Raw genomic sequence first — 287,695 nt, 5'->3', positions numbered from 1 at the left:
TGAGCATCCTTTCTTGTGTTTGTTGGCAATCTGTATATCTTCTCTGGAGAAATGTCTATGTAGGTCTTCTGCCCAGTTTTGGATTGTGTTGTTTGTTTTTTTGATATTGAGTTGCATGAGTTGCTTGTATATTTTGGAGATTAGTCCTTTGTCAGTTGCTTCGTTTGCAAATATTTTCTCATTCTGAGGGTTGTCTTTTCGTCTTGCTTATGGTTTCCTTTGCTGTGCAAAAGCTTTTAAGTTTAATTAGGTCCCATTTGTTTATTTTTGTTTTTATTTCGACATGGAAAAAATTTAAAGATATATCATTAAGTGGAAAAAGCAAGAGGTATGTTTATGGTATGATTCCATTTGTGTAAAAAACTATATTTTAATCTACCATAAAATATATAAATGTACACATGTATAAACAAGAAAAGGTCTGGAAGGGTACATACTAATCTGTAGACAGTACTTACCTTTATGGAGGAGAGTCAATTAAAGAAGTAGAGTAAAAGAGACTTTTACTTTGTAATTAGTGTTCTGTAATTTATTATAGCAAGTATTTCTGTTTTACCTGTAAATTTTCAAAATCAATCAAAAGAAGAAGGAAAAAAAACCTCCTGCAGTATCTACAGTAAGAGGTGATGCAGGCTTAAGCGAGAGCATTGGGTTTGAAAGGTGGAAGAGGTATCTCTTCCAGGCTCTTTTTAACACACTTTGTGCGTTTCCATTATGCGGATCATCTGAAGGCTGCAACTATGTATGTATCTGCCTCTGCAAACACAGAAACTGGTAGATATTCATCTCTGTGTCTTTTGTGCCTGGCAATGTGTTTGGCATTCAGCAGATGTTGAGTAAGTATATGTTGAATGAATCATAAAGATAGTAAAAAGGTAGAACATACAGTTTTTGGTAACTAATTAGATGCGAGGCGTGAAGGAGAGGGTTGGAGTGGATAATGATATCATTACCAAATAAGGAAAATAGGAAGTTCGGGGGAAATTATGACAATAGCTAACATTTAATGATTACTATGTGCAGGTACTATGTCAAATGCTCTGTATCCATTATCTCATTGAATCTGAAGGAAAACCTTATATTTCCCTCACACGAGGAAAGAAGAGCTAAGAGACTTTCCCAAGGTCACTTAGCCATAAGTACAGCCAATATCCCAGACTCTGTGCTCTTATTCCCAAGGTTATACTGCTTCTCCAAAGCGGGAAAGTTAATAAAATCAGTTTTGATATGTTGTACTTGAGGTGCTCATGGGCTATTCACTGAGGTGAACCAGTCCAGTGGAGAGTTGGATATCTCAAGTCTGCAGCTTGTTAGAGACGTCAGGGCTAGAGGTATGGATTAGAAGTTGTCTACGAGAGTGGCATCTAGAAGGTCAACATTCAACAATCATTCAACAAATATTTATTGAGCCCCCACATAAGCTCCAGGCACATGTTACATCAAACACTCACTTCAAACCCATTTGATTCACAGAATGCTTATCATGTGAAAGTACTCATTTCTTTTTTCACGTCTAATGATCCCCATTACACTGTAAGTATGTTAAACTACTAAATTTCTTTGTATTCCCCCTTGTTATAGGGCTCTAAACATGTTTGTTGATTGAATGCTTGAGAAAACATTAAGAAATGAGCAGCCATTCACAAAGACTAGCCTAAGTCTCAAGAAACCAAGTGCAGAGAGTGTCTGCGTCTCTTTTACCAGCTAAAATTCTATAAAAGCAGTCAAGTCTCGACGCAAATATAAGATTTTTCATCAATGTCATCAAGGTTAATTGTAGGCATCAGAAAATTGTAACTTGAAGCAGCAGGCTGGCTGCCAGAAGACCCATACCAGGTGGTATTTCCCTTGGCAAATTTATCAAAGTCCAGAGTCTGGCCCTCAGTCTTACTGGTCTAGACACTCAATCCTGTGAGAGTTGAGAGAACCCAGGGAGCTTTATGCATGTTCACTAAGTCATAAAAAAACTGAAGTATAAAACTAGAGTGTCAGTTATTAATACATGACCAGATATTTGCCTCCATCATCATCTCCGTGTAGCCAATTGATGTGCAAAGCCAGATTCCTAGGAGACCATGTGGTAAGCCCAGAATCAGCACACAGGGAGTTAGTCACAGGATTAGGAGGTTTAACAACACCAGGCTCTGAGCCTGATGCAGAGGCAGCGTGAAACAGGAACGAAGCACATACTTTGAAACCAGAGAAACCTGGACACACACAGTGCCCCTTACTTCCTAGCAGAGTGGCTGTGGGCAAGTCATTCAATCTCTGCAACCTCTAGCTCTTTAAAGGTGAATGACGATACCTACTTCACAGGCTTATGGTGAGGATTCAATGAGATAATGCATAAAATGCTAGACCAGCTCCTTTCATGTGATAGGCGCTCAGTAAATGGTAGCTACATATCCGTCTCCATATGTTAGGGGTTAAGGGTTCAAGTCAGCCTTACCGAATGTCCTTTGCTCTGAATAAAACAGGGCAAGAAAGGACGGGGGCAAAAGACCAGTAAGAACAATGCTGCAGTAATCCAGAACACAGATGCTAGTGGCTTAAAACTGGGATGCAGCCTTGGAGATGTGGGGAGCTGGGAGAGATACATACATACAGATTTGAAAGATATTTAGGAGGCAGGCACTACGCTGAGTGTTTTACATAATTATTTATAGTCCTGACAGCAACTTATAAAGTAGCCCATTTTTCAGATAAAAGTCAGAGATATTAAGCAACTAGCTAAGGATCACACGGCAGTGACTGAACTGCAATATGAATTATAGTTGGTGTGATTCCAAAATCTCTCTTCTTCCTACAAATATACCTCCGTACATATCTTGGTTCTCAACCAAGATGTCAATTGTGAGGAATATCGTAATTCCTTACCACTAACAAAGTATTGAAGTTTAGAGAAATGATTGAGGTTTTAGAAAATATAACTTGGAACAGATCAAGGTTATCACTATAATAAATAATGTCATTACTGCTCACTTCCATTATGATATGCTTTCTTGGGGGCAGGAGAGAAGGAGGTGGAAGCAGAGCTCGTGGATCAGAAATTCTACATCATTCATTGTAGGTTTGCTATGACAGAGTACCACGCATGTGAACTTCATCCATTGTTTCATCTTGGAAACAGTTTCAGAATGGTTACTCTGAGGAACAGGCACTCTTGTTGAGCAAAGGAAGTCTTAGCTGGGCCATGTACAACCTTTCACTGTAACAGTGACAAGCTCTTCAGACAGCAGACATAGGTGCTAACCAACGGATAATCTCCTGACACTGTGTTCCTTAGATTTTCATCTTTCCAGTCACACGCAGATTATAATCCACTGCAGAAACTTAACTGTTTTAGATGGAGGACAATATCATCTAACAAATTTGAACTCCTTTTCCACATGAACCAACAAGTTAAGTTTTTCCTACTTTTACAGCTTAATATTTTAACCCAGGTGCTGCCGCCATTTCTTCTACCTTCAGTCTCTGCGCCTTTCTCAGAGCTCCCAACAGCGCTATGTTGGGACAGAGCATCGGAGAGGTCACAACCTCTATGATCTGTAAGAGCCACTATGAGGAAGGTCCAGGGAATAATTTACCATTTTCAGTGGAAAACAAGTGGTGGTTATTAGCTATGATGACTTTGTACTTTGGGTCTGGATTTGCTGCACCTTTCTTTATAGTAAGACAACAACTGCTTAAAAAATAATCCATGAGGGACTTGGCTGGTGGTCCAGTGGCTAAGACTCCACACTCCCAACGCAGGGGACCCGGGTTCGATCCCTGGTCTGGGAACTAGATCCCACATCCCACAACTAAGAGCTCGCATGCCGCAACTAAAAGATCCTGCGTGCCACAACTAAAAAAAAAGATCCCGCATGCCGCAACAAAGATCCCATGTGCCGCAACTAAGACCCAATGCAGCCAAATAAATACTTAAAAAAATAATAATCCATGAGACAGATATGAAGAGGAGCATTTTAAGAGGTGCAATCTCTTTGAAAAAAGGATTGAACTCAACATCCTAAATATGTTTGTAAATAAACTTATGGCATAAATCCTTAAAAAAATTTTAACCCAAGCATAACATTTTACATTTCTTATTATAAAATTTTGCTTTGAATTAGTTTGAGCCTAAAATTTCATCCTCATGAGATGGATGTAAATCAGTTTTGTTTCTCTGCAAATTTAATACTCATGACTTCTATATTTCTACTCCAAATATTGCTTTAGGTTGTTTTCAGAAGTTTTTATAGTTATTCATTCATTAGACAAATGTCACTGCATGCCACCCAAGTACCAGGGCCCTCAAGGAATCCATAATCTAATAAGGAAAACAGATAGACAAGTACTCCTAATGATAGTTACAACATTAATAACAATTTGTGCTATTTACCACCACCTGCTCTGTACCAGACACTGTGCTAGGCCTTAGGAATGAAAAGAGGAATAAGAAACTTCCCTACATTCAGGGGCTTCCCATGCCTTCAGAGGGTTTATGTACAGTCTGATGGGGGAGGCAGGTATATGGACCAATACATGAAATAGAGTAAACAAATGCCCTGCTAGAAATAACAATAGTGAGCTTAGTAGAAGGAAAAGAGACGGAGAGGTTAATGAGAGGTGAGAAGGCAAGCTGGAAAGGTTTCATAGAGGCAGTGACCTTTGAATTGAGTTTTAAAAAGATAAGTATTTTCCAAATTAAGGGCAAAAGGAAGAAAAAGGATAACTGGCAAAGACAGGTGTAAAACAATTTCATGTGTTCAGGGGACTGCAAGCAGTTTGGTAGAGATGGAGGTTACAGTAAAAAAGGAGGGAGGAGGAGTTGGGAGGATCCAGTAAGAGCTGAGGCTTGTTGGGCAGAGGGCAGATGATGGAGGGCCTTCCACGCTGTGTTGTCTGTGAGGCCATGGGGGTCACCAAAGGGTTCCAGGCATGGGAGTTACAAGAACAAGGCTTGTCTTAGAAACAGAACTCTGGTAGCTATGAAGAGGATGGAGTTTAGAGATAAGGAGAGCCGTTAGAAAATACAGAATATATGTGTAGGACGGTAATTCCCTGGTGGTCCAGTGGTTAGGATTCTAGGCTTTCACTGCCGTGGCCTGGGTTCAATCCCTGGCTGGGGAGCTGAGATCCCACAAGCCATGCGGCACAGCCAAAAAAAAAAAAGAATATATATGTAGGAGATACTCAGAGGGAGAATAGGTTGACTAGAAGGAGAAATACTATGTCGAAATGAAGAAATCAGGTTAGAGACAACCCAACAGAAAAATCAGCAAAACTCTGAAAAGGTACTTCACAAAAAAAGAAAATTCAATGGCTAATAAACACATGAAAATGTACTCTATCCAGTAACCAGGGAAATTTAAGTAAGAACCACACTGAGAAACTGTTATATATCCACAAGGCTGGCAAAAATGAAAAGGTCTCACAATACCAAGTATTGGTAAGAATGTGGAACAACAAAAATTCTACGTGCTGGTAATAGAACAAACTGGCAGAACCTCTTTGGAAACGGTTTGATATTAGCTAGTAAAGTTGAAGAAGCACTTATCTCAGGACCCAGCAATCCTAGTTCCAGGTCTCTACCCTAATGAAACTTGTGTCCTGTACACCAGGACACTTATAAAAAATGTTTACGGTAGCATTTTCCATAAGAAAAAAATTGGAAATAACCTAAATATGAATCATCATTGGAATGGATACATGAATCAGGGTGTATTCATACAATGGACTATAACACAGCAATAAAAATGAATAAACTCCAAGTACATGCAATAATATGGATGAATCCTAAACTCTTAATGATGAACAAAAGAAACAAGACCCAAACAGTACAAAAACATGATTTTACCCATACAAAGATCCAAAAATGCTACATTAAACTATATTGTTTAGGGATACAGACATAGGTAATAAAATTATAAAGAAAAGCTGGAAAGTAATCATCATAAAAGTCAAGGGAGTGATTATCCAAGTAAGGGAGAGATGGGTTGTGACCAAGGAGAAGTATACAAAGGACTACTAGGATGCTGGAAATGTTCTGTTTCCTGGGCTGGCTGTGGTTTCCTGAGGGTTCAATTATTTGTTTAATTGTACATATAGTTTGTGCATCTTTCTCCAGGTTTGCTATATTTCACAATATAAAAAAATTAATGTACTTAGGAAAAAAACAAAAAGTAACATTAACAACTATGTACTGCTAGATGTGTTTGTAAGTGAAAAGCTGCTTTGTTGAAAATTAAAAAGAAATCAGAAAAGGCTTCACATAGGAGATACATACATGTGAATTGAAACATAAAGGATCCCCTGCTTTCCAATCTGGGTCCCACAGAAAAAGGTGGCAAGAAGAAGGACTGTTCTGAAATCAATGAGGTAGTGACCAGAGAATACACCATCAACATTTATATGAACATCCATGGAGTAGAGTTCAAGAAGTATATGCCCCTCGGGCACTCAAAGAGATCTGGAAATTTGCCATGAAAAAAATGGGAACTCCAGCTGAGTGCACTGACACCAGGCTCAACAAAGCTGTCTGGGCCAAAGGAATAAGGAATGCCCCATACTGTATCCGTCCAGGTGTGGTTGTCCAGAAAACGTACTGAGGATGAAGGTCCACGAAACAAGCCCTACACGCTGTATACCTATGTATCTGTCACTGATTTCAAAAATCTGGATGAGAACTTACAGCTGATGGTCAAATAAAGTTATAAAACTGAAAAAAAAAATTCCTTGACCTAATTCTAGGTTGGGTACCAGTCCTGTGAACTATACCATGAACTTATCTGTCTTAAAATACTTGCTGCAATGTGACGTATTTGGCTGTTTACATATCTGTGTTCTCTACCGCTGTAAGCCGCTTGAAGGAAAGCTGGGTCTTGTTTACACTGGATTCTTATGACCTAATAGTTCACAATATATAGTAGGTACTCAATAAATTTGTGGAATGAATGAATGAATGAAGAAATGCTGCTTACTCTTCTTATAATCATGTCTTGAGTAATCTATGCACTACATTCAATGGAGATCACAAACCTCCATGCATTAAGTGTTCAGCTGCTACTCTGTCTTTTCCTCCACAGTTCTCCACTTCCTACTTTAAAGGTAGAGTCCACTAGAATCTTTCTCCCCATCAATTAAAATTTTTCTCTTCTTTCACTCCTCTTAGAATAACTGCTCATCTCCAAGGCTAATCCTTTTATCTATCACCTTGACCGTATCTCTTGTATTTCTTCCCCAGATTTGCATCCTTCATTATTCCTGTTCTGAATGATTCTACATTTTATCTTCCCCTCATTCATTCATACCAGCTCAGAGAATGTGAAGGTACCATGTTCACTCTAGAAAATAACAGATACTGTACTTAGGGAAACAGACTCATCTAGAATTCACAACCTGATGGTAATTCTCTTTAATATCCTGCCATGCATGACTTTCACAGGCTCAGAAAATGCCTGGAGTTGTGACCGCAAGCTAAAAGCCTCGGTCCCCATGGTTGCTTAGGGCTGGGGCAAGCACGGCCTGACACTTCTCTCAACTGCTGGATGAGATGGGATTGTGGGATTGTACTAGGGCAAGGAATTCCCCTTTAATGGGGGACGGGCACTCTTTCTTTCCAAAGATAGTATCTTGGAAGTGGCCACCACAACAGGTTCTAGGTCAGGGAATGAATCAAGGGACACATTCTGATACACAGGAGTACCACTGCCAGGTTTCAGATGGGTTGCTTCAAGCTGGCTGCTCTCCTTGACAATGCAGTCCTGGTTCTGAGGGCCAGGTCCTGAGAAGAGCTCCTGCTTGAATTTGGCTAATATCAAGGTGCGTAAGATACCTGAAGGAGTTTCTCTTTGAGACTCAGGGAACAGGAGGCCTACGGCTCCAAAGAAAGTTCTGCCTCTAAGCTCTCACTTGTACCTCCAGGCGGGGTCCCAAGCTCACCCATGATTAACATTCCCCCAACAGAAGGAGGACCAAGTTGAGAAGGAGTCTGTTCTAAGTCAGAATCCCTTCTATCCTGATTGAAGAGATCATGTGGTAGAGATTTCTGCCATCTATTGCAGTGATACAGGGAAAGAGCACAAGTTTTTGGCATCAGACAGGTCTGGCTTTGAATCCCAGCTCTGCCACTAACTAGCTGTGTGCTGGTCAATGTCTTAAATCTTCTGAAACTATAAAATGGAGATGATATCTACCTGAAGGGTTGTTGTATAATAAATCTTAAACTTATTTCCCGGTTTCCCTTTTACTTCCTCTATAACAGGCTGGGAACATCAGCCCCAATCCCAGGGTCAGCTTTGACTAAGTCCCTCCATTCTTTGCTATGTCCTCTTCATCTTTCACCCCTCCCCTCCCTTGCACAATATGTATCTGCTGGAGTAAACTCTTGTCAGTTCCCTGAATACATCAAGCTCTTTCTCCATAGAAACTGTCCAATAGAACTTTCTGCAATGATGAAAAAGTTCCATATTATAGCTGTCCACTATAATAACCACTAGCCACATGTAGGTAGTCAGCACTTGAATTGTAGCTAGTGGGACCAAGGAGATAAAATTTTAATCTTCTTTAATTTTAATTAATTTAACTTTAAATAGCCCCACAAGGCTACTGGCTACCATAACTTACAGTTCTAGACTGTAAGTCTTTGCATTTGCCATTTCCTTGCATGGAAATGTATTTCCCCACTCTTCTACTCAGTCTTAAAATCTCAGCTTGAATATCTATTCTTCCAGGATGCATATCCTGAGACCTTGGACTCAGTTAGGTTTCTTCTTTGTTACCTTCCATAGCATCTTCTACCCTTCTCCTATAATATCACTCATCACATTTTTTTTTAATTACTGTTTTGTATTTTCCATTAGGGTGTAAACTTCATTGGTGTTCTTGAGGCCCTACAGACTTCCTCTCTCAGGTAGGGATACTCCTTTTCTTCCCTTTGAGTGGACCTCCACGGGACCTTAGGATTTAGGCTTTTTCCAAGTTGGGGACTGTTATCTTTGAGGTAACTTCTGCACATTGGAAGCTTTAGGGATTGATTAGGAGTGGCCTTATACCTTTCTAAGGATAAGCTAAAAGTCAGAAACTAAAAAGGAAAGGAATAATAAAATGCCTCATTAAATTAAAAACTTCTGTATGCAAAATAAACAACAACAGGGACTTCCCTGGTGGTCCAGAGGTTAAGAATCCGCCTTTCAATGCAGGGGATGTGGGTGCGATCCCTGGTTGGGAAACTGAGATCCCACATGCTAAGGGGCAACTAAGCCCTCACGCCACAACTAGAGAGAAGCCTGCTGCAACAAAGAGCTGCAACAAGGACCCAGTGCAGCCAAAAAAACAAAAAACAAAAAACCAACAACAATAACACCCCACCAATACATCAAGACAAATGATAAACTGGAAAAAAATATACAACATAAATTATAGATTAAAAAGAATTAATAAAAAGAGTACTTAAAATCAGTAAGAGAAAGGTGGATACCACGTGGATAAAAGAAATGAACAGGCAGTTCAAAAAAGAAGATAAACTAATCTCAAAAAATATTAAAAACTATTTAACTTCACTAGTAACTAAATAAATGCAGATTAAATGAACATAATACCATTTTTGCTTATTAAATTGGCAAAGATTAAAAAGTTTCATCCTAATGTGTTGGTAAGAGCATGAAGAAATAAGTAATCTGGCACTAAGCATAAAAATTGAAACAGGCACACTTTTAATCCAGCGATTCTACTCTTAGGAATATATCCTAAGAAAATGATCAGACACTTGACAAAGGTGAATTTATAAAGATGTTCTCTGTAAGTGTTGTTTATAATACTGAAAAGCTGGAAACGATCTAATTAGCCAACCAGAGGTTGGCTAAATAAAATATGATACATCCCTGCAATGGAATACTAAGTAGCTATTAAAAGTGGTGCCATGGATCTATATTTACTGACACAGAGCACTATCTATAATAAATGAAAAAGTGAAAAAGAAAGTCACAAGCTAGCATGTTAACATAATCCTACTTTTATAAAATTTTTGTCAACTTACCTATCTACTCATAAAAACCATCTCGAAGGATATATGCCAAAATATTGATAGTTCTCTCTGGGTAGATGTTTCACTGTCTTTCCCTGCTTAAAATTATGGCAACTAGCCAGTCCTCCCCAGGATTCTCTGGCGTAGGGTTTGATGTCCCCTCAAGTGGGTCACAGAGGATCTCAGAGATAGCCAGTACTAGGTTTCCTGATTGATGCAGTCGTAGACTCACTAGTAGTCCAGACTTTACCTATTTTATTCACTGCTGTGTCTTTTGTGTCTATAACTGCCTGGCACACAGAAGGCATTCAATAAATATGTGTTGAATTAATGTATCATATCAGAGCACCAATTCTACTAATGATAAAGCATATTTAAACATTATTTCGATAAATTAAACCCAGAATGCAAAATTCACAAAAAGTTTAGATAATGCAAGATTCCTAAATACGTTATACTCTCTATTCACCATTACGATGCTGGGGCCAGAAGTTTATTTTCTTCTATCATTTGTGTCCTTTCCCAGAAGAGTCTGAGAAGCAGTGAATATCTTTGTGCAAGGCCTTTTCCACCCCCTTCTGAGGCTAGGTATTACAATCTCTAACTCACAGACGAGAAAAGGAAGGTTTGGCATTGCCCAAGGTCACACAGCTAAAAAGCAGGGGAATCGGGACCCAAATCCAGGCCCATTTGTCTCCAAAACTCATCTGTGGCTTTGAGAGGTACAAAGTAAGACAATGAAAAGGACACTGCAGGTCTGTGACAGCTAATGTCTGTGCTTCCTAACAAGTCACCACCACTTAGCCCTGAGCTCCCATGTCTAAGAGGTGCTTTTTCTTAACCCTTGGAGAATCCAGAGGATGATTTGTCACCAGGGTTATTAGCATTTCTCCCTGGATATCGACAGCTTGTCTTTCCTCCCTCCAGCCAGTGACTGATTTCTTCAAATGCTCGCCAAATACGGCCCAAGTCACCATGGTAAACGTATTGACAGAATCATATTAAAAGCTACTGAGCATTTACAGGGTTGTAAGTTATGCAAGGGAGGAACAAGATAAGAAACACAGGGAAAGAAAACAGGTTCAATCAGCAGTGACAATTATTTATTTAGAAGCTGCTGGTTGGAACCGTTTTTTAGATATACTTTAATTGCTAATTATGGTTTCTTCAGGAGAGTTGCTTCACCTTAAAGCTAATCATTAATATTTTAGCTGCTCAGCATAGAGACTGTGTACAGGCCGTAGACCTACCCAGAGCCGTGTCTATGCAGTTAGCATCCGCTGCTGGCTCTGAAAACAGAGTCTACTGCGTTGGTTGGTTTCCTACCCCAAACTCAAAGTCGGCTAGTCCACTTACAAGAGAGCAGATATTTAAGTCCTTATTTCTCTAAAGATTGAGGCTGGTTCAATAAGCAAAATTCTGCTCTAAGCCACCTAGACAACTGACAATTTTTCAAAGGAATGACCTATCTTTTCTAAGTTAATTTACACCTTTTATTGGGGGACATAAGTGTTGCCTTAGGCAAGGTAGAGAATACAGAAGAGTTTGTTTTCAGCTTCTAATTCCCTGGGTACTCCGATGTGAACCTTATAACAAATAAGGTCAGCTTCCAGGCCCAGGAGGTACTGAGGGTAAACAGGCGGGAGGGCGCCGGGGTCCGCGTGGGAGTATATTTGGTGTAGCCCCGTCTCCCGTGTTTCCAACTTCACATGCTTCTTAAGGAGAATCTAATCCTCACAGGAGAGTTGAATCTGTTCATTTGCACGCATCTCATCAGCACCCTGCTTTGTGGAGGGCTGTTTGATGTCCCAAGGAAAAGACTTCGAAGTCTTTTAAAGCCTTTTTGATGTGAACCAGAAAATCACGTTTTGTCGAGAGTGCACTCAACTTGAACCTCAAAAGGTTCAGGACTCAGAAACCACACGGTTCAAGTGGGATTTAAACTGGGCAAAATCACTTCCTTGTCTTCCCCGGCAAGTCCCACCCCTGGCCTTTGTGCTAACAGTTTCTCTACACTGTTGGGCCTTTTCCCTCTCTCTCTTTCTCTCTCTCTCTCTCTCTTTCTCTCTCTCTCTCTCTCACACACACACACACACACACACACACACACATCTTGGCAAGAAAACCTTAAGAGAAAGAAAAAATATATCACCCCCAAAGAGGTGGCTCTCTCCTCTCTGAGGATAAATGCTGTCTCCAGCTCCACCCTGTCCTCAAAGATTCTGAATGGTCATTGCTGCAGTCCCAGAGACCTGGAATGCTCTAGGTGAGGGTGAAATGATTTACAGAGCCAAACAGCTATGACTGCATCCTTAAGTGAGGCATTTAACTAGGTACAAGACTTGCAGAGAAAACTGCAAACTTGCTTTGGGTAGCAGCTACTTTGCGTGGAAGGAAGCACATACCTTAGGACTTCACTGTTCCACTCGGAAATGCAGGGACAGGAGATATGACTCCTCCTAAAATCAAAGGGAAGAACTGAGCCGAGAGAATAATCTAACCCTAACTTTCTCTTTCCAGAGTTCTTTTCTTATTTTTCCTCATTAGACTTGAAAATCCAGTTACTCAAGAGCCAGTGAAAGTTTAGATTCACGAGACAGAATCTCAATTGTGAAAAGATCCAAAGTGTTCCTCACACCCTAAGGAGTCTCAGAGGCCCTGTCCCCATGGCTGGAACCACATCAAAGCTCCAGTGACCGCTGTCTCATGTCCTGCTAACCATAATAGTTACTATTTATTGAGTGGCTACCGCAGATCAGGCACCATGCTATAAATACATTATCTTATTTAATTTGTTCAATAAAACAAAAAGGTGAGTCAGCTCACTCCCATTTTGCAGACACGAAAACTGAGGCTCAAAAAAGTTTAAATGACCTGCCCCAAAGCAGCTCGGCTAATAAGTGCTTGAGCTGTGACTAAAATCCAATCTGTTGAGCATCAAAGTCAGTGGTTCTTGGCTTAACATCATGTTACTCAGCATCTGTTCTGTTGCAGTTTTGGTTTTGTTTTGTTTTATTTTAAGACACTTAGTGCTTTATAAATTTATTTATTTAGTATTTATTAAGTACCTGCTATGGGAAAGGCATTGTGGATATTTCAAGAAGTGTAAGACAGACATGCTTTCTTCCCCCCTCTCACTGTGACACTGCGATGGCCTTTTTACAGTGGTCCTCTTTGACGGACACTTACCCTCCTTCAGTCGGTTATTCACATAGCAGCCCGAGTAATCTTTTGAAATGATAAATGACAACACAGTACATCTCCCCGTTTAAACACTCTGCGGCCTCCTGTTGCATCTAGAATAAAATCCAGACTCTCTGTGACCCTAAAGATTTGCGGAGGTCTAGCCCCTCTCCGTTTCATCTCTTGCTGCATCCCCCCAAGTTCACCCCATCCAAGCCCTCAGACCTTCTCTCTGTTCTTTAAATGTGCCAACACACCCTTCTTCCAAACGCTTATGTGGTTGTCACCTGCTCATCAATCATATTTCAATTCAGACATCACCTCCAGAGGTATTCCAGGCATATCTGACACAGCATATCATTTTTTACATTTTTTATGATATAATCAGTCATAAAGCTATTTTCTTGATGAATTCTTTAGTTTTAACATATTAACAATATTAAAGGAATGTTTTATTTTTAGCGATATTCTAGTTTAGTAAACTATTTACTAGGCGAACTAAAATTTGCACAGACCAAACAAAAATGTCCCACCCCTCAGTTCACAGCTTGTTTCACTGTTCCAAAATTTAAACATAAATAAGAACTCCAAGTGGTCACAAAGGATGGCAGAATTGAAATAACTCAATTTATGCTTCCTCCCCTTTATAATTAATGTGCTCTCATTGTTCACTTTGAATCTACTGTTCTTATGCAGGAATATGCAGTATCACATGACTTGGATACTGTATATTCCTGCATACGAATACGGACAGAAACTGTGTCCTAAGTGAGCTCAGATGCTTCTGAGCTGTCAGGCACTTACACTTGAAGCGAGTCTGCAGATGTAGTGGCCCACAGTGTAACTGGAAGTTCTCCCAATTCTTCCTTACAGAATGCAATGTTTATTAAAGAATAAATAATAAAAAAGATGCAAATTTGAAACTTACATATGTATTATTAAAACTCAATAACCACAGCAATTTTTCAGAACTTAGACCAACAAAAGATATTTTCAGGGAGAAATATTTTATAATCAACATTGTTTAAAACTGTCAGCATGTCATGGTATTTAAAAGCAAGCAAACTTTTAGCTGATTTTTGTTTTAAAATTCCTCTACAGAGTAACATAGCACCCTACTCCCCTCACCTGCACACTTCACTCTCTATCATGATAAAAAAAAATAAGTACTGCAATAAGGGGAAACACCAGGTATTATGGGAACAAAAACACGACTGAAGAAGTAGAAAAAGAACCAAGGGAGTATCATGTCCCAGAAGCCAAGGGAGGGGAATTCCAAGAAGGATGAAGTCATCAGTTGTATCCAGTACTACAGAGGATCCCTCCTCTGAACTGGGTGCCAAGGCCAACTGGGCACAGGGCCTAGAGATCTCCCTCCACTACATGGAAAGGTAAAACCAAGTCCTCCTTCCTCTGGCTGGCGTGTAAACTAATTCAGAGGGAACATTTCTTATACGTGGTCTTAACCATTTCTTACCATCAGCGGCAGAAAGACAGATGTGGACATATATTGAGCCAATGGCAGGTCTGTGTTTTCTAGACCCTAATGCTGCAAAGAACTGCCAATGGCCACCACTAGCCCTCATGGTACATGGAGGAAAGGGACCCCACTTAGAGGATGGTGAGGGATGGAGTCTTCTGGACTGCTTCTACTTGGCTGCAGTGCCGACGTGAGCGGCAAATCTCATAGAAATGGCCATAAACAGAGCAGGTAAGTGGGAGTCCACATACCCTTCACATCCGTTCTCTGTCCACCCCACCCTACTCATCTGCAGAAAGCAGCAGGCATCTGACCACCTTTAAGTCCCTTCATTTTTGAAACTCCTTCACCATACAGCTCCTGGACCAGTCTGTACTTTTTGGACGTTGAAACTGAAACAACCATCAGTTAAACTTTTTTACAAACTGATTCAGAAAAGAAAATAAATTTAATAAACAACAAGAAATCAGACACTTGTCCAGCAATTGTGACTGTACATCTCATCCCACTTGGCCGTTTCAAAGAAATGGAACCAAGTAGTAATTAGTTCTAGAACCAGACGAATCATTCAATTTTATCAATTCATCTCTCTTATATTCAGTCTTTAGATGCTAGGCTATGGACCTTTCCCATAAAATAGTCTTCCAAATTGTCTTTTTTAAAATAAATCTTTTAGAATAGTTTTTAGATTTACAGAAAAGTTGCAAAGACAGTACAGAAAGTTCCTATATTCCTCACACTCAGTTTCCCCTATTATTAACATCTTATTTTAGTATGGTACTTTGTCATAACTAACAAGCCAATATTGATACACTATTATTAACCAAAGTCCATACTTTTTATTTGGATTTCTGTAGTTTTTACCTAGCGTCCTTTTTCTACCCCAGTACTTCCACATTATCTGTTTTAAATTATAAACCAGATTTTTAAATTATAAAAATAGTACATGTACATGTTAACTATTCAAATACCACAGAAGAGCATAAAATACAAAGTACTACTCCTACTTTCCATCTCAGTCATACTCCCCAAAGGAAGCTATTGTCAACAATTACTTTTGCACCCTTTCAAAAGTTCTGCATGCAAATATCAAATAAAGATATATACATATCTTCTTCTCTATACAAAGGGGTCATATACTTCTCTGTACCTTGTGTTACATATAAGCACATATGGCTCTAACTCATTTTTAAAAACCACTACCTAATATTCTATTATACAGAGGTATCATAATTTATTTTATCAATTCCCTGTCAATCTACATTTAGGTTGCTTCTTTTTTTTTCAAATTACAAACAATACTACAAAGTACATACATCTTTAGGTACTCGACCAAATATATGTAGGATAATTTCTTATTGTTGAATCTCATCAAAGGATATTTGCATTTAAAACTTTCACAGGCAAATAGTACTAACCTGCCCTCCAAAGAGACTGTAGCACTTCACACTCCCACCAATGATGTGTACAGGACCCTGTCTCCCCATACCTTCACCAACAATGGCTGTGTTATCAAACAAAATATGTGTAATTCCTTGAAATGCTTCAAAATTTCCATCGTCTTCCTGCCTCCATCTTCAAGTTTTCTTTCCTTCTTTTTAGCTTTCTGATCATTTTTGGTTTTCTTCCTGCCTCCTCTGTGAAGTCTGTCCTGTACTTTTTCTACTCTTACACTGGGGATTCCCTTCCCTCAGTTCTCCAACAGCCCCATTTTTCCTGCTCACAAAGTTCCCTTAAAGTTTCTCTGCAGCTGACTGTGATTCAGTAAAAAACAGACACTCTTCTGCTCTCCAACCTGCTGGCCCTCCTGAAGCAAGAAAGAATGTTAATAGGGAAACCCGAAAATCTTTAATCTGGGTCCAAATATCAGAAGGAAGAAATTCATCTTGGCATAACTCTGAGGAAAAACATCAAGAAGAATTCTGCATTGTTTCCTTGTTAGAACTGAATCTGTTATTTTTTCCTACATTCCACACCTGGATTTCCTGCCTTTGAATCAATAGTTCTTAATTTGTATTCATTACTCTTTGTGTGTGTGTGTGGCTATAATGGGAGTGGAGGCAAAAGTTAAGGTGGAAGGAAAGAAAGGAAAAAAATCCCAAAGTGGTTGATTGAAGAGCAGGAATAAATGGGCAGGAAGGATAGTGGGGAGAGTGCAAAGCACAGCTCAGGAAAAAAAGCCAACTTCTTAAGTCCTCTAAGAAATGTTCTTTACTTTAGCTCCATTACCACTCCCTTCATTCCTGAGCTCTGAAAACAGAATCACAGGGCAGGAATGGCTTGGAGGGAGGGGCATAGTGGAAGGGGGACTGAGAGCATCCTATGCCTCTAACTGCACTCCACCCCCACTGCCCCCAACTTCTTACCCAGCGAAGCTCTATGCACCATCAAGAATCAGCTTAATAGAATAAACCACTTAGGGCTGAGGCTCAGAGAAAGTCAAAGAGCCCACAATCTCCTTGCCTATTAAGCTTCTTAGAAGTTAGAACGCTGCTAAAGAAAGTGATATTGTGGCCATGCTACTTAGAAAGAACACAAGGATGCTAAGTTGGGAAGAGGGAGGCCAGTTTGGCGGTTTATGAGCATCAATCGATCGTTAACTACCGATGATGGGGCAGGGGGTGGATACTGGAGTGGCAGCAAAAGTGGCCAGCCTTCGGCTTCGCTGGTGGCGCAGTGGTTGAGAGTCCGCCTGCCGATGCAGGGGACACGGGTTCGTGCCCCGGTCCGGGAAGATCCCACGTGCCGCGGAGTGGCTGAGCCCGTGAGCCATGGCCGCTGAGCCTGCGCGTCCGGAGCCTGTGTTCCGCAACGCGAGAGGCCACAACAGTGAGAGGCCCGCGTACCGCAAAAAAAAAAAAAAGTGGCCAGCCGTGAGAACAGGTGTTCTAGGAAGTCTTCAAGTTGAGATTGAGAAGGGTTTTTGTAGAATGTACGAATGGGATGAGAATCTAGATAGTGATAAAGGATTGTTTTTCCCCTTAGGATAAAGGGGAAAACACAGTCTTAAGCTTCAGGTAAGTAATTAAATAATAAGAAAAATAAAGCAACCTGCAATAGCTCCTTCCTAGCTCAAATTTCCCAACGATTCTAGGCATTCTGCCACTCCCTTATCCTCTCCCGAATATAGCTGGCCCACAGACTTTGCTATTTGAGTGGCTGGCAGGGCAGAGGCCAACAAGAAGTCTAGCCAAGCCCTTTATTCCAAAAGAAAGTCCTGATGGTTCACTGTCCTTTCCAGGGTAAGAGTTCTAGTTATTTCCATCCTATGCCTTTGAGGGCAGTTAAAAAGGGGGGTCACCAGGTGAGTTCTAGTCCTTCTTGCCCCAGCCCCATTTAACTGGAGCCAAGAAGGAAGGACAACATTGTGGGTACCAGCTCCTTAATATCAATCGGGAATTCTTTTGCCTATAGAAAGACCTGTCACAAACTGTACAAACCCATAAGAGATCAAGGCTCACCAGAGTTCACTGTCCCTGTAATGTTATCAAGAGTAGAGGTTGGGGGTCAGGGGAAGAGCCTGGTTCAAGAGACTTCAGATCTGTGCCCAAGCCCCTGTAATAGTGATTCTAGCTAACTCGTATTAAAGGCTTACTTTGTGCCAGGGCCTGTTCTTAGGACTTCATTTGCATTTTATATGAACACATTTAATCCTTGTAACAACCTTAGGGGATTGGTACTAGTGCTAATTCCACTTTATCCTGAGGAAACTGAGGCACAGAAAGATGAGATGAAGCTGTCCTGTCTCAGAGTTAGGTCTTCTGAATGGTGGTATCTGTAAAGTGCAAAGTATGCCAAAGGCAGGCACTGCACCGTGAGAAGCACTAGGACTTAGCAGACGCTAAAGCATCTTCCCCCTTCCATCAAGGGGTACATTTGACAAACTGTTTTTTGTTTCATTTCATTTCGTTTTGTTTTGTTTTAGATCACAACTAGTACGTTCCAGGCAGCACTCTAGGTACTGAGAACAGAGATGAATAAGACACAGTCCGCACCTCATAGAACTCACAGTGGAGACAGGGTGACAAAGGCTTGTGAGCGGCCAACAGATTGTGCCTAACAGCTGCTCACTGCAGAAGACTTCGCATAAGGACGCAGCCTGACATACATATGTGTGGTACTGAGAACTGTGTCCAGCACAGATGAGCAGATACAAGGATTATTCTTATTCTTATTTCCTCATGAATCTGACCCACAGGCCTCCCTCTCCTGGGGTTTTCCTCCTTCCCATTGACTTTGGAGCCAGACTGCCTGGATTTGAATCTCATCTCTGCTATTTCCTGCTGTTGTGACCATGAGTGCAGTGTGTTGCTAAAACGCTCTGGGCCTCAGTTTCCTCATCTGTAAAATGGAAATGGCAATACCTATCTCACAGGAATGTTATGAGGATTAAGTAAATGATTGCCTGTAAAGCACTGAGAATTGGGCCTGACACCTAGGAAGCGCTCCAAAGGTGTTACTGTTCTGATTAGGAGCGGCCTCTGTGCCTGTCTTTGCCCACAGTCATTTCACTCGCAATAAAAAGACTGAATTTAAATGCATCTGGTGTGGTTAGTTTAAGGAAGATAGGAAGTCTCTGGGACTAAATAGGAGGAGAACAGTTCCCTTGGGAAGTTGGAGGAATAACCCTGGAACTTGTTAATTAAGATCTTGTTAATGAATCTGCTTGTTAATGGTCTATTAAATAATCACACAGTGAAGTTTACCGCACAAGTAAAGCCCTTTTCAAATGCTTGCTCTTTCCAATCCTCCTGGCCCAGCTCTGACTTCTAAAGCTCTCCCCTAAGGGAAGGCCCTTCCAAATCCTTCCATATCTGACAAGGGCCTCTTCATCTTGTCCTACTCGCCTGTAGAGCACGGCTATTCTCGCAGCCTAGGAAAGGTCTCCAGGGCAGAAAGCCCTCTTCACCTTGATTCTGCCTATCATTCCTTAGGCCGAAGCATTATGCCCCTGAGCCAAAACATTTCCCTCCTCGAAGTAGGATTAGAGTCACTGGCCCTGGAAACCGAAAAATAAAGATGCTCTGAACTTTGCTGAGAAGAAAGGCAGAGGGTACATTCCTTTCAGTGGGAATCTGGCAAGATAAAATGTCAGCTGAGATGTTACAGATCTGTTATAGAGAGGGGCCTGCCAACCTACGTTCACAAAAAGTCTACACAACTTTTGTCCCAAACTGCCTAGGAAAATAAACAGCTGCACCAGTGTCAGGGAATGCAGCCTCTCTTACGGAGCCAACTTCAAGGATGAAACAGCATGTAAGAGGGCTCCCTCTAGGTTGAACACTCAGGTACTTCATAAACTGCTTTAGTCTCCTAAGACCATTTTACTCTTTAGACAGATGTTCTTGGAAGGGGATATATATATATATATATATATATATATATATATATATATAGTGTGTCCTTTATATGGTTACTTTTAGATAACCAAAACACATCTGTATTATCTTTTCTGATTCAAGAACCCTATAAGGCAGGGCAAAGATTATCTGCCACCTCCCGTTTTATACATGAGGAGCTGGGGCTCAGAGAAACAAAGCAACTTACCCAAAGTTACACAACTAGCAAATAACAAGTCAGAGCTTCTCGCTCTAGGCTCCTGCCCCATCGCTGAGCTGTACCCAACGCCTCTATTCCTTGTCATCACTTCCCACTTGTAAATGTGCCACGAGGTGCCCGGCCCTTGGTGGATCCTGTGTGGTCCTTCAGACTAGGTTAAAGTGGGTAGAGCCAGCTGGCAACACTCAGCATAACCTGGCCCAGGAAACAGTGATCCTCGGTTCCCTTACTCTCCCAACAAATGTTTATTGAGCCAGGTGCTACACGAGGAGAAATACTGCACAGAGTCACACAGGGGACAGACATGGGCCCTTGGAGGTGGGACAATTAAGCAAATAATTACAATACAAAGTGATGAGTGCTTAAGAAGGGGCAAGTACGCTGGGAAAAGAACACCACCCCAAGTCCATTAGCAAGGCTGACAAGAGCAACCACTAGCGTACAGGTGTCTGCAGCCACCCGAACCTTGAACCAGGCCCCTATTTGCGGCTCATTTAACCTCCTGCCCACTGGCAGCTGCCCCCAGAAGGGTTAAAGCTTGAAGCAGAGAGCCAGCCTGCAGGTGCTGGTGACCAATTCTGACACCGTGAGATTCCTCCAACCCTTCTTTCTTTCCAAATGAGCATTCCAGCAACAGAAGCTTCAGGGGGAAGAGGAGAGAGGAGGCTGGCAAAAAATACTCTCCAGCCCCTTCTCGGCAGTGTAACAGCAGTGAGAAGACAAGCTGGCTGGAGCCCAAGGAGCCCAAGCGCTCACCGGCCTCCCTCACATCTGGCCAAGCACCATGAACCCCTGCGCTGGGCCAATTACAACGCTGCACCAAGAAAAGGGAGGTCTGCCCAATACAGTCAGCTGATCGGCAACAAGGGAGGGAGAGGGGAACAACACGAGGAGGAGTGAAGGCGACGCGGGGAAGGAGAGGCAGCTGGCCAGACCCCACCCACGACAGGAGACTGGAGAAGGTACTGCCGTGGGCAAGCCCTGAGCCTTCACCCTTACCAGCCCCGGGCTCCTCAGTGGAATCCCAGCCTCTCCCTCTCCACTGTCTGGTCCTGACTCCCCTTCCTCCAAAGCCATACTCCTCTGCCAGAGCTTCCCTCTGAGACTCTCACCCCGGAGGAGGGGGTCATAAACTTTAAGGAGCGTAAACTTTAAGGAGAGCCACCTGCTTGCTCAATATGCAGATTTCCAGGCCACATTCCCTGGGATTCTGATTAGGAGGTCTGGTGTGGGCCCTGGGAATATGCATTATAAGTAACATTCTCCTCCATCCCCAACCCACCCCCTCCGCCACCACCACCACAAGTGATCAGGACGCTGGTGGTCCTCAGATCACATTTTGAGAAACCAGCCTTGGGGATTACTCCCTCTCCTGAAATCCCAGAGCCCTATCTTTCTGTTATCTTACATTATCATTTCTTTTTCACATGTACATCCTAACTACTCACCTTAACCATAAGGCCCTCAAGAAGAGGAAGTATCATCTCCTAACTCTTGGACTCCCCCACCAACAGCGCAGAGCCAGGGCTCTACACACAGGAGCTCAGGAAATGCTGTGCATGTAGAGCGACGACAATGGCGATAAGAGGCCGGGGGAAGGAAAACCACAGCAGAGACAGCGGAGTCCCGAGGCCCCGGCTGGAAGGAACTGTTTTTAGGACGCCTACATGAGCCAGGCTGGGACAACAGTTGGCTTCGCCTTCTTTTTTTCCTTCTTTGGTAGTCTTCGCACTACACCCCTAACCTCCCTCGTGCAAGTCAAGTCTGTGCAATGCACCTCCCATAGGAAACTTTGCCACGAAATCCTGCCAAGAATCCTGGGTGCGATGTGGCTTAGTTTAATGGCCAGGAAGTACTCTAGATCCTGAGATCCATCAGGTCTCCATGCAGGGCAAAGCACCTAGCTGAGCCTGACCTTTAGTATAAAGCTTAGGGCACTTAATCTATCCCACTAAACATCGGGAGGGTCATGGTCCTCCTGCATTCAGCGAATACTTCCTGAGTGTCTACTCCATCCCAAGCATGGTTCTGAGTGCTCATGGGTCTTAAGATATCATATGTCATCAGAAAGTATTTTACAGTGACTGATCTTTAGAAAGTTACTTTAAAAGCAAGACCCTACATGATTCTGGGCCTCAGAACCATATAAGCACCAAATGAACATTCTCAAGAATGCCTGGCTATAGGATGAAATATAATAGAGACCCAAGGTCAGGTCTGAGGCCCTGGTAGAGAGAAATTCTATTCTTACTCACCATCATGAGCAATCCTTGGAAGCTCCGGAGTTCTTTTTTCCGCATTCAGATGCCATACTTGGTCCAGAAAAGCATACTGCCACACCTAGCCTCTTTGAATACGTAACTCCTTGATTTTCAGATATCAGCTTAAAGGTCACTCCCTCCATAAAGCTATCCCCGACTCACAGACAAGATAGGTACTCCTGCTTCTAACCCCATGGTGTTTTATATTTCCCCTATTAGAGTACTTTTCACAACATCCTGCAACTGTTTGTTAAGCTTTCAGCTCCAGTAAGGCAGCAACTCTAATCTGTCTTGCTCATCATAGTATCCCCAGCACCCAGCACAGTGTCTGGAAGGACACAAGTACTTAGGAAATACTGGTTGAATGATTAAATGAATTGATGAGTGTATCACACTTTCTATCAGGTTGGCAACTGAACCATGCCTCCTGTACTCTGCTGTTTTACCCACGACGCCACCAAAAAACACCCAAGATGAAGCAGCACCCTTCCTTCTGCAGTATCGGTATTTTATAGATGTAGATCGGGGGCTCACAGGATCACCCCAGTACAGATTCCAGGAGGCAGTTCCCATGATCTGAGATGGACACGACACTCCAAAGTCGATGTAATGTCACCAAGAGCCTGAGAGTTATACCAGCCAAAGCCACAATGCCAGCCATCACAGACTGGATGGTAAGATCTCTTTCAAGTCATTCAACTTCCAGAGACCCAGCTTTTTCATGAAGAAGATATTAGGTCCTTCAGCAGCAGGTACTCTCTTTGAATAAAGAAACAACAACAATAAAAAGCTACCCACGCCATGATGGGAAACTGGAAGAGGAGGGCAGCATTTGCAAGGAGGCACCTCGGCAGTTAGGAAAGGGTTAAGAGCACATGTCTGTCTGGGACCTCTTACCCGTAAATCAGCCTTGACTGCTGCTCAGGCTGAATGAAGCCCCACCAGGTTGGCCTGTCAGGAAGGAAGCCCATGCGTCCAGACTTTTGTTGTTCTAAGGATTTTTTTTTTTTTTTTAATTTTACTGCTCAGGAAGGAAGCTGAAGCCTAGGCCCTAACTGCAGTCCTGCTGATTACTTACCCTCGCATGCGCTGCTGCCTTTACCTCCCTATCTACCTCTCAGACCCAACTCTTTCCTTTCCTAGAGTTCCTTCCTATGACTGTGGCATTTGGGCCTAAATCCCAGACTTTCCACCCTTCTTTAAAAACTCAAAATTAAGAATGTTCATTGTTTCCCTTCCTACGTCCCATACGTTTCTGTGTCTGTGTGGAAAGGACTGGGGACTGGGAGAGAGGAGTAGGTGCTCTATGATCTACAGAGACATTTTGCCCCCCAGGGTGACTTGAACCCCTTCTCTTTAATGGAGCCGTGAAGGAACGGATGGGGATTGAGGTGTCCGACAACTGGCCTCCAATGGCTATTTCTGCTATGTATATATGTGAAACTATATTTAAATAACAGACTCAAATCCAAGGTCCTCAGGCAGAGGGTCAGTGTTTCCCACTCCCATCCTCCTACTCCCCACCTCTCCTACTGATGCACAGTCATTCTCTGGTGTTCCCAAGCCCCCTGGGGCTTTCTTTCTACAAAGAGAAAAACACTGAGTTTATTTGTGCGCTCAGGGTAATGGACAGCCCTCTTTTACTCCTAGGAGAATGCACACAGACACTATGGAAGAGGCCTATCCCCGCCCAACCCTGCCCTCCCCTTCCCCTGCTAATCTCTCCCCAGCAGCCCCCTGCCCCCCCGGGCTCAGTCCTGCTGCTGTATTTCTCTCCTGACCTACAAGGCCTCTTCAAGCCCCTTCCTAAGCCTCCCCCAAGCAGAGACAATCCATCATGCTGTGGGACTGTGACACACACAGATGGGGGAAGGTTCACAGATTTCTCTCACATAGGCAAGAGGGGAAAAGTGCCTGTATAACTTAAAATCTGAAGACATACTAGAAACTCTGGGACTCTGAATTCTAATACTAGTCAAATACCATTAAAGCAAATCCTATTTTATATGGCCCAAATTTCTAGCACACACAAATTCTAATGGCCCATTTATTTCTAATAATATCTGCTAATACAAAATTCCAGAATAAGAAAATATGATGAGATTCAGATTCTCTAACCTGGGCCGCTGCCTAGATATCTAATCCTAGTCAAGTCCCTTCCTGACTCAGAGACTCAGTTTCTTTAACTATAATATTACCTTGCTTCTTAACAAAATGAAGGAAGAGAGAGGTCAGAGGGCCACCAGGGCTAATCCTGGTGGATGGATAATAATGCAGGGAGGTGAAGCAGCTGCTATCACAGAAAAGGGCTCTGAGCCTTTCTCCCTGCCTCTTCCACATCGCCATAAGGCATGAGTGCATGAAAGGATCCTACATACATGCTAGTCAGTAATGACCCTGTGTTTGTCTACGTCAGTGCTTCTAACAAGGAAGATTATACCACCAGATTGTCCTTGAAAATAATAATAGTCATTATGTATTGCACACTTAGTATGTGTGAGGAACTGTTCTAAGCATTATCAGTGTGCTTAATCTCATTCAGCCCTTCACAACAACCCTTTTAGGTTGTGTAATTCCTACTTTACAGATGAGAGTACTGAGGCCCAGAGAGGTTAAGCAATTTGCCCAAGGTCACAGAGCAAGTAAGCTAAAGGACCATGATTTTACTCCAGAGGCTGAACTCACAGCCACTATGTTATATTGCCTCCCCACCTTTGACGTGAAACACCTTCAAGTTGAGGCTCAAAGGGGCAAATACATTATTTATCCCTCTAACAGGTATTTATTATGCTAGGCCATTCTGACTCAGTGTGCACCAAACTCTGAAAAGCAAGGTCAGGTGAGAGCAATATAGGATCAGCTAGCACCTAAATGGAAATGATATACCTGAAAATAAAGCTAAGGTCTCTCCAGGGCTGGCCCTTGCCCCCTCCCTACAGCTTTCTGACTGTCTGCTGCTCTAAGATGGATGCAAAGCCATAAGTCTCAGCCTGCAAATGAATTTCAGTGGAAAAAGACAACCCTCATCTGGTGAGTCACACTAAGGCTTACCGGGCTTGATTTCTCATGAGACTGTACCAAGAGGTTCCTTCTTCACCCATGCAGCTCTAGACTTTCCTAAAGCTCCGTGTCTGCTGAACAGAATGTACTGGATGCAGCACCATGTCTCCCCCCAGAAACACAACTTTCGTTTCCTCTAGGTCATCTTCACTCAGAACACATTCCACAGAGAAAACTGCCAGTCAAATGTCTGAATTGCCAGATGCTTGTATGTGTCTACAAAACTCCCACATCGCTTGTCTGGTTCCAGCTGCAACCAGGATCTAGGTAGAAACTTTCTTCCTAAAATACACACCCAAAGAAGATCTATTTTTGTAGACTCCATGATAGGTGATGTAATGCTGTGGGAAAACATTTGGGTAGGGGATAGATTCCAATCTTAGGTTTCTAGAGAGTTAGGAGAGAAAAGCAGATTTTAAATTATTTTTTAAGTTATGAAAGTTTTTTTAACCAAAATAACACAATAAATCTGTATTTGAGAAAGGTAATTGCACACCTCTTAAAAAACTCCCTCCCTACCTCCTCATCAAAACTCAAGGTATATAAATTATTCCTTTCTTTCCTCAAACCACTACACCTTTCCGATAGCACAGTTTTATGGATACTATCCAGTGCAAGGCTGAAGAGTGGCAAATTGATGAAAACTTAAAGTAAAAATTAGATTATAATCACTACCATCAATTTATTCAATACTCAACTAACACTTATTGAACACTTTGCTGTGATTGGTACTGATTTAGTGCTAAAAAAAATTTTAACACTGAAACTAAAATGTGATTGAGATAATAGAAAAGTCTGATCCATTGGGTAAGGCTGGAAGGGCATGAATTACTCCTGTTTGCTTAGCATCTACCAGGTTCACTGATTCATACTACAGCCTCTCATTTCTCCAGGCCTAAACCCATAGCCCCAACTCAGAATCTCTTCCTGGAAAAGGCACAACAGAGTGACTAAGTAGGTGAAAGTTCTTTTGCAGAAAATTCTCCTCCTTGCCCCAAAGAGATATTTAGAAATTTCCACTCTGTAGCACACACTTTGAGGTTCCAAAGGATAAAAACACACTCTTTTCAACCACAAATGCCACAACTTAAATGGCATTTAAAAAAAATTTTAAGGCATTTTAGCTGCTATGTAGCAGTACGTCATCCTTAGGTCTGCAGCTCATCTCTCTTTAGGAGGGGTAAAATGGCACTGGGAAATGTTACCAAACTGTGTGAAGAGAGTATTTAAATGCAAAAATTATTGTTATTTTGGTGTTAAAATCGTGTGGGTTTTACAATAAAATGTAACATCACTCTGAATCTCAAGTATTTATAAAGAGTACATTCCAGCATGTGTTCTGATATTTTCTGACCAGAGGGATGTGGTTAAAAAGAGTTAAAAATATGAAAATCCATCATAGAAATATAACTCTATTAAGTGCATTGTCACTCCAAATCCCGAGTATTTACAAAGACTCTATTTCAAAGTGTGCCAATATTTATTAACCAGATGGGTGTAGTTAATAAGGGTTAAAAATAAGAAAAACCAATATAAAAATATAATTCTATTTTTTAGTTTCCTCTTCCCTGCCTAATGAGGAAAAGGGGTGGGGAGGGAAAGCAACTTTTGTTATTTGGATACAATGTGTGTTTTTTGTTTTCAAACAAAAAAGGGCCACCAAATAATCAACCTGGGGCCACTGACCGGAAGGCAGCCCCGGAAAACTTCCCGTGGGAAGAGTTCCAGAAATTGCCCGGACATTAACGAGCCCCGCTGTGCTGGCTGCGAGCCTCAGACGGTCAGAGGTGACCGCGACTCGCCTCGCCCGAATACCAGCCATCCTGCCGATTCACGAACCCCGGGACTTGGGAAACATTCCCCGTACTTGAAAAGCAAGACGGACGGGGAAAACATTTCGAACCTACGTGAGAAACCTCAAAGTCCTCGGATGCCGGTGGCGACGCCAGATCCAGATGCGCGCGTGCACACGTCCATGCCCCCGGCTCGACGCGCCCCGGCGCCCTCCGCGCTCCCTCCTCCCACTCCCGCCTCCCCACAGCCTCGCCCCCCAAGCCCCCTCCCCGCTCAGTGTCCCCTAGCCTCTTCACTCCGCTACCCGCCCATCTGCACCTCCCGCCGGGTCCTCCGATCGCCCCGACCTCCGCGTGGGCGCGCCCCCTCCTCGGCCACAACCCCTCCCACCCCCTCACCCCGACCCCATCTCTCTGCGGCTCGGACGACCTACAGGAAACCGGCCCAGGACTCGGTTCTCAGTGCGACCTGGGGGCGCTGGGCGTGGAGGGCGGGGCGGGGGTGGGGGACCAGGCAGCCCTCGGGTCCCGGCCGCGGGCGGCGGCGGCGGCGGCGCGGTGCTCGCCCGGCCCCGGGGTAGCGCCCGGCGTTCTCCCGCAGCCTCCGAGTCCGGCCGAGCGACGGCGAGGTCACCAACATTTCTGAAACCACTTGAACGCCATCTCCGTGGAGGAGGCTGGGGGTCCTTTTCGAGTGAGCCAACGGGGCCCACGCTGTGGTCCTTCCTCCCCCCTCGCCGGCCTCGCGCCTCTCCGCGCCCCCTCCCCCAAACGATCAATTACTAGCCACCCTTCTGCCGGGAGCGGCGAGGGGCTGGCTGGCGGCCGCGAGGAAACGGCAGCCCGGATCACTTCTGCATGACAATTGATGGGAGGGAGGGCGCGAGGCAAGGAGGGAGGACGGCTGCGGTGTCCGTTTTCTCACCATGGTGATTAGGCATTCCGGCCGTGCGAGGAGGCAGCCGCCGACCAGAGCGGCGCGGCGTGGAGCGAAGGCAGGGGAAGAGCGGGAGCGGGAGCGGGAGCGAGCCCAGCCGCCGGGCGGGCCAGCGGCGCGCCGAGCCAAGCCAAGCCAGGCCAGATGGCTCTGCAGCCATCAGGGACTGCTCCCGTCCAGCCCGGCCCCACTTTAGCTGTGCAAACATTTCTTTATCCCAACAAGACAATTAAACCCAGCAGCATGAAAAGGAGTCTCCATGACTGTGTTGGGAGTGAACAACCAGAAACAACCACACACATCACAGGAGTTCTCGCCCCCTCCTCCCCGACCCACCCCAGATGGGGAGGGAAAAGGGACTCCGCGAGAACCCCGGGAGCAGCTGAGCCGACAACCGGGCTAGGTCTGGGCAATCAGTACAGAGGGCACCATCTGACCCATCTTTCTGGTGATTTCTGCACCCTTTCAGAGTGGTCATCTGCTCCAGCTACAATCCAGAAGTTGAGCCTGGTGACCTGAGAACCGCCCCAAGCATTCTTCCCAGCAAGAGCAATTCTCCTAAAAGCCCAGATCAAGGTCCCTACCCAGAGGTAGTCCTGGGTAGTCCCAGAGCCCTTGGGAAGTAGCCCCCCTAACACCACCCCCATGATGTGGCCAGCCCTGCACATTCCAGGCTGCCCTGGGCCTATGTGGGCTCAGCTGATTTGATTCCTAGGACATAGGGTCTTCAAGGATACGTGCGGTTGTAAAGACACATCTCAGAGTCAAAATACCATCTCTCCTACTCAGGGCTTTTCAAATTTGAATGACTTCGAATATATCAAAGATGAGAGCAAAGCAGAACATCTGGGAACTGCTGTGAGTCACAGGGCTCCCTGCCTACCTGTGAATCTGCCTGACCACAGGGAAGGGCAAAGAAAGAGGGCCACTTGGGGTCAGTGTCCAGTGCCCATCTCTGAGGTGAGCCAGAAGGCAGGGCCCGTCATCACTTCCCGAGGGCAGTTCTGATTCCTCTCAGCCCTCGGGGCGAGCATGCATCCTAGCCAACTCCAATCGCTGTATCACCCAGACAGAAATTGGGCACAGGAGTGGTCTACAGAGAACAATCAGGAAATGCACATGATAAGAGCCCGAGTGCTAAGGGGGTAATAAATGTATAGATTCTAGCACAAGGCAGCAGAGAATACTTATTTTCCCTTTTGTTGTAAAGTTTCCTTAATGAGGAAATGTTTATTTTAAAAGCCCTGGGAAACATATCTGTAGACACTTCATATGTAAGACACACGTGGACTATTCATAATTGGTCCATAAATTTTCACCTCATTTCCCTGGACAAGGAGACTTGGAGACGGGTTCAGGGCATGACAATAAACAGGAGTTACCTCAGTCCCCTTCCTGGGGAATCATGCATCCTCCACGAATGGCTTCTCACAAAATACTTCTCCCTTTTTCCAGGGCACATAAGTCAGTCCTGTTGAGTAAAGGCTTCTTTTTTCCATAGAGCCCAACACCTACCTCAGGAATCACCTGTGATGCCAGGTAGATGAACAGGCAAGCAAACTGGAATCATCTACTAGGAGAGACAATACTTTACCCAAATAGCTACATTTCTTTCTACAAATATGCATATTTAATCACAAAAGAAATCCTGCCTATCAGTACCCAGATTTAAGGAAAGAACACGTGTGCATTACACCATGTCTGCAGGCCCCTCTTTCAAGTGCTCTCAGATGTGGACATATCTGCATATGGATGCGGTGTGTGAGCAGGGGGAGGCTGCGAGAGTAAAAACTGCCAGTGTTTCCACTGTAAAACTGGTATTTTTCATTGACTTAAAACTCAGTCATAAAACTTCTACTCTAAGTAAGGGACACACACACCCACACTCATCCCACCCCCCAGCAAACCCCTAAAGCTACACGCTTATTTAGGAGTTTTACTGTTGTATTTAATTAAAACTTTTTTTTTTTAATTTTATGAAAAACATTTTATTTATATGAAGAGAACTGAAAAAATCAGTCAACCATATCAAAGATTAACTCTAAATTTTAAGAATTACAAAACATAAAATATACACGGTTAATTTCTGGCAATCTGGGCAAAAGCCACTGTATCCTATTACTTTGCTCTTTTGAACACTTTCCTCTCTCTTCTTGCCTCCCCACCTCCTCACTGCCCCATCTGCCCCTCAAGCTCTCCCCTTGGAAGCAGTCCTGTATACTGTCACTCGATTATCTGAGAAATATTACTTATTTCTAAACGGTTCTGTAGGGAGGACCTGAAAGGCATCTAGTGGGAATAATCAGGCCTTCTAACGGCCCTTAAATATGTATTTACATAAAACAGACCATAAATATTCCGACACACGTCGGCATATGACAGGAGCCAAGAAAGCTGCAGCAGACTTTGTCATGGTGCCTCTTCGACACTTCCTTACAGAAAAATGTTTCCCCAGCCTTCCAAATACTCAAAATCAAAAGCACAAATGCTCCCCAGTGCAGCCCTGTGAAGGCTGCTACCCCACCCAAGGCAAGGAAAGGAGAAAGAAGCACAAATCCAGGGTTATCACAGGGTAGCAGTCTCCTATTCACTTTGTACCTTTATTTCTCATTTAAGATCAGTCACAAATGCAACTCTAGATAATAATGTGAGTGGACAGTCTACACTCACAGACACGCCTACAGGTCTAACGTTTGTGTAAGAGAAAAAGGAGAACACAAAATACTCATTAAAGAAAGGATATTTTAAACAAATAGAAGGGGAAAGGGCTCCAATTTATACAACACTACAGTTTGAAGTAAAGAAGTTTCCCCACCCTTCTGATCAGAATCTCATTAATTTCAAGGTCAGAATTCCATTTCACTTTGGGAGACAGACTCATTTAATTTTTCTCCACCCAGGCGTATTCCTGTGTGAGGGATCCATCTCCATGGGGGACGGCACCCCTACACAATGCAAACCAGGCAAACGGAAGAGTTATGGCTTTGACACTCAGAGGGGAATGGATATCCACATCTATGAGTGCTGACCTGACTAACAAGCTTCCTCCTGCTCTGGGGGTCTGAGACAGGTTTGGGCTAAAAAATGGAAAAATGGAGACAAGCTGGATTTGTTAGGAGAGAAGAAAGGAATCTTGACCTCCAGGTGTTACTCTGTGGCATGTTAGTTTTAAGAGGATTTCATATTCAACTTGTGTTTGGAGAAAAAAGGAGCAGAATCTGTCACACCCGAACCCAGGACAGTTTTGGCCAGAGGTCAGGTTAGAGCTCGCCTTTATCACTCGCACTTCGACAAATGAAAACTAAACTACACTAAACTAAAACAGACCGATACAACGCCAATCCGTGTTCAGCAAGTATATTCCCAAAGCAGGGTCAGCACACACACACACACACACTCACACATCAGCTGTACAGAAAGGGAAAAGGTGGAATAGGAGCTAAAGCAAAAGAGAGAGAGAACATGGGCAGTTGTGCTGTCAGATAGCAGCCTTCTCCCTTAAGTGGAGAGGTCTTGGGCTTACAGACGCTGACATAAAAGACACACTCGCAACATATTTCAAAACCAAAGAGCGATGGATTTACAAGGCAGGTTGATTTTATGATGACTTTTATTGAAAAGGTACGCTGGGTTTAGGCAGATGCCTTTTAGCGCAGGAAAGTTAACACAGTGCCTAATTCAAGGAGACAGCCTGAGGAAGCAGTGCCGACAGGGGAGAGAGCTGCAATGTCTCTATTACTCTCCTCGGCATCATAAAGAGAAGAGAAAAAAATGACATTCGTGGTGCTGGTTATAGAGAGGACGGGAGCACAAAAAATAGAGAAGAGGGGAAAGCAAACCTCAGATGTAGTTTTCTTAAGAAAATAAAATGAAGCAAATCTTAGAACAAAGGATCGGGTGGAAAAACACCCTCAGTTCATAAATTCTCACCAGGCTTGAAGAAAACTGCTCTGTGGGGTCTACCCATAGTCCAAAAGCTTCAAAACACAATTATTTTCTGATTATATTAGAGGCGAAGATGGCAGGGTTCAACACTCCTACTCTACAAGTTCCAAGTAAAGGTTTAGCCCTAACTATTAGCGAGTGTAGCTGGAGCCCAGCAAGACACTTGGAGAACATGACAGAGCTGTTCCCTAAGCAGAAATTAATAATAGTTGTGAGCATCAAATATGGAACGGCCACACAGGCCAGCTGTGTCTACTCCTAAAAGGGAGCCCCAGGATAAGCACCCAGAAAACCTGTTAAATCCCAAGAGAAGTCGACTTTCTAGCCTTGCGATTGCAAGGAAAACACAGCTGTTCGAAATGCTTTATGGTGATTGACGACACCTTTGTCCTTCTCTGAAAAATAGCCTGATTTGGAGTAGGGCTGAGAGTTGTGAAAAATACAATCACGTGGAGTCTGCTCGATGTGATACAATGGAAAAACTAAAAAAATAATACCGAGATCAGAGAAACATAATGAGGATAGCAAAGAGAGGAGGGATGGACGGTTTCTTCGAGCCCCCCTCAAATTCCCTAGGAACCTACACTTACTAATGAAATGACATTCACTCCGGTCCATATACAGCACCCCCTCCACGCCAGAGTCCCCAGAGAATAAGCCAATCATGCCCCGGAGGGAAGGGCAGCGCAGGCCAATGTGCCTCTGGCTACCTTCAGAAAAACATTTCCTACAAGAACTATCAATGCTCATTGACAAGAGACAAGTAGATGTCAGCACTCCACAGCTATTGAATGGGAGGGAGTCGGCCCTTCCCATTACTAGGAGCATGAAAAATGCCACCGACCTGTTGAATCCTATTGTAAGGCAGGGCTTACTGGGGTTAGGGGAGGGCTGCACCAGAGTACTTACATCTGTCATTCCGATCCTCTGGGCTAGATGAGGCTTCCCGATCCGAAATGAGGCCAGAGACAGCAAAAATCTTCTTCCCAGTGTCGTCAACCTTAAGTGAACCGGGGGAGCTAGATGGCAGCTGTGTCCCAAAGTCATATTCCTTGCCATCTGCATCTGAGAAGCGCAAGTGGGGAGACTCTGTGTCATGGCAGTTTTTAAGTCGCTTGGCCGGCGTAAAGGCTGACTGATAACTCTCCCGGTCCTCAGTGGAAGCAAAGGGACGGAAGGCCCCCACTCCACTATGATTCAGCATACTGATTGGGGTGCAATCTAGATTTGGGGGGGCGAACTGAGGGTGGAGGTGTAGTAAAGAAGGGGGAAAATCACGATTGGCAAAAGTGCCCGGCACCCCACCTTGCCGATGGTACATAGAGGCAAAGGTGTAGGAGCCATTGGTGAATGGAATATGCACGTCCTTGTCTACCGAGACAGGTACACCGAAGGGTCGTGGCTGCTGACAAGGGATGGAAGCATCACGGCTAGCCTCAGCCGTGGACGCCAGGACCATCAGTGCTGGGGATGCCAGCGGGTTGGGGAGGTAGGATGAGTTCTCCATCTTGAAGGCTGCCCGGTGTAAGTCCATCGGAGTCTCTTTCTATGGCCGACGTCACACAAGAAGCAGTCTTCCCTGGGAGGGAGTGGCACCTGGGATCAGGGCAGGGAATATTACTGGGGAATCATCCCCTTCTAAGACCTGTGGAAACAGCAAAGAGAAAGAAAGAGGGGGGAGGAAGGTCAGGGGGAGGAAAGAAAAGGGAAACCCCAAGTGATCGAAACACCATCCTTCTGGCTTACAGATGCTCGGGCAAGAGACACCACAGGCTTTAGGAGCCAGTGGGCAGCAGCATCAGACCATTTTCATTCAGGAAAATCAATAGACAACTTACTGTGATGTACGCGTAGCTGACTTTGGTCCCTACACGTTCCGGGTGAAATGCGCCTGAGCCCAGCAAAGGAGAAAAAATCATAAAACCTCCAAATACAATATTCCCTGAGCAAATGAGCTTTGGAAGGCCAAGTCACCCAGTAGATTAGGTGGGGGTCTATATTTTAAAGGGCTTGCACCTGCATACACTGCTCATGGCTGGCCTGGTGTTCAAACAGAGACCAGGTTCTACTCATATGACCCCCCGCATCCGCATCCTCTCTTCGTCTTCTCTAACAATGCCCTGAGACTGAAAAAATCCTAAGTCAAGCACATCTAGATCATGAACACCTCCACGTGTTAGTTGGTACAAATCGTACATGTGGATAAATCACACACACTGGCACATACATAAACACACATCTTCATGTATCATCTAAGACTCTTTCCAGAAAGAAGTCCTATGTGAAGAAACAACAGCAGCATTATTTTTGATCCACACCCCTCCCTAATCATATAGGCTTTCTCTTTTCTGAGAAGGAAGAAAACCTTCATCAGTAAAGTGCCTGGCGTCTCTGGCAATATTTAAAAACATAACGGGTGCCTTTGGCATATGTTCTCTGGAAGCGTCTGTCTTCCAGGGGCAGCAAAGAACTGATTGGTAATTTTAGTTACTAAGGCACTCGCTCTTAAGTAGATTTGTAAACTGCCTTGAATTTGCCATTGCCATTTAGAGCAAAATGTTAACAAAATTTCTGACTTACTTTCCTGTGCTTACTGGCCCAGTCAGAGGTGATGTCCACTAAAGACCCCTGGAACAAACTGTAGTTCAGAAAGACTTCTTTCAATTTCCCTTTAAAATTTAGGTTGTACATTTTCATAGCCACTGATTCTGTTTCAAAATTTCTTTTGAGTAGGGGGTGGGAGAAGGGCTGTGTATGACAGTCAGGATAACATAAGATGAATACTAGGACTTACTAGCTTCAGGAATGTACACTAAATAAAAACTTAATGAAACTTAAAGTGTAACCAGAAAGCACCATCTGCTACAAATCATAACCTCTGAATTGAGAGTCATGTCTCAAATAAAATGTACCCCCTCCCTTAAAAAAAAAAAAAACCACCTACATAAAGGAGTATCTCTGATATTCCCTCAAACAGAGTGACCTCAGTTAAGCAGTAGATGAATCCTCCCAGCTTAATGCAGTGCATAGAGAGTATTTCCTTCTCCCATCCTGTAGCAGACATGTCAATGACTGTTATAAATTGGGAAGATGAGTGCACACCATCAGACTGCTTCCTCATTTGGCATCTTTCCTTATAGACATCATTGCTAAATTACCAGATTATGTATCTCACATTAACGAATTTTTCTCTCTCCCAAATTTTAAATAACTTTCCTGTCAAGTTATAGCAGTGCAGGGAATGATCTGCCAAGGACAGCCAGTTAGGCTGACGAGTCTGGGAATCCTGTTCTTGGCTGTTTTCAAGTCAGATTAATGGTCATACAACACGGATGCTCCGAAAGTGGGTCCAGGGCTGTTCCAAGGGTTCTAAGCAGCTCCTCACAACAGAAATAACAAACTACTTGTCAAACAAGCAATGCTATATGAGGCAAGCTAGAGAAAAGGGCAAACATAATACACTAGGGGTGAGGGGAAGGATGTTTTCCCCCCCAAAATAACCATCACCCAGAGGATTCGCTTTTTATTTTTACTTCCTGGATCACCTCATTATCTTAAATGAGTTTAATAAATTAGTAATCTGGCAACAGCACTGGACACTCCAACAGAACACAGTGAATCACTCAAACCTGGTTATTCATTTGAAACTTCATTATACTGAAAAGAAATCAACAATATTTTCCCAGGCCACATCTCTTTTACTCCACTGTGTGGGCGTTGGTCTCTGTGGGGGAAGGGGGAGTGCTTTTTTTCTTTTCCCTTTTCTTTCTTACCCCCTCCTCACATTAACAACTTGTATAGATGAGGCTTCAGCAGACCACAGTCATTATGAAAATCTATAGTTAATACACTCCCAATGTCAAAATGTCATGGGTTTAAACACAGAACCCCAAATAAGAAAACTGACCCTCTTAATTAAAAAAATATGGATTGTAAGATAATCAGCTTGATGGAGCATTTGGGTGACTGTAAAGAACTGGCCAAAGGGAAAGTAAGTAACTGTTACTTTTCTGCCTCTATGCTGATTTTTTTTAATTTAGCACTTCGTGCAAATCCAGATTAAAATAACTCCAGCTATTGATCTGAGCAGTGGAATTGACATTAATTTTAGTTCACTTCTCACTTTGCAAAGGGATCAATAGGAAGTAATAACAGCTGACATCCCCGCTGAAAGGAGGAGAAAGAAGGGCTGAAGACAGAAATCGAAAAGCAACCAAATAAATCATCAGCTACTTTTCCACGGCATCAGACAAACTCCAAACAGATTGCAAAAAGTCTTTGTTGAATTAACTAAACAAGGAGGAGGGATCAATCCACGAAGCTAAATAAATTGTCTGGCAGGCAGTGAGGTTGGACGGAGGGACCAACAAATATTGAGTTTTTAAAATTTCAAATCCTTGACGTGATGGGTTTGGTTCAGGGCTGTATGTGTGGCAGTTTGCTAAATCACACACCCGACCCTGGTTTAAAGTGATTACAAAACGCCAGCTAACTGAATAATTAGTGAGATCACTAATTGCGTGGTTAAACATGCCAGAACCAAGACAAATGAAACGAAGAAGCTGGCGTTTGGAACGTGAACATGTCTGAAACTGGGCTGATGCGCAGCGCTCCCCGCTCTCCGGCGCGAACTAGCCACTTTCCCATTGAAAAACCGAAAGCCAGAGAGAAAGTCTCAGAGAGCGGGCAATCTCCCACCCCAGCCTCTGACCATCCCTGTCCAGGGTCTTTCCTGACCCGCGCCGGGGATCGGTGTAAAAGGAAGAGGAGCTGCGGCTGCTTCTGCTGCCCTGAGCCAAACCCACTTGCAAATGACTGCCACAAAGAAAGCTGCAAAAGCCTCTTTCCCGGAGCCCGAGCTCTGAACGCCCACCAAACTACGACTCTGCTGGTAATTAAAACGCACACACAGCCCCCCTCTGCTTATTACAACAGGTGACATTTTTGTGGTCTCTGAACCGTTTCCAAAAGCCAAGAATTAAAATAATAGAACAAATTAAACGATATTTTTCCTTTGCATAAATAAACTTAAAAAAATTAACAGGCATCTTAAAAAGCAAAGAACAGTGGGAAATGGGGCCAGGGTGGTGGAGGGCTGTGAAGAACTCAGGGAAGATTTTTTTTTTTTTTTTAAGTTCACAGACTTCTCCGCTTGAAGAGAATTCCCGAACGCCAAATGCCCGGGGGGTATTTGGAAACACCACTCTAACAGAAATATTTTACCACCATATGCACGAGCTCAGGAAGCAGAAGGCTAACACGGTTCCATGGCTGGGGCCAACGCCTGCGATTCACACTTGGCCTGGTATCTGTCCCAAGTTTGGGCCCCGACTCAGGCCCGGCTTGGCCAGCGGGTGGGAAGCCAAGACCACCCGGCCTGTCCGAGAGTGCGGGGCCGCGGGGCTGCCGCTCAGCGAGCGGGTGCACAGTTCAGCCTCTAAGTCTTCAAACCGGGAAAACCCAACTCTTTTAGGGAAAACGGAGGAAGAAGAGGGGAAGGTGAAACCTGCATAAACTTAGGGCCAACGCAGAGCCGAGCCCACCACTCCTCGGCCTGACCTCTCCCTCCAGCTCTCGGTTGCCTTTGCACAAACAATACTTCAGGTCCCAACAACCTCCGCACGAAACATCTGTTTGTAACTTTGGGGAACCGTGGCTCCAGCCAGGCAAGAACCGCTAAGTGCGACGGGCCCTCGTCCGCGGCCGGGTATGACCTGCGGGGCAGGAGCTCGGAGGAGGCTGCCTTCGATCAAAGTCCAAGGACCTCGTGCCCCTGCACAGCCCCGCCCCGCAGGTCACCCGGGTCCTGTCGCCGCGCGCCACTGCTTCGGCTGGCAGCCACCAGGCTCCTGGATTGCGGGGCTCCTGCACGGGCGGGCCGGCGCGGGGGAGCCGGGCCCTCCCGGTTCTCGGACAGCGGGCCTGGAGTGCGGGAGGGAGGGCTCTGCCTCTCGCGCCGCGGCCTCTCGCGCCGCGGCCGCTCGGCCGGCGCACACGACGCGACTCGCAGAACAGGTGTGTGGTCCCTGCTCGCTCGGCGCCCGGCCCCGTCTGTCACCGGCGGCGCGCCGCGGCGCCGCCCTGTCCTCGGCCTTCCCCCACTCGTCCCGGAGTACGGCGAGAGAATTGACGCCACTTTCGCCGGGTTTCCGCGAGCCGGTAGGGATCGGCACGGAAGACGCCCTCATAGCTTTTCCTCGACGCTTTTTCTGCCTTTCCCACCTCGGCTCATTTTCCATTTGCGGGAAGAACCCCCGAGACGGGCAGAGGAGGAGGCCGGCACCCCTGACCGCTGTGTTCCCTCCTGCCTGACTCGCCGCTTCCTCCCGGCCGGCCCTTTTTTTATCTTTATTTTTCCTTTCTTTCCCCTTTGCCCCTCAAGCCGAGTCTGGTGCGGAGGTGAGAGGCGAGACGTGGCTGGTGGGCATCGTGGGCAGAGAGTGCCCGAGTCTTCCCTCTGAGCTGCTCCAGGGCGGGAGGCGGCGCGGGCCAGAGATCCCAGACTGCCGGCCCGGCCCGGCCTGGCAGGACTGAGCCCCATACCGAGAGCCCCCGCCCCATACACCCGCCCGGTGCGACGCGCGCCCGGCTCGGGGCCCGGGCTCTGGCCCTCCGCTGGAGCCGCTGCCGGGCTCGAGAGAGCGCGTTCTGATCGGGAAGCGAGAGCTCTCCCCCTGCCTTCGGGTAGCCCGAGTCCCCGCTACTTCTGGGCTCCCGCGCGCCGGGCCGGCCGGGGTCCACCCGGACCTCGAGCTCTTGGAGGGGCTCCTGGAGCGGAGGACAGACCGGGCATCCCCTCGGATGGCCTCACCACCGTGGGCGGCCTCGCCCGGGGGGCCACACGGAAGCTCTCCGCCCAAGTTTGTTGTGCCCTGGAAGAAAAGGCTTTCCCTTACAAAGCACAAAGGCGAAACGCCCAGGCGGAGCCCTGAAAATCCCGGGGTTGGGGAGAGGGGCGACCAGAGGCTCGGGAGCGAGGTGGCGGGCCTGGCTCCGGGCGGAGAAGGTCGCTCCGCCCGGGCTGACGAGCGCGGCTGCGGTGGCCGCAGGACTGCAGCGCCCGGCGTGCTCGCTGAAAAGTTTTGTTCTCAAGTCGAAAGAAGAGAAATTGTTACTCAGTTTAAGGCAGGTCTAAGATAAAAATAAAACTACAAAAAGAGCCCTGCGCCGCTGTCTGTACGGCGGTCCTCCCGACCCGCTCGGTGGAACCGCTGGGAGAGAGAGTCCCGGCCCCGAAAATCCCGGGAGACCTCTCACGGGTCGGGCTGCTCTGAGACCAGGCCCGCGGGCCGAGCGGAGCGGGGAGTTTACCCGCTGCATTTCGAGCGGTCCACCTCTGGGCCAGCACCTGCCTCCTTCCTGCCCGCGGGGGCTTCCCCCACCCCCACCTCCACCTCCTCCACGCCCTTCACCCCCGCCCCCTCCAAGAAAGTAAGCCGAGCCCCCGGAGGCCCCAGGTTTCCAGCCTCTCCCCGGGTACCCCACCGGGCAGGCCGTGTGTTGTGTGGGGGCGGTCGAGGTCCTTTCTCATTCGGATCGCCCCTTCCCCATCCCGCCAGCAGCCTCGGGCTCCCCGCTGAGTACCACCCGGCCCGGGCCCAGCCGGAAATCACCGCGGGATCCACTGGGAAGCCGGGCAAGAGGGCATTCTGGCTTTCGACCCAAACAAAGTGGGAATGTGGCTTATTAAAAGATGGAGAAAAGGAGTCCCGCTCCCTTCCCTCGCCGCCCCTGCCCCCTCACCCTTCCTACTTGTCCAATTCCCGCGTGTGGTCCCTCCCCCTCGCACCCCCCAAATAAAACACATTAAGGAAAACTCAAGAAGGAAAGTTTGACTGAAGCAGCGCATGGAGTGCGCAGGGCACCGATGCCGGGAGGCACCGTCGCGAAGATCTGAGACGCGCCAGTCCAGATCCCAGCCCCTTCCCCTGTCGGGAGGGGGGGGCGGGGAACTGCCCGAATCCCTAGGAAACGAACCCGGAAAGTTAGCCAGGTTCCTGAGCCAGCCGGCTGCCTTCGCACCCACCCCTCTTATGTACGCACACGCATCCACACCCCTTTCTGGTCTCCATACTTGCCGTGGAAATTCCTTGGGAGAAAGGTCGCACTTTTCAGGACACGGAGGGAAGGAGGCGGTGAGTGTGGTGCATGAAAAGTCCCGGGTGCGCAGAGCCGGCGGAGGCAGCGGCGGCGGCGGCGGCGGCAGCGGCAGCAGCAGCAGCAGTAGCAGCAGTAGGCGGCTGGCCCCGGGTTTGTGTTCGCGAGCTGCCTGGGATTGCATGTACAGATCAAGAGACTCGGTTGGTGTAAGAGAAGGAGCAGTGCTGCCTCTCAGCGCTGGCTCTAATCAGTGAATGAGCCTCCACTCTCCCAGGGACTCGGAGACACACACGCGCGCACACACACACGCACATTCACACTCACACACATACAGGCACTCTGAGCACTGAATACATTAGGGCACTAAGGGACTCTGGGAAATGGAGTCCAGAGCCAGGACACTCCTGGAGCACAGACCTGCTGGCCTTGGCGAAAGAGCTCGAAAGTCTTGGGGTTTCGAGACGTTGTGGAAACTGAAGAGAGCTCCTGGTTTTGTTCACATTTACGCCCCTTGAAAGATCTCAGTAGGTGGTTTGCTGTCCTTCCTCTCTTGAACCAAAAGCTACCAAGAGTAAATGGGTATCTTTAATACTGACACCCACTGCAGCCGAATGACTCCCAAATCCTGGCTCCCTCATAAACTCTGCCTTTTTCCCAGAAAAATCTTACCTATCACTTTGCTCCTGGAATGCTTCTCTGGGTCTTTGCCTATAATAATAAGATAATAAATAAATATAAATAAAACTGTTACTTGCAGAGGGGATGGAGAGGGCCTAGTTCAGCATGCATTTTTGAGATAAAAATTGTTATTGGTGTTTATATTTACAGTTATTTCCTTTCAAATAATTTTATGTCATCCTTTAATTCACCACGTACAGAAAGGTAAATAAGGGAAATGGATGGAGAACTAACATTCCCTGAGTGACTTCTAGAAGCTGGGTTATGGGACTAAATGCCTTTACATAATCCCATTTATCCTTAGATCAATTCTGGAGATAATATTAGCACTACTTTATATATAGAAGAGGAAACTGAGGTTGAAAGGGTTTTGTAACTTGCCCATGGGAACACAGTTAACTATTCTAGGGTAGCAGGTATTCCAAACTCTGGAAGGGAAACCCAACCAAAATCTAATCCTGGTTTAAGAAATCCCTCCTTTCTGTGGCTCAATTTCTAAAACCACAGATTTCTCATCTCAAAAGAAAAAGGGGGGTGGGGTGGGGTGGGGAGTACATACTGATAATCCCCCCTCCAAAGAACCACGTGGGATTACAAATTGTCTATCTAGAAACATAGAGCCCTCACAGTCTCATTCTTGCTATTATTTCATGGTCCCTTTTCTCTTACGTTTAACATTAAGGTAGCATCTAAATATTATGTGTGTTTAGGTGTACATGTGTTGTATGCATTGTTTGTATTTAAAATTTTTAGTTAGCAACTCTAAGTAAATAGTTAATTTGATCAACCTAGAGGTCTATGCTTATGACTATTTCTGTCTCTGAAATTCATGAGATCAGGGTTGTTAAGGAACCTCTAAGTCTTTATCTCCACATTGAGTCATTCATTCACACAGTGGCATTTAATGTATTAGGCACTATTCTTCCTGCTAGATTATTCTTTCCTGCTGGATTGTAAGCTTCATGAAGGCAAGAACCATGTTTGCTTTATTCAGCATTATACCTCAGCATCTAACAGTGTCAATCTCTTAGTTGAATGAATAAATGAGGATATAAAAGTAAAATGAACAAAATTTCTGCCCCCAAAGGACTCATTATCTAGTAGGTGAGACTAGAGTTAGAAAACAATTTGATGACTGCTAAAATTAGGGTAACCATGTAATTTTTTTGGCCTGAGACAAGTTTGATAGTGAAAAGAAGCACTATTAATAATTATGCTGGGGTAGAAGGGGTAAACAGGGACCATTCTGAACCAAGCATATTGAATGGTCACTCTAACTACATAAGGTGTTTCATTCATTCAGTTAACAAGCATTTATTGGGAACTGTCTTGTGTGGTGTGTTGGAGAAACTACAAGCCGCTTGATTTCCCTAGAAATTGAAGTATGAGCATTGAGTAGCAAGAGAAAATCAGGGGAAGTGGGACAAATCATAAAAAAGTTACATATACTAATTTAAGGAAAGTGGATGTTATTCTACAGGTGATGAGAAACCCCTAGAGGGTTTTTCAGGGGTGTGACATGAGAGAATTTCTGTGTTAAAAAGAGCACTAGGGACTTCCCTGGTGGTTCAGTGGTTAAGAATCTGCCTGCTAATGCAGGGGACACAGGTTCGAGCCCTGGTCTGGGAAGATCCCACATGCCACGGAGCAACTAAGCCTGTGTGCCACAACTACTGAGCTTGCGCTCTACAGCCCGCGAGCCACAACTACTGAGCCCACGTGTCACAACTACTGAAGCCCATGCACGTAGAGCCTGTGCTCCACAACAAGAGAAGCCTCCACAATGAGAAACCCGCGCACCGCAACGAAGAGTAGCACCCGCTCGCCACAACTAGAGAAAGCCTGCGTGCACAGCAACGAAGACCCAATGCAGCCAAAATAAATTTTAAAATAATAATAATAAAATAAAATGCCAATTCTAAGAGCAAAAGTACAAAAAAAAAGAGCACTAGTTACTGGGTGAGCAGTGTGGAGTTTTGACTGGAGGTAGGGAGACCAATTAAGGAGTCTATTACAGGTAATTCAGTTGGGATATAATAGGGTCTGAACCAAGGTACTAGGGCAGCGGGAATGGAGAAGAGGGGACACATTACAGTGAAAACTAAAAGGTGGAATTAACAGGGTTTAGCCACTTACTATAGTAGATGAAGGCGGAAAACTCTATATAAATCCTAAAAAGGATTTTATTATTTATAGGACAAGATGCTGTCAGTACTTTAATGTTCATTGGTAGTAAAAGACTTCCTCAGATGAGCTTATAGAGTCCCCATAAATCCAGTGCACAGTCTCACAGGTAGGTGATATAGATAAGAAGCCCCATGTCAATCACCAAGCCAAACATTCTAATTGCTACCATATGCAATGGTCTGCACTATGATGCAAGTACTTAGGTTTAGAAGAAATAATCACTGTCTACAAAGACAGTCTAAATTTAAAAATTAAATGCACAACCCTCACAAAACCATAGCATAATCATATAATGCAAAATCGAATAGGTAATACCTCACTAATTCACAGGTCATATATCCAGCAACCTCAGCTATCCAAAACACAATGAACTAGGAAATAAGCAAAAGGGGTCCCAGAGTAGCCAAGATAAACATTACAAAGACTATGCACTAAAGTTAACACATTTCACTCCTAGGAGGATTCCTCAAGCCTTCACTCAGAGCCGATTCACTCTTTCTTAGGTACAATTCTAATAAGCTTGATTATTTGGCTTTCCCATTCACGGCTGATTAAGATTGTCAAATTAAAAGGGGGCAGCCATTAAAAAGAATGAGATAGACTTGGATATACTGCCATGCAAAATACCTATTGTATATTGTCAAGTGGGAAGAAAAGCCAGTCATGTAACAGTGTGCAGAATATGATTTGACATTTGTATATACACAAGTATACACACACGTTAAAAGAAAATGGCCTGTGGGGGTGTACATTACACTGCTAACAGTGCTTATGCCTAGAGAGTGGGAGTGTGAATGTGGGGGGGACGGTGGGGGGCCAGGAACAAGGAAGGACTTGGACTTTTAAGTGTTTCTGTTTGTGTGTCCATGAACATATATTAGTTTTGGGATTTTAATATCCATTAAAAGACAGACAACAAGAGCAAAAGGCAGTGCTGTTAGAGCGAGCACCCTGACACCAAGAAGTGGTGACCAAAACACAAGAAGTGAGCACAAGAGCTCTCAAACCAGAAGAGAATGGAGTTATTTGGTGTGGAGACAAAAAGTCCTATCCCATCAGTGTCCCCAGAGGATGTCATGAATTCCAAGCCAGCATAAAGCTGGTGCTTTCGGGGATAAGTCATCAGGAACACATTATGCTTAGTATATTTTACTTAAGAGAGGAAGCGTGTAAAAACTTTAAAAAAAAAAGTAAATTCCCACCGAAAACAGATTTTGATACTTTAGTAAGTAAATTTCACTTGTCTGGAAAATAGGCTTTTGTGGAACACATCACTCCCTGAAGATGAGAAGGAAAGGAGATATTACTTAATGTAAGAGCAGAAGGGATGCAGAGTAAGGGATGGTCCATAAACTCAACATTCAGCAAACATTGACTGAGGGGCTACCAAGTGCCAGTCACTAAGGACACAAAAATAAAGTTAAAAATAGTCCCTGCCCTAGAGAAGCTTACAGTTCAGCAGCAGCAATGGATAAGGAAACAGACAGTAAGCTTCACTGTACAGTGTGAGCAGTGCTGTAATGGAAACTCTGGGTAAAGGGTGGCGGGAACACAAAAGAAGGTGGTCCTAACTGTGCCTGGCGCTATTAGGAAAGGAGGCAGAGATGTAAGTGGGTGTCCAAAAAATTTAACTGTGCTAAATTAACTGTCCCCTCTTATGGGATGACACTTAAGTTAGCTTTGAAGGATAAGTAGAGTTTACCTAGGGAGAAAGTAGGAACAGCACTCCGGATGAGGGAATAGCATATGCTAAGGCACAGAGACCTGAAAGTTCCTGGTGCATTCAGATAGTGCATTTCAAACTTTTCCACAAGAAAGGGGTGGTGGTTGATGGTGGTGTCTAAGGGCAAGCCACAATGACTTGTCATTAGCTTGGAATTTATGTATCCTGTTTTATCTTGAAAAAAAAAATCAATGCAAATTTTGCCTTCAAATCCACAAATATATTGTGCTTTAATATAAAACAATGTTTTATATTATTTATCATCTGGTAAAGCTGATGCTTAAGAAAGATGCACCACATTTATCCAGTACTTTCTCATATCCCACGTGTAACACTAAATGATCCAGGGGTCCTTGTTCCTAATTTAAAAAACAAAGATATAGAAGACATAAAGGTGCGCTGGCAAAGTAGAGCAACGGATCGTGAAGGGTCTTGTCTGTCACGTTAAGGAACTGGATGCTTCAGCGTCTGGCATACTTCAAGACTCGGCTTAGGCATGATCTCTTCCAAAAGCTTTGCTGCCTACCAGTCCTCTCTCCTCTTCAACCCCTGTTATCCTAGCATCCTATGCATTTATCTAGCCACGGACCACATTGTGCAGGAATTATCAATTAAGTTCTCAGGCTCCTCCACTAGACTTTGATCTGCTTAAAAGCAGTTGTTTTGCATAGTACTTAGCACAACAGATACTGGTATCTGTTGGATTGTATTGATTTAAATCTGAGGACAAGATTCAGGAAGCACAAGACCGGACAAGGCGTGCCTCTGTGTACACCCACAGAATCGTCTACTTGCCCTGTCAAAGCTAGTATGAAACTGTACTGAAACTGTCTGCTTACTTGTCTGTCTCTCGGTCTAGACTATAGGTTTCTTTTTTATTTTATTTAATTAATTTATTTATTTATTTTTGGCTGTGTTGGGTCTTCGTTGCTTCACAATGGCTTTCTCTAGTTGCGACAAGGGGGGCTACTCTTTGTTGTGGTATGCGGGCTTCTCATAGCAGTGCCTTCTCTTGTTGCAGAGCATGGCCTCTAGGTATACGGGCTTCAGTAGTTGCAGCGCACAGGCTCAGTAGTGTGGCACACGGGCTTAGTTGCTCCATGGTGTGTGGGATCTTCCAGGACCAGGGCTCAAACCCGTGTCCCCTGCATTGGCAGGCAGATTCTTAACCTCTGCGCCACCAGGGAAATCCTAGACTATAGGCTTCTTGAAGGGAGGAATTGTTTGCTCACCATTGCATCCCAAACAGTTGGTGTTTGCCTGACACAGCACAGTAGGTGATGGATGAATATGCAGAATGAATGAGTAGCCATTAAAAATTCTCAAGACAGGAAGGACAGGATCAGATCAGGGTTTAGAAAAATAACACTGGAGGCAATTTTATTTTATATTTTTTAATAAATTTATTTATTTATTTTATTTTTGGCTGTGTTGGGTCTTCATTGCTGCGCGCAGGCTTTTCTCTAGTTGCTGCGAGCTGTGGCTACTCTTCGTTGTGGTGCGCGGGCTTCTCACTGCGGTGGCTTTTCTTGTTGCGGAGCATGGGCTCTAGGTGCGCGGGCTTCAGTAGCGGTGGCACGTGGGCTCAGTAGTTGTGGCTCACGGGTCCTACAGCGCAGGCTCAGTAGTTGTGGGGCACGGGCTTAGTTGCTCCACGAAGTGTGGGCTCTTCCTGGACCAGGGCTCGAATCCGTGTCCCCTGCATTGGTAGCTGGATTCTTAACCACTGTGCCACCAGGGAAGTCCTGGCAATTTTAAATGTAGACTAGAAACAAAGAAATCAGGGGAAAATTGCGAAAGAAACAACGGACATACTGGTAAAAGACTGTCTTACTAAATGTCTTTCTAATTGGCTAACTTGATTAGATGTTTATATTTATTTTACGAGGCTGATCTCTTCATTCTCTTAGGATTCCCCAAAGGAGGATATTCAGTTACCTCGTTCAGGAAGCCTTCCCTGACCCCAACCCCCAGCAAGCTGGTGTCTTCGTGTACATCTGGAGGTCACTGAGGGCAGCGACTACATCTTATTCATCTTAGTATCTCCAATGCCTAGGACATGCCTGCTCAATAAATGTTTGCTGAATGAATGAACACATAAATTGATCTATTAGTATACTGTACTCAAGCTCTGACCAAGACACAGAGGACCTAATGATCCCCCGCGTGCAGGTTTCTGGATCCAGGAAAAAGAACAAATAAAGCAAGACTGGATACGGAGGTACACCTATTCCACAGGTAACACAGGGTAAATTTCTCTCTCTGACCCCTCCATCCTCATTCTGAAGAATAACTCTCATTGAGTGAAAATCAATAAAAGTCATTTTAAGGGAAGTAGGTTTAGATAAAGGTTCTGCAAGAGGAGAAAGGAGGAGGGGAACTTCAAGTTCGACCAATTTGGACTTTTTCTCATGAGAACTTGTAAGCTTCAAAAAACCTTTACAAAATAAAAGGTCTGCTTTTTTCCCACAATCCCTTTCAAAAGGACGCCCCCCCCACACACATACAAACCAACAGTCTTTTTGAGATTCCCAGTTTTATAACCAAAAAGGAAAAAATAAATCCACAGCAGAAATAAGAACTCCTCCATTTCTCAGAATGATATCAACAGGAAACTTTCTGAAGTGGTTGCAGACAGTTCTCAGAGATATTCAACCAGTATCAATAACGAGATTGACCCAGCAATCAATCAACAAATATTTATTGACTACATACTATGGATAAGGCATTAGGATGAAGTTTTAAGGCATTAGGATGAAGTTTTAAAAGATGTCCAAAAAAAAACACCCAAAAAACAACAAAAAAATACGATGCACTTCCTATCCTCTGAGAAGCTTATGGATTTGTGATGTTAAGTCATAATCAAAGAAAAGTGAAATAATATCCAACTCAATTGTAATGCAGATAAAATTTATCAAATGAGTAACACTGGCAGGTTGTCGCAGGATTTTAAAAGCCAGAGAGACTATCAGGATTTGAGGTGTCCTGAAGTGTTTGGGGAGAAGGTGGGATTTACGTAGGGCATTAAAGAGGTAGGATTTGAATATTGAATAATGGAAAATATCACAAAAATAATGCCCATGGCCACCCCAATGTTCATTGCAGCACTATTTACAATAGCCAGGTCATGGAAGCAACCTAAATGCCCATTGACAGACGAATGGATAAAGAAGTTGTGGTACATATATACAATGGAATATTACTCGGCCATAAAAAGGAATGAAATTGAGTCACTTGTTGAGACGTGGATGGATCTAGAGACTGTCATACAGAATGAAGTAAGTCAGAAAGAGAAAAACAAATATCATATATTAACGCATGTATGTGGAACCTAGAAAAATGGTACAGATGAGCTGGTTTGCAGGGCAGAAGTTGAGACACAGATGTAGAGAACAGACGTATGGACACCAAGGGAGGAAAACTGCAGTGTGGTGGGGATGGTGGTGTGCTGAATTGGGCGATTGGGATTGACATGTATACGCTGATGTGTATAAAATTGATGACTAATAAGAACCTGCAGTATAAAAAACAAACAAAACAACTAATACTAAACTTTCATTGGGTTATTTGTATGGAAATATGTTAATATAAATGTTTCAGACATTACATGAAATTTCTAAAAAAATAAAAAAATAATGCCCATGGCATAATTTGTCAAGAAACAATTTACTCATGATTGCACCACAAAGTGTGTTTGCAATGGTAAGAGTTATTAAAATTTGACATGGAAGTAGAGCACCGTGGTTAAGAATGAGTGAAGACAGATCTGAATTTGAACCCTGTTTCTATCACTTATTGATTACTCTCCAGTGTGGAAAGTTACTCTCTGCCATTCTTTAATGGTTCTTTTCTATTCAGTATTTAAATGTACTCAAGAAGCTCTCATAGGAAACGAAAGGAAAGGAAAGATCCCCCTCAGTCCTTCGTCCACATCTTTCTTCAGCTCTCACTGCTTTCTCCCCTCTCTCCTTCCCAAACTTACAGCAAGTGTTACCTACATATTCTGCCTCTATTTTCTCACCTCCCACTTAGTCCTAAACCCACTAATCTGGATTTCGTGTCTGCCATTTCTCAAAACCTGTTCTCAGTAAGATCATCCATTTTTATTTCTCATTTTACACGACCATTCCCTCTTTGAAATGCTTTCTTCCTTAGACTTCTGTGACATCACATGTTTCTGATTTTCTTCTTTCTTCTCTAGCTGCTTCCTCTTAACCGTCTTTGACAGATCTTCTTTTATACAACCATTAAATGTTTTGCACATTCTGTTCTAATGTCTCTTCCCACATGGAATTTTTCCTGAGGTAAATGCATTCACTCCCTTGGCTTTATTAATTTTGATATACCTAAAACGGTCAAATCTATAGCTCCAGACAAACATATGCAACTGCCTACATAAGCTCTCCACCTGAACACTTCACTGGTACTGCAGACTCAGCATATCAAAACCTGGACCTGTTATCTTCATTCCCAAACCTGATCCTTCTCTGAATGTTCCGTAATTCAGTAAATAACAGAACCAGCTGTTTTGGGAGCCATCCTTGACCATTCCTTCTTTACCATTCATTACAAATCAATTACCAAATTTGTCATTATACTTTCTAGATATTTCTAAAAATCATCTTTTTTCTCCATTTCTACCACCATCATCCCTTGCCTAAGCTACTGCAACAGCCTCCTTCTAGAAAGAGCAAATCAGTTTACATTGCTTTCAATGCTTAAATTATGGCTGCCCATTGACCTGAGGTAAAGTCCACTGTTCTTAATGTGGTCTACAAGGTCTTATAATTTCTGACCCCCGCCTACATTTCCAGCTTCATGCCATGTCCCTTTCCCCACTCCTCTTTCCTCTTCAGCCATATTGGTCTCTTCTCAGTGTTTTAATACCTCATACTCTCTCCACCTCAAGATCTTGCTCTCTTTCCCTCTCCTATCAATCTCTGCCCTTCACCTAACTACTCCTATTCATCTTTTCACATTTCAACTTAACTGTTACGGACTTGGTTGCAGAGTTGGTTAGTTCTCCCTTTATGTATTCACATGATGCCCCCTCTTTTTTTCTAATACTTCTCACTTTTATACTGTCTGCCTTCCCTAATAGCCTATAAGCTTCAAGAGGACAAGGGTCATACCTGTCATGTTTATCAGTGTATTCCCTGTGCATAGCATAGTGTCTAGTAAATTGTAGTTAATAAAATATTAATTAATTCATATACTAAGCCACAGGTCAACTTCATCTTTATTTCTGCAAATCCTTCTTTGAACCACCCAAGCAGAGTTGATAACTTCCATGTCGACATCACCACTTTACCAAAACCACTACCTCTGTGTTTGCACCTCACACACTAAATTGCAATTATTTAGTTGCATGTTTATTATTTAATGTGAGCCTTCTTGTATATCAGGATTGTATCTTATTCTTTTATCCCTAGCACTTCACTTAGTCTCTGGAACAAAGTAAATGCTCAATAAGTGTTTATAGAATTGAAGTTGACAATCTCTGCCAATTGGCTGGATATGAAGGAATATGGAAAGTCAAAGATAAACTCTGAAGTGTGGTCTAGCCTTCAACAGAAATGGAGAAGTTGGTAAAGGAGGGTGGTTTAGAAAATAAACATATGCAGTTCTGAACATAGGTACTGATAGCAGTGGTGACAGAGGGAAGAATTTATACTGAGTAAGGAAGTCAGTGAAGCAACTGAGTCTTGAAAGGACAACATAAAGATACTTCCCAGGGTAGGAAGCAGTCTGCTGTAGCCAGGAGAGGACTAAAGAGTAGGATACCTTCGAATTTGCCTAGGACACTCCCAGTTGACACTGGTTGTCATAGCATAATAATTGATGGTTCCTGCCCCCTTACACTCTCAAAAGTGTCCAAATAAATTATATGGTCAGCCTACTAGAAGACCACATGAATTTGGAAAAGTTGAAGTAGTTCAGGGCAGGAGCATTTAGGACAAGAACATGGCAAGGGATTAGAGTGATTTCAAGTCGCAAATAGTGAAGGAAAGTACTGACCTGAGTAACATTTTTTTTTTAAGGAATTTTGCCTTTTTTAAAAAAAATTTTATTTGTTTATTTAGTTATTTATGGCTGTGTTGGCTCTTCGTTTCTGTGCCAGGGCTTTCTCTCGTTGCGGCTAGTGGGGGGCCACTCCTCATTGCGGTGCGCGCGCCTCTCACCATCGCGGCCTCTCTTGTTGCGGAGCACAGGCTCCAGACGCGCAGGCTCAGTAATTGTGGCTCACGGGGCTAGTTGCTCTGTGGCATGTGGGATCTTCCCAGACCAGGGCTCGAACCCGTGTCCCCTACATTGGCAGATTCTCAACCACTGTGCCACCAGGGAAGCCCCCTGAGTAACATTTTTGATGAGGTAACTATGAGATTAAACAGCTAGCCACTCTTAAATAAGCGCTGTCACTTAACTCTTTCAAAACCCCTGATAGGTAGGCATTTTCATCTACATTTTATGGTTAAAATAATTGATGCTCAGATTAAGTAATCTGTTCAAAAAGTTAGCTAAAACACAGCTAAAAAGTACAACATAGCTATAAAGTAAACCTAACTAACTAAATATAAGCAAATAATTGAAAAAACAAGTCAAAGGGGGAATATCTGGAAGTCACTGGAGGTCCCCTCTCTGATAACTTGCAAGCAGTTTGGGTAGAAAGGGAGAAATGAGGCATCAATATGATACTTTCCCCATAATGCAGGGCAACCACTACTCTCAAGATCCTTCATTCTAACCTGTAAAATCAGTGTCCATTATTTTCTGGAGTAGTGATCTTCATTGCAAGGCACCCTGCTTTTCCCAGGAGAGAAGTAATTCCAAGAAGTAACTTCAGTGAAATTGGAAAATAGACCCTTCCACATTGGGACACATCTGGCTTCAAAACAAGCTTGTAGGTAGAGAAAAATCAAATATTCGGGAGCAAATGGTAGTTAATCTTTTTTTCTTTTTTTCACCATGACCAAGTGGAATTTATTCCAGGTATTCAAGACTAGTTCAACATTTTAAAAACAATCAATGTAAACCAACCTATCAACAAGCTAAAGAATAAAAATTACATGATCAGATTAACTGATGCAGAAAAATCCATTTGACAAAATTTAGTACCCATTTATGATAAAAATAGGAATAGAGAGGAATTGCCTCAACTTTCTAAGAGCATCTGCAAAAAACCCACAGGTAACATTACTATTATTTTTTATACTGCAGGTTCTTATTCGTCATCAATTTTATACACATCACTGTATACATGTCAATCCCAATTGCCCAATTCATCACACCACCACCCCCAACCCCCTGCCGCTTTCCCCCCTTGGTGTCCATATGTTTGTTCTCTACATCTGTGTCTCAATTTCTGCCCTGCAAACCGGTTCATCTGTACCATTTTTCTAGGTTACACATATATGTGTTAACATATGATATTTGTTTTTCTCTTTCTGACAACTTCACTTTGTATGACAGTCTCTAGATCCATCCATGTCTCAGCAAATGACCCAATTTTGTTTCTTTTTATGGCTGAGTAATATTCCATTGTATATATGTACCACATCTTCTTTATCCATTCGTCTGTCAATGGGCATCTAGGTTGCTTCCATGACCTGGCTATTGTAAATAGAGCTGCAGTGAACATTGGGGTGCATGTGTCTTTGTGAATTAAGGTTTTCTTTGGGTATATGCCCAGTAGTGGGATTGCTGGGTCATATGGTAATTCTATTTTTAGTTTTTTAAGGAACCTCCATACTGTTCTCCATAGTGGCTGTATCAATTTACATTCCCACCAACAGTGCAAGAGAGTTTCGTTTTCTCCACACCCTCCCCGGCATTTGTTGTTTGTAGATTTCCTGATGATGCCCATTCTAACTGGTGTGAGGTGATACCTCATTGTAGTTTTGATTTGCATTTCTCTAATAATTAGTGATGTTGAGGAGCTTTTCATGTGCTTCTTGGCCATCTTTAGGTCTTCTTTGGAGAAATGTCTATTTAGGTCTTCTGCCTATTTTTGATTGGGTTGTTTGTTTTTTAATATTGAGCTGCATGAGCTGTTTATATATTTTGGAGATTAATCCTTTGTCCGTTGATTCATTTGCAAATACTTTCTCCCATACTGAGGGTTGTCTTTGCATCTTGTTTATGGTTTCCTTTGCTGTGCAAAAGTTTTGAAGTTTCTTTAGGTCCCATTTGTTTATTTTTATTTTTATTTCCTTTATTCTAGGAGGTGGATCAAAAAAGATCTTGCTGTGATTTATGTCAGAGAGTGTTCTTCCTATGTTTTCCTCTAAGAGTTTTATAGTGTCCAGTCTTACATTTAGGTCTCTAATCCATTTTGAGTTTATTTTTGTGTATGGTGTTAGGGAGTGTTCTAATTTCATTCTTTTACATGTAGCTGTCCAGTTTTCCCAGCACCACTTATTGAAGAGACTGTCTTTTCTCCATTGTATATCCTTGCCTCCTTTGTCATAGATTAGTTGAGCATAGGTATGTGGGTTTATCTCTGGGTTTTCTATCCTGTTCCATTGATCTATATTTCTGTTTTTGTGCCAGTACCATACTGTCTTGATTACTGTAGATTTGTAGTATAGTCTGAAGGCAGGGAGTCTGATTCCTCCAGCTCCGCTTTTTTCCCTCAAGACTGCTTTGGATACTCGGGGTCTTTTGGGTCTCCATACAAATGTTAAGACATTTTTGTTCTAGTTCTGTAAAAAATGCCATTGGTAATTTGATAGGGATTGCACTGAATCTGTAGATTGCTTTGGGTAGTATGGTCATTTTCACAATATTGATTATTCCTATCTAAGAACATGGTATATCTCTCCATCTGTTGGTATCATCTTTAATTTCTTTCACCAGTGTCTTACAGTTTTCTGCATACAGGTGTTTTGTCTCCCTAGGTAGGTTTATTCCTAGATATTTTATTCTTTTTGTTGCAATGGTAAATGGGAGTGTTTCCTTAATTTCTCTTTCAGATTTTTCACCATTAGTATATAGGAATGCAAGAGATTTCTGTGCATTAATTTTGTATCCTGCAACTTTACCAAATTCATTGATTAGCTCTAGTAGTTTTCTGGTGGCATCTCTAGGATTATCTATGTATAGTATCATGGCATCTGCAAACAGTGACAGTTTTACTTCTTCTTTTCCAATTTGTATTCCTTTTATTTCTTTTTCTTCTCTGATTGCCGTGGCTAGGACTTCCAAAACTATGTTGAATAAGAGTGGTGAGAGTGGACATCCTTGTCTTGTTCCTGATCTTAGAGGAAATGTTTTCAGTTTTTCACCATTGAGAATGATGTTTGCTGTGGGTTTGTCGTATATGACCTTTATTATGTTGAGGTAGGTTCCCTCTATGCCCACTTTCTGGAGAGTTTTTATCATAAATGGGTGTTGAATTTTGTCAAAAGCTTTTTCTGCGTCTATTGAGATGATCATTTGGTTCTTCTTCTTCAATTTGTTAATATGGTTTATGCATTGATTGATTTGCATATATTAAAGAATCCTTGCATCCCTGGGATAAATCCCACTTAATCGTGGTGTGTGATCCTTTTAATTTGTTGTTGGATTCTGTTTGCTAGTATTTTGTTGAGGATTTTTGCATCTATATTCATCAGTGATATTGGTCTGTAATTTTCCTTTTTTGTAGGATTTTTGTCTGGTTTGGGTATCAGGGTGATGGTGGCCTCCTAGAATGAGTTTAGGTGTGCTCCTTCCTCTGTAATTTTTTGGAAGAGTTTGAGAAGGATGGGTGTTAGCTCTTCTCTAAATGTTTGATAGAATTCACCTGTGAAGCCATCTGGTCCTGGACTTTTGCTTGTTGGAAGATTTTTAATCACAGTTTCAATTTCATTACTTGTGATTGGTCTGTTCATATTTTCTATTTCTTCCTGGTTCAGTCTTGGAAGGTTATACCTTTCTAAGAATTTGTCCATCTCTTCCAGGTTGTCCATTTTATTGGCATAGAGTTGCTTGTAGTAGCCTCTTAGGATGCTTTGTATTTCTGTGGTGTCTGTTGTAACTTCTCCTTTTTCATTTCTAATTTTATTGATTTGAGTCCTCTCCCTCTTTTTCGTGATGAGTCTGGCTAATGGTTTATCAATTTTATTTATCGTCTCAAAGAACCAGCTTTTAGTTTTATTGACCTTTGCTATTGTTTTCTTTGTTTCTATTTCATTTATTTCTGCTCTGATCTTTATGATTTCTTTCCTTCTGCTAACTTTGGGTTTTGTTTGTTGTTCTTCTTTCTCTAGTTCCTTTAGGTGTAAGGTTAGATTGTTTATTTGAGATTTTTCTTGTTTCTTGAGGTAAGCTTGTATAGCTATAAACTTCCCTCTTAGAAGTGCTTTTGCAGCATCCCATAGGTTTTGGATCATCGTGTTTTCATTGTCATTTGTCTCTAGTTATTTTTTGATTTCTTCTTTGATTTCTTCAGTGATCTCTTGGTTATTTAGTAACATATTGTTTAGCCTCCATGTGTTTGTGTTTTTTATGTTTTTTTCCCTGTAATTCATTTCGAATCTCATAGCATTGTGGTCAGAAAAGATGCTTTATATGATTTCAATTTTCTTAAATTTACTGAGGCTTGATTTGCTTTCTGGACTTGGGTGGCTATTTCCTTTCCCATGTTAGGGAAGTTTTCGACCATAATCTCTTCAAATATATTCTCGGGTCCTTTCTCTCTCTCTTCTCCTTCTGGGACCCCTATAATGAGAATGTTGTTGCATTTAATGTTGTCCCAGAGGTCTCTTAGGCTGTCTTCATTTCTTTTCACTCTTTTTTCTTTATTCTGTTCCACAGCAGTGAATTCCAACATTCTGTCTTCCAGGTCACTTATCTGTTCTTCTGCCTCATTCTGCTATTGATTCTTTCTAGTATATTTTTCATTTCAGTTATTGTATTGTTCATGTCTGTTTGTTTGTTCTTTAATTCTTCTAAGTCTTTGTTAAACATTTCTTGCATCTTCTCGATCTTTGCTTCCATTCTTTATCCGAGGTCCTGGATCACCTTTGCTATCATTATTCTGAATTCTTTTTCTGCAAGGTTGCCTATCTCCACTTCATTTAGTTGTTTTTCTGGGGTTTTATCTTGTTCCTTCATATGGTACATAGCCCTCTGCCTTTTCATCTTTTCTATCTTTCTGTGGATGTGGTTTTTGTTCCACAGGTTGCAGGACTGCAGTTCTTCTTGCTTCTGCTACTGCCCAAATGGAAGTTAATCTTGGATAAAATGGATGTCAGATAAGACATCATTGCCGTGAACACAAGAGCAGGAAAGGGATGACCTAAGGAGAGCCTGGAAATATGTGTGTATAAGTGAAAGCTATTCCAAAAGTGGAATAGAAGCTAAGCAGTGGAGTGACACGATGGAGGACTGTGCAGAAGAGCCACGCAAGACAAAAGAATATAAACATTTCATGAGGGACTTCCCTGGTGGTGCAGTGGTTAAGAATCCACCTGCCAATACAGGGGACACAGGTTCGAGCCCTGGTCCAGGAAGACCCCACATGCCTCGGAGCAGCTAAGCCCGTGTGCCACCACTACTGAGCCTGAGCTCTAGAGCCTGCGTGCCACAACTACTGAAGTGAAGCCTGTGCTCTGCAACAAGAGAAGCCACAGCAATGAGAAGCCCATGCACCACAATGAAGAGTAGTGCCTGCTCGCTGCAACTAGAGAAAGCCCACGCACAGCAACAAAGACCCAATGCTGCCAAAAATAAATAAATTAATACATACATAAATAAATAAATTTATTAAAAAAAATTTCATGAGAATGACTTAAAGGTTCTAAGTTGGAAAATGAATTGACACTTGTGATGATTCCTTCAAAGTGAGCGAAAATTGCATTTTAGTAGTAAATATCCTTCAATCTTTCCCAAGAACTAAATAAGGTGCTCTTTACTAGGCAATAATAATAGTTTCGCTTCTTACTGCCTCCCTCATTGAATGATGCCTAATAAGCAATTATGCTTTAGGTCTGCAGTATCTTTTCCCGCCCTTTCTTTTGAAGACTAGAAGGAGATGAAGGCTACAGCACATGTGTAGTCTGAATTTCACTTCACGGCAATCAATTTTAAGACGACCTTTGCAAAAATGGGTTGCATTTAAGAATGCTTTTGTTCCATTTGCCTTTCCATGGGACAATACAGCCCAGTGAAAAGAACAAGTACTGTGAGCCAGGAAAGCAAGACTGACTAGCTGTGGAACTTGGGCAAATCATATACTTTCTCTTTTATTCGTTTAGTCTTTTTTTTTCTACCTGTATTGCAGAGGGGTTTTGGTGACAAATTCTACACGAAAGTAAAGTAGGTATTACGACGGAACACCTTGTAAGTATTAAATCCATTTAAAAGTCATTGTAAAAGCAGTAACTAATTACATTTTCCTCATTTCTTTCTTCTGTTTTTTGTAACAATCTTTTTATTGAATAAAGACTTGGGGACCTTAAGAGTTTGAAGAAATGCCAGAGGTCAAGTTAAAATTTGTATTTAAGAAGTAATTCAAATTAAATGGTCTCTTCAATTACGTATTAGTCAAACAATAAACAAACATTTGCTCAGTGCTTACTGTGTGTCAGGAATTAGGTTATATTGGAGAGTGCTACAAAGTGCTATATCTCATCTAATCAAAGATAGTTTGGATTATAAGAAGCATCCCAATGTCAGAGCTGTTAAAATGTGGAAACATATGTGTCTTAGAAGTGATTATATGCAGGTGGAAAACAAAGAGCTTCCACAGTGAGAAAATAATGGAATATACCTATAAAAAGCTCCGAGTGTTAGAGACAAAATGATCTCAGAAGTTCAGTGGAGCAAGAAGTCGCAAGGAGCCTCACTGTGTATAATTCTGGCCTGGTTCTGCTAATGTATTTCCTGTTGATTCTATAAGGCACTGGAAAGAGAAGAATAAACTAAAAACTAAGCTTTATACTTTCCCTCCTAAAATGTGACAACTTAAAATTTTTAATTAATTAATTAATTTAGGGCTGCGTTGGGTCTTCGTTGCTGCGTGCGGGCTTTCTCTAGTTGTGGTGAGCGGGGGCTACTCTTTGTTGTGGTGCGCGGGCTTCTCATTGTTGTGGCTTCTCTTGTTTCGGAGCACAGGCTATAGATACGCAGGCTTCAGTAGTTGTGGCACATGGGCTCTAGAGCACAGGCTCAGTAGTTGTGGCGCACAGGTTTAGTTGCTCTGTGGCCTGTGGGATCTTCCCAGAGCAGAGCTCGAACCCGTGTCCCCTGCATTGGCAGGTGGATTCTTAACCACTGCACCACCAGGGAAGTCCCTAAATGTGACAATTTTAAGTTTTGTTAAGACTTCTGAACCCCATCATTACACAAACTGGAAACCATGATTTCTCTTATGTTGGAAAATTTAACTTAACCCCCTAAATTTTGTAAATTAAAAATTAAGCAAATACATAATATACTAAAATAAGAATGAAATTTGGGGGAAATGGCCCAAATCATTTAAAATTTGAACTTGCAAGAGCAAGTGTAAATATTTTGAAAAAATAATTTAGGTATCATTTCTGTATGTGGAGAATGAAAATAAAAATTGTGCTCTAATGGAAGTTCTAAATCTATATCTGCATCTGGAGATCTAGGCTCAATTCCTGGGCCACTACTAAGTCCCTCCTTCCACACACCCAATCCCAAGCTACAAGCACCAAGACCTCCAACCCCTTATTATACAGGACACCAGTGGATACTGAACTTAAGAATTTAATCTTCTTAGGACAACTGTTCACCCCTCCCCTTAAAGAACCTTGAACTTCAAGCTTCTTTGCTCCCACTACTGTCCTGTGCTTCATCTGCTGTGACTAATCATACCTCTGCATCAAAACATATACTTGCAGAACCTTCCGGACCACAGTTGACTTTTATTAAGCCCTTGTGTCCACTGTTTTCCATGGGTCAGTTGTGACTGAACCTGCCAAGCTTCATTCCTATTGTCATAGGTCAGAGCCCCAAATATAAGTATCTGCTCCCCTCCTAAATTTGTCCTCTATGGAACTGTCATTCCTAAAATGCTCTATACTTCCCTAAGCCTAATCAAATCGCTTTCTTTTCCCTGCCAAAACTTTCCATTAGCCCTCTGGAAATTCCAACTCCTCTATGCCTTCAATCACTTCTCTGAATGTTCCTTCTGCTTCTTACCTTATCTAAACATGGCTCTCTTTTTGCTACTTTCCCTGCAACTCCCTCCAGTAAAGTCTGCTCATATTCTTATACCTATGTAGTGTTGGGTGAGGAGGATACTCCTCAGTGGTACTCAGAGTCCACTGCTTCTCCACCCTTTGGTAAAAACCCCTGCTACCTTCACCTTGATTGGTCATTGTAGTCCACTTCAGATAGTGACAGATACTTTGAAGACATAAAACTAGGTGCTTCGATGGAGTAACTAGAGCATGGATACCCTTAGAAAGGGTAATCAGAGGAAACCTCTCTGAGGAGGTGACACTGGAATTGGGATTTGTTTTTGCCTAAGAGCTACAGTTTGAGGGTGGACTAGGGTAGTCTATCTACATATCTGTAGCCTGAGAACATACAGTGAGGGTGAGGGATGCTTAGCTGCTATGACTGATGAGTATTTTCTTTTCTCTTTTAGAAATTATTTTTTTTATTGAGGTATAGGTGATGTACAATATTATATAAGTTTCAAGTATACAATGTAGTGATTTACAATTTTTAAAGGTTATATTCCATTTATAGTTATTATAAAATATTGTCTATTAACCTCAGTATTTTATAAAACACTCTTATGGTAATTCTAAACCAAAGCAATTAAATATAAAAAAGAAACAAGAGGCATCCATTTACCAATTGTCTTAGAATTCTGATTGGCCTTGTTTGTGTATGGGCCCACTCCTTGTACTAAATAATGTTGGATAGGTCTCATGAAGGAATTCCTCCACAACATCACCATGATAAATGTGTAGTTATAGCATTGCAAATAGAAAAGAAAAAGAGACAAAGAAAGAAAGGAACATGGCATGCAAAAAATAAAGAATGCACGGTTGAGGAAAATATAACCAGGGGAAAAGAAAATTGTCCGTGAATGGTTCATGCTACAGAAGAAATTTCTAAAAGCATGGATTAAGTAAAAGAACCAAAAGACAACATGATAAAACAATAGAATGAGATGAAAAGAGATATTATAGAGCAGAGAAAATGAATTAGAGTCTCAATGAACACTTGCATAACTTATAAATAAAGTAAAACAACAAGGAACAAAATGATTCTTGGTTTAATATTAGTGAATCAGAGAAAAAAGACAATTTTCTAAAAAATTTGAGAGAAGATTTAAAAAAATATGGAAGACACGTAAAGATGATACAACCTAAGGAAAATTGATGTTCTCAGAGAATGCAACAATTTTTTTTAAAAAAGCTGTTTTAGTGTATAACAGAAGAAATTTTTCCTGTTATGAACTATGGAGAACTGAATTTACTCATTAAAAGGACATACTGTGTTCCAAAAAAACCCGATTGTGAACAACTGAAACCAAGATATATCTTGATTAAGTCCTTCAGTTTTCAGGAGGAAGAAGGAATTACTCAGTCATTCAGGCAGACAAAGCAGGTCACTTAAAAGAGGGAAGAATCAGGCTGGTCTCAGACTTCTCCACCAGATTCAGTGTCTGCAAAGTGCCTAGGGAAATAAAGTGAGCCCAAGAATATTACATCTGGTCAACTTGTCATTTAAGTAAACAAGCTGAAGACAGACATTTGCAAACAAACAATAACTTAGGGAATAAAGAATATATGATGCCTTCCTGAAAAGGAAAACAAAAACAAAACAAAAACTTAAGATGAAATCAGACCAATCAAGAGATGAATGAAAATGCTGGGGTAAAAGAGCTAAAGCAACGCTCAACATCAGAAAAACAATAGAGCCACGACTTTAGGTTCTGGGGGGAAAAACTGCAAACAATTCTTAGCCAAGTTGTCTTTCAAGTATAATAACGAGTCACATTTTAATACACACTTCCAAATGATCGTCCAAAAGAAGCTCTACCAAGGGATATCCCATGAACAGTATTTTGAGAATATCTGTTTCCGCACACCCTCATCAACTGTATTAAAGACACTATCAAGTTTTCAATTAAATAGCAGTGATACACCCCTCTAATATATCTTTTAAAAATTATACAATGAGCTGTATGGGAAAAGAATCTAAAAAAGAGTAGACATATGTATATGTACAACTGATTCAACTATACTCTGATAGAAATTAAAGGGGCTTCCCTGGTGGCGCAGCGGTTGAGAATCCACCAGCTGGTGCAGGGGACACCGGTTTGAGCCCTGGCCCGGGAAGATCCCACATGCCGCGGAGCAACTAAGCCCGTGCGCCACAACTACTGAGCCTGCGCTCTAGAGCCCGCGAGCCACAGCTACTGAGCCTGCGTGCCACAACTACTGAAGCCCCCATGCGTAGAGCCTGTGCTATGCAACAAGAGGAGCCATCGCAATGAGAAGCCCGCGCACTGCAACGAAGAGAAACCCCCCTTGCCGCAACTAGAGAAAGCCTGTGTGCAGCAATGAAAACCCAACGCAGCCAAAAATAAATAAATTAAATAACTAAAAATTTTTTAAATCTTTAAGAATTAAAAAAAAAAAGATTATGTAACTACTTGTGGCAATGGGTGTTAACTAGACTTATTGTGGTGATCATTTTACAATATATACAAATATCAAATTATTATATTGCACATCTGAGGCTGTTATATGTCAATTATACCTCAATTTTAAAAAATAGACTAAATAAATATGTTCACATATTATTAAAAAATTATATCAATCTTATGGAAGGGGAATATCACTGCTTTTTAAATTTCATTTCCTTAGTTAAAAGTGAGCTTGAACCATTTTCAACTATGTGCGAAACATATTGATATTGGACATATTTTCTGTCGTTTTCCTAATTCATACACTTTGCCCATTTTTTTATTGGGTTATCTTTTCCTTATTCATTATTATTTTCTCTTCATATTTTGTGGGTATTCATCCTTTATTTCTTGTATATTTTGCAAATATGTAATCCCAGTCTATAATGTCTTTCAAATTATAGTTTTTCTTTGTATAGAAGTTTGAATTTTTTTCCTTAGTTAAATTTTTTCCTTTACAGCTTCTAGATGTTATGTCGTACTTAAAAGGGACAATTCAACCACACAATTTAAAAAATGTTCTGCTCTATTTTCTCCTGGTCTCTAAGTTTCATCTTTTCCATTTAGATCTTTACCTAATTATCAGCTTCACATAAACTAAGATTACCAAACGTTGATTATCAGACTCACATAAACAATGGAGATATAATTTTCCATTGACCAGAATGCTTGAACCCCTAACAGAGGCCTCCATCTCCATCTGGATGTACTTGGGAAGCAGAATTAGTAAACCAGTGCCCTGATTGTATTCCCAGAACTAGTACAGTTGACCCTTGAACAACATGGGTTTGAACTGCACGGGTCCACTTACATGCAGATTTTTTTCAATAGTAAATACTATACGATCTATGGTTGGTTAAATCTGCGGAACCTTGGATATGGAAGAACCATGTAGTTGGAGGGCCAGCTATGTTATACTACTTCACAGCAGATGAAGGTTTTCAACTGCATGAAGGGTCGGTACTCCTGACCCCTGTGTTGTTCAAGGGTCAACTGTAATTAAAAGAGGGGAATATTTCATCCAGGAGGTCAAAGATGAGAAGAATGCTGGGTATATTACCTAGGGAAGTAGAACGTACAATGGAGCAGGACCTCTCCTGGTAGAGGAAGTAACAGCCCTGAAGACTAATGATTGAAGTACTCAGGTTCCCCTGGGTCCAGTAACTTTCTTCCATGGACTTTGCTGGATGCATTCAGCTAAAGTTTGATAAACTCTGGCTTTCCTCTGTCTCCTCTATTGCAGACCATACTGACGCTTTCTTTCCTTAGATGTGTTAATACCACTGATTAGTTGTCTAGTAACTGTTCCCAAGGATCTAGGAGACCTTGGGTTCCTTTCATCACCTGCTGATTAAGTTAAATTCTCTCAAGGGCAACCTGATTTTCCTTATTTGTAAGTTCTAAGTACTAACTACAACAGTTTTATCTGGAAGAGAAGTCTAACAAAGAAAGATTATTGAACAATATGAGAGAGTATATAACAGACAGAGAATTGTCTAGGACAAGAGAATTATGCAAGGTGTGTAAGCATGGAAATGAGTGATGAAAGTGATGAGGAGGACTGGTTTGTTGGTCACATGAAAAGGGAAGCTGGAGCCAGGGAACAGTGGGGGACAATGAAGGCAGGGAGATTAGACAGAGAGCTGTTGCAGGGATCCAGACAAGGTCAGCTCCAAATTCTGGACCACAGGATCTATGCCAAATTAGACAAATACCATATGAGATCACTTATATATGGAATCTAAAATATGACCCAAATGAACTTATCTACGAAACAGAAATAGACTCACAGACATAGAGAACAGACTTGTGGTTGCCAAGGGGGAGGCAGGTGAGGGAGGGATGGATTGGGAGTTGGGAATAGCAGATGCACACTATTATACATGGAATGGATAAACAACAAGGTCCTACTGTATAGCACAGGGAACTATATTCAATATCCTGTAATAAACCATAATGGAAAAGAATATGAAAAAGAACATATATATGTATAGTTGAATCACTTTCCTGTATAGCAGAAATCAACACAGCATTGTAAATCAACTATATTTCTATGAAATAAATTTTAAAAAATGTTGGCCAAAATATTGTTTCTCCTATTAATTTGTTAATCCTCTTAATTTGGTTTAGCAATATCTTTCTTTGTAATAATGTCAACCATTTATCAAGGGCCCATAATGTGACAGACATTTAAACATTTTTATATAATCCCTAAAACAACCCTATAATGGTTTACAGGTAATCAAAGCAAAGGTCAGAGAGTTGTTTTTTTTTTTTTTTTTTGCGGTACGCGGGCCTCTCACTGTCGTGGCCTCTCCCGTTGTGGAGCACAGGCTCCGGACGCACAGGCTCAGCGGCCATGGCTCACGGGCCCAGCCACTCCGCGGCATGTGGGATCTTCCCGGACCGGGGCACGAACCCGTGTCCCCTGCGTCGGCAGGCGGACTCTCAACCACTGCGCCACCAGGGAAGCCCGGTCAGAGAGTTTTGAGACACTTGTATGAGGTTTCATAGATAGAAAATGACTGTCCAGACACTAAATAACGTATCACAAATTAAGAGAAATGAAGTTTTATCTTATCACTGTTCTGAAAAGCAATAAGTATTTTTGACAAAAGCTGAGCCACAGACAAGCTAAAATAGTGATCTCCGAATTTTTTAACCATGCATCCTTAGGAAAAAAGCACACACACCCTCAATATATGTATGTTTATATATTTCTAAATTACTACTCTTGCCTAATATCTCAAGGTACAATAGGGCAGAATTTGTTATAATTACATAAACCCATATTTCACATACTCTTCTACTCTTCTAAATAATTTTTAAAAGTTTTTGCTGCTTTCTTGTCAGACCTGATAAGCTTGTAATTGTTTTTGTCTGATAATCTGACTAAGAACTCCTACTAGGAATAGAAGTGATTGCTTGGGCCTGCATTTTTTTGGTATTATCTAAAAGTCATGTTTTCTTTGCAGGAATCTTTTAAAACCATCTGTCCATTCTATGAAGATGTTTAACTAAAGCTAACTAATATAATCAGTAAATCCCTTAGGTGGACACGTGTTAACTGCAATATGTCATGAGCACCCCGTCAACACCATATTGTTGAATTCCCCGTCTCCCCTCATGATACGTCATGTCCCCTACATGACAGGTGACCAAGTGACTCACCAAGTGAGGGTGCCTGTGTCAGTGTGTATGTCAAATATCAGCAAACCCCAAATTTCTTTCTTCTTTACATAAAAAATACATATAAACTGTAGTTCAATTATTTTCTTCCTGATCTTTGAAGACCCATAGAACAGAAGGTTGCCTCAAGTAACGAGGTCAGAAGTTTTCTAGTCGGCTTTCTGATTCTCCATCCAGAGTCTGCCTGAAAATGAGGTTCCAAGGAAGAAGCATGTGCATCTGGGACTCTTTGTTCACCTCACGGTGGATTAGCTTACTCTGCCTAGAGCACGGGGAGGAGGGGAACTGGGCCTGGTCATCTTAATTTTAAGGTTCCAGAGCCCAGAAGAGTGGTAGAAAAACCCTCGAACTGAGCTCTGCTCCATCATTTTCCTGGTGGCCACCACAAGAAGACATGGAATTTCAAATGGGCCTTTTGATGGAGGAGGCTTTTAAGGGAAACTTGTCAGACCCCCTTGTTTCATTGAAGAGAGAGATGTGGGACGAAGTGCCCAATGTCCCCCAATCCTGGGGGCCTGGGGCTTTGTGTGACCCAAAGGGGACAAGTCTCCTTGCCTGCCGGGCTTATCTTATCTCCATCATGTTACCACTTTGGGTCAGGGCCAGGAACCTGGGGATTAGCCCATGGGCAGCACAGGGCAGAGGCAGGCCAGGGGTGCAGGGCCACCTGCCCACCACACAGACATCCCGCCTCTACCTGCCACCTCCACTGCATACCCTGTGCTCCAAAAGGCAAGAGAATACCACATTCTCCCTACTACTCGTAGGTGAAACATCTAGACCAGTTAATGGGGGTGTCAGGCAGCCCCCACCACTTAATGCCCAACAAAAGGTTGAGGCCCTCCCATCACCTGGAGCCCAGCCCTTCCCTCCCATGACCCTTTGGAGGTGGAATCCTCTGGACTTTACCGGGTGTCTCCTCAGCACTCCAGCGCACATACCACTCCTAGCCTAAATCTCAACTCCCTCTCCTCCCCTCCCCTTCACTTCGAATGACTTAGGAATTTACTTCCCAATACCCGCTTTGGGTCCTACAGGCCTCCTAGGCCCTCCCAAGTCTCTTGCCAATAAGTAATAGCTAACCCTTAATGAACACTTACTATATGCTAAATGCTTCAAATGGATTAACTCCTTTAATCCTCACAGCAAGTCCCAGAGGTAGATACTATAGTTACCCACGTTTTATAGATGAGGAAACAATCACAGAGAAGCTAAAGCAGTGCCTGAGTTCACCTAACTGGTTAATGGCGAAGCTAGAATTTGAGCTCAAGCAATCCAGCTCCAGAGTTCTGTTCTTAACCACTGTGCTGTGCATTAAGATACACTTTATATAGAAAACGGATGTCTTCTCCACTTGTGTAAAGTATGACTCAAAGCATGTTAAGAAATAGCGTTGCTCTGTATTATACAAGCTATACAAATGCAGCTTCAAGGTTAGTCTCCCCAGCTGCCTTCCAGCCAAACGGCCACTGCCCCAGAAACCTTCCTAGGTAGAAATTCTGAAACTGCTGCTGCAGTGCCCTTCATTTCGCTCCTTCTTTAGACCCTTGTTATCCCTGTGGACACCTTCATTGGTGGTCCTGTCTGCTCTCAATGATATTCCTTTCCACTCCTCGAGGGAACACCTGCAGTGCTCACCAGCTGAATGTTTACTCCTCCTTCTGGGAGGAAGATGAAAGTGAGCAAGGAGAGCTGGGTACACAGCCATCCATCAAGGGGCCTTTTGATCTCTCTGCCCGGGAAGCAGATTTCACACCCAGGCCAACCGCAACAAGTTTTCCTAGTGAAGTGTCCCGTGATATCCCATCCGGTGTGGAATTGAATTGGCACAGAGGTGAGTCCCCTCATGCCATGCCCCCCGGAGGGCCCTGCTGCGGGGTGGGTGCAGGGGACATTCTGCAAACGACAGGACATGCCGTCGACTCCTGTAGAGGTTGAGGGGCCATCAGGCCTCACACTCCAAGTTCCTGCTATGCGTCAAGCCCATCATGTGTCCATACTTGCAGTCACAGCCAGCCCTGGAGAGAGACATGCCAGACACCGACCCCAGCCCTGCCCACGGCAGCCGCCCTTGAGCCTTTTCATTCTGCTGCAGGATCAGGTGACTTGGCTCAAGGGAAAAAACTGTCTCTCTGAAGTAAAAGGGATTCGATGAACAGATGAGGGGGCTGCCAGGAGGAGATGCCAGGTAGCAGATGGAGAAGAAGAAAAGCAGTCAGTGAAGGCAAGAAGGACAGGGGGCCAGCTGTGGCAGAGGCCAGACAGCTGGCTGGCCAGAAGAAACCCTTTAGGAGGCTGTTCAGGGCCTGAAATGCACCCTCAGCAGGGTAAGTTATTGCAACGCCCTTGCAAATATAAAGTGCTGTACAAACACTAAATCTAGAATGGCTAATAATTTTGTTATGTTAAAGCATTCATGTCAGGTAATTAATGTACTCATTGTGATCATTTAATTTTATGGCAGGTAGCGTAGGGCTGGACAGAAATAAGGCTCTTTGGCCCAGTCCTCTCATTTCTCGTTAGATAAGCCAGCACAGTTTGCCTGATTTCCTGCGCCAAGGTCCTGCCGGAGGGGGCTGCACGGGCCCAGCAATTGCACCGGGGGCCTCCATGCTTCGGGGATTTCTTTTTCCTTGGCCCTTGGTGCCTAGAGGCCCTAGTGCCCCCTGGTGGTGCCTCAGGCACCACCAAGTCCTCAAAGGAAATTCAGAGATGAATGAATGGGGCAAAGAGAAAACCGGTCTCCTGACAGAAACTTCTCCCTTGACAAGTGTACCTCAAAGCCACCAGATGCTGTGCACAGTAAGAGGGAGTCGGCGTTGCTGTGTGGGGCTCCTTGGGGGGGGCGGGCGCTGGCAGAGCAGAAGGCTTTGTAGCAGTTGGAGCACCTGGAGGGAACCGAGAAGCGCAGCCGTATTGCCCCAGAAAGTCCTAAAGGGAGGCTGGGGCCGGCAGACTCCTGCCCACAGCACAGGCCACGGCGGTGCTCCATGGAGAAGGGGGCTCTCCTTGGTCCCTGTGTGGTCTTCTGAGGACTCAGCTTGCAGCAGCGACTCAGCCTCCCTCTCTGGCTCTATTCCTTCTCCCTGCCCATTACCTGTGTGCCTCCTCAACATATCCTGAGCCAAGGTGACTACTCGTATTCTCTTCCCCAAACCTTCTTGCAATCTCTTCCATGAGGAGCCCTGCCTGGTTAAGTAGGCCCCAGAGAAGAACCTCACCTTCCATCAGCTCTCAGTCCCAGGCCGTGTGCCAGCCTGGAGCAGGGCTCAAGAGGGTGTAAGGCTAAGCTTTTCTCTGCCCTGAATGAGCTTCCCATCTCAAATGTGTCTGCATGCACGTAAATGCACAGACAGCTATCTCCATCTTGGTCTTCTTATTGATCCCTGTGTTTCCAGAGGTGGTGACCAGAAGGCTTCTCCAGGCCAGATGGGCTTGGATAGATACTGAGTTATAGCTTCCAGAATCCTTGACTCTGGTCAATGTGCTCTTGCTCTCTCTCTTTTTCCCTCCTCTCTCTTCCCTTCCCCATTCTCTGCTGGACACCCCTCATGTCAGGAGATTAAGGGTATAGCAGCCTGCTTGTCCAGTGAATAATATATTTATTACTGACTCAGAAAGGTTTTGGGGGTACATCCTTCAGAGTCGTTTTCTTTGCTAAAGTCAGCAACAGCTGCCTGGATGACCCATGAAATTGTAACCTGGTGGATGCGGGCAGAGGGAAGACTGTGGGTCCAGCCAGTTGACCTGGCCCTGCCATCAGTGTGCTCTCTGCATGGTAGGACCCTGCCTTATTCCGTTGAAAGTGGGACATGACTGCTGCCTTCCAAACCAGGATTTAGCCTACAGATCTGTGCTCATTAGCACGAGTCTCACAAAGGAAAATAACACCATTTTCTATTAAGGCATCACCACCTGCCAGGGACTGTAGAAAAGTACTTTATTATATTGTTCATTTAATGTACCGAACACTTTTATGATATCAGAGCCATCTGTGGCAAGAACTAAGTCTCAGAGAGGTTATGTATCTTGCTTGTGGTCATGTGGTTGCCGGGTGGCAGAGTTGGGATTTGACCTCAGTCTAGGGCAAGAATCCACATGCAAAACCACTACTTTTATACTTTTTCCTTCTGTACAATGCTGTTTGGATACACTGGCCTTCCATTTCAAAATAACTATTGTCTATCTTGTGCCAGCCATTGTGCTAGCCCTTGGGAGGGGTAGACTTTATACAAGCTTGATTGATTGATCTTCCCTATTTGCCAGTCATTGCGCTGTAATGGAGAGGAGTCTGTACTGGAGAGTGAATAACTCTATTGCCCCTTGTCAGGAGAAGGAGCTCTGGGTGCTTTCATATGCATAGATGACCATGCTTTGTATCAAGCAATCTTATTACTCTGACCACAGCTAACTGGATCAGGGATGGACACTTGACCCAAAGGCAGCCAATCTATTGGCTGGCCAGGAGTCCATGAAGTGGTCCAGCAAGAACGCTCTGCTCGACAGAGTTATTGACTGGGTGTGGCCAGACCAATTAGATCCTTTTTCTTGGAAAATATAAACTCATGTTGGCTGGAAGTGTTAGGTGCAAGGACAGAGTAGTAAGTGACTATAATGGTGAACTATAAGAGCGGAGCTCAATGAATGCCTATTCAGAGGCAGCAATGAAAACACCTACTTTCTAGAACTATGCTATATCCTGAATAACCTTCCAGTTCTCAAAGTTTTTATAGTCTCTGTGAAGTCTCACTGTGTGGCTATATGTCTTGACTTCCTTATTTCCATCTATATCCTCACAATGATCCCCTTTGACCAATGCAATCTCAGTGTGTCCTCATAAAGCTCACGATTAAAGTGGGTAACACAGACAATGAGGCAGTTACAATAGAATATGATAAATGCAACCATGGCAGAAACCCAGGAGGCTGTGAGAGCACAGAGGAGGCACCAGAGAGAGTGCATCTAGCCAGAGGGAGTCAGGGAAGGCTTCCTGGAGGAACATGAATAAGACACAGTCCTCATTTTACTCAAAGTAAAAGCCATCATCTTTAAAATGGCCCTACATAATCTGACCCTCTAGCCCCACATTACCTCTCCAATTTCTATTTCTGTCATTGTATTCCCCTTTTGCTCACCCTAATCTACCCTCACTGGCCTCCTGGGTGCTCCTGAAACACACTGGCTCCTGTCTTAGGGTGTTTGTTCTTGCTATTCTCTTTCATTGGGATGTCTCCAGATATCCACTTACTCAACTCTCTCAACTCGTTTAAGTTTTGCTCAAATCTCATCTCTCACTAAGGCCTACTTTGACACCTGATTTAATACTGCATCCTATCTGCCAACTCCTACACCCTGGCACCACTGATCTCCTTACTCTGCTCTACTTTTCCTTTATGTCTTAGAACTTATCATACTTAACATCTTCCAATATACTTAATGATTTACTTATTTATTATGTTTATTGTTTTTTTCTTGCTTCCCCCACTAGAATGTAAGCTCAACATGGATAGAGATCTTATATCTTTTTAATATTTATTTATTTATTTGGCTGCGACGGGTCTTAGTTGCGGCACGTGGGATCTTTCTTGCCGTGTGCAGGATCTTTAGTTGTGGCATGCAAACTCTTAGTAGCAGCATGTGGGATCTAGTTCCCCGACCAGGGATCAAACCCGACTCCCCTTCATTGGGAGCGCAGAGTCTTAGCCACTGGACCACCAGGGAAGTCCCGAGGGATCTGATTTTGTTTTTTTGACTGTCATAAGTTGTGTTCCCCAGAAAGCACATTCTGAGACAAAGATTAGCATGCAGGAGGTTTATTACAGTGCTCAGCTAGGCTGGCAGCTTCTAGATGCTGGAGTGTGTGATACAACTAACGGATCCTATGTGATGGGCTCACTCTTGCACCTCCTATGCTGTGAAGTGGGTCCCTTGGTCTCACGTGGTGGATTTTATATGGGATTCTATGCTGGGAATCAAACACTCTGTAAACCTTCACTTGGTGGTGCTAGTTAAAGCCCTTTAGACAGAAAAGGCAAACTCATAACTGGAATGTGGGACTATTCCTGTCAAAGTGAATTTCTGCTCCTTCTAGAACGGAAAGGGCCCAAAATAGTCAACTTACCACCAGTTGGCCGATTGATCTCCTCAATGTATTGTGCCATACTTGGATGTAACATGGGTTTCTGTTACTGGTAGGTTGGACATTCTGCAGTGGCAGTAGCTAGATTAGCCTTGGTAAGTAACAACCAATGCTTTTGGGCCTGTGCATAACTTCCCTCCATCCCTGCCATCATAGCTACTTCATCCATGCGTTCATTGTATTGATGTTGGGGTAGCGGATGACAGAGGCTGGCTGGTATCAACAAGCAGAGTCATTTTGTTTACTTGATGGTTTAGCGCTCCTTCCATGGTAGGTACTCTCTGGTGGATATTAACATGGGATACAAAAATCGTCACACTTTGTGCCCATTCTTTTTGTTGTTTGTTTTTGTTTTAAATTTAATTTAGTTTAGTTTTCTATACAGCAGGTTCTTATTAGTTATCCATTTTATACATATTAGTGTATATATGTCAATCCCAATCTCCCAGTTCATCACACCACCACCACTCCCCGCCACTTTCCCCCCTTGGGGTCCATACATTTGTTCTCTACATGTGTGTCTCAATTTCTGCCCCGCAAACCAGTTCATCTGTACCATTTTTCTAGGTTCCACACATATGCTTTAATATACGATATTTGTTTTTTCCTTTCTGACTTACTTTACTCTGTATGACAGTCTCTAGATCCATCCACATCTCTACAAAATGACCCAATTTTCTTCCTTTTTATGGCTGAGTAATATTCCATTGTATATATATACCATATCTTCTTTATCCATTTGTCTGTCGATGGGCATTTAGGTTGCTACCATGACCTGGCTATTGTAAATAGTGCTGCAGTGAATCTTGGGGTACATGTGTCTTTTTGAATTATGGTTTTCTCTGGGCATAGGCCCAGTAGTGGGATTGCTGGGTCATATGGTAATTCTATTTTTAGTTTTTTAAGGAACCTCCCCACTGTTCTCCATAGTGGCTGTAACAATTTACATTCCCACCAACAGTGCAAGAGGGTTCCCTTTTCTCCACACCCTCTCTAGCATTTGTTGTTTGTATATTTTCTGATGATGCCCATTCTAACTGGTGTGAGGTGATGCCTCACTGTAGTTTTGATTTGCATTTCTCTAATAGTTAGTGATGTTGAGCAGCTTTTCATGTGCTTCTTGGCCATCTTTAGGTCTTCTTTGGAGAAATGTCTATTTAGGTCTTCTGCCTATTTTTGATTGGGTTGTTTGTTTTTTAATATTGAGCTGCATGAGCTGTTTATATATTTTGGAGATTAATCCTTTGTCCGTTGATTCATTTGCAAATACTTTCTCCCATACTGAGGGTTGTCTTTGCATCTTGTTTACGGTTTCCTTTGCTGTGCAAAAGTTTTGAAGTTTCATTAGGTCCCATTTGTTTATTTTTATTTTTATTTCCTTTACTCCAGGAGGTGGATCAAAAAAGATCTTGCTGTGATTTATGTCAGAGAGTGTTCTTCCTATGTTTTCCTCTAAGAGTTTTATAGTGTCCAGTCTTACATTTAGGTCTCTAATCCATTTTGCGTTTATTTTTGTGTATGGTGTTAGGAAGTGTCCTAATTTCATTCTTTTACATGTAGTTGTCCAGTTTTCCCAGCACCACTTATTGAAGAGACTGTCTTTTCTCCATTGTATATCCTTGCCTCCCTTGTCATAGATTAGTTGACCATAGGTGCATGGGTTTATCTCTGGGTTTTCTATCCTGTTCCATTGATCTATATTTCTGTTTTTGTGCCAGTACCATACTGTCTTGATTACTGTAGATTTGTAGTATAGTCTGAAGTCAGGGAGTCTGATTCCTCCAGCTCTGCTTTTTTCCCTCAAGACTGCTTTGGCTATTCGGGGTCTTTTGGGTCTCCATACAAATTTTAAGGTTTTTTTTTCTGTAGTTCTGTAAACAATGCCTTTGGTAATTTGATAGGGATTGCATTGAATCTGTAGATTGCTTTGGGTGGTATAGTCATTTTCACAATATTGATTCTTCCAATCCAAGAACATGGTATATCTCTCCATCTGTTGGTATCATCTTTAATTTCTTTCATCAGTGTCTTATAGTTTTCTGCATACAGGTCTTTTGTCTCCCTAGGTAGGTTTATTCCTAGATATTTTATTCTTTTTGTTGCAATGGTAAACGGGAGTGTTTCCTTAATTTCTCTTTCAGATTTTTCATCATTAGTGTATAGGAACGCAAGAGATTTCTGTGCATTAATTTTGTATCCTGCAACTTTACCAAATTCATTGATTAGCTCTAGTAGTTTTCTGGTGGCATCTTTAGGATTCTCTATGTATAGTATCATGGCATCTGCAAACAGTGACAGTTTTACTTCTTTTCCAATTTGTATTCCTTTTATTTCTTTTTCTTCTCTGATTGCCGTGGCTAGGACTTCCAAAACTATGTTGAATAAGAGTGGTGAGAGTGGACATCCTTGTCTTGTTCCTGATCTTAGAGGAAATGCTTTCAGTTTTTCACCATTGAGAATGATGTTTGCTGTGGGTTTGTCGTATATGGCCTTTATTATGTTGAGGTAGGTTCCCTCTATGCCCACTTTCTGGAGTGTTTTTATCATAAACAGGTGTTGAATTTTGTCAAAGGCTTTTTCTGCATCTATTGAGATGATCATTTGGTTCTTCTTCTTCAATTTGTTAATATGGTTTACGCATTTATTGATTTGCGTATATTGAAGAATCCTTGCATCCCTGGGATAAATCCCACTTGATTGTGGTGTATGGTCCTTTTAATGTGTTGTTGGATTCTGTTTGCTTGTATTTTGTTGAGGATTTTTGCATCTGTATTCATCAGTGATACTGGTCTGTAATTTTCTTTTTTTATAGTATTTTTGTCTGGTTTGGGTATCAGGGTGATGGTGGCCTCCTAGAATGAGCTTAGGAGTGTTCCTTCCTCTGTAATTTTTTGGAAGAGTTTGAGAAGGATGGGTGTTAGCTCTTCTCTAAATGTTTGATAGAATTCACATGTGAAGCCATCTGGTCCTGGACTTCTGTTTGTTGGAAGATTTTTTTTTTTTTTTTGCGTTACACAGGCCTCTCACTGTTGTGGCCTCTCCCGTTGCGGAGCACAGGCTCCAGACGCGCAGGCTCAGTGGCCATGGCTCACGGGCCTAGCCACTCCGCGGTATGTGGGATCTTCCCGGACCGGGGCACGAACACGTGTCCCCTGCATCAGCAGGCGGACTCTCAACCACTGCGCCACCAGGAAGCCCTGTTGGAAGATTTTTAATCACAGTTTCAATTTCATTACTTGTGATTGGTCTGTTCATATTTTCTATTTCTTCCTGGTTCAGTCTTGGAAGGTTATACCTTTCTAAGAATTTGTCCATCTCTTCCAGGTTGTCCACTTTATTGGCATAGAGTTGCTTGTAGTAGTCTCTTAGGATGCTTTGTACTTCTGTGTTGTCTGTTGTAACTTCTTTTTAATTTTATTGATTTGAGTCCTCTCCCTCTTTTTTGTGATGAGTCTGGCTAATGGTTTATCAATTTTGTTTATCGTCTCAAAGAACCAGCTTTTAGTTTTATTTTTTAAACAAAGAAACATTTTTAATTAATTAATTTATTTATTTATTTTTGGCTGTGTTGGGTTTTTGTTTCTGTGCGAGGGCTTTCTCCAGTTGCGGCGAGCGGGGGCCACTCTTCATCACGGTGTGCAGGCCTCTCACTGTTGCGGCCTCTCCCGTTGCAGAGCACAGGCTCCAGACGCGCAGGCTCAGTAGTTGTGGCTCACGGGCCTAGTTGCTCTGCAGCATGTGGGATCTTCCCAGACCAGGGCTCAAACCCATGTCCCCTGCATTGGCAGGCAGATTCCCAACCACTGCGCCACCAGTGAAGACCCCAGCTTTTAGTTTTATTGATCTTTGCTATTGTTTTCTTTGTTTCTATTTCATTTATTTCTGCTCTGATCTTTATGATTTCTTTCCTTCTGCTAACTTTGGGTTTTGTTTGTTGCTCTTCTTTCTCTAGTTCCTTTAGGTGTAATGTTAGATTGTTTATGTGAGATTTTTCTTGGTTGTTGAGGTAGGCTTGTATAACTATAAACTTCCTTCTTAGAACTGCTTTTGCTGCATCCCATAGATTTTGGATCATCGTGTTTTCATTGTCATTTGTCTCTAGGTATTTTTTGATTCCTTCTTTGATTCCTTCAGTGATCTCTTGGTTATTTAGTAATTATTGTTTAGCCTCCATGTGTTTGTGTTTTTTACATTTTTTTCCCTGTAATTCATTTCTAATCTCATAGCGTTGTGGTCAGAAAAGATGCTTGATATAATTTCAATTTTCTTAAATTTACTGAGGATTGATTTGTGACCCAAGATACGATCTATCCTGGAGAATGTTCCATGCACACTTGAAAAGAAAGTGTAATCTGCTGTTTTTGGATGGAATGTCCTGTAAATATCAATTAAATCTATCTGGTGTACTGTGTCATTTATAGCTTGTGTTTCCGTATTAATTTTCTGCTTGGATGATCTGTCCATTGGTGTAAGTGAGGTGTTAAAGTCCCCCACTATTATTGTGTTACTGTCGATTTCCTCTTTTAGAGCTGTTAGCAGTTGCCTTATGTATTGAGGTGCTCCTATGTTGGATGCATGCATATTTATAATTGTTATATCTTCTTCTTGGATTGATCCCTGATCATTATGTAGTGTCCTTCCTTGTCTCTTGTAACATTCTTTATTTTAAAGTCTATTTTATCTGATATGTGTATTGCTACTCCAGCTTTCTTTTGATTTCCATTTGCATGGAATATCTTTTTCCATCCCCTCACTTTCAGTCTGTATGTGTCCCTAGGTCTGAAGTGGGTCTCTTGTAGACAGCATATAGATGGGTCTTGTTTTTGTACCCATTCAGCGAGCCTGTGTCTTTTGGTTGGAGCATTTAAACCATTCATGTTTAAGGTAATTATCGATATGTATGTTTCTATTACCATTTTCTTAATTGTTACAGGTTTGTTTTTGTAGGTCCTTTTCTTCTCTTGTGTTTCCCACTTAGAGAAGTTCCTTTAGCATTTGTTGTAGAGCTGGTTTGGTGGTGCTGAATTCTCTTAGCTTTTGCTTGTCTGTAAAGCTTTCGATTTCTCCATCGGATCTGAATGGGATCCTTGCCAGGTAGAGTAATCTTTGTTGTAGGTTCTTCCCTTTCATCACTTTAAATATGTCATGCCACTCCCTTCTGGCTTGTAGAGTTTCTGCTGAGAAATCAGCTGTTAACCTTATGGGAGTTCCCTTGTATGTTATTTGTCATTTTTCCTTTGCTGCTTTCAATAATTTTTCTTTGTGTTTAATTGTTGTCAATTTGATTACTATGTGTCTCGGCATGTTTCTCCTTGGGTTTATCCTGCCTGGAACTCTCTGCGCTTCCTGGACTTGGGTGGCTGTTTTCCTTTCCCATGTTAGGGAAGTTTTCGACTATAATCTCTTCAAATATTTTCTCGGGTCCTTTCTCTCTCTCTTCTCCTTTTCCTTCTGCGAATGTTGTTGCATTTAATGTTGTCCCAGAGGTCTCTTAGGCTGCCTTCATTTCTTTCCATTTTTTTTTCTTTATTCTGTTCCACAGCAGTGAATTCCACCATTCTGTCGTCCAGGTCACTTATCCATTCTTCTGCTTCAATTATTCTGCTATTGATTCCTTCTAGTTATTTTTCATTTCAGTTATTGTATTGTTCATCTCTGTGTTTTTGTTCTTTAATTCTTCTAGCTGTATGTTCTTTAATTCTCTAGGTCTTTGTTAAACATTTCTTGCATCTTCTCGATCTTTGCCTCCATTCTTTTTCCGAGGTCCTGGATCATCTTTACTATCATTATTCTGAATTCTTTTTCTGGAAGGTTGTCTATCTGCACTTCATTTAGTTGTTTCTCTAGGGTTTTATTTTGTTCCTTCATCTGGTACATAGCCCACTGCCTTTTCATCTTGTCTATCTTTCTGTGAATGTTCCACAGGCTGCAGGATTGTAGTTCTTCTTGCCTCTGCTGTCTGCCCTCTGGTGGAGGAGGCTATCTAAGAGGCTTGCGCAAGCTTCCTGTTGGGAGGGACTTGTGGTGGGTAGAGCTGAGTGTTGCTCTGGTGGGCAGAGCTCAGTAAAACTTTAATCCGTTTGTCTGCTGATGGGTGGGGCTGGGTTCCCTCACTGTTGGTTGTTTGGCCTGAGGTGACCCAACACTGGAGCCTACTCGGGCTCTTTGGTAGGGTTAATGGCATACTCTGGGAGGGCTCACACCAAGGAGTACTTCCCAGAACTTCTGTTGCCAGTGTCCTTGTCCTCACAGTGAGACACAGCCAACCCCCACCTCTGCAGGAGACGCTCCAACGCTAGCTGGTAGGTCTGGTTCAGTCTCCTATGGGGTCACTGCTCCTTCCCCTGGGTCCCAATGCACACACTACTTTCTGTGTGCCCTCCAAGAGTGGAGTCTCTGTTTCCCCCAGTCCTGTTGAAGTTCTGCAGTCAAATCCCACTAGCCTTCAAGGTCTGATTCTCTGGGAATTCCTCCTCCCGTTGCCGGACCCGCAGGTTAGGAAGCCTGATGTGGGGCTCAGAACCTTCACTCCAGTGGGTGGACTTCTGTGCTCCAGTTTGTGAGTCACCCCCTCAGCAGTTATGGGATTTGATTTTATTGTGATTGCACCCCTCCTACCATCTCATTGTGGCTTCTCCTTTGTCTTTGGATGTGGGGTATCTTTTTTGGTGAGTTCCAGTGTCTTCCTGTTGATGTTTGTTCAGCAGTTAGTTGTGATTCTGGTGTTCTTACAAGAGGGAGTGAGAGCACGTCCTTCTACTCTGCCATCTTGAACCAATCTCCCTGTGTCCATTCTCATAGATCCAGTCACTGGCCACTATCCAGACTTTCTTGTCTGTGATCTTCTAACCTTGCTCCTTCCAGGCCTCTGACCAGTCAGCCCAGTCATTAACCACTGTCCATGAGTCCAGATATATTCTATCCCCGAGTCACTTTTCTTTCCACACAAAGTAGATGACCAGTGCTCTGCCCATTGGGAACAGTTTCCCTCATCACTGTCTTTCAGTGCAGACACTGTCCATTTTCAGCTTGTCCCCCTGTATTGAGTCAATCCAACCAAGAACCAAGGTAGGGCTTTTTCCTCCGACTCCCTGGTCATTCCACCATGCAAATAGGTGTGAGCAGAGGAAACGCACTGGCGCACCAGTCGTGGACGATAGGGGAGTCTGGGTTACCTGCTCGGCAGTTTGCTTGTGCCCTCCAGTCCTGCTTATGCTCAGTCTCACATCTGTCTCTTCCATCTGAGGACGGATTGTTACTGGGCCTACACAACCTTATGACTTCGTGGGTCTAAAAGCGCAGTTTTTACTAAACAATAAAGTTATAGGACCTGACTAAAAAATACCCATATAGCAACAGGGAAAGAACAGCCCCCTAGAGAAATTTTGAAGGGATAAAAGGTGGAGGTGAAGGGAGAATTAGGATGTTTTCTATACTACTGTTTCAATTTTCTCTACTGTTTTGATTTTATTGAATCCAACCCCATCTAGAGTCAGTTTCTGTGTGCCAGGCACACTGTACTATTTATACGAACTATTATGAATTATTAATTTAATCCAAAAAACCTATGAAGTAGGTATTATTATTATTATAACCATTTTACAGCGGAGGAAACTGAAACTTAAGGGCGTATGTAACTTCCTAAGCAGCATGGAGTTGGTGAGTAGTAGAGCAAAGTCTGAATCTCAGGGCTGTCTGACTCCAAGGCCTTTTCTTTATTTTATTTTCTATCTAATTTTAAAAACTGAATTATAGTTAACATACAATATTATATTAGTTTCAGATGTACAACAGTGATTCAGTTTTTTAATACATTATGAAATGATCACTACTATAAGTAGTCTAATTAACCATCTGTCAACATACAAAGTTGTTACAATATTATTGACTATATTCCTTATGCTGTACACTACATTTCCATGACATTTATTTTATAGCTGGAAGTTTGTACCTCTTAATCCCCTTCACCTATTTCATTTCTCCCCGACACTGCTCCTATTGCCAACCAGCAGTTTGCTCTCTGTATTTATGAGTCTGTTTTGTTTGTTTTGTTTTTTCAGATTCCATGTATAACGGAAACCACACAATATTTGTTTTTCTCTGACTTATTTCACTTAGCATAATACCCTCCAGGTCTATCCATGTTGCCACAAATGGCAAGATTCTTTCTTTTTTTTTTAATGGCTGAGTAATATTCCATTGCATATATGTACCACATCTTCTTTGTCCATTCGTCTATCGATAGATACTTAGGTTGCTTGCATATCTCTGCTATTGTAAATAATGCTGCAATGAACATAGGAGTACATATATCTTTTTGAATTAGTGTTTTCATTTTCTTTGGATAAATACCCAGGAGTGGAATTGCTGGATTGTATCAAGGCCTTTTCTTTAACTAGCCACACCATTAGCCATTCTCTTCATGCCAGTTTCCATGAGATGGAATGAGGAAACAGGTGTGGAGAGGGGGTTGGGGGAGGCTTTTCTAGTATGATTATGATGTGCTATGCAGAAGAGCTTCAAAATTTTTACATATTGAGTTGGTCCTTCATCCAACAAACAATCACTGAATACCTAGTTAATACAGAATAAAAAGGAGTGGAACACATGTCTTGCCACTATACCCTTGCTACTTCCCTATGGGAAGTTTCTTTTACAGGGAGAGGGTTACTGTTCAGGACAAGAGTAGAGAAGGGAGGGCCTCTGTAAGAAGGGCTGCACTCATCTTCCCAGGACTGATCTGAGGGCTAGAGGAAGGAACAGACAGCTTAGCCTTCAGATGCAAACTGCTCTCCTTCTCTGCTTCCAGGAGTTGCCCCTGTCGGGCCTGAGAAGAGGTGTTGACAGCCTGGTCCTCAACATTCCTTTCGATAGCCTAGTGTCAGTCTTCCCGCTTCTCAGGGATCTCTGGGCCCTGATGTCTCACCAGCATCCTGTCCCACTTCATCACTAGAGCGACGAATTACTTTCTGTCTCATGGGCCCAAGTTTCTACTTACTAAGTAGCCACTTTTCTGCTGGCTCCCTGGTTGCATTTTGGAGCTGCAGCCATACCCTTGGCCCAGGTTTTTAGCTTCAGCCTGGAAATATTAACAACCAAAATAATAATAACTTACATTTAGTAAGCACTTACTGTGTGCCAGGCCTTGTGCCAAAAGCTCTATGGATGCTTTGATTTCATCCTTGTGTCAACCCCATGATGGAGGTCCTGGTCTCCTGTTAGAGGTAGAGCGTGCAGCTGGCACGCAGAAGCAGCTCTTTTGGCCCGGATCCTGCTGCCCACGGGCCTGCCCTGCACATGCAGACCACCACAGGACCTGGGCTGGCTGCTCCGGTCTCACACAACACCCGGTGCCCCCAGCTGAGCCCAGTGGTGGGTGGAGCACACAGGGCTGTTGGCTGGTCTCCCCTGGCCCATTTCCTTCCCTGAACGGGCATCTCTGCTGGGCCAGCTCGCTTTCCCTCCGCTTCCCTTGCGCTTTTCCTGGCAGCGGCTCGTGCTGTTCCTTCTGCCTAACATCCCTCTGTTCCCTTTTCTGCCTGGTAAAATCCTTATTTTCAAGGCTTGCTTTAATGTCATCCTGACCTCCCTGCCCTCCCCTGTCAGAATTAATTGCTCCCTCCTTTGTGTTGCTCAACAGCACTTATCACGGCAGCGAACTGTAGTTACTTGTTTCACCACTCAGCCTGGGGGAAGAGATGGCAGAGGCCCCGTCTGGCCCACCCACCTGCTCATCTCCGTCTCCGGGGCTCAGGGGATGCCCAGTAAGTGTTTGCTGAAGCCCTTTGGGATTGGGGCCGGGGGGATGTGGAGCTTGTCCCTGCAGACCTCCCTGGGACGGGACCTGGCTTCTCCCTTCCTCCCTGCTGTCTGTCTAACCTCTTTCTCCCTGGCTGGACAAAACCGGATTTCAGGGACTATGTGACAGGATTCCCCTCAGCTGGGCTACGTCTATCATCTTTCCCCTCCACATGAGTCTCCTTCTTCAGGGGCCAGCCTGCCTGCTTGCCTCCCTCCTGTACCCCTCTAGCCATTCAGCTCTCCCCATTTAGCAGCATCTGCAGATTTCATTAACTTGCTACTTAACCCCTCTCACTCAGATCAGCTCTGAAGATGATAAATCAGGCCCCGGGCTCATCCCTGCAGTGGCCATCCTCTCCACACCCCCTCTAACGAGGTTCTGGCTGCCCCTATTCATCACCGACTGCCCTCCTTTTCTCCTGCAGTGTCACTGTCTATACCCCCCATGCCCCACGTGGACGATGTCAGTGTTGTTACAGTCCAGCCACTTTGGATTGAATCCTGGAACCAGATTTCAGGACGGACCCTGGACCACCTCTGTCCCCGGGGGGAAGCTCTGGGCCTTGGCTTCCCTGGGCAGTGCGGGTTAGCCCAAAGGCAGCACCCAGGGACTGCAGGGGAGGGTGGAGCATGGCCTAGGAAAGGATGGAGAGGGGTGAGGACGCACTGGCTCCCTTCCTAGCCATAGGACCATGTTCAATTGCGCATAAGAGGGGGCGTGGGTGGGGGCAGAGTGGACCTGCATGCTCCCTCCCTTACTTTCTTCCTCAAGCCCCACCCCTCCCTCCCTGCCTAGATCTTCCCAAGAGCCCACCTTTATTTATTTATTATAAATTTATTTATTTTATTTATTTATTTTTGGCTGCACTGGGTCTTTGTTGCTGTGCACGGGCTTTCTCTAGTTGCGGCGGGCGGGGGCTACTCTTCGTTGCGGTGCGCGGGTTTCTCATTGCGGTGGCTTCTGTTGTTGCAGAGCTCGGGCTCTAGGCATGCGGGCTTCAGTAGTTGTGGCACGTGGGCTCAGTAGTTGTGGCTCGCAGGCTCTAGAGCACAGGCTCAGTAGTTGTGGTGCACGAGTTTAGTTGCTCCACGGCATGTGGGATCTTCCCGGACCAGGGCTTGAACCTGTGTCCCCTGCATTGGCAGGCGGATTCTTAACCACTGCGCCACCAGGGGAGCCCAAGAGCCCACCTTTAAATCTCCTCCTCTGTGACCCTGCTCCTCTCGCAGACACCCTCCCGGTCCCCAGCTGCTCAGGGAGAGTGGGTGGGATGAGTACTGCTGTACCAGTGACCTGGGTGGTGGGGTGTGCAGAGCAGCAACCAGACTCTACCCCTGTAGCTCGCCCTACAAGGTCACGCCTTCTCTGGGACTTCTTTCTCACCCTCATCTTTCTAGCTCATCCTTCTCTTATTTCTTGAAGCTCCTTCGCTTACACTCAACCTGCGACGCCATCTGTCACTGAGGCTGCCATGCTGCTCAGTGGGTGGGTCACCTGGGCCGCGGTGGAGCGCTGGAGCTGGCGAGCAGTGTGCTTTTTCCAGATCTGAGCAGAAGGGCCCCGCACCGCACCCCTCCACGCTCCTTCCCTGAGCCCCACCCAAATACCATCTCTCACTTTCCTTCCTCCATGTAAGCACTTTGTGCCCTCTCCTTTAGGCTCCAGGTCTCTCCTTCTGACACAATTCTCCTTCCCTCCCATGCCTCCTCGGCTGTTCCCTTCTGCTATTTACAGGCATACGGTCCAAAGCGGCCACCCCATATATGTCAGGGGCCTAGACTTTTTGTGGTTCTAATCAGGGTCCTGCTTTTTCCTGGCCCTTAGAGATGCCCCATCTCTGGGCACCCTTCAATCACCTCATGTGCCCTCATTCTGGCTCCCCTTTTATCTGCCCCCCTCGCCCCCATTCTCACCTTCATTCCAGCCTTCACAGGAGACAATGTTGGAGAAGGTGTGCCTGGCTCATGATAGGTTCTTAAAAAACATCAATTAAGCCCAAATCGGAGTTTCCCCATTCTGGTTCCTTCCCTACTCCTTCCCAGGCCCTGTAATGATCCTGTTCTCCCCTGCGTTGTTAGCCTTCTTCTGGGGTCGGGGTAGGGGCAGGGTCAAGGCCATTAGATGTTCACTCAGTGCCTCCCCTCCCCGCCACCAACGTGTGCTTTTTGTCAGGTGCTATTTTTACAATGTCTTCATTACCTCCTAATTGGCCAAATCTCTTTTCTTTATTTTTCTTGTTAAAGACAGATTTAAAGAACGAGTTCAGTAGCTCAGCCATTTTCAGACCATCATTAATTTCCCGCCTTCTTATTTATTAATGGGGCAACTTCCTTGCTGGTATTTCTTGTTCCCTGGATATCTCTGTAAAAGCCTGCCTGGCTCATGCAGCCCCTGGGACCAGTGCTAAGTCACTCTGACTTTGTGCTGCCCTCAGTGGCTCTGGCATTCCCTCCACAGCCCGCCTGCTCTCTCTCGGCCCTCCTTGGCCAAGGCCTCTCACCCACAGCCTGCAGGGAGGAGAGGAGGGTATGCCCTCGCGTTCTTCCTGTGATGAAGAGCACTGAGACCCCCGGTTCCCTCCTCCATCCCTCTCTCCACTGTGTTCCAGGTCCAACTCTAAGCTGAATACAGACTGCCTCGGTGACCCCTCAAGACCTTTAGGAACAAAAGAGGGAACTGACCCTCAGGGAGCAGCAGTGACTTGCCCAGCGTGCTTGGCTTGAAGCGGGTAGAGCCAGGATGGGAACCCAGTTTTCCCACGTGTCTCCAGAGCTTGAGCTTTTCTTCTATGCCAGCCTGCCTCAGGGAAGCCTGTGTGAGAAGGTCACGTTCAGGATAAGTCTTGAAATAGAGGGAGAAACCAGGGCCATTGAGAAGGCAGCAGCACAGTGGGAAACAGAAGTCAGCGGCCCGGGGCTTAGCAGGGCTGTGGTCAGCAAACTGGGTTGGGTGACCCGTCTCTTCCTTCTGAACCTTGACCTCTTCACGCTCCATGTTCTTATCCTCCCAGGTCGGTTAGCTAAGGGCTCGTGTTCTCAGGGTGATGTTACTAAAATGTGGGAACGGTTATCTGGGGACTCTTTCCATGCCTCTGAAGGGTGGGTCTGGGCACATGGCTCCCTTTGAGGCCCTCTTGTGTGTTCTGGGTTGAGGCTTTTTGATTCTGGTTCTCCCGGAGCCTCTGCCCTTCTCTCCAGGTCAGGGGGTTGGCTCTGTTGCCGCCCACAGACCGCTGCCCTCGCATGGGCATGGGTAAGAGTCAGTAAGCCATGGGCTCTATGGGCCAACAGCTACTGCCCTAGAGCCCAGGCCTGGGTCTGAGCATATGCTGACTCCACGATGGCTCCGAAAGCTTCTCTGAGTAATGGGAACTTGTGGAATGGTCCTGTTAGGATCCTCCTTAATCTTGCCATAATCAGGAATACTGTTATCGCCTAGGCTCTGAGCCCAGACTCCAGGTCCGGCCCCATCGTGCCCCCCACCCCACACCCCCGGGCCCAGTGGCTAAGGCTGTCGCTGCCCGCACATGGCGGGTGAGTGATGAGGTGATGAGGACAGTGATCCCAAGTTACGGCTCAAGCCTAACACAGCCTTGAGGACCCCGTGGCTGCCACCAAATGCCAAGTCATGCTCTTCCCTTTGGACATGAACGCTCTGGGCAGGCCCTTAGAACTGTCCAAAGAAACAGGGAGAGAGAGAAATCAGGGCAGAATCATCTTGCCTGACCTGGACCTCCAGAAGCGGTAGCTGGGAGCGGCAGCAGTGCCGGGGAGGAGTCCCCTGGGGCCAAGCCCAGGGAGCCGTGTTTTTACACTAAAAGACCTTGTTTCTTGTCTCATCCTGGTCATAACCCTGCTTAATAAAGACATTAAGATGAATGATTGAAGCTGCCTCTCTCCCTGCAGCCGGAAGGAGGGGCAGCCTGGGTGACCCGGGCAGAGGGGACACTGTGGGGATGCGTGGAGGTAGGAGGGAATCCACAAAGCATCCCCCTCCAACACGGAGCCTCAGCTTTGGGAGGCTGAAGCCTCCTGTCCTGTAAGCGCTCTCCAAAGGCTGCCTTATCCAGCGGGGCACCTCTGCACTGCCGGCCTCGGGCTGTGTTCTGTTTCCCCAGCATTAGGGAGGGGTTGGTACAAGCAGAAAAAGCCATCCTGGGTGGAGAGGGGATGACAGGGATTTTCGCTTATACAGGCTTTCAACAGGGCTTTGGTAAGCTCCTGTACAGTAGGTTTTCGTATTTATAAAAACAATAGCTAACAGTTATGGGGTACTCTCTGCTTGTTTCAGGGGCTGTGCTTTATAGGCATTGCCACATCTGAGTCTCAAAACAGCCCGTGACACAGGAAGAGTTATTACCCCCAATTTACAGATGAGAAGACTGAGGCTTGGAGAACTCAAGCCACTTGCCCAAGGTCACCCAGCTAATAAGTAATGGAGTTGGGCCATGAACCGAGGCAGCCTGACTTCAGAGCCTGCGCTTATAACGCCTGTCATCACAAGTGCCTCCAATTTTACAAATTGACATAGCCTGGAATTGGGAGGAGGACTGGGGAGGACCAGGGTTTTTGTATCAGGGAATTGATTTAGAGGTCACAGACAACCGTTAGGGATAAACAGGATCATCTCTGGATGGGGCTGCCGAGGAGGTGGGGCCCCAGGGAGCACTACTGAGACATGCCTCATTTACCATTTTTATGACAAGTCTGGCAGAGGGCAGCTCAGGGAAAACTGCCCCTTCACAGATGACGCTGAAAGCTTTGGGGCAGGAAAATGTCTTGCTTATTGTCTTCCCCCAGCCCTGCGCCCTCTGCACCTGATCCTTGCTGGGCGTGGAGCAAATTATCAATTAACAACTTCTAAAATATAGATGCTAAATAAAAGTGAAGAACCACAGCAGCCTTGAACCGTCTTCAGTGAAAAGAAGAATGCTCTGTGAGTGGACGCATTGGGGAAGGTGGGAAGTAGGGCCAGCGAGATCGCACTAAGACCTGCCTACTCCTCGTGGGGTCTGAGGACCAGCAGCATCAGTGTCACCAGGGAACTCTGAGAAATGCAGAATCTCAGGCCTTTCCCAGGTCCACAGAATGACAATTTGCATTTTAACAAGATCTCCAGGCGCTTGGAATGCAAGCACATTAAAGTTTGAGCAGTACCACCCTAACACCGAACTGACCTAGTCACTGCCCTGCTTTAAACCCTTGGGTGGCTCTCTATTGCCTTCAAGATCAAGTCCAAACACCTTAAGAAGGCTTGCTTATAAGACTACACATGAATTTAACTCTTGCCTACTTCTTCAAACTCTTCTTTCACCACTCGCTTTGCCACACTTTCTGCTCCAGTAGTACTGGCTTTCTTCCCATCCACACGTGGGCCATTTCTTTGCCTTGAGCCTTTGTCACGTCATTCCCTTTGCCTGTATTGCCCTCTTCATTCTTTTCTCCCCCACCTCCTGGGCCTGGGAAAGTCCTGCTCAACCTTTAAGACTTGACTTAAATGTCACCTGCTCTGAGAAACCTTTCCAGCTGTGATTGACCCCTCATCCTAAAACCTTCATGGCAACTGGTCTCTATGATCACAGTTATCACTCTGAGTGACACTTGGTTCCTTACCCATGTGTCTCCTTCGGTAGAGTGTAAGTTCTATGAGGGCAAGAACTATGTCTGTGGCTCATGTTCCTGTCCTGAGTTTTCAAGGAGCCTAGCACAAACTAGATATTCAAAGAATGTTTGTTGCATCTTGAAAAAGTATACACACAAGCTCTTAGTTCAGCTGGGGTTGCTGGAGGAGATCCCCTGAAGGCCCTGGATGCCCTCTTAAAAGCCCTACAACAGCATTCTCAGGTCCTGGGGGCTGTGGTTGGGCAGTGCCTAGAGATAAGAATGCCGAGCAAGCCTCTGGCCTGTGCATTACCACCTACCATGCAGGGTGTGACAGGCAGATAGGGTTTGGGGACTCAGGAGAGGGGAAGGAATAGCCCCTTGGGGATCAGGAAATACTTCCTGGAGCAGGGCACGCTTCTCCCGGGGTTCAGTTGAGAGATGGGAATGGGGAAGGCACTCCCCATTGAGAGAACCACCAGCAAAGTCTTGGAGGCAGAGAAATACAAAGCTCCTCGATGAGTAATAATCAGTCCCTTTGGCCTGGAAGAGAAGGGGAGTTAAAGAACTACTAGGAAATAAGGCTGGAAGCATAGGTTGAAGCCTGAGTGTAGAGGACTTGAACACCAAGTCAAGACCAGGAAGGAGGAGCTATGAAACCACAAGGAGTCTAGTGTAAGGACAAGGCCCCACTAGTCTGGGAAGGTAACAGAAGGTGGTAGGCAGTAAAAGGAATTTATTCACTAAATCCTGGGTGGGGAGAAATTTAGTGTAATGGTGGTCCTATGGGATTTGGAGATGATACTTGGCTACATCCAGTGTGGGGAGCCAGGCAACATCCCCTGACCCAAATATCTATTTGAATCCACTGTTTTACATGGGGCTGAAAATCCTCTCAGAGGAAAACAATTTTGAACCAAGCCCATAACTGGATCAGGTATACACCAGCATGACTGGATAACCCAATGGACACCATATTGCTGGAAGGGCCAGCAGAGCTCCAGAGAGAAACCTAATGATACAGGAGAGGGAGTTCTGGCAGAGCAGCCAGTCTCCACAATAGGACTAAGGGTTGAAGAGGGATCGTGGGTCTTGTTCAGTATAATGGCTCTTATTAAACTCACCCTATTTTCGCTCCTCTGGTGGTAGTAGATGTACAAAATGGGAAGTGGTAGTAGGTGTACAAAATGGGAAGAAAAAGGACTGGTTAAATAAGTGGAAAGACCTGCCTCTGAAACACTTAAGAGCTCAAACCTCCCTGCTGTGGGGCTTCACATCCCCCTAGCTGCATGTAATATGGAGGGAGTCATCTTCTTACTTTGAGAGTGTCATGCTCTCACACTGTCATGGTACCACGAGAATTGAGCACATCAGGCAGAGGCATTCAAGGCCAGCATCCATGGTGCACTTAATGACAGAATTAGTGGATCATAGTAGCTTGTATTGCTCCATGGGCACAATTGAGGCTTTTTTTAAGGAACACTGCAGGGGACAAATATTTCTACAGGAGCGGGCAGGGGCCTAGAATCAGCAACATTGGTGTACTAACATTAATGTAAATTTATTGGTATCACCAGCTGGTATAGATGGTAGGGAGCATCTGCACTGCTATAGATGAGCTACAAGGCAGTCCAGGGAATAGAGCCACCAGGAGACATCAGTTTGTGAGTAGATTTGGAGAAATGGAGGGAGCCTGGTCTAGAGGAGAGGAGAAGTTGGCGTCACTTTAAAGGGGCCAGGGTGAATGCTGTCATTTGAACTGTGGTGGAAGGGCTCCAGCAGGCAACAGGAGAGAAGAGCTGAACTTGAAGCCGAGATGGGAACAGGCAAAAAGTGGGAGTGCTGGTGGCTGATGACCAACTTCAAGGGAAAAATGATGAAGGAAACTTCACTCACTGAGCACCTACCTCATGTTGGTTCGGCACTGTGGTAGGTGCTTTCTTGTTTATGTAGGTATTATCTCCATTTTATAGTAGAGGAACTTTACTTATTCATCAAATAGACGTATCTGGAATATAAAGACCATTAAAACACAGTCTTCTTCCTCGAGGATCTCAGAGTATTGTAGGTGAGCAATACAGACAAGTCGTTTCATTATAGAGTGGTCCTTAGAAAAGAGCAGATGCAAGCACAAGATGCAATGAAACCACAGAGAGGTTCCCCAAGTCACAGAGGCAGCAAGCGTCAGAGCCAAGGTTCAACTCCTGGACTCTCTGGATCCAAACCCTTGCACCTGCCACCACTCTAGCTGCACAGCTACAGCCGTCAGGACCTTTAGTCATAGTCTGAGTTCTGAGGAAGAGCAGTAGCCCTTGTTGCTGGCAGGGAATGTTTAAGAGCAAGGAGAAGCCCTTGGGAATTGGGATGCGGCATGTACAAGTGACCCAGCAGCACCACAGGCCCAGAAGAGGAGATGATGACCGGGAGAGGAGAGGTTACCAGATCATGAAGCCTCTCCCCTGGGACAGGATTGATTCCAGAGCCTAGAGGTGGCAGTGAGTGGTTCTACCTATAAGAGCCACTGGGGCAAGCAAGAAACCAGGTTGCACTTAGAGAGGCAGATTGGTACCAGAAAATGGAGGGTCTGAAAAATCAAGCTGGGATTGAGAGGAGGGGCCTTATTGGGAATGGCAGTGGGGATGTGAGAATGAAATCAGACAATTCTTGAGCTGGAAGGAAAATCTGCCCAATCTCTAGGATCATCATCTCCTTTTTGCTTCTGTTGAGTTCAGTAGCTCCTGACAGGACTGTCTGCCCTTTGGAAAACAACTCTTTTGCTTTAAAAACTTTGTTTTTTCCTCCCTTCTGAGCACCAGATCTGGAAGAGGCCCCAATCTTTTCTAGGGATTCTTTGTTTCTGACTAGTGGCTGGATAGCCTAAGCCAACCTTCCACAGTTGGGACGGGGCATTGGGCCATACCTCTGGGGCATGTGAATCACAACTCTCTCTGGAACAATGGGTGAGGCCGGGAGAAGTCAGAGGATTAGAGGTGGGGAGGCCAGGACTGGAGAAGGAACAGTGGAGCAGCTTGGGGAAGAGAGCCTCTCTGGGCAGGTGGCTCCATTTGATTTCCGATTTAAAGGGGAGGCTTAGATAGCCAAGAAGAAAAAGGCTAATAAGAAAAATATTAAACGGCAGTGTGTACGTCCCCAGGGACTTCCTGTTGCCATGACTGACCTCCTGGAGGCGCCATTCGTTCCCGAGCATGGCAGCTTTATAGGCACTTGTAGGCCAGCAAAGAACACCAATTTGCTGCCGCAGTTTGTTTTGATAACTGAAACTTTCAATAAATCTATATTAAAATCAAAGGGAAAATTAACTAGGCCCCAGTGAGGGGCACAGAGATAAGGGAGCACATTACCACCCTGGCCTCAGCCACACCACATCCATCTCTTAGTTCAGATTCAGGTCACCAGGGAGATGAATGGCTCGGGCTCATAGGGAACAGCCCTGGGGAAAGCAGGGTGAAGAAGGCATGGCCAGGTCTAGGCTCCACTGCTCTTGGAGCAGAGAAGACTGGGGCTGGGCGTGGGGGAGCAAGGAGGTGGTATGGTGGTGGTCACGGTGGGAAGAGGAGTTGGAAGAGGGGTGGGGGAGGGGCAAGAATAATAGTAACAGCCAATATTTACTGCACTCTTTATGCAGGATACTGTGCTAAGCATGTTTAATTCTAATAACAAGTAGGTACTAGTATTATCTACACTATAGAGATGAAGAAACTGAGCCTCAGAGAATATGTGACTTGCCTAAGGTCACAGATAGAGCCAGGATGCACACCTGAGCAGGCTCTCTCCACACTCACTCTCCCTATAACTGCACTATGCTATCTTACATAGCTTACAGGACTGAGAATGGCAGAAGCAGTTTCTCCACTTATCAGATAAAATGGTTTCGGATCCAGTCTGGGTTCTCTCAGCTGTGCCAAGTTTGGGGGCTGCCATGCACTGTCCTTGGGTCCTGGGTTCTCTGTCCTTCAGTTGCTAAGGTCCCAACTTTGATGGCTATCTTGCGGATTTTCCTGGTGGTTTGACAGGGCTGCAGAAGAACCCATGTGGTTCTCTTTGGTTCTTGCTCTCAGTGTTCACTTTAGTTCAGTCACTGAATCCAGCAGCCAGGCAGTCTACCCAGGGTGTATATGTGCCTGTACTGGACTCAGTTCATCTGTCTCCGAAAATTCACTCGCCCCATCTGCTTGCCCCACCCTAGACATTGGCCACCTGTTTTATGGACAACCCAGCTGCCACTACTATCACGTCATTTACTAACACATCTGGTTGTCTCAGCGCCCTCTGGGAGGAGGGTTAGGTTCTGAAAGAGCTTCCAATGTGCGCATTGTGATGGGACTGCAGTGGCCTATTTTGACCAGGCCAGAGGCTCCTCTCATCCTTCCTAGTCTCAGATGAACCACTGTGCTTTAGGGTGTGGGATCTGGCGCCCCCTGTGGCTACGGGAGTGGTGGGGTAACGCAACCCTCCCTTTCTTCCTGTCTGAGAAGTGATAGTTCTACATGGTCTGTAGGACAGAGCAACTAGCTGTGTTTTCTGTTAAGCTTTGGTCATAACAATACTACTTTATATTTTCATTCCCTCCTTCCCTGCCTCACATCTCTTTTCCCCCTCACTCTTGCTGTCCAGGGATTACATTTCCCAATGAAATCTTACTACATAAGCTTTGCCTCAGGCTCTGTTTTCTAGGGAACCAGAACACAGCCAAAGGCTTGAGGGAGCCAAATGCTGGGTTAGGCAGCAGTGTAAGGTACCAAGTGTACTTAAACTGTCCTATTATTTGAGTGCATTTTGCCTGGTCTTTGTCCAAAAAGAGCTTACAATGTGGTGAGGCCCTGGAAGTTGTTCAGATGAGCTCTAGAGCACCAAGGAGGAAAGAACACATTTTGGGGAAGTCAAGGGTTCCATGGAGGATACTGGGGCTGGGCCTTAAGGAAAGCCTCCAATTCTCATAGTGTGTGTTTACTTCATTCTTACAGCCAAGAAGGCTGGCTATGCCATATTCTCAGGCCAGATTCAGGATATAACAAAGCCAGAGACAAGAGAGGCCATACTAAGGCCTCTTATTAGTCTATTTTTTTTTTAAACATCTTTATTGGAGTATAATTGCTTTACAATGGTGTGTTAATTTCTGCTTTATAAAAAAGTGAATCAGCTATACATGTACATATATCCCCATATCTCCTGCCTCTTGCGTCTCCCTCCCTCCCTCCCTATCCCACCCCTCTAGGTGGTCACAAGCACGAGCTGATCTTGTGCTATGCGGCTGCTTCCCACCAGCTATCTATTTTATACTGGTCTGATTTTATTTATCTATTTACTTACTTGTTTATTGTCTGTTCTTCCTCTCCCCTCCTCCTCCTCAATGTAAAAGCTCCTTGAGGACACAGATTCTGTGTGTCTTATTCACCAGTGAATCCTCAGCAACAGAAACAGTGCCTGACACTTAGCAGAGGCACTATAAAATATGTTGACTGATATGATCAACTGGGATTAACATCTAGATAACATTAATGGAAAGAGGAAGACCCAATTCCAGCTCCAAGAATCAGGCGATGGGCAGATGTGCCTCCACTTTACTGACCCTTGGTTAAGTGACACCTGTCCCTGCTGGTGTTTATTCCCTCATTTGTTCACAAACATTTATTGTGTGTCTGCTTTATGCCTGGTACTGTGCTGGATATTACTTTACAGCATGAACAATATAGAAATAATGCCTACCTTACAGGAGTTTACAGCCCTGGGGGAGAGACAACAAAGAAACGGACAATTATAAAACAATGCAATAAATTCCGTAGGTGCAGAGTAGAATCACCTAACCCATCATGTGGGATTAAGGAAGGCGTTCCTTAAAGGGGGGATTACCAGGCTTTCCCAGCTCAGGTGGGAACCATTCATTATGTTAAGGTCAGATTTCACGGAGATGGTAGGGCCCAGACCTGACGACATTTTCTTAAGTGAAAATGTGTAGATGTCAGACAGAGGGCTTGGTGACCGAAGCTGGTCACAGATGGTTCCTGGCTGACCGGGAGGCTGTCAAAACCATCACTGGCTTGGCCAAGGCTGGGGTTTCCCAGCTCAGAACCTAGTGCCCATGACTTACCAGAGAGGCACAACCAAGATGAACAAATACATCTCTGGCTTTGGCCAGAGTTCTCTCCAGTTGACTGAAAAGACTGACTGTGGAAACTCCCCACAGCTGAGGCCAGAATCCTTTTTAACTCTGAAGTTCCCTGTGGAGCTGATCTTAACAACTTAGCTCCCTCTTCCCTGGGAAGGCCCTTCAGAAATCTAAGCATTTTTTTCTTCGCCTAAAATCCCCCTCCTCTCAGGTCTTTCCCCAGGCCGACCTCAGAGAGTAAATGATAGTAGTGGCTTGCTGAATGAACTAATCATGAGAAGGTGACATCTAAATACAACATGTCACCTTATGAGCCTATATTCACCTCATGAGTATATTGGAAGGTGGGAAAACGGAAGTGGGGGACCTGGGTTTCTCTAGGCCTTAGAAAGTTTCCTTTTGTAGAAAATTTCTTTCACAGCTCAGAAGTGAGGCCCCCCCCTTCACTTTCTTCTAAATACGTGCAACCTCGACACTACAAGTCCCATAAGGCCTGCGGTGGGGAGTCACCATCTTGGCGCACCTTCGCGCGCATGTCGGCGGGAGAGCGAGCCTTTGGGGAGAAGAAGCCCCGCCCCCGTGCAGCCCATTGGTCGCAGGAGCCGGCGGCGGGCTCAGCGGTTGGCCATCGCGCCCGCCCGTCCGCCGCGTCGGCCGGGGTCAGAGTGCGCGGAGGTGAGTCGGTGTGTTGTGGACTCGTGGTGCTGGCTGCCGCTGTTGAGGCGGCCGGGAACGGGCGGTGGGGAGCGGGCGGAGCTGGCCCTGCCTCTGCCTGGCCGGCGCCGCAGTCGGCGCGGGCCGCGCCCGCCGCCGTAAACTGCCCTGAGCGCCTGCTCAGGCCGAGGGAGAAGTCGGGGCCTGCACCTGGAGGGAGCCTGCCGCGCTGGCCCCGAGGAGGGGGCGTTGCCATGGCGACAGCCTCTCCCGCTGCTGACGGGGGGCGGGGGCGGCCCTGGGAAGGAGGGCTGGTCTCCTGGCCCCCTGCTCCTCCCCTTACAATTCCCTGGACTTGGATGGGCCCGAGTTGGGGGCAACACCCCGGGGTGGGTGATGCGGCGAGGCCCCCCCAGATTGGGCCCTGGTAATGCATGCGGGGTGAGGGTCGCGGCGCGCAGTTTGTGCAGCCTGGGGTGCTGGCCCATGTGCTCACCCTGGATGCATGGTCTACTGAGAAACGTTTAGGCGGAGAAGGAGAGGGGCAGGGCTTTGAAAGACAGGCTGGGTGAGGTGATTAAGCATGCTGACTTCCTACCTGGGATTGCTTAGGAGGAGGAAGAGAGCTTTGACCAAAGAGGATAGAAAGCTAGCAAGGAGATGGTAGAGAGAACATTCCCTTTACCCTCTCCCCAACACACACACACACAGACACACAAGCTTAGCAGTTTACTTCTTTTTGTAAATCTGTTGCGGTGGTCGTAGTTACGGTGGAAGGATTGAATAAGGGGCCTAACTTGGCTAGCTTTCTGTTTGCTTTTCCTGCAAATGCTCCAGCAACAGGTGTTTTCTTAAAACAAAAAGGCATGAACTTGGATTGGGGCTTGATTGCGAGTTCTTGCAAAATATAACTGCTCCTTGTTGACTTGGAAGATGCTGAACGTGGCTTCTCATTGGGGGTTTGGATTCTGTCCTTAGGGCTGGATTTTGTAAACTGATGGTACCCTCATTCCCTCTGCTGTAGGTCTCTGGCCACTTCTCTGGTATTAGTTCTTGTCAGACATTTTATCAGTCTCCCAGGCGAAGGGCAAAAAACCAGGAATCCCATTGGCTAAAGACCGTACACTATTTGAACGATAGTAGGTTGTGATTGGCTGAATGATTTTTGATTGTAGAGTTTCTACCAGAAATTGGCTTCATCAAATTCTGCTTTATTCTGACTTTATCATACACAGCATGCCTTGTTTTGGTGGGTTCATGCCTGGAGCTTAAGTATATTATACCTGAATCCCCTAGCATTTGAAAGCCAATTTATAAACAGGGACTTGGAGTGTGACTTCACTAATGTGTGTGTCTGTGATCTTGGTTAGAAACCCACTTGGCTGCCTTTCGTGGGGGGAGTTGGGGGAGGTAGCTGCCGGGAAGTGATTGATAAGGTTTCCTTTATGGATTCTGTGGTGCTTCACTGGAGCTCAGAGCACTTTGGCAACTTAAGCACTCCAAATTAAAAGCTCATTAACAATTCCTGCCCAAAGATCCTGTAAATAATCGGCTAGCTAGGTCATAGAGCTTGGCTGAGAGCTCTCCTTGCAACTTGAAATTTCCAAATAAAAGTGCTTTTATTCCCTTTCATTTTGAAAAGTGTTTTCTTTGCGGTGGGGTAGGTTGGCGAGTGGCATTTTTCCAGGGGATCTGAGTAGAATAAAGTGTTAAATGTGTGGAGTGGTAGAAGGAATAGATTGGTTCCAAACCTAGGTGTTTCTTTGTGCAAGGGCGTTGCTAGCTTACAAGGGCACTTCTGCAACTTCTAATCCTTTTGAAGATCTGATGAGTAAAAGGTGCAAGATTTAAGTGATCTGAAGAGAAACCGGAGTATGGAAAATCTGAATTAAGTGATAAATATGATAGGTGTCCATTGATGATTTGATTTGGGGTTTGATTACCTTGACTTTTTTAGAACTTGAGGCAGACCTAGATATATCCTGCAAGTGTTTCCTGGTCTGTGTGGCCATTTGCAGTATGGCCTGTGGCTTTGTGGCAACCAGTGTTTCCCCCAATCCCTGCTTCAGTGCCTGAGTTCTGAATATTGTCAGCCTTTACTAGTATCCCCTCCTTGGCTAGACTAGGATTCGGGATTATCCAGAGAGCCACGACTTCATGGCCATCTCTCTCAGTCCAAGCTCAGATATTGTAAATATTTAGTATTTCTAGGAGATAAACCTCCTTAGGAAGAAAAGTATGCCACTAGAGAAGATGAAATTCATCATTGCAAAAATATATATTGTTGACCATTGAAAAAACGCAGAGGTTAGGGTAACCGACTCCCCACACAGTTGAAAATCTGCTTATAACTTTTGACTCCCCGAAAACGTAACTACTAATAGCATTGACCAGAAGCCTTACTGATGACATAAGCAGTTGATTAACACATATTTTGTATGTTATGTGTATATCTACTTATATTTAATGCATTCATGACATCCTAACTTTTTCTTAATTCTTTTGGTATTTCTAGGCTATGTGGTTTATCTGCGGGCTTTTTCAAATTGTCACAAATCTCCAAAAAAAATCTCCCAATATATTTATTTACTGAGAAACATCTGCACATAAGAAGTGGACCTGCGCAGTTCAAATCTGTGTTGTTCAAAGGTCACCTGTAGTACTAGTAGCTTCTGAAAGCCCTGTCCTGGCACTGTGCTTTCACATAGATAACTGTTATCCCAAAGTAGTTTGAGTTTAGGAGTTTGAAGTATAGTGTGATCTTTAAGTTGTTTCAAACAGTATTGAAATAGAGTTGTTGCAGAGATCTGTATTTATCCACAGCATTGGGGCTTTCCAGCTCTCACAGAACCTTCAGCATCCCCAGCGGCCAGTCTTGGCATCTTCGAAGTAAGGAGAGGTGAGAATCCTGTTGCATGGTCAAGGTTTGGCTTGACTTCTTCCTTATGAGTATTTGGGCTTGGAGGGTGGGGAGTGGGGACTGGTGCAGACTGTACTTTTCTGTAGCTTTTCCTGACAAGATACCATATGCTGAAAAGCTACTGAAACTTACCCAAAGTCTATAAAGTGGTGAGAGTTGAAGGTGGGATATCCATACTTTCAAGTTCTGCCATGATTCCTCAGTGGGCATTACATGAGCACCTACTTGAAGTTCAGGAAGGTTGAATAGAACCGGAATAATCCTTTATCCTGAGAAATACACATCTTAAGACAATAGGAAGGATCACATTTATTTGGCTTCTGATAAATGCATTTGACCAAGGCCTTTGGGATCTTGGTCACATGCATTTATCAAATTTGGGTTGTGGGTCACCTTTGGGTGGATGGTTAATCCCAGTCTGTCTCCGTTTTACGAGGATCGGGGCTGGCTAAAAAGGTAGACTCTGATGATTGATATCCAGGATGTCAGAGGCTGTTTGTTGAATAACTGAGGTCCAGGCATTTTGCTTGGTGGTGGGATTGTGGTGGTGAACAAGACAGCTGCTGTCCCTGACACCAAAGAGCTTACAAGTTCATGGGCGAGACAGATAGTATTGAAGCAGTCACAAGACCTCTGAGAGTGCTGTAACGAGGTAAGTATATGTGCTTGAGAGTACTTAGAAGGATCTCCAGCCCAGACTGGTGGGTTCAGGGAAGGCTTTTCAGAGGAAGTAACCTACTCAGCTAGCATTAGACGAAGATGTGAAGAAACAAGTGTGAAGGTCAGAGCTTTGTTGAGTTTGAGAAACTGAAGTTCAGTGTGATTGAAACATACAGTACTCAGTGGGCAGGAGATAGGAGAATACAGTGAGAAATTAAGGAGGAAAGGTAAGCAGAAGCCAGGGCCTTATAAGCTCTTAGGATTAAATGGTGGGTAGAAAAAAAGATTAGACTAGGTCAGCAAACTTTTACTGTAAAGGGTCAGATAGTAAATATTTAGTCTTTATGGGTTTGTGTCACAACTGTTTACTCTGCTGCTATAGCACAAAAGCAGCCATAGTAGGAAAATGAGTGAGCATGGCTGTGTTCCAGTAAACTTTATAAAAACAGGTGGCAGCTGGATTTGGCCTGTGGACCAACCACTGGATCAGACCATCATAAAAGCCGTGAGAAGCCATTGAAAGGTTTTAAGAAGTGGACTGATACTAGATGTGTGTTTTAGAAAGTTTGCTTTAATTTTAATGTTCAGTGTTAAGAATGGATTGAAGGGGATAGTACCTGAGGCAGAGAGACCAGTAAGGAGGCTGTGGCAGTTACATGGGTAACATTTTCACCTTTGAGGCAGTGTTTTGACAGTTGAAAATTGAGTATACCTGAATCTTTGCATCTTTGTGTATACTGGTTCTCTTTGCTAATTTCCTGGCCATCTACTTGAGCTTAAAGGATGTCTACCAGAGAAATTGTTGACGATACCAGCTCCTATTTCACAGATTAGAAAAGATGTGGGAAGGACAGGTTGGTGTGGAATGAATGAGAAGTTTGGGGGAACGCATTTCTGTTGAAAGTAGTAGTGAATAAATGTAGCCGGGGAGAGATTTTGGTCTTTGGTCTCATAGCTTAATGTTAGTTGCTTTGAATTTCTTGAACTGTACACACGGAGGGGGACCCATTTTCCTAAGCTTCCCAGGGAATTGCCTCATTCTCTATATGTCCTACTTAGTCTTCTTCTTTTCTTGCTTCTAAGAAACTGATGATCTTTTTCTGGTTTTGAGAGTGTCTCCTAGTTGAGTATGATGGTATGTGTCACGTACAGGGATCAAATAAACTATTTGTTGAGTGTCTGATGAATTGTCTTCCTCTACCTGCAAGCTCCGGTGTGCATTGCTAGAGGTTTCTGATAACAGTGCTTATGTGACCTTGGGCAAATGACTTGCCTCTCTGAGTTTAGCTTTTCTATCTGTAAAATGGAACTTAATATGTTGGTTAAAGGATTTAATGAGATGTAAAACTCTTAGCAAGGTGTCCTTAACTTTTGTTATTAACAATATTTTACACAATTTTTTAAAAAGCAGGTAGCAGTTGGGTGACTTGGCCTTTGACTTAGTACATTTGGGGTGCTCCCAGTTGTCATTGTGGCCATGTAATAGAAACCTAGCCCCTGGCAGAGGCAGCCAGCAAACAGGAGGAAATTATAACTAAAGCAAGATGCTGCTCTTCATAATGGAAAATCTTCAGCCAGCAGGAGTCCCATTCGGAATTCCAGAACTTTCTTCAGGGTGGACCTTAGCCCCAGCACCATCAGTGAAGTGAACTGAGTGAGCAGCTACCCGAAAGAAATTCACTGAAGTGTGGCCAGTCATTTTCCTGGTCTGTTGGGGTCGTTTATTAATGTTGCCACCCTTGTAGCTTTGTAAAGTGCCTCTTGAATGCTTTTTATTACTTTTCATCACCACTCTGGGAAGCGGGTCAGGTGGTCAGCATTATTGTCCCTGCTACGCATGTGAGGAAACTGAGGCCCAGGAAGGTTAAGTGTGTTGTCCGAGGTCATGCTGCGAGGTACTGTTAGAGCTGGTGCAGAGTTGCCCCCAGATGAAATTGTGTGAGTTTATTGCTGTGATCTCTCTTCTTTTGAGTGAGAGATATATAGTCATTGCAGAACTGCAATCTAATGCATGTCTTATCCATATCTCCTAGTGTTGATCTGGGTCCCTTTATCCACCTGGTCCTGTTGGGTTTTAATTGATGACTGCTAGGAACAGGCCTGCTGGGAAGCAGATTCCCTTTGGGTCATTGTTTTTAGTCCATCCTCCTTTGGGTCCATTCTTGGGGGAGCCTTGGGTGACGAGAGATTGCTTTGATATGTTCAAAATTGTGCCTTGTGCCCCACAGCTACAGGTAAAATCAAAAGGCGGATAATTTATGGGAGTGTCAGAGCTGGCCGCTGGCACCTCAGGAAGCCATTAGTATGCCTGTTCAGACCCTCTGTGTCCTTGCAATTGATTCCTCTTTGCATGAGCCTGATTTGGGAAGCTGTAGATCTGTGGGTAGTGATTGGATGTGACAGTCCAAACACCGGTCCCTAAATTAATCCTTTTAATAGTATTCTGGCACCAAGGCAATGCTCGCTCACTCTCTGTCTCTAACTGGGGAGGACAGAATGGGGGGGAGGGGGCTAGGAAGAAGGAGAGAGAGAGAAAGAAAAGAAGCTTTTCCTGATTCTTAGGCCCTGCTCTGTTCTGCCGTGTTCTGATTCCAGAGCAGTTGACATCATAATCCATTCAGCAGACATCGCCTCACACTCACTTTGTGCCTGGCCCTGTGCTGGGGATACAGAAATGAATAAAATGTGGTCCTTGCCCTTAAGGATCTATGTTTAGCTCAGTGTTCCTCAGACTTTTTAAACTCATACACTCCTTAGATGGGAAAAGCTAATCTTATACTTTTCTTTAATGCTGCTTGAAATTTTAAACTGGATTCAAGGGTCTGACAAAAAACAAGTGACAAAAAAACAAGAAATGATCTCTTCAGGGACTTCCCTGGCGGTCCAGTGGTTGAGGCTCCCTGTGTCCACTGCAGAGGGCATGGGTTTGATCCCTGGTTGGGGAACTAAGGTCCCGCATGCTGCACGGCCAAAGAAAAAAAGAAATGATCTCTTCAAATATGCCTTTTTACACACACATACACCCCTACACCTGCTATCTTCCATCCTTCTCACCTGACTTGCTGAAAATTACTGCTAAGAGGAGAAACAGATAACTAAAATTTTACAATATAGTGAGATAAAAGTTAAACTGTGCTACTGGATCACTTAAGCAATTAACTTTCTGATGAGGTGTCAGAGAAAGCTACTAAAAGGGGAAGATTTGAGCTGGATTTTGAAGAAGGAACAATAGTTTGCCTGGTGAAAATGGAAGTACATTTCAAAACAGAGGGAGCAGCATTTGCCAAGGCACAGATTTGTAAAAGGAAACATCACATTTAGGGGCCTGAGCAAGAGCTGGTTGTCATCCTGCTTCCTGCCAGTTTCTCTGCTTTGTGAGACGGGAAGATTTGCTTCCCTGGAACTGGGTTTGGGAAGAGGCTTTGAGTTCCTTGTGCTGCAGTTGCTTTAATCCAAGACACCGCTTCCTGTTTCCGCTTTTTTTAAAAAATATTTGTTTATTTATTTGGTTGTGCCGGGTCTTAGTTGTGGCTCGCAGGCTCCTTAGTTGTGGCTCGCCGGCTTCTTAGTTGTGGCATATGGGCTCCTTAGTTGCTGCATGCAGGCTCCTTAGTTGTGGCATGCGAACTCTTAGTTGCAGCATGCATGTGGGATCTAGTTCCCTGACCAGGGATGGATCTTGGGCCCCCTGCATTGGGAGTGCAGAGTCTTAACCACTGCGCCACCAGGGAAGTACCCCTGTTTCCACTTTTGTACCCAGGCTGCAATTTGTTTTTCTTATTAGAAACAAATTTGAGTGATTTGGACAGACTTAATTATTGCTATGGTTGAGTTCCTTTTAGTTAAAGTCATACCTTAGCTCAAAAGAAAAACTAAAGTTGATATGCATTGTTAGCCCTATGGCTGATGGGAGAATCAGCCAAGTGGAGAAAGTGGGCCCTTAAATGTGGGAGAGGAGAACAGGGCCCTGAAGAGCTGAGTGCCTCTGAGCCTTAGTGTTCTCATGTGTAAAATGGGAATACTGTTACCTATTTTGCTTGATGGTTGGGAGGCTTAAATGAGATGAAATATGTAAGTCACGACTACAGTGCCTGGCTTGTAGTAGATTTTCACAAAATAGTGTTTCACTTTCCTCTTTCTCATGTATTAGCGATAGCTCCCTTTTGCTGAGAACTTACTATTGTGCAAAGCACTTTGTACATATTGTATGGTCTAACCGAACCCCTAAGAGATAGGTATTTTTGTTACAGCTATTATTACAAAGAGCATGTGGTGGAGGCAGGATTTGAACCTGTGCTTGTCTAATACGGCATTTTAACAACTAGCTGTATGACTCCTTGTTTCTGCTCCAGTTCTCCATTTTGGAAGCAGGGATATAGCAGGTTCTGCGTACCTCCCCTCTGGGGTCAGATGCTGTCTACAAGTGTGGGAGGAGCTTACAGGGATGAGAGTACCATTACCATACACTGCCCTTCCTCCATTTCTATCCTATTTACTATGTGTTGGGAAACTAGCCTTTGCTCCCTCTCGTGTGTGGGGTCACAACTGACGTGCAGGTCTTTGCAAAGAGATGTTTCCCATCCTTGGCCCCTTGAAGGAGTTTGCCCAAGCTACTGAATGTGGCTGATGGGTTAGTAAACAGCAGGCAAATCACAAACAGGTACTTCTTTTTCTGTGCTGCCTTGAGTTGCTGAGACAGGCTAATTGAAGGGGAGAGCGAGGCTCCTATGGCCTGTGATGTTGCCATCAGAATTTGGTATTCCTGTAGGTCTTTAGTGACTTTAGTTCTTCTGATAGTTTGGGATTAGCAGCTGCTTCTGATGTTGGACAAGTTCCCCCTAGCCCTGTCTTGGAGCAGAAGCAGCTGAAGCTACAGGTCTAGGGGTTGATGGGTTGTAGAGAGGAGGAGAGTGTTTTGTTGAGGTGAGGACCCAGCTTTAGAGTACTTGCTTGCATTCCACTTTGGGGCCATCAGGAAGTCGTGTAGAGGTTCTAAGCTTTTGTAGGGGTGTCAAGCTTTGTTCTGCCTTAGGCTGAGCCCTCAGGCCCCTGGCCTCCACTTGTGAGGCTACAGAAAAGCTTGGGGGACAAATGCTGGTGTCTGCTCCTTGTGTCAGGGCAGTGGCTGGAGGCTCTGAACTGGGGGTCAGGAGCCGTGGGTTCTCTTCTTACCCTTACTTGCTCTGTGAACCTTGGACTGTCCTTTTCTCTTCCTAGGGCTCATTTTCCCTGGCTTGCTGGACTGTGTCTTCCCTTAGGCTTTCTTTCACCTTTGACAGTCTATGATTTTCACAGAAAGTGCTCTGGCAGTTAAGAATGCATTCATTAGATTGCAAATTATGACTTTTGAAGGCATGCAGTTTATTTATATTTTTCCCAGGTTATTTTTAGCCACCTGAGACAGGGCCTGTGACTGAACGAGTTGCAGACAGGTGTTACCGTGTTCTCTGTGGATGCCTCTGTGGCTTAGGTGTCTGAGCACTTGTGCTACTGCAGGTCAGATTGGAACAGGAACTTCCCCAAGACTGGGAACTGGGTACTCTGTGGCTGTCCCATGTGCTTCTAGTCTGGACCCAGAACCTGCCTCAGTGCCTTGAAGTTTCTCTGGAATGCAACCCTGCCTCCCAGTCTGGCTTTTTTTGGTTTGTTTTTTGGTTTTTTTTTGGCCGCACAACGAGGCTTGCAGGATCTTAGTTCCCTGACCAGGGATTGAACCCAGGCCCGCGGCAGTGAAAGCACCGAGTCCGAACCACTGGACCTCCAGGGAACTCCCCAGTCTGGCTTTTTATGGAGTGGATTGAACCCAGGGATGGTATAAACCCATACCCTTCCCAGAGATCCCAAGTATATGTGGATGGGGAGATGGGGTGGGAGAGGACCCCATATTTCATGATGGGCTTCTCTTCTTTTCTCTCCCCCAGGCTCCCCTGGCCTGTATGTGGATATTAAAGGATGGCCCCCTCCCTTCGCCCTTCCTTCCCCCCTCCAGTAATGGAAGGCTATAAAATGTCTATTTACCCAAGACGCCAGAATGACTCCTCTGTGGTTCCACTAATCTGGTGATTTGGTGCTTCCCTGGTCTCTCAGGTAAATAGAAATTGAGGCTTTTTATAAAGGCATATTATTTCCCTCATTAAATGTGTGTTTTGGCACATGCGTTATTTACCTGACCGACAGTAATGGCTGCAGAGGAGCCATTGTGTCTGTTGTGTAAATACTCTGCACATCCTCCAGGGGCTGTGGTGCAGGCCTGCTCCTCCAAATCGCGCTGGCCCTGTGGCAATCCCTGTTTTCCCCTCCCCTGCCTCACTGGGGGACTGGTCCCTTTATTTTGAGGAGAGAATCATTCGTTTTCCTCTTTGCCATAGGCTACTTACTACCTTTAATTTGCTAGGAGAAGGAAATGGGTGTCAGAATAAATGTGTGTAAATCTTCATCTCTGGTGAAAGCTGGTGAGGAGATAGATATACACAGAATCATAAACTGTTCCTTTTGAGTTCTGCCCCTCAACTAGATTCTCAAAGTCCTGGCTGATGATATAACGTGTAGACTTATATTCTGCAAACTTGTGACTAAAATATAAAGACATCAATAGAAAGGGGCAATCTCTAAGATGTCAGAGGGTAGACAGGCAAGTGGAGCGCCTCTGCAAGGAGTGCAGGGATATTTCCCGAGCAGGCTCTAGAGGTGGCAGGGATGCCCAGTGAGGGGGCACTGGGCAGGGGCACTTAGGATGGAGACTCCGTGCTTTGAGGGCTGCCAGAGGAGAGTGTGCAGCCTACCCTCTGTGGCAGTACGGGGAGATGGCTCCCTCACATACTGTTCTCTGTTTCTTTTTTTTTTTAAACAACATTGCATGTGGTTAAAAAAAAATTTTTTTTTTAAGTTTGAAATAGGCCAAATTTACATAAAAGTTGGAAGTAGGGTACAAAGAATTTTTTTCCTGAACCATTTGTGAGTTAAGTTGCCGACCTAACACCCCATCACCCTAAATACTTTGCGTGCATTTCCTATGTGCAAGGACATTTTCCTACCTAACCATAACACGACCATCAAAATTAACATTCATATGTTACCTCCATCTAATCCTCAAACCCCATTCAAGTTTTGCCAGTTGTCCCAGTAATGTTCTTTGCAGCAAAATGATCCAGTTCAGAATCGTGCATTGCATTTAGTTACCAAGTCTCTCATCTCCTATAGACTTTTCTCACTAAACGTTCCTTGAGATTCATGATCTTGATACTTTTGAAGATTACAGGCTGGTTATTGTGTAGACTGTCCCTCATTCAGGGTTTGTCTGATATTTTCTCATGATTAGATTCAGGTTATGCATCTTCAACAGGAGTATCACAGAAATGATGCTTTGTTTTTCTCCTTGCATCCTATCATGTGATGTAAGATTTTGATTAATCCCATTATTGATGATGTTCATTTTGCTCACTTGATTAAGATGATGTCTGCCAGGCTTCTCCATTGTAAACTTATTCCCTGTTATAATTAATAAGCAATCTGTGGGGAGATACTTTGAAACTATGTGAAATCCCTTACCAAACTTTAGTTTTTAAAATTTATTTACTTATTTATGTATTTATTTTTATCTTTATGGCCTCATGGTTTCCTTTTTTATTCAGTGCATTATAATCCATTAATATCATTATTTACTTGCCAGTGGGAGCCCCTTCAAGCTGGTTTCTGCATTCTTTTGAGCATTTCCTTGCTTTCTGGCACAACAGGATGTTCTAGGCTCATCTTGTACTTTCTCTGCCACAGCCCTGGAATCAGCCAGTTCTCCAAAGAGCTCTAGTTCTTTCAGTGGAGAATGTTGTTTAGAAGGCGGCTAGGTGCTAGATGTGCACACTGCTATCAGAGTGTTGCTGCTCCCTGGCCCTTCAGTAAACAGAGCTAGAAAATATATATACTTGTGTCTATATATTTGTGTATTGATATATACTCATCTTCATATGTACATCTAGCTTTATTTATTAAAATATATTTATTTTTGGCTGCATTGGGTCTTTCTTGCTGAATGCAGGCTTTCTCTAGTTGTGGCGAGCAGGGGCTACTCTTCATTGCGGTGCACAGGCTTCTCATTACAGTGGCTTCTCTTGTGGAGCACGAGATCTAGGCACACAGGCCTCAGCACTTGTGGCATGCGGGCTCAGTAGTTGTGGCTCGCAGGCTCTAGAGCGCAGGCTCAGTAGTTGTGGCTCACAGGCTCTAGAGTGCAGGCTCAGTAGTTTGTGACGCACGGGCTTAGTTGCTCCGTGTCATGTGGGAATCTTCCCGGATCAGGGCTCAAACCCATGTCCCCAGGCAGGTGGATTCTTAACCACTGCGCCACCAGGGAAGCCCTAGCTTTATTTTTATATATTATATATATATCAGAAACCATGAGTTCACACTCCAATTCCAATTTGACACCACAGATGTTTTTCCCTTTCCATGTTTTAATTCCATCCTCTAACAGTGAGAAACCTGGTCCCATTACCCTTAACATATGCCCTTTTTTGGTCAATCCCTCTGTATGTAACTAACCTCCCGTTGTTGCCACTGCCCTTTCCCCCTCTTGGGTACTCTTTTACCCTGCCTGGGAGTCCCCACATCAGGCTGCGGCTCCTTCTCCGCCAACAGATGCCCTTCATACCCCACTAGGGCTGTGGCATGCTGCATCACACCTTCCTGCCTCTGTATGGATGCCTCCTCACCCAACTTGGGCTCTGATACTCCCTCCCAGACCCTTCTGCTCCTCCCACTTCAACTGATGTAGACCCTACTTTCCTCTGCCACAACTAATGGCTCTAAAGCCATTAGATTGAATTTTTCAGGAAGGGGAGAAGAGCTGCCCTCTGTTTCTTGACTTGAGTTGAACTTTTTTTTTTTTAAATATAAGGGAAGTATGGAACCCAGTGACTGCTGATATGTGGAAGCCTGGTCTCCTAATGTCTGCTCTCAAGACTTTTTACAAGAGAGAAGCTTTTTTATGTGGGTGAAATCAGATGAGAAAGCAAGGCCTGCAGGCATGAGGACCTCTGGCCATCAGTGTGTTGTCCATGGGAGGGAATAGGGCATATATAGTATGTAGTATGGGGGGGTCTAGAGCAATCTGGGGGTGCAGGAGACACCTGTTACTCTCTGAGGTTGCCTTATGCATTGGATTTATAGGCCCAAAGTATGGGGGTCCAGGCTTGGCCAGGTGGGTATAGCCCAATAGGATAGTAGTAGTAATAATAGTCAGCTTATATTTATTGAGCCCTATGTACCAGACCCTGCTCTTACAGCTTTACATATGTCCTCTCATTTCACTCTCGCTTAAGGAGCAGGAGCTGCTATTGTCATTTTACAGGTGAGGAATTGAAGAACAGAGCTTGCCCAAGGTGCCATGGCAAATAAGTGGTAAAACCAGGATTCAAACCCAGAAGCCCTCCTTAATCGTGACGATTAATTGCCTGTAGTATTTGGCAGATGGAGTCTGATTGACTCAAAACACTTTATACACTATATATACACATTGGAAAACATTAAGACTTTCAAAAGTCCTTATGCATGACCTGACTTTGAGAGGTTAGAGAAGAGTTCTAAGGCCCTGAGGGACTTTGGATTCAAACTAGAACGTGTAATCTGAGCAGACTGGTGTCTCCCATCTCAGCAAGGCTTCCAGTACCGTTCAGGAGTAGGTGACGTGAAGAGTTATTTTGCATTCCGGCTTTCAGAAGGATGTTGGCCCGTTTGCCTTTCCAAGGAATTCCATAATGAAACTCAAGCCAACCTTTGTCTATCCCAGGCTGCGGAGTTTGGCTGCGTTTTTGGAGAGGCTGTAGGCCACGGTGAAAACAAGCACTACGCTTGTGCTAGAATCATGAAGAACTTAAAATACTTCTTGGTCTTTGTTCCATATGGAACTTCACTCTAGGAACAGGGAAATTGAGGACCCACACCAGCACGTATCCTAATAAATATGCAGGCAAGTTACTGTAGGTCATTCCTTGAGTCCCGGGAGAGCCGGGGTGAGAAGTGATACTTGGTATGGTCCATGTCCGCTCGGGTGGTAGTGACCTTGTTGCCACTGGTGTGCTCTGGACTTCCCAGGCTGCCAGCCTCCTCCACGCTGCAGGAGGGAGGGAGTGCCCATTGCAGTCTCTCAGAGGCAAGCTTTTGGCTCCGTCTGACTGGGGCTTCAGAAAGCTTAAACTGTGGCCATTTCCATATTGAGCAGCATGATTTCTTGTTTGACTTCGAGGATTAAAGTTGAGGGAATTTGAGTGTTGGGTATGAAATGGGAAAAACACAAAATTTCTGCTTTATTCCTGCTTCTTTTTTTTTTTTAAAGGAAGCTTGAGTTATTCGTGAGTAAAACTTAGGCTTTGATTTTTATATTTCGTTAGTCCTCTAAGGAGCAGACATTCTGCATATTTAAAGGGAAAACTTGAAAAGTGATTTGGATTTTTTTTTTTTTTTGCACATGTACACTCAGAAAACTTTACTAGACTTTTAGCAATGCTCCCATTACCACCACATCTGGGTTTTCTCTTTTTCTTCCCTATTTAAAAAAAGTCCTGCAGTCATTCAAGGCCTCTAGTAGAGAGTTAGTCTAAAGGCAGCGGAGGAAGGCCCGAGGCTGTTGGCAGCTGTGCTCTGCAAGCTTCGTTCATTCCCCCAGGTGCCACTTACTGGCTGGGGGCTGGGGAATCACCAGAGTATGGTGAGCAAGTTCCCTGTGATGGGCTCTGCTCCTTTCCCATTGGGAGAAGGGAGGAGGGCATGTGGAGACATCAAGATACAGACAAGAAAGCCAGGGACAATGGCTGGGAATGGAGCTGAGGAGAGAGTCCTGGGCATTTCCTGCTGTTTGTCTGAGTCTACTTAGCTCCCAGGACTGATTGTGCAACCGGGGCACCCCGGGTTACTTTGGGAAACTTAGCTTTAATGTTAACTGTTGCCACCTGAGAAGTGACCACAGAATTTTTCTCTCTCTCTTTTGAACGTTAGAGCTCCACTTAAAGATCAAGGCCAGTGCTGCATCTTGTTTTGAGAATGGTCTGGGAGACTCAGAGCTGTTATAATGCTGTGGAGGCCAGTATTAAGGGTCTTGAACTTCAGTAACGAATACTGGGATTTAGAAAAGGGGCACAGAAACACTGGGGAGTGGTTCATGTTCTGTGAATATTCCTGAAGACTAGGTGGAACAGGGCCACGGTGGGAGGGAGTAACCCAGACTCTCTGTTCTTTTTTTTTTTTTCTTTTTCTTTCTTTCTTTTTTTTTCTTTTAAACTTTCCTCCCCTAAGTTTTAGATGCTTCTGGATGTTCAATGCTAGCACCTTTACAGACTGGAGCAGCTCGATTTTCTTCATATTTACTTTCAAGAGCAAGAAAAGTGCTGGGCTCCCACTTATTTTCTCCCTGTGGTGTTCCGGAGTTCTGCTCCATATCCACCAGAAAGCTGGCGGCCCACAGCTTTGGCGCATCCATGGCGGCAATGATGTCCTTCCCTCCCCAGAGGTATCACTACTTTTTAGTGCTGGACTTTGAGGCCACGTGTGACAAGCCGCAGATTCATCCTCAGGTAACTGTTGCATCATTGCTTCAGCAAAGATGGGGTGGGCAAGGAGGGAGGGAGGATAGACTTGCTTTCTGGGACCCAGAGGAAGTTTCTCATGTCTTCTTGGCTTTTAGCTACTCATCTGGAGTTCCTGCCTAAGAAGCAGGACTTGACTCAGGCATCCTAGGGTAAGGTAGACCTGAGAGGTCTTTGTAGAGAACTGGGCACACTGTTTCTCTCTGGTCTCAGCCTTTGGGAATCAAAATGTTTCCTTCTGTCCCATCCTTCCTCTCTCCTTTCCCTTCCCTCCTTCCTTCTCCTGCTACTGCTGCATGTTCTTTTAAGGAATACTGTGTTAGCCTCCAAAATGGCCCCCAACGATCCTTACGTCCTGATATTCCCACCTTTGGTAGTTCCCCCCTCCTACAATGAGTGAGAACTAGCCCTGCATAACCAACAGAGTATAGTGGAAGAGACATTGCGTGACTTCTGAGGCTAAGTCATAAAAAGCATCACAGTCCACCTTGCTTTTTTGGATCTGTTGCTATGGAAGATGCCAGCCACCATGCTTTGAGGATATTCAAGCAGCCCTGGCGAGAGGCACATGTGTACCGGAACTGAGGCTCTTAGCTAAAAGCCGGTACCAACTTGCTGGTCATGTTTCTTGGCACTGTCTTGGAGGTGACTCTGCTACCTCCATCAAGCCTTCAGATAACTACAGCCCCAGTGGACATCAGACGTCAACCTCAGGAGAGACCCTGAGCTAGACTGACCAGCCGAGCCACTCCTGAATTCCTGGCTCATCAGAGCTGTGGGAGATAATAAATGATTATTGATGTTTTAAGCCACTAAGTTTTGGGATGATTTGTTATACAGCATTAGATAACCTGAACAACCATTGCTGGTCTGTTGGAAAGGAAAATTTCTTTGCTTGCATTTTTTTCTTAGTTACCAACTGTGTTCGGAGATCTTTTACCTTTTGAGGTAGTGCTGCTAAGAAGCTTGGATAAGCAGCAGAGAGACACGTGTGCTAGCTGATATTGGATTGCTTGGTGTTTGCTTTGGGGGCCTGATTGGGGGCCGATGTGGCAGTGCCTTGTAGTGTGGGGCCTTGGGTATGCCTGACTCTAGGACTGGAACTCTTCCCTGTAGGGCTGGATTATCAGGTGGGTAATTTGGGGGTGTGTAGACATGTGGGTCTGGGAGTAGCTTTCAGTAGTAAGAGGAGGAGAAGAGGATTGTAGCAGCAGGCACTTGGGAGAAAGGGAGGTCCATTCAGAGGTAAACTGGGTTCATTTCTCATGGTTGGTTTCTTTTTTCCAGGGAGGGGTTCTATCTTTAGGTTAGTAGATTATTTTCCATAAAGCAGATACCACAACCCTTTTGCCTTTCCCTTTCTCCTTTCCTGTTTGTTCCCTATTCTCAAAGTAGTGGTCTGCCTTTGGGGGAGGATTGGAATCAGGCCTGCTGAGGCTTGGGAAGACAGGCGCTGGATGAGGAGAGCTTCCTAGGGGAAGGAACTTCATGTGAAAGGGAAGACGGCTTGGGGGCAGCCTGAGCCACACTTTCTTTCTCAGCCTCTTGCTCCTACCTGTGCTGTAGGGTGGTCTCCACCTCCCCAAACTACTGGAGATTCTGTGGTGGGTGTACCTGGGTGGTGGGTGGGAGTTTTGGTTATGTAGATTCTCTTGGGTTGAGAATCAGGGAGCCATACCCCAGTATGCCATATTATTTCCCTTGCTGATGATTTCAGTTGCTGAGCAAGCCTTAGTAGGACCTGAGTCTAAAACCTAACACGTTGCTACTGCATAGGATTCATCCCTGTTCTGAAGCCTCATGATTGCCTGGCACCTTCTTGATGACATTTCCTGCTTTCTGCTTCCTGGCACATGCCTATGTATATTTGTTTCTGAACTTTTCAGTTAGATTATAAGCTGAGATAATTATGTGGCTCTGTTTTCTTGTCCTACAGAGGGTCCTGCCAATGTTACTGAAGGTGAAACTTGATTCATGTCTCAGTTTGGTCTGTTAGTATCACCTTTCATCTCTCTGTCAAGGGCACTGTGCTTTTAATTTTTTGTTTTTTTTATTTATCTATTGCAATGCTGAAGATATAATGCAGTACAGATTTAAATCACTTGTATCACCAACTTCCTTCCTAGACTTAGGCACCAGGGCCTTTTAGACCTAGCCTGAGGTTGGACTTCCTGCTTTTTACCAGGGTCTGAGCCTGATTAAAGTTTATCTCCAGAATCAATGAACCCTGATGATGTGATTCCAAGGGCACTTAAGGAATTGGCTGTCCTGGTTCATTATTAGCAAAGCATTAGCTGTTACTTTAGAGAACTCAGGAAGAAGCATTTGCTGTCTTGCTTATCTTTAAAAGGCAAATACGAATGATCTTGGAAATTATAGACCCGTTAGTTTACTGTGATTCCAAAGAAGATACTTGACCTGATCGTCAGATAATCAATCAGCAAACAGCTAGAAGAGCATAGGGTACTGAGTAATAACTTATATGGGTTTGTGAAGAAGAGCAAATCCTGTCAGATCAATCTAACTCCTTGCTGTGACATAGTGATGGATTTGAGTGGATCTAGGGCAAGTGATGAATGTAATGCATCTCTACTTCATTAAGCCTCTACAATGCTGTGATCAACAGGTAAGAAGGTGAGTTTGGGGCCAGACAGCTCTGTTGTTGAACTACCCACTGGACCACTCTCAGGAAAGGGATGGGCAGCTTAGAAGTGACTTGAGACTTATTGTTATTGGCAGCTTAAAGCTCCCCCCGCCAACCCCACTTTCTTTTAAAAAAAACCCTTCCCTAAAGTTTGCATGTAGCAGGGTCCTGAAAGGATTCAGAGAAAGGTTGGAGGATGGATTGGAGAAGTTGTCAGTCCCAGATAGGATAGTGTCCTTCCACTGAGGTCCTCATAGGTCAGGTTCTCATTATAGCCTCTATTGTTTAGATCTTTTGGTCAACAAGGGCAGTGGAGAAATTGGAAAAGCTCAGGATAAGAGGAACAAAAATTAGGGAGCTCAGCTTGGTGCTCTGTGATGACCTAGATGGGGGGGAAGGGGGAAAGGGAGGTCCAAGAGGGAGGGGATATAGGTATACATATAGCTGATTCACTTCATTGTACAGCAGAAACTAACACAACATTGTAAAGCAATTTTACTCCAATAAAAAATAAAAAAAGAGGAACAAAAATTATTAGAGGCACAAAAATAAGACTTGGAAAGAAAAGAAACTGAATATGGTTTTAGTGACTGATTTCTTGTCCAGACTTGGAAGGAGTTGTTCCAAGGAGTATGATAATAACTTGCTCTTCATTTTAATAAGGACAAAAAAAGAATATAAGTGGAAGCAGGAAAGATTGAGATTTGAGATGAGAATGAACTTCTAGAAGAGACAGTAAAAGGACTAGAATATGGTGTGCAGGTTAGATCAGCCCTACCTAGCTCTCTCAGAACCTCTTGATGGCTGTCCACTTGACAGAGATACTTTGTGGACAAGATCTGTGTGCCTCCTGGGGGTGTGCTTGGACTGTGAATCAGAACCACCCCGGCTCCCCTGCTGCCTGGCTCCCAAGAGTTGAACACTTGAACACAGTGCACTTCTGATTCTTTTGGGAGTGTGTCATACTCCTCAGTTGCATAGGAGGCAGGAACAAGTTTTGGGCCAGGGCCTCTCTGGAGGCTCGGCATGGGGTTCATTTCTCTCATCTGTGTCTGCTATTCAGAAATCCCTGAGTCAGCTTGTTGGGACTATCCAAAAGGAATGCCACCATGCAAACTGACAGGTGCAAGCTCTGTTGTACTTGAGTAACAATATTGGTTGTAAACATGGTAAAACATCTGGTATTTCCCATTTGTCGTAATTTTTGCTGTTTATTTTTGTACTCTGTTCAGCTCACTGAAACTGGAGTGGTTGGTTTGCCAGTAACAGGCTTTCACCTTTCTGGTATTTGCACTCATTTTGTTTTACACATTTTGATTCAGATTAACATGACAGGTATTGGTTGAACATGAGACCGTTTTTCGTTTGAAAATATTTTTTCACTTAAATGTTAACTTAGGTGGATTAAAATGTTTTCGAGACTCAAAATTTGAGGAATACAGTTCCTTTCTTGCTTTAGGAATTGTTTCCTGATATGGAAGTAGGTTTTTATCTGGTTCGGAGAATCGTGGCTGCTTTGTCCTCGGCAGCAGGAGTTCATGTTGCTCATTTTGGTGTGGGTGTGCATCGAATGCTGGTGGCTGTGACCCCGAAGCCCAGGGAGCAGCCTGAAAGCTTTGGTGGGAACTTTAATTGTGCAGCTTTAACCTGGGGGCAAGTTCTCTCACCACCTCAGTGTTCAGAAAAGACCAAAGCAAATGTAAGTGAGGAAAATGAGGTGTAGGCCACAGCATGCGGGGAGGAGGAAGTAACCTCAGCTGTCCAGATGGCCAGGGAGGGGCGGCCCGGCGCTCCTGTCTGGGAGCACATGTCCTGGCTGCCGCCTCCCCTCCCTCCCTGAGTTCGTCCATCAGACTCCATCAGGCTCCGAGGTACAGCCTTTTTCTCACTGCTCTGCAGCAGCCCCGGTGACTGTTTTCCTTCTCATCTGTATTTAAGTGCCCACAACTTTGGAGAAAAATGACCTTTGGGGTTGAGGTTTTCTAGTGTTTGGTCTTTGTCCACAGGGGCTTTTTTTTTTTTAAGGAAACCTTGAAGAATCTCCATCTGCATTTTGAGTTAGAACTATGAGTAAAGGCGTTTCTTTTTTATAGAAAATTGTCCAGATGCCGGGTTATTTTGGGAGGGCAGGGTGGGGGGAGGGTTGGTGGTGACAGGAGAAGGGATAAAATAGAAGAGAGGCATTTGGAGGATTTCAGTATGACTTGAAGCTGGCTCCTCATCATTAGTCTTTTGTGAGAGAGACATTTTGGAAAACTTCACAGGAAATTGGTTAAGATCCCCACAAATCACACTGTATTGATTCCCTTCTCCCTTCAAGGCTGAGAGGCAGGAGCCCCCTACCCCCTACTCTCCCCCCACCTGATACACACACATTGCTCTTTGCTCCATATTCGGCTTCTTCCCCTCCGCTCTTGGTTCCTGTACTTTGCAAGTGGATGGAAAGGCCATTCCCTAGAGAAAGAGCTCACCCTTCCCTCCCCATTCACTTGTCCCGGTCTAGGTTCCTCCAAGGGGTCGGGGTCGGGTCAAGCTTTTTTGTGTGTGTGTGTGTGTATGTGGTACGCTGGCCTCTCACCGCTGTGGCCTCTCCCGTTGCGGAGCACAGGCTCCGGACGCGTAGGCCCAGCGGCCATGGCTCACGGGCGCAGCTGCTCCGCGGCATCCCCCCGGACCGGGGCACGATCCCGCGTCCCCTGCATCAGCAGGCGGACTCTCAACCACTGCGCCACCAGGGAAGGCCCCGGGTCAGGCTTTTTAGCGGAGGACCCAGTTGTAGGGTGGTGGTCCGTCTGCCTGTGGTCATTCAGCCCCGCCCCTTCTTCTGTACAGACAGGCCAAGGCGCTGACGCTATTCTTCTAAACTGGGAAATGAAATGCAAAACCGACGTTAATGTAACAGTATGGTTGAGATTAAATGCACCAAAATCAGGAAATTCAAAGTTATGCTTCCCACAGCAACTATAACTCAGCCTCATCTGGTGTGTGTAGTATTTTGTGTTAGTGTGGATGGTGTTATATGTTAAGACATTAAAGTTAACACCATAAGCAGAGCACAAAATGCTTGAGGGGGCTGACTTATGATGACTGTGTGAGCCGTAAGTGTTCTTGCATAGGCTCTCGACTCCTGGAATAATTTTTCCCCTGCCCATCAGACCAATTATTGCCTTTCTTATCTCTGCTTTAACACATCTCTTCTTTCAGGGTCATTGTAAGTGAATTCCTCTATCGGTGGCCAGTAATGGGTGGGCATGGGGCAGCCCACTAGGCCTTTTTGTCCTTTTTGTTGCTGCTTCCATAAATGTGGTGCCTCCCCCACCCCTTCCTGAACCCCCTCCACAGGCTGCAGTTTCCTGGTGGTCCCTCATAGGGATGGGCCTCCCCTGGCTCTCACTGTGGCTCCTCACTAGTGCTCCCTGAGTGGGACAAGCATTTGCCCCATTTGCCATGTCCGGAACTTGACCCTGTTGTAACTTCATGTGAAAGCCGAACGGCCCTTCTTTATTTGGAGCAGACACAGCAATGTAAAAGTAAAATACACATGTCGGGGAGTGGAGCACTGGTGCATGGTGGTGCTGCCACGTGTGTTTGGCATAGCAGGGGTACGATCGAAGTGGGTTTATTTGCTATATTCAGTCTGCTTCTCTCCCTTCCCCAGGGTTTACACCTTTAAGCTGCCATAGTGTGTAGTTAGGCTATGGAGTTGCCTTGGGGTGGGACCAAGGAACTTTCTTTGGGGAGCGCTGGGTCACCGTAACAAAGTCACCACGTAATTTAGTGCAAATCAGAAGACATTTCCCCCAGCCTCTTATTATCCGGTGGCCTCTCCAGGGCTGAGACAGCAGTTGGAATGCAGATTTTGTTAGACATGGAGCTAAGGTTGATGGTGGGGAAGAACTCTAAAGAATAGGGCCATTGATAAATGGTGAATGAAATTAGGGACTGTTAAACAGTGACACTGAGCTGCCTTTTAAGGTTTTTGTTGGACATGACAAAACCAACCAGGTCAGTAAAGGAATGGGGAGGACTTCATGGTAGCCACCTTAGAGGCAACAAAAAGGCCTCCTTTTACTCTTTGGATGACAACTTCAAGCTCTATGTTAGATGCTGGGGCATAAAGACAAGAAATGATCCCTGCCCTCAAGGAGCTCGTAGTCGAGGAGGGTAGACAGCCGCGTAACTGCTGTGAAGCAGCGTGATAAGTACCGTGGCCTGGGTGGGTACTCAGTACAGTGGGCGCATAGAGGAGGGGACTGGTCAGCCCTGCTCACGGGTGGGGGAGGGGTTGCACAGCTTCCTGTTAAGGGAAAGTCAGGAGGCCGAGAGGGCCAAGTGGGCTGGAGGACTCTCAGAATTGCTGCAGCAGGAATGAAAGAAGGCACTCACAGAGTAAGCCAGGACCAACTGAATGAAGTCTGAAAAACCTGACCTGCATTGCAAGCTTGTTTGTGCACGAACGTTGAAAATGAGGAAGAGGGAGAATGAAGACTTTGAACCCGGCAATTTTTTTTTTTGCCATGCCGAGCGTCTTGCAGGATCTTAGTTCCTGGACCAGGGCTCGAACCCGGGCCCACAGCAGTGAAAGCACCAAATCCTAACCCCTGGACCACTAGGGAATTCTCAGAACCCGGCAAACTATTTCACTGTTTGGCTAGTAGGATGGTCTATATCGGTGATACGGTATTTCTCACGTTCAAGCAGAACATCTTATTGGGATGCCGCAAGTGAGAGTACAGAGGCTACAAGAGGTTTAAGAGAATTTTAGCTGGTAACGTGTGGACCAAAAGGGTGAGGATCAAGATAGAAATATGTGAGCTGAGGCCCTGAGGCGTTGTCAGGGAGCTGCCCCTGAAGGTAGCACTGGGCTGGGCTGCAAGGTCTCCAGGGAGAGAGGCAAGGGCTAGGGAATGACCTGACAGCCGCTCCGCCCACCAAGTACTGGCAGTTTGGGTCTGGATCTGCTAGGCATCCCTTGGGAAGACCTCCTTCCGTAGATCAGGGAGGTTTATACCCTTCAAACAGATAAACGGCCTGCTGACTAACATTGAGAAACAGAAGGAAGGAGGGAAGGATTAATGAAGAGGCAGGAGAGCCTGGATGAGAAGAGATTTGCTACAGTGGAGGTGACTGGAGGGGGTGGGAGGTGGGGACGAGCTCTCCCTCAGAGCAGGAGCAACAGGTAACACAGCCACAGAAAGAAAACCAGTTAGATCGGGAAGGGAGGAGGGGGAGTGCAATCCAGAGGAGCGTTTAGGGTTGGTCCATGGGCTTCACTTCTGCCCCCATCCTGTTTTGTTTTTCCTCTCCCCTCTCTTGATTACATTTCTTACTTTGTAGACTGAAATCAGTTGTCTGACATGAGGAAACTGATATTAGGAGATGCTTCCTCCATCTCTGTGTCTTGTTGGGAAAAAGGGTCCTGCATCATTTTGATTAAGATGCCATTGGAATGATTATTTTTTATTCCCTTATCCTGGGTGTTCACAATACTTAAAAAGCCGCCACAGTCATGCATTTATGTGATGAGGTTTGAGCTCTAGCTGTGAAAACTGAGTCATTGCCTAAAAGCCTGAAACAAGAGTGTTCCCAGATTGACACTAGCCCCCCAGGCTGGCAGGTCTGCAGCGGAAGGGTGAGCAGGTTAGGACAGGCAGAGAAGGTTTGCATGTATTGAGTGCTACCACAGGCAAAGCGGGATTAGGTGCTGGGAGAATCAGAAAGGAGGGAGGTAGACTCTGGAGGGGGAATCAAACATCAGGGAAGCCCCTAAGCTGAAGTGAAGGTGCCTTGGAACGGGCTGCTGTTTAGGCCCTGCACCTGCCTGTAGCTGGCCAGTGGGAGATCTTGGTCTGTGTTAGCAAACGTCTGTTGCATGGGCTCCACTTCTGTTCCAGTGCTATGGTCTAGTCCTGGGGAGGCCCTTCCAGCCATGGGCTCGTCTGAAGGCTAAATGCTGGCAGAGGCTCTCACTGGAAGATGCCGATGTTGCTGAAAGGAGCAGAAGTGCAGAGTCCACAGTAAGGTTGGGGGCAAAATTGGTGACCCAGAAAAGGAAGTGTGAATGTATTGTTGAGTGGAAGAGAGGAAACAGAAATAGATATCATAAGCCAGAGTTCATGGGAATGGAGGGAAAAGTGTTCAAGGGGTTAAACATGGGCAGAGGGAAACTGGTTAGGAGGCATTACTTGAAAGTGGGTTAGTGGGTTGGACTAAGGTGGTGATGGTGGGAATGGAGAGGAGTTATGTGTTGTAGCCCTTAGATGTGCTGGGAAAGAAACAAGCTTGAGAACTGTGCTCTTAAGTAGCTCATAGCTTTTTTGGGTACTTGTGGGCTCTGGTAGTCTGTGGTGCCAAGAGATTTGGTAAGGAGTGGAGAGCGAAACCTATGGTTGTCGTAAGTGGAGTGCTCTGCGCTGAAGGTCCATGTCAGGTACACCTGACATAGGTCAGCTTCTTAGTGGTGATGTAGGCCGTTACTCCTCTAGGGTCTGTTTGATGAACTGTTTGGCCATTGGCCTTTGGGAGGTAGGTAGTGATGGTTGGGTAGATAGGACGATAACTGGCTGAAAAGCTTGGAATCTTGCTCTCCACAAGTGTGATACAAACTGAGGGCCATGGTTTGAGATTGCGATGTCTGAAATGGAGTTCAGGGACTCTGTATTGTTCACTGTCCACCCCCACCCCACCCCCAGCACTTGCAGATTTGAATGAAGGCCAACTGCTCAGCTGAAAGGGATTGGTAGTTAGTTGGGGTTGGAGGAGGCTGGGACTGATGAGTGGGAGGAAACATGCCATTTTGATAAGGTCTGCTTTCACTAGAGAGGTAACATGACTAGAGGGACAGTGCTAGGGGAAGGCCTTAAAGGAAGTTCATGGCGATGGTGTGGAGTGTGGTGAGGCATCTCCAGCTTGGGGTCTCAGGATATCGTAGGAATTGCTGTGATCCCGCTTTACATCCATGGCCAGTGTTAGGCCTTTCTCAGGACCAGGGGCAGAAAAATAGCTCCTGGCTTATGTCTGTAATGAGAGGTCTTCCTTGGAGACCTAGGTATCCAGTCCTGCTTTTTGGTTCATTTGTACAGAAGGAAGGTGTTTTTTTTGGAGAGAATAGTATGATGAGTGCTCTGTTGGGTAGCTGATGCCCTGGGTCTTGACGGCATTCTTAAAGGGAGCAGGCATTGCTGTGGCAGGAAGACCTCTTGCTGGCTTTCTAACAGAGATGTGTCAACTTGCTCTACAAAGTTCTGGGATGTGAGATGCCAGCTTTTCCTCCCCTGGATCTTGGCGGCCAGGAGAATTAAATGTCTGATGGCAGGAGCCGGGAGTGGTTGGCAGATCTAAAGGGCTCACTCAAGGGGCTTGAAAGTGGGCCAAGCAAGGGTTTGTTCTGAGAGAAGAGCTGAGAACCTTGCGCTGTGATTCTCACTCGTCAGTATCTCTGTGATAAGGAGTTAGTCACACAGATGTTCTAGATTACACCTTTGCTATTCAAAGTGTGGTCCGAGAACCAACAGCATCCCCTGGGGTGCATCCCTGGGAGCTTGTTAGAAATGCAGAATATCAGGCCCTACTCCAGCGCTAAATAGAATCTGTAGTTTGACAAGATCTTCAGGTAATTTAAAGTCTGAGAAGCACTGCTCTACTCTAGACCAGTGGTTCTCAAACTTCAGCAAGTATCAGTATCAGCTGGAAGCCTTTTAAACCACACTGCTGTGCCCGCCCTCAGGGTTTCTGATTCAGAAAGTCTGGGGTGGAGGCCAGGAATCTGCATTTCTCATAAGTTCCCAGGAGATGGGATGCTGCCTGTAAGGGACCTTGCTTTAAACCACTGACCACCTTAGCTTTCTCGTCCATAAAATCGGGCAGTGATACCTGCCTCCCTTACAGAGATGTGGGCTCCGATGAGCCAGTGTGTGAGAGAAGTGTTCAGGCAGTGTGGGCAAGATGTCAGTCTTTGTTGCTCACTTACTGGTCAGTGATTTTGAAAATCTGCCGTCATGGCAGCACATTTGTTTCCCTGTCCTGGCTTCTAGCCGTCAGGTACACACAGAGAGCAGGGAATCTATGAAGCACCCCAGGGGGATTCAGTCTTCTGTGAAGAGGCCAGCAGCCCCTGGGGCTGTGGATGGGGACTACTGAGCAAGGCTTCCTGAAGCCCAGCCAGCCTCTCTGGGCTCCTCTCCAGGTTGCCTGACCAGAACCCGCTGTCTGCCTGAGTGGGCCTGGTCTGTCTTGATCACCTGTTATTCACCCCCGGATAGTGGATCTTCAGTGCGGTATTTGCACTGATTGGAAAGATGGTCTTTGTCAAACCAAGCCTCTGATTCATCTTGTGATCCTGAGCATGTTACATAACTTTCCCCACCCTATTGGGTGATTAACTGAACAGGGTTTGGCTGCATGTGCCCTGGTCCCTGAATGTGGAGTCTCAACCTCCAAAGTGAGAGGGAGCTCAGGTAGAGGCTGCTCTAATGAGAAGCGATATAGCAGAGTGGTTAGGACCATGGTCTCCTAACCACTGGACTGGACCCTCTGGAGTCTCTACCACCTACTAGCAGTATGACTTGCCTTGAGCAAGTTACTTGTAGTCTTTATGCCTCAGTTGCCTTATTGGCAAAATGGGATTAATAATAGTATCAATCTTATAGGACTATTGGGAGGATAAAATGTAAGAGCTTAGAACAGTGCCTGGCATGTAATAGCTATATGTATCAGCTCTTGTTAGTAGAATTATTACTAGTATTATTTTGACTCATGGCCTCATGGTGAGCTTTTGGGATACAGCAGGTGGCTGGGAGGCAGGCCCTGCTTCTCTGGGGAGCATAAAGGGAGCCTGCAGGCCCTCTGTCAGCAGGTAGATGGGAATGCAGCACTATCCAAAGAGATTTTTTCCTTCCACTGGGATGGTAAGTTGGACTTCGCACCCTTCAACCTCCCTGCCCTCCTATAGTGCTGCCTCTGGGGCACCTCTGCTGCACAGAGATTTGTTTAAATAAATTCCATGACAAATGTATGTAAACAGATAGCTACAAAGAAATCATTTGGTTGTTTGCTGCCCTGAAGGGTCAACTTCACAGAGGCCACTAATATCAGAAGTTATTTACAGTTGAGTATCTAGAAGTATTTGAACTGAGGCTGATTCAGATTCAGGTGCGTGTAGAGGTAGACGCAGGCTCGTACACCCCTGGGTGAGGATGCAGTTTCTAAGACTTTTGGTCTCCTTCATTTATTGGTATTATATATTTTTTAAAAATTCAGATTTCAGTAAAAGTAAATTATAATTCACTCTGCACCCCCCCCCCCCCGCCATAAGGAACAGCAGTGTCTATTTTCAGCCTCTTTTCTACATTTTAATTGCTCTGGGGTCTATGGGAATGGGTGAAGACGGACATGTAGGTGAAAAATCAGCCTTTTAAAGCTCCAATTTTTTACCCTTCCTTGTCCTGAAACTTCGAGCATCAGCTCTCATCTGTCAAAGTGTAAATCAGCAATTAAAACCCAAACAGCCAAATGCCAAAGATGACCCGAAGCACAAAGCAACTGACAAACAAGTCCGGACAAATCGACGGGTAATTTATAAGCTTTGCCCTAAAATCTAATTATTTGGCAATTCGAATTTGCAGCCAGCCAGGGCTCGGCAATAAATTTAACCCGCCATAAATTATTTAGGAGCAGACTGTGGTGTAAATCAAAACCACGAGTGTTTGTTTAAGAAATAAGCTCCTTGTGCATAAAATGTCTTTTTTTTTTTTTTTTCCAAAGGAGAAACTGTTAAGCAAACCATGTTCCCTCCGTTGCCCAGTGCAGCCCTCACTTCTCCCTCTCAACTTCCCCTCTTCCCTGTGGCCAAGAGCCTCTTTGATCCCTTGGAGAAAGGGCCTGCCTTTGCATGGACCTTTTATTGAAAAATCATTGTCTGGATAAAACCCATGTTTTCACCAGGTACTGCTTTTTCTGCCTTGCTATGTGATGATGTTGCTTTTGGATTTTATCAAACCTTTCTCTGCAGGGGCGCACAGTTTTTGGACTAAAGAGTCAGTGGATGTAGAGAAGGGCTAGATTAGTTGTTACCATCTCTAAATTGAGGGAATGCCAGTTCCTAGGTTGAGAGGGGGGAGCCATGAAGAATGATCTGCCCATTTTAGACAGGACCGTAGAAACATCGGCTCAGGCAAAGAAGAGTCTGTGCTTTGGAGAAAAGGTCTGTAAGAATGCTACACTGTTAAACCCTCTGGCCCGTTGTCAAGAAATGCCTAACCCAAGTCCCTTCTGCTTAAAATCCTTTTGTTGTTGTTGTTGTATCTTTGAATATAATCTTATCACTGCAGACACTTTAGCTTCAGGGAGTCCGAGTACCCCAAAGCGACCTACACATTTATTTCTTGTAGTCTACTGATCGTGCGTGTGAAATTTCATTTGAAATGCTGTTGCAGTTTTGTCCTCAGTTTATCAAGAGAATCACTGGGGTTCCTACTTAAGCAATTTTAGAAAGTAGCTGCATTTGAAATCTCTGCTCCACTTGAAAAGGTAAAAGAGTATTTGCTTGGTGCTTCCTTTTAATCTCTCTGGCTTCCCTTCCCTTTAAAAAAAAATTTGCAGCTAGCATTTTATTGATTGAGACAGCAGATACAATAGGTTTAGAACCATGGATACTTTGAAAAATCCAAGTTCCAAGGCTTTTGTGCTTAGTTATCAAGTCGTGGCCACTTCCCATCAACCATCAGCAGACCAGCTTTTTGTGGTTATGGTGCTCTACCCTTGGACAACCTAGTAGTGCAGGTAGCGGTGGATGGTGTAGGGTGACAAAACTATCCCAATTTTAGCAAATTCCTGCTCCAGGAAACTGTGGTCCCAGGCAAACAGAAAACTGGGATGTTGGTGGTTTGTAGCAGTTGAGGGAGGATGGGAGACCACTTAGAGGTAGAGGTAGAAAGTAGAAAGTATCAATACTTTGGAGCGATGTATATCTGCATTTGAATCCTGGCTCTACCACCAACCATCACTTCACCTCTCTGGTCCTGTGGAGAACTCTGGGAAAACAGAGAATTTTCTGTTATAGCCATGCGCTTGGCTTCTGTCTTGCTATTTATCAGCCGCTTCATGTGTTTACTCACCAAAAGCAGAGAATGAGGTCTGTGTGCTGGAACAGACCTGGGTGCTAGGGATGCAAACTGAAGGCTCACAGTTCTGCCCTCTCCGAGCCCAGAGCTCAGCGCCATCTGTGTCCCTGCAGCCATAGTGGAGTCTTTTCAGTAGCAATCCTGCAGGACTTTCTGCCTGGATGGTCCACATTCATCGCTCTTGTAACGCAAGAACAGCCTTTCTTCCTGGGAGATAGGAGTCTGAGCTCCTTAAAGACAGCCTTTCAGACTAAAAGAATCAGATCTTTCTTGACCCTTCAGATTTTGAAACCTGTTAGTCCTACTCTCTTTAAGTCTCATTTTCCCTATTTGGAGTCCCAACTCTGTCCCTTACTAGCAGTGTTACCTTGAGCAAGTGACAACTGCTTTTCGGGCCTTAGTTGTTCTGTAAAATAGGGATAATAGTGATTCCCATCTCATGAGTTGTTAGGTAGATTCAATGCGGTCATTCCTATTGAGCATTTAGCAGAGTGTCTGCCACATAGTTAACAATAAATGGAAAGAATGAAATGATTCCATTTTGTGTGTGTCTCCGAGGGTCTTGGGGCCAGCTCCTCTCTACCCCTCGCCCAGACTCCGAGCACCTCAGACAGAGGAGCCGCATCTCATTGTATTTGCCTCCATGTCCACACCCAGCCCCTGCCTGGTAGATAGTAGGTGCTTAATAGTATTGGTTTATGACCTGATGGTGATGACGATATGACTTATATTCCAGGGTTAAAAAGGGTAAGATAAGAAAATACATTTGAAAGCACACTGTAATAAAAAGCATAACACTGGGTATGTGGTTCCACTAAGATGTTTATCGTAGTGCATTGTTCATCACTTGCTCATGTATCTTTTCTGCCCTCTAGTTCGAGTACTTCTGCAATGCAGACTACATCTTATCTCTGAATCCCACTCCAACTCTTGTCCAGTGTCCTACACAGAGTAGATGCTCAGGTAGTTTAATTGAATGCAAATGTCATACAAAAGTAAGGAATTGAGAAATTATTATTAGCGTTGGGAAAGAGGGCTGGTAAATACAGAGCAGTTCTTCTTTCCTTCATGGTGCTACCTTTACACAAGCAGACACTCAAATGTTCCTTTAAAAAAACATGTTCCCAGGGGAATGAGGAAATAGAAGGAGGGCAAAGGAGGAAGGGCAGAAATAACAGTTTCATGATCCGAGCACCTGCCCCTAGAAGCTGGCACTTAGGGCACATCTGCACAAGCTCTTGGGTTGAATTAATGTGATCAGCTTGGAGTTTGGGGGTTCCCGCCCTGATTCATTATCAGCTGAAAACTGTTGAAGTGTTTGGCATACCCAAGGTGTATTAGCTGCGGAGTTTTGTCATCTGGTACAGATTGGGGCTCCTCTCCTATGAATGGGCTATTGGGGCCAGTGTTTTGAGGCTCTGGGCTTGTCTGGGCAATATGGGAAGGTTAGAAGTATCTAAGTGAGGTCCTTACTCTTCTGACTCCCCAAAGGGTCATCTATCAAAAGTTCCTCTTTTGCGTCCTCAGTGGCTCAAAAGAATATGCCAGTGTGTAAGGTCATTGTTACAACAGCTGATGGTGGTGCTGAGGAAGGGCCCCTGCAAAGTCATGTTCTGAGATTGGCCCTGTTCTTGGTCTTGGAGGCAAGGCTTGGCTGATGGGCATGCAACATGGGAGAGGTGTTCAGGACAGGTCCAATTTGCTGTGTTCTGGCCCCCAGGCATTTCAGGGGTCACTCCTCTTCACATGGAGCCAAAGCTGGCTTGTTCCCCCTCTCTGGGAGGGTCATACTTAGTGTGAGCACTTAGGTTGGCTCCATTTCCCCAGGGGTGAGGAAGCCAGCAGCAGGAAAGATTGAGCTGCAGCAGGGAAACCCAAAGGCCAAGTTTTAAGAGTATCTGTTGGGGATGCTGACTCGGTGCTGGTCAGAGTGGGAGCTGAAGCGCTTACTATTTACAATAAATACTAATAAAATTCTAGATCTATAATAACATTTCAGATCTCTAAAACAAACCATGTGCTTGTAAAAAAGTGGAAAGAGATCAACTTTAAGCCATAAATTCTTGGTAATAGAGGGTTTTTTTTCTATTTATGTTTGATAGATATTTTTGTTTCCAGAGGAATGTCAACTCCTAATTTCATAATGTATCATGGGCTTAAGAAAATTGAATTTAATAAAAGCCAGAGATGAATGGCATCCTTAAAGGTCCCAACACTTGTCTTTATTAGCAGGACAAACTGCAGGTCTCCAAACACTGCTTCTCTCCAAATGAAAGTTTAAATGAAAAGTACAGTTGTGTCACAGGTTAAATTTCATTGTGGGCCCAGCTAACATTGTTAGTGAGGAGCTGGCTGTATTTGTTTCCTTAGACACCAGGGCAGCCAAACTCACCAGGCTACGGAGGTCTTTCTGTTGGGGAAGTGTTTCTCCTACTTAGCGGCAGAGGAAGGATATATCAGAAATGGGCCTGACTCAGATGAGCCCCACCTCAGGGTTAGCACTTGGAAATCTTGGGTATCTGATTTCAAAATACACATTGGGGACCCAGTGTGTATTTTCTGTGTGTGTGCCTCAGTTCTGTTTTTCAGAGCCAAACTCTCCTCTCTGGCCTACTTCCTAGTGCGGTGGGAGGAGAGGCATTACCTAGTTTAAGCAGCAGCCTGGGCTTCCTCTCTGTTCCCTTCTGCCTCAGTCTTACAGTCTTTCCGCCCTTCCTATCTCTGGGGACTCCTGTCAGCTTCCCCATCTTTGGGGGCACTCCAGGGAGACCAGTCAACCAGAACCTTTGAATTTCTCAGTCATGAAATCTGGCTGCCTTGATTTGTTCTTCAGTCCTGCTGTGATGTGTTGGATAAAGATGCTTTAAAAATGAGGCCAACAGAGCAGGTATGTTTGGTGGGGAGACGCCAGGCTGCCGTGGAATATCAGGGAGATGGGCTGTTTCTCCTTCTGTCTCCCGGCTCATCCATTTCCTTAGTGCAGTCGGGTGTCAACGGCTTCTGTGTTGTCTCTTCAGGCTGTCCCTGGAGAGAGCCAGTTTGCCTTGATTTTAGTGATACTGGAAAGGTCCGCACCAGAACGGGGGACCTGGGATAGGGATGCCACTGGGGCTGACTGTGGTGGCCACTGAGTGGGCAAAGCCCCCCTCCTCTCTCTGCAGTGGAGGCCTTTTTCACATGCTAATTTTACTGGGAGGATTTTGTTTTTTTTTTTATTTATTTTTATTATTTCCTATTTGTCTCTTCCAGATGTTTTCAGGGCAGTTTTTTTGTGTTGTAAACTAATTCCATTCATGTTTTAAAAATTTATGAAAGCGCTAATAAAAATGTCAAAGTGGTAAAAATGTTAGCTTTTCCTCTGCTTTGATTAAATTTTGCGAACTGTTTTTGAATATTAAAAAGCACTCATTTTTTTTATTCTCTCTCCTGGCTTTCCCTCTTCTCTCCAGCATGTGCGTGCTCTCTCCGGCCCTCTCCCCACTCTGGCGTGTTCCTCCCTTCCCAGGAGCGATGTATGAGGCGGGCTGCACAGCCGGCGTGCTGCAAGCCTGTTTGCACACCAGGACCTTGGTGCTGTGCATCTCTATTAAATAATGGAGACAAATTAATCTTAGAGACACCAAACAAATTGTCACTCCTCCTTCTCTTCCATTACGTTCCAGTGGACTGGGAAGGGCTGGCTAAGTGATTGGGTTGGGGGGGGCAGGGGGAGAAGCTGAGGGGTGGGCGTACTGCCTGAAAGAAAGGTGGGAGGGCACTAACTCTTATTACTCTTATTCAGTTTTCCTCTTCAGTATCCCCTTTGGCCCCTTTGGCTTTATTTATTATTTATCTTTTTTATTTCCTTTTGTAAAAACTAATGAAACTCATCGGCTCTGTTTAAACTTCATATATGGAAGTCTGTGCATTAGTCTGATGGCTGGTTATTTATGTGACTGGAGACCCAGGCCCATTCCAGGGCAGGGACCTGGGCAAGAGGAAGGGGGTCCTACTTTTAGGGGCTCGAGTGAGCAGGCCTCTGCTAGAGAACCAGTTGGGGAAATCAAGGCAGATGTTCCCACTGTCTTCCCTCCCCTTTCCAGAGACAGTGGGAATGGTATATGTGTCGAGTCCCTGGAACCTGTGAGGATGTTAACAGCGGGAGGGTTAGGATTATAACTGAGCTGGCACCATCTCACTCAATCTTGGGTTTGGCCTGGCAGGAGCTAATGAGTCCAAAACACTCCCCCATTCTTGACTCTGAGTTATTTGAAACGGTTAGTTAAGAAAAACTCATTCCTCCTTTTCTGTGCCTTTGCCGTTCCAGGAAATCATCGAGTTCCCCATCCTGAAGCTAAATGGCCGGACCATGGAGATTGAGTCTACCTTTCACATGTATGTCCAGCCCGTAGTCCACCCACAGCTTACTCCTTTCTGTACAGAGGTAAGGGCCCTGGCTGGGCAGCAGGGGTTGCTGGGACGGGAGCTTGGGGATCACTGGTGCTCTATACTGGCTGCTTAGGTCTTTTCAGTGGTTAAGGCAGGTGTGCATTGGACCCAGTCAGCTTTTTACAAAGCCTGCCACTCCCCTTGGACCAGTGTGGTCATTGGGGGACCCAGGGAGAGCAGTGGCACAATCTGTCCCAGCTTCCCCAACATTTTCCCTTCCTTGTCATCCCTCCCCTTCTTGGTGACCAGGTACTTGGAATTTAGGAGCAGGGTGGTGCCTCTGGGGTTCAGCTTCTTTTCAGTTCCATTTCCCTTAGGGCCCTTGGCAAGAGGTGAAGATTTCAGCTTCTTGGAAGCAGAGGTTATGTTCAGGCTTTCTTAGCTTTCTGGTGATGTTTTTCTGTGCTTGAGCAAAGTGGTCCTGTGTGAAGCATTGGCTGAATTTGTGGGAAGCACAGCGCTATCACTGAGGAAAGACAAGAGCAGTCCAAGTGGGGTATGAGGACAGCCTGGCTGAGGCTGAAATGTCCTTATCCTTATCCTAGGCTGGTTCTGTACTCGGCCACCTTGCCAACAGGTTAGTATGGCCCCACTTCACAGATTGTGAAACCGGGACTAACTGAGATCTTGATGCTTGCTGGAGGCTCAAAGAGCCATCGGCAGAGAGGAGGTGCCCCTGAAGAGTCTGGCTCCCAGGACTCTATGGAGAGGCCTTCTATGGCTGCTTTTCCCTGCGGTGCATTGTGTTATTTACTGTGTGGTAGCCACAAGCTGTGTGTGGTGGAATCACTGGTCAAGTGTGTGTGGTAGAGGTGATGGGAAAACATGAGCGTTTTTGGAATCTTAAGCATTTGGGGTGAGAATACATTAGAGACTTTGTGCCTTCATTTAGAGACCTACTTTCTTCATATGAATGAAACAGGAGGAAAGAAGTTCTTGAGTAATCCCGAAACAATCCCTTTGGTGTGGAAGGGGCTGGGGAAGGGCCTGCCTGCACTGCTGGGGGTGCTCAGTGGGCTCTGAGACTGACTTAGCCCAAATATGAGTCTTAAGGGTCTCTCCAGGGCTGGATGCCAGTGACCCAGGTGTGCCTTTTGTTGTAGGCATCCATCTGCCAAGGTGTCTAGTCTCTCAACCCTTTTGTTGTTCCAACCAATGATGTTGAGGCTCTTGCTTCCTCTGGGGTCAAGGGGTACATACCTTCCCTCTTTCCCCTGGGAATTACCTATACCACTAGGGGGTGCTAATCTGTCCTGTTTGCCCCTTTTGAAAAAAATCATCATTTTAATGATGATGAAAATCCCCTTCCTTATGGGAAGGGAAGGGAAGACTTCCCTTAAACCAGCCAGATACCTGAGCCCTCCACTGGCCTGAAAGTGTAATGTCCTCTTATCCTTTTCTTCCTCTTCCATATGTGTGACCTCCCCCTTGGGGGCTCCAGTTCCAGCTTGCTGCCTGGCATAGACAGGCAGGCCTAAATTTGGGGAAGTTGCTACTTGTTTAGGAATGGAGCAGAGCGTTGCTGGAACTCAGCCCTGGGCAGGAATGGATGATTGAGAATATTGGGAAAAGGGTTTTTTTTCAGAGCAGTGCTGCTGCTGCTTCTCTTTTGGGGAAGGGGAGGAAGGATTGTGAGCCTTTTTTTTTTTTTTTTAATTTATTTATTTAATTTTGGCTGCATTGGGTCTTTGTTGCTGTGTGCGGGCTTTCTTTAGTTGCAGCAAGCGGGGGCTACTCTTCGTTGCGGTGGCTTCTCTTGTTGCAGAGCACGGGCTCTAGGCGCACGGGCTTCAGTAGTTGTGGCACACGGGCTCAGTAGTTGTGGCTCGCGGGCTCTAGAGCGCAGGCTCAGTAGTTGTGGTGCACGGGCTTAGTTGCTCCGCGGCACGTGGGATATTCCCGGACCAGGGCTCAAACCTGTGTCTCCTGCATTGGCAGGCGGATTCTTAACCACTGCGCTACCAGGGAAGTCCCGATTGTGAGACTTTGATGAAAGATGTTTCTTTTTTGTAGAAAGTTTCACCCAAGGACACACATACATAATTTGGAGGGTAGTAGGCTTGGTGGTGTGGGATCCTCATTACGAAGCCTGCTCTGAAGTGAGGCTGTGGCTGTGGCTGTGCTGTAGGTATGGATTCTGCCATTTTGTCTCGGGCTTCCAGAGCTCAGAACTCTCCCTGGCCTGGTCCCTGCCTTTGCATCCAGCCTCAGATCTCCCTGCTTCGTCTCCCCCTCACTTCCCTCAGTCTGCCTCTGCACGCGATGGTCTTTCTGCCTCTGTGTTGCACCCACCCTCCTACTTGTCCTCCAGCACCCTGCTCAGGGTCACCTTCTCTGGGAAGCCTTCCTTGAGCCCAGGCTGGGCTGTGCTCACCCCAGCGTAGCACCAGTCAGATACATTATACTGCAGTCATTTATCCTCTCTCACTAGATTGTGAGTTCCTTGAGGGCAGAAATTAGATCTGATCCATCTCGGTCCCATCCTTAGGGCCTGGCACCAAGTAAAACTACATGTCCCTTGAGTGAATATTGTCAAGGAGTTTTTCAACCACACCTTGCCTCCCCTCAGAGTAGCTGTACTGCTGAGTTGCTCTTTTGAGTAAGTAAAGTCTTCTTTGTAAAACCTCAGATCATCTAAATATTGCCCCACCTTCATACTAGATGGATTGTAATGCAAAGAGAGGCATGGACACGGGACGGGGCTGTCGTTCTGAGACCTCATCCAATCTGGCGGTGGTTGCCTTTGCGGGTCGAGAGGGAGGTCATTATGGCCAGAAGGAATCTTTCATTAGTAAGTGTGAGAAACAAAAACCTCCAGATTTTCCTAAGCAGCTCCTCTGGTAGGATTTTCTCTCTTGCACAAGAAGTGTTTTAAGAACCCTGACTGTGTGTGTACATGCACAAGCACATGCTTGTGTTGGGAGAGAGACAGGCTCAGTGCTGGGCAGTAGGAAGAGGGATTCTGCCTTGAGTGAGTCTGCAGCCCACATGTAGACACTCTTACTTGCTCTGTGTAATGAACATGTTGTTAGCCTTCTTGAGGTCCTTTCTTAGTTCCAGTTGATAGTTGGTCTGGAGACATGGTTCTGACAGAGATAGGATGGGATGTGTTTCTTTCCTTTCCCTACCACCTCTAGAATCAGCTCCAACTCATCAGATCTCTGTCTCTAGCAGCTGGGCTGACCATGTGCAGTCTTTTTTGTTGTTGTTGTCATTGTGAGAAAAAAAAACCAGGAAAAATACCCATTTTGCTAACTGCCAGTAAAGGGCTTTGTCTTGCACCTGTACTTATAAAGGGTGAGATTTATTGGTCTCTTTGTCTGAGGAGAAAGAGTGGGTCTGATTATCAGATTGCACACCAGAGACAAGTGCTTATGTAATCAACAAACTGTCTTGGTGTCAGAATACGATTGTGCTGGAGATAAACTGTGAAGGGAGAAAGCACTGGATGCTGACATGCTATTGGCACCGAGTGTCCTGGGCTGCTTCGTGTAGTTGCCAGTGTTTATGAGGAAGCCAGCTCGTTCCTGGACAAAGCCCTTGTGCAGGAGGGGATCTCGGTAACCAGCCATGTTATCAGTCAGGGTCAAAAGCTCCTCGCCTTGTGGTTTCTGAGTCTGGAGAAGCGGGAGTTAATCTGTAATCCCTCAGTGAAAGGAGCCACAGAGCACACATTAATTCTTCCTCTCACCTCTCCTGCTTTAAGTGGTTAAGGTCTCTGAGCTCTGTTTAGCCTGTGAGCCCTGGTTCTCAGCTTAATAAATACTTGGCTTTGCTCTAGTACCTTTCATTGTGAGGCTGTGAAAGCTTTTTACAAACATATATTAACCCAAGTGGGAATGGGCTTAAAGAGCAGCATGAAAGATTTAGGTTAGGCATAAGGTATAACTTCCCAGTATTTATTTTATTATATTGTCTCTCTTCCTCACAGTTTGTGGTACAAGTCTTACAGGTTGTCAGTATCAGGTACAGGGACTGACTTTTAAGATTTCATTCCCTTTTCATCCAGTGCCTTGGCAGAGCTGATAAGATGTGGTCCATTGTTGGAGGCATTAATGCAGGGGAGTGAGGCCTGCCCCTGAAAGGATCTCCAGCCCCTGTGTCTCTGGGGGTTGAGTTCAAGTCCTTCAGCTGTAAGCCGTAAGTCATGTCCTGCTGGACATGGTGGTCTGGGAAGCATGGAGAGGGAGGGAGCTGAGCTCACTAGGCTCCTCCCAGGCTGAATGATTCTGGGATTGCTGAGCCCTGGAGAGGAGTGTGAGAGAGCCCCAGGATCCGGGAGGCTCCCACCCTCACCACACCCCACGGTGGGAAGAGGTGGGCCTAGTCTGTGGTGAGAGACCCTGCAGAGCAGCGCTCCGGTTTTTCTTTTCTGTGTGGTGCATTTCCTGGGGCCCAGGGAAGGTGCTTGTGGACCTTGTACACAAGTGCTGACCTAAGTCCCATCTCCACAGAGGGAGGGTTCTTGGCAAGGGTGCCATTGGTTTCCTGTGTAAGCAAGACTTTCTGGAAGCCCTTCAGTGTTCATCTGAGTGACGCTTGGTGGGAGCCAAGAGAAGGAGTAGACCTAACCTTGCCCCAGGAAACTCAGACTGGACATGAGACTGTACACAGACCCTGGGGCTTTCCGAGAAGAATGGCTGTGGGCCCTCTTTTCCAGGATAGTCCTGACCCAAAGCCCCAGCTCCAGGCTTGGGGATGTGACTTGGCCCTGGGAGAACTGAGCAGGAGAGAAGCTGGGCGAGAAAGGGCAGTGGTAGGTGCATGGGTGCCAGCCAGTCATCTGGCTATTGGACCTGGAGTTGGCAACAGGCCTACTCTGGACTCCGGCCCCTGCTTGAGACAAAACACAGGGCCCTTCCTGCTCAGTGTGTGGGTCGGGAAGGCCAATAGGCTCTGGGTGCTGGCTGGACTGGGCCAGGACGGGGCTGCCAAGAAGAACGCAGATTCCACAAGGGCAGGGTTTCCACGCTTTTCTTCACTGCTGGATCCCCGCTTCCTAGAATGGGGCCAAGCCTCTCCAGGAGTAGATGTTGACTAAATAAAAGGAGGAGTCTTAGCACTCCAAGATGAAAGCTACAGACCCTGGGCTCTTCCCCATCCCCACCCCCAGCCCTCAGGGGACCGACCACCTTTTCTTCTCTTTGGCTCAGGCCCTCCCTCTGCTGGGCAGTTCTTTGGTCTCCCAAGCAAGGAAAGGGTGTGGAGGTGCCAGCCGGGTGGGCATGCTGTGGGTTAAAGCCTCACAAAACAACAGTGTAGTTAATCTTTCTAATTTATTTTCCTTTTAGACCATGGGAAGTCTGTAGGCAGCAGCTGTTACCCAATTAAAATACAGATTAATATAAAAACAGTTTCTGGAATATAAAATAGAGTGGCTGTGTCCTTACACTTCCTTAAAATACCACCTAATAATGACTTGATGAACTACAGAAACCCACCTAGAGGAACTCAGCGTTCTTAAAATGAAAATTTCTTCCCTAAAAGGTGTGTATTACCATTCCATGTAAGTCGCTATGAGAAAATAACCTTCCCTCTTAGAGCCAACGGTTTCTGTGAGTTGGGTATTTGGTATTCATCAAATGTAATTATAGTTTAATTGGAGTTTAATCCCCACCCCACCCCCCCCGCACTTAAAAAAAGAAAAGTTTCCAAGCAGGCCTGAGATGCTACTCTGTCTGGAAGTGGCTGGGGGCATGTTGGCCACCATGATTTCCAGCTGGGCCCACGTCTGTGCAGGGGGCCTCCTGCCGCAAGCCTTCCAGGGAGCCTATCTAGTCTGCGCTTGAGGGGTATTTTCCACTTCAAAACAAAACAAAGCAGCAAGCTGGTTTGAACCTAGGCCTGACCTGGGGGGAGCGGAAGCCCTTGAGTCAGAAATTCTCTAGACTAGGTTCGTAGGCTTTTTTGTCTGCTAAAGGTGCCTGTTTCCTGCTTGGCTAGCCGGTATTGAGGGCCCAGGTATGTGGGGTGAAGGGTGGATGCCTGGGGGGCTCCCCCGGCCCATTGCTGGTTTCAGAGGGGTAAGTGCTGGACACCGGCGCTCAGAGAAGGGGTGGACTTGGAACCAAGTGTGCTGGTCCCATGTGAGCATTCCCCGAGTTCTGCAGGAACTTCTGAGAAGCTTGGAGGTGAATTCACTGTAATTCGGGGGGAGTTATTGAGCCTATTGAATTCAGAAGACACATAAAACCAAATTTTCTGCAAAAGGAAAGCTGAAACAGGTCTGAGACCCACCCCGTGGTCGGTATGTGGATGTGTACCCCCATCTTGGGGCAGGAAGTTGTGGGGAAACTTGATTCCCAAGGCTTCTGTCAGGTTCGGAGCCTACAGCTGTGCAGGTCAGAGTCTTTACGGTAGAAGGAGAAAAACAGAAAGGAAAGGATCCAGTCCAGCTTGGAGTCCCTGCGCCCTGGTTTTCCACCCATCGGCTCTTTCTCTTTTCTTTCAGCTCACCGGGATTATTCAAGCCATGGTGGATGGTCAGCCAAGCCTGCAGCAAGTGCTGGAGGTAGGTTGAGTGACCTTTAATTCCTGACCTCTGACCCCTTCCTGCTGCCTTCCTCGCCTTCCTCTCCCTCCCCTCTTGAGAACATAGCCCTGTAATTTGACTATGATTATGGCTTGATTAGAATAACATTTGCTGTCACATCAGTGACATGCTGTTGAGAGTATTGAACCATTGATCTGTCATCTCCAGCTGTTCCCGTCAGGGTTACTGACGGAGATGTCCGAGTGCCACCGGGGGTTGGTGGAGGCCCCTCCAGCTCCCGGCCTGTGGCTGTGCTGTCTGGCGGCTCCGGCGGCTCGGGCAGCCCGCGCTGGGCGGCTGGGAGTAGGGGAGCCAAGCTGCAGCACTGCGGGCTGGCCCCGGGGACTGGAGGTGTTTTTGTTTAGCTTTAGTGTTGGCTTCCTGTGGCATGTGAGCACTTCATTAACTCACGCAGAACTCCCCATCGATGGCTTTTGTTTGCTGTCAGCTCCTCCAGGAGGTGCGGCCGGCCCGCCTGCCCCACTGCAGCTTGCCGCTGGATGCATCGTGCCTGTCAGGGGTGCAGAGGCTGCGCTGGGTAATGATTCCTAATCAGAATAATTACAACAATTGCCTATGTGAGGAAAATCAAATTAAAGGCTTTAGAACCCTTGGCAGAGACCACACTTCTGGGATGTTCTCCTCCGGGAGCTGGAAAAGGTTAAGACGCTGCTGCTTGTGCTCCAGCCTGAGGGAGTCAGGAAGCGGTGCTTGGCCTCAGCTCATCTCCCACCCCCGCGGGCCTGGGGTTTTCAGAGAGGGAGAAAGGTCCCCCTCCCACTCCCTTCTCTAGCGGGAGAAGAGACGAGAAAAAGCCTGTGGGTCTCCTTAGGTGCTTTATTTATCTTTAAGAGCAATAAAGCCAAAGCTCAGCCCCTGTATCACAGGAGAGAGCAGAGTGTCTGGGAGGATAGCAGAGCACATCTGCCTCGGAGGTAGTCCACCTGGAGGGAGCAGGGTGCTGGAGAGGGAGGAAGAGCTCTTTCTTGAGCCTAGAGGCCTGTCCCATGGGAGAGAGAAATGCAGACTGAATTTCCTGGGGCTCCTCAGGATGGAACTAGGGCCAGAGAGAGAGGTCTAGGCTCACCCAGTGGCCAAGTGCGTTCCCTGTCCCAGGGAGTGTGCAGGCCCAGGCTCTGTGGCTGGTCAGGCTCTTGTGGGGTTGGGAGAAGATGGGCTCTGAGGTGTCTCCCAGCCCCGCTGACCCTCTTTTTTGGGTGGGGAGATTCACCCTATGACTAAGGGGGATCCTCAGCCTGGACTGCTCCCTCCAGCCCCAGACTCAAGGAGAAAGAGGGGACCCTTCCTTCCCTATCTCCCAGCCAGCATCCCAGAGCAAGGCTAAGGGGGCAGGCAGCTTTTCCCTGGAGTGTCTCTGGCTGGGATCCCGGGAGGAAGATGCTTATTCTGGGCCAGCACCAAACCAGCGCTGTCGAGGTTATGGAGTTTTCTCCACAGTGGCGCTGGTCGAGGGGGAGATTGTTCTTCAGAAGGCTTCCTCCTGCTGACCCCAGGCCAGCTCTGGATCAGGATGCTCAGAGGATTCTGAGTCTCACCCAGGAAGCTACTTTCTGCTATTTCAGCATACTTTGGGGGTGAAGAGGGGGAGATTCCTGGCATTGGCTTAGATAGGAAGTCTCCGGGAGGACAAGGAGACCAGACTGGGCTCTACTCTTTCCCATTAGCCTTGAGTTGGTTATAGAGCTGAAGAGTTAGTTCTTGTCCTAAGCAAGGCCCTGAGCAGATGGCCAGTTAGATGTTTGCCTGACACATTTGTTCTAAGCAGGGCTCAGTCTGCATTCCTCTAGACCTTCAATAGCCAGGAGGGCTGGCTGATTGGGGCTTGTCTTGGTGGTCCCTCCAACCGTTTATCCATTCAAACAGGAAGGGAAGGAAAAGGACAGGCCTGATTACAAAAGCATCACTTTCCTGGACAGGCTCGTAGCAGAAGCTGCTCACTAAATATCTGCTGCATGAGTGAATGGCCTCGGCCCTAAGCTTCGGAGGAGCAGTAAGTGCTTCTCATGGTGAAGCCCTGGTCTTGCTGGGCATTTCCTCCTGACAGTCCTGTCCTGTCCTGTCCTGTCCTGCTCTCTTTTCCAGGACCACTTGCAGGAATTGGGGCGTTGGGGAGCCCCCTAGCAGGTGGGGCACTTACCTTGGGGATTTAAGGCCAGTGAACTGGAACGAGATTAGCTGACTTAGGGACCTTCAGGTTTGCCTTACCTCTTTTCTTATGTAAAGTCTGCCTTATTTTCTTTAGGTGACCCTGGGGAAAGGATGCATGTGTGTGTGCATGTGTGTGTGTGTCGTGCAAGGGTTTGGGCCAGAGTGACTGGGGAGACAAACCATTCAGCAGTGGAAGGTCCAGAATTTAGCTGCTGGGGAGACCCTTGGGCTGAGGAGGATTCTCTGGTGTGAAGAGGGTCTGCAGAGTCCGGTACTGAGGAGTGGCCCTGATGTCCCAGGAGATAGGGCTGCTGTGGTCGTGGACCTAGATGGGATCCTTGGCCCTTTTCCAGGACTGCTTCGGCATGGGTCAGGCCTCCCAAATCTCTGCGGTTCCAGGGAGCCCAGGATTACCATAGGCTCTCCATTACCTGCTGGGCACACAAGGCCCTTCACAATCTGGCCTAACCTAGTCCCCCAGCCTCAGTTCCTGCCCTACCTTTCAATCACAGCGGACTCCAGTCACATTATTTCTTACTCACATTTTAATCAAGAAGACACTGTGCTGGGTTAGGGATTAAGACGGTGAATAAGACAGCTAAGAGTCCCTGCCTTTGTGATGCTGATAGTATGGTGGGGAAGGCAGACATTAAACAGACAGTTGCTAATCAGATACAAAATGTCTGTGCCTAAGCCTTTGCCTCTGCCTGGAGTGTCCTTTCCTGTGTTCCGTGCTGTCAAGCAAACTCTTAGTTTTGTCATCAAGCCCTTAGTTCAGTCATCTTTATGAAGCCTTTCTGACTCCTTTCCCTGTAAAAGGTGAGGGTAGCCTCTGCCTCTTCTTGGTCTGATGGCATCCTGGGTACTTCTCCATTGCTGCCTCTATTATATTGTATTAAGATGATCTGTCTTTCTCCCCTTCCCAGCCTACTGTCTATTTTTAGGTAGGCACTTAATACATTATCACATATAATTCTCAAAACAACCCTGTAAGGTTAGTCATCCTACCTCGTTTTATAGATGACGGAAACTGAAGTTCAGAGGGGTTATATGACTTTTAAATGACTTCCCATCAGTGACACAGCCAGGATATGGAAGAGCCAAGGTTAGAACCCAGATGTGTCTGACTTTCAATCCCACGTTTCTAACGACTACACAATATAGCCTTTAAAAATAATTCTCCTGTGTGAGTGGAACGGCAGTGTGATCTGCCGCACTCTTGCCCCATGCCTAGGATCTTCTGAAAAATAGGCAATGCTTCATGAATTCTTTATGATAATTTTCTCGGTATATACTGATTTTAGTATTTGTACTTCCAGTGTGAGGCAAATAATAAAATGGATCAAACGGATGAAGGGGAAGAAAGACTTAAAGTGTGTTTAGGATTAGTTTCTTTCCCTGTCTAGGAATTGAGCTCAGCCTTCAGAAGATTCCGCTGAATTTGAATCCCCAACCAGGAGAGGAGAAATACAAAGTCTGGGGCCAGTTTATGAGCTTCTAGCGACTGGAGCAGGCAGTGCTATCCCAGTTGTCAAGATGGGTCTATAGCCCGGCAGAGGAGCCGCTTCTGCTAGACTCATGGTGAAAATTAACTTCACCTTCATTTGGGGAATAACCAAATTAATAAATTTGGTTAGTAGACATTTGGTGGGAGGCTGGAATGAATAAATGAGCGAATGAACCTATGGATTGGAGTTCCCTGCATGGGGCCTCCTCCCAGCCTGTTCTCGTGGCCCAGGACAGCCTGTGAGTGTGCTAGGCTGTGCCTTTGTTTGAGGACCAAAGGTATGTGGACTGACCTACTGGGATCTGTCCTTATCCTGTCCAGGGTGGGCTGCCAGGCACCGGGGGAGTGGAGGGGCCCCTGCCCCCCACCACTTGGGCTTGTGGGATCTGCCTGCAGGGATTGTCCTGCAAGGGCCTCCAAAGTTCTGAGTCAAGACAGAGACCCCAGAGTGGAGGGATAAGATTACAATTTTCTCCTGCTCTGATTACAAGCAGCTTATCTGCGTTTCACTGTGTGGCTCTTCACAGACTCAGGGAAAAAAAAAGGAAAATCTCATCTGTTCTTGTTGTGTACTTTTCAGAGGGTCGATGAGTGGATGGCGAAGGAAGGCCTCTTAGATCCAAACGTCAAGTCAATTTTTGTCACCTGTGGAGACTGGGACTTAAAAGTCATGTGAGTATGAGCAGGACTCCTTTGCTGGCAGGGCTTGGAATCTGCGGGACCAGGTTTTGCCTTTCTCAGGCTCAGATGTCCAAGCCTCAGGGCACCTGGGTCGGGGAGTCCCTGGATTTTGGGGTCAGCAGGGCAAGACAAGGGCTGAGAGCCCTGCCTTCTGCCTCTAGAACCAGGAGTGGACAGGCCAAGTACCCTGCTAGTACTGCTAGTACTGCTAGTACTGCTGTTGCCTTCTTGCTTTTGCCAGGGCAGCCCATCCTGTTGTGGAGCTACTTGTTATTGCCCTGAAAAGAAGGAGGTAAAAGAGGGTCTTAAATTTTCTTCTAAACCAAATACATAGTATTTACTGTTCTAAATGCTTTGGAAATAGTAAGTCATTTACTAACCCTAGGGATTCTTGTTATTCTTATTTTATAGATGAAGACCTTAAGGCACAGAGAAGTTAAGTAACTTGCCCAAGAACACACAGAGCCAGAATTCAAACGCAGGCAACCTGGCTCCAGGGTCCATTCTCTTAACCATTATACTAGGCTAGGCTGTTATCTGGGATACGAGGCCCTGACGGTCCCACGGAGAGCCCATTATGAGGATGAGACAGGGATGCTTCTAGGAAGCTGCCCAGGTCACCAGCCTCCTCTTTCCTCCTTTGTCGCCACTGCTTTTTCTCCTTTGTCTCCTGATCCTGCCCCAGTTATGGAAGACAGAACTGGTTCCTCTGCTGGGTTGACACTTCTGCCTCTTGGCTGTCCTCCTGGATACCTGGCTTCAGAGAGCCCCCAAGGAACTAAAGCGGGGTGGAGGTAGTGGGGCACTGTTTGCTGAGGATTGATAGAATCGATACCTCTGTGTTCTTTGTGACTGAAGGTGGCAGCAAGCACTCTGTGTGTGTGTGTGTGTGTGTGTGTGTGTGTGTGTGTGTGAGTGTGTGTGAGCTTTTGAACATAGGGTAGGGTATTGGCCGGGGTGGGGAGTCGTGGCTCTAGAGTGACATTTCCTACAAATTCAGGCATTACTTTCTCACCAAGATCCTTTTTATGCCTTTTGGATGCTGGGCATTGAGGTGAAGTTCTGCACCCAGGTGGCTGTCAGCCTGCTATTGGACCCAACCCTCTAGGTGAGGCGGGAGGAAGGGCAGGCCTGGATCACATAAGCGCCTGTGCACCTGTCTCCCTCAGCCCTTAGGTCGTGTGCATGCTGACTGCACACCACAGGCTCCGGAGCTCCCGTTGACGCTCGTTGTCAGGGAAATTACAATGGCTGGGCCTGGAGGCAGAGCTGAGTCGGGGGAGGGTTCCGCGGAGAAGGTGAGGAGGAGGAAGGCTGTTGTTGCTCTTTTACGGCATCCTGGGCAGCTTTGAGCGCTCGAAGTGGGAAGGGGCTTACGAGGAGCTCCAGCACAGGAGAAGCTGTCTGGGGTGAGGCGGGGCTCAGGCTGACACCCAGAGTTCTGGGGCTCATGTGGCCCAGACCAGAGGCCCAGTTTCTCCAGGTAGCCTTCTGAGACTCCCACTCTCCCAGTGGCTTTCTCTCTTTGATGTGTTAGTGTCCCAAACACCCAGTTTCAGCATCTTCTGTGATGGCTGTGAGTGGTGTGTACTTGTACGTGTACATGAAAGCTTTCCTGTGCGTGATGTTGGGGACCATCTGGTTGGTTTCTGCATGAGAAGGAGAGGAGATGCCATCTTCCTTGGGTCTGGCCTGTGCTGGCCTACAGCACCGGTTCAGGCCTTGGCACGGTAGGCCCTGGACAGATTTTGGTGACTCGGGAGGCTGCTTTGCATCTTCATGAGAACTGGCGTAATCAAGAAGAGGGATAGGGTTGGGGAATCAAATCACACATGAAAGGAAATCAGATGTTAATGAGCACATACTATATTTCACTCAGTCCTCCTAACTGCCTTCTCGGGTAGGAGGTGGTGTCTCCCTTTTATAGATGAAAAAAACAAAGCACAATTAAAAACTGAGGCTCAAATTGGCAGACTCAGAGGTAGGCAGAATTGAATTCTTGAGGCCACATAGCTTCCAAGAGAGATGATTCTGGCGGACTTTGGTGGCTGGTTTGGGTCTGGCTCGGGAAGGCCAGTGAAGCTCTGAAAGCCAGTGAGCAGGGAGGTGGCAGGTGGCAGGTGGCTGGGGGAGGAGACCTCTGTGCCTGCCTTTTAGAAGCAGGACCCCACATAACTGCTGGGAAGCCTCTTAATTAAATGTGTAACAAAATAAAAACAGCCAGAGAGGAAATCTAAGTAGTGCTGCGTGACGGTGCACAGCTTTTCCATGTTCCTGGAGCCTCTCGTCAGATGGCTGTCGTCAGAACAGCCACTTTCTCACACGCCTGGTAAAGCCTGCTGATGAGCCCGACAAGGGTGGTGTTAAACTGACACCCACAACTTGTTAGTATGTGGCTCACTTCTTATTTTGACATCCATTTTCAGATTTAACTAAGTCTAAGGAACTCGGCAAATATTTTCATTTCCCACTCAAGTCTCTCAGAGCCATGGTTCCCTCTCGTTGCTGTCCTTCCCCTCTCTCCCAGCCCCCCTCTCCCTCCAACCAGCTTCACATCACTTTTATTTTTTCCACATCAGTTTTGTTGGAGAGGGCCTGATTAGTGAGGCACTGAGAAATGGGGACTGAAGTGGCAGCGGAAATCCCACTGGAGAAAAGAAATCTGCTCCCATCCTGACAAAATTGTTTTGTGTCCATCTTTGGTCAGTCTGAATGGGTTGACACTCCGGTTTACGTGGGCTTTGATGCTATCATCACAGATCCCGCTACGGTGGGTTTTAATTTAGGGGGTGCAGATTTAATTTTCCTTCTAAACCTGTTTAAGAAACGACACTCGTGGTTTTGGCTCTTGGTCAGCTTGCCTTTCCTACCTGACCTACCTTTCCTTTGCCTTACCTGGTGTTTCGTGAAGCTCCTTGTAGAGTTTAGCGTTCTTTCACCAATTTTCTCTCTTTCCACGTACCCAGGCTCTCTGTATTGTCTCTGTGAAGGGCTTCCACCTTCGGCATGGTGGGAGGATAGGGCGGATGCAGAGTGAGGAGTGACACCGGCACAGGTGCTGCCCTTGAGGAACTCAGCTTTTCACCTGTAGCTTGGAGACCTGTGTTTACCAGCTGAATAGCACAGGTAGCTGAGAAGCTAGACCAAAGGCTTTTCCAGTGGCCTGTGGGTCTGAGATCAGGAGGACTGGGGTGTGGGCTGGGAGTGGGGGACAAGGAAGAGCTGATATGAGGGTGGACCTGGTGCTCGGTGCCGTCTGGGAGGGGGCCCTCTGGAGGAGAGGGGCAGGATCAGCAGACACCGCTGTGGGGAGGCAGGGCCCAGGGGTCTGCTCAAGGTCTGCTGAGAGAGTCCTCCTCCCCCTCCCCCTCAGCTTTGGAATAGCGAGTTTTCCTGCCATTGGAGGTCGACTGTGTGAATGCGGGCCTGGCATTTGACTTGAGTTGTTTTCCTTGCTTTCCTTGTGAGGTGTGCACACTACACCCCTCTGTTGGTGAAAGTCTGGAGATCAAGAGATACTTGCTCAGCATTTAACATTATTTTGTGTGAGACCATCTGAACTAATTTTGCAACAAAAAACTCAGCCACCTGGGTAGGAAGCTTTCTGAAAAAAGAATGATAATTTATTAGAGTGCCAGTTGGGGGAAAGCACTTAATACTATGCTGTCCAGCCAAAGGAAATGAGATCTATTCCAATTACTTCAATACTCTGACATGAAGTTTTTTGTGTTATTTTGTTCTTCATTCATCATGAAGAAGACCAATCAGGAGGCAGGTGGAAGCATCTGTGTGAAAGTCACACCTGAATTCACACTCTTTTTTTTTTTTTCAGATGACTGAACCCTTTCTAGACTGCATAGGTTTCCCTTCTTGTTGTTTCAAGTACAAACAAACATGATGTCTCTGATTGAAAAAAAAAAAAAGACACTTGCTCATGTTACCCTACTGACTGCTTCATTTGGGGGCATGCACTCAATGGGGACTACTGAGGGTCACGCAGGCAAGACTGTGGAAGAGCAGAGACTGCTGTCACCTGGAGTGAAGTCCCATGGCGGTGGAAGCGCCCACCTGGGGAGCACTGTGGGGCAGGGACTGTCTCGTGGGGCGTGTAGATGAAGGCTGAAATGCTGAGCCAGTGACATGCTTGATGGGGGTCAGTCTGGGCCCTCTTGGCATCATTCAGCAAAGCTGACCCCACTTCATCCTTCTTGAAGCACTCTTCATTTCTACTTATGTCTCCTGTTTCTCTGACTTTTCCTTCACAGTCCTTTTGGCAGATTCTTCTTTCCTTTTTTCTTAAATTTGGTGTTTCTTAAATATTGGTATTTCTTTGACCTCTCTCCTAGCTGTCTTTTCTTTTTATTTGACACACTCACACTTATCAGGGTGATCTAATCTATTCCCCAGCTTCAGTTATCCTCTGTATGCTGTCTTCTCATTTTTCCTCCATCTGAGAAGTGGGAACTGACATGGCAGCAGTGATCCCACTGGAGAAAAGGAATCGGCTCCATCTGCCATCTGAACTCCAAGCCTTCATATCCAGCCCCCGTTCTCTCTCTTACCTAGATATACACCGACCCCTTAAAGCTCAGGTGTTACTTTTCTCCCAACACGTTGTCCTCCACCATTCTCTTAAATAATGATTGACTGGTACCATCTACTCAGTAGTTATGTCAGAAACCTGAGAATCACCCTTGGTTCCTCCCTTTAGCCATAACAAATTAATTGCCAAATCCTATTGATCCTTTGTCCCAGAGGTTTCTCAGAGTCGTTGCCTTCTTTCCAAACCCACTACCACTGCCCTAGCTCAGGTCACCATATTCTTCTTGGATTCCTACAAAAGTCTTCTTTCTCACTGGTCTCTCTGACTGTCTTGCTGCTTCTGTTCCTTTCTCCTAATCGTAGCAGATTACATCACACCAGCTTAGCAGCCTTCAAGGCTTCCCCTTGCCCTCCAGGCAAAGTCACACTGTTTATTGGAGCTTTCAAGGCTCTTGTTTATTTCTCTTGCCTCATCTCTTGATGCTCTCTATGTATTCAGTCCCCACCCCAGCCAGGTGCTCTAACTGGCCGATTCCTAAGGATCCCTCCTAACAGCTTTCTCCAGGTGCCTTCCTGTGTGTTCTTGGAGCACATGTGCTTATTGATACATGAAAGTGTGCTGTAGCTGCCTCAACTTGTCTGTCTCTTTCCCTAGATTGCGGGCACCATTACAACCCTAGGACAATGCTTGACATGTAGTAGTTGTTCAATAAATGTGTGTTGAATAAATGACAACTAAGTTATGGAGTGGGCCTGTGGAATACCCTGCTCAGGAAGAATGGCAGAGGGCCATAGTGGGTAGGTTCAGGGAGAACGGAATGGAAGAGGAAACCTCGGGCCCTCCTGCACCAGCCTGAGTGTGAGGGGTTAGAGGACCATTCTGCTAGTGCCAAGAAGCTCCTGGGTTGCCCCTGCCAGCACTGGGTGTTGGGCCCTCCACGGTGGGTACTGGGTGAGATGGCGTAGGGGGGCCTGGGCGAGGGAGGAGGAGTTTGGTCCTAGGTGCAGTGTGAAGGGCTTTCTCTGAGACATTTGTGCCGCCAGGACTGAGGGCTGGGACTGCTCTGGGAAAGTTACGTCAGGTAATAAAGATAGCCAGCCCTTACTGAGCACTTACCACGTCCCAGGAGTCCTGCTGTGCTATTTATACATTAATCTCATTTAAACCTTACTACAATCGAATGAAAAAAATTATTTTTGTAACTTTTTATTTTAACAAATGAGGAAACTGGGGCCCAGAGAGGTAAGTAATTTGTCGAGGGCACACAACCAATTTGTGGCAGGGATTTGAACTCTAGAAGCCGTGCGTTTGACCGCTCTGCCATCTGACCGTCTGCTTCTGTCTTCCTTCATGGCCCATGGCTTTGCGGTTGGTGGGAACGCCCTTCCTCCTCTCCTTTGTTCGCAACTGAGTGGCAGAGCCTCGGGATGTTCTCTGACACCCTCGGCTTCTGGTACCTGGTCTGGTGTTGGCGCAGGTCTGGACTGTTACGATCATTTTGCTTTCGGGACGTGGTTGGCCAGGAGGTGTGGTGGGGAATGACTTGGGGCTGTCTGAGAGCCTCTTTGCTGAGCTACAGATGAATGAATCCTCAGATCTGTTTTAAGGAAACCACTGCCAATATCACTTTGGACACCTCTGTCCTGTAGTATGTTTGGAAGCACGTGGGGGCATCTCGTCATGTCTTTAAGCTCATGAAAACGCGTCTCATGTCCATGGGTTTGCCAGTTGGTCTCAGCACTGAGCTGTATCACCGTTGATTAGCAGCCTGCTGGGGGAAGGGGCTTGAGTAAGAACTCCCTGGCAGTCCTGACTTGTCTCATTTCCTGATACTTTTATCTGTCATTGCAAGCGCTTGGGCTCCCCTCCTGAACTAATTAAGTTTGCATGTGTTTAGACACATTGCCAAATAGGGCTTAGCAAAGCAGAACTGAGCTACATCTCTTTCTGAGTAGGGAAGGAAGGGTACATGAATGCTCCACCACGAGGACCGGGAGAAGTGTGGGTGACATGGAGCCAGTGTGTACAGATGGTAAGCATTCTGCCCTGGCCTCCTCGGGACACAGCAGGCCTTCAAAGCAACCTTCTGACTAGCTGGCAGCAGCAGGTGAGGGCCCACCCTCCAGCTCTCTTAGTGAATTGGCGTTCTAAGAGGGCTGAGGATGGAAAGAGGGCAGGCTCTGAGTAGGATTCTTCTCCCAAGCACAAGCAAAACTGAACATCAAGTTTAGTGGGATTTGCAGGGGGAGTTTGTAGGCCTGTGTGCTCTTTGCTGCCAGCCTGAACCTACCCAGCTCTGTGGCCTAAAACCACTTGTGTGTTTAGCGGAGTTCAGGGTGGCCTTCTTTCCAGGTCTGTGAGAAGTACATTGGAAACGTGGACCACTGAAGGCTGCACTTTCCTTTTTGCCTTGAAGACCCCAGACCACCCTGCACGGTCTGATGAACCCTGTGAAGTGGCGCCAGGGGGAGGGAAGGAGAGTCATATTGCACAGGATCTCCCCACCCTGGACGTAGGGTTCAGCCTAATGGATGACCACAGTGAGGTGATGGCTGCCAGCATGTTTCCATGTCAGACTGATGCCTGCGTTTTACCTAGCGCTGGGTAGCCTGAGGTCTGAGATGTCCCGTGGCATCCTGCGCACACAGCAGCAGGCACGGGGCCTTACCATGTTGTGGAGTCCTCCTCTGAGGTAGGGAGTCAGGGTATTTCCTACAGAAAGCAGGAGAAACAGCTGTCTGCCATGGTCAGGGCCTTGGTCCCATAGCTGTGAGGCCAGTGGGTCAGCTTCCTGGCCATGAAGAGGCTCTCAGTGGACGAGATCAGCTCAGAGTCAGGGCAGGCTCCCAGTGCACACAAAGTGTGTGCGGGCGGGGTGGGGAGAGGGTTCTGGAGGTTGTATAGGAATTCTGGGCCTTTGAGCTGCAGCCTAAGCCCAGAGAGAACGAGAACCAGACCTTCTGCCCTCCCTTCAGCTTCCCTAGAGCCCTCTCGTCAGCAGAGGTACATGGGGTTAGCCCCAAGAAGGCAGCTTGCGTTGATGGGGTCATGTTTCAGCTGCAGCTAATCCAAGTCACTCGATATAAATCTCTCCCTGCTGCCTCTCCCCTCCCTCCCATCCCCAACCCACAGACAGGGAAATGAGTCCTGGCCCTCGCCCTGAATACATCATGGCAGGCCTGCCTCTAATGAGAGAGGGCCATTCATTGTGGGGTGAAGCTCCCTGCAGAGCCTGGGATGCCATTAATTAAAGGAGAGCCACCTGAAGCCAGTGGTGCGGCACAGCCTGCCACGCTCAGATGGAGCGGTGGTGGGGTAGCCTCGTTAGCCTGACAGCTCCTTGGGCCCCGAGTTCCTGGGCGCAGAGGAGCGAGGGGTGCCCCGCCTCCACCTGAGAGCTCACGGCCTCTGGGGTCAGCCTCCTCGCAGATGCGGGAGGGCCCCCTCCTACACCTGTCCTGGGGCCTGGACCTGGCGGGAAAGGGGCGCCCGATGGCAGGCCTGGCTGGGGATTGTCCATTTCCTTTGGGCAGGCCTCAGGGCAAGAGCAGGCTTCTTTGGAGCCCGAGCAGGCTCCTGGCTCCCGGCTCCCGGTCTGCGCTCCCTTCCTGCTCTTCTCCATGCGGTCCTGGAGCTGCAGGTCAGTGGGTGGCGCAGCCTGAGGCCTTCCTTCAGAGCCTGAGTCCGGGGAAGTTGGTGTGCCCTGGGACGACCTTGGGCCTGCAGGGGCACTCGGGGAGAGAGAAGTCCTGTCGTCGGGTCTGCGAGCACGGGCCGTCACAGGCAGACAGAGCCTCTGGTGTTCCACTTTCTGGACGTTTCTAGGCTGAAGGGTGGGGCCCCAGTGGCAGCCTCATCTCCTCACCCCCTGGAAGGTGTCAGAGGGTCTAAAGCACTTTAGTGATTATAGGAATCCCTGGGATGGAAGTTTTGCTCAGTTAAAACCCTGATAAAAGATGGAGATGTTTATGTAGTGACTGACCAGGCGTTGAGATGTTTATGGTGGTGGGAGCCTCCTGCTTCAGCCTGCTGTGGAGATGCTCACTAGATGGCTCTTTACTGTTTAATTGGTCCTGAGGTGAGTGTTGCCGCCTGGTTTCTGGTCCCCGGTCTGATAGGTGGAGTGCCCCTTGACCATCCATGAGGCTCTCACTGCCTCTTCCTTGCTGGCAGGAGGGGCTGTAGGCAATCGGACCTTGACCATCGCCCAGAGTTGGGGTAGCTCAGCCAGTCTCCACCTGGCTTGTCAGGAAGACAAATTGGTTTTATGTTTGTGGCTCTTCTGGGCAGTGTCTGGAAGTCTGGTTCTACGCTGCATGGGAGAATCTGACAGGCTGCTTCAGAGAGCCTCAGAACCAGCAGGGCATGGCTTGCCCAGGGGCGCCAGCTCTGCTTCCCTGGAGCTCACGTGGTCTGGAGTAGAGGCCACATGCGGCCTCCCGCCAGGTCATGATGTCCTCCACCTAAGACTCGGGCTGCACTGCTTTGTGTTTTGAACATTTTTGGACCTTCCCAGGCCTTGGCCATTTGTTTGGGCTTCTCTTTCCTCTGGCAAATAGAGAGTGAAGGCTGGAGGGTTTGTGTCCTGAACTCCAGGGAGAAAGAGCCCCTGTTGATGCTGGAAACTATTTTCCTTTGGGTGAGATATTTTTGTGTTTCTTTTGAACATTCTTTGTGTGACTCTTGAGACCCAGCTTTTTCAACAAATTTATCTTTTTCGAAATGGAGGTATGAAATAGGTGCAGTAGGGTGCATACAGTATACAAACGAGAAATGGACAGCTCAGTATATTGTTATACAAGGATACACCTGTGTGATCACCACCCAGATCAAGACGAAGAACCTTTTCCGTCATCCCAGGAAGTTCCCTTGTGCCCTTTCCCAGTCAGTAATGCCCTCCTTCTGCCAGGTAACCACTACTCTGACTTCTGTTACTTTTGGATCATTTGCCTCTTACTAACTTTCGTATAAATGGAATCAAACAAGATGTACTCTTTTGAGTCGGACTTCCTTTGCTCAACATAGCATATGAGAGATTCATCCGTTTTCTTGTATGTATCGGTAGTTCAGCCTTTTTATTGCTGGGTAGGATTCCACTGTATTACTGTACTGCAGTTTATGTGTTCCCTTTCTGTTGGACTACATACCTTCTTTAGTCTTTCAGTTTATGTTTGTCGAATAAGTATGTGAATATTCAATCTGATACGAGCATCTCCCTAGACCTATCAGCTTGTCCTAATTTCCCTCATCCTTTAAACCCTAATTCCAGTCCTTCAGACATATGGTCTTCCCTGTCTCTTGTGGAATCTGCACTAGCCTCCCTCTTTTCTAAACCCCTGTGATAGAGGGAGGCTGACCCCAGGCCTGTGGAAGTGGCCTTTGAGCCCTAGTGACCCATTTTATTTATTCTTTCAGCAGATGTTTATTGAATGCCCGTTATATGTTTTACACTGTCCCAGGTATTGAGAATTGAGCAGTGAACAAAGAGATAAAACTTCCAAAATATCCTGTCTTCGTGGGGTTTACATTTCAGTGCATGCAACCAGCCCTGCCCTCTGTCTTTTGGACCCTGATACCAGAAGAATCTTAGTCTTGCCTAGGCTCCTCTGTCTCCTGGGATTTTGTAGGAGCTTGGTGGCAGTGGCTCTTGCCACCTTGACAGGGCCTCTCCAGGGCTTTCTTGGGCTTTCGTCTCCCTTCTCTGCTGCTGCTGCTGCTTGGCAGTGAAAGGGTTTTTCAAGATTGGTCCTTCCTTCCACTATCCAGGAGTCTGATTCCCTCTGTGAGAGGAGAGAATTAATCTCCAACTTTCCATGCCTGTAAGGTGAGTGACCTCTGTTTTGTCAGCGCTTGCCAATCTGTCCTCTAATTCCCAGCCAGGGTAATGGAGACATGACTTTGTGCTAAAGCAAACCACCAGCTCTCCTAGTGCGGATTCTGTCCCGATCCAGGCAGCTCAGAGAGGATCTCCTCACAGGTGCTCAGGCACCTGGGGGCTACAGAGGTGTTGGTACCTGAGCAGCTTTGGTCTTGAACGGTGATTGGCAGATTCAAGGAGGGAAGATGCCCTGCCATCGTATACTCCTTAACCACCATCCATGCCAGTGGGGCGGCTGCTTCTGAAATAGGTTTCTATCCTCAGGCTCCTAAGAGCACATGAGAGGCTGTGAACACCCCAGTGAGGAGGAAGGGTCAGGAAACGGGGGTCTTGGAAGGTGAAGGCCAGGGAACTCAAGACTGCAGCTGGCACAGTGGCCCGTGCCTGAATGATCTGTGGACTCTGGGGGCTTAGTTCTGTCGCCCTTTGGGAAGGGCGCCTGTGAGCGGGTGGGATAAATTCTCAGCGTCCCTGGCTAATGGGTGACACGCCTCAGACTTGATAGTTCTGTAAAACTGTTTCTTCCAAAGCCTGCAAGGATGTTGGTTTGGGGAAGAAAGCCAGCCAGCCCAGAGAATCCCGGGAGCCTGACAGGCCTTTTTCTCTGCGATTCTTTCTTGCAGGCAGCCCGAGGCAGCCTGTCTCTTTGTTAACAGAGTGACAGCAATGTGACACCATGGAAATAATTACTAACAAATCACGGTGCTGACTGCAAACAGCTCTCTGTCTTCAGAGGCATGTCAGGGTGCATTAGAGCAGGACTGGAGGAGCGGCACGAGGGGGCTGAGAAGCAGCCTGTGCTCAGACGCTCTCCTCTTCTTCCCCCACCCTGACCCCTTGCTGCTCTGTCTGACTTTCCTGCTCGTGGCCTTTCCCCACTAGGTCAGCTAAGGGACCCGCTGGATAAGTGGCATGTGGCTATTCCCGCTTCCTCTGGGCAGGTAGCTAGGACTCCCGTCTTTGCTAAGGAACACCTGGGTAGTGGTAAGATCCAGGAGTTTTTCCGTTACCGTGCCCCCAAAAGGCGGAAGGATGCTCCATTTTTTATTTACTCGCTGCCAGTTGGGACCAGCTTCGCCTTCTGGTGGTTTTGGGGTGATAGTATTTGTGCCAACTGGACCCAGAATCTGGGGGAAGCCTTGTGTTTCAGTGTTGGCTCAGCTCCCTTCCCCGACAGCCCTGGATTTTTCCTCGATTGCCACAGTCAGTTTTGGGTGAGTCGACTCTGTCCATTCCCTCTTGGTTAGCAGAGTGAGTGCTCTGACTGTCAGGGCTGTAAATAAGGTTCTTGGTGTGTGTGTCTGGAGGCAGCCGGGTTGGGTGGGGAAAGGAGTGGAAGGACAGGCAGCGCTCCGATGGCTCCCTCGCTTGCCCCCCTCCCCTCTCATACAATATTTATCCAGGGATGGGAGTCAGATGCAGCGACCTCAGGGTCACCCAGTTAAATAGCTTCTGAACCTCCCTGCATTCTAATTGCTGCAGTTGTCCTTTGCTCTGGAGGCTTCTCCTCCCCATTGTCTGCTGAGGCACACACTAATGGCTCTCCTCCCTGGCCCTGCTGGGAGGCATCTGTGGGGTGGGGGTGTGTGTGGAGGGAGGGAGAGGGCTCATTGCTACCTCCCTTTCCCCGGGGATAAGGGAATCTAGGGCCTATTAACAAGCGGCTTTAGCTAGGAGGAGCACAGCCCCCTGCGCCCCTGCTGCCACCTCCCCAAAGCTGGCTGGAGAAGGAGGCCCAGGTGGCGGGTCTGGTTGACGGGCCAAGGTGCTTCCCCCATCTGCAGTCGGCTGAGCAGAGCTGTGGGACTCGTGGCTCCTCTACAAGGGGACAGACCCTTGAGTACGTGGCTGAGGAGCATCATCCTGTGTTCCCACGGTCCCACATTCGTGGTTTAGAGACGTCCAGTGAGTGGGATTTCCTGCTGGAATAGACTGCATTTTGCTCAGAGATTGGCCAGACGCAAAAGTCTTCCAAAATCAACTCCCGGAGGTTGATTTAGATGATTGATGATGGTAGCAGGTGTGCTGCATTTGGTGATTTAAGAGTGGCACGTGCCACACGTCTTCACCAGGACCTCCCTGTAAATGTCAGTTACCACCCACTTCAGCTCTTCTCTTCTGAGAAATACCATTGGAAACTGCCATCGAAGGCACTAAGCACTGCGTATCCTGGAAGAATATTCCAGCAGGAGCCTAAAGTTAGCCCCTGTTGAGAGTTGCTCGGGGCCCAGTAAGTACTGTGCTGGGGACTGTGGGGACTGCCAGGTGATCAGGGCAGAAGGAGCAGCACATGCAAAACTAATTGCAGACTAAGTAATAAGTACGGTAGAGCATGAGAACACTACCAAGAAGGTTCAAAATGAATGCCATGAGAACCCAGGGCAGCATAGTAGAGAGACTGAATGGGTAGTAGTTTTAGCAGGAAACTTAAAAAAAATAAAACGTTAGAGAAAGCCCAATATTACAAAACATAAAAGTTGAGCTCTTCTGGTTGAAGCTGGGGCACGGCCCTGCCCATTCTTCCTCCTCCTCCTCCCCCAGTCCACAGAGTAGCCCGATGTCCCTCCTAGAACCCTAGAGCTCCATGGAGCATGGTTTAAAATGCCCACCAGAAGTGTGACTGTGTAGGCTAGGTGTTACACATCCTGAAGGGGTCAGGGGAGCTGGGATCAGGGCAGAGGAGATCAGCCAGGGGTAAGGGGAACAGCTGTGTCCTGGAAGCAGAGGTCAGACTGCATCCCAGATCCTGAATGCTTGCAGGATGCTCTCCTCAGAGCCTCCAGAGGGCATTGTAGGCCACACAAAGGCAGCCCAGGCAAAGGGTCAAGATGGCCATAGGCCAGGGGGAGCCTCTGGTGGGGGATGAATGAGGTATCTTGAAGACCACTCAGACTGCTACGGAGTGCCTGAGCCAAAAAGAGAATAGCTCACCAGCCAAGACACTGACCAGAGTACCCTGGAAACCTGTCACCTGCTGAATCTCCTCCCCGGACCCTACTCCCTGCTGCCTGCTGGGGCCTCTGCCATTCCACCTGGGAAAGAGGGCTGGCCGGCCCTGGTGGCCGCTCCAGCACTTTTCGCAGCCGCGACAGGTGGGGTACTGTGCCCTTTCCCTGGAAGAATTGCAGCGGGAGGGACTCCAGAGAGGCACTGGTCTTACTGTTTCACCAGAGGGGCTGGCGAGATACACAGTATTTGGTTTTGTGGCGCTGGGGAGGTGCATGTTAGGCTGTTCCCCAGGGTGTTTGTGGCTCTTGTGTGCTTTGTGTGGTTATTTCTGTGGGCTCCGTGTGGGAGAAATGGGAGTAGAGACAGGTGGCAGGTGGGCCACAAAGCGGTGGAGCAGGGAGGTGCTCTGTACATATACGGTGCCTTTTGGAGGCTTCAAGCATCTGCTTGCCAATGGGGATTTGAGGTTGGTTTTCTCTGGGAGTACGGGCAGCTTGGCCTACGGGGCGTCCCTCTGCAGAACGCAGAAACCGCCTGCGTTCTGGTTTCTGTTTGGGAACTCTCCAGTGCAGCATGTCTGGGAACACTTCCAGCTGTGCTGCCAGACCCAGACGCAGGTGACGGCCTTTCGTCTGTACCATAGGGAAACCAAGAGGAAATTAAATGTCATTTGCCCCCTGCACAGCAGGTCGCTGCCAGATCAGACAGTGCTGATCAGAGCTGTGCGGAGAGCACCCGAGGGAAGGCTTGTGCCTGCAGCCGTGCCCTCTGGGCTGTGGAGACTCCCAGGTGACGGCCTGGCTCAGGCCCAGGGCTTTCTCTGCCAGGCTGGGTTCACCCTGGCTGAGGCCCAGCCCTGTGCTACATGGCAGCTGTGGCCCATGCCAGGCCAGAGGTGCATGTGTACCAGTGGGAGGGGGGGGAGGGGCAGGGCAGGGCAGGGCCTGGCAATAGAGGACACACAGGAGCCAGTGAGGTGATCAGCCCCTGCTCAGAGAAGCTGTGTGGTATTGTGGAAAGAACAGGACCTTTAGGATTGAAAGAGACCTGGGTTTGAGTCCTGGCTCCATTACCTACTAGTTGTAGGACCTTGGGAAAGTCACATTACCACTCTCAACCTCCATTTCCTCATCTATGAAAGGGAGCGTATAACACGCTCTGGCTTCTGACATCTGTTGGGGAAGTAGCTTCTTGTTGGGACTGGTGCCTGAGTTTCCTCACCCCACCTCCCCTAGATCTGGAAAGATGGCCTGGAGCCCCTTGTACCTCCTGGGGCCTCAAGTGTAGTGAGTTGGCTGAAGTTGATGGGAAGTGGGCCGGGGAGTGAGTCTGGCTGGGGCCGCACCGCTGGTACTCTCTCCCAGCGCGAGGCCTTTCCTTCTTGTCCTCCTAGTCCTCTCAACCAAGCATCCCAAGGCCTTTATGAGATGAGCACGGGTGATAGTGGTCACCCTCTTAATTGGGGGGCTCAGCTGGCTCCCTCCAGCCTCATACTTGCACTCCCCTTCCTGTTTGGGAGGACCTCAGGGCTCGTCCCAGCCCCTCCCTTGCCTTGAGTCCTAGTGGCGGGGCGTAGTTCTTGGCTCTGCAGTGACATTTATTAACAGGGCTTTGGGAAGAGATGTTTTAATACTGTGAGTGTTCTCCCTAGAAAACTCCCCACCCCCACCTCACCCCCATCTGAGGCATGGCTGCTGGTAGTGAAATTCATTAGTGTTCCCTGACAGGCAGTGGCGACAGAGGCGCTCGCTGTCTGCTTCCCGCTCCCTCGCTCTCGTGCTCCTGCCTCACGCACACTGATATTTAAAGCTGATGGGCTGCATATAGACTTCTTGTACCATGACAAGTTTGGGGAGGGGGATGGGGGAGGAAGAGACAGACAAGGAGCCAGCTGTCACGCTGGTATTTCAAACAGTACTCTCTCCTGACCCTTTGCAGGCTCCAGCAAGTGTATCATCTTTCTGAAGCTGGTGGTTGGAATTGTAACCTGCAGCCGTCCCAGAGGATAGGGGCAAGTGTGGGGGCAAAGTGGGCTGAGAAGTCGGCAGTGCGTTCTCCCAAGGCTGTGGGCAGGAGGAGAGTGCAGGGACAGAGAGAGTGAGTGAGTGAGAGAGAGAGAGAGAGAGAGAGAGAGTGAGAGAGAGAGAGAGAGAGAGAGAGAGAGAGAGAGAGAGAGAGTGTGTGTGTGTGTGTGTGTGTGTGTGTGTGATAGCAAAGGGGATTGAAGCTCAGTCTCTGTAAGTGCTCCTCAGCATTGCCCTCCCATCCCCAGGAATGAAGTGACCCTTTTGCTGTAGTCTCTCCTGGAGTGATCATTATAGTTGATGCTGTGGTTATCTTCTAGGTGGTCCTGAAAGCTCCCTGAGTATAGGAATCAGGTTTGATTGGCCCCTCTACTCCTTGGGCGTCCTGGGTCTCAGTGATACCCATAAATATGTGGTATCAATTCAGGCAGAAAGTTCTCCCACTTTGTGTCTCAGACTGGGGCCTTGGCTTTTGTTCCCTCCTATTTGTGTGCTGATTTTTTGGATTTGGAGAATGAGTACCAAGGTGCTTCTCTATCCACAGCTCCTCCCCTCACCCCCAAGCTTCTTGGAATTCATTTTGGCAACTGTTGAATGGTTCTGGGACCTCCCTACTCTGTCATCCCCAGAAAACTTCTCTAGAATCCTTTTCCTGACCGAGGCACTGTCTTCTCAATGCAGGTGGCCTGGAAGCATCTCCAAAGGCAGGTTTGGCCTCAGCTAACCTCCTTACAGCCAGAATCCCTTCTATAAGTGCTTATTTATAAAGTATGTTTCCCTTGGCCGGCTCGTTTAACCTTCACAGAGCAGGGCATGGAGGTGATGTAGCTTGCCCAGGGACACATGTTCACTTGACCAAGTTGTCTCTTAGTGCGGCAGAGCCATGTGCCTGGTGGGGCTTCTACTGTGCTCTCCTTCCCCCCGCCCCCATCAGGGGCTCTTCTAGCTCCAGGGTCTGCATGGGGGAAGTGATTTGGGAACAGACCTGACTCCTCCACTCCCTGCTCTTTTAGCCTTGTCAGTGCTGTCAGTGCTCCCATTGGCTTCTTCCATTTCAGCACAGCTGTGTCTGTGTGTGTGTGTCTGTGGGACAGAGAGGGGTTACTGGCCATCTCCTGGTGGAGGGTGGAGCCAGAATCCTTTTCTCTCTGTAGACTGAAGTGTATTCTTGAACTGTCCAGGATCATCTTTGATGCGCTCACCTCCTGTAACCCCCATTGCCCTCATCCTTCCCCCACACCCTACACACTATCCTGTAGGCTTCTAGCAGGGGTTGCTGGTGCAGGGCAGCGCCTTTCTCTCCCTTCGTGTCCTTGCCAGTCCTGCCCTGGTGGAAAGCACTGAGCATTCGGCCCGCGGGGGGCAGCCAGGCTGTATCTTCTGCCATGGTGCGTCTTGCAGGTGAGATGGAAACTGACTGGCTTTGATAAGTACGAGACTTGAGCATTAATTTTTTATACATCAGCAGTGGCCAAGTGAGTGAATTCAATTATGAGTCTGCCTCTCTCCATCCTCCTCCCCCCAGTGTGGTGGTTCAGAGCAGAGACTAAGGAACCTGTTGAAATGAGAAACCCCTATTTCCTTGTTTGACCCCCTCACTAATTCGGGTTAAATTGCTACGCGATTGCAATGGTGACACATGGTGCCTGCCTGTGTTTGTATAAGAGGATGCAGTGGGGGTGGAAGGACCAATTTGTGCAGAGATAAAAGGTGTCACAGTCAGATAACTAACGTCCCAGCCCCGTGCCTGCTCTCATTGTAGCTCAGTTGGCTCCGTGGAGAAGCCCAGCCGTCCCCTCTTCCTTCCTTCCCTCCCCTTGCTCGTATTTTACCTCGACGCCACGGCGTAATGATGCCCTGCGTAGTGGGGGAGGAGATAGGCACCTCTGGCTGACAGCCCTTCCTGATAACCAAATTCCAGCCCATCCATCACCAGCTACTCTCCTCAACTTGAGGAAAAGTGATCGTGAAAGGCGGGCCGTTTATCACCCAGGGTCTGTTTATCTCCTCTGGGTAGGGGAACGGAAATAGGAGAGACAAAGAGCTGCGTCCCCAGCTAAGTGCTGCCTCGGCTGGGGTAGCCTGCCGGAGCTGGATGCAGAATCACGTCATGCTGACTGGGGAGGCTCTGACTAGTAGGACTCCCAGACTGGGACCCAGGGGAAGGGGACCTTTCCTGAGGTTCAGTCCTGGGAGTTGGAGACAAGCCTAGGAGGTGTGGTGGTTCTGAGATGCAGGACAGCCAGTGACAGCATTCTTTGGGAAGGTTTGTATCAGAATGAGCAAGTGTGGAGCCCCTCGTGGAAACCAGTCCAACCCCCCTCATAGGTGACCCCTCGGCAGGAGCTCCCATCTGACTGGTCAGCTGGGTCTGCTGCTTCCGCCTTCCCCAGGCTGGGCCTTCCATGCCTCCGTGCTCCAAGGTGACTTTGAAGAAGACAGGGCCTCTCTCCCTGCTCTTGGCCTCTGCACCTCAACACTCCCCTTTTTTTGCGTATCAGGTGGCACAAAATAGTTTGCCCTCTGAAGGCGAGCAGTATGTGCGTTTGAGTACCAGGACTGAAAGCCTACATCACTCCGAGATCTGGGTCCCACAGCTTTTCCAGAGAGGCAGAGAGGGATCAAATATGGCCTCCAGTTCAGCTGACTTCCTCCTCTTCAAGGGCTTGAGAGTGACCTGCATCTCCCCAGTTTAGAGTTTTCCCTAAGACTTGCAGAGAGAGAAGCACAGAAGGAAGAGTGTCCGTGACCTCTGCCAGAACTGGTGCCTGCTCTCCTGCTGGTCCTGGCTCTTGGTGTCTGCCAGTCTGTTTGTCAGACCTCCATGGATGCTGCTGGCCCCATCGACTCAAGCCTAGTAGTTCTAGCAGAGCCCCCCAGCTCTACTTCACCCAGTCTTCAAACCTGAGCTCTTGCTAACAGTGGCTTCATCCCGCCCATACCCATTAGCAAGGGTGAAGTTCCCTTAATGAGCTAGTCCCCTGCCTTGGCTGGCGCTGAGCTGGTCACACCTGTTTGCCATCAGGGCTGTCTGGACCTAGCCCAAGTGCTGGGCTGCAGGTGGTAGGGCTGGATGAGGGGCTCCTTTTGCTCTGTGCTGTATGGGCGGGGGGCTGTTTCTTACACCTCTATTCCTCCCATACTGTTCTTTCTACGTAGGAGAGGGCTTTCTTTGCTTTTTTTGTTATTTAGCGGGAGTAATAAAGGAACTTGAGGAGTACCATATCTTTTCTAATGCCCCCCTGGATGGAGCAGCAGGGAGTCAATCAAGCATCAGCAAGAGGGTTTCACAGTGGGTTCTGATGACCCTAAGGGGCCAGTGTGGTAAGAGCAGGGCCACATGGTAAACGCCAAAGGCAGAGCCCCTCTCTGGCCTTAGGCCCCATAGTATTTGGAAAGCAATCATATCCCTTGGTTTAGAGCCCACAGGCAGGACTGGGGTTGGTGGTGGGGGTTTGCTTCCTTAAAGAGGGCCCTTTGCATTCACGAAGCTGAAGGAAGTTTTGATTTGGTTGAAAAAAAATCCCATTCCTTTTTATGGCCTGGACATAATTGGCTCTTTTCTATTGGCCATCAGTGATGTCATTCCGACCCTCATAAAGAAGGGGAAATCACACCTGTGGACTTGGTGCATAAAATTTCATTGGGCAGCAGTAATAAGCATGGCCAGATGATGTTTGGGCAGTTGAGGAGCTCTGTGCCCAGTGATCCCAGCTGCCTGGAGACCTGGGCACCATAAACCTGCCTGCACGTTCATGCCCGTAGGCTAGTCCAGGGCCCACTGCCAGTGGCTCTTTTCCTGGGATCAGTATCTGGTAGGAACTCACAGCATTCAGGCCCTTTGTGCCAGGGTGACTTTTGCCTTTTTCTTTTCCAAATTGGTGGAACCATGTACCCACTGGTACCCACTGACCCTAGCCTTAGGCTCCTAAGAACCGTGGACCCAGGTGTGACCTTGAGCACTGACCACCATGCTGCCTGACCCTCTAAAGTCCCAGGCCTTGCCTTCCCAGGGACTGCAAAGACTGCATCTATATGATTGATGCCTTGTGTAGTCAGAAGACTTAGATCCCATTTCTAGTTCTGCCCTTGGCTTGTTGTCTGATTAAGCAAATCCTTTTTCTTCTCTGGGCATCAGTTTCCTCTTTTATGAAGGGATGACAACTTCTCTAACCTACCTTCCTCACAGGGTTTCTCTTGGTGCTCTCTAAGCTGGGCTAGGGTTCTGTCATAGAAATGTGTAGCTGTCTTCCCACGAGGCACCTGGGAGTTCAAGTTCTGGCATACGGCTCTGTGTCTCTTGTGAAGATAGGCCTGGGTCCTGCTATAACTGTACTGCTTGTATCTTGAAGTCCCATAGTTAGGACCTCCCGTTAGCTGGAGGACTCAACAACCTGAATGCCTGTGAGTCTGCAAACAACATGTGTACCTGCAAGTGACCAGGGCCCTGAGTGAGAATGATGGTCCCGCCTCCCTCTGCTTCAGTCAGCCAGGGGGCCCAGGCAGCACTGTGGATGCGGCTGAGCCATATCTGAAGCTGAGTCTCCAGCCTGACAATCTGTCTAGTCTGTCCTCAGTGCGGCCACTCTGGTATAGGTCCTCCACCAAGAGAAACAGGCAGGATCCTACAGAGCTAGACCCTTCCTACCTGGGTAGAGAAGCCTACAGCTGATATCTGCCTTTGAAATCCTGCTGAAGAGGGAGCCCTTCCCTCTCCCAGGACCAGCCAGCCAAAAGCACTCCTGGCCTGTGTCAACTAAAAGAATCAGAGGGTGCTGGGCTTGGCTAAGGGAGAGTATGATAGATGACCCAGGACCCTTGCCTTTTGCTGGCCAGTCCCCTAACCTGCTCCTTTGCAGATTCTGGTGCTTCTGGTAGCCCCCTTCACTCACAGGTCTTAATATGATTCTTCAAAAATAGCTGAGGGGCTTCCCTGGTGGCGCAGTGGTTGAGAGTCCGCCTGCCGATGCAGGGGACGTGGGTTCGTGCCCCGGTCCGGGAAGATCCCACATGCCGCGGAGCGACTGGGCCCGTGGGCCATGGCCGCTGAGCCTGCGTGTCCGGAGCCTGTGCTCCGCAACGGGAGAGGCCACAACAGTGAGAGGCCCGCGTACCGCAAAAAAAATAGCTGACCTGAGCAAGCATTTGACAAATACCAAGGATAAGGAACATGAAAGAAAAATTGAAGGGAATAAGAAAATTATCCAGACATTACCGTTCTGCTTCTTAGGCAACCACATTCCAGTTCCTAAAGCTACCTTTCATCTTTCAAAATCTTGCCTCATTTCCTTACAATCTTGGTCCTTGGTTCCCCCATGGGGACATCCTACATGGATACCCCTTCGTCATCTTGGCCTCAGCCAGAATCTCCCTCCCAGGAAGTTGACTGGTTGTAGTTCATGTCACTGTGCCACCTGGGTGTTGAGAGGAACCTTCCCTTGGAAAGGTGTCTCAGGTCTTAGAAAAGTAAATCCTTAACTCTACCACCTGAAACATGGGCACTGACTTCCAACTAGTGTCTGTCACATAACTGAAACGTAGTGGATGGAAGGCTGACTGCCCTAACGCTTTCTAGGGTAGAAACAAATCATTTCGACTGGATTCGTTTTGCCAAGCCTCCTGAAAAAGGAGTTTGTACTTGTGATCTCCACTTTCTTATCTCTTCTCACTCTTCAGCACGTCGCCTGCTGCCTTCTGTCCCCACCAGCCCACCGATGCCAAATTCATTGGGTTTTTCTCAGCTCTATCTTGCTTGACCACTCTGGCATTTGACACTAATGACCTGCTTTTTAAGCTCAAAAATCAGTTATAAATATTCCAGAGAGGGTAAGCCTGCTTTCATCATCATTTAGGTTGACCACAGGTGATGTGAAGTGGGTCCAAAGAGCATGTGTGACCTTGGCTATCTGATACCCTGAAAAAGGTCCAGGAGCCTTGCCCTCTGGACACGGAGTGGGTTGGGTGAGTCCCGACTCATGGTACATTATCTCCTACAGAATTCTCAAAGGAGCTGAGGCTGTGCGACCTGGAGAAGGGAACTCTGAGGAAGCTCCCTAGGCTCAGATCTTGGGAGGGTTCTGCAAGGAAGAGATAGAAGTCTCATTCTCTGTAGTTTCTAAAGACATTTCTCAGACTCATGGGTAGAAGTTACAAGAGACAGATTTTAGTTTAGTGTTAAGGAAGGCTGTTCTGAGAATTGAAGGAATCCAAAATTAGAGCCGACTGCTGTGTGTAGTAGTGAGTTCCTTGTCTGTGTTGATGGTCTGGTAGGGGTGGCCTGGTTTCATTTTAGCTCAACAAAACTTATGAGACATTAGCCTGGGCTCTCTGCTCATCTCATTCCACACTCTTCCCAGGTGATCTCGTCTACTCTTATGGCTTTAATTTTACTTAAATTACATTAATGACTTAGCAATTTATATCTCCGGTCCCGACCTGTCTTTAAAACTGGATATCCGTCTGCCTCTTAGACATCGTCCCCACTGCCAAATGTCTCCTAGGCACCTCAGACTCAACAGATGTTGAGTGCTTAGCGCACGTCAGGTGTTTATCTAAAGCTGCATTCCCAAACTCATGCCTTCATCCTGTGGGGTGGTAGGGGCGAGGCAGTGGGAGCAGTGTACCCTGGTTTAGGGAGACACTGTATGAAGAAAATTTAAAAACAATAATGAAATTGACTAAATGCTGGTCTGCTTCATCCATTAGATATGCTCTCTGCGCCCCTAACTTTGTCTTTGTACCTGTCTCAGTGAGTAGCATGAAGCAAGCCAAGCCACACACCTCTGAATTGGGTTCTACTGCTTTCTCTTATTGGGCCCCATGTCCCATTTGGTCACCAAGGCTTCCTTTATATCTTTTCCTGTTGCTGGCTCGCTGTCTCTATGGCTAGTGTCTAGTCTCCTGGCTACTACTCAGCCTTTTTAATGTATTGTTTTTGTTGCCCCCAGAACAGTCTTTGTAAATCACAACTCTTCTGAGTCTCTCTATTGCCTGTGGCCAACTCCTCTCAGCAAGAAAACTCCGTGATCTTCCCCAGCTGATATTTCTAGTATCCTCCACCATCCTTCCATGTACCCCAGTGCTGCAACTTAAGGCTTTTTTGTAAAGTTTATTTATTTTTGGCTGCCTTGGGTCTTCGTTGCTGCGCGTGGGCTTTCTCTAATTGTGGGGAGCGGGGGCTACTCTTCGTTGTGGCGAGCGGGGGCTACTCTTCGTTGCAGTGAGCGGGGGCTACTATTCGTTGCGGTGCGCGGGCTTCTCGCTGTGATGGCTTCTCTTGTTGAGGAGCACGGGCTCAAGGCGTGCGGGCTTCAGTAGTTGTGGCTTGTGGGCTCTAGAGCGCAGACTCGGTAGTTGTGGCGCGTGGGCTTAGCTGCTCCATGGCATGTGGGATCTTCCCGAACCAGGGCTCGAACCCGTGTCCCCTGCATTGTCAGGCGGATTCTTAACCACTGCGCCACCAGGGAAGTGCCAACTTAAGGCTTTTTATCTATTTCTTTTATTATGCATTCCATTGAACAAACTGTGAGCCCCTATGTGCAGGAGTTCAGTCTTACTTTTTGAGGCCTAAGTGACTGTTATTGTAAAACATCAGTGTTTGGCTGAATGGATTTGTGTCGGCAAAACGGCATCATCAGCTGGAAGGGGAGGTAATTTATAAATTATGATTTAAAGAAAAAACAAGAACAGGTTCTTGGTTTAGATTCTGACTTCTTTTTAGCCCTCTGTATGGTCTCTTCTCTATCACAGAAAGCCTATTGCTTGAGACTTAGGTGTGAGCTGAAGCCCCTGCCCAACTATCTCTAAATCACATGCTCTTCCTCTCTCTCCTCCTATCTTACATCTCTGCCTCTCTGTGTAACAAGATGGCGACAATATCCTGGTGCATTGGAAAGAACATAGGCTTTGGAGTGAGACAGACCCGGGTTCAGTTCTTGGCACTATCATGTTTTAGCTGTGGACTCTTAGGTAACCCCTCTGAATCTTTGCCTCATCTATAATATATACAGATCTACCCACCTCACGGCATCTCTCTGAATTAACGTGAGAATGTAAGTAAGACACTTAGCATGTTGTAGGCCATCAGAAAGCAGTGCGGCTGATGTCATTTTGAATAGAGTCTCCAGGTTCTCACAGTTGGATCTGAGGGCTGCATCTGGAGCCCAGTGTCCAGAGTGCTGGAGGTGGGGTGCCTTTCTTGGGTGGGGTAGGACCCACGGCTAGTGGGTTAGCGTTTGAGGTCACTTTGTCTTATAGACTTTATTGGATTTCCTGTTTTAAGACTCCGTACCTGGTACATGGGTGCTCAACTTGTTCTCTCCTCCCTTTCTTCAGGCTCCCGGGCCAGTGCCAGTACTTGGGCTTGCCAGTGGCAGATTACTTCAAGCAGTGGATTAATCTGAAAAAGGTACTGTGTCTGAGTCCCGCTCCATCCTTCCTCTGGTTCTCCTTTGCCTCAGACCACCCCCCTCTCTTTCTTTCTTTTCTCATTGCTGTTTTCATCTTGTTGTTCTCATCTCTTTTCTTTTCTTCTCTTTTCTCAATACCCTTCCCTAGCTAATGTGTGCTGGAAGGTTGTGGTTATTTCTGGGAGTGGGGAGCTGCTTGGGGGACCAGGCTGCTGGGTGGAGTTTGACACTGCCCTCCTTGGTGTTAACCCAGATGTGCAGAGAAGTCCCGATTAAGGGTAGTTTCCAGGTTCTTGCTTGGAGCTCTACCTCTGGGCTGAGCTGCATTGCCTCTGGGAGGGAGGTGGTCCTAGCTCAGCCTCTGGGAAAGTATCATGAGTGATCATGAGTGTGGCCTCTGAGCCTCCTGACTGGCCCTGGTATCTCCTTCGGGTTGGGAGGTAGAGGTGGTTCAGGCGGGCTTTGGTCCTGTCTAGCCCCAGCCGAGCTTGCTCATGTGAGAAGGGCTGTGGACACTAGAGCCCACTTCCGTTTGAGCATGGGGGAAGAGACTGGCACTCATGCAGCACTAAGCACCTGGGGAGTGGGCGCTGAGGCTGTGGGCTGGGAGGGACCCTGTGTAGCTAGGAAAGTGGGCCTGGCAGAGAATGAATCACCCAGAAAACTGTACTCTCCTAGTGTGTGCTGTCCTTCCTAGGTAAGCACAAGAAGGGAGGTGTAGGAATAGACACTGCAGACCCCTGCTCTGATAGGATCCTGGCTCTAGGAGGCCCAGGCCACTAGGGAGACTGACTCCCATTAATCCCTGTGATGTAAGGGCAACAGACCTGGGGCAGCCCCAGGAACCCCATGCCGTTCAGTGCCTCCCAGGAAGCTGAGCAAAGGGAGAACACACCAGAGGTCAGAGTAGTGGCTCCCGGGGGGCCCAGAGAAGGGAGAGGTCGTTGGAGGCTCCGGCTGGTATCGTGGGGATTTGGGTCTTGAACTGGGCATTCAAGGGAGGTGGGATTTGGATCTGAGGAGGAGAGGGGGCTTCGAGGCAGGGGGAGCAGCCTGCCTTTGGTGTGTGTGAGGGCTGGAGCTAAGTGAGCATTTGGAGGAGCACTGGAAGACAATGACCTTGGACTTTGTTCCGTACGTCTCAGGGCAGCCGCTCTCTGTGGCAGTGTTTGTGAACTCCTTTGCTTTTCCCTGGTGTACGGGTCCTTTGCCCTCTGGCTTGTCTGTGCTTCGACCCCTCCCCACCTCTCCCGATGATCTCCCTTGCAGCTGAACAACAGCTGCTTACTACCTCCCAGCTTTGGCTGAGGAGGCCAGGCTCTGTCCTACCTTCAGGCCTTGGCCTATAGCCTTCCCTCTGAAGTGCCCCCAGTCATCTTCATCGGCCTTATTCCCTCTCCTTGACGATTCAGCTCAGGTCTCACCTCCACTGAGAAGCTTTGCAGTCGAACTCTTGCCGTGAGGCTCCTTGCCACTCTGGATATCAGTGATCTTCGAGGGTTGAAACTGAGTCTGTGTGTTTCCTTGCAGACGTGTCCATCCGAAGCACAAAGACTGAGTCTGGTTCCTCTCTGTGTCCCCGGTGGCCAGATCAAGGCTAGGTGCAGAGTGTGTGCTCAGTGAACAATTGCTGGCTGGCTGACTGATCTCTGAGAGCTGGCTCCAGAGAGGCCCTCTCACGCGGGCCTTGGCAGGGCTACGCGTGCGGGTGTGGCCAGGCCTGTGCTCCTGGAAGACGGCGTGCCAGCTGTCAGAGTGCATCTGAGGCTGCTTGCTGGCCTCGGCAAATGCAATGTGAAGGCCCCACCAAGCGAGGCAGGCGCTGACCATGAACAATTGCTCTGTGAAGTTCACTAGACTTTTTGGTGTATGGATAACTCCCTGCCTCTAGCTTCTTTGGCAGAGAGGCAGGAAAGCAGCTGACCCGTGTGATAACATTGCCACTTGGGACCACCTCGGTGCTGCTGGCAGTGGAGGCGGCTGTGCTGAGCCTGCTCAGCTTGCCTGTCTGCCAGACTGTGCTGGGCCATGGAGCGGGGAGTGGGTACCAGGGGAAACTGAGGACTCTGTGATCGCCTCTTGGGAGGTAGACGGAGCAGGTCTAAGAAAAACCAGAGGTCTCACCCCTTCCTCTCTGCCCTGCAGCCACATGGTGTTCCAGCTGTGCTTAAGGGCCCAGCAGGAAAGATGACTGAACTCCAGTCCTTGCCAGCAGCCACGCAAGACAGGGAGGCTGCAGGGCCCCAGAGGTCCAGGCACATGGCAATCTTTCTGATCTTAATACTGCGTGACTCAGGGCAGGTTGCACAAAGATTCCTGCACCCTTTAAAAGAGCAGTGATAAAAGCTAAGCCAGAGAGGCCATTTCCAGGGTTGTGGGAGTACCATGTAAAAGCCTCATTCCTGCCTTCTGTCCCCACGTGGGACCAGGCCCTGGCTGTCTACAGGCTCCTCTCCCATCCTTGATCTTACTTTGTCCTACCCCCTTCCCTTCCTGTCCTCTCCTCTCAACCCCCCAGCAGGGCTTTGCCCCATGAAAAGAATGGGGAGGGTCCTGGTCTGCTTGGCCACCTAGACGTGCTGAGTGAGTACCTGGGACTGAGGTTACAACGGTCTGCACTGACTGACTAAGGCTTCCAGTCTGAGAAGAGGCAGAATGTTATCTTTCAGATGCCCTTTCCTGTCCAGAGGCGGTGTGGGCTGCGTCAGGGAAGGACAACTTTTCTAGGGCCAGGTTTCCACATCTCCCGTCTCCACCTACTTTCCTTGTAGCAGAGAGGCGCAAGCCAGTGTTTGCTGACATTTGGAATGTCATTGAATGATCTATACTCTCATTGAACTGTCAGCTTAGAGAGGACTTGGGGCCCTGCTTCCAGCGGCTTCCAGGAGGTCAGAGCTGTCACTGAGGGGCCAGAAGAGTACACACACACACACACACACACACACACACACACACACACACACACACACACACACACACACATATACGTGTACCCATGTGAATGAATACACTCAAGCGAGCATACCCAAAACTGTATGTATGTATCCATACTTGGATACATGTGTGCACACATATTCACCTGCAGAAACATCTGAAAATATACACAGACACGAATGTGTTTATATATACATATTCATAAAATGTAAGGGCACATGCACATATATAAACATACACATCTGCATCAATAAGCAAAATATTTTTGAGCGCCTTCCATGTTCCAGGTACTGTGCTGGGCCCTGGGGATATAACAGAAGAGATGGATGTTAAACAAACAATTTCAATTGTGTTATAACACTAAAAAGTTCAGACTCATGGAATCACATCACAAGGGGACCTGACTTAGTGGGGTGGAGGGAGGAAGGGAGTCTAAGCTGAGACCTGAGGGATGAGCAGGAATTGGCTAAGCAGAGAACCACACGTGGCAAGGCCCTGGGGTGAAGAGAAGCCTGGCAGCTTCATGAAAGTAGAATGTAAGTTCTCTGGGGGCCAAAGAACTTGTCTCTTCTGTTTACTCTTCTGTCTTCATCACTTTGCATAGTTCCTGGCACACAGTAGATGTTTAATCATTATTTGTTGAATGAGTGACTACCTGAAGCACAGTGAAAGTGGGGAAGAGAGAAGGCTGACATAAGATGAAACTGGAGGGGAGTCTGTAGACCAGACTTTAGATTTTGATCTTTATCCTTAGGGCGAGGGGAAGCAATTAAAGGGTACTGAACATAGGAGAGGCATCATCTGATTTGCATTTTGAGAAAAGTCTCTCTGGCTGCAGTGTAGAGAGAGCTAGGAGTAGATATAGGGGACCAGTACTGGTTTTTCTTAATGGGGCTATAGTTGGCGTGTTGGGATGGGGCACATCATCATGTGGGCAACATTGCTGAACTTGCAGCATCCCCAGTCCCTGTTCATTGAAACCACTAGTGCACCTCTCCAAGCCACTGTGACAACTAAAAATGCCACCTCCCCCTCGTCAGACACATACTTTTCCGGTGGCCTGGATGTTGTGGGAGTGGAGGTACCGTCCCTGGTTGAGAACCAGAGAATTGGACCATTCCAAGTGAAAGATTATAGCTACTGGGATTAAATTGTTAGCAGTGGAAATGCAGAGAAATTGACTGAATCTGAAGTGTTAAATGGTATAGTCAGTTCTGCTGTGATGCAACATATACCTCCCCCCAATCACCGTGCTATGGAAAGTTGTGCAATAAAAATGGGGTTAGGTGCACAGTACTCACAAACTTCATCAGGGACACATGAAAAAAGATGGGAATCTAATAAAATAAAAATTATGGGTAGCGTGATTTTACACGTATTAAATGGTTAAGAAATACATAAATACTATGATAAATATGGCATTTTACCTTGAAAAAAACTTGAAGTTTGCTTGTGGAAGTGGGCATGAGAAGGGTTGTAGCTTGTGAGTAATTGTGAAGTGGCAGAAAGAGAATTCTCTGAAATGAGAGATTGTAATCAGACGGTTGTGGCTTGTAGCACATGTGGTGATCCAGGTAGCTGGTATATGTTTGAGGTGTACGCATGTGTCATTTTGTTTATTCTTACACAGCTCTGTTCAGCTGGGTGTTTATCTTGTATTGCTTAAGGACAAAGTCTCACACGAATGCACAATGTGCGTTATGCTAAATCGTTCCCTAATACTTCAGTTGCCCTGGAACAAATTTGCTCTTTCAAAACGAGTGTTACAGCAGAATTGACTGTACAATAGATAGGAAATGGTGACTGACTGGCTGTGAGGGTTGAGGATGAAGGAGAAGACCATCATGACTCCCAAGGTTTATGATGTAAGCAACTGGGAGAGTTGGAATGCATTTACTGAGATAATGGAAGGAGGAGAAGTTTGGGGATTGGAAGAGAAGGTGAATTCAGTGTGGGACATGTTGAGTTTAGATGGCTTTGAGACATTCTTGTGAAGCTGTTGAGAAAGTATTTAAATATATAGGTCTGGGGCTCAGGGATAAGGTCAGGGTAAGAGATAACAGATTTGGGGGCATTATTGGTATGTGAATGATAATTGAAGCCATGGGAATGGCATGAATAAGATGAGAAGAAAAGAGAGCCTAGGACAGAACACTGGGAAATACCAATGTTTGATACATAGAGGAGGAAGAGTCAGAACTAGAGAAGGAGGAGGAGTGGTCACTAGTAGTAATATTTCTTATTTAATGATTGCATTTCATGCGCTAGATCTATTGTGTCCAGTATAGTTGCCATTAGCCACCTGTAGCAATAGAGCACTTGAAATGTAGCTGATATGACTGACGAACAAATTCTAAATTTTATTTAATTTTAATTAATTTAAATGAAAGTTAAAAACTTTCAGGAAGAACTTTTCAGTATATTTAGAACACACTGGATTGGTAAATCTGTATTTTCAACTGTTAATTGTTTAAAGTCTCAATACAGATCAGGTATCTCTGATGAAGATTTAGCATCTCAGTTGAGGTGTGTCATAAGTGTAAATTACACACTTAAGTATGAAAAAATACAAAATACCTCATTAATAATTTTTTTATACTGAGTCCCTGTTGAGATGGTAATCTTTGGATATACCAAATTAAATAAAACATATTCTTAAAATTAATTTCATCTGTTTCTTATTACTTGAGCTGGGCATTCAGTTCATAAATTGCTTACGTGGCTCACGGTATGTTTGCATTGGACAGTGCTGTGCCAGACACTGCACTCGTTATCTAACCCATTATCTAAGCTTCACAGCCCTGCACAGTAGTTACTATTATTTTCTGCATTTTAAGGTTGAGAAAACTGAGGCACAGAGTGATGATGAAATTTGCTCAGTGTCTTACTTTGGTACATGGCAGAGCTAGAACTTAAATTTAGTTTTGCCTGGCTCTGTGCTCGAGAGAGTAAACAGTAAAAAAGAGAGGGTAAAAGAATGATAGAAGAAGAGGTAGACCAGGAGAGTGTGATGCCGTAGACACCAAGAGTGTCTTCCAAAGAAAAGCACTGGTCTGCTCAGAGCGAGCCACATAACATAAAGACTGAAATATGAGGGCCAGACCTGGGCTCAGGGACCTTGGTGACTCTGGTAAAACCTCTGGATGGCATGATAGGGATAGGAGCCAAGTTGGAGTGAACTGGGGAGTAAATGAGGAGACAGAAATTTTAACTTTTTCAGAAATGTGGTTTTGAAGGAGAGAGAAGGGGTAAGGGCTGTGGTGGGGCAGCTGTGGAGTTGAGGCAGGTTTTGTGTTTTAAGGTGAAAGACATACGTGCTCGTTTGTATATTAGAGAAGGAAGGGTCGAAATATAGGAGTGAGAGAGGTCTCTGAGAAGGTGACAGGAGATGGTATGGAAAACCCAGGTTCTTGACACTGGCTGTCTTCAGGAGGACGGTCCCCTCTTCCGTCATTATGGGGTAAGGAGAGGTAGATGGGTGCAGACAGATGCAGGTAGGCTTGTGCATTTGGTGATGACAAGTAGTAGTTCCCATCCGAGGCTTTTGTTTTTCTCTGTGAAGTAGATCAGTCATTTGCTGATAACTAATAGAGGAGGGCTGGGAAGGTCTGCAGAAAGTGGAAAAGGATTGCTGTAGTTTTAGTAAAGAATAGCAATATGATCTTACTTGAGAAGTATAGTCGGATTTCTAGGCAGTGGTGCGGGTCCAGTTGACGTTGGTGACATTAATTCACAGTGGAACCTCTCTGTTCAGTTGTGTGGCTTTCCTTTAGCAAAGCTCAGCTGCCTGGCTGTGGGCATGCAGAAAGCAGACATTTAGATTCATACATAGTAGAGATTTTCCCAAGGGGTGTGATGAAAGGAACAAAGGAGTTGAAGATATTGTCAAGACAGTGGTTGCCAAGATGGAATGTGGGATTTAAGCTGGATGTTGAGGGAAATGAAGACAGCACGGGGCCTGACGGATATGGAAAAAGTAGAGAGGTCCCAGTAAGATGGGGAACAGGTATACCGGCTATAGTTGAGCATGCCAGATGAAAGGAGATAAGAGATTATGGTTGGAAAGTAGCATGTCTGAATTAGTGATTTCAGAGATGGGGCAGTTCTAAGTGTTGGCAGGCTCCAAGCTGTGCCCATGGGGGTGGGTAGCTAAGATTAGGAGGAGGAGAATGTTAGTGTAAATAAGAGGTCAAGAAATGGGTAGGTCCAAAAGGATGTGAGTATGTGGATATACACATGCACACATAGTACATATATATTCACTGCATACGCAGGACACATAGGTATAAATGCATGTATAAATGCATGCCTCCACATACACGATTCACGGACAGTCAGACCAAGCCATGCAAGTACGTGCACATACACTCACAAATGGTCTGGAATTCCCTCTGGTCCCTGGGCCTGTTTGGATGGGCTTTTGGGGAAGCAGGCAGGCAGCAGCCTTCGGAGGATTCTGAGTCAGTCCTGGCAGACAGGGCTCAGCCAGCCATGCTCGGAAGTTGTAGGGTTGGAGGTCACCTAGGATTTGACAGAGCCAGATGAACCAGGGTGTGAAGATTGCTGCTCCACTTTTCCTCTGCCATCTGTGCTATACGACCTGCTACAATATCTGCGTGCCCTGAAGGGGATGATGGGGTTGGGACCAGCTGTGAAAGGAGAGGAGACCTTCTTGGGTCTCTCCAAGAAGAATTTCTGTCTCCCCCTCCCCTGGGAGCCGACAGCAGGAGAAACTGCTGAAGGGAGGGTTGGTGTCTACGACTGAGTACGACTTTTCCTGACCTTGGAGTGTTCAGAGTCCCAATCAGCGCAGTAATAAATTAAGGGCTTATGGAGGAATAAATTCTCAGCCTTAATGAAGTTCTTTGCTGGGGGCCATAGGCAGGTCAGCAGGTCGGGATGGTGCAGAGTGGAGGCTCCAGCGAGTGGGCTGAGCTAGCTGGGAAGCCGTCTGGACTGAAAGTGTCTGGAACTCTGCCGGTCAGGTCACTATTTTGGAGCTGTGGGGATAGAGCTGCTCAAGTGATAGGCAGCCTGACAGAGGCTGGGACTCTTCATACAGTGGTGGCTGCATGGTGCCTGCCGCAGAGCCCCTTGATTGGGGCTATTTGGAGAAAACAAGAACAAAACAAAAATGAAAACCAGGAGAGGTTTGAAGATGTAGGGGCCCTGCCAGGTGTTTGTTTTGTGTTTGTTTTGGATGGAGGAGGGCTTGCACTGAGACATGCTTCTGGACCACTCAGTGGTCAGGACGAGACTGGGGCTGTGGCGCAGGTCTTTGGCATCAACCAGAGTACAGAGCGTTGTCCGTGGGGCATTGGGCACATGGGCTGCCATCTTGAGGGGAGCCAGCTCTGAGGTCAGGTAGATGAGGGCCTCTAACTGTCTTTGGGAAGAAATATGTGCAAAGAGAACAGGACACAAAAGCACCAGGTGTGAATGTGGGAGAGGCGGGGGCACAGGCACGGGACAAGGAGAGGCCGAGTGGGAGAGCAGCCCTGAGGGTTTGCCACTGGATTTGATGCTGAAACCCTGGGAGGGGCCAGCTTGGGGGCTGGAGGCTTTGGATTGAAGAGCTGAAACTAGAACCTGGGCCTCAAGACTCCACATCCTGAGCTCTTTCTCCTTTCATCCCATCCTCTGTAACATCTGCCCTTAGGAATGAGCTCTTGGGACGTAGTCCAGAGGTAGCAGAGGGACCAGTGCTATATTTGGAGTCGGGGCAGCTGGAGCTAGAGAGACTGTCTTCTTTCTTCTCATCTCCCTGCCCCCATGGTGTAAGTGCCCTGCCTGGGCTTTTCCTTTAAATATGTCTTACAGCTGTCTAAACTCTGAAATTTCTTTCACTCCTTCCCTCGCCTTGTTAACATGTGTTGCCTTTGGGGTAATCAGGGAAAAAATATTATGTCCTTTTACAATTACCGGGTTTTGGAATATTAAAATGTCTCGCTGCATCGGCACTGTTATTTTGATTGGTATTCTAACCTTTGACTAGCCCATAAAGCGTGCCGCTCCTGAAGCCAATATTGCAGGACTGAAATTTAATTCCGAAATGATTCCAGATAATAGGGAGACAGATAATATATGCATGAAGGATATTATGTTTGGACTAACTGCAGCAGGGCCAGGGCTGGGGAGCTGAATAATAGCCCAGAGTGAGTTATAATCTGTGGGACAGAAATGCCTTACTGTCAGGGCCAGGAGAAGAACTCTTAAATCAAAGGCACGGGAAAGGGTGTGATTCAGTGTGCTTGTTTTGACAGGAACAGCACCGGAGCCAAGAGGGTAGGTGTGGGAGGCTGTGGCCCATCCTTCCTCTTGAGCACGGTACCCAAGGCCTGGAGGATCTAGCTCACTGCAGCATCCCTATCTTCATATCTCCTGTCTCTCTAACATTCCAGCCATATCAAACTTCTCGCTGCTCTTCAAATAGACAGGGCACTTTCACTTCCCTTTGCTCATTCTGTTCCCTTTGCTTACCTCGCCTTTCCCCTTTTAATGTGTTGGAAAAACTCCTGTTCATCCTTCAAAACCCTCTTCTGTGAAGCCCTCTCTGGTGTTCTCCCACTTCTGGTAGACATAGTTAATCACTTCCTTAGTATGGCTTCAGTACTTTGTAATGAGTATATCATGTGGTCTTGTAATCATCTGCTTACATGTTTGTGCTTCCTGCTAGACTGTGAGCTCCTTGAGGCCTGCTTACCACCCATCTCTGTATGTCCCGTGCTCAGCACTGGGCCTGGCACACACCGGGTATCAACAAGCATTCACTGAACCCATGCTGAGTATAAGGCTGGACTAATGAGCTCCAGAGTCCAGGTGCCTATTCCCCTACCAGATTTCCCAGACAAATAGACTTAGAGAAAGCAAGTAATCTATCTAAGGGCACATAGCCAGGAGGAGGTAAAGCTAGGATTCGAACCCACATAGGTGTTGTTCTTTTCCCCAGACTATGTATCCTAGGCAGGTGGACAGGGAAGGAGTTGGAGGCCAGGATAGGAAAGAGAAACTCACTTCCCTGACCCTTTCCTTCCTTCCTTCCTTCCTTCCTTCCTTCCTTCCTTCCCTCCTTCCTTCCTTCCACAGCTCAGGACTTGGGTCCTCTTTGCTGGAGACGGCATTACTTCTTAACATTCATGGGACTCAAGACCTGGAAAGGATTGTACCTCCTGTTCCTGCTAATGACCTTTAGACAGTTATTCCACACAGAAGGCACTTCTCTATTGTGAGTTTGTGACTAAGGATCAGGAAGGTACCTTGAGAAAGGTACTAAGTGTGGTTTTGGAGAGCTCATAGGGAGGTAGGCAGACAGAGCACACGGGGCTCTTAGTAATATCAGAAAACTTATCAGACATTCCCTTCCCCCTTGAGCACTTGGTGGACCTTATATTTTGGGTGTATAGTGATAAAAGTACATAATAAAAAAAAGCTACAATGAATTTGATTGGCTTTTAAATGAACTTGTATTTTCTTAATTACAATACTAGCTGCATAATCCTAGACAAATGGTATGGCTGTATGTGACACTTCCCCTTCACTTAGTCTTCAGATGATGCTTGATGTGATGCGGTCCTGGGGATGTGGCTCACAGGCTAGAGACCGCTGGTGCAAGAGAAAGAGTTTTGGAGCCAGATGAGTCTGGCTCAAACGTATGACACTGCTACCAACTAGCTGTGTGATCTGGGGCAAGTTCCTTAACCTCTCTGAACCTATAAAAGGTGCCAATATCTGACACATAGCCTCTGAAGTCCAGTAGGCTTGGTTTAGAATCTTGATTCTGCACTTACTCGCTGTGAGGTTTTAGGAAATCCACTTAACTTCTTTCAGCCTCAGTATCAACCTCTGTAAAACAGGAAAAAGAATACCCACTCCGAGAGTTGTCCTGGGCGTGAAGTGACAGCACTGTGCCTCTGCTGCTCCCTTGTCCTCGCGCTGACCACTGGAGACAAGACGACTAGGCTACAAGGGGAAAGGAGACAGGAGCTCAAGATAGACATATAAGCCTTTGTGGGCAGGAGCTAGGAAAAGGGGGTTCCTCCGGCAGAATACAAGTGAGCACCAGGGAGGAGGAGCCAGATGCCACCCTGGACTAGCTTACCCTCAGCTGACACTGAGGAACAGAGCCCATCATCTCACGTCCTAGACTGCAGCCACCATCAGCGTGCCTGGCTGTCCAATAGAGTATGGAGTCACACTCACCTTCGGGCAATTCCTGGCTCTGCCATCTTGCTGCGTTATGACCTCGGAGAAGCCACTTACCTTCTCAGAACCTCAGTTTCCTCGTTTGTAAAGTAGAGATAATTAATAATAATAAACAGGTGCTGCTCTAAATGCCTTTTTATAAATTAGCTCAATCCTAAACAACTCTGAGATAAGTACTATTATTAGCCAACTTACAGATGAGGAAACTGAGGTACAGAGGTTAAGTACCTTCCACAAGGTTCAAGAGCTAGTGAGTGATGGAGTTACGCACCTGAATCTAGGGACCATGCCTGTAACTGATTTGCCCTGTTGCCTCCAGGGCAAAGGAGGGAGGAGTCATTTCACCTGGGGTGTGGGAGAGGCAGTCAAAGAAGTCTCACTGAGGAAACTGTTGAGGTGAGCCTTGAAAGGTGAGTGAGTTTTTAGGAGTCAAATGGAAAGGGCATTCCAGGCAGAGGGAGCCGTGTGAACAAAGGCCTGGAGGGGAAGGAGCTTCCTGCATTGGGAGACTACAAACAGTAGTTTTCAGGTTTTGTAAGCTACTCATGTGGTCCAGCCGTGTGTATGCCTTTTAGCGGAGGAAAAGCAGAGAAGGCAAAAGCAAGTGAGCGCAGTAAGGAGCCATTTCCTGATGTCTAGAGTGGAGCCAACCTAAGCTGCCTTCTAAGAATGGGGCAGTGGCTCCAGAAAACTGCCATGTTTACGTCCAGGGGAGGGAAGGTAGAGCCTGTGGGCCTGGTGGATAGCAGGGAGGGAAAGAGGCCACCATGACCTGTAGCATTATTGTCTGTGGACAGTCTGAGAATACTTGGCCAGAAGACCTCAGTATCCTTACAGTAAGTAACATGTAGGAAATGACAGAGTGAAGAATCAGTTAGGTCCTGGTTGCCGCGCCTGTAGAAGAGTGCTGGTACTTGGTGTGTGTGTGGGGCGGGGGGGCAGTGGCCTGGCGCAGCCTCAGCCGGGAGAGATGCTGCCTTGCTCTGTGTCCCTGGTGAGTGTGACCACAAGGGGGAGGGGAGCGGGTGAGGAATCAGCTCCAGGCAGCTGGGATTCTTTCTTCCTCGGTGAGGTTCCCTGCAGCTGCTACAAAATCGACCTCTATCCTGGCGTTGCCTGCAGTGCCCTCCGTGGCAGGTCTTTACAACGAGGCCCACCCTGGGTCTGTGTGCCCCTCGCTGGCTGCTGCTCAGTCTATGTCCTGTCAAATGACACAACCTCTTTGTCCTGGTCCCACCATGAGCCACCTCTGTCTCTCTCTTGTGTCCTTGAGGAAGTGAATTCTGAGCTCGCTCTGGAGCAGGAGAGAGTGCTTCTTCTGTCCTGGGTGTGTTTGGAGCCTGGATTTAAACCTCAGCATCCAGACTGCAGAGCCCATACTCTCACCCTCGGGCCAGGGGCTAGGGCCCAGTGGCCCACGGTCCGTGCCTTTTGGTTATTTTGTGGCCTGGTCTCTCCCTGTGCAGGACCATAAGCCACTTGAGGCAAGGGACCAGATTTGCTGCTTCTCTGAATCCACAGAACGAGGCAAGCAGAGGGGACCTCAAGAGGCTCTTAGAGGCATAGATACTATAGAAGAGCTGAGGGCCGTGTAGGGAAGAGGTGGACTTAGCAGCGTTCAGTGTGAAGTCTGAGAGAGCCAAGGGAACCCTTAGTTACTCTGCCTTCTCCCAGGTTCTGTTGTGTTTTGTTTTTTTCTTTCTTCCTTTTTTTTCCTTTAAATTGTTGTTGTTGCTACTCTGGACCCTGGAAACTGGGAGGAGTTACAGAAAAGGATAGAAAAGGGCAAAGAGACTTCCTTGAAGGGAGGAGGTACAGCCCTGCCTCCCATCTCCCACATTGCATGCAGACCACTCTGGAAAGGCAGGTTTGACCATGTCTGTAGGTATCAGCAATACAGCACCAACATATTGAGCCCCAGCTGGAGTCAACTTCTATGCTAGGTGCTTTCCGCAGCTACTCAGAGGCAAGGGCAATTGTCCCTATTTTATGGGTGCTGAAATAGAGACGCAGAGGCATTAAGAAGCTTGCCCAAGGCCACATGACCAGGATGTAAATCCAGGTTCTCGCCTTCCATGGCTTCCTTCTTGTCACTTGTCCCATAGCAGATACTACCTGAAGGCAGTTCCTCTGGTCTGGCCTGGGCTGGAGGCCCGGGCAAACACTCACCGGCCATTACTAGTTGTATGGCCAGTGAGGCAGTGGCTGGGGAAGGACAGGGATTGGCCTCATGCTCCAGTTCTCTTGGGAATGACATCTATTTAATGGGAATCTGTCTGTGCGTAAGAGAGTGCGCCCATGTGAACATGCATGTCTATATGTGTTTAAAGATGTGTATCTCGTATCTCTCCCTGCGGGGAGGCTTGTGTCTGTGCATACTCAGGTGTGGGCATGTGCCCACACATGGGAATATGGGGAGGGTGTAGGTGTGGGCTCTGTGGTCTGACTCCACCTGGAGGTGTGCAGATGCAGGCCTTGTCTCTAGAGGACAGCATGGTGCAATACAAAGAACCCTGGACTGAACTCGAAGCTGGAAGATAAAGGCATGGACTCTGGTGTTGGGTCACTTGCCCTTTCTAAGGCCTCGGTTTCCTCATCTAACAAATAAGGAAGCTGAGTGAGGTGATCTTTCTTGTGGTCTCTTCTGCCTTTGCCATTCTGAGATCATTCATTGTACCTGAGGTTTCCTCTTTCTGCTCCCAGCAAAAAATGTGATGGATGCAAGGAAGGAAAGATAAGTCCCTCTTTGACCCTTACTTATTTTGATCTCTAACCTTGGGGCTACTCCTTTACCCCATTGGGAAATGTTGTGGGTCCAGGGAAGGCAAGGCATTGCCTGGCATCAAGTCAGGAGAGCTGGGGGCTCAGGTGTTGGGGAGGAGTTTGGACAGATGGCATCTGTCACAGTTTGGGGTGACCTGGACTGGAGCTGAATGCCATTGAGGCTTTGGGCTTTTCCATAAGAATATGGGGTGAGGAGAAGCTTGTCTCCCTGCTTCTACAGGGGGTGAAGGGGGGGGCCTCTCAGTACCCTAAAGGTGGGGTGCAGCCCAGGCCCTTCCTCTGGCCTTTGACCCCTTTGTTGATTGTCTTGGCAGACGTGGAGTGACGGCCAGATAGAGACCAGGAGAAGTAGCTGGATGTGTGTTCACATTCATATGGGACTGTGCTGGGTCAATCAAGGTCTTTCTGTGAGCTCCCCTGGCCTGCTGTCAGCTCTCTTGAGGGAAGAGGGTTTAGGGTTGAGTGCTTTAATTTTCCCTGGCTGACTCCTCAGAGCTGATCTGGTGGCTCCTAGAGATGGGATCTTTTGTCTCAGTCTTCAGGTGGAATTGGAGCAGGGTTTTGTCTATTCTGTTCCATTAATTAGCCATCAGTTCCCTGAAATTTTGAATTTGGCTGGGTCACTAGAGGAGGAATGGGTATTGTGTGGACTCACAGTGCAGCTGCCTCAGCGCTGGTGAGGGCTTCTGTCTCTGTTGGTTGGGCTTAGGTCAGCCTGGACCTAGGCCCCAGGTAGCCAGTGACCTGTGCTCTGCCTGGGCCAGCACATCGCAGTTAACATCTCACTTAATACCATTCCTCTCCTCAGCGAAGCCCTGTGTATCAGGGCATGTAGACTGGGAGATGAATCAGGTCTGGTCTCCACCTGTACAGAGCTCCCCATCTAGCAAGGGAGATGGGTGGGTCAAGGTAAATGGGGAAAAATACAGTAGAGGTAATAAGTGTGGTGATAGGAATATGTGTACGGTATGTGTGGGTGTATTTTTAAAAAATAATTTATTTCGAATTCGCCTCTGTACTGAGTTGGAATTTACAAGAGAAAGAGTCAGTGTAATCATGACCATATGCTCATGTGTCTCCTTGCCTGTGCAACTCGGTAAGCTCAGGGCTACCTGGGTGAGTGAGCCCCTGCTGCAGCCAGGCCTGTGACCTCTTCAAGGGCATTAAAGCAGGGCCCTTGAGAGACCCTCGGCTACCCTACTTGGAAAAGAGGAGTGGCCTTCCTGGGGGGATGAGGTCCAGGCTAGCTGCTCAGGAAGCGCTTGTGTGTGGGCGTGGGCAGGTGTGCTTGTGAGCGTGCACAGGCAGGAGCCCAAATGTGCATATGGCAGCAGCCAGCGGTCTGTCCTCAGCCCCACAACCAGGTCTTAACTGTGCTAGGCTTGGGCTTGGCCCCTACTTGGCTGCAAGCAGGAGGGCAGGCTGCAGGCAGGTCCCAGGGCAGCCCTGAGGCCTCCCCAGTGGTGTGTTTGCCGTGCCTAATTACCCGGCAGTTGTTTAACTATGCAAGCTGCATGCCTGCCTTTATTGCGCTGTGATTGCCGAGCTGCCTATGGGGAGTGTCATAAAAAGATGCAAAATGCCCATTATCTGTCTGACGCCCTCCTCCTGGACTGTGGGTGTTTGTGTTTTATTTTATATTTATGGCTCGAGGGAAGCTCTGCAGGAAGGAGAGGGAGGGAAGGAAAGGGAGGGGAGGGGAGGCCTACAGGAATTGGGGGCTGGGAGACTGAGGAGCCCCCTTCTTACTGTGGTCAGCCATGAGCTGAAGGGCCCTCCCGACCAGAGGGGAGATGTGGAAATGGCAGCTGTCCAGGGCCAAGACAGGGTGCTCAGGAGATAAGGCCCAGATCTTCCCCTCCTCCTCCACCTGCAAGTCCTAAGTTTCTGTTTCCACCCTACCGGTGCTAGGTTCCCTGCGTGGAGGCCTGGTCCAGGGCAGTCTGCAGAGGGTTCTGAGAATGCGCTGTGGGAACAGTCTCATCCCTGCTCAGTTCTTTACTGGCTTTGACGACTCGGATTGCCTCCTGGCGCACCATGGCTGGCTTTGGGACAAACACCGTGGGCACCACCCCCTGCTCCTGAAGCCTTCCACCCCTACAGCTTCGGCTTCCCTTTTCTCGCCAACCACAGTGAAGTGTTCAGGCTGCTTCTCTCCAAGATTCACTGGCTCTTAGGGAAACCTCCTAGACCAGGAGAGGGAAGGGAATTAATATTGATTTCAGCACCTGCCCTGTGCCAAACAGAACCTGTGTAAGGCGCTGAGGCAGAGATCAGAGATCAGACAGGGGCCCTACCGTTGAAGAGCTCACACTATGTAACCAGAGTGCCAGCTTCACAGTAGGTGTTCAATAAACATTTGTCAAATGGGATTGCATTCAACATTCGTTCATTCATTTTATTTTCATTCAGTAAATGGCTATTGAGCACCTACTGGGCCAGGCACTCTGCCAAGCAATGGGGATAAAATAGTGAGCAAAATAGCAAAATCCCAGCCCTTGCTGGTTATTTGAGTTTATTGGAAGAGGAATTTAAGGATTTTAAATCCTGGATCTCTGACTCCAAAACCATGTCCTTGCAACTGTGACGTGTTATTTCCCATACCTGAACCATCAAACCCCAAACTATCCTGTACTGATCATCTAACTTCTCTACTTGAAAAATCTTGATGTCACTGAATGAAGTACAAGCTCTCTGGCCTGTTCTTTGAGACCCCCAAAGTACCTCTCCAACTATACCAAGATAGCCTGTGTGTCCACTTCCAGACCTTATTCACATTGGTTCCATCTGCATGAATGTCCTTTGCTTTATTCCTGCCCAGTGAGCTCCTGCTTATCCTTCAAGACCTAACTCCTTTATGTCCCCTGTGAAGACTTTCCTCCTTACCCATTGGGAACTTCCCCTCTCTTCAGACACCTGTATCAAGTGCCTGCAGAGCATGTGGGCACCGTGCTAGAGCTTTCCCTGGCTCTGTTCACTGCTGGTGAGCCTGCACTTCTTCTGTCATACTGCAGGTGTAAAAAAAGCTTTATTGAGATATAATTCACATACCATACAATTTACCCATTTAAAGTGTTTCAATTCATTGTTTCTTGGTATCGTCACAGGGTTGTGCAACCATCTTCACCATCTAAGTTTAGAACATTTTTGTCACCCCTAAAATACAGCAGTCACTTCCCATTTCCCTTCAAACACCCAAGCCCTAAACAACCACTAATCTACTTTCATCTCTATAAATTTGCCTATTCTTGCAATTCTGGGAATTTCTTATATGTGGCCTTCTGTTTCTGGCTTCTTTCACTTAGCATAATTTTCAGGGTTCATCCATGTTGTACCATGAATCAGCACTTCATTTCTCGTTATCGTGAATAATAATATTCCATTGTATGGATATACCACATTTTTTAAAATTTTATTTTTATTTATTTTTGGCTGCGTTGGGTCTTCGTTGCTGTGCGCGGGCTTTCTCTAGTTGCGGTGAGCGGGGGCTACTCTTTGTTGCAGTTCACAGGCTTCTCATTGCGGTGGCTTATCTTGGTGCGGAGCACGGGCTCTAGGCTCATGGGCTTCAGTAGTTGTGTGCGGGCTCAGTAGTTGTGGCTCGTGGGCTCTAGAGCACAGGCTCAGTAGCTGTGGCTCGTGGACTTAGTTGCTCCGCGGCATGTGGGATCTTCCCAGACCAGGGCTCAAACCCGTGTCCCCTGCATTGGCAGGTGGGTTCTTAACCCCTGCGCCACCAGGGAAGTCCCCACATTTTATTTATGTGCTCATCAGTTGATGGACATTTAAGCTGTTTCCACTTTATGGCTATTAAATAATGCTGCTATGAACATTCGTTTTACAAGTTTGTTTTATTGTTTTTGTTTTGTAGACAGAAAGCTGCTTGTCTGTCTCCTAGTAGATTGTGAGCTCCTGAGAGTAAGGGTCATTTCTATACTGTTCCCTGCTGTATCCCCAACACTTAGCCTATGGTTAGCACCCAGTAAATGTCAGTAAGTGAATACATCCATGCTTTCTAATTCTCTTTCCCCCTCAGGATATAATAGCAAATTGTGGGGACCTGTTTTAATCCCATAACCCACTCTGTTTGGGTATAACTGTATACACATATCTGCCACCCATGCTGAAGCATAAGTTGATGCATCAGTGTCCTGGACCATGTCCTTTTCATTCCACTGTTGGCCTTTCTCGTGTAAGTCCTTCACCCAACAGCAGGTGATCTGAGACACTGAGTTGCCCCCATGACGGCAGATACCTCTGACTAACTTGACGCTGAGGCAGAGACCAAACCCACCCTCCCCTCTTCTCCTGAGGAGGGGCCCTGCCTTGTTTTATGCACAGAGGGCTGAATCTGTGGGAGGACCCTGGAGGGAGTGTGGGGCTGGGTGGCCTCCTGGCTCTAGGCCAGGCTGGCTTTGTGAAAGCTCCAGATGCCTGGACCTCTGAGGAGGAGGAGAGGCTGCCCCTGCCCTTCCAGTCAGTAGCTCATATGAACCAAGTCTTTGGAAGAAAAGGAATTTCTAGAACCAACAGCCCCTAAGAGATGAGTAAAACCAGTATTTCTCTTTTCTTTGTACTTGGTGATCACCCTAATAGTTTGAGCCCATAATTAGAATTGGGCTTTATTAGGCTAATTAGGAGGTAGGAGTGATGGCAGGAGGGCATGTGGAGATGCATCAGCATGGTGGGCAGTAAATTTAGGGTTTTAAGAGGTTTCTTCCATAATCAGGTGGTCTGGAAGGCTGCAGGGTGGCTGGGCCCCTCCCCTCCCTCCCTTCTACTCTCATCACTCCTTGAAGTGGCCTTCACACTTTGCCGTCCTTGTCCTCGATGCTGCCAGTGGCACGGGGATATGGGGGCTCCGGAGGGAGGGAGGAGACCCCACCCGGAGCTTCATTGCCTATGCACGCGCCGTCCAGCCTGGCGGCATGATTACCTTGCTGAGAAATCCGTCCAGGCGCTGGGCTGCTGATAGCAATCATTGATTAAGAGGGTAATTGTCCTGAAAATTCAGATTGATCAGAAGGCAGAAATGATAACTTGTGTAACTGTGTTTAAAGCCACGTCCTGTCAATAGAAGAGACTGAGATGTATCGCGCCAAGAGGGGGGGCAGAACGGATGGGTGTGTGCAGGCGGCCGGGCGCTGCCATCCTTCTCTCAGGGCTGAGCAGGATGTTTCTTGTCAGTAACCTGGACTATTGGAGATTCAATCACTTTTATCTCCCCCTCTCTCTCAATCCAAATGCCTTTTCATATTAGGAAATTAGAATCGGCCCTGCTCATGCAAGATTTATTAGCTCTGCTGAGCAGTCGCACTGAAGAGTAAATGATTTTGCTTTGCTGGGGCTTTTTACACATTAGGACCCAACTTCTTCCCTGCTCTGTGCCACCGGCTGCCTCGAAGAGTGGGCTCTGGAACCAGGCGCTCAGAGAGTGAGCTTGTAAAGTCTGGTTTGGGGGGAGAGCATCACTCGGGTCTGGCTTCTCGACCTGCCAGAGATCCTGTTGTGTCTGGCTGACTTTCTTCTATCTGACCTCCGACAGGTCCCTTACTGAGGTCTAGGTTGACTCTCTGCTGCAGGCGCCAAGCCTTCTGAGGGGATGAGGTTCACCCCTGAGTTGGATGGCCTGGTGGAGGCATACCTTGGGGGAGGCCCTGAGACTGTGTATTGGGTAAAGGCAGAGGATAGAGGGGCCGCCGTGACTTCTCTTCCTAGGGCCTGAGACTGTCCCACTGTCAGGGGTAGGGCATCTTTCTGAGCCCCTGGGGAAGCTGATTAGAGCAAGTTTAGGGGTGTCTGGGCCTGCTGGCTGCCTGTGTCTAGAAGGCTGCAGGCCTGACTGGCTGAGGCTCTCTGATCTGCCAGCAGTGTGGGCTCTTAGGGAAGGAAGGGCCTCTGGGCTCCATGCTTCTGGAGCTCTGCTGTGGCCTTGGCCTCGGAGGAAGTGTGGGCCTGTGTGCCAGCTGGACCTAGCCTGTCCTAGAGCCCAGGGTACCGGTGGGCTAGGCTGATTGTAGGGAGGACCATTCTCCTTCAGTGAGACTGTATCATTCTCTCTCCTTCTTGCCCTCGCTCTTCAGCCCCCCACCTCCTTGGGTCACTTGGACCCGTGGACAAATGTCAGTCACTGTCACTATTTCAGCCTTCCCTATTGTAGGTGTCTGATCCTGGAGGCCTGGTAGAGCAGGTGACATTGTGGACAGTCCTTCTGATATGGGGCTGAGGGAAGGTTAACAGAACTTCTGGATTTTTGGTGGATGGGATATGATCCCTACTTTGCTCTTTGACTTGGCCCTATGAAGCCTCCTTTTCTCTGGACTTTCCCCAGGCAGAGGTATAACTGGGCAAACCTGAGAGTTGGGGCTGGAAGTGATGGGGCCCCCAGGAGTGAATGGTGGGAGTAGGTAGCAGCCATTTTTATCCAAAAGGAGGGCTGTGTTTTGGGACAGAGGGTAGAGGGAGGCTTTTTGGAGGAAAGTATCTGGCAGGTGTCTGCAAGATATTCCCTAGGAGGGATCTGCCTCTCAACAGATCACAAGGCCACCAGCTTTCTACTGAGGGTCTGCTTTGGGTCTTTCCTGTCCACTACCAGACTCCGTCCTTGGAGAAGCCTTGACTTTCTTGGAAGGCTCTTCCTACTAGGCTAGATTGGGCAGGGCAGGCATTCCTTCTGCATACGTGCACCCCACCTCCCACCATGAGGGTCTGCTGAAGAAGAGAGTGGTCCAGGGAGCTTGGTGCAGCCCCGCCTCCCTCCACTCTGATGGACTGTGAAGGGAGTGGGTGCACAGGGCCGAGAGCTTCCCCATGCGGAGTGCTTCTGCCTCTGCCTCTGAGCTAGGCTTGCCAGTTGCCTAGGAATACTTTGCAGTCCAGAGGGAGGGTCGAGCCTTGTTTGGCGTAGTCTTCTGCTAGGGCTAGTTCGGGCAAAGTCGAGAAAGAATGGAAGTGCCGTGGGCAGCTTGGACCTGGGACTAGAGAACTCAGAAGACAGACTCCCAGTGGAGTGAGGGAGACAGATAGTCGCTGCAGGGTAATGTGAATGCTGTTGCCTTTCAGAGCCCCGAAGAGGGAGCGCCTGAATCCTCCTGGAAGAGCTCAGCCGGGCATCCAGAGGGGGCCCCTTGAACTGAGTCTGAGAGGAGGATGGGAAGTATGCTGTGGAGACAAGTCTGGGCAAAGCATGTGGGCAGGGAGAACAAGAAGCATCACAGGTCAGTTGTGTTAGGCCTAGGGCTGGGGCCCGTGGGGTTTATTGTCCCTGGCACACTTCTCCATCAGAATTTGGAGGTTGGGCCACACCTTGGTTTTAGCAAGCTTGAGAGGTGCCTACTTTCACCATCTAGCTGAGCTGCTAGCAGCTGGGGGCCTTGGATTGGACCAGCTGGAGCCTTAGGTTGGAATGATTTGCAGGACAGGCCCCAAGCCCCCTCTCTTCTCTGTTCCCTCTCCTCTTCTGCCTAAAGAGCAGGGAAGGGACAGGGGTTTGTGCTAAGGCAACAGTTCTGGCAAAGCTTTAGGCCAGCTCGCTCCGCCCCTTTCTAAGCCCCTGCCCAGCCCTATCTCGTGCCCAGACCCAGCCCTGCCACCAGGGGCCCGATTGGTTCCCTGGGCCTGGTAGGGAGGCTGGGAGGAGACCGGGAAGCCAGGAGACTCATTTTCACTGGAATTTGACCTAAAGCAGGATTGGAAGGGAAGAAAAGAATTTGAACAAAAGTGCAGGCAGGAAGGAGCTGTTAACGAGCCTTTCTTTCTCTTGGGGACGGAGCACAGTGCATAGCGGGGCGCAGCCGCCGCTCTCCTCGTGGCTCTCTGAGACCGCTGCAGTCTCTGGCCGCTGCCTGCTCTCGCTCGCTCTCCTTTTTTCCCTCTCCTCTTTCTCAGCTCTCTCTATTATGGGGACTTGCTCCAGCTCTTTCTCTCTCTTCTGTCTCTCCTTTTGTTCTCTCTTTGTCTATTTATCACACTGTGAAGGTTGAAAGAGATGTTATTAATCTGGGAGAATGAAGGCAGGATTAGTGGTATGAATCGGATTTTGAGAGGTGTAATGATAGAAAGACTCGCTCGGCTGGCGGCCTGCGTGAGCTTGATAAATGGGGAGCACTCCAGACTGACTCGCGCCTTCCTCCGCGCTGTGTGCCCTGCCCGCTGGGGCGTGCCGCGCTCTCAGATCTGCCAGCCAGCCCACCCCGCTCCTACCTGAACCAGAGCAAAAAGCCAAGGGTAAAGCAGACACAAATATCTCCCATCGCACTTGGAGACATCATTGCTTTCAGCACCCTTTTCAAGTGGAGGCCTGTTGAGTTCTCAAAGGACTGTGGGCAGAGGGAGTGGGGACCCAGACTTCTGTCTGCTTCTAGGACCTGTGCGGGTGGAGCTTCCCTCCTGCCCCTGAAATGGATGTCAGAGGTTGGAAGTGATGAGACAGTCCCTAGACTAGTCAAGTACGAGTACCAGACCGTATGTAATAGGTTATTAAGCAAAGTGCTGTTGGGAGAACTGTGGTATTAACTGTGGAGGTCAGGATGGGATGTGGAGGAAGGAGGAAGAAAAATCAGGAAGGACTTCCTGAAGGTGGTGTCCTGGCAGACAGGATTTGGAGAGGGTAGAGGAAGGCTAGTGTTCCAGATGGGAAAATAGCATAAGCAAAGACTGGGGGACAGCAATAAGCCTGACCCTTATGGGAGGCTGAGGAGCCTCAGAACTGGTGAATTTCAGACCAGGAAGGGACCTAAGAAATCAAGTCATTAAGCAACCCCCTTGCTTTAAGTTTTTAAAGTATAGTTGACTTACAGTGTTGTGTTTGTTTCAGGTGTTCAGCAAGGTGATTCAGTTATATATATATATATATATATATGTATATATATGTATGTATGTATTCTTTTTCAGATTCTTTTCCTTTATAGGTTATTACAAGATAGTGAATATAGTTCCCTGTGCTAAACAGTAGGTCCTTGTTGTTTATCTATTTTATATACAGTAGTGTGTATCTGTTAATCCCAAACTCCTAATTTATCCCTCTCCCCCACCCCCCAGTCCCGTGTTTTCCAAAGAGGAAACAGGCCTGGAGACTGGAGTTGCCATTTCCTGAAATGATTTTCTATTCCAGTCCTGTTCTGTGTTCTAAAGGTGCCCCTTCCCTTATCCTTGGACGATACAGTGAACCTTTCCCTCTTCTCTCCTTAGTGGCTTTAGTCACAGCCTTTCAACCTTCATCTTTGCAACCGGAAGATCCTGGCTTAGGTTCACTGCTGCTCAGGGTCCTCCTCACACTCCTGCCGCCCGCCCAATCTGCAGTCTAGGTGGGAAGTGCTGTCTGCCCCAGCCTGCTGCGGATTGTGCGCTGAGGAGAGGACTAGGGGCAGCACTCCCCATGCTGGGCTCCAGATGCCTCGGGCCTGAGCACTGTCCTCCTTTCTGTCTCTACTGCAGTCCTCTCTAATCACTCTGTATCGCAGTGATCAGGCACTTACTGACATCTGCTTCCTTGGAAAGGACTGTGAGTTCCATGAGGACAGGGTCTACGTGTGATTCACTTGAGTTTCCAGGGTCGGGCAGGCCTTCAGTAAATGTGTGAGTCTTACAATGAACCAATGAGGTCAGTTGCTCTCTTGCAGTTTCTTTCTCTCCTTCTAGATAAAAAAAAAATGGTCCCCGGTTGCCAGGCCTGTCTACCCTTGGGAATAGGGATGGGTAGGTGTGCAAAGGAACTAACTTTTGATGCTGGTGGAGCACCCAAGATCGCATAGCACGGCAGTGGTAGATACTTGGATGGCTTCCCATTGCCTTAGGAAACAGTACAAAACCCTCATCATGTCCTATGAGGCCCTGGATTTTCCTGCCTTCCTCATTAGCCTCATCTCTTGCTGGCTTTCTGTGCTCCAGGGACACTAGCATTGACTTGATTCCTTCCAAGTGCTGTTTGCCTAAAGGCCTTAGCACGTGTCATTCCCCTGTTGCCTTCCTGTCCGTCAGTTTCTGCTGACCTGTCCTCAGAGTTCCCCAGCTAGGTCAGATTCCCCTCTTCCATCCTATAAACAGCTCACCTTTCTTCTTTGAGCCCTTATGATAACTTAATGATTATTTATGTTGCTATTTATTTAACATGGGCTTTCTCTAATAGACTGGAAGCTCTCTGAGGACAGTACTGTGTCTGTATTGCTACAAGTACACATATGGCCTGGCATATAATAGGCTCATAGTAATGTTTGTTGTGACTAAGTTGGTGTGAGCCTGAAGTCCACACTGTTTCATCATGTCACATCCTGGTAAAGTGAAGGTGGAGATGACAATGGGAGGGACAGAGGCCAGGATGTTGGGTGTGCCCAGAGAGAAGTCTCTTTGGGCCTTAGCTCTGGACGCTCTAGTGTTCAGCCGTCCCGTCTCTCAGCCTTCCTTGTTTCCGTCCAAACATCAGAGAAGAGAAGGGCCTCGTTGACCCCAAAGGTTTATTCTCTTCCTGGGTGAGCTTATCCACTCCTGCAGTTTCCTGCGCCACCCATGTGCTTTCCTAGGACTTTCTTGTCTCAGCTCAGACCCCTGGAACTGAGCTCCTGGCCTGCATATCCACCTTTCGCAGCCACCCCACCTTGGATGTTCCATTGAAAGCCATCTTGGTCCTTCTCAGTTATTCCCCCTCTAAGGCTGGTTTCTCCCTTGGGGCTCTGTAGGATCTCAGTCCCCCACCATGCGTGAGTTGACATGTCTCTCCTTCTAGTTTGGAAGCTCCTTTTTTCTTTTTTTTAACTCTTTATTGGACTTGTTACAATATTGCTTCTGTTTTATATTTTGGTGTTTTGGCCACGAGGCATATGGGATCTTAGCTCCCCAGCCAGGGATCGGACCCGCACCTCCTGCATTGGAAGGCGAAGGCTTCAGCACTGGACCGCCAGGGACGTCCCTAGCTTGGAAGGCAGCAAGCTGCCTAGTGTGCTTTATCCCCAGCACCGGGCACAGAGCTTGGCACATGGATTTGCTCATTAAGTGTGTGTTACATGAGCAAGCCAACATAGAGGGAGGGAGGTCTGGGATGAAGGTTTGAGCACCCTTTCCATTTTCCTGGGGAGAAAGAAGTGAAGATGTGTGTGCTGGGTGCCAGCACGTACCTCCCTTCGTTTCTGAGGGCTGGGTGGCCGTGATGGTGGTGTCACATGCTCAGTAAAGGCTTATATTTTAATTTGGAAAGGACTTTAGAAACTTAAAGTGCTTTGCCTAAGTGCTGACTGCTATTAGTGTCTCCTTTTTATTAGGAAAAAGGACATGATTTTTCTCTTTCATCTTCAGGCCTGTCCAACTTCTGAGAGTCAAACTTAGCAAAATGCCTGCCCCTCACTGAGGACTAGTTACATGCCAAGTTCAAAGCTTTGGACTTGAAACACAAAATTCTGCTTTGCAGACTGGTTTCTGACACCCCTGAGGGGATTAGTCCTGACAGCTCAGTATCAGGAAGGGGGTGGGAGAGACAGGGTCATTTGACATAGTTCAGGCTGCAGTCCCAAGCCCCTCCCTTCTCCATATAGGCCTGGGTGGGAGGACATAAGAACTTGGACCATCTGGGGGGATGGGAGAACGGCTCCAGTGGTTATCAGAAATCCACTTGTCACGCGGTAGTCAGGGCCAAACTTCAGAGGGAGAACTGGGGAGGAATGGCCCCAAGAAGAATTGGATCTGTTCAGCTCAGGGATGATAGGATTGAGAGGCAGAGACATCACAGCTGCTGGACTTGGTGATGTTAAGAGCTGCCAACACAAAGGGCTAGGTCAAGGGAGGGAGTATGTGTAGCAATAGTAGGAGGAATTCTGGTCTAGGAGGCCATGAGGCAGGAACTTGCCTTGTGCCCTACAAGCACCTTTGAGGGCCTTGCTGGTTTGAAGGAAAGGTAACAAACACCCATCCCCATGGAGAAGATTTGGCGCTGCAATGGCAGGAGGTCTGGCAGGCCCAGCTGCCTTGTTGTTGGCCCTCTCTGTGTGGCCTCTGCCCCAGGCTCTTTCCTGAGCAGCCACAAGACAGACAGCACCCTGGTCTCAGTCTGGCCTATGTCTGCCAGCCCCGGATCCTGAAGGCTGTGCCCATGGCTGAGGTACTGGGAGGTGGGAGCGTTGGCCCATCTTGCTAGTGCCCTGCAGTTCCCATCTCCTAATCGGGCCCTAATCTGGGGGAGCTAGGGCGGGGGTGGGGTGGGGGGAGTACCTTGAGCCTTCTGCCTTAACTGAATTTCCATACCTCCTGTTGTTAATTATAGAGATGTAATAATGCGATTAGTGCACGATTAAAAAAAATCCCTGATATGATTACCATGGATTTAATATCACATGATATATCATTATATCGTTATGCAGTGACAGATGTAATTGAAATACACTTATTGGAGCCGGGGGTGGTGTTTCATTCAATCGCCAGCACCCCGGGGAGGAAAGGGCTGGCTCAAAAGAAGCAATGGGAGAAGAAATTGTAATGAAAACAAAGAAAACCCACAATGTAGCCCTCACTCTGGGCAGCTGGCTCAGACTGACCTGCTGCCATGACTCTGTGGCGGTGCACGTGGAGCCCCAGCCAGGCCAGCCTCCTCTGTGGAGGCTCAGGCGGCACGGCTCAGGATCCTGCTCCTTATCTGGTTCTCTCCCCAGAAACCTCAGTGTCCCCAAGTCCACTGTGACTCAGCAGTGAAGCAAGGGCTCTGGGAACATGATGAAGATTGCTCTACCCAAAAATTGACTCAGGACCCAAGGGACCAAACTGCGCTGGCAGCTGTCTTCCAAATGTTGTGGGTCCTGGACCTGTGGCACAGCCCCTGCTTTTGCTGTGGTGATGGCCCCACGCACTAGAGGCAGCTGTCCTGTTGTAGGCAGTGAGCAGGAAGGTTAAGTACACAGAGAAAATAATGATTCCACTCAAGTGCTGTTGATGGACAGAGGCGGCAGCAGCTCTGGTGCCCCTGAAGTATGTTGGAAGCCAGGGAACACTGTGAACATGGAGAACTACCAGCTGGAGGTAGAAAGGATGGGTTTGTGTCACCTGATGGGAGTGTCCGTCCTTTTGCTGCTGTAGCCATGCTGGCCAGGTCTCCGCTGGCCCGAGGAATGAAGTCAAGACCACCCATAAGACCAAAGAGCTCAGAAAAGGAGAAGGGAGACAGGGACAGTCTCCCCTTCTTTCCTAACCCAGGCAGCTGAGCCCCCAGTTCCAAGGATGGCTGGGCGTCGGGTGGGATTGCTGTTCCGCTGGGTAGGATCAACAGTGGTTCCAGAAGGAGACTGAACAGGACTGGCAGGAGCAGCAACTCTGAAAACCAGGCCTTTCTGCCTGGCAGGATTATATCCAGAGAGGTGCTTTCTTGCCCTTCCCTCAAAGGAGGCCGTTCAGAGAGAGCAGATACAGCCCCACCCAGCATCATGGGGCTGTAAACAAATCTAATAACACAGATGCTATTCAGAGTCTGGGTGGGTTTAAGGAAGGGACAAGTCAGGAAAGGCCTGGTGATGGAAGATACTTTTGAATTGAGTGTTGAAAGAAGAGTATGTGTTCATTAGGGGAAAAAAGTGGGAGAAGGCAGAGGGCATCCTGGGTAGGCTGAAGGAATTGATCGAGTAGAGTCTTGGGGGCATGAAACAGCAATCTCAGGACTTGGTGAGAGGTAAGGAAGAAGAAGGAAGCAAGGCTGGCCCCCACATTTCTGGTAGACCAGGTAGATGGTAAGGGTTTTCACTGGGATTTGGGAGCCCAGGAGAAGGAGCACTTTGGAGAGGAGATGTTGAAATTGGTTTTAAACCTACTGAGAATGAAGTGCCTGGGTGGAATCCAGATGGAAGTGCCAGGCAGGCAATAGAATATATGTTTGACACTCAAGTAGTGGCAAAAAATGTCAATTTGCAAGTTGGAGAGGTCGAAGACCAGGGAGTTGAAGAAATCGCCCAGGGAGAGTGGTAGAGCACAGACCGAAACAGGAATGGAACATGCATAAGCCCACACATGACCAGATGAATGAGACTCTATAGGAGACTGTGAGGAAGACGTCAGAGAGAGGGGAAAACTCAAAGAGTAGGGTGTTGAGAAAAATCAAAGGAGAAGGATTTCAAAGATGTGAAGCAGGCTGCAGGGTGGCAAAGGCAGCAAGAGCCTGAAACTGTCCATAGACGTGGGCAGCATGGTGAGAACTGTTGACCTTCGCCGGAGCTAAGTGACATGATAAGGCTGGCAACCAGACTGCAGGGGTTAAGGGGTGTTGGGGAGGTGAGTGGAGACAGCCTTGAGAAGTTTGGTTGTTAACAGGAGAACAGGCAGTAGCTGGATCAGGATGTGGAATGAATGGAAGACTTTAAAAATAATTATCTAATACTTATATAAATTTCAAAGAGCCAGGCATCGTTTTAAGCACTGTGCATGCAATAACTCATTCACATCAACTCTGTGGGGTAGGAACTGTTTTTCCCCCCATTTTACAAAAAGGGAACTAAGACACACAAAGTTATGTAAAGATGATAGAGATTCAAGCATATGCTTGAATGCTAATGGAAAGGAGCCAGCAGAAATGGGGAGGTTCAGAATTTAGAAGGAAAGGGGATACTAGATGGAACAGGGCCTGAGGAGGTGGAAAAAGAGTGAGATGTACAGCACAAGTGTGGGCTTGCCCTTAGACTGGACGTGAGGTGTCTCTTCCATTAGAACAGCATTGGTGCACGAGCAGGTGGGGAAGGATACAGATGCATTTGTATATGAAGGGCATGCAGCTGGAAGAGTTCTGCCTAGCAGCTTTTATTTTCTTTGTGAAAGTAGGAGGGGAGTAGGGTGGGGGGATACCATTGAGGGTTGCTAAGATAGTGATCTTGGATCTATAGTGGCCACTTTCTATACAGAACAGTGACTTCTTTCCAGGATCACTGAGCTCAAGTGCAAGTGTGGTGAAACAGAGCCATGTTGGAGTTTCTTAGGGAAGTTCAAGATTGGGCTGGTTGGGGCTTCCCTGGTGGCGCAGTGGTTGAGAGTCCGCCTGCCGATGCAGGGGACGCGGGTTCGTGTTCCGGTCTGGGAGGATCCCACATGCCGCGGAGCGGCTTGGCCCGTGAACCATGGCTGCTGGGCCTGCGCGTCCGGAGCCTGTGCTCCGCAACGGGAGAGGCCACAGCAGTGAGAGGCCCGCGTACCGCAAAAAAAAACCAAAAAACAAACAAAAAGATTGGGCTGGTTGAAGTCATAGATTCAAGAAGTCCAGGTTTGGTAGAAAAGGGCTAGAAGGGGATTGACAGATGAGGAAAAAAAGCAAGAGTAGAGGGAGAGAGGGTTCAAAAGCTGGAAGGACAGAGGCTGAGATCAGAGTGGAATCTGTCATTGTATGATTCCAGAAGGAGAGCAGTGCTGGGTAATAAGGCCCCGGGTGTGGCCCCAGGGAGAGATGGCTGAAATTGGTAGAGGAGAAGGTCATTAGAGCACAGGGAGCTGAGAAATCAAGAGGCTAGATTCATGAGTGGGTTTATCCTGTAGATACTGAAGTGATGATGATTTAGAATGAGGTCCCAGAGGGAGAGGAAGAATTGTCTAGAAGTAGCCAGAAAGAGGAAGTTGAAAGTATTGACACAATGTATCCAGAAGTGAGTAGGCATTAGTTTTCCAGAACTGCTGCATAACTTATCACCCGAAACTTAGTGACTTAAAACAACGACAGCTGTTTTATTATCTCTCATGGTTTCTATGAGTCAGGAATTCAGGAAAGGCTCAGTTAGGTAGTTCTGGCCCAGGTTCTCTCATGTATTTGTGGTCAGTGACTGGAGCTGGCACAGTGTGTGGGTGGAGCAGCTGGGGGCTGGCTGGGCATCTCTCTTTCTTCACCTAGTCTCATGGCTTCTCCATGTGGTCTCTCCTTGTGGGCTAGTTTGGGCTTCCTCCCAGCATGGCTGCCTTGGAGCAATCTTACCACTTACAAGCAGCTCAGGGCTCCAGGGAAAATGTTCCAGCGAGTGAGGAGGAAGCTTCCTCAGCATTTCTGAAATACCCTTGAAATCACATAGCATTACTTCTGCATTACTATTTTGGTTGAAATAGTAAAAAAAAAAAAAAGCCCACCCCATTTCAAAGGGAGAGGTATAGACTCCCCCCTTTCTTTTTATGATTTTTTAAAATTAATTAATTAATTTATTATTTATTTTTGGTTGCATTGGGTCTTCGTTGCGGTGCGCGGGCTTCTCGTTGCAGTGGCTTCTCTTGTTGTGGAGCACGGGCTCTAGGTGCACGGGCTTCAGTAGTTGTGGCACATGGACTCAGTAGTTGTGGCTCGTGGGCTCTAGAGCGCAGGCTCAGTAGTTGTGGTGCACGGGCTTAGTTGCTCCACAGCATGTGGGATCTTCCCAGACCAGGGCTCGAACCCGTGTCCCCTGCATTGGCAGGCGGATTCTTAACCACTGCGCCACTAGGGAAGCCCTAGACTCAGTCCCTCTTGATGGCAGGTTTATCAGAGTCATATTGCAGGAAGAGCATATGTGAGATGGAAGATAATGTTATGACAGTCACTGGAAAATACAGTCTGCCATGATCGGTGTTAAACTGAACCTGGAAAAGGGAGAGGGACCAGCATCTCAAAGGCAATCTGCATTTTGGGTGATGGCACCAAGAATATTTGGAGGTGGCAGGTGGCAGTGGGAGTGGGTGTTCCTGAGTGACCTCAGGTACACCGGGGAGAAAGAACTATTATCCCATCTTACAGTACAGGAAGTTGAGGCTCAGAGAGGTTTAATAACTCATCCAAAGTTATGGTGCTAATAATTGGCAGAATTGGGAACCAGCGCCTGAGCCTGAACACACTGCCCTTCCATGAGGCCTGGGCTGCTGGGAACACCATCCTCATGTATATTTGTTGCCTTGGTACTTGGTTCACCAACTGTAAGTGTGTTGGCCAGTTAAAGAAAAGGTTAGGTAGTAGTTATGTCTGTCAGACTCTCTCTCCCCCCATCCTCCAGAGTATCACCTCTGTATCTTTGCCTGTTGGGTGTTTATGGGAAAGCAAGGTGATTTGATTTGGTTCCGCCTCTTGGGAAATGGCCCTTCAGCCTTAGGCCCACAGGGTGACCTCGTGGGGAGGATGGATGGGTCAGATGTGCTGCTGCCAGCTTGCAGGCTCTGGGTTTTCTGGAAGTTGCAGAGCAGTTTGTGCTTCTCTTTGCAGTCTGAGCTGGGTTCTAGACCCAGCCACTGCCCCTGCCCACTCTGTGTCAACCCAACTCTCAGGGCCCTGGTAAGATAGCAAATGGGTGGGCAGAGACACCCTAGCAGCTGTCGATGCCTCTTCTTTCCTCTTTGAAGGATCTGATGCTGCTGCCGATGAGGGCTACTTCATCTATTAAACCCAATACACTTGTCGCAGCTGCTAAGCCCCCGTAAGCCGCCGGGCGCAGTGTTTGTGATGGGACTGACAGTGCATGGAGGAGGCTGATTATACACGATTCCATTTCGCGGGCCCAGCAATGTAATTTCACAGGGCGATCAGCGTTTGCATGTAATAGCAGGCTGTGCTGAGGTGTCAGAATATTAAAGGCGCTAATGGCAAAGCTCCCTGTTACACAGGGGGCCACCCGCCGCGCCTACAGCAGGGCTGCGCGGCAGGCCCGTCGCAGATGGCTGGCCACTAAGCTAATGGGGCAGCAGCCAAGGCGGGCAGAGCCGCGAGAGGGGAGAGCCAGCCGGGAACAGCTCGGCACCTGCTTCCCTGCGCATGGAAATTACAGCAGCCCAGGGGAAGGAAAGTGTGCGTGCCTGCCTGGCACAGGGCTGGGGTGGGTGGTTTGGGAGGCCCAGCATCTTTCACCCCGCCTCTACCTGCCCTGGATAGGACTCCTCCGTCATCCTTCCACCTGCCCCACCCTCTGGCCGGGAAGCCACAGATGGGCAGGTTGGGCCCTGGTAGCTGGGAAAGGTGCAGCTAGAGAAGTGGCACCCAGAGAATTTGGAACCAGCATGGGAAAGGGGCCCAGGCACTGGCTTTAGCTCTTAACTTTCTGCCCAACACTGAGCAGGGTCAAAAAGCTTTTGAGTGCCTTACCCCACACCCCAAAGGCTGGCAGAAGAGAGGGAGGGAGTGGGGATAGGAAGTAGGTGGGAGAAAGGGCGTAGACAATATTAGGGCCCCTTGACTGATGACAGTGGCCAGTGTTGCACAGAGCTGGGAGGCAGCCCTCAAGATATTTTCTCCTTCCACCCATGTTGGCTGCCCCAGCCACACCCCAGCCTTTGCCTGTTCTCATCAAGCTTGCTCCTGTCATTCTCCTTTGTCCTTGCTGTGTCTTCTTCCTGGTGCCTCCAGTACCACTTCCTCCAGGAAGCTCTCCTAGCCATCTCCAACCCCTCATGGGCCTGTCTTTCTCCATTGTGCTTGTGGGCAACCCACAGGGGACAGCCTCCCCAGTCCTCCTGCTCTGATGGCTCATCCCCATCTGCAGAAGTCCCAGCCTTGACTTCCCAGCCAGAATCTCTGAGATATAGCCCACATCACCTTGCCCTGAGCTGGACTCCTGGGAAGGCTCTGCTAAGATTCACAGATGGATGTAATCTCTTAGGGAGGATGCCTGAAGGGAGTAGGGAATAGAAGGATGGGCTGAGTCATCTGAGGGAGAGTTTGGTGGGTGTGTGTACTCGTGCTTGATGGTGTATATATCTGGGGTGGGGGGGAGTAGGGGAAGGACTTTAGAAGTGAGTGCTGGGTGTGGTGGGCATGTGGATACAGGCTCACAGGGGCAGCAGGTGCAAGATCCAGACCACACATTGATAGGAGCACAGATTGTGAAAGGACCCTGTGTTCTCTGGGCGGCTCTCTGCTGGCTGTGCCTGAGGGGTACCTGGGATAGCAGGAGTTGAGGGGAGCTTGTGGGGCTGTGCCCTGGTACTGTGCCTAGGGGGGGGTTCCACGAGGCAGGTGGTCACTTCTGAAGGTTCAGCTCTGCAGAGGTGCATGGCAGTACCTGGAGGAGATATGCCAGGGTTCTCAGCAGGGGCAGCAGTGGGGGAGCCCAGGCTGAAGGAGAGCAGTTTTAATTAACCGTTTTTAATATCATTTTGGACTTTGGCTGGTATGTGAAGGCCCCGCTGGAAGCAGCATTTGTAAAAATTAAACCCCTCTTATTAGGAGCTTGGCAGACCCATGTGCACGTGCCTTCCCCTCCCCCCGCCTGTGCCCCCCTGAGGAAGTGCTGGATGAGGCCATGTCACGGCAGCCATTGGTTATCACGCCTTATCTGGGAATACGAAACTGTGCGGCATGACACCCGCGGCCGCGGTGGAGACGCCAATTCATCTCGCCCCGGCTCTGACAAGCTAGACTGCCCTTCCTGAAAGGCATTCGTCAGGCGGGACTGGGCTACCGCCTTGCCTGGTACCCCTGTTTTCCCCCCATGGGTCTCGGCTTGCCCTGGACCAGCCAGGCCCAGTCTGGCCCTCCTGGGCTCTGCTGCCCTCCACCCCGCTTCCGCACATCCCCATCTGCAGAAGATCTTGGGGGGTCATAATTATAATAATAATCTAATCATGGTGACGCGTCGGGGCAAGCGCCTAATGTTATCTGAAGTGGTCTTCCCGCTTAGCTGCGATAAGACTCAGGATGACGTGCAGATAACGCTGAGCTGCCCTGTCCCCGAGCCGCAAGCGGAGCAGAGGGGCCTCCGCAGCCCTGCCGCCCGCCCGCCGCTTTAAGCCGGGAAGCGGCAGCACCTGCTAATGCAAGTGTTTAATATTTGATGGGCTGGGATAAAGCAGGATCACCTTCGAATTGAATTGAGTGTCAGCCGAGAATCTATTACTGAAATTCGGGTGTGATTTGACAGCAAAGTAGACGATGTTATTCTTCACTAGTTACTGCAATCTTCTCCCCGACATCACTTAAATATTTTTTTCTTTGCTTGAGTAAACACACATTATCCTTCTTTTTTTCCCCCTTCCTTCCCTTTTTTCCTTTTTAGAGGGGAAAAAAACCCATCCAGCTCGCCTTCTCCAGGCTGATAGAGTAGATTGTTATTTCTTTATTTGTCCTATTAAATGGAATTTTTGATCGTTTAATCCGCCCTTTGTAAGTGATTTTAAAGTACTTGAAAGCCAGCCCGCCACTGCTCTCTGGCCCACTGCACTCCAGCCGCGGCCCTGACCATGCTCAGCAGCTCCTCCAGCTGTGCACCGCCCACTGGCTGTTCTCCTTGCTGCCTGTGTCCCAGCTCTGCCCTGGCTCCAAGCCAGCGTCCTCTCCCCTGTCCTTGAGCCTCACGCTCAGCCCCCGATTTGTGGGTACAGCTGTGGCCTGGGGAAGGGTGGGAGGGTTGGCTGGGAAGTTGGGCTGTGGCTGGTACCTCTGTGGTCAAGGAAAGTGGCTTTGGAGGGGGCTGAGGTTGAAGTACACTGGCTCCTAGCCTCCCAGTGCCCAAGGGGCTGAGGCTTGGTTCCTGCAGCTGGGAAGGAAGGGTACTAGACCTCTGCCCAGCCCCTTGGTCCTGGCACAGCCTGTGTGTCCAGCCTCCTGTCTTCTGTTTTTGACCCCGTGCTGGATCCTCTTCCACTGGGAGGCAGTCTATAGTGGGATGGAGACCTCCTGGGCCCAGTGGTGGGCGGGGGCTCTGCAGTGCCTGCCTGACCATGGCTAGCAGTCACCTTAGTTCCACCAGTGGACTCACCATCCAACTTCTGGAAACTCACCCAAGCTTCATTCCCACTGACCACTGTCCCACACACTGTCACCTTCCTGCCACTGGGAGGACAGCCTGGTGTTTGGGGACTTCTAAGCTGAGGAGATGGGCAATGTTTGAAGAGTCAGCTAGCCTCGCAAGCCCACTGGTAGAAGCCTGGGACTTGCTAGTAGGCTGAACAGGAATTAAATCCCTGTTGGGCCACTTAATAGCATTCTAACCCTTATAAGTCTCTTCTTGGCCTCAGTTTCCTCATCTGTGACATCTGGTCATCGAGCCTGTAAGGGATGTAAGAGAAGGTGCTGTCCCTGGCCTGACGTGTGCCCTGCCCCCCCCCCCCACCATGGAGGTGGGTGGCGGCCAGGGGACAGAGGGGGACAATGGAGTGCCGGGGGCCTGAGCAGATCGATACCCCCAGCACTTCCTTCCCCAACCCCAGGAAAACAATTAAGTACAGATCGATGGGTGGCTGCTTTGAATATGCATAAGTGAGCACTTGACCTTCAGCAAGATCTGCTCCCCACCACACACACACACACACACACACACACACACACACACACTCTTCACGTGGTCCCCTCACAGCTGCCTGAGTCGGCCAGGTGACCTTACCCCTCCTCAGCTGAGCCCCCATGTGGCACTCAGCTCCGCAGTCTGGCCTGCCTCCAGGTCAAAAGCAACTTGACCACAGGCAGGTAGTTGGCCCCCTCGTCTCTGGCTTCAGTTTTCCTGTCTGTGGAGTGAAGTCTGGATATGTTGGTCTCCAAGTCCCTTCCAACAGCAGTCTCTGTGACCAGTAATGCTGTGGGGAAGGGGCCCAGCAGAGGGCCAGAGACTCTGGAAAGGGGGGGCATGGGTTGAAGGGGATGCCCTATGAGAGGAGGGGTCCTGATCAGGAGAATCTTAGTAAATGGGAGCTCCAGAAAGGAGCCTGGTGAGGGGCACCCCGTGGGAGCCGGGGGCCTCTGATGGGGAGACGCCCAGGAGAAAGGGACCTGTGGAGAAGGAAGGGGTTTTCTGGAGGGGGCCCTGGTGGAAAGGGGACCCAGCAAGGGGACTCCCATGAAGTGGCATGATGAGAGTAAGCCCTTGCTGGGAAGACATGGGGGGCTGGGGGTGTTGGTGAGTGATGGGATTGGGTCAGGGGTCAGGACCTCTGGTAACCACTCTTGCCTCCTGTCTTCCAGGCTTACAGCTTCGCCATGGGCTGCTGGCCCAAGAATGGACTTCTAGACATGAACAAGGGCCTCAGCCTGCAACACATAGGCCGGCCCCACAGCGGCATTGGTCAGTCCCTCCACATATCCCCCTGGCAACTCGGTCCGTCCCCTGCCCACACGCCCCAGTTCCCTGGCACACAGAGGGGTTCCGTGGCTCATTCAGTGCTCCAGCAGGGTGCTCTCCATAGCTGGGGGGAGCAGGGAAGGGGGGTGGAGTGAGGGGAGAGTGGAATCTGACCATTGGAAAGGATCTCTCAAAACAACGTTCAAGAGGAGGCTGGGGTCTGGGCTTTGGGTGGGTCACAGGTGGCCTTGGATTCAGGCCAAGGGATCCTGCCCTTGGCCGCATCTCTGGTGGGTGATGTCCTCAGAGGGGTGGGCACATGTCAGCTTACCCACCCCCCGTGGAGCTAGAGAAGGCTGTTTAATATTGTTTCAAGTCTGTGGCCACTAAACTGGGCGATCAATGGGAGTTAAGGAGATGAATTATTTAAACCTCACCAGCTTTTAATTAGTCAGGGTCCTTCTGACCGATGGCTCTGTCCACAGGGTATTGAACTCCCCCGTAGGAGCAGCAGCCTCCATTGAGCGGTGCCTGGGTTGGGAGGAGCCACTTGGGGTACCAGATGGGGGTGCACCCTCAGGGGGGATTCCTGCATGGGAGGGGGCTGGTTCTAGGCATTGGAGGCTCTGCTAGCTTCTTACATATGTCATTGTGGATATGTGTCTGTGTGTGTGAATGGCACCTTCAGCTGCATGTCTCTGTGTGTTTGTCTAGGGATTTATATGTGTCCATGTACGTGTATCTTTTTGAGGGATACGTGTATGTGTGTATGTGTCACAGTGTATCTATATACATTTTCCTGGGGGCATCTGTCTGTGTATGGAAGCAACCATCAGCCTGTATGTGTATCCATCAGAAAGTGTGTCTGTTCATTTCTGTGTATCTTATTTTGTGTGTGCATCTGCACACATGTGCATACAAATGCTTTCAAGCAGGGTACTTGACAGGCATAGGCTTTGTTCCAAGTGGGGAGGAGCAGGGGTGTCCCTGGGTGGTGCTACGACATTATCATAACCTGTGTACCTTTGGGAGGTATGAGGGGGAGGGGACTGGCAAGATAACACCGAAAGGGTCCAGTCACCTGCTACAGACTGGCCCCTAATCCTGTCCGCAGACATCAGAGGTGCCTAGTGGGGCTGGGCATGCTGAGTGGATGTTCCTGTCCTCGGGGAGCTCACATCCTGGGAGGAGACAGAGACTGAACTGGGCAGTTGCCACCCAGGGTACTCAGGGTCGTGACAGAAACACCTGGGCTGCCCCAAGGGAGGTTTCCCCTGTCCTCAGTTGCCAAGTGGCTTCTACTTCTTCATTTACATTTCACTGACTTCAGGGACACCCCATATCATTCTTATTGGCCCCCAAGGCTCTCCTGGGGTCCAGGGGGAAAGAGAAAGTGGTCAACGGGCCTGGGGAATGGGGAGTACCCCACAACCACTGCTGTTCCCTCCCACAGGAGTTATTTCGTACAGCCTAGAGGAGACCCCAAACCTAGCAAGCTGATAGGCCTTGGAGGTCAGCAGGAAGTTTCCTAGAGAAGATGAGACTTGGGTCAGGGGATGCCTGAAGGATGAATAGGAGTTTGCTAGGTAGGCAGATGGGGGAAGGGTTTTCCACTTTGGGGAAACTGTGTACAAAAGCCCAAAGGCAGGAGGAAGCCTGACATGCTGAGAGGATAATTTTGGATGTCTGCAAGTAGTTTGCCATGACTGGAGTGGAACATTTGGGTTAGGAAGCAGCTAGAAATTAAACGGGGAACAAGCCAGCCTTGAATGCCAGGTTAGAGGGTGTGGCCTTTTGTGAGGTTTTGAGGAGACAGGAAGTTCATGAGTGAGATAAGGACAGGATCAGAGCTCAGATCCAGAATCAGTGAGGCAGTTGGTGCTGTACACACTAGTTCTAAGTAGGTGCTCAACAAATGCTATGGTAGATGAATGGACAGTTAGTGAGTGAGTGGATGAATCAGTGCAAGTGTGACGGGAAAGGGAGGGACCGGAGAACCAAGGCCACTGAGAAGACTTGCATTGGCCCAGGGAAGGAGGAGCTGCCAGAAACTGAGTCTGCCTGGTGGGAGGGGCTGGCAGGACTGGGTTAATGCACCCCACGCAGCCTTGAGTTGGGTGCCCTGCTTCTGTGTATCTGTCCTGGGGGTGTTTGTGAGAGGAAGGGGTTCCTTGTTCCCACTTTCTGCTGCCTCCTGGGACTCATTGATGTCGTTCTTGTTGGTTCACCCATGTTGACTCTGGGTTGGACCCCTGAAGTATTCCCTCTTTCTTCAGAGAAGAAGGTTTTTCCATCTGGGTGGGCCCCAGGGGACAGCCCAAGGCTATGGGTGACAATAAAGTCAGGGCTTTGGAGCCAGAAGCAGTTCAGGCCCTGTGACCTTAGACAAGGGCCAATGCTACCTGCCTCTCGGGGCTGTTGGGAAAGCTCAGCGAGGTCCCCTGTGTGAAGGGCCTGTGCAGTCTGCACACAGTGGCTGCTCAAGGAGCTGCCTCCTCTGTCGCTCTGCCCATGCCAGGGTCTCCCCAGGGCACTGGGGGCTCCTGGCACTTGGTCCTTGTATCTGTGAATGAAGAGGGCTGCCCTGCCAGCTCCTGGCTGGCTCTGAGGTGTGGGTGAGGGTGCTTGGAAGGGGGGGAGGATGCAGGGCATTAATTGGGCTGGGAGAGGCGGGGAGGGGAGGTGCGGGTTTTGAGCGGTGAGGTTAATGGCCCTCGCGCCAAAGAGACAGCTTTAATGAGCTTCAGCTGACGGTGCCCTGAGTTACTGTGCGTGCTAAAAGGGTCGCGCTGTAAGAGTTTGATGTGGACTGTTTCCCAGCCCTGGGGTCAGGGGTCAGCTCCTGTCACTGGCCATTCAGGCTGGTCCTCAGTGACATGGTGCTAATTAACTGTGTGAGGAGCTGCCAGCCCGAAGTGGGGAGTGGTATGTATCTTGCTGGGAGGTGAGGCAGCACTAGTGATGCTGGGTAAGGGCTCTGCAGATCCCACAGCCTGGCCCTCTCCAGGAGCTGCTGGCTTCTCCCACAATGCTGTGGGGGGCAGTGGCGGGGTGTGCAGATCACCGATGACCCTGGGCCCTGGAGGGATCTTCTGAGTCTCCTTCTAAGGTATGTGTGGCAGGGGAAGCCTGTGGGACCTACCTGGCAGGGACTCCTGCTGAGCATTGGGGTGGAGGAGGTGCTGACAGAGTAAGGGGGCAGGCGTGCTGGAGGCGTGGGCTGACGGGCAGGGCAGGGGCCTAGGCTGTGGAAGGGAGGGGCCCACTGGGATCGGTGCGCCCGGCTGAGCTGTTTGAGGGGGAGCCGTAGGGTGTTTGGATAGAGGAGTGATCTGGTCAGAGTTGGGTTCCAGTCAGCACCATCTGAGAGTATGTATAGGGAGGACTAGTGAGGAGAAATCGCAGAAGGGGAGGCCACGGGCGTCGGGGTGGGGGTGTTTGTAATAAGGCATGCGGGAGGTGGTGGTTAGTTCAGGGCCGGCAGTGGCCATGGGGAGGGAGGTGGTGGACGTCTGCCTTGCACCTACTGTGTGTCAGGAGCTGTGGTAGGTGCTGAACGTGCATTGGGAGATGACGGCCACAGGGCCCTGCCCCCACCCAGCTCACAGGTACAGTCGCCAGGATGGGGTGAGGGCTTGGCCCTGGGGACTGAGGAAGAGGTAGGGTTCCAGGATGGAGCTCCGGGCAGAGAGGGGGCTCGGAGGCTGTCCGAGTGGGCTCGTGGTGGGGGAGGGACGCCTCCTCCTGGGGGGCGGATTTGCCCTTGGGAGCCTGGTGGGCAGGTGGCGTGGAGCAGGTTGTAGGTGAGGGGACTGCACATTTGTAGGACTGCTGACTGGCTGGGTCGGCGGGCTCCGTCAGCGCTCTTGGCTCGGGCAGCTTCCGAGGCAGGGCGGCCTCCAGAGGGCACTGCTGAGTGGGCCTTCTTTCATTTCAGCAAGTGGTCAGCACGGCACTCACATTATCTGGGGCGCTAATTTAATTTTCACACTCTCATGAAGGCAGGCATTATCGTTCCCATTTTACAGATTGGGAGGCTCAGGCTTAGTTAAGTGACTTGCTTGAGGTCACACAGGCAGTTGAAGGGAGGAGCCAGGGTTCAAACCCAGGTCCACCTGAGCACAAAGCCTGTGTTCTCACCACCGTGCTGAGCCAGGAGCACCTTTTTGGTCTTGGGCTTTGTGCTGCCAACAGAGATGGTGAGGAAGAAAACAAGCTCACGTTCTCCCTTTCCCTCAGTGTCGTGTAAAACACACAGGTCTTGACAGTCTTCGGTAGCAGCAGCTGAGGAAGAAAGGGGCGGGGGCATCTCCACCCTTCACCCTGCTACAGTCGCCCTTGGAGCCGGGGCCCTAACACTTGGCTTCCGGCCTCCTCCTGACCCCGACAGTTAGTTCTGCACTGTGATTTCTGTTGGCGCTCCACCTTGTGGCCCAGGAAAATCCTGCCCGTATTCCAGGGGCCCCCTCCTCTGGGGATCTTGCCTGGCCCTCCCACTGTGAGCACGCAGAATACATCCCGGGACCCCAGTTATAGGTGATGATCAGGCCCTACGGACTTGACCTCTCTAAGAGCGGGGCCTGGGCCTCCTTCCCTTCTTTCTTTTTGGAAGTCTGCACGGGAAATGTCAGATTTCCCCTGTTGTTGGGACACAGAGGCCCCACAGACTGCTGGTGTCACAGGCGGGGAGAACAGTCGGAACCTTCCCTGGTGCCCAGCTGGGTGGTCTTGCCCTGGCCGCTTACCCTCTCTGCTCAGGGACTGGGGGTCCCAAAGGCTCCAGGTGAGACGGGATGGCCCGACACCAGGTGGGCTCTCTCAGAAGCTTGCTGCCCAGCACAGTTTGGCAAGAGAGCGGGCCGGCAGGTGGCAGGTGGGGCCTGGCCCTGGGGGGCAGTGCTGGCCTGTGGGCTCCCCTGAAGGAGTGGGGTGTCTATCAGAGTCCAGTCAGAGCACATTAGCTCTGTGACACGGATCTCATTAGCGCCCGTGAGAGGTGTCACTGCAGGAGAATCGTCGGTTCAGGGAGATGCTTGTACCAAAAGGAAGAAAGGACAGTGACAGCCTTTTCTCTGCCGCCTCCGCTGCCGCGCTCCCTGGGCTGCCCGCCCTCCTCCTCGTGGGGGGGTGGGGTGCTGGCTAATGAGCTCGTCTGCAGTACAGCTCTGCCTTTCCCTCCTTGAAGTTCCCCGGTCCCTCTGAAGACCTCGGCCCGGGATTAGCACACACCAAACGCCAGCCCCCCTCTTGCCCAGCAGGGAGTTCCTTCTGATCACCTGCTCCTGCTGCTGTGGGCGAGGGAAAGAGGTGGGGTGAAGACAGAGCCACTGGGGGGCACCCTTGGAAGGCTCAAGCCCCTCTGCCTCCCTTGACAGAGTGACCATGCCCACCTCTCTGCAGTGGGCTCTTCCTTCCCAGAATTCCCATCTTCTCCTCCCCTCCCCTCCCCCATGACATCTCCTGCCCAGGCAGCGTCCCCATCCCTGTGGTGAACCCTCCTCCCAAGGGGAGAATGTGGGGACTCTGGCCAGGGGTCCAGCAGGTAGGATGTGGACCCGATCTGACCTTGGGCTTCCTGGCTGAGCTAGGGGTCTTCAGAATCAGCCAGAGCCCAGGCTGGGCTTTGGATGACCTGAGGGTGGTGAAGAGTTGATATGAGGCTTCTGCAGTCATGATAACCCTGTCCCGGAGAGGCAGACGGGTGCCTCACCCCCTCCCCTCTGCTTTGGCCATATTCAGGGCTGGGAGGGGAGGAGTCAGCACAGCTGCCTTATGAGGAGGCGTCAGAGACAGCTGGAGTGTGCTTGTTTCCCCAGCACTACCACTCCCCTACACCACCTCCCGCCTCTCTGCCCCGTCCAGTTCTTTCTAGTGTGTCCCAGAGAAAGTGAGGAGCCAGGGGATGGCCAACCACAAGGAGGGTTAAGTCTCCAGGCATTGACAGGGCCTCCACTGGCCTGCCTGCAATAGTGCTCAGGGCTGCTCACGCCTTCCCCCCTGAGCTGGCACCCTTGGAGTCCAGGGACATCTGAGGAACTGGTCCTTGCCAGATACCAGGCTCTAGTCTTCAGGAGCAACTACAGATGGAAAAATGGATGGACGGATGGATGAGTGTAGTGACAGATAGATGGAGGAGGTTCTGGTGTATGTCTGTGTGTGTTCTGTGTGTGTGAGATGCGCTGGGAAGTACAATCTTTGTTTCCCTACCTTCCTAGCCCCAGGCCTGGCTTGGCCTCCCCTTGTCTCTCTCTGTATCTCCTGTCAAACCATCGCAGACGTAAATGACAAAGAAATCAGAAAGACAGATCAATGCTGGCCAAATTAGCACTTGCAGATAGACTGTGCGGGGATGTCAGCGCCCTGACCCCTGGTGATCTTGCAGCCTCCGCTGCTGATATTATGCAAATTGCATCCATCTGGCAGGACCTGCGTGCTGGCTGCTCCTACTCAGAGGAGTAATGGGCTGGGGGTGGGCAGGAGTGTTGGAGCAAGAGTTGGAGTGAGTGTGTGCGTGTGTGTGCATGTGTGAGCATGTGCTTGAGCGTGTGCGAGGGCGTGCGGTGCCCACCAAGCGCTGGGCGGGGATGGAGCGATTGACAGGGCAGATAAGGGGCTGCATTGGATTCCTTTGGGCTGGGGGATTAGGAGCAGCCACAGATGGGAGATAACCGGACTTCATTTCAGTTTATTTTCCTCCTTATCCCCTCTCCCCACCTTCGCTCCCCGAAAAGCACAGTCTCTGTAGTTTGTGTTTTCATCAATATTTGCAAGTCATTACCACTGGTTTAAGGTGAGAGACAATGTCAGGGCCCAGACAAGGCCAGCCCTTCCCCCAATCCTGTACAGGTCTGGTACCTTGAGAATTAATACCTAGAGCAGTCCAGTCAGCCTTCACTCCACTGGTGTTCACAGCATCCCCTCCTTCCAAGCCCACTGTACTCAAGGGACGATCCATACCTCATGGACCAGCCCTACTAACTTACCTTATCTGACCTCAAGCCACCTGACAGTCCTTAAGCTGGGCCCCTGCCCCTCCCACCTGAAACTGCTGTGTGACATTCCTGCCCCCAAGCTTTGGTTCCAGCATTGGTGCTTCTGCCCCTGGTATCAGCTGGGTCCCCTGGGAGCTGCTCTTTTTTTCTGCAGGGCTCTGGACCCTTCTTCACAGCTCCTTCTGTCCCTGACACTATTGACCCAGCTGGACGAAGCGAGGCCTGTGGCCTGTGGAGAAGGGAATTTGTTTGGTCTGGTCTGAATCCGCCATCCACACCTGTATCCTTCCACAAGATTTGCTGAGTGCCAGATGTAGTACAGAGGACTTTATGTCTGTAATCTCATTGAATTCCCAAACCCTGTGAGGTTGGGGCTGTCACCTCTCCTGTATATAAGGAAACTGAGGCTCAGGAAGGTTGTCATGCACCCAAGGCAGCAGGGCAAGGAAGCGGGAGAGCTAGAATTTAAACACACATCTCTCTAGGGTCAGAGCTCTTAACCACCAAGCTCTCCTGCCACACTGCCATGCCACCAGCCGCAGACACTCACACATCGCCACGCCTGGATCTGTTTAAGGGAACCGCCCTTGCACAGTAGGCAGACAAGTTCCTTCAGCTCCTAGCCTCTGAACACAGACCCTGACCCAGACCAGAACCCCTGCCGGGCTGAAACAGCTGAACCAGCCCGAAGCGGGCAGGATTCAAATGCATCTTGCCCTCAGGAACTGTGTGTCTGAGACAGTTGGGCTGTATCAAGAAGGACACACAGAGGACAGAATGCACCCAGCGGCTGAGCCAGCCCAGGGATATGTCACAGCACGTGGCATCCAGGACCCTGCAGCTCAGGGAGAGGTGCTGAGCCGCTCAGGCCAGCCAGCTGTGGCTGAGGGAATAGCTGTCCCAGGAGCCCCGCCAAAACTGGGTCCCCGCTGTACCCTCCCACCAGGCAAGGTTGGGAGCTGGGAGTGCTGGGGACATGTCCGGGGACATGTGTGCAAGGGGAGCTTGTCCTAATGAGGAGAACATGGCTGCTAGTTAGGCGAGGGGCGGGCGGGGAGCCGCAGAGCTGATTGAAGGCAGGGGCAGGGGTCAGACAATTAGGCCCAGATCCGGCCGTTTGATGTGAGTTCTGAGGCCTCAAAGCCTCCCTTCAGCCCGCTCCCTCCACTCCCTCCTCTCCCTCCTCTTTCCTTTCTTCTTCTGCCCAAAGGCAGGAGGGATGGAAACGCTTACTCTCACTGTTACTATTATTAAACTCTGCAGCAGGCCAGCCAGACCCCAGGACTCCTGCCCACAGGGGGCACCCCAGGCCCCCAGGAGGCTCCTTGGGCCCCAGGGGGGCATCTGGCCGGAAGCCAAGGCCAGCCCGAGGACAGGACGAGATGAGCCCTAGGGCAGGGTAACCCTGCTTGCTTCTCTTGCTTCTGAGGGAGTGAATAAGGTCGCCCAGTGGGGATTTGGTCCTGGAGCTGCCGGGGCCACATCCCAGGCCCGCTTAGACCATCACCTCCAGCAGCTGCCTGGTTCTTTCATATTCTGCCCTGGGGGTTTGGGGGTTAGGGCATGGATCATTCACACTCACAGCCCGTCACACAAATCTTTGTCTGCAGCAGTCACAGCAAAACCTTGCCCCGCAAGATAAAGATACATAGGGCCACATGGCTCCACAGTGCTGTCACAGTCGTACACCAGAGCAGGTCCCCACCCCCCATATGAGGGCCACACGTACCATCACAGGGTCCTTTCACCCACAGGGTCTTGCACAAAAGCCCTGACTGTCTCTGGTGGCAGGGCTCTGGGAGCTAAGCCCCTCCCCTGGGGTAGCTGGGAACCGCAGCCCAACCTGGTATCTAGGGTGGGTGGGTACCCTTCCAGTCCCCCATCCTAGGTAATAAGCCTTGAGAGCTGGTACTGACCAGAGAGTGGGAGGAAGCCAGATTGGGGCGGGGGTGGGGGGGCAGTGGGTAGAGGGAGGGTGGGAGCAGAGATAAATGTTAGCTCATTTCTTCCGTAATTAGTTACTCCCTCATCCCCGCGTTGTAATTGTGAACAAGCTGTAATGTTTAATTAGTCTGTAAATGAAACCCCAATTTCATAATGGCCTGGCTGACAGGGCTAAGTGAGCAGGGGGGGAAGCAGAGGGGAGGTAATCGGGAGGGCCTGCGGGGGGGGGGGGTGGGCAGCAGGCTCATGGGCTCACCTCCTCTCCTCTTCAGCCCCAGCCTGGCCTGTCAGGGGAGGCTCTGTGACTGATCCAGTCCTTGCCCTCCTGCCTTTAACATCCTCTCCACTGGCCCTTCTTACCAGAGAAAGGAGAGGGAAGGGAAGGGTCCTGGCATCCTCCTTCCTCCCTCCCTCCCTCCCCTTCAATTCTCTGGTTGGGATACCACAGTCACAGCCCAAACTAGATGCTTCTGGTTGGAGAAGCTGACTCTGGGGGGCCCAGGCCCTGTGACCCCAGCAAGGATGATCCTTCCTCCCTAGGTCCAACCTTCCCCCTCCCCAAGTCATCCTACTAAGAGGCCCTTGCTTGCTTGCCCCTGGACTTCAGGATCTGGCCCTACACCTCAAGGAGCCAGTGATTGGCACAGGACTGGCTCCTCCCTCTGCAGTCCGACTGCTAAACGTAATCAGCATCCGCGCGCTAGGCCGGCACCCCAGGCCAGACGTTACTCTCGGTAGTTATCTCCGCAGACTGCGATGAACCGGAGCTGCCGCAGGGGGGAGCCCCCGGCCCCATCGCAGCCTCATCGGCCTCTGCCTGTCTCCGCGACAGCATCCTCGCCGTCTGCACGCGCCCCCGCCCCGCCTGCTGCAGCCATAAATCTCAATTTACGAGGGCGGCTCTGGTGGGGGAGGGAGGCAGCGCCGCTAATGACGGCTCCTCAGCCGGATTTTTCATGTTGCACAGTCATAAATTTTTAAGAACAGCATGGGCAGCACGTTAGCGAGTTATCGAGGCTGCCTCCACGCTGGCTGCCTAGTTCCAAGAGAACAGAGACCCGGTAGGGCAGAGGAGGCATTTAGGGCAGGGGTGGGGCCCGGCAGTCAGGCTAGCCTGAAAGCAGGGGTAAGGCTGGGCCAAGCAGGCAGGCTAGCCCGAGCCTTCTCACAGGGCGGGGCAGTGCTGCCAGAGCAGCTCCCAGCCAAGGACAGGCGCACGGGCGCGATCAGGCATGCGGGCACACAGACCATGGTTGGGAGGCGCTGAAGGATGCCTCTGCTCCAGGACTTGACACCATGATGGACGGAGAGCCTGGAGACACATGGATTTTCAAAGTGGCCACTTTGAATAGAATTACACACCCCGATCATGTGCCCAATGAGGTCTCTGCCGTGGCAGAGCTACACTTGGTTCATAAACAAGGTGCCTTTTAGGATTGTCCTCAAGAAGTAGGGTCCCTGGAGTCACCAAGGGAGATCCTTGGGGAAGAGACCCCACAGAGGGGTTAGATCTATGGATATGCGGGAGCCTGGAGCCAGGCTGACCTCATCCTGGTTACGGCCCATCACTTCAGGTTGTGTGCTCCTGGGTGAGTCATTCACCATCCAGGGCCTCTGTTTCTTCCTCTTTAAAATGGGGCTGATGATGGCTCCTACCTCTCAGGCTTACTGTGAGGCTTACCATGAAAGTACTGTAACACCCTGCGAACAGGTTAGCTCGTTCTAACCTCGTCTATTTAGATCTCTGGGGAAGGATCTCCCCAGAGAGAGATTCGCTCTTGTGCGGTCATTCATTCAGCAGGTGTTTGCTGGCATCTTGTGGGTGCCCCGTCCAGTGCTGGGTTTTCAGAGGTGAGGCAGGTTCCTTCCTGGGGGGTGATGTGAGCATTGTGGCCGAGGCCGTTCAGTGTCCCCAGCCCTGGCCTGTCACGGGCACACCTAAGCCTCAGGGTGCTAAGGCCCACACTGGCCCCCTCAGAAGCCTCCAGGCCAGATGCTCGCCTGAGTTTCCTGATCTGTGCAGTTGAAGGTTCATAATCTTGACTGCCACTCCGGTGTCACAGGCGCAAGGTCAGGCAATTGTATGTCACTCAGGTCGGCAGAGGTGGTGTGAGTGTGTGCTTGTGTCCGGGTGTTCAGGAGGACTCTTTGCTAATCCGCCGGGACAGATGCTGGTCATTCAGGGAGAAGAGTGCTCCTTTCTCAAGCCTCTCTCCTCGTGCCCCGTGCGCGGCAGCACAATGCCCTCCCTCATTTTCTGGAACCTGCCATGCCTTCGCTCACCTCAGGGCCTTCCCACGTGGCTTTATTTTCCTTGGGAGCCCCCATTCCCACGCTTGGCCTAATCAAGTCCCGCTCCTCCTGCAGAGCACAGCTCAGTTTGCTTTTCAAGGAAGCTTCCCCGACTCGTAGCCTTGGTCAGCGCCCCTCCTCTGTGCACTCCCCCTTTGGAGCATCCCGTCACAGTCCTCATTAAGAAGTTGTTTAATGCCTCTCTCCCCCACTAGATTGTAAGTTCCCTGAGGGCAGGAATTTATGTCTGTTTCGTTCAGCTTGTATCCCCAAAGCATATCATAGTGTCTGACTCTTGGGGATAGATAGTGAGTAAAATGTGTTGATTTGAATTGAGTTAAATTGAGCTGAGGTGGCCCGGCCCACCCCTGGGTGCCAGGGCAGGGGGAGGGGGCTAGGGAAGTGCCTGGAGCTGAGGTGGTTCCCATTAGTCCTCATGATTAATTCACAGCCACACTGTGATGGAGTGGGCTTGTCCCCAGTCAGCGCCTCCGCTGGGGCCCACCTGTTAGCGACAAACAAACAAAGGGGATAAATAATGCATTGGGAGCTGAGCCAGGCAAGGCAGCGGTATTGAAATTAATAGGGATTAGCTGAGCAGCTTGAGGATGAAATATTTACCAGGTGGGACTGGGCTTAGGGAGGGCAGCCCCCCTCCCAGAGTCCCCAGGCATCGCCAGGCCCTTTTCCAGGGCATCATTGGCGGGGTGTACGGAGCCCCAGCACCACAGCTTCTGCCCCCAGATGTCTTGGTTCAGGACAGGCTGGCCAGGTCACTTGAGAGCTCAGGTCCCAGCCAGTCTCCTGGCACAGCAGGTCCTGAGGAAATGAAGGTACTAGGAAGGAGTGGAGGTGGGGAAGGGGCCGAAGCCACTGGCACGTTGGAATCTAAGGAAGGACCGTGACTGATTTTCAGGGCCTGGGCCTGTCTGGGCTTCAGGTGGCAAATGTCAGGGCTGGAGTAGGCTCACCTGTGATCTTGTCCCTCCACCCTTCCCTCTTTCTTTTCCTCCAGTCCTTCCTTCCCTACACTTAATACATATTTACTGAGGGCCTCTGTTGAGGTAACCTTAGTGCCCCCAAAGGGTTTGTGGTCCAACAGGGAGTGACAGAGGCAGTCACATGGAGGAACATGGGTGCTGTGGGAACACACAGAAGGGGTTCCTAACGCCTACATGGGGGCGCAGGTAAGGCACCTCAGGAAACCACAGCAAGCCTCCATCCCTCAGGATAGACGAGGGGGCACTCCAGTGGGGGAGGAGCTTCCCAGGCAGAAGGAAGAGCACGTGAAAAAACCCACGAGGGAGAAGAGGCAGAACTCCGCGGTCCAACAGGAGAGTGGGAAAGATGAGGCCCGAGGGGGACACCTGGGCAGATCCCCAGGACTTAATGTAGAAGTTTGGATGCTATCCTGAGAGCAGTGAGGCACCGTTGGAAGTGGTGGTGATGGTTGTTGTTTTAATTATTAACTCTTAAACTTTTTACTTGGAACTCATTTTACATTTGCAGAAGGCTTTCTTACCCATCTTTACCTAGTGTTAACATCTTACCCAATCATAGTACAACTATCAGCACCAGGCCACTAACATTGGTATTACTTTACTGTTAACTAAACGAAAGGCCTCACTTCAGTTTCACCAGCATTTCTACTGATGTCCTTTTTCAGTTCCAGGATCATTGAAGGGGTTTAAGACAGGCAGTGAAATGACCAGATTTGTGGCTTAGAAGGACGCTATAGAGGAGATTGGCTGGGGCACTGATGTTACCTGGATGAGGGAGGGTGGTGCCCTGGACCAGGATGGTGGTAGTAGGAATACAGGTTTAGAAACTATGGGAAAATATATGGTAATTAAAGCTTAGGGGTGGATAAGTTTGTCCAGGGAGAGTGCAGACAGTAAAAAGGGAAGAATTCCAACGACCACTCTTAGCAACACCCACCTCTTAGGGGTAGTCAGGAGAAAAGGCAGGCGCAGACAGGGGAGCTGGAGGAGGGTAGTGGAGAAAAGGTGGTGTCACTGAAACCGAGGGAAGAGTTTCAAGGCATGAGTCGGTCCACTGGGTTGATCTAAACCTGAAAAGCTTCCATTGGACTTCAGCCCCATGAGGCCATAAGGATTGTTAGAGAAAGCAGTTTGGTAAGGCGCTGCTGGGGGAAATCAGATCACAGGGTGGGAGAGGAGGAAATGAGACCTTTGGCTACGAAAGGGAGGAAAGATGGGGTCTTAGCCACATGGGAAGAGGGGAAAGGAATTAAAGGGAGCTTGTTTTTAAAGATGGGAGAGATTTAATATATTTACATGTTTACATGAAGGAACCAGTGCAGAAGAAGCAACTGAAGCTATATCAGAGAGAAAGGGGGTTACTCACAAAGTAAGACCCTTGAAAAGGCAGTCGGGTCAGACTCCAGAAGCCAGGTGGAGTGGGGGGATGGGCTTCAGAAGTGACATCAGGACAGTTCCTCTCGTGTATCAGGATGAAAGGCGAGGACTGGCACAGGTGCAGGGGTGTGGCTTCTGTGTTTCCTGTGAAGTAGAAGATGAGGTTGTGTGGGTGAGAGGGTCAGGGCGATGTTGGGGGTAGGGAGTTTGAGAGTTGTGGAAAGTAGAGAAAGTTGGAAATTGAACTAGCAAGAAAGGGAGAGAGAGCATGCACACTGATCAGGCACATAGGAAATGGGGCAGTTTTATACACCCAGCTGAGGTTGATGACTATGATTTTATGAGTTGCCTGAATCTGTAAGGTTTCAGTTTTCTCTTATCACACTCAGCCCAGATGTAAGCATAGAGAAGGCAGTGTTTGGGTTTTTCCAGGCAAGGGTGATGGGAGAAAAGGGGAGCAAGAGAGTTGAGACGATTGGCAAGAAAGGACTAAGATGATGGACCATGGAATCCAAGCTCCAAAGCGAGGTGTATCAGTTATGTTGCTAGGACAGAAACTGCTTGGTATGTACCCAATAGCCATTGACCTTCTTCCTCACTAAACAGAGACCCTGGATAATTAGGGGCAGCAGGGGGTACCCAGTTAAAAGACTACTTTTCTTTTTTAGTTTCTCATACAGCTGGATATGGTTATGTCTCTGAGTTCTGGCTAGTGAGATAAAAGGAAAAGTGTGTGGGTCCTCCAGGAACAATACTGAAAGGGAAATGACTTAGCTGGAAAGTACATTATTCTTGCTTTTTCCTTCTTCCTCTTTCCTAAAATGTGGACGTGATGGTTGGAGCTTCAGCAGCCATTTTGGACCATAAGATAACCTGGAAATTGGAAACGACATGCTAAGAAGGGCAGGGGAGAAAGAAGCCTTGAGTCTCATGATTTTGTGTTGCCGTGGGACTTTGAAAAAGTCAACTTAAATTGCAAGTCAGAGACATAAAAATCCTTTCTCTGTAAAGTTGTATTTTCTTCCCTCTGTTTTCACCTGGGTTCCCACCTAAACTTGACTCTTTTAGCCTTTATGGTAACATGGCCTGTGTCCTGAGATACAGCAGGAGACAATTTGAGAAAATTTTTGTTTGTTTGTTTTATAAATTTGTTTATTTTTGGCTGCGTTGGGTCTTTGTTGCTGCGTGCAGGCTTTCTCTAGTTGCGGCGAGCGGGGGCTACTCTTCATTGAGGTGCACAGGCTTTTCATTGTGGTGGCTTCTCTTTTTGTGGTGCACGGGCTCTAGGCACGCAGGCTTCAGTAGTTGTGGCATGCGGGCTCAGTAGTTGTGGTGCATGGGCTTAGTTGCTCCACGGCATGTGGGATCTTCCGGACCAGGGCTCGAACCCGTGTCCCCTGTGTTGGCAGGCGGATTCTTAACCACTGCACCACCAGGGAAGCCCTGAGCAAATGTTTTAAGAGAGCATACCAAGGGTTACCAGCTTCCTAGCCTGAAATAGCGTCCTCATTGCCCTTTGCCTCCCTTCATTTGTTTTGTCATTCTCTTTCCTGCCTTTACATTCTGTATGTTAGTAAGCTTTTGGCTACAAGAAAAAGAAAACCCAATTTAAATCTTAAATAATAAGAGGGTTTATTCCCTCACCAAAGAGCTAAGGTGATCCTAGGGTTGGTTAATTCAGCATCTCAGCAATGTCATCAAGGACCCAGATTTTTTTCCATTGTTCTGTTCTTTTATCTTCAGCATGTTCTTCACAGGCTAAGTCCCCTCAAGGTTGGAATATGGCTTCTGCAGTCCCAGACATTATGTGCAGACATGAAAACATCCAGCAGAATATACAGGACTATTTTCCCCTCATGGTTCTCTTCGTGAGAGTGAAGAAATTTTCCTTGAAGGTCTTTCAGCAAACTTACCGTCATATCCCAGTAGCCAGAACACTTGGCCACTCCTAAACCCATGGCTGGCAAGGGGGTAGGGTCCCCACAAATGGCTCAGACCATGGAGGTTTCCCTTGGTCAGGGAGGGAGGAGTGGGCTCTGCCAGCTTCGCAGAAGGGGAGTGGCTGTTGGGTAAGCAGTCAAAAGTGGACGGGGAAAAAGGTGAACACAGGAGAGGGATGTATCTGGAGATATTAGGGATGTAAACAGTTTCGAGGTTCCAGTGAGATGAAAGAAAAAGCATATTATCACCAGTAACTGGGAATATTTGAATTTAACATTTCAAAGGGAGAACAGTGGAGGATGTTAGCAAGGTGGAGTGTGTGACTGTGGAAATGGGTGAAAATAAGGTATAATGGAAATGGTTGTTAGTGCTGAGGTCGAAGAACAAGAGGCTGGCGGCAAGTTTCTCAAATGACAGGATGTAGAGGCTGTGACAGGCAGGGCTCTCGGGAAGGAGGTGACCGTGGTCTGGATTGATAGCACGTGCTCACAGGAAAGGCCTCAGATATGCTGCTGGCACATGGGTCTGGGGCCAGGTCACAGGTGCCTGGGGCATACACACAAGTAGCCTAACCTCTCCCTATCCCTGTGTCTCCATTTTGGAAAGAATCTGCCCTGATTGGTCAGGCCAGTCTGGAAGGGTGTGAAGCCCTGTCACCTTCCTGTTGGAGCCACTCAAGGACCCCCAGAAGACAGTCCCACAGGAGACCCCTAGGGACAGGGTCAGGTGGGAGCTCGGTTGGGGCAGAAGTGGCTGCCAGGGACGGCAGAGGCGCTCAGCTGTTCTCAGTAGCCACCTCTTCCCCTGTCCCCTCCCAGGCCAGGTCCCCTTCACTTTGCCTTAGGTTATCAGGCACTTTTATCTGTGGCGTCCAGAGCCAAGAGGAGGGCGAGGCTTCTTGGCCCCTCTACCTGGATGGGGCCTTGGCTGGGGATGAGTGAGGGGAGGCGGGCACCCGTTGTAATGGCCAGAGCAGCCGCCCTGTTACTACGGCGTATTTCACTTTTAATTCTGACATATAATGTAATGATCTTTTTTAAGGCCCGATGATATTATCTGCCTGACTAGATTATTGAGTCTTCATCATCTCCAGATAAATTTATGGCCAGGACAAGGCTCAGGATTTATCATCAGTCAATAGAGCTCGATACTCTAACAAGGCGTGTAATAAGATATACATATTTAATGATCCAAGGGGAGGAGCGCTAATGGGAACCCAGAGTGAGTGGTCCACGGGCCGGGGCTCTGCCCTAGGGCTGCCATAGCTGGAGGGGCATGGATGTGGTCTTTGCCCCGTGGTCCCCAACTCTGGTCGTTCTCAGGACTGCCTCGGTCTCCTCCTCCTCAAGCCCCTGAGGAAGAAGCACTAGGGACAGTGTCAGAGCTGGGGCCCAGAGGGCATACACGCGCCCCACTGGGAACTCCTCTCCCTGCTCCCGGGCCTTGGAGGGGTTGGGGTGTCCTTAGACCTGTACGTCCAGGCCCCTGAGCATGAGGGTGGGCCCACAAAGGGAGGGAGTGCCGGGGCTATGTGCCCAGCCCGCGCTGATGGTGACGGATGGTTTTTCATTACAGCCTCTCAGGTCCTGCCCGCGCCCTGTGTGGAAATTCTATTTATTCCCTAATTTGTAAAAATTCCCTCTTTATCTGATCCCAATCAGGGCGGGGTAATTGGCTCTCTGGGGCAGCGGCTGGGGTCCTTGATGAAGAGCTATGTGGATGTACCCAGCCCGGCCCCCGCCCAGCCCGCCACCAGGGCCCACAATTAATAATGATTTGCAAATGGCAGACAAGCAATAACACAGAAAGATGTGGCATCCACGCTGCCTCTTCATTTCCTCCCCTCGCAGATATAAATGGCCACAGAACAAAAACCCAGCACTATAAATTCTGGAATTAGTTATTCACTGGGATAAATGGGGCCTGGAGCCACCAGCCCCTCTCCCGCCACCCTTCTTGCCTACTTTCCCCAGTCCGAGTCTGTCCCCAGGTGTGTTCCTGAGCCTGGCCCCTGGCTCTTCTGCGTCTTTGGCTCCCAGCTCAGTTCCCCAGCTTCCTCTTAGACCCTTCTCCACCACTCTAGCTGCCCCTTCCTGTGTGGCCCAGAATTGGGAGTAGACACGGGTCTGTAGCTTCCTCAGCCTCCGCCTCTTCTCACTGACCTCTCTGGCTGCCCAGTCTGGCTCCTGTCCCCACTCTGCACTGGGGTTTAAATGAAGTTGATATGTCCTGCCAGGCCTGGGAGTCTGGACCTGGGTTAGTCTTGGGTGTATGGGACCTGTCCAGTCATTTGCCTGGCCAGGTTTGAGTTGGGCTCCTGGTGGCCAGATGTCCTGTTAAGTGATGCTGTGCTTACTGGTCAGGCTGTTGTGGGCTGTTGGCACAGGCGTTTCTGGGCACTGTGCCCTCTCGGCCAGGCGCATCCTCTCCCCGCCCCCCAAGTGGCTGTGAGCTGGCGGGTAATGGGCGTGTAATGGCCTCATTTCCATGCCCGGCCTCCAGAAGCGGCGGTAAGTGTTTGATTGCCTTAATTTCTAAACACATCATTATCCCAGCTTTACCAGCGCTTAATAAACACTTTATGAGGATTTTTTTAAAAACATCTTTGGTCCGCATACTTCTCCGAAGTGATAAACTCTAATTAAGTCTAATATTTAAAAATATGGTAATGGTGAGTTGTTTGAATAAGTGGACTGCATTTCTGTAATTTCATTATTACGTAAAACACGCTAATTATTTGGAGCGCGCTTATTACGGAGAGAGAAATCGCCTGCTAATCAAGATGAAATTGCCTTTTCCCCTTATTGTGGAACCACCGTCATCCTTCACCATCAGCCCTGTGGCACCTCCAGGCACCTCGGTGGGGTGGAGGGGGGATGCGGGGAGGGGCTGGAAGAAGGGGTCACTTTGGAGTTGAGGCTATAACGACCTGTCTGGGGGGAGGGGGAGGGAGCCGTGGGAGCCGTGTCAGTGGGGAGAAGGGAATCTATGTCTGGAGGGTGTGTCGGGTGGGCCAAGGTCACCCTGTCTGGAGGCCCAGGGGACTCTGTGGGCCACATCTGGGACAAGGAGCAGGGGTTGGGGGATATCAGGGTATTTCTGTTAGAATAACAATATTATTATTGGATATTATTGGAATAACGACACCAATACTACTACTAATAACTAACCCAGCCACTGTTTTAAGCACTTCACAAATAAAAACTCATTTCATCTTTTTAACAACCCTTTGAGAGAAGTAGTTGCTATAATTATCATTATTATTCCCATTTTAAAGGAGAAGAATCCAAAAACAGAGGTTAAATAAAGTACAGTAATTTGCTCAAGTTCACACAGTTACTAAGTGATGGAGGTTGGATTCGAACCCAGAATCTAAGGATATATAGGGGCCCTCTGCTGGTTTAGTCCTAAATTCCCTGCCTTGGCTTCCTTTCTTCTGAGTTCCTATTTGCTGTTGTGCCCTGAATTGCACCCAGCCATGGCCTGAGATGCTGGCCCCCAGCACCGAGTTGCCGATTTAGCAATAAAAATATAGGAACATCAGTTAAATTAGAATTTAAACAGATAAACAGCAAATAATTTTTTTAGCATAAGTGTGTCCCATGTGGGGCTGGGGACATATTTGATCCGGCAGTCCCACTGACACTTGGCGCTCAGGCACGCTGCTGCCAAGGTGTCCTGACAGACAGAAAGAGGTGGAAACAAGATGAGGTTCTAGAATGTTGACACGCGCCAGGTTCTTGCTCTCTTTTCCTTGTCATGGTTCCTGCTCCTTGTGCTGTTCTCTCCACCCATCTTTGCTCCGTGGGCTCCGGCCCCGTTCCTCACCAGCACCTGGAGATCACTCATAAGGTGTGTTGCCAAGCTGAGCTTTTTAGGCAGGAGGCCTCAGGTTGTGTCTAAGGCTTCCTTTAGGGCACACTGCCTCACAGCCCTGTAAGGTCAGCGGCTTGTCACCCTGCTGCTCCAGGTGTCCTCTCAATCTGGTTTGCCTCTTTGATCACTTCACGTTCATTCTCTTTCCTGGCTCCCACAGATCCATGTGTGGGGATGGTATATAAGACAGAGGCATCGTTTCAAAAGCATGGGGCAGGTGTGGACAGTTTGATCAATGGCGACAGGACAACTGGCTACCCACTAGGGGAAAAATAAAGTTAGATCTTCTACTTCTCACCACATACAAAAGTAAATTCCAGACAGATTAAAAAATTAAATACAAAAAGTATCCAAAGAAAATACATGCTAGTTTTCTAATAACACTGGGATAGAGAAGTCCTGTTTAAGCAAGATACAAAGCCCAGAAGCCATAAAAGAAATGCCTGATAAGTTTAGCTGTCTCATAGACGTCTCAAGACTTAATACATCCGAAGGTACGTTCATCACTGCCCCAAACCTGCACCTTCTCTGGTTTGCCTCATCTCGGTGAGTGGCACTCAGATCCTAGACGCATCCCTCCTCCAGCCCTCCCAGTCCCCTCACTAAGTCTTGCTCATTCTATTTCCTAAAAATCTCTTGCCTCCATCTGCTTCTCCACATCACCAGTATATCTCCACCTCCATTTCCACCGCCACTGGCCTAGTTCTGGGCTACCATTTCTGGCCTGGACCAGAAATACATAGTAGAGTCTGCTAGTTGCTGTCTCTGCCTTCCGCGTTAATACCTGTAATCCTTGAAAGATAATTCTGAAACACAAATCGGGTCCTGTCATGCTCCTCCTCAAACACATAAGTCTCCCCATCATTCCCAGAACAGTGAAATTATAAGCTCCTTAGTCTGGCATTCGGGGCTCTGCAGAGTTTCTTCTAGATGGCCACTGCTGACCTCGCCACCTTCATCTCGCCGCTCCCCTGCCTCTTATTCTTCATCATCCCCCACCTGCTCAACTTAAATTTGTGGGGCACACTCCACATTTCCCCTCCAGAAATGTGCCTGTGCTGTTCCGTATGCTGAGAACACCTCCCCACGTCAACCCCAACTTGCTGGCCGGCCCTCTCTGCATGTTTAACTTCGTCCTCCCAGGAACCCTTTCCTGAACCTTGGACTGAACAAAGTGCCCTTTTTTGTGCCTCCTTCTCTCATAGCACTGCTCACACTGCACCACTTATAGATGCAGTCTCTGAGCTCTTCGAGGGCAGGGAGCTGCAGAGTCTGCAGCCCTGTGGCCCAGCATGGCCCTGCGCAGCCGGCACACAGAAGGTGTCAGTGTGTATTTGCTGAATGAATGAGTGCATGAATAGATGGCCTTCCAAGAGCTTCCTTGGGTCCCTTCCCTCCTGAGGGTGGCCCTGGCCCAGGCTCTGCATCCTGTCCTCTACCGTTCAACTCCCAGACAAGTGCAGCCAACTGGAGCGTGTCAGCCTCAGGTGGTTGCCCTGTGTGTGTTCTTGCCGGCTGTCCTAAGCGATCTGAGCCACCCTTCCACTAGCAGCTGTTTTGCCAAGCAGATATTTGACTACCCTTGGAGCCAGCCAGCAAGCTCATCCTTTGTTAGGTGCTGGCCCCCACTCACCTCTCTGAGGGGTTTATGCAGCCGACCCCTGCATTACAGCCTTGGCAATATAAAAACATGAAAAATTAATTCCAACATTAAAAATATTAATGCCCCCCAAAAGAAGAGGGCAATCTTGTCACGAGTTGATGTTCCTGCAGGAACATAAAAACAGGTTAGTCTTCTAGAATTTGGAGGTGAGGAAGACCTACTCTTGGAGGCCTCCATTGTGGGCACGAGGCTTCCTGCCCCCGACCTCAGAACAGCCTCAGGCTGGCCTCAGTAGCTCAATGACGTGCCACAAGGTGGGGCTGCTGACCCAGATGGCCCCAGAGCTTCGAGCAGAGGACTTTCTGGGAGGCTCACCCGGTGCTCTCTCTGAACTTACGGTCTATTAAAAGCTCAGATTTGTCTCTGTGCTGATCAGTGGGTTGCACTGACTCTTAGGTTGGCTTTCAGGGCTGTCTTCCCCAGTCTGGGTCTCTCTTCATTGTGGTGGGCCAGTTGCAACAAGTTAAGACTCCAGAATCCCCAGTGGACAGGGTCAGTAGTCAGTTTGTGGCGCGAGTGACAAGTGGTTTCACCAAGTGTGCTGCTGGCCCCTGTGTAATCTGTGCCACAGATTGTACAGTATACACCTTCTCACCATTGGGTCATCCAGAAAACTAGCATCCTTGCCTTCCCTTCAAGAAGAGAGGAGGTATTCCACACACAGCATGTGCAGACATGTGGGTGTATCACCCGTTCAGTCCTCCCAGTAACACTGAGGTAGTATCTGTTGTCACCCCTAGTGAACCTGAAGTTTGGAGAAACTCGGCACTTGCCGCAGGGCACACAGCCAGTGGGCGAAGTTAAAACTACAAACAGGTCTGACTCCAAAACCCACTTTGTCATTTTCAGAAAACATAAGTGGTTCCTTGAGGTTGGAATCCGGGCGTTGGGAGTAGAGAGTGACGGGGGTGAGACCAGAGATAGCAGGGATCTGTTTTTGCAGGGCCTTTAACTTTAAGTCATAATAAGGAATGTGTAGACTTGAAAGTAAGGGCAGGGGAGCCACTGAAGGGATTTAAAGAGAAAAGAACGTGATCAGATTTGTGTGAGAAAGATCATTTTGGCTGTAAGAGAATGGATTAAAGGGAAAAGAAAGAGGACCAGCTGCTGTTGTAAGAGCAGGAGATGATGGGGTCTGGACTGGGAAGTGGTGCCAGAATGAAGGGAAGTAGATGATGAGACAGAGAAGAAGATACAGCCTGCAGTTCACGCTTGATTGGATTTGGGGGGAAGGCAGGATGTCAAGCTTGAATCAGGTTTCTTCTGGGACATTTGGGAGTGCCATTCACTGGGATGGAGAACATAGGGGAGAGGAGCTTGGGGGAGAAAATTAGTTCACTGCTGGACGTTTTGAGTTTGTATAGATACTTAGGAAGAGAGGTTCCAGAGGTGTTTGGATCTGTGGTCTGGAGCTCAGGAGAGAGGCCCAGACGAGACAGCAATTTTCAGAAGCTCAGGATGTGGATGAAGCCATCTGGCATGTAGAGTGGGGAGAGGTCAGGGGCAAGACTGGGGCACATGGACCTTTGCCCAGCTCCAGACAAGGCACAGGTGGGAAGTCAGTGCTCCCCCACTGGATGGCTGGTGGCCTGGGGGGAGGAGCTGGGCACATTCACTTGGGCCAGGGGAGGTAGATTGAGCAATTTGTCCAGCAATGAGGGAGGAGCCAGATGAAGTCAATAGAAAACTAATTTTCTTTTCTGCTGGAAGAAATGAGGTGTGTGGCCGCTGGATAATTGCAGATAACGAGGGGACTTATTCTTAATATGCACAGCGGCCACGGTCCCCAGAGTGCCGGAGACAGCAAGGATCGGAGGGGCCCTGACAAGGCCAGATTTATTTGGGAAGAAAATCACCTATCGTGGCCCTTTCAACGGTGCCGTGACAGCCCCTGGGCCCTGTCATAAACCCTCCCCACTCCTGAGGCCCGCCCCTCCTGCACAGCCATTCCTGCCCCATTCCCCTTCCTGTCGACTACCTAGCTCCTCCCATCACAGCCCCCTCCCTCCACCCTCTACCCCCACAGCACAGGCGTGCACACTAAGGGAGACAAATGACGGGGCCTCAGCTGAGCGGGGCGCGTGTCCGGCCCATAAACCATGGGGATGGGTCACGTCTGGAGTTGCCATGGCCGCCACTACCCACCCATCTGTCTTCTCACTGTTCCGCCTCACACCAGCCTTCATGGCTTCCCGAGCACCTAGAGGAACAAGGTGTCCCTGTGCCTGGGTCACCTGTCCATGCCCACATCCACTGTAGCTACGTTCATACTGAGCTCTGAGAGACAGGACCCCGTGTGACTTGTCTGGCCTGACCTAGAGAGCTGTCTGCTGAGCGCCAGGTCTGCAGAGCTGGTGTCTGGCTGATGATACAGGACCTGGCCTGACCAGACTCCTCTCACTCCCACAGTCTTTTTCTAGCTCTGGTGGATCCCCTTTCCTGCTAAGGTCCTGGCAAGGGCAGGCTGGGAGCTCAGTGCAAGGGGTTGGTCCTTGACAGACGCAGGGGCCTCGTGACCCCACCTTGACCTTACCACCCCCACACCTGATTATGACATCGACGTACTTCTGCCACCACAGCATCGACCCCACGAGGGCGGTGGCAGCTGAGGTCCTGGTTATGGCACAGGAGCAGAGCACCTATGGGAGGTGGGAGGGGGATGGAAGAAGAGGCAGGTGAGGGAGTCGGGGCCCATGACCATGATACTGAGGCTCCAGAAGTACCTGTTCCTGTGGCCACCGGGGTCTAGGACAGTTTTCACCATGGAGTTTCTTACGGCAGTCAATACCGAGGAAACTGCTGTGACAGGGTCTGGCAGGCGCAGATGTCTTTAATCTGAGATATGGCCAGAGACAGGGCTGAAGCCTGCCGGGGTGGGAGAGGCAGGGCTTGGGCTGAGCTACACAGGCGTGTCTGGTAGAAGGCTGCCGGCCAGGGTGTTTGTTAGGAGGACCACAGACCCGGCCCCTCTCCACTGGCCTGGGCTGCACAGGAGCAGGCGCCCAGGCGGTAGCTGCTGGAGCACGTGAGCCTGGGACCCCGGCCCGGAAGTGCCGAGACTTGTGCCTTGTCACCAGTGATCATGGCCTGGGCCACATCTCCCACACACATGCAAGTGCCGGCAAAGTCACCCTGGCCGTGGGCGTGATGAATGGCTGCACAGTAATGAAATGGAGACATCAAGACGGGTGGCGGGAAGACGGAGTGTGGCAGACGGGCCGTCCCCACGCGGCGGCAACAAGAAGGATCGCCCAGCGGCCGGGGGCCGTCAAGGGAGAAATTACACATTTACTCTGCCTTTTTCTTACTGCGACGGTGCCCATACATCACCGCTGGGGCCAGGGAGGGACACGCCGGCCAATTTCCAGCATGAGTTATGGGACTCAGAAGCATTGAGACCAGGCTTCTTGCTGGCCCAGCATCACCCGGCCTAACCTGAAGCTGGAGTTGCTGCCACCTGGGGGGAGGACCCACTGGTTTAGAGCCTATGGCTCCTGAATCTGAACCTGCCTCCCACCCCCACCCGTGTACCTCTGGGCCCACAGGGGAAGGCTCTGGGGCCCATCTAAATGTCTTCTCTTCCTCTTTTCAGATGACTGCAAGAACATCGCCAACATCATGAAGACACTCGCATACCGAGGCTTCATCTTCAAGCAGACATCAAAGCCGTTCTGACTGGCCGAGGATGGGATGGGGCAGGACAGGGTAGCTGCTTGGCCCAGCCCAAAACCCTCCTCTCCCTCACCAGAGGGGCAAAGGGAGAGTGGCACAGCTCTACGTCCAGAGTGTCCCCCAGCCCGCCCTGTGGGCTTGTGTCCTGGGTAAGGCTTGGCCACTTGGCCCCTCTGGAACAGACACTTTGTGCCCCCTACCCCCTCCCCTCAACCTCAGCCCAGCATCAGGCCCTCCCATTGTGGGCCTGGGCTGGGGGACCTCCTCCTCACTGTCTCCTCCCAGTACAGGCTTCTTGCTGGGGCCACCGAGCCCCCCTGTGCCCCCTCCCATCTGTAGTGCATGGTGTGTGGTGCCCCCAGGGCTCCAGGACAGATCAGGCCCCACCTTGTGTCTACCCCCATCCCCGCTGTGAACGTGCCACTGAATAAAGTCGGGGAAACGAGGCCCTGGGTGTGTGTGTGGACCAGGCAGTGCCGTGCCTGACACTGTCTGGATGTGCAGGGGTTACAGCATATGCCAGGCTGCCCTGTGCTCAAGGCCACCAGTAGAGCTGGCAGTCTCTGGAGCACCTAGGGGACCCACACCGAATATGCACAGGGCCCTGGGGACTGTCTGAGCACAAGGCTGTGTTCAAAGCAGCCGGTGTCTACGGTCACTGCTGTGTGTGAACCAACCTGAGTGCAGAACCACGGGTGTTCCTGGATACAGGTGTCTGGGCAAAGCTGGTCAGTGGTTAAAGGGCTGCTAAGGGCCTCAGTGCAGGCAAGCCCCAGCGCCATCCCCATGGAGTGGGTACGGTGATCCCCCTCCTGCCCACCCTCCCAGCCAGGGGCATGAGAAGTGGTGGGAAGGAAAAGGAAGCAGCCCAGTCCAACTCAGCAGCTCTATTTACACAGCACCATCCCACACCCCGTGTGGCCCCTCACGGCTTCTTGGCTTTCTTCACAGAAGAGGAGCTGGAGGCCGATTCCCGTCGCTTCCTCTGAGGAGACACAGAAGGTGCTGAGGTCAATGGCCCCCCGGGTCAGATTCAGGCTGGGTGCACGTGTTTCACTCTCTGAGTCAGGAAGGTGATGCCCACTGACCGACCACCCACTCCCTCATTCTCAGAACCCCTCAGAGTGACGACTCCTGTTGCAGGTACTAGAGGGGGTGGGGCCTGCGTACGCACGTGCGTGTGCTCACTAGCAGGGCCAGTTTGCGCTCTCCCGGCCTCTTACCGAATTGGGTGTGAGGGGTGCGCCCACCACATCAATGATGGCGTCCTTGCTGGGGTCCGGGCCGAGACCAGGTTCAGGCACCGCCGGCTCCGCTGGGGCCGGGGCCGGGCCTGATGCCGGTGTGGCGGGGCCCCCCAGCACACCGGCCCGGGCCAGCGCCTCGTGCCGGTGCCGCAGCATCTGCAGCTCGTACTCGCAGTTGGCGCATGCCTGCTTGAGCTCGTAGAGCAGCACCAGGTCACTCCGCAGCTCATTGAACATGTGCACCAGCTCCTCCGTGGGCGTCGGGCTCAGTTCTGTGGGCAGGTGGGTGGAAGGCACAGGGACAGAGCTGGGGTTCTGTGGGGAGGCCAGCAGCCGGAACTGCCCCCCCCCCATGCCCGGCCTTCATCCGCAGCCTCGGTGGGGACGTCCTGAGGGGCTGGCCCCCGCACTCACCCACACCCAGCTCCAGCAGCATCTGTTCCAAGGCCTTGATCTTCTTCTGTCCCACAGAACTTGGCAGCTTCATCTGCAATGACCCAGGCAACTAAGCCCTCTCCCCGCCACAAGCGGTTTAGAATGAAGGAGACTAAAGGAAGTGGGGGGAGTGGAAGAGAAGTTAACCCCTAGAGGCAGCTCTGGGTCACAGAAGAAAACAGCCAGTAAGTGGAATAGAGTGAAAGCTGTGAGCTCGGCCTGGCATCCCCCTGAGATCCCAGTACGTCCGCCTCCACCTGCACCGGCCCCATGGCCTGCAGCATTCAGGCCGCAGAGCCCAGGGCCCAGACACAGTGAAGGAGGTGACTCACGTACCCGCTGGCTCCGCAGCGTGACGCCTGCGGACTTGAAGTCTGGGAACTTGATGCCTGCTGTCTCAGGAACGGCCTGGGGGAGAAGGAGTTACGGAGACCAGGGTGTCACGGGGAGAGGGCCCAGCGTTAGTCCCAGCCCCCTGCCGGCTCCGCGTGCTCTCAGAGCCCTCCACCCTGAGCTGGGCTGACTTGGTCTCCACACCGGCTTCTCAGCCTCCTTTTTCTGGGGGAGCTTCTTCTTGGGGGCCTTGCGTTCCGTGCGCCGCTGCTCGGCAGTGGTGTCCGCCGCTGTTATCAGCTTCTGCAGGTCCTGGCTGCGCTTCTCCCGCTCCTTCTTCCGGGCCTCGATCTTGCGCAGCTCCTGCAGCAGGTACTCCTCCTCCGCCACCTGGGAAAGAGACGCTGAGACGCCCGTGAGGGTCATGGGGCGGTGAGAGGAGATGGGGAGACGGAGGGGTGCCGGGGCTGTCTGTGAGGGAACCTGAGCAGCAGGGGATTGTGAGGGAGGTGAGGGCTACAGAGAGCAGGGAGGATGGCTGGCGAGAGGCAGGACTGGATGGGGGCGGGAAGAGGGGTAAGAAGGGGAGCTGGGGTGAGGGAGTTGAGGGTATGGAGGAGGGAGGCAACAGTCAAGGGGTTTCACGGCACGGAGCAGAGTCTGTGGGACTTGGGCTGACCTGCTCTGGGGTCCGGTTATAGAGACGCTCCAGCTGTTCCTTCCGCCGTCGCTCGTGCCCAGCATCAAACACTGGTATCTTGAGGTCTGTGCCTGGCACGGCCCGCACGTTGGCAAGCTTGGCACAGATGTGGTAGTAGCGCTCCTTCAAGTCCTCCACAGAACGCTTCTGAGGATAAAGATATAGAGAGAGGAAGGATGAATACTCAGAGGCATGTGGAAAGGAGAACATGAAGGCAGTGGGCCTGCCACGCCCGGAGGTTGGGCCCACATGCAAATGCACGATACCAGCTCACCTTGAACTGCTGGTGGTCATACCGGTCGTGGATAACAACAAAACGTAGGTCAAAGCGGCGGCTAAGGTCAAAGAGGTGGTCGGTTTCTGCCTTTGTCCAAGCGTCGTCATGAAGATAGAGCTGGTACTCCTGCTCTGAATACACGGGCACCTGCACCGTCTGCAGGCATGGAGGGACAGGGGGCACGCCCACGTCACGGCACGTCCCGCAGGCTCCAGCAGCCTGACCACAGCCCCTCCTGTTTATTGTCAATCCCTGGGCTGGACAAAAGCAAATCCTCTGCCTGGAACCCTGCACAGGGCACCTGGAGATGATGTTTCCAGAGCAAGAAAAGAAACTCTCTGCTTGACCAAACGCCCTGGCAGCCTCTAGAACTGCTGCCTGCCTCTGAATCCACTCCAGGACCAACTTCCTCATGCCTTGGGCTCCAGAGCCTCGGTAACAGGACACATGCTCCTGACCCAATGGTTAAGGTGAGGGGACCACGTGTAAGTGCTTCTGGGGAGTCCAAAGGTCAACTTTGGAGTAAGGAAGATGGCTAAATTCTGGAGAAAGGCCCAGGAGCCCTAGTCATGGCACACTTGTCTGAAGCACTCCTGCCACCCAGTGGTGACAGTGAGACTTGCAGCTCCCCCAGAGCTGGCCAAGGTCACATCTCTAAGGAAAAGGCACCTGAATCCTACTCGCAACATACACCCCCCCACCCCAACACCCATGTCCTGTCCCCCAGACCTCCCTCAGGGACAAACAGCACCACCACCAGCTGCGTCTATCAGTCAGAGACCCCAGGAAAGAGACAATGCTAGGCTGGACCATGGAAGTTTCTCCATCAAAGACCACATTGGCTCTGAACCTGCTCTCAAAACCCTTATGTCCAGCTGCCTCTTGGACATCTCCTACTGGAGATCCTATATACATCTCAAACTGAATATGTTCAGGTGATACATGTTAACTAGGTTTACTGGGGTGGTCATTTCACAATATATACAAATACTGGATCATTATGTTGTAACCTGAAGCTAATATATGTATGATATATAATAATTATACCTCAATTAAAAAAAAAATCCTAATATGTTCAGTACTGAGCTCATCGCCCTCCCTCAAACTCCTATCTCCCCCAGTCCGGATCTCAGTCAGTGTCACCATCACCCAAGCAGAAACCTAGCAGGCATATTTAAATCCTACCTTTGCCCTTGACCCATCCCCTTTCCCACATCTGTGGATTTTACCTCCCAATTCTGTATCTCCTCTGCCACAGCCCTGTCCAGACCACCACTACCCCTTGCCTGGATACAGAAACAGCCTCCCCACTGGCGTCTCTGCCTCCATTTAATCCTCTTCCAAACAATTCTCCATCTGCAGCCAAGATGTGACCTCTCTGAACACGGCTACTTAAACTAAAGAGAAGCTCACCGTCAAGCAAGGGAGATGGCCATTCATTCAACAAATATTTATCATGGGCCTGCTAGCCCTATGCTGGGGACACAATGCTGGATAAGACAGACAGGGGCCTTGCCTTCTCAGAGCTCACAGTCCAGCTGAAAATTTAGTAAAGTGCAGCGAATTTGATGACAAAGGTATGCCTAGGGTATAATGAGTGACACCTGATGCAGCCTGGGACAAGGGTTGTCAGGGAAGAGGTAAATGGAGCCTGGTTCAGTCTTAAGGTTAAGTAGAACTGAACCAGGGAGGGAAGGCGCTGGATAGACTCCTAAGCAGGGGGGGCCACATAAACAGCGATGAGAGAGAAATGGCCTGATGTGTGCGGGCTTGGCAGTCAGGGACACTAAGGGAAACAAGAAAAGGGTGAGACAGGGAGAGGCCTGAAGAGAGCCTGGAGAGTTGACAGAGGGAAGCTGCTGTGAGCCCTGTGTGACTGCTAAGGAGTCTGGAATTCAGCCTGTGGCTGACGGGAGTCAGTAAGGTTAGTTTTAAAGAGAGGAGTGAGATGGTCATGATTCTCTTTTACAAAGACCACCCTGGCAACAGTGAAGACAGGGTGAAACATGAGCCTGGGAGACCAGCTGGCAGGTTTAAGAAATAATCCAGGTGGGAAGTGAAGAGGCCTGAAATAAAGCAGCACCAGTGGAAGGTAGAGAAAAGGGCATGGACTTGAGAGGCTTTAGATTAAACATCATAGGATGTGACAACTGGCTGTGAGGGGTGAGAGAAGACGCTGTCATAGGTAACTCCTATGTTTCTGGCTTGAGCAGGAAAGCGGCTGGGGAGCCACAGACTGAAAGCGGGACCCCAGGAGAGAGCAGTATTGGAGGGAAGATTGTTAGTTCCCTTTACTTCGACTTTACTCTCCACCCAGTCACCACGATCTTTCTAAAATTCAAATCTGATCCCGACACCTCTCTACTTAAAATTTGCCAGTGGCTCCCTAAAGACATCAGAGCAAAGCCCAAATTCCTGAGCCTGGCTGCCAAGCCCTCCCTGACGTGGCCCTGCTGCCCTCTCAGGTCTCATCTCCCACCATATCCTACCTTGGACTTCAGGCTCCATCAACAGGGAAATGCCCACAGCATCCCACACATATGACTGATTTTTCATTTATGCCTTTGCTCATGATGTCCCCTCTGCCTGAACAAGTCACTGCACTCCTTTTCTACTATTACCTGGTAACATCCTTCGAGACTCAAATCAATACCATATGACCCAGCAATCCCACTCCTGGGCATATATCCGGAGAAAACTCTAATTTGCAAAAATACATGCACCCCTATGTTTATAGCAGCACTATTCACAGTAGCCAAGACACGGAAGCAACCTAAATGCCCATCGACAGATGAATGGATAAAGAAGATGTGGTATATATATATACAATGGAATATTACTCAGCCATAAAAAAATAATGAAATAATGCCATTTGCAGCAACATGGATGGACCCAGAGATTATCATACTAAGTGAAGTAAGTCAGACAGAGAAAGACAAATATCATACGATATCACTTATATGAGGAATCAAAAATATAATACAAATGAACTTATTTACAAAACAGAAACAGACTCACAGACATAGAAAACAAACGGTTACCAAAGGGGAAGGGGGAGAGGGATAAATTAGGAGTTTGGGATTAGCAGATACAAACTATAATATATAAAACAAATAAACAAGGTCCTACTGTATAGCACAGGGAACTCTATTCAATATCTTGTATTAACCTATAATGGAAAAGAGTAAGAAAAAGAATACACACACACACACACACACACACACACACACAACTAAATCACTTTGCTGTACACCAGTAACACAACATTGTAAATCAACTATACTCAATTAAAAAAAAACTCAACTCAAGTTCTAACTTCTCCAGGAAGTTTCCATGACCTTCAGTTCCTCCCAATATGGCATGTATCCCACCAAACTGTAATTGCCTGTGCCTCCCCCCAGCGCCCCAACAACATGCAGAGTTTCTAGAGGGCAGATACTGTGTCTGATTCATGTTTGTGCCCTCACTGCCTCGGGCTTGACTCGGCATGGAGTAGTATTTACTAAATACAAAATGAACACTCTTTTGTCTTTACCTCAAATTGTCTCATCCAACCTTCCCACCCCCACCTCAAATCTCTTACCTCTTTCTTATCCCTTCTCAGTCTTACATCTCCAGCCTCTCCCTCCACTGGACCTGAGGGGCCTAAGGATGGTGGTGAGGGGCCTAAGGAGGAAAACCAGTTTGGGGGCATGGGGGAGAATGAGGGGTCACACCTGGACGTACTGAGTCTGAGACGCCTGTGAGCCATCCAGGGGGTGGTGTCCAGGTGCAGGTGGGTATACTGGCTGAGGGGAAGGAAGTCAGGACTTGGGAGTCCTGGGTTCAAGCCCCCAGTGCTTGCAGGCTCGAAGTCTAGGCTGCTCCAAGCTGCAGAGACTGTGGGGCTATATCGTGAGTGGCTTAAACAACAGCCTAGGGAATCCGAGCCCAGCCCAGCTCTGCTTCTCCCTGGCTGGGTGAGTCTGTACAAGGCCCTGCTCCATCTGAGCCACAGTAATCTAGACCAGAGATAATTCAGCTTGGATTAGGGTACAGAGAATGAAGAACACAGGCAGATGGGATTTATTATAGAAACAGAGTCAGCAGGACTCAATGACTAGATGTATCACTGAAGTCTAACTCAAATGCCAGCTTCTCAGAGAGGCCCTCCCTGACCACCCTATCTATTAGGCCTCCCCTACACCTACAAGTTCACTCTTTATCTCATTTCATATCCTGGTTTTATTTTATTGACGGCTCTTATCTGAAAGAATCCAATTCATTTGCTTACATGTTTGTTATCTGTCTTCCCCTACCTTCTTTGTCCCATTGTTGATTGAAATAATATGAGAGCTAAGGGAGAAGCTAAGTCAAGGATGATTCCCAAATTTCTGGTTTGGGCAATTGGGTGGATAGTGGTGTCATTCATTCACTTATGTGAGGAACAGGTTTGGGGGTGGGGAACTGAGAGAAGATTATGAGTTCTGCTCAAGGGTATCCACTTGATCTGAGGTACCCGTGGGGCCTTCAGGGAGAGAGGTAAGCAAATGACTGGATATATGTGGACTGCTGCTCTGGACTGGAGATACTGAATTGGGGTTAATGGCATACAGAGGGCAACTGAGGTCACAGGGTAAATGAGACAAACTAGGGAGAAAGTAGAGAGTGAGAAGAGTAGAGCACCTAGGACACAGCTCTGAAGAATAGCGAGAAATAAAAGGCTAAGGCAACAAACCAAAACTCAGAGCAGGTCTAGGAGAGGACAGGATCCCATGGGCAGTGAAGACCCACAGAGGTATTTGCACCAATGACTGAGTGGGTAACCACTGTTAATGACCTGGCCTGAGGGGGCCTCTGGAGCCAACTAGGAGACTGGAGTGCTCAGGCAAGTGGCTCAGAGTAGGTGGGCAACCTTGGCCTACGTCCCAATGGTGGTGGCTCACCTTATTGAACCTGGCGAAGGGGTAGTCCTTGCCCTCCTCTGCTGCCCGTCGCCAGTGGAAGAACATGGCTCCATCCTTGCGGGCTGGGTTGGTGAATGGCATCCACTTCCACGGCCGCACCTTCTTGGAGCCCAACTTGGCCTTCACTGTGCGGTAGCCTTGACCAGTGTCACTGGGTAGCAGTGGGGGTGCATCCCTGGAAGCAGGGTTTAAGGAGGTGAGAGATTACAGTCAGAAGGTGTGTAGAGAGCCTTTGGACCCAGGCTGCTGATCTACCATAGAGCAAGGAAGTCACGTCCTGGAGTGAGACACCCGAGCTCCCACAACCTAAGCAAGCAGAAGCCCTGTGTGGAGAGGGGACGGGGGAGAAAATGGCTGGGAAAATTAGGAGTTAGGTACATGCAGGTTGGTCAGGGACCAAAGCCTGGGGGATCTGGGATTCTAATACTTGCTTCTTGTCAGAGTAGAGCAGTGCATAGACCTCCCGGTGCATGCCCTCGGGCCTCTTGAAGGTCAGTGTCTCAGAGGACTTCTTGGACTTTTTCTGGGGAGGGAAACCACAGGAGAGGAACCACAGGCTAGACTCCCTTCCCTGAAAATTCTTTAGCCCAGCTCAATCCCTGAACAAACCAGCATCTACAGGTACAATGACACACATACACACTGTGACACATAATGACACACTATGAAGGTACAGAAACCCACTCAAGGGGCACCTGGGTCTGAGCAGGTCATTCCCCTCCACACCCGTACCTCAGAGCCCTACCTGTCAGAGCAGAAGATACTTTTCCAGCATCTCTCAGCATGTCACACCGAGTTGATGTCCCCCCAATATCCCACAAGTGTCACACTCTCTAGGTCCTGTCTTACAAATGTCACACCCTCTTGGTCCCCACCATTTCCACGGGGTCCCACCTCCTCCATCCCATCTCACCAAGGTGACACATATTCTCTATCCCGTTATTTCACATCTTTTACCGCCCATCTCACAAGAAGTGTGGCACCTCATCTCTCCCCGAGCCGTCTTCCGTTGTCACTCCTACCCACCACTTCACTAACGCTACCCAGCGCTCTCAGGCACCACTGCTACCTTGTCCGGATTGATAATGTCCTTCTTGCTGATGGTCCCGGAGGCTGCATCCCCCTCTGGACCCCCGAGTTCTAGAATGTCCCGCACATCCGCGCCCGTAGCCATCGCGCCCGAGAGATGGGGGAGCGCCCCGAGGTCAATAGTCAGTGCCTGAGGAGCTACCAGGCTCAGATCGGGGGGCAGAGCCACTTCAGCCCCAAGTGGGGACGGGGTGAAGAGGCGGGCCGCGAGGACGAGAGTGGCTCAGGGTCAGGTCGGGGCCCCGCCACTGTCCCGCCGCCTGGGTCTCCCTAACGGCCCCAGCTGTCTCCTAAGCCCCAGGACCTCCGCACCTAGACGTCCGGGCTGCGGCCCAGCGACTCCCCTATCCCCGCAAAGCCGCAAACAGAAACTTCCGGTCGTGCGCGTTAGAAATGTGGCCGTCAGGAACACTTCCGGTCTGTGCTTAGCGGAAACCGAGCCGGCTGGTAACCCAGTGTGAAAACTACTGACCGCGCAGGGACTGCTGCACTCCTTGCCTCCCAGGAGCCCGCGCGTTTCCTGGGCTGCCTGCTTTCTGGCATTTTCCCTCTGCGTTGCTCCGTCGCGCAATGAGGAGAGAGTGCACAGCTTTGTGATCTTGGAAGTCGCTTAATTTCTCTGAACTCGTTTCTTCACTTTAAAATGGAAATTGTCATGGTACCTGCGTAAGTGGAGTGCCAATAATCCATGTAAAACATTTGCACGGTGCCTTTTTTCATTACATAAATTAGTGGTATTAATTGCCCCTGTTCATTAAGTGCTAAGTACGTACCAGATACTGCTACGCGTTCGAGATGAAGAGATCAACTGGACAAGGCAGAGTTTCCCAGGGTGGCTGCCAAGATGGAGTGAGGTCTGGACCCTCACTTGCACCTCCTCTGATGGGGGGGGGTGTGTGGGTCGGGGCCTCATGGGGCTTTCCTGGAGCCCAGCTTCATGGAAATTCACTAGTCTGGGAGCTAACTGCACTAGTGTGGGTTCCAAAGAAGTCCAAGAACACAGCCCCAAACAGGTAGCAGCTGGAAGAAGTATCCCTCAAAGGAAGAAACTTGCTGATCTCCCTGGAGAGAGAGAAACTTCTGGAACAGGAGGTCCTGAGGAAGCACAGAAGGGACAGGAGAAGCAGCTCCCAACTTCAGCCTCTGCAAACTAGCCTGTAGACATGGAGGACACTGGGCATTGAGCATGGGGGATGGAGTGGAGCTTGTAAGGTATTAAGGAGACCAGGCCCCAAGCCAGGGGCATGTCAAAAATCCAAGCGGGGCCTGGAGAAGCAGACAGCCCACACAAGTGAGCTATCAATGTCGTAAGTTATTCTGGCTTGGGGGCATATGGGGACGTAGCTGCTGTAGCCCACAAGCCTAGCTAGACCCTGAAAGTTTGAAGAACTGGGCCTAGAGGTACAAACCTTGCCCTGTTCCTGAGGCCTGATTCCTGGGTGAATCCTCTGAGCTCTAAACAGTTTACAGGGGAAGCCAGAGTCTTGCAGCAGAAATTGCCCACAGGGTAAGGGAATGATCCTTGGAGCGAGAAGTGGGAGAGGGTCCTGCACCTCTGCCTCAAAACCCTTGACTCTGCCTGTAGTTACTGTGTTGCATAATTATTTGTTTAAGATATGTTTCTCTTGATAGAATCATTTCTGTGAGGGCAAGGATCATGGTACATAAATGTGTGTATGTGTAAGGCATTATTCTAGGCTCTGGGGATGCAGTGGGTCAATGAGATACAAATATTTCCCAGTGGGGCTTGTAACTAGCATATGAACAATAAAATAGATAGTGTAAGTTTGATGGTGACAAGTGCTGTGAAAAAAATAAAATAGGGTAATAGGATGGGGGACTATGTGGAACCTCAGGGAAGTTTTCTCCAGGGAGCTGAAATCAGAGCTGAGGTTTAAGTGATGGAAATAGCCACAGAATACCTGGGGAAGGAGAGTTTCAGACATGAGGAATAACACGTGCAAAGTCTCTAAAATGGAAGGAACTATGTGTTGAAAGGACATAAAGAAAAAAGGCCAGTGTGGTGGCTGTTGGGTGAGGAGGGGGAGAATAGGAAGACTTAAGATCAGAGGTAGGCATTGGGGGCCATGATAAGGGGTTTACCCTAAGGTTAATCATTTGTCATTCTGTCTTGGCCATGGCCTGGTTCTGTCGCCATCCTGGAGTGCCACCTTAGCTGCTGCCATTAAGAAATCCCCCAGAATGACGGGTCCAGAGCTGCTCATTCCTTCGGGAAACTGAGTCCAGGGGTTGGGGAAAAGAGGATGAGAGAGGGATGCCTCTCTCTTGACCCTTCTGGGGAGCCACTGCTACACTTTCTCTACCAGACTGCAGGTGACAACGGGTCTCCCTGCCAGCCCCGAGAGGAGCTTATTCTGCGGTGCCCACCCAGCTGACCCTCTTCAGGAACCCAGCATCACTTCTGAAGAGACTCTTGCATTGCAGTGTCCTATTGAGGGGCCTGGGAGAGGGACTTCAGGCTGGGGTGCTCTGGGGCTGCAAAGTTGACTTTAACAGAGTTTTTATTCAATCCTGAGAGCAATGTGAAGCCATTGAAGGGTGTGTGGAGGTGGCATGGGGAGGAGAGTTAGGAAGAAGGCTGAAAAGAGTCAGATTCATCTTTTAGAAAGATAACTGGTGGCTTGCCAGTGGGGAGGATGAAGCTGGAGGCAGGAGAACCTGGTGAGAGGCAGCGGTAGAGACAGCTGGAACTGGGGGCTGGTTGGCTGTGGCAGTAGGATGCAGAATAAAAAAGAGTCGCAGAAGCCCCTCCCTCCTCAGCCTCTCTGTTCACAGCTGCGCCCAGAAAGAGTGGACTGGAGCTCCTGAGTGCCTGGCCTGGCTCTCTCCTTCCTTTCCCCCTCTCCCCTCCTCCCCTCTCCTACCAAGACTATTCACTCCTTAAGCGTGGCACTGGGTCTCCTCATCCTCTGGTCTCTCCCAGCATGTGCCCTATTTGCAGGGGCTCCTTAGAAACTGTGGGAAAGGGAAGGTGGTCTGTGTGTGGTGTGATCAAGATCCAGAACCGCTCAGTCTGACCTGGTCTTGCTCAGGTTAATTATGAAGAACATTTTCCAACTAATAGGACAAATTTCCCACTTTTTGAAATGCGCAAAGAACATGATTAGGAAAGTCACAGAAGAAGTGCAACAGCCAGTAACCATACAGATAAGCATTCCACCTCACTGGGATTGAAAGAGCTGAAAAATTGAAAGCTATAATGAGAAATCATTTTATGCCTGTCAGATAGGTAAAACTTGAACGTAACTGTGACACCTATTTTTGACAAGGATATGGACGACATAGGCACCAGCCTACTGTTGGTGGGAATGTACATTGATTCGATTTTGTTCGTTAGTTCATTCAACAAATAATTGTTTAGTACTTACTGTAAGCCACTTAGATATGCCACTACATGCCAGGCCCTGTGCCATAGAGGCCTCAGCAGTCCAGAAGGAAAAGTGATCACTGCCTTCAGCTGGTACATTAAGAACTGTGCACTTGATCGTGTGAAAGTTGTACCTCAATAAAAAGAAAAACAGGTAGATGGGAACTGGAGCTGCCAATGAGGCCTGATCAAGATGACAACCTCTCCAAAGCATCCTGCGCCCCTGGGGGGAAAGCCAGTGGGGCGCGCGAGATTGGCAAAGTCGAGGGCAAGGAGCTGGAGTTCGGTGGCATCGACAAGGCCTGTGTGGTCCCCGGCCAGTTCTGGGGGCCAAAGAAAGATGAAGACCTCCTCTGGGAATGGCTGGAAGACACGTGTGGCACCAACAGGGAGCGGTCCCCAGACAGTGCCAGGTGCCTTCTGGAGGGGAGCGCCTCCCTTGGTGCTCTCGGGAGCCCCGCCCCCGTCCCCAGCCCCAGCGCTGAGTCTCCAGAGTTTGCGGCTGAGTGGAGACTCCACCTCCATCCTCCGCAAAGGAAAAGATTGCTGTTGTCAAACTCACCGCCCATGTATTCCAGGGTTTGTGGGAGTTCTCTCCCCGCACCATTTCAGCTGTTTTGGAATTCGTGCTCTTGCAGGCATCTCCTTTCTCTTTCCCGTGCCAGTTCCACGTCGACAACTACCAGCTTTCCTGAATGGACTCCTGGCCCCTTCCCTCACCCTCGCTCCCCTCACCTGTGGTCTATTTTATGCCATTTGGCTTTTTTTTTTTTTTTTTTTTTTTTTAGTTCAGTCTTTCCAGCAGCCAGAACTCTGAGAAATAAGTTTCTACTGTTTAAGTCACTCAGGCTATATAGTATTTGTTAGAGCAGCTCAAACTAAGACAACTTTTTTTCTTCTTTTATATACATGTTGTATTTTTCTTTGAGCCAGTCCTTCCAAAATCTTGGAGTATCTTACAAACTTCTTTGCAAGTCAGTTCTTTAGCTTTCCTAAACTAAATAAATAAATAAAAATTAAAGTAAGAAACAAGATGCCCCAGCTTATACCACTCACCTCAAAGAAAGAGTTAAAAGCTTGGTGGCCCTCTTCAGGTTTGGAGGCGATGTGTACTATTTTTGGGCATGCTGCTCTGACTCACTTACCAGTAATCTGTAAGTTTAGAGAGGAACCTGGCTTCAAAGGGGGTTCTCCAAAAGGTAGATCCAGGTTACAATGCGAGCTGTGTTCCCAGTCGGGCCTGATTATCCAATAGACCCAGTGGTTTTGGAAGTATTTTGTGACAAAAAACTTACATATACCTTCTGGCAACCCCAATTGGAGAATTACAGCATGGGCTCCTAGGATTCTGAGGTAAGGCTCTGATCCCACCCGCAAACCACTGGCTACTACTTGAAAAGCAGTCTTTGGCTTACAGTGACCCTGGTAGAAACTGAACATTTGTCCACGAGACGCTGTGAAACCACCCAATGTGAACTGAGAATTATCTAATCTGCTGGACCATAAAGTTGGGGATGCAAGTCAGCATTCCACGATAAAATGTAAGGAGTATTTAGACCTTTCTTATTTTCAATTACAAATACTTAGAGCTATAATTCTCACCCTAATGACTGCTTTAGCTGCATCCTACTAATCATTTTACATTTTCATTATCATTCTAATTTCCCTTGCGATTGCTTCTTTGATCCATGGATTGTTTAGAACTATGTTGCTTAATTTTCAAATATTTGGGAGTTTTCTAGGTATCATGATTATTGATATCGAATTTAATTTTATTGTGGTCATAGAACATATTCTATATGATTTCAATCCTTTCAAATTCTTTTTTTAATTTAATTTTATTTTTTTATACAGCAGGTTCTTATTAGTTATCTATTTTATACATATTAGTGTATATATGTCAATCCCAATCTCCCAATTCGTCCCACCACCACTCCCCACCCCCACTCTCCCCCCTTGGTGTCCTTACGTTTGTTCTCTGCATCTGTGTCTCTATTTCTGCCTTGCAAACCAGTTCATCTGTACCATTTTTCTAGTCAATCCTTTTAAATGTATTGAGGTTTGTTTTATGGCCCAGCATGTGGTCCATTGGTGAACATATCGTGTGTATTTGAAAAGAATGTTTATCCTGCAGTCCTGGTACAGAGTTTTATAAATTTCAGTTAGGGCAAGATGATTGATGGTATTGTTCACATAATCTATGTCTTTATTGATTTTTTATGTCTCTATTGCTGAAGATTTTTTTTTTCATCTCCAGCTATGATTGTGGAATTGTGTATTTCTTCTTTTAATTCTGTCAATTTTTGCTCCACATATTTTGAAGCTCTGTTATTACACATTTTTAATTATTATTTCTTCCTGGTGAATTGATCATTTTATCGTTATGAAATATCTATCTTTATCTCTAGTAATAGTCTTGGTCTTGAAGTATACTTTATCTGATATTATAGCCACTCCAGCCTTCACAAGCTTACTGTTTGCATGGTATGTCTTTTTCCTTCCGTTTTCTTTCATCTTTTAGAGTACATCTCTTATATACAGCAGATATTTGGGTTTTGCTTTTCTTTATCCATTCAAACAGTCTCTGCCTGTTGAGACCAATAAGTATTCATTGAGCGATGGGTGGTAAAGGAAAACATGCTTAAGCCTGGTCTCATTTGTATCCTTTCTACCTGATGCTGAATGCTTTTGGACACTACAGACTTCAGAGTGGATCAAATAGTTTGCAGGTTATATTGGGCAGTTCAGTTTGCAAGGTCACTTGTCCTGGTTGTCCCATGGACAAGCATTCAGTTTCCGTCAGGAACCAGTAGTAAGATAAAGCTGTTTCTCAAAGGAGATCCGTTACTTATCAGACAGGGCATGGCTTTCTTCTGCACTGCTGCTCCTGGGCTCGTTATAGACTCCCTCAGCAAGATGCCTGAAACATGATTGGGATCTGGTGGGTCATGGAGACCAAGTGGCCTATCTACTTACATTGCAGCCTAGACCACCTGGACAATTTCCTTTGCTCTGGACTCCTCTCAAAGTTGACAGTCTTTCAGGTCACTCAGTAAATGAGTGGGTTGCAAGACACCCAGATGTGATGTATGCTCCCTCAAAAATCCAAGAAAACCACCAAGTACCCAAATTCAACTACTCGAAGACACCATCAACTGAAAGGTGCACCTTTATTTATATTCCACTGTGAAGAATTTTATAAAACACTATCAGTTAAGCCATAGCATACCATTGATTGTAAGATGAATTCCATTTCAGAGATGTTAGAATGTTGGAATTGTGAATGTACTAAATGCCACTGAATTGTTCATTTTAAAATGATTAATTTTATGTTATGTGCATTTTACCTTAATAAATTATTTTCTTAAATGTGAATCAGTAGAATATGGTATTCTGTCTCTTTCATATGGTAGGAGGTTGTAAGGCAAAGCAACTTGTACGTAGGACGGACATTGTGATGCTCCCGAGTACACTGGCTCTCCAGAAACATCACTCATATGTATTTTCATGGAGTTTACCTTATTTACCTTGATTTGCCACAAGGGATCAACAGAAGGCTGTCACAGAACTATGTCACTATGTCCTCCTGCTGACAAGGGTTGTCAGAAGTCACCCATTAGCCTTGAGGAGCCACTTCCGCTGGCCAGGGAGGCTCAAGGGGGTAGGACTTTGGATGCTCTGAGTCCTCTGACTGCTTTCTTTTCTGGTCAACGCTCTGACTTTCAAATATGAGACCTGGCAAGGCTATGAGCTTTTTGTTTTGTTTTAATATTTATTTATTTATTTGGCTGCCGGGTCTCAGCTGTGGCACGCTGGATCTTCATTCCCACGTGCGGGATCTTCATTGCAGCATTCAGGGTCTTTAGTTGCGGCATGCAGGATCTACTTCCCTGACCAGGGATCGAACCCAGGCCCCCTGCATTGGGAGCACTGAGTCTTAACCACTGGACCACCAGGGAAGTCCCAAGGCTGTGAATTTTACTGATATTGCACTACAGTAATTCTCAATATAACACTTTGGATTTGATTTTCAGTTACTATCAGCCCTGCGACTGCAAAAGATAAAGTATTTTTATCATAGACATAGAAAGCCAATGGTTTGGGGACTTGTCTTGAGCCAAACTTTTAGAGTATTAAGCTTCACATTCTTTTTCTTCTTTCTGTCCAGAAAGAAACCCCTCTTTACAGCAGTTCACAGATCCCATCTGCCCTCCACACTGTTCTGTGGCAGAGACCACTTGGTTCCCCAACACTTTGCCTTCAACGCATCTTTCATTCAGGTGATACTTGATTGCAGATGATAATCTATGGGCAGCAGGCCAAAGGCTACCTTTGATATTAGCTGGATTTTCACTGCCAAAAATAAATACCAAATTCATGCCTGTTCTGATACCAATTTCTTTATCAGTTAAAGCTCATAGTTCTGAGTTATGTTTTCCAGTAAAAAAAAAAAAAAAAAAGTAGCCAAAATTGTTCCAAAAAGAATTAGAAAACCAAATGGAGCAATAACCATAGAAAAAATAAAAATATCGTCATTGAGCTACAATGTTAAAAAGTAACAGGCTGAGAGTTATAAATAGGTGGTTCTAGTCGAACTTCAAGGAACAGATTATTCCTCATTTAAATAAGTTGACTTCAGAGCATATAAGAAGATGAAATTTTTCTCAGCTCATGAAAGTAGCACAATATCAGAGCCTAATAAAGAGAGAAACACATTTGAAGGATACGTAATTTTCACCTTATATAATCTATTTAAGAAAATAAGAAAAGGCCCAACATACTGTTCACCAGTCAGGGTGTATGGCAGGGTGGAGCTGGAGGGCGGAGCAGGCAAGGTAAACCAGGGATTGGAAAAACCACACTAGGCGAAGGACTTGCATCAAAACCAGGACTGAACTACGTTCATGTGGGTGATTTAGCTCAAGGAGTCTGATCACTAGATATCACGGATTCTGGCAAGATGCCTTCCCCCAAGAGCATGCCAAAAGATGCACAGATGATGACACAAATCCTGAAGGACATGGAGATTACAGACCATGAGCCAAGAGTTATAAATCAGACGTTGGAGTTCGCCTTTCAATTTGTGACCACAATTTTAGATGATGTGAAAATTTATTCAAGCCACGCTAAGAAAGCTACTGTTGATGCAGATGATGTGCGACTGGCAATGCAGTGTTGCACTAACCAATCTTTTACCTCTCCTCCCCAAGAGATTTTTTATTAGACGTTGAAGGCAAAGAAATCAAACTCTTTTGCCATTGGTCAAGCCATATTCAGCCCCTAAATTGCCACTTGATAGATATTGCTTGACAGTCCAAACTATAAACTTAAATCTTTACCAAAAAAAGGCATCTGCTCTGCAGGAAGAGTAACGGTTCCACAGTTAAGTGTTGGTTCAGTTAGTAGCAGACCAAGAACTCCCACTCCAGGCACACTAACCCCCAAAATCATGTCCGTTTCAACTAAGGAAGGGACTCCAATGTCCCTCACAGAGCAAAGGTTTATAGTACAGATGCTCACTTCATAGTCCTAGCTGTAAAAGCATCAGTTCCTGCAACAGCAGCAGTTCAGATGTCGGATTAATCCATCATTAATAGGGTCCCAAAACATTCTTATTAACACTAACACGGTGCCATCACAAAATACTGCCCATGAATCATCAAACACATTAAAAGAAAATGTGAAGGTGATGACGATGATGATGGTGATGACGATGAACATTTATACTCCAGCTGTAATACATGTAACAGGTATACTTGATCTTGAATCCATTGTACTGAAATTAAACACACACATGATGTTTTCAAGTTGTTTTAGAAAACTTCAGTAGTAGTTAATGAGTAAATACAGTCACCATACTTTTCAATTAAGATGTTGGATTTTTTTTAATAGGACTAGTAATTGTTTTTCAGCAGCCTTTCAGTGTAAAAAGTTGTCATTCATGAAAGAAAGAAAGAAGAATGGTTCAGCATTAGATTATATATCAATTTAACCTATTATATTAATAAATAAAAACATTTTAAATGACTGTCTTGATAAATTCAATGCCCATTAATGATATAAAAGAAAAAAATGTCCTAGCATCTAGGAAAAGAACAGTCTTAATTTGATACACTGTTTTGTTTTTTGGGGTTTTTTTAAATTTATTTATTGATTTATTTATTTATGGCTGCATTGGGTCTTCATTGTTGCGCGGGCTTTCTCTAGTTGTGGCGAGCGAGGGCTACTCTTCGTTGTGGTGCACGGGCTTCTCATCGCGGTGGCTTCTCTTGTTGTGGAACACTAGGCGCGCTGGCTCAGTAGTTGTGGCTCACGGGCTTTGTTGCTCCGTGGCATGTGGGCTCTTCCCAGACCAGGGCTCAAACCCGCATCCCCTGCATTGGCAGGCAGGATTCTTAATCACTGCGCCACCAGGGAAGTCCCACGTTGTTTGTTTTTAATAAAACAATGATAAAAACCTACAGCAAATGCCATACTTAATGGTGAAGCAATAGACACATTCCAATTGAAGTCAGAAACAAGACAAGAATGACCTTTATCACCACTACTATTAAAATGGTATCACTTATTTTCTCTAATTCAAAATGAGAAGGAAAACACTAAGAGGTATAAACATTAGAAAAGGAGAGGCAAATTGTGATTATTTGCAAATGACACTATTGCTTACATATAAAAACCTAAGAAAATCAATTGATAAACTATTAGAATTAATAAGAGAATTCAGCAAGGTGACCACATACAAGAGCAACCTAAAAAAAATCAATAGCTTTCCTATATACCAGCAATAACCAATTAGAAAACGTAATAGAAAATAAGATTCCATTCACAATAGCAAGAAAAACTATTAACCACCTAAGAGTAAACCTAAAAATAGAATTTATCTCATGCCCTTACAGATAGTTCAAAATTAGGAAATCCATCAACCTAATTAATCACATTGATAAAATCAAGTTGAAAACTGTACAATTATACAGCAGCTAAGAATATTCAAGAACAGTTTCTGGTAAAAAACACTAAGTAAAACAAGAGATAAAAGATATTTCCTAACTATGATAAAGAGTTGTTTATTTTCTTTTTCTGAGAAACAAAGAGCAAACATCATATTAAATGGCTAAACATTAAATGCACTGCCATTAAAGTCAGGAACAAGGCAGGGACCGTTGCTATCACTCAAAATTGTTTTGTGTAAAAATGAAAGAGAGGACTAGAAAAAGGGAGTAATGACTTCATACAGCAGACCCCATTCCAGAGTCTGAGAATGCCCCCTGCCATAAACAAGAGGACATGCTTTGATTTTATATTACACAATAGAATGGAAATTGAAATCTTACACAAAGACAGAAACTGATCAAAAGAGGTTATTTTCTTCTTTCCCTATCAAAGCCATTGCCAAGTACTATCCAGATATTACTCATACTGCTCCTGTCCTCTGCTTGAAGGAAAGATTTTTAAATTGTCCGAACAGTGCTGAGACCTGTCAAAATTTGAATGAGGGACTTCTCTGGTGGCACAGAGGTTAAGACTCTGTTCTCCCAATGCAGGGGGCCCGGGTTTGATCCCTGGTCAGGGAACTAGATCTCACATGCCACAACTAAGAGTTCGCATGCCACAACTAAAAGTTCACATGCCACAACTAAGAGTTCACACGTCACAACTAAGGAGCCCACGTGCCACAACTAAGAAGCCTGTGAGCCGCAACTAAGACCTGGCACAACCAAATTAATTAATTAATTAATTAATTAAAAAACTGAAAGCTTTGATGGGTAGAGTACTCTTGGTTGTAAGTTTTTGCCTTTTGTCACTTTAAACATATCATGCCACTCCCTTCTGGCCTGCAGAGTTTCTGCTGAAAAATCAGCTGATAACTTTATGGGGAGTCCCTTATATGTTACTTGTTGCTTTTCCCTTGTTGCTTTTAAGATTTTCTCTTTATCTTTAATTTTGGTCAGTTTGATTACTATGGGTCTCAGTGTGCTCCTCCTTGGATTAATCCTGTATGGCACTCTCTGCACTTCCTGGACTTGAGTGACTGTTTCCTTTCCCATGTTAAGGAAGTTTTCAGCTATCATCTCTTCAAATATTTTCTCAGGCACTTTCTCTCTCTCTTCTCCTTCTGGGACTGATATAATGCGAATGTTGGTGCGTTTGACATTGTCCCAGAAGTCTTAAACTGTCCTCATTTCTTTTTTTTTTTTTCCTTTTTAAATTTTTGGCCATAGTACATGGCATGTGGGATCTTAGTTCCCTGACCAGGGATCGAACCCTCACCCCCTGCATTGGAAGGAGGAGTCTTCACAACTGGACTGCTGGGGAAGTCCCTGTCCTCACTTCTTTTCTTTTCTTTTTTTTTAAATAAATTTACTTATTTTATTTATTTTATTTTTGGCTGTGTTGGGCCTTCGTTGCTGCATGTGGGTTTTCTCTAGTTGCGGCAAGCAGGGGCTATTCTTCATTGTGGTGCACGGGCTTCTCATTGCGGTTGCTTCTCTTGTTGAAGATCATGGGCTCTAGGTGCGTGGGCTTCAGTAGTTGTGGTGTGTGGGCTTCAGTAGTTGTGGCTCATGGGCTCTAGAGCACAGGCTCAGTAGTTGTGGCACATGGACTTATTTGCTCTGTGGCATGTGGGATCTTCCCGAACTAGGGCTTGAACCCGTGTCCCCTGCATTGGCAGGTGGATTCTTTTTTTTTTTTTTTTTTTTTTGCGGTACGCGGGCCTCTCCCTGTTGTGGCCTCCCGCTATTGTGGCCTCTCACGTTGCGGAGCACAGGCTCCGGACACACAGGCTCAGCGGCCATGGCCCACGGGCCCACGGGCCCAGCCGCTCCGCGGCATGTGGGATCTTCCCAGACCGGGGCACGAACCCATGTCCCCTGCATCGGCAGGTGGACTCTCAATCACTGCGCCACCAGGGAAGCCCCTGGCAGGCGGATTCTTAACCACTGCACCACCAGGGAAGCCCTGTCCTCATTTCTTTTCATTCTTTTTGTTTGTTTGGTTTTTGTTCTGTTCCATGGCAGTGATTTCCACCACTCTGTCTTCCAGCTCACTTATCTGTTCTTCCGCTTCATTTATTCTGTATTGATTCCTTCTAGTGTATTTTTCATTTCAGTTATTGTATTCTTCAACTCTGTTTGGTTGTTCTTTACATTTTCTAACTCTTTGTTAAAAACTTCTTGTAACTTCTAACTCTGTGCCTCTATTCTTTTCCCATGTCCTTTGATTATTTTTACAGTCACTACCCCTGAACTCTTTCTTGGGTAGATTTCCTATCCCCATGTCACTTAGCTGTCCTGGGGTTTTATCTTGTTCCTTTGTCTGGAACATATTTCTCTGCCATCTCATTTCGTCTAAATTTCTATTTGTATTTTTATGTATGTGGAAGGTTAGTTATGTTTCACAACCTTGGAGAAGTGGCCCTCTGTAGGGGATGTCCTATGTGTCTCTGCTTGTCATGCAAGGGCCAGGGACCAGCTGGCCCCAGGATAGGTTCTGACCTGCATTTGCAGACTGAGTTGCACAGGCTGCAGGATCATAGTTTTCTTGCTTCTGGTGGCTGCCCTCTGGTGGGTGAGGTGGTCTAGAGACTTGTGCAGGCTCCCTTGTGGGAGGGGCCAGTGTCTGCCCACTGGTGGGTGGAGCTGGGTCTTGGCCCTCTGGTTGGCAGGGCCATGCCAAGGGATGTGTCTAGAGGTGGCTGTGGGCTCAGGAAGTCTTTAGGCAGCCTGTCTGCTGATGGGTGGGGTTGTGTTCCCACCCTGTTGGTTGTTTGGTCTGAGGCACTGGAGCCTACAGGCTGTCGGGTGGGGCCAGGTCTTGGTGCTAATGACCCAGGCAGGATGTCTGCCTCCAACAAGAGTTCAAGTAGATGAACACTCCCTGATATTTCTGCCACCAGCTTTTATGACCCCAGAGAGAGCAATAGCCATCCTCTGCCTCCCCAGGACACACCCCCCAAGACCAGCAGATAGATCTGGCCGAGGTCAGAAGTCACTGCTTTTGCCTTGGGTCTCGGTGTGTGCGACATCTTGTGTGCACCTCCAAAAGCGGAGTCTCTGTTTCCCCCAGTCCTGTGGAGCTCCTGTACTCAAGCCCCTCTGGCCTTCAAAGACAAATGCTCTGGGGGGGTCCTCCTCCCAATGCCAGTCCCCCAGGCTGGGGAGCCTAAGGGCTCAGAACTCTCACTCCTGTGGGAGAACTTCTGCAATATAATTATTCTCCAGTTTGTGGGCTGCCCACCCAGGAAGTATGGGATTTGAGTATATGGTGAGTGCATCCCTCCTACCATCTTGTTGGGCGTCTTCTTTATGTCTTTGGATGTATAATGGATTTTTTTTTGGTAGGTTCCAGTCTTTTTTATCAATGGTTGTTCTGCAGTTAGTTGTGATTTTGGTGTGCTTGTGAGAGAAGGTGAGCTCAGGGTCCTTCTACTCTGCCATCTTGTCTCCTCTCCAAATCAAGAGAAATATTTTTTAAAAGAGGAGAGATAGAGAGACAGAGAAAGAGAGACAGAGAAAGAGAGAGAGAGAGATGATGATATGGTGAAATATTTTATAATTGAAAAAAATGGTTTTTACCAATAATATAAATGAGGCTTAGTCACATATTAAATGAAAAGATTTTCAAATTGTCAGACAAAGCAAAGTCTAACCCTATGTTACCTATAAACACACCTAAAAGAAAGAGATTAGAAAGCGTAAAAATAAAAGAATGGGGGTTTCCCTGGTGGCGCAGTGGTTAAGAATCCGCCTGCCTATGCAGGGGACACGGTTTCCAGCCCTGGTCTGGGAGGATCTCACATGCTGCGGAGCAATTAAGCCCGTGCGCCACAGCCACTGAGCCTGCACTCTAGAGCCCACGAGCCACAACTACTGAAGCCCGCGTGCCACAACTACTGAGGCCCACGCGCCTAGAGCCTGTGCTCTCAACCAAGAGAAGCCACCGCAACGAGTAGCCCGTGCACAGCAACGAAGAGTAGCCCCCGCTCATCGCAACTAGAGAAAGCCCATGTGCGGTATCAAAGACACAACGCAGCCAAAAATAAATAAATTTATTTTTTAAAAAGTCTTAAAAAAAATAAAAGAATGGATAAATATATACCAAGTAAGATGTAAAACACAAAAACAGCAAGGGTCATGATGTTGGTATCTGTCAAGGTAGAATTCTGACCAAAAAGCTTTAAAAAGAAAAAGGAGGACTTTTTTAAATGTTAATGGTTTTAACAATGGAGATATATACTCAATAACACAGCAGTCAGCTTCCACAAAGTAAAAACTACAGCAGATGCAGACAAAATTGAAACACATTAACAAGAGAAAAGTTTGATACATTACTTTCATTCCAAGACAAAGCAAGTGGATGAAATATGAATAAGGATTTAGGAAACCTAATCCAGTGCTACTGAAAATGTGGTTACAGACGGGTGCAAGTTCACGAGCTGTGGTTACCAGATGCCGTGAGATAAGAAGCTTGCTCCAAAATATAAATCGATGAACCACTTCCTTCATCCGGAAAGTCTTGCTACCAAAAAAAAAAAAAAAAAAAAAAAAATCAGCTGAACTATTTTGTGCTTAGTGATATAGTAGACTGGCTACTTTGAGTAGCACTGACCTAAAGAACATAATCGGTATGGTAACAAATATATGTCAAACTCTGAATATCAATATTAGAGAATACACTTCCTTTTGAAGTGCACATGGAATGTTCCTAAAAATGGATATCTTAGGACACAAAGAAAACTAGCAATAAACATCAATCATTATTAGAGAAATGAAAATCAAAACAGCTGTGAGATATCACCTCATACCTGTCATCAAAAAGTCTACAAATAATAAATATCAGAGAGGATGTGGAGAAAAAAGAACACTTGTGTACTGTTAGTGGGAATGTAAATTGGTGCAGCCACTATGGAAAACAGTATGGAGGTTCCTCAAAAAACTAAAAATAGAGCTACTGTATGATACAGCAATTCCACTCTTGGGTATATATCTGGAAAAAACAAAAACACTAATTCGAAAATATACATGTACCCCAATGTTCATAGCAGCACTATTTACAATAGCCAAGATATGGAAGCAACACAGTACCCATCAACAGACAAATGGATAAAGAAGATGTGGTATATATGTACAATGGACTATTACTCAGCCATAAAAAAGAATGAAATTCTGCCATTTGCAGCAACATGGATGGACCTAGAGAATATTATGTTTAATGGAATAAGACAGACACAGAAAGATAAATACTGTATGATATGTGGAATCTAAAAAAAATAAAACAAATAAATGTATTTAGCAACAGAAACAGACTCATGGATATAGAAAACAAACTACCAGTGGCTACCACTGTGGGGAGAGGAAGGAGGAGGGGCAAGATAGGGGTATGAGATTAAGAGATACAAACTACTATGTATAAAGTAGGTAAGGGGCTTCCCTGGTGGCGCAGTGGTTGAGAGTCCGCCTGCCGATGCAGGGGACACGGGTTCATGCCCCGGTCCGGGAAGATCCCACACGCTGCAGAGTGGCTGGGCCCGTGAGCCATGGCTGGTGGGCCTGCGCGTCCACAACGGGAGAGGCCACAACAGTGAGAGGCCCGCGTACCGCAAAAAAAAAAAAAAAAAAATAGATAAGCAACAAGGATATATTATACAGTACAGGAAATTATAGCCATTATCTTGTAATACCTTTTAATGGAGTATAATCTATAAAAATACTGAATCACTATGCCATACACCTGAAACTAATATAATATTGTAAATCAACTGTACTTCAATTAAAAAATAAAATAATGTAAAAAAAATTTAAATGCAAATAATAGACAGCACTCTCTGATTACAATGCTAGATATTAGTGATAATAATAAAGTTTCTGCCACTTGGAAAAAATTTTAATGTACATACTTTTAAATAATTCCTGCAATGAAGGAAAAATAAAAAATTCAGAACTCTTGCTAATAGTAAAAATATTACATCTGAATAAATGACCTACAGCAACAAAAGTTATAAGAGGAAAATTCATACACTAAATACTTATATCAATGAATATGAAAGTAAATAAATGAAACATTGATGTCACAAAGATAGAAAAAGATCAAAGAAAACCAAAGGAAAGCATAAGGAAGGAATTGATGAGTGAAAAATTAATGAATTAAAAAAATAGAGACAGAATAAAAGTAATACAGAAATCAAAAGGCTTATTTAAAAACACTAACAATGTGCACAAACTATTAAATAACTTAATTTTTTTTTTTTTTTTTTTTTTGCGGTACGGGGGCCTCTCACTGTCGTAGCCTCTCCCGTTGCGGAGCACAGGCTCCGGACGCGTAGGCCCAGCGGCCATTGTTCACGGGCCCAGCCGCTCCGCGGCATGTGGGATCTTCCCGGACCGGGGCACGAACCCGCATCCCCTGAATTGGCAGGCGGACTCTCAACCACTGCGCCACCAGGGAAGCCCTAACTTAATTTTTTAAATAAAGTATAAACATACAAACTAAATGACAAGCCAGACATGGCCATCAAAACAGAGCCTGTTAATTTGTACAATTTTATGCAAATAAATATGAAAACAATGAAATAGATAATTTTCTAGAAAATTATAATTTATCAAAATTGACCCTCATAGAGATACAAAATCTAAACAGACAGAATTCTGTAGAAATACAAATTTGTAAAACAGAAACCCAACAAAAAATGCATCAGGCCCAAATGGCTTCAAGGGTGATTTACACTAAATCTTTAAAGAAAAAACCTGAATGTTACTTAAACAATTCTAGAGCATAGAAGATGAAGAAACACTTCTAATTTCTTTTTGTGGCGCAAGTATAATCAAGTAAATGAATAAAAAAGGTAAAATATTAGTAAACATACCTTAATAGCACATTAAATAAATATATATAACCAAGTGGGGTTTATTTCAGGAATATAAAGATCATTTAACACTAGGATATCTGTTCACATAATGTATCAAATTTATACACCTAAGGAGAAAATGATCTGATAATCTCCATAGATGCTGAAAAGGCATTTGACAAAATTCAAAGCCCATTCATATTAAAGACTCAATAAAAAGAAATTGAGGGATACTTCCCTTACATAGCTTGACCCCAAATTCAGCATCTTAATTAATTAGTGGGCAAACACTAGAGGCTTTCTTGCTGGTGATATAATTTAAAAAAAAAAATTTTTTTTTTCTCCCAGATTCCTGGCACAGACCTTCAAAAACCCTTGGAATTTCCTGCGTGATGAAAGTGTCTTGTTAGTTATAACAAGCCCCTTGATACTTGAGTTTATAAAATCAACTCTTGAGTTGATATATTTAATACTTTATAAATTCAAGTTTATGCTAATAAGGAGTTTCATGGTGATGATTCATGGGGGGAGGGGTTTGGTAGCTTCAGGATGGGGGCTGGGGCCAGAGGAACCAAACCAGTGATTAGAGCTTTGGAACTCAGCCCCACCCTCAACCTCGGGGAAGGGGATAGGGACTGGAGATTGAGTTCAGTCACCAACCAAGCCAATGGTTTAAAAACCCTCGGCCAGGAGGCTAAGGGAGCTTCCCCAGCTGGTGAACACCTTAATAGGCTTAGGGGATAGTATCTCTTCATCTGGCTGTTCATTAGTATCCTTTGTAATAAAATGGTAATTGTAAATATAGCACTTTCCTGAGTTCTGAGGGTGGTTCTGGTGAATTTCCCACCTGAGGATGTTGTGAGAAGCCCCAAATTTGTATCCAGCCAGGCAGAAGTGTGGGTGGCTTGGGGACACCCAGGACCTGATGTGGAGGCAGCCTTGTGGGACTGAAAACCTTAACCTGTGGGATCTTCACTAACTGCAGGTAGTTGGTGTCAGAATTGAATTGAATTGTAGGACACGCGGCTGGTAACAGACAATTAGTGTTGGAACTCATTGCAAAAATCAGAAAGAAGACAAAGATGTCCACTTTTTTAAATACAAGAGAAAACAATTAGAATCATAAGAATTGAAAAAGAAGACATAAAGTTACATCCATGTGCAAATAATATAGTTCTAGGAAACTTATAATAAATGGAAAACCTCCTATGAAGAGGAAATGTATTTTGTCAAGTAGCAGGATATAAAATTAACATACAGAAATAAAGAGCTTTGTAACTGAAACAGGAGGGAAGGGGGCAGGGCACAACCTTTGAAAGAATGACATAGACCGAGGACATGACTGATTAGAACCAAATGGGTCCAAGATGGCAGACAAGTCGACTTCCTCTAGACCTTGAGCCTCAGTATAACACATCACTGTAACACATCAGCAAGCTAAATGGCACACCCACAGGTGCCATGACAGTTCCAAGGCCGACCATAAGGATCAAAAAGTGGGTGGTGGCCCAATTCCTGGAAATCCCTGCCCCTTCCTGAAATAGCTGGAATACTCCTCCCATGATTAACATATGAAATTACCCACCCCTATAAAAACTGACCACCCCATACCCTGGGGCTGCTCTCGCCTTCTGAGATGGCCCACACTCTGTGGAGTGTGTTCTCTCTAAATAAGTCCTAATAAATGGGTAAGATAAGTTCTTACCTATCACTTTGTCTCTCACAGAATTATTTCTGCAATGAGACATCAAGAACCTGAGCTTCATTAAGTCCTGAAACAAGGTGTGTGATCTCAGTTGGAAGACCATGGGTTTTGGCTGGTTTCTAGTCCTAGCACGTGGGTTCGAGTCCCAATCTGAGGTGCATGGTATCATAACCACTTGGAAGAAATAAAGGAAGAGGAGAGCCCTGATTCCATTTACAATAGCAAAAGCAAAACAAAACAAAATGCAGGCACAAATTTAGAACTGTGTAAAACTTAACGTGAGGAAAACTATAAAACATTCTTACAGGACAAAAAGTAGGTTTGAACAAATGGGAAAACATACCATGTTATTGATCAGAAGAATCAATATCAGAAAGATATCAATACTTGCCAAGTTAAAAGTTTGTAAACTTAATGTGATCCCAGTAAAAATATCCTCAGGTTATTATTATTTTTTTCTGGAGCCAGACAAGTTGATTATAAGGTTATTTTGGAAAATAAATACAAGACTAGCCAGAAATCTCCTTAAAACGTAGAGAGGAGCTTCCCTGGTGGCGCAGTGGTTGAGAGTCCGCCTGCTGATGCAGGGGACACGGGTTTGTGTCCCGGTCCGGGAAGATCCCACATGCCGCGGAGCGGCTGGGCCCGTGAGCCATGGCTGCTGAGCCTGCGCGTCCAGAGCCTGTGCTCCGCAACAAGAGAGGCCACAACAGTGAGAGGCCCGCATACCGAAAAAAAAAAAAAGTAGAGAAATGGTGGACTAGCCTTACCTCACATTGAAACAGTTATAAAAACTCTCCTATTGAATGAAATAATGCCATTTGCAGCAACCTGGATGGATCTAGAGATTATCATACTAAGTGAAGTAAGTCAGAAAGAGAAAGACAAATACTGTATGATATCACTTACATGTGGAATCTAAAATATGACACAAATGAACTTATTTATGAAACAGAAACAGACTCACAGACATAGAAAACAAACTTAGGGTGACCAAAGGGGAAAGGAGGTGGGGGAGGGTTAAATTAGGAGTTTGGGATTAGCAGATACAAACTACTATATATAAAATAGGTAAACAACAAGGTCCCACTGTATAGCACAGGGAACTATATTCAAAATCCTGTAATAAACCATAATAAACCATTCAGATATATCTGAATCACTTTGCTGTACACCAGAAACTAACACAACATTGTAAATCAACTATACTTCAATTAAAAACAACTCTCTTATTAAAACATTACGGTATTGGTGCATAAACAGACATGTGGCTAATCGAACAGGATATAAAATTCAAAGATAGACTCCAAAGGCATATGGAAATTTAGTGTTTGATAAACAAATGGTGTTGGAACAACTGATAGCCAAGTGGATAAAGATAAAATTGGATCCTGGGACTTCCCTGGTGGTGCAGTGGTTAAGACTCTGCGCTCCCAATGCAGGGGGCATGGGTTCGATCCCTGGTCAGGGAACTTGGTCCCACATGCATACTACAACTATGATTTTGCATGCCACAACTAAGGAGCTCACCTGCCACAACTACGACCTGGCACAACCAAAAAAAAAAAAAAAAAAAGATAAAATTGGATCCATTCCTCACACCTTGCACTTGGATAAATTCCAAGTGGGTCACATATCTAATGTAAAAATATAGTCATACAAATACTAGAAGAAAACAAGTTTTTTACAACTTGGGAATGAAGAGGACTTTCCTAACTATGATACCATATCTGGATTTAATAAAGGAAAGATGGGTAAATTTATCTACCTAAAATTTTTAAAAATTTAAAAATTGCATGCCTGAAATACCATGAGCAATGTAAAAGTTAAATAAAAACCAAGACAAAATTGTAACTAATATCATAAAAGCTCAATATCCCTAATATATAAAATTTTTCTAAATATTGAAAAGAAATTCAAATCCTAGTCTAACCCAGTAGTAAATGAGAAAGTTATAGAAAAAAATGCAAATAGCTCTTAAGTATATGAAAAGATGCTTAACTTTGATATACTACTTGTATAATAAGAAAAATACATATTAAAACTAAAATGAGATACCATTACTTATTTACCAGATTTGCAAAAATCTCAAACTTGACAACACACTGAGTTGGTGAGACTGTGGAGAGATAGGTACTTTCATGTATTGCTGATGGGGGTGAAAAATGGTACAACCATGGAGGGGGATTTGACAAGAGCTAGCAAAACTGTGTGTGCATTTATTCTTTGCCCGAGCAACCTACCTTCTAGGTATATGTAGCTAAGATTAAACGGTAAAAACTTGAAGTGATGAATACTCAAGGCTATTTATTGCAGCACATTTTGTAATAATAAAAGACTGTAAACAGCCCATATGTCTATCTGTACAGGACAGGTGAATAAACAATGGCACATACATGCACTGGAGTATTAGTCAAATGTAAAAAGAAGAATATCTCTATATATTGCTAAAGAGTGATCTCCAGGATAAAAGTGAAAAAAGCAACATGCAGAAGAGTATGTATAGTATTATACTTTCTGTGTAAGAATGGAAAAAAGTATATATATGTATGTATATATATATATTTCTATTTTCAAAATTTTAAAGTGCATAAACCAAAACCTAATAAATAAAAATGATTACCTATAAGGAAAAGGATAGGGATGTATCTCTCTCAATGGACCTTGTTTTATAGTTTTGATATCATAAAATATACACACAGTTAAAACACAAACTTAACTACAAAAGAACAAAGCAACAATTCTTCACTACAACCATCACCCTCACAGTTGTCATGCTTTGTACCCAAGCTTTTGCCTTAGAGTCCTATGATTGTTGCAGTAATCTCTTACACTAAGAATGTGAGGGCAAAAGCAAAATGCCGTTAATAGGTATAAGGAAGACCCTAAAGCAAGGGGGAATTTCTATGCCATTATTTTAAAGTTAGGAAGCTCATATTTTAGCTTGGCAATGCACTTTATATGATATCAAGATGAATGCAAAATGAAGGAAAAAATACCTTGTGTTATATATATATATTTTAAATGACCTTAATCTTAGTAGATTTTTGCCTTTGGTTCATATATTTCTGACCAAAAGGTACAATTCTGTTCTGAATGTGCACTCTTAATCTATTCAAGTTCATTTACTCAATTTATTAGTTTTCTTAGACCAGTCTGAATAGCTATTATGTGGCTCTTTGGCTAAGGCTTTTTCCTTCTGTTTAGAAACCTGATGTCTATTTTGGGAACTAGAAAAAACATAAATTGCTGTATTTAACTTAAAAAAGAGAGAGAGAGAGAGAGAAAGAGACAAGACCTACCAACCAAATGCAATATGTAGCTCTTGTTTAGATCCTGATTTAAATAAAGCAACTATAACAAGGCATTTTGAGACAATTGGGGAAAACTGAACATGGACTGATTATTAGATGATATTAAGGAATTAATAATTAATTTTGTTGGGTGTGATAATGAAATAGTGGTTATGTTATGGTTATAAAATTAGTCTGTTTATGTTAGAGATTTTTACTGAAGAATTTACAAAGTGAAATGATGTCTTAGATTGTTTTAACATACTGCAGCAAAAGAAAAAAAAAGTAGTGGTGGGTAGGATAGAGCATAAATAACAGGAATAGAATATTGATAATTGTTGAAGCTGGATGATAGGTGCTCGGAGGCTTCTTATACCATTCTTTCTACTTTATGCATGTTTGAAATTTTCCATAATAAAAAGGTATGAATTCTCTCACTCATATGTCTCCCCAGGTGAAGTCATTGAACTCAAAAGAGCAAGATCAAGTGTTAGATCAAATAAAAGTTTTATAACATAAATTACCTTCTTTAAGTTGCTTTCTTTGGTCTTGAAAACCTTTTAACGGATAGAAGTTAAAATATTATGGAAGAATAAAAGACCATTGTCACAGCCTGTTAATCCCATATGCTTCCCATGAGAAGGATAAATAGTTATATGGCAGTTCTATGGGATCCAGGATCCAATATAGAAAATTTTCCCAAAGGGCTCTCTAACACTCCATCCTTCCTTTTCTTCTTCTTGTTTTTTTATTTTTTTAATCAGCGGGGGCAGATGGGGAAAAAATGGAGGCATGAAGTAATCTCCTATTTGACTAGTTAGAGCAAAGTAAAGATGGGGGCTGGTGGCCTTTGGTTTGAGATACTCTGATGTGATAGAAACAAAAGTACATTAAGTCTAAAAGGACTATCATGTGAAATCACCAGGTGAAGCTAACTTTACCCTAATAAATAGAGCACATTTAGAAAGCATGTTATCTTCAGCAAATGGCTCTTTTGCGAACTAGCACCTGGCTTGCTCCTGGACTCCAGGAGGGTATAAAGACACTTAGCCATGTATAGCCACTTGGTGACTATACAACCCCAACGGATCCCAAACCATAAAACAGAGGGCACGTCATCCATCAAGTGGAAGTGGTCTTATAAGGCCAGGCCTAAGTCTGAATATACATGTAAGTTGCATGAGCTGACTGCTCACATTCCTAGCATGTCTGCTCTCATCACTTGCCTCGGCCAATGCCAATGACCTCACAGAGAGTTTCCTATGATCAATGAGCCAAGAGAAAAAACATTTAGCCTTTTTACAGAATACTCAGCACAGGACACTGGCTGTGGCCAGAAGTATACTACTGTGTCCTGTATTCCATTCGGAGTGTCCCTGATGGACTGCAGAGAAGGGAATCCTTCTAGTGGGTAGAACTTAAGTAGCACATCTTCTTGTCCACTTTCTTTGTTAGGGAAGATGGTCTGAGGTAAGGCCTCACAGGGACACGTAAAAAAGTGGCAAGTTGTTAACTGTATGGTCAAGGACTTGGAAGGAGCAAAATAAGAAAATTGATGACAAGAAAGATTGGAGAAGAGGTATGTAGATGGATTTAAGACGCTCTTAAAATGGGTCTAGACTATGAGAGAATTTATTCATCTTCAGAATGGAGGAGACTCCCCATAACCTGGTAAACAAGATGACCTGTTCTGTGGGTGTCAGTCAGCCTCCCTCCCTAGTCACTCCCTACTTGCTCAATGGATTCATAAATTAAATGGGTTCAATGACATGGACTTCCCCTTACTTTGACATGTTTATTGCCATTACTGAGGCTCAATTTACCAGCAAGAGTCACTAACCCTTAGCCCCCTGCATGTGGGGGCAGCCAAGTACCTGGAGGCAGATTGATTACATCACAACATAGTAGTGATTTGACGCCCATTGGAATAGACATTTATTCTGATTTGGATTTGTTTCCCCTGCTCACCATGTCTCTAGCAGCACTACTGCCCAAGGCTTGTTAAGTGCCTTATTTTGTTATGGTATCTCATACGTATGAATCACGTTCATTTAAATGCAAAAAAAAGACACCCGACACATTTTGAATATGGAATCCCATTAGCCTAGGTTTATCTTATTCTTATGCATGAAAGGAAAAGAGAAAACTTCCAATCATGCCCAATAAAGAGTACATCTGTGAAACTCCAGTATGTCTGGACTCCTTGAAAATAGCTTTTTCTCAGTTGTTGGAAAGATGCTGTTCCCCTGCAGAGACATTATGTTCTAGGTAGTGGACCCAGAGTACCATAACTGCAACATTTTTCACAAAAGTATAGTGGCTTTTTTAGGCCACACAGGACAGATGCTTGCTCTGTTTGAAGGCATCTACTGATGGACAGAATAGCAATAGATCATCGCTATGTCAAATGAGACTAAACAACCAGGAAACATAATACTTTTTTTCTTTTTTCTTTTTCTGTCTGTGCTGCGTGGCTTGCGGGGTTTTAGTTCCCAGACCAGGGATCAAGCCTGGGCTTCCCGCTGTGGAAGCAAGGAGTCCCAACCACTGGACGGCCAGGGTAGTCCCAGGAAACAAAATATTATTTAAACCCTTCTAAAACATTTAGAAAAATGGATAGGCCTTGGAATGTTTTCTTTGTAGATGGGAACAGAGAAAAAGGTAGAACCCAAGGCTGTGAGTGTGAAATATTTAGCAGACAGTGTTGTGGCCGGATTAGGGGCAATTGGAAACAAAGGCAGTATGCTTCATTAATGGAGCGGAGATCTTGAATTAAAACATAGGTATTTTTACTAATTTTATGGCCTCCCTACAGGTATCCAGGTACAGAAAAACTCTTGTTTGAAAAATAGTTTGTTTTAAAAGTGATATAATTACAGAAAGGAGACCTGCTTCCAGATGCAGAAGATACTATACTAGCTTGCTTGGGCTGATGTAACAAAATACTACAGACCGAGTGGGTTATAAAACAGAAATTTATTTTCTCACAGTTCTGGAGGCTAGAAGTCCGAGATCAAGATGTCGGCAGGGTTAGTTTCTTCTGAGACTGCTGTCCTTGGCCTATAGATGGCTGTCTACTCCTTGTGTCTTCACAAGGTCTTCCCTCTGCATGTCTGTGTCCAAATTTCCTCTTCTTATAAAGATACCACTCATATTAGTAACTAATACCCAGATTAGGACCCACCCTAATCACCCCTTTCTAACTTACTTAGCTCTTTAAAGATCCTATCTCCAAACAGAGTCACATTCTGACGTAACTGGGGATTAGGAATTCAATATATTAATTTAAAGGGGACACAATTCAGCTCATAGCAAGTACTTTTGTAACTGAAAGTGGGGTCCGGCTGCTCACCGCTGAAAAGCCCATAAAGAGGCAAGGTTGGTGGAAAGGAAAATTTGCTTTCTTTTGGATGCCGGCAACAGGTGGGGAGGGCAGACGCCTGTCCAAAGGCCGACTCCCCCCACTGACAATCGGGGGCGAGAGCTCTTATAGGCTGAGGGAGGGGGCTACATGCAGAAACAGCACAGGCAGCTCTGACAGTCATCTTGAAATTGGTCAAGACCAATGGTCTGATCAGCGTCATCCTGATTAAGTACAGTTAGTCTTCAGTTCCAGGGTCGGTTTGTTCCCAGTTCCCTGAGGCCAGTTCTCAGAATTGTGGCAGCTTATGTCATGGCTACAGTCTGGTCTTCATGTAGTTAACTTCTTCCACCTGGTGTGGGTTTCAGTATATGTAAGACAGCTCACAGAATATAGCTCAGAAGATTATCTCTAGCCCTTGAGGAGGAACTAAAGGTCCTTGACTTTGCTTAATGACTAGATTATTATTATTTGGTCTCCTTTGACTCTTTTCCTTTGTTTCTGCATTTTCTCATTTCTCTGATTAAACTTATTCTTTGGCTAAAGTTTTTCCACAGACAAAAACAGGCAGAGGACCTGGGAGGCATAGACCATAGGGTCCTGCTCCATTTCACTTTGAGAATAGATTTATGTACAAGAAGTGATCACTGCAGGGCCCTACCCAGATGCTCTCAGTTCCCCTTTATCTGCTCTGTGCACCCTTCCCCAAGCTTCTGCATGCTTTGCTGCTCAAAGCTTACACTTGCAGCAAAGCATGAATTGCCCTTGGGCATTGGACCCTATAACTTGGCCTCACCACACAGAGGGCTGGAAGTGCCTGGGAGTCTTACAAGTTCACCTGACTCCCTGCTCCTTTGCTGGGGGAGTGGGATGTCCTCCAGAAACTCTCTCCATCGGGTCTACATCAGGCTGACAGGAAAGGAAGGATTTAATTAAAAAGACAGAATGGCCCTAAGGTAACATTTGCAGGGAGAGAGGTAGAAGAAGTCACACTTTGATTAGAAATCCCCACAGCATTAAACATTTTTGAAGAGAGAGGAATATGCCACAACTTATCCTAACTGAACGTGGGGACAAGCCCTTGACTTGGGTGACACCTAGTGTGTGGAAGACACAAAGTCCCGTGTGACCCAGGGGTTCTGTCACGTGGAAATGACCTTCTAATTCTTAGGCTCCCATAAGAGGAGTACAGATTCGGGGATGCAACTTGATTCTGAGCCCACTGAGGAGGTGGGCCCAAGGAATTACTTCCGTTCGGAAGTCAGTATAGGTACTTATTTTTTCCAGAGATCTCTTTGCCTGCAGAAATGAAAACTTCTCCACTCAGTACCTTTGTTAAAAGCTCTTCCTCCCCTTTCCTTTGTAATTCTCTGTCCCCTTCCAGCATTTCGGTGTTTTTCAATTTGTAAAGCTATGATTCTATTCTTTTGCTCTAAAAATTATGGGCAGCTTTCTGCTACTGTCAGAAGCACTATCAGAAGAGATTGACTTGAATCTATAGTCAACCATTGGCAGTAAGGAGTAATAAAGGCTACTGCTAGCTCTGTCCCTCCGTATAAAACAAGCCCAAGATCTGGCGGGCAGGGTCACATGTTTGGCAGTATGGCCAACACAGCAAGGCAGGAGCTGAAGATCTGATTGGTGTGGCTGGCATCGTCTGTGGGGTTGAAGCCAAGGAGTAAGGCAGTGCAGTAGGCATGGTTGTCAGGACCAGGACCAAGGAATTGGCTGGTTCAGCCAGAGTGGCCAGAGGTCAGTGGTATCAGGGCTGAGCAGGCTACCAGTGTGGCCAGAAGATTTCTTACATATAGGCAAGTAAGTAAATACACTGAGAATATTGGGAACCAGGTTTCTCAGTATTGAGGGAGTTACAAATAGCGAAAAAGGATAGTCTAGAATAATTCTGTAGGATTGTATTGGAATTGGAGGTATCAGTGAGAACTCATGATTTTTAGTAGATAGATACAAAAAGCAAATATAGATGTATTTGTGAGTGTGTATGTATATGTCCTAGCTCTGCCCATTGAGAAGGTCTAGTAGCAATGGTATCCCATGGCAACGAGGATACCTAGCATCCAAATCTAAATACTATTTTTCCATAAAAGGAAACAGGGCTTCTTACAGAAATGGCTGATTCCAGGACTGGATAAGGAAAAATAAATAAGAGCCTAGGACATCTTATAGTGTCAGAAAATAAGGAGATGGTCAAAGAACTATGGGAATATGTCAAAAGGAACTTGAGAAAAGGATACAGGTACTACCACTGGTCAAATTAGGAACAATTTGAGCATCAGAGTATATAATGGTAATAATGGATTTTAACTCACCAAATAAAATAGAGATCCATGAGCCCATACTCATATAAATAAATAAATGAGGGAGAATTGAAAGCTCTTTCTTACAGTAGAATGCCAACTAATAAATGCAGAAGGAAGGGTAGAAGTAGAAAATTATCATTTATCCATCATCATAACAATAACTGATTTATGCAAAAATCATTAATGAATGATAAAACGAATAGGGGAAAGTTTGATGGGAAAACAGGTATTTACGTAATCTCAAATTGTGTCCTCACAAAATATTTATTAATTACTTATTAAATGTATAAGTACAAGATACTTGTCAGTTAAATTAATAAGGAAAACATACCTGTTAATTACTTTTACAGTGGACAAATCTGGAAGACACCATCTTAACCAAGTGATTAAAAGTTTACATCAACAGGGTTTCCCTGGTGGCGCAGTAGTTGAGTCCGCCTGCCGATGCAGGGGACGCGGGTTCCTGCCCCGGTCCAGGAAGATCCCACATGCCGCGGAGCGGCTGGGCCCGTGAGCCATGGCCGCTGAGCCTGCGCGTCCAGAGCCTGTGCTCCATCCGTAACGGGAGAGGCCACAGCAGTGAGAGGCCCACGTACTGCAAAAAAAAAAAAAAAAAAAAAAGTTTACATCAACAATAATGGGACAAATCAACATCACGTGCCTCCTGATATGAGAAGAACAAAGCACCACTTCTCAGGTATTCCTGCCCAAAGTATATGATCTGAATCTAATCATTTAAAACATCATACAAACCCAAATCGAGGTACGTTCTACAAAGTAACTGTTCTGCACTCTTTAACAAATGCCAAGATGATGAAAAGCAAAAAAGACCAAAGAGCTGTTGCATACTGAAGGAGGATAAAGAGATGTAACAACTAAATGCATGATTTTGGATTGGATCTTGGACCTATAAAAGACATCAGGATAATAGGCAAAATGTGAGTGGAGCAAATAGATTACACAGTCAAATTGCTCCAATGTTTATTTTCTGATCTGTTGGTTGGTTATAGTGTGGTTATGTAAGCGAGTACCCTTGCATTGAGGAAATCAACATTGAAGTATTAAGGGGTGGTGCGGATGTATTAATGAAGCACTGTGTGCAACTTACTTTTAAATGGTTCAGGAAAAAACAAATATCAATATATCTATATGTATACATACAGAGAGAGAGAATAACAATAAGGATTATAAGGCAGATGTGGCAAAATGTCAACAACTGGGGAATCTGGATGGATATATGAGTCCTTTGTACTATTCCTGCAACTTTTCTGTAAGTTTGAAATGATTTCAAAATAAAACTTTTTTTTTCAAAAAGTGATATTCAGTTTTGGGGTTCCAGAATCCTCCTAAAATCTCCACTCTCCATCTCTCAACCAATTCATACTTTCTTCCAGGAAGAAAATAAAAGATCTCATGCACTCAAGGAGTTGAAGATGTCATTAAATTCTCAGGCAGTCTAGAGAGTTTAAGAAGACCTTCTTCTAAGACAATAGGCCCCCTTTCCCCAGAGCCAAACTCTGGTGAGTAACCTAGTCAAGGTATAGAGTTTTTAAGCCAGGAAGCTCCCATGTGAGGATTTTATTATTGGAGAATATTTCTTCCTATTTTATTACATATGCTGCTTCCATTGTCCAACTGGGTTAAGAGATTAGCTTAAGCTTAGCACAGTATCTAATATCCACGGATAAAATGCCTTTTTTCTGTCACGTAAGTTTTTGTCCACTTCCTTATTTGGCTTCTGTAATAGATTGGATCAATGCTTCCGGTTCTTCACTCTCTTCCTGTACAAAAGTTATACGTGCATGAGGTCTGTCATGTATTTTGCAGTACCTCCCACTAAAGGAGGCAGAGTCATAACTGTCTTCCTCACTGATGTTGGGCTGGGCCACGTGGTTTGCTTTGGCCAGTGACATACAAGCAAAAGTAACTGAAGTTTTTAGCTGAGAATTTGAGAAACAGTGCATTTTTTTTTTAAACTGGGGTATAGTTGTTTTATAATGTTGTATTAGTTTCTACTGTACAGCAAAGTGGAGTTCCCTGTGCTATACAGCAGGTTCTCACTAGTTATCTATTTTATACATATTAGTGTATATATGTCAATCCCAATCTCCCAGAGAAACAGTGCATGTTTTCCCACTCTCCACTCTTACACTCCTATGATCCAACATAAGAAGAGAATGTCCAGGTAGCCACTGCCTCTTCAAGGTGGGCCCCAGAAAGAAAACATGAGGAGCAGACCTGAGCCAAGGTCATGGCCTACAGACAAGCTCAGCCAATCCAAAGTGAAGCGGATGCCCCAGCTGACCTAAAGATTTATAAACAAGAAAAAGAAATGTACAGGCATACCTCAGAGATACTTTGGGCTTGATTCCAGACCACCACAATAAAGCGAATATTGTAATAAAGCAAGTCACACAAATTTTTTTTTGTTTCCAAGTGCATATAAAAGTTATATTTACACTATACTGGAGTCTATTAAGTGTACAATAGCATTATGTCTAAAAAAGCAATGTACTTTGTTTAATTAAAAAATATTTTGGCTAAAAAATGCTAACCATCCTCTGAGCCATCCATGAGAAGTAATCTTTTTGTAACAGTAACATCAAAAATCACTGATCACAGATCATCATAACTAATATAATAATAATGAAAATGTTTGAAATATTGCAAGGATTACCAAAATGTGACACGAGACACAAAGTGAGCAAATACTGTTGGGAAAATGGCACTGATATGTTTGTTCAACACAGGGTTGCCACAAACCTTCAATTTGTAAAAAGCACAATATCTGTGAAGTACAATAATGAAACAGAGGTAAGCCTGTATGTTGTTGTGAGCCACTGAGATTTTGGGGGTTGTTTATAATGAGCTATTATTAAAATAATAGCTGACTAATATAAATCATTTGATATTTTTATAAGATTTCCACATTTCTTCTAAAGAAAATGAAGAAAAGAGAGATTCAAACATTTGGAACAAGCTTCAAATAATCAGACCCAATTCACCCACAATTTTAAAAGATACACTCAGAATAGAAATATAATCATATATCCCAGCCTGAACTTTTAAAAAACTGATATATTTGTACATGTGATTCTCCTCCAGAATAGGTAGTTTCCTATTGATGAGGAAAAGCAATGTATTTCTTGCCAACAGGTTTCTCTCTAACATAGATCAAAGGTCCATGGTGGTTTGTCTGAAGTCTGGAAAAGCTCTCTGACATGGCATCTTAATTTCAGTTCTCACAAGGGAAGAATACTCTGAAGCCCATAATCTGTAGAATCTTTTTTTTTTTTTTTTTTGCAATACGCGGGCCTCTCACTGTTGTGGCCTCTCCCGTTGTGGAACACAGGCTCCGGACGCGCAGGCTCAGCAGCTGTGGCTCACAGGGCCCAGCCGCTACGCGGCATGTGGGATCCTCCCGGAGTAGGGCACGAACCTGTGTCCCCTGCATTGGCAGGCGGACTCTCAACCACTGTGTCACCAGGGAAGCCCTGCAGAATCTTATAGTATGATAGTGGATGTTGCCTAGATCTGATACCTCCCACACCTCCTCCTAAAAATCAAGCAGACAATTGAGAACAAATAAAAATACCCAGAACTTATCCTCCTAGTGTAACTCTGAGACAGAAGAGACTACACATTCCAATTTAATAGAAAGTGAAGGAGAGAAACACCAGGGACTAGCAGAATTTGTGCTTGAGCCCACGTAGATGTGGGAGGGCAGAAGGAGTTGCATGCAAGAGTGAGACTGTGGATGGGTCCTAGCAGTGGCAGAACAAGGGTTCATCCTCAGACAGAGAGGAACCCGTCCTGAAGGGAACTACTGACAGCAGATCAGAGACTGATGTGTCAAAGCACTAACAATAGAAGATTCAAAAGGAAGTGGCTCAAAAGTGCCTGTGACCAAAATTGTAAAGCGTTTGAAAAGTACCAATTCTAAGGGAGAAAAGAGAGTCACCCTAGAAGATAGCAGTGTCTAGAATAGGCCTCAGTAGCTGTGAAGAGAAGGAAAGAAGTAGCTTATAATAAAGATTCTACTTAAATAGATAAGATCTAAGGATCAGAGAAAACGTCACCAGAAATAAAGGTACTATGTACTAAAGAAAAAGCTCTACATTTTGGCAACAGAAAGGGAGCCCTTGAACCGAAAATTGGTAAAAATGCCTACACCTTCATTCCTTGCCCTCCAGAAATTCCTTCTTCAAATATATGGTCCAGAAAAACCCAATACATCCTAAACATGAACAAGAAAAATTAAAATAAAGCACACATGCAAAGATAAAATGATTGTTAAGAATAAGAATCAGGGACTTCCCTGGTGGCACAGTGGTTAAGAATCCGCCTGCCAATGCAGGGGACATGGGTTTGAGCCCTGGTCCAGGAAGATCCCACATGCCACGGAGCAACTAAGCCTGTGTGCCACAACTACCAAGCCTACACTCTAGAGCCCACGAACCACAACCACTGAGCCCATGTGCCACAGCTACTGAAGCCCATGTGCCTAGAGCCTGTGCTCTGCAACAAGAGAAGCCACCCCAATGAGAAGCCCGCACACTGCAACAAAGAGTAGCCCCCACTCGCCGCAACTAGAGAAAGTCCACACACAGCAACGAAGACCCAATGCAGCCAAATAAATAAATAAATAATTTTTTTTAAAAAAATAAATAAACAGGCACCTCAAAAAAAAAGAAAGAAGAATGAGAATCAACTATTTTTATCACATGAAAACACACTGAAAACTTCCTGTCATTTAGCAGAGGAAAATTACAAAACAAGAATCCAAGCAGAATTTCAAATACTTAAACAATTGTAAATATGGGGAGAAGGGGATCACAAGAAACAAAGATGCAAAAATACAGAAATGGACCAAACCAGAGGATCATGTAAACTGTAGCTTACTCATTAACTCAGGAAAGAGATTGAAAAAGACAAAATTATCTCAGAAAGGAAGACTAAATTACAGAGTGTCCAAGAGAAAATAAATAAACTGAAAAGACAATAAAGGATATAGAGAAAATAAATGAAAAGTACCAAGAAAGTGTTTCAAAAATAAAGAAAGAGATTTTTTAAAAATCAGGAAGAAAGTGATAGATACAGAAAACAGACAAGGAAGAGTCAACCAATGTATAATTGGAGTCTCTGACAAAGAAAATCCAAACAGGGGAAAGCAACTAATTTTTAAAATTCTAATTCAAGAAAATATTTTGAAGTTAAATAGGATCCATCTGTATATATTTAAAAGATACCATATTTACCTAGAGAAATTGACTCAGTACAATCAACTCTGAGATATATCCTCATAGAATTATTAGACTTTAAAAATAAAAAAATTCTTAGGGACTGCAAGCAGAAAGACCAAGTTATTTCACAAAGGAAAAAATCAGTTTGGCATTATGTTCGTGACATAAACATTCAATACAAGAAAACAGTAATATAGCAACTATGCAGGGAAAGAAATTGTGGAACAGTTTACCTGTAATATCGAGGCAGCAGGAAAGCAATTTTAAACATGCCAGAATGCAGGGAATATTGTTCCCATTATCCCTTCCTGAAAGGGGGTGGGGCTGGAGATTCAGAGGAGCAAAGTTTTTGTATGTTTTTGAAGTTAAGCTGGTATAATTTCAAATTAGGGTGTTAAAACTTTAAGATGTTAGACATAGTCCCCACGGTAGGCACAAGTAAATGGCTATACAATATATGCAAAAGGAAACAAAAAAGAAATTAAAACATGCAAAAAGCAACTAAATGCAAAAGAAGATAGTAATATAGGAAGTGAGGAACAAATAAAGCTATGAGGCATATAGAAGAAAACAGCAAAACAGTAGAGGTGAATCCCTCCTTGCCAGGGGTTAAACTCTCCAAAGACAGAAATTAGTACAGTGAAGTAAAAAACATGATCTAACTAGATGCTGTCTATAAGAGACTCAGTTTAGATCCAAGGACACAGATAGGTTGAAAGTGAAAAAATGGAAAAGATAGTCCATGCAAATAGTAGCCAAGAGAGAGTAGGACTTGCTAAGCTGTAACAGATAAAACAGACTTTAAATCAAAACAGGTTACAAGAGACAAAGAACGATATTATATATTAATAAAAGGTTCAATACAGCAAGAAGATAATACAATTACAAATGTTTACAGACATAATAACAAGCCACCAAAGTATATAAAGCAAAAACTGAAGAAAGTGAAGGAAGAAACAGTCCTACAATAATACTTGGAGATGTCAACACCCCACTCTCCATAATGGATAGAACCAGATAGAAGATAAGTAAGAGAACTTGAACAAACAAAAAACCAAATGGTTTTAACAAGAGAATGTTCTACCCAACAACAGAATAGACATTCTTCTCACCTGCAAATGAGACATTCTCTAATACAGATGATATATTATACCACAATTCAATTCTCAATAGATTTTTTAAAAGATATATAAGGATAACAAGTATTTTCTCTGATTACAATAAAATGAAGCTAAAATCAATAACAAAAGGAAAACTGGAAAATTCACAAAATGTGAATTAAACAATACACTTTTAACCAACCAATGGGTCAAGTAAGAAATCATAATAGAAATAAGAAAATATTTAGAAATAAATGGGAATGAAAAAACACTGCTTTCATTTGTATAATAATGAAAATATGAAACTTGAGGGACGCAGTGAAAACAATGCTAAGGGGGAAATTTAAACACTCACCTAAAAGAAAAAGAAAAATCTCAAATCAACAACCTAAATTTACACCTTAAGAAATTAGAAAAGAAGAGCAAACTAAACCCAAAGCTAGCAGGAGGAAGAAATAATAAAGATTAGAGCAGAGATAAATGAAATAGAAAATAGGAAAAGAATACAGGAAAGCAATGAAACCAAAAGTTGGTTCTTCTAAAAGTTTAACAAAATGAACAAACTTTTAGCAACATTGACTAAGAAAACTATATTTGAATTTTGACAGTTTTTCCACTACTGTCCTGTTTTGTTTGTTTGTCTGTTTAGAATCCAGTCCAGGATCCCACATTGCATTAATTCACATGTTTCTTTGATCTCCTCCAATCTCTGGTAGTTTCTCTATTTCCTTGTGTTTCCCCATCTGGACATTTTTGAAGAGTACTTGTCAGATACTTTATAGAATGTTCCTCAATTAAGGAACTTCTGAAGTTTTAAGGTTCTTCTGAAGTTTTCTCATGATTAGATTGGAGTTATGCACTTTGGGGAAGAATAACACAGAAGTGAAGTGTCCCGTTAGGGTACATGGCATGAACATGACTTACTACTTCTGGATAGAAACAATCTAATGGCAGCCCTGAAGTTTTTCTCTTTGTCTTGACAGTTTTTTTCACATTGTGGGGATGACAAACAAAAACAGTTTTTATTGCACTGTTGAACCACTCTGGAAGAATTAGGAGCCTAGTAATTTTTTTCTAAAACCCCGAGGAGGCTGCATTGCCTTAGGATGCCCAAGCAGATGAGGAGCAAACCTTTGGTGATATTCAGTGTCTCTCTGGGCAGGTGCACAGACAAAAATAATCCAGGTGCAAAAGAAAACTGGATCCTACAGAAATGCAAGATAAGAAAAAGGTGCCGGAAATAAAACAGGTCAGTTCACAATGATAAGAGCAAAGGTGACTGAGAATGAGAAACGGCTACATCCTTGCCTATATCACTAATCAGTGACAATATTTTATTACATCCTGACAGAAAGTAACATAAGGATCACTGGAAATTTCTACTCCTTCAAGTGTGAGAAACCATATTGTTTCACAAATGTCTCCAGTTGAACTATCTAAAAATGCAATGTAAGTCAGTCCAAAGGCTAACAGACTCCGGAGGAGAGATGCATGCTTGAGTAGGACCATCTTGGCAGAAGAGATAAGAGAAAACTACCTAGTTTTAAGCACAGATCATGTACCCAGAGACCAATTCCATTTTCTCTGAGCTACCAGTGTCTCTCTTTTAGACACTTCTCATTTTGCTAACTTTATTATATATACCTTGATAGTTAAGTATGTACATCTACATGTGTTTATATAGTTACATATATACAATATAATATGTTTAATTGATGGTGTTATTCAAAACTTTAAACTCTACTTTTCAAAAAATTAATCTAATCACTCTAGTTCTGGGGCAGAGTTCCATGAAATAGTCCATTGACCTGCAGAAGCAGCATCACCTCAGAGATTGTTAAGTTCCAATCCTCCAGTCCTATTCCAGAATGAATGAATCAGAACCTCCAGAGGTGGGGCCCAGAAATCTGTATTTTAACAAGCTCGGCAAGTGACTCTTCTTTGTTGTTTTTGTTTTTATTGAGGTATAGTTGATTTACAATACTATGTAAGTTCAGATGTAATAACGTAGTGATTCACAATTTTTAAAAGTTATATCCATTTATAGTTATTATAAGATACTGGCTCTATTCTGTGTATATATCCTTGTAGCTATTTTACACATAGTAGTTTGTACCTCTTAACCCCTATCCCTCTCTTGCCCCTTTTTCCTTCCCTCTCTCCACTGGGAACCACTAGTTTGTTCTCTATATCTATGAGTCTGTTTCTTTTTTGTTATATTCACTAGTTTGTTTTAATTTTTAGATTCCACACATAAGTGATATCATACAATATTTCACTTTTTCTGTCTGACTTCTTTCACTAAGCATAATACCCTCTAAGTCCATCATGTTGTTGCAAAAGGCAAAATTTCATTTTTTTATGGTTGAGTAGTGTTCCATTGTGTGTGTGTGTGTATATATATATAGAGAGAGAGAGAGAGAGAGAGAGAGAGAGAGACATTTATATACCACATCGTCTACCTCTTCATCTGTTGTTGGACACTTGGGTTCCTTCCATATCAAGACAGCCAAGGTTATTGTAGATAATACTGCTATGAACATTGGGATGCCTGTATCTTTTCAAACTATAGTTTTCATTTTCTTCAGATATATACCCAGAAGTGGAATTGCTGGATCATATGGTGGTTCTATTTTTAGTTTTTGAGGAACCTCCATACTGTTTTCCACAGTGGCTGCACCAATTTACATCCCCACAAAAAATGTACAAGGGTTTCCTTTTCTCCACATCCTCACCAGCATTTGTAATTTGTGGTCTTTCCCAGATGATTCTTATAAACCCTATATCTAATGAAAAGACCCACTATTTTGGAAGAAGGATTAAAAGACGTGGAATGACTTTCCATCTTAGTTTGAGCATTATGAAGAAGACATATATGGTCAAGAATACATAGGTTAAAAATTCATTTGAAGAATGTATGGCAATTAAGAATTTTATTTTCTCTCCCTCTCTGAATTTTAACTTCTTTGGAGGCTTCCAGGTAAACAATGACTACTATTATCTTAATATTGGATTAGTCCAAGATCTTAAAATCAGTTAGCAATTTCACATGACATAATTAAATTATCATTGAAGAATAATACCATCACTGTTAATAATAAGAATCTGACAGAGAAACAAGACCCCTGAAAACATTTCCCAGTTAGTTTAGTTAGCCTAATTCCATAGGCTCACATCATTTTCATTTTTGCCTGAGATTTATAAGGACAAAATTTATAAAGATGTTAGTTATTTAAATTATGATTCAATTTAATTGGACAACCATGTTTACACTTACAATCCTTAAATATTAGTGTAAATAATAATAAACTATACAGTTTATAGGCAATTTAAGAATTTAGGTGATTCTTTTAATTTAGATTATTTATTTAAACCAAATCCAAACCCTACATAAATTAAAATGACCTATTTGCATGTTTATTTCTCACAGTGGTAAAATCAAGAAGTCATATAGCCATCTTTTTTTTTTTTTTGCTTTGTACACATTTTAATAAGTTGGGAAAATCCTCATAATTTTTTTAACATCTTTATTGGGGTATAATTGCTTTACAATGGTGTGTTAGTTTCTGCTTTATAACAAAGTGAATCAGTTCTACATATACATATGTTCCCATATCTCTTCCCTCTTGCATAGAGCCATCTTTGAAGCCCCAGACTCCCCCCAAAATTTAATTCATCAAAGAGTATGCCATGATAGGTATATAAAATTACTTTGGTGAAATTTTAATTTCCTGGATTTAGTTTACCTTCTAAATCTCAGTGAAAAGTCTTAATGCAAAATTGTTTCTTAAAACCCCTTTTATGACTATGAATTGTTGACCTGATGTCAACTTGCATGTGTTCATTATCTTCAATTCAGCAGGGACACTCGAGTCAACAGCCACAGGTAGCTTTTCTCTTTCTCATCAAACAAACTGTTTAGGAAAAGGAATTACATTAGAAGGATACTGTTTAAACTTTGGCCAAAAACTTAGTAGTTTACCTGGTTATTCACATGACGTTCTAAATTTTTATTAGAGTGTAACCTTTACCAGTTAACCAAAGTTTTACTTTTTCCACTTGGCAGGCCTATTTTGTCAAATACAAAACCACCTTAAGGTTGATACTACTCATTTCTTCAAACTATTTACTGTATTTCTTTTACCAATCAATGCAAATTCCGTCAGTGACACTGGATTTGAGAGGCTTGCGCCCTCGGTTTTATCTGTGAAAGTCGACGGGCCTTCAGTCCTTAATCAAAGGGAATTTCCCAACTTATCCAAAGGTAACCTGGAAAGGAAACAGCTTTCCTTTGCCCTGGGGGTGTGCTCACACCAGGCGCTTCCTGCACATGCCTTGCTTCAGAATCAGAAAAGCCAGTCCCTCCTGAGGACCCCGAATTTTCTGGGATGGCATCTCATTCCTCTACTCACACAAAGGAAAAAAAGCCGCTCTAAAAAGACTACACTGAGGGCTTCCCTGGTGGTTGAGAGTCCGCCTGCCGATGCAGGGGACACGGGTTCGTGCCCCGGTCTGGGAAGATCCCACATGCCGCGGAGCGGCTGGGCCCGTGAGCCATGGCCGCTGAGCCTGCGCGTCTGGAGCCTGTGCCCCGCAACGGGAGAGGCCGCAACAGTGAGAGGCCCGAGTACCGCAAAAAAAAAAAAAAAAAGGCTACACTGTCTATCCACAGGAATAGATATGAAGACATAAGTTCCAGTGAGAAAAGGCAAATTTAAGAATAAGTGCTGGACTTCCCTGGTGGCACAGTGGTCGGGGACCCACCTGCCAATGCAGGAGACATGGATTCGATTCCTGGTTCCGGGAAGATCCCGCATGCCGCGGAGCGGCTGGGCCCGTGTGCCACAACTACTGAGCCCGTGTGCTGCGACTACTGAGATCCACGTGCCTAGAGCCCATGCTCCGCAACAAGAGAAGCCACGGCAATGAGAAGCCCGCACACCGCAATGAAGAGTAACCCCCGCTCACCGCAACTAGAGAAAAGCCTGCCCGCAGCCATGAAGACCCAATGCAACCAAAAATAAATAAAATTATTTAAAAAAAAAAGAATAAGTGCTGGGCTTCCCTGGTGGCTCAGTGGTTGAGAGTCCGCTTGCCGATGCAGCGGACACGGGTTCGTGCCCCTGTCCGGGAAGATCCCACATGCTGCGGAGCGGCTGGGCCCGTGAGCCATGGCCGCTGAGCCTGCGCGTCCAGAGCCTGTGCTCCGCAACGGGAGAGGCCACAGTGGTGAGAGGCCCACGTACTGCAAAAAAAAAAAAAAAAAAAGAATAAGTGCTGAGTAATGCCAGGTATATGAGTCTAAAAGCACATAGAAACACTATACGTTGTCATTTACATATGTGGAATAGTGAGAGAAAACACAACAGTGGTTGCCTGGGGATGAAGGGGTTTGATTGAGAAAACGGTCTGGATTATAAATGAGAGCAGCTGCCTCTGAGAGAGCAGAGGGCAAGACGACTGGAGATGCCGACGAGAACAGGCCTTCCAGCGGCCAAGAGCAGAAGCCAGGATCTTGAAGTCCGTCCAAGGACCCCGTCAGGCTCCTTCTGCCCCGCTCACCTCACCCCTCAACCCAGGTCGGGGCCCAGGTGAAAGGGCATGAGCACCTTGCTTTAAAATTTTTAGAGACCGGAGGCTGTCGGGGCTCCCCTCAGGCGGGTCTACAAATGGTTAAAGCCCTGAGGCTTGTTGGTCATGGATGAGCCATAGGCCGTGGGGACCAGACGCGAACCTGGAGCAGAGTTGGAAGCGGGTCAGAAGTCACTCATGCGACCTCAGTATCACTCTGCTGGGATGAAACAGTCTCCGTGGGACTTGAGGGTGGGAGAGGGGAGGTGGAAATCATTTCTAGGTGATCTCATCAAATCCAGGATTTCACCCTGGAAGTATTTCTGATTATGTTTACAGCCAAGAGATGGAATCTGCAGAACTCAGTGGTGATTGGATCCTGGGCTGACACCTCTGATGTGTTCAAGGGCCCAGATTACTAACGCTAAGCCCTTTGAGTTCAAATCTAGAACCTATGACTGACTCTCTGTGTGATCTCCAGCAAATGGCTTAACCTCTCTGAGCCTCACTTTCTGCATCTTATGCTGACAGTTATAAATTCCACCGCATACTACCGTGGTGAGAATGAAATGGGCTAATTGTGTAAATCGTCCCGCCCACCCCACCCCCACCCCCACCCCCACCCCCCGCCACAGTTTGAACACCTGGGAAATGGCTGTAAAAACGTCCCGAGGTGCCTTGTGGGTAACCCAATCAGGTAGGTAACCTGAAAGGTTTAGAATTCCCAAGTGTCTGATTTGGGTGCGCTGGGATCCGCCCAGAGGGCGTGGCCAACCAAAGAATGCTGGTCTGGGACCCCAGTACATCCGGCCCCCGAGACTATATAAGAGGTCAGCTACTTCGGCCTGCAGCCCAGTCTTGGCAACTCTTGGCTCACGACGCTGAGGTCCCTGGCCACACAATGGATCCACTGACGGTGAGTCTGCGGCCAATGTCTGGGTACTGAGGTGGAAGGTCGTGAGTCCTAGCAGGGGGTACACTCTCATGGAAGAGGAACCCAAACATTCAAAACATTAATTTATTTGAGGCCTTCTTTACTGAGCACCCCTGTGTGTCTGCACTGTCCAGGGGGTGCCCTCGTGCAGACAGTCGAGTTCCTGAAGAAGAGACAGTGTTGGGACCTGTCCAGTTGGCTGCTGTCCCCGAAGGCCCCTGAGGGCAAGGCTGCTGCCTAGATGATACACCCCCCCAGTCCCCAGATCACTACCTGGTACTGGGCAGCTGCAACCTGTGTGGAAAGGATGGAAGGATGTGCAAAATGGGTGGCCATGTGTGGAGGGGCCTGGGTGGATTCTGGTAGAAATTAGACAATCAAGAGAACGAGTTATATAGACCGTGGCAGGGGGCACCGATTTCTCCCTTCCTTGAAAACATTTTATTTTTATTTACCCAGCTTTATTGAGGTATAATTGGCAAACTCGCATAAATGTAAAGTGTACAACATGCTGATTTGATGTATGTATATGTTGTGAAATGATTACCACACTCAAAGTGGTTAACACAATCATCACCTGATGTGGTTACCTTTCTGTTTTGGGTGACGATGCTTAAGATCTACTCTCTTAGCAAATTTCTAGTATCCAGTACAGCATTATTAACTATCATCATCATGCTGTACATTAGATCCTCAGAACTTATTCCTCTTATGAATTGTGTACTCTTTGACCAAGAGCTCCCACTTCCCCACCCCCCATCCCCTAGCAACTTCCACCCTTCTCTCTGATTCTATGAGTTCAACTGTTTTTCCTCATTCTACATAAAAATAATAAGATAAAGTTTATGTTTCTTTCTAACTTACTTCACATAGAATAATGCCATGCCCTCTAGGTTCATCCATGTAGTCACAAATGTCAGGATTTCCTTCTTTCTGATGGCCAAATAATGTTCTCTGTTCTCAGAAAGTAGAGCGTTCCTATGAAACTTTTTGTAAGCTGAAATGGCATAAAGCAATGAGGCAATTACCTCAGGACGCTTCTTGCTAAAGGATGGGCAAAACAAATGGAGATAAAGCCCAGGTGCTCACAGACAGAGTTCAAGGGTATGGCGGCTTGCTGAGGAGGTGCTGAGTGTAGTCCCCCAGGGAGGAGCTGCCACTCTCCCTGTTCTGGGTGTGCGTTGCCTCTGTTCAAGTTCACTGCAAAACAAATGTTGAGGGACTTCCCTGGTGGTCCAGTGGTTAAGAGTCTTCATTTCCAGTGCAGAGAGTGCGGGTTTGATCCCTGGTCAGTTAACTAAGATTCTACATGCTGCACGAGGTGGCCCAAAAAAAAATGATTAGCACTATTTTCACTTTCACCTGTTTTTCTAAAAGTGAAAATCCTCTTCTGGTTTTTTTTTTTTTTTTTTTTGCGGTATGCGGGCCTCTCACTGCTGTGGCCTCTCCTGCTGCGGAGCACAGGCTCCGGACGCGCAGGCTTAGTGGCCGTGGCCCACGGGCCCAGCCGCTCCGCGGCATGCGGGACCCTCCCGGACCGGGGCACGAACCCGTGTCCCCTGCATCGGCAGGCGGACTCTCAACCACTGTGCCACCAGGGAAGCCCCTCTTCTGGGTTTTTTGTTTGTTTGTTTTTGGTTATTGAAAACAGGTATTAATGTAGGTCTTCCATAAAAGCAAAGTGGCATAATGCAAACTTTCCAAAAAGCTCTGGATACCTGAATAGCACATTTTCTTTATCATTCATCCTATGGACAGACACTTGGGTTGTTTCCATATCTTGACTATGGCGACTAGGGCTGCATTGAACCTCTGAGTGTGGATCTCTTTTCGAGATACAGATTTCATTTCCTTTGAACACCCAGAAGTGGAATAGCTGGATCATAGGGTAGTTCTAGTATTTAATTTTCCAGGAACTTCCATACTGTTTTCCATAACAGCTGTACCAATTTACATTCGAACAGCAGTGCATGAGGGTTCCCTTTTCTCCAAATCCTCCCCCAATTTTATATCTCGTCTTTTTGATAGTAGCTATTCTAACAGTTATGAGGTGCTATTTTAGTGTGGTTTCTGTTTGCATTTCCCTGATGATTAGTGATGATCAGCACCTTTTTGTGTACCTATTGGCCATCTGTATGTCTTTGCAAAAATGTCTGTGAAGGTCCTTTGCCCATTTCTAAGTCAGATTGGTTTTTGCTGTGGAGTGGTATGAGTTCCATATATATTTAGATATGAACCCCTTATCAGATAGATGGTTTGCAGAGATTTTTCTCCCATCCACAGGTTGCTTTTTGACTTTGTTGCTTGTTTCCTTTGCTGTGCAGAAGCTTTCAGTTTGATGGAGTCCCACTTGTTTATTTTGGCTTTTGTTGCACATGCTTTTGGTGTCAAATACAAAATAATCAATGCCAAGACCAGTGTCAAGGAAATTTTTCCCCTATGTTTTCTTCTAGAATCTTCATGGTTTCAAGTTTTATATTTAATTCTTTAGTATATTTCAAGTTAATTTTTGTGAGTTCTATAAGATGGGGATCCACTTTCATTCTTAAACCTGTGTGTATCTAGTTTTGCCAACACCCCTTATTGCAGCGACTATCTTTTCTACATTGTGTGTTCTTGGCACCCTGGTCAAAGATGCATAGATTTATTTCTGGCTCTCTATTCTGTTCCATTAGTCTATGTGTCTCTTTTTCAGCCAGTACCATACTATTTTGATTACTATAGCTTTATAATACAGTTTGAAATCAGGAAGTGTTATGCCTCTTTTCTTTCTCAGATTGCTTTTGTAATTTGGGTCTTCGGTGGATTGAGTTGAACTTTAGAATTGTTTTTTCTATTTTTGTAAAAAATGCCATTGGAATTTTGTTAAGAATTCCTTTGAATCTTTAGATCAATTTGGGTAATTGCTCATTTTAACAATATTAATTCTTTCAATCTAAGAATAGGGGATATCTTTCCATCTATTTGTGTCTTCTTCAATCTCATCAATATAATTTTCACTGTTCAGGTGTTTCACCTCTATGGTTAAATTTATTCCTAAGTACCTTATTGTTTTGGTGCTATTGCAAGTGGGATTGTTTTTTTAATTTCTCTTACTGAGAGTTGTTTGTGTATAGAAACACTACTGATTCTTGTATCCTGCAAATTTGCTAAATTCACTTATTCTAGGCATGTTTTTGTGGAGCCTTTAGAGTTTTCTGTATATAACATCATGACATCTGCAAACAGATATTTTTGCTTCTCCCTTTCTGATTAGGATGCCTTTTATTTCCTTTTCTTAATTAATTGCTCAGGCTAGGAATTCCAGTACTATGTTGAATAGAAGTGACAGCTGGCACCTTTGTCTTGTTCTGGAACTTAGAGAAAAATCTTCAGCTTTTCAACACCTAATTTGTAGATTTTGTCATGAAAAGGTGTTGAATTTTGTCAAGTGTTTTGTCTGCAGCTACTAAAATAACCATATTTGTTTCATCCTTCATTTTTTAATTCATTAGACACATTTATTGATTTGTGTGTATTGAACATTCCTGTAACCCAGGGATAAACCCCATTTAAGGATGGTGTATAATCCATTTAATGTGCTCTGAATTTGGTTTGCTAGAGTATTGTTGAAGATTTTTACATCTATGTTCATCAGGAATACTGACCTATAATTTTATTTTATTATTTATTTATTTGTTTATTTATTTATATTTCTTTTTTGTTGGGTCTTCATTGCTGTGCGTGGGTTATCTCTAGTTGCGGTGAGTGGGGGCTACTCCTCGTTGTGGTGCACAGGCTTCTCATTGCGGTGGATTCTCTTGTTGCAGAGCATGGGCTCTAGGTGTGCAGGCTTCAGTAGTTGTGGCTCGCGGGCTCTAGAGTACAGGCTCGGTAGTTGTGGCACACAGGCTTAGTTGCTCCACGGCAAGTGGGATCTTCCCAGACCAGGGCTCGAACTAGTGTCCCCTGCATTGACAGGCGGATTCTTAACCACTGCGCCATCAGGGAAGTCCCTGGCCTATAATTTTATTTTCTTGTAGTGTCCTTATAAGCTTTGGTGGCAGGATAACACTGGCCTCATAATGAATTTGGAACTAATCCTTTCTCTTCAATTATTGGGAAGAATGTGAGAAAGATGGACATTAATTCTCTAAAGGTTTGGTAGACTTGATCAGTGAAGTCACTTTCACTGTTGGAATCTTGTTGGAAAGATTTTTGATGACTGATATACGTCTATTCAGATTTCCATTTCCTTATGGTTCAGTCTTGGTAGGTTGTATGTTTCTAGGAATTAACCCATTACTTTTAGGCTATCCAATTTTTTGGCATATAATTGTTAATAGTAATCACTTATGATCTTTATATTTCTGCAGTCTCTGTTATACTCCTTCCTCTTTCATATTTGATTTTATTTGTTAGACTGTTCTCTTTCTTTCATCTATAGTCTAGCTAAAGCTTTGTCAATTTTGCTTGTCTTTTCAAAATCCATGTCTTAGTGTCATTGACCTTTTCTATTATTTTTCTAGTCTCTATTTCATTTATTTCTGCTATGGTCTCTGTTATTTCTTCTTTTCTTCCACTAGCATTGGTTGTAATTTGTTCTTTTCTAGTTCCTTGAGATGTGAACTTTGATTGCTTATTTGAGATCTTTCTGGTTTCTTAATGTGGGCACATAATTGTTATAAACTTCTTTTCTAGAACTACTATTGCTGTCTCTCATATGTTTTGGTATGTTGTGTTTCCATTTTCATTTGTCTCAAAATATTTTCTTTTCTTTTGATTTCTTCTTTGACCCATTGATTGCTCAGCAGTGTGCTGTTTAATTTCCACATATTTGTGACTTTTCCAACATTTCTCTTTTTTGATTTCTACTTTCACACCATTTTGGTAAGAAAAGATACTGGATATGACCTTAATTTTATTAAATTTTTAAAACTTTTTGTGATGTAACATATGATCATGATTTATCCTAGAGAATGTTCTATGTGTACCTGAGAAGAATGTGTATTCTTGTGCTGTTGGATGGGATGTAGTATATATGTCTGTTAGGTTCATTTGATCTAATGTGCAGTTCAAGTCCAATATTTCTATATTGATCTTCTGTCTGGAAGATCTATCTATTGTTGAAAGTGGGGAATGAAGTCCCCAGCTACTGTTGTGCTGCTGTCTATTTCTGGCTTCAGAACAGTTAGTATTTGTTTAACATATTTATGTGTTCTTATGTTGAGTCCATTAATTTACAATTGTTATATCCTCTTGATTAATTGTTCCCTTTTCTTATATAATGATATTCTTTTTCTCATGTAACAGCTTTTGATTAATCAACTTTTCTGATATAGTATAGCTACCCTGCTCTCTTTTGGTTTCCATTTGCACGGAATGTATTTTGTCATCTTTTCACTTTCATCCTACATGTGTCCCGAAACCTTAAACATCAACTATATTACAATTTTTAAAAGTCTGTGGGGCAAGATCTCTGCAGGGGATGGTATGGTATTCATGCATTTATTGAGATACCACGTCCACTGACAGATGAGAGTACCATAGGGAAAGCTCATATTTTAGAAATATTACCCTGACTGTCTTTGGAGGATACACAAGATGGAGTCAACCCCAGATTCACAGAGGCCAATTAAGAGGCAGTTGCAGGCTTTTAGGCAAGCAATGATGGTGGGCTAGACTAGGATTGGGTCAATAGGTATGGAGAAGCACGGTGTGTGGAACTGGGATTTGAGCTAGGTAAGGCACATGAAATTCTAACTTTTTTTTGCAGGATCTCACAAATGAAGACCAAGTTCATTTATCAGGCAGTGGCAAAGAGGCTTCAGGGGACTCTTACCTTCAAGCAATTGAAGAAATTGAGGCATTTTATCAATACCTCAATGAGAAATATAAGGCAGGAACTCCAGCTGCACCAGAGCCAGAGCTCTATGTACCTCTGACTGACCATGATGAGAACAGCCAAAAGGAGTCAATCCAGAACCAGGTGATGTATCCTTTGAAGCCCACAATGATGATTTCTACACGTTCTAACATCCCTAGACAGTTCTTATCCCGAACTAAGATCACTCCATGTTAGAGCCCTTGATTTGCCCTTGGAAACCTAAGCAAGACCCTTTTTGACCCCAAGGTGACCTCTTTTGATGAGAGCAAACCCACAGTAACATCCCAGATGACAGATGTTACTGACACCCCAAACACATCCTGAGATTTTAAAGGCTGGTTGCAGACCTAGAACTGGGGGAGTGGAAATCAGAAGTCCTTTACTGGGTCCTTTTTCTATGAGGTCTTCCCAACTGGATCTGTCACACCCTGCTAAGGATGAAGTAGAGTTCTCTAGTCTTGAGGAGCTTTCAGTCCAGTAGTGAGGGAAGGGGAGTAGACAGGCATAACAGTATTTCAAGAGTGTAAATGAGAGGAAAGGAAGTGCCCTAATATGATGTTATTAGAGGTTGACTTCCAATGAGGCTTCATCTCAGAGAATCCCTAGGTTTTTTTTTTTTTTGAAGTGGCGCTTTTTATTTTTTAATATTTATTTATTTGCTTGTGCTGGGTCTTAGTTGCGGCCGGCAGCCTCCTTAGTTGTGGCTCACAGGCTCCTTAGCTGTGGCATGTGAACTCTTAGTTGCTGTATGCATGTGGGATCTAGCTCCCTGACCAGGGATCAAACCCGGGCCCCCTGCATTGGGAGTGAGGAGTCTTAACCACTGCCCCATCAGGGAAGTCCCAAGAATCCCTAGGTTTTGATGGTCCTTTTTGTTGGAGTGTCTCCACAGTGACATTGGCCTCATGAGGGTACCCATTTCCACACCTCCAAGTGACTGTGGCTTCTGCTACATTGTGGCTTGGAAAATTCCAGTTATTTCCAAGTGTGAATATATATAATAATTAAATTTAAGGGCATCTATCACTTCTATGGATTTTTTTGTAGGAGAAGATGACTTTGGAGTGCCCTCAGTCTACCATAGTCAATGGCTGTACAGTCATAAATTTTTAATATAACCTGGGGGAATTATCCTAGCTGTCTCTCTGCTCTGAGATTCAGGACAGGACAGAGAGACCAGTCTTTGGTGGCAGGGATAGGAATGGATGTCATATTTGATAAGACAGGCTATAGTCACTAAGACACGTTACTGAGAGAGACAGGCTGAGCAAAGGACAGGACAGGGATATGGCAAAACTGAGCAGACTGGTCTGGCTAAAGCAGGACAAGAGCTGCAAGGAGGCACACCGGGTGAAAAGATGTGAGGCTACTGACATGATGGCTTTGGGGAGTTCATTGTAAGCTTTCTACCAGATGTATAGGAAACCTAGAAGCGTAAGGATGGCCAATGAGAATAGAAGTATAGACTTTGGCCATGTGCACGTTAGGCCACTGCTTGTAATGAGGCTCCTTCTTGGAATGGTTCCTGGAGGCTGATGCTTTCCAGGATGGTTCTCAGGAAGCTGGAATGCCAAGGACAACCCCGTACATTTCTGGGGGAAATGTCCACAGTGGTTCAGGTCTGTGACCACCCAGAGTGAGATAGGTCCAATTCAAGTTAAGAGTCTTCTACTTAGGCCATGTCACTTCACCTTTTTGGACCCCTATTTACTCTTCTTTAATAGGGATTAAGCATGGCTCCTGTTTCTGAGGCATGATGGGAATAAAATGAGATAAGATGTTTGGAAGTTCATTAATTTAACCAAATCTCCAGTAGGATGTCTGGGAGATGGGACATCTTTGGAAAAGTCTCTGGGCAGGGGCGGGCAATACAGAGATAGGGGATTAAGAGGTACAAACTCTTATGTATACAACAAGCTACAAGTATATATTGTATAAAACAAGGAATATAAAAATTATTTATAATAACTAGAATTTGAGTATAACCTTTATTATGATTCACTATATTGTATACCTGTAACATATAATACTATACATTAAGTATACATCAATTTAAAAAAGGTCTGTGGGGCAAGATCTCTACAGGAGATGGTGGGGCTTTCATTCATTCATCGAGATTCCCACCTTCACTGATAGATAGGAGTTGCATAAGAAGACTTTTCTTTTCCTTTTTCTTTTTTTTTTTTTTGCGGTACGCGGGCCTCTCACTGTTGTGGCCTCTCCCATTGCGGAGCACAGGCTCCGGACGCGCAGACTCAGCGGCCATGGCTCACGGGCCCAGCCGCTCCGCGGCATGTGGGATCTTCCCGGACCGGGACACGAACCCGTGTCCCCTGCATTGGCAGGCGGACTCTCAACCACTGCGCCTCCAGGGAAGCCCAAGACTTTTCATTTTAGAAATATTACTCTGACGGTCTTTGGAGGTTACCCTACATGGAGTCAACTCCAGATTCACAGAGGCCACTTAAGAGGCAATTGCAAACTTTGGGCAAGAAATGATGATGGGCTAGACTAGGATTGGGTCAGCTGGGATGGAGAGGAAGGGTGTGTGAAATTGGGATTTGAGTTGGTTATGACACATGAACTTCTTTTTTTGCAGAATCCCACAACTGAAGATCTAGTTCAGTTATCAGGCAACAGCAAAGGGGTGTCGAGGGACTCTTACCTTCAGACAATTGAAGAAATTGAGGCATTTCTCCAGGACATCAATGAGACACATGAGGCAAGATGCCCAGCTGCACCAGAGCCAGAGCTCTATGTGCCTCTGACTGCCCATGAAGAGGACAGCCAAAAGGAGTCAATCCAGAATCAGGTGATGAAATTTTGAGGCTCACAGTGATGATTTCTGCATGTTCTAACATCCCTGGGACAGTTCTCATCCAGAACTAAGATCACCCCATGGTAAAGCACTTGATTTGCCCCCTGGAAACCTTAAGTGAGACATTTTTTGACCCCAAGGTGACCTCTTTTGATGAGAGTAAACCCAAGTAACATCCCAGTTGACAGATGTCACTGACACCCCAAACACATCCTGAGATTTTAGAGGCTGGATGCAGACCTAGAGCTGGAGGAGTAGAAATCAGAAGTCTTTCTTTGGGTCCCTTTTCTCTGACGTCTGCCCAGCTGGATCTGTCAGACCCTGATAAGGTGGAAGTAGAGTTCTCTAGTCTTGAGGAGTTTTCAGTCCAGTGGTAGGGGAAGGGGAGAAGACAGGCATGACACTGTTTCAAGAGTGGGAATGATAGTAAAAGAAGTGCCCTAGTACGATGTTATTAGAGGTTGACTTCCAGTGAGGTTTCATCTCAGAGAATCCCTAGGTTTTGATGGCCCTTCTTGGAGGATTGTCTCCACAGTGACATTGGCCTCATGGAGGTACACTTTTCCACATCTCCAAGTGACGGTGGCTTCTGCTACACTGTGGCTTAGAAAATTCCACTTACTTCCAAGCATGAATGTAGATAACAATTAAATTTAAGGGCATCTATCACTTCTATGGATTTTTTTGTAGCAGAAGATAACTTCGGAGTGCCTTCAGTCTACCATAGTCAATGTCTGTACAGTCATATGTTTCGAACATAGCCTGGGTGAACAATCCTAGCTGTCTCTCTACTCTGAGAGTCAGGACAGGGTGGGAGAGACCAGTCTTTGGTGGCAGAATGGATGTCATATTTAATAAGACAGGCTATGAGCAAGGGACAGGACAGGGATATGGCAAAAGTGAGCAGACTGGTCTGGCTAGAGTAGGATAAGAGCTGCAAGGAGGCACATAGGGTGAAAAAGATGTGAGGCTACAGACATGATGGCTTTGAGGAGTTAACTGGAAGCTTTCTACCAGATGTATAGGAAACCTAGAAGAGTAAGGATGGCCAATGAGAATAGAAGTATAGACTTTGGCCATGTGCACATTAGCCTCTGCCTGTAATGAAGCTTCTTCTTGGAATGGTTCCTGGAGGATGATGCTTTCCAGGATGGTTCTCAGGAAGCTGGAATGCCAGGGGGAACTCCAGGAGGTCTCTTGGGGAAACATCCACAGAGGATCAGGTCTGTGAGCACCAAGAGCAAGACAGGTCCAATTCAAGTTAAGAATCTTCTACTTGGGCCATGTCATTTCACCTCTTTGGACGTCTGTGAATTCTTCTTTAATACGGTTTTATCATGGCTCCTGTTTCTGGGGTCATGGGTGGAATAAAATGCAATAATATGTTTGGAAGTTCATTAAATTAAACAAATCTCTGGTAGGATTTCTGGAAGATGGGGCATCTGTGGAAAAGTCTCTGTTGGGGCGGGGCAATATAGAGACAAGGGATTAAGAGGTACAAACTCTTATGTATACAACAAGCTACAAGGATATATTGTACAAAACAAGGAATATAGCCAATATTTTATAATAACTAAAACTTGAGTATAACATTTAACTATTGTGAATCACTATATAGTACATCTATAACATATAATAGTGTACATCAAGTGTTCATCAATTTTTTAAAAGTCTATGGGGCAAGCTCGCTGCAGGGGATAGTGGGGTGTTTCCATTCATCTAGAATTCCACCTCCACTGATAGGTAGGAGTAGCATAGGAAGACTTTTCATTTTAGAAATATTACTGTTTATGGAGGGCACACCAGATGAAGTCAACTCCAGATTCACAGAGGTCAATTAAGAGGAAATTGCAGGCTTTTATGCAAGCAATGATGGTGGACTAGACGAGGACTGGGTCAGCAGGGATGGAGAGGAAGGGCGTGTGGAGTTAGGATTTGAGCTGGGTAAGACATCTGACTTCTAACTTTTTTTGCAGAATCCCACAGCTGAAGATCTAGTTCGGTTATCAGGCAACAGCAAAGAGGCTTCCATGACTTCTTTCTTTCTGACACTTGAGGACATTGATGAGTTTCTCCAGGACATCAATGAGATACATGAGGCAAGAACCCCCGCTGCACCAGAGTCAGAGCTCTATGTACCTCTGACTGCCCGTGATGGGGACAGCCAAAAGGAGTCAATGCAGAACCAGGTGATGAATCCTTTGATGCCCACAAGGATGATTTATGCATGTTCTAACATCCCTGGGACAGTTCTTGTCCATATCTAACAACAACCCATGTTAAATCCCTTGATTTGCCCCCTGGGAACCTAAAGTGCCTTTCTTTTTGACCCCAAGGTGACCTCCTTTGATGAGAGAAACCCTGCAGCAGCATCCCAGTTGATGGATGTCACTGACACCACAAAGGCGTTCATCACTGATTGTAAAGTGACACCCGTTAATGCAAACAAGATGACAATCCCCAATAAGGGTAGCCAGATGAAGATCCTCGATGATGACCAGAGCCTCAGTGGAGGCCAGATGACCTTTGGTGGGGACCAGACCCTCTATGAGGGTCAGATGAAGAACCCCAGTGAATGCCAGATTCTCAGTGGAGCCCAGATGACCTTCCCTTGGGACCAGGCTGTCTCTGGAAGTCAGATGAAAACCATCCATGTATACCAGACCCACAATGGAGGCCAGATGAGCTTCAGTGGGGACCAAACCCTCTATAGGCGTCCGATGAAGATACTCAATGATGAGAACACTCCCCATGAAGTCCATATGGTGCCACATTCCTCATCATCATTGCCATATCCTAGATTTCTGTACATTTCTAGTTCCTATTTGATCCAACGACAACCCCTAGAAAAGCAGAAGTGGAATCTCAAGATTCAGAGATGTTCGTTGCAGAAGAATTCTGACATTTTGAAACCCTACATCTGTACATACCAGGGCTGTGGGAAATCGTATTCAAAATCTTCCCACCTGCGAATCCATGAGCGCCTACACACTGGTGAGTGAAGACTGAAATATAAGGGTGTCAGGAAAATGACTAAAGATCTCTGCCTTTATAAGACTTTGGGGTCATTTGAGATTGTTGCCACCTCCCTCTAAGTCTAGGACCCAGAAGACCCTAGAAAATGCTGGCAAATCTGAAAGGGTACATAAAGCAGTCCTAAGAACAGACACTAGTTCTGGGCCAGAGGCAACCTGGCTGCAGCCTTTTGTGGTATTGAATGTCTGGGATGATGGAAGAAGTGGAGGGATTTGTTTGACCTCCTAGAATGGTCTTGACTTTACCTCTCCTGGGACTTCTCTTCATGGACTCCTATAGGTCCAACAGATAACCCCTCTTCCTCAGCTTTCTTTACCCACCACTGACCTTCGTCTTCCCCTCCTGGTTTTCTTTTTCTTTTCCTCTCCCTCCTTCACAGTTTTCCTCTCAGCCTTCTAGCCCATCCTGCCCTCCTTCTCTTCCTTTCCCATGCAACCCCTCCAGTCTCCTGTCTGTCTCTCCCTGTCCCACTGCAACATGCCCAACCCCTTTTTCTTCTCCATTCATTTCCAACTTCTGTGTCCCATGCTATCCTGAAGCATGACAAGTCTTGCTTTCTTTTTGGGGTCCAGGAGAGAAGCCCTACAAATGCAACGCGAAGGGATGCACATGGGCATTCTCCCGTTCGGATGAGCTCAACAGACATGTGAGGAAGCACACCAGGGAGAGGCCCTACCAGTGTACTAAATGCGACAGGAACTTTTCACGATCAGATCACTTAAAGCAGCATCAGAGAGTCCACAGATAAATTGCTTCCATGATACCAAACCTATCAGCCTTTGAGAAAATGAGTTGAGCTGAAAGATTCTCCCTGCAAAACTTTGCTCGGTGCTCAGTACCTAGCACATAGTAGATGCTTAATATTAGTTGTAAACTTTTAAGGTTTTCATTTATTTTTTCTGAAACATATAAAGAATGCATGCATGCATTTCAATAGAATCAGCACTACTCTTCATTCACTTTCCTGTACGTGGTGAATGTTCTCAGTGTGCTGTGTATGAATTCTTGTAGATCGCTGCTTGTGTATTTACTTCTATGTGTACATGTAAAGATGTTTATATGTAGATGATTGCAATGTGGCATAGCATAGTTCAGATGTATAAAGAATGTAGCATTTCATATCTGAGCTCATGTTTCTTTGGAGGTTCATTTCAAGGGAGTTGAGAGGGACACTTGGTCACTTCCAGTGTCAAGTGGCCTCAGATTAAATGAAACTCATTTGGATGAACTTAATCTATTAAAAGGTTGAACCTCTTGTCTTGGCTGTTTTTCTCTCAGACAAAGTGTCTCTTTTCCCCTCTGCCTTCTCTATATGCCGTCAGGACACGGGGCGGGGGGTGGTATTGGAGGAGGAGTCAAGTGCTGGCTGCCAGGGGAAGGACATTTCCTTTGCATGGGGGCTTCAGGGTCTTTTCATCATGGCTTCTGCTGACACGTCTGCAGCTGCAGTGACCTGGGGTCTGTTTCTCTTGGCCTGGGCATGGCTGGACACCTGCTCCTGAGGAGTTTAGCCATCTTTGCCTGCTGCTAGGTCCTTCTCCTAGCAGGTGGCTTGGGCTCCCATCCAAATGCCAGCTTGTATAATATTCTCCCTGGAAAAGTGGGTAATACCCAGGATGTGATTTGTCCCACTGCTCATTTCCAAGGGGGGGTCCTCTGAAAAGCACTTTCCAGATGAAGACTTAAAAAAGAAGCAGACTACAAATCCCAGGGCTTCAGTTTGCCCTGCAACATTTGAAGATCTACTTAACCCACCCAATCTCACCTCACACAGGTCTCAGATGCTAGATCCCCCAAGATCCCCACATGGGTTATATGAGGGCGTCAATAGTTAAGGACTCCAACCAGTCACTGGACCTTTTTTATGTTTGTCAGGGCAGTCATGTCTGGAATGAGATATCATGCCCATTCCCAGATAATGCCGAGGAATTTCACTGGATACTAGGTCCTTGTGCCTTGCTTGTGTCAGTGGCCCAGCTGTGTAGCTGCGTGTGAGTCAGCTGGGGGTCCAGTTCTTGTTAGGTGGTGCCCTTGTCTAGGTCCACCAGGAGAATGTCATCAATATAATAAAGGCCGGTGCTCCTTCCAGGGGCAGGACTTTTTCCAAATCACATTCATCACCGATAGCTGGAGAATTAGGTAGCCTGGAAGTAAGACATTAAAGGTATACTGCAACCCTTTCCTTATGAAGGCAAATTGATTTTTATCATCTGGGTAGAGAGGGGATGCTTTAAAAAGCATGTTCAGTAACAATTGCAACATACCAAGTTCCCTCAGCTTGGGCAATAACCTCTGTGATACAATATCAGGTACCTCTCTGGAGCTATGGCATTGAGCCTCCTATAAGCCATGGTGAGTCTCCAGATACCCAAGGCCTTGAGCACGGTCCGGGTGGGGCTATTGAATGAAGAGATCTCTCGTGGAGAACTTTGGCTTCTGTGAGATTGGCAATGTGGGTGGCTATTCCTTTTTTTGACCAATCAGCCCATATTATTTTGGATAAACCATGCTACTCAGCACTGGGAGGAAATTGGGTAGGTTCATGAGTCATCCTCCCACTAAAATGCTGCAGTTCTTATCAGGGATTTGGGGCAAAGGCAGGTAGGAGTACACACAGACAATCCATCTATACCAATAATATGTTCAGTACTGAGCCATGGCAAAGGAGCTTTATAAGGACCCACAAGGAATTACCCACAGCTCAGTTTCAGCAAGACTCCCAGTGATAGAACCTCAAACCCCAAACTGGAGAGGTTTATCTGTTCCCCCTCGTTCTGGAGCAAGGATTTCAGGGATCACAGTCACTTGTGTACCAGCAGTCAAAGGCCAAGAAGTGCATATTTACCATATCCAAGACATGGAAGTAATCTAAGTACGCATTAACGGATGAATGGATAAGGAAGATGTGGTATATGTATACAGTAGAATATTACTCAGCCATAAAAAGGAATGAAATAATGCCATTTGCAGCTACATGAATGGAACTAGAGATTATCATACTAAGTGAAGTAAGTCAGACAGAGAAAGACAAATATCATATGATATCACTTATATGTGGCATCTAAAAAATGATACAAATGATCTTATTTACAAAACAGAGACAGACTCACAGACATAGGAAACAAACTATGGTTACCAAAGGGGAAAGTGTTGGGGAGGGATAAATTAGGAGCTTGGGATTAGCAGATACGCACTACTATATATAAAACAAATAAACACCAAGGACCTACTGTATAGCATAGGGAACTATATTCAGTACCTTGTAATAACCTATAATGGAAAGGAATCTGGAAAAGAATATAGATATAGATGATACAGATACACATATAGATATCTGAATAACTTTGCTGTTCACCAGAAACGAACACAACATTGTAAATCAACTATACTTCAGTTTTTAAAGAAAGGCCAAGAAGTGCAATTCTCCCTCACATCCCTGTTGAAACTTGACCTTGGCTTAGGGCCTCCAGTCCCCCGTGGGGACAGAGGGATCTTAGTATGGCCCGTGGTTTTGTTAATTTTTTTAGTCTTATTTATTTTTGAATGCCAAGAGGTCCAGGTAAAAGTGGCAGTACTCTTCATTTCCAGGCTCCCCAGGAGCCCCATCAGGTGTCCCATGGCCCAGCATTTGGTCCTGATTTCCTTGGCCTATCAGTTTCCTTTGAGACTGCCAGCCAAGAATCAAGTTCAGAGAACTTTCTAGGAAGGCCTTAGCCCAGTTTGCCCAGGAGAGAGCGCCAGGCCATTACTCTAACATCAGTTATCTCTCTCGCTCAGTCTTTGCTATTTTGCCAGTGGCCACGTTTTCCACATCTAGGAACTCATCAGTTAAGACTTGAACTGTGTCGTGGACCAATTGACCTGACTTCACAACAGGGTGTAACGGCCTGATGACCAGGGCCAACCCAAGTAGCATCTACAAACCTGGAAATTTGAGTCTGGCTAAGTCTTACCATCTACTGTCCTCAGTCCCTCATTGTAGGTCCCCATGGGGCCACAAGGATGGCTTGCAGGGAGGTTATATCCTCCGCAGGTGTGGTCTAAACAAGGGACCTGTCACAGGTGAGCCAAACCTGAGTGACTGCCCAGTAGAGGAAGGGGGTCTCAGATGGTGGGGCTCTCTCCCTTCCCTCTTCCTCTTCCTCCCCAGCCAAAATGGACACCATCAGGGCACTTTGAAAGAGAGGGTCTGTAGCAATGCATCCCACAAACAGACTCTCCATCATGAAGTTTAACAAGATGATCTTGGTTATGGTGGAGGCAAACTAACCAAGTCTCCAGGTCTCTTTGAGCTACTGGAGAAAGCAATCCTGAAGGACTCCATAGTCTTTCGCAGACAGTATGAATCTCAGTAACGCACTGGGTTGCCCAGCCTCTGTTGGCACCAGGAACCTGCTTGGATCCAACAAGAGTTACTGCATGCAACGCAGTGTCTCTGACAGCTGTTAGTCCCG

General features: G+C 46.7%; 3 protein-coding genes and 1 pseudogene across 8 annotated transcripts; 3 read left to right on the top strand and 1 right to left on the bottom strand.

The window, feature by feature from the left end:
• Positions 1 to 3,505: 3,505 nt before the first annotated feature.
• LOC307183281 (cytochrome c oxidase subunit 7C, mitochondrial-like) lies at positions 3,506 to 3,931 on the top strand (the record flags this gene model as incomplete). Its single annotated transcript, XM_079915603.1, has 1 exon — positions 3,506 to 3,931. One exon carries the CDS (start codon positions 3,506 to 3,508, stop codon positions 3,695 to 3,697), a length of 192 nt encoding a protein of 63 aa, XP_079771729.1. The 3' UTR covers positions 3,698 to 3,931.
• Positions 3,932 to 93,101: 89,170 nt separating this feature from the next.
• ERI3 (ERI1 exoribonuclease family member 3) lies at positions 93,102 to 222,384 on the top strand. 5 transcript variants are annotated; one of them, XM_079901629.1, is made up of 10 exons: positions 93,157 to 93,475; positions 95,910 to 95,985; positions 107,950 to 108,227; positions 126,310 to 126,426; positions 132,883 to 132,942; positions 133,412 to 133,501; positions 137,220 to 137,311; positions 161,049 to 161,121; positions 196,884 to 196,983; positions 221,659 to 222,384. In XM_079901629.1, the coding sequence occupies exons 1-10, from the start codon at positions 93,341 to 93,343 to the stop codon at positions 221,739 to 221,741; spliced, it is 1,104 nt and encodes a 367-aa protein (XP_079757755.1). In that variant the 5' UTR covers positions 93,157 to 93,340; the 3' UTR covers positions 221,742 to 222,384. The 5 variants fall into 5 exon arrangements, with proteins under 5 accessions (XP_079757757.1, XP_079757755.1, XP_079757756.1 ...); XM_079901631.1 differs by lacking the exons at positions 93,157 to 93,475; positions 95,910 to 95,985 and adding an exon at positions 93,102 to 93,107; XM_079901630.1 differs by lacking the exon at positions 133,412 to 133,501.
• A 221-nt stretch (positions 222,385 to 222,605) lies between these two features.
• DMAP1 (DNA methyltransferase 1 associated protein 1) lies at positions 222,606 to 231,118 on the bottom strand. Its single transcript, XM_079922690.1, has 10 exons — positions 230,746 to 231,118; positions 230,108 to 230,199; positions 229,656 to 229,851; positions 224,728 to 224,886; positions 224,433 to 224,600; positions 223,958 to 224,143; positions 223,757 to 223,828; positions 223,400 to 223,472; positions 222,962 to 223,257; positions 222,606 to 222,723 (listed from the first exon to the last, which is right to left on the bottom strand). The coding sequence occupies exons 1-10, from the start codon at positions 230,848 to 230,850 to the stop codon at positions 222,664 to 222,666; spliced, it is 1,407 nt and encodes a 468-aa protein (XP_079778816.1). The 5' UTR covers positions 230,851 to 231,118; the 3' UTR covers positions 222,606 to 222,663.
• A 3,212-nt stretch (positions 231,119 to 234,330) lies between these two features.
• Positions 234,331 to 283,640, top strand: LOC307194092 (transcription initiation factor TFIID subunit 9-like; annotated as a pseudogene). Its single transcript has 4 exons — positions 234,331 to 234,559; positions 239,094 to 239,857; positions 282,542 to 282,839; positions 283,621 to 283,640. The product of its transcript is annotated as a transcription initiation factor TFIID subunit 9-like (transcript).
• The last annotated feature ends 4,055 nt before the right edge of the window (positions 283,641 to 287,695 follow it).

This window comes from Stenella coeruleoalba, assembly GCF_951394435.1.
Source record: "Stenella coeruleoalba genome assembly, chromosome: 1".
Taxonomy (NCBI): Eukaryota; Metazoa; Chordata; class Mammalia; order Artiodactyla; family Delphinidae; genus Stenella; species Stenella coeruleoalba.
This window is presented reverse-complemented; position numbering and strand designations above follow the sequence as displayed.

Coding starts and splice junctions, on each gene's coding strand:
- ERI3 (XM_079901629.1), top strand. CDS start 93,341: ATGGCGACAGCCTCTCCCGCTGCTGACGGGGGGCGGGGGCGGCCCTGG. Junction 95,986..107,949: donor CATCTTCGAAGTAAGGAGAG/GTGAGAATCCTG, acceptor TCCTCCCCTAAG/TTTTAGATGCTTCTGGATGT. Junction 133,502..137,219: donor GGGTGCAGAGGCTGCGCTGG/GTAATGATTCCT, acceptor TGTACTTTTCAG/AGGGTCGATGAGTGGATGGC.
- DMAP1 (XM_079922690.1), bottom strand. CDS start 230,850: ATGGCTACGGGCGCGGATGTGCGGGACATTCTAGAACTCGGGGGTCCA. Junction 230,200..230,745: donor ACATTATCAATCCGGACAAG/GTAGCAGTGGTG, acceptor TTCCCTCCCCAG/AAAAAGTCCAAGAAGTCCTC. Junction 223,829..223,957: donor AAAAGGAGGCTGAGAAGCCG/GTGTGGAGACCA, acceptor CTTCTCCCCCAG/GCCGTTCCTGAGACAGCAGG.